Genomic DNA, 260,689 nt, shown 5'->3' on the forward strand with positions numbered 1-260,689 from the left:
GCCCAGCCCGGGGTCTGCTCTCCCTGCGAAGCCGGCCCTGCCGGCTGGGCCGGGCTCGCACGGCCGGGCCCCGCTCTGTGCGCTGCCAGTCGCCGGGACTCACCGGGGCCGTGCCTTCCGCACCTTCCCGAGGCGCGGCGTGCCTGCGAGAGCCGCCTTTCTTTCCTCTGGCTGCCCTTTGTCTCCACTGCTCTCGGCGGTCCTTGGGCTCTTCTGCATCCCCAAAAAGCCCGTCCGTCTCCTCAGCGGGGATCACCGGCAGCGTGGCCATCTCCCCTAGGACATCCTCACCCACCTCCAGAAGCAGGACTTGGCCAAGCACACGTAGAGTCCAGTGCCGTGCTACTGCTGGCGGCTGATGGCAGCTGCCGGGGGGAGCGTAACTGCAGGATAAACACGCTGCTACTTCTGGTACTGCCCTAGCCCTCAGCTCAGGGGCTCGCCCAGCTGGAGGTAATATTTAGGTTTAACAACACACACACACACACACATTGCCTAATTTTATTTTTAACTCCAGTAGGAGTTTTAACATCCATAACGTGCTGTGAATGTTCCAGAGCGTAACTGCATTTCATGTAGAAATGGCTCTATTCGAAAAGTGGTGGGAAGTAGCAAAACTCATGATTTTTACAGCTTTACAGCTGTATTAACAACTGCAAGATTCATTATAAAATTTAAGTAGCAACAACTGTCAAAACAAGTTTTGACCACTTGTGTGTACAAATGGAGTCTTTAGCATCTTAGGATGTTTGTGAAAACTAAAAAGAGGGACCTCACTTTCCCAGCAGGACAGCTTGTGAAAAATCAGACTGGAGGGCTTGACTGTATTATAAACACATGACAGCTCTGGCTGGGGGACATTTACTCTTTGAATTGCCTGCATTGAGAACCTTGTTTCAAAGTTTCGTATATGGCATGACATCTCACTGGAGTTCACATCAACAAACTACCTTCTCAAAAGGTGTATTTTCTTCCCCTGAAATTAAATGTTTGGGTGTCATATACAGATCATGATACCCACGGTATAACTGGATAGGTTTTCATCACGCAATTCCATTTTTTTTATACATAGTGGAATCAACAAAGGTGGTGTTCACCCCAAACACTTCTAGACACTTGTTTCTCATAAAACAAATTTGTATTGTAGTACCTTTTACTGGGCATCAGTATCTTTCTTCATTTTTATTCCTGTTTTGCTTACTTGGCCATTTGACACACTTCTGGCCAACATTAAAGGATACGGTAGAACTCTAAAAGTTTCCTTTGCAGATACAAGGAAGAAGAAAGAAAATACGTTTATGGAAAACACCACAAAGAGAAATCAGGAGTAGCTATAGAACATAAAATCTCTTAAAATACATCAATGCAGATCCTCAAAGCAGTTTTCCTCATAGAAACCTTAAAATAGACATCACATTGAGCTGGTGGTCACATAAAAGTCCATCTTGAACTTGAACATTGGAAGCTGGCGCAAGAAGGCCAAGTCCTGAAAATAGCTGCCAGCCTGCCACTGCTCCCAGGAAGATCTTTACCCACCTCTGTCTCTGCCTGGAGAGAGAGAGATTGCTCTGAACCTGTTTCCTATTTTGCTTCCAAGGACTGAGTGCTGGCTTAGATGGCATTTTAACTTCTGCCCTCAAAGATAAAAGCCCCCACCAGTCCCAGCCTCTGGAAGGGACCTTGCACTTTCTCCTTTTACTGCTGTGTAGAGGGACAGCAGCAGTTGGGGCCTGAGGAAAAGGCTTCTCCCAAGGCCCTGAGTAGCTAAAAGGCTGAGGACAGAAGACGACCTCTTTGTGAGCTGCATAAACATCCGCCTCACTGCTTACACTCCAGAAACCCCACAAGAAGATATCAAGTTTATGGGAACCCTTTAATACAGTTCATTTTCTAACACAGTAGTTGTACATTTTTGCACATAGGATAAAATAAGCTGTAAAAACTACTTAGGTAATTTTGTTCTGTAATTTAACCACTATGCTTTAAATTAGCCTCACTTTGTCTTCTGGGTAGCAATATTTTTTTTTCAACATCAGCACATGCACAACTAGTTGCAATCTATACAGTACTTATAAAGTTAAACAGCTGTTTGTTTTCTTAAAACAACATCTGCTGTTTTGACAATATGTCTGAAAAAAAAAACCCAGCCTTTTAAAAATGGTAACTAAAGAGTTGGACAAGTCATAATATATCTAGCTTTTGTCCATGGCACTCAAGCATAAAGCAAAAGCTCAGAGATACATAATCTCCAAAGTAATTCAGTCTGAGAGGAAGATAATTCTACCTGTGTATAAGCCCAGGGGCTCAGTAGTTAACCATCCCCAATTCTTTCTTGGCATTCATTTTTCAAATCAAAAATGGGTGAGAAGGCTATTAACTTACATGTTTCTCCAGCATCATAAAGTTATATGCCCTAAGGTTAAAATAATAGATTGGGCTTGGAACAGCACAAAGACCCAAGTCCGAGTTTGGAAGAGGGAAGAATGCATCAAGGTAGGAATGTGCATGTAGCAGACTGGAAAGAGAGGATTTAATTTCATTACTGGAAACCTGGTGATTCCCCATTGTTCGTGTTTTTCAGTGTTCTGAAGTGAACTGAAACTGCAAGAGACCTAAAGACGACCAGTTAAGATAGTTGGATTAACTAGTTACATAATTTATCTTTTTGTTATTGCTGATAATCCCACTATGACAGAAAAAGCATCCTCCTCATTCTGTACTGAGGAGGTTGCCCAAGTGAAATAGTATGTAGAACACAGATTTGCAAGGGCACCATCCATTTCTGGGGAGAAGAAACTGTAGATGCCTATTACAACTTTTTTTTAGTTAGCTTTGAAACTGATTTTGAGATCAAGAGCTTTTTAAAGAAGAAATTGAAATATATTAATTTGCCATTTGTCTCCAACTGTATATCATAAAAATTGCATTTATTAAAAGAGAATATTTCTTGTTGCCAGCTCATCAGACACTGGGTTTGTTAATACTAACACAAGAAATACAGAATTATAGTCCAGGAAACAGTGATGGAAGTTTCACCTTTCCAGTGCAGTACATTTAAAAAAGTAGGAGCAAAACAGTTGTTCTCTCGGTATTACAAAGATACCCATGCAGCACAAAAGACGCAGTGACATAAATAGCGACACTGAATTGCTTTAACATTTACCAGGAGCAAGACCAAAGCAGCTCCCTGCCTTTTCAGGAAAATATCAGGCAAAACTGAACCGTCAGTGCTCCGCTGTCCCTCCCGATACTGGCCAGGGCTGCAGACTGTAGCAGAGTTTCCAACACAGAGCGCAGGTGAGAGAAACATGCTAACATCCGTCAGAATTTGGCACTGCCAGCAAAACGAAAAGCCCCCTACTCCCCTCCTCTCCCAGAGGCGCAGCCCTGGTGCTGCTCTCGCGGTGTAACAGACCTGGGCGGGCGGACAGGCCGAGGCGAACCCCGGGGGACGCCGAGCGCCAGACCGGGCAGCTGAGCGCTGCCCTTCAGCAGACGCCCAGGCTACAGCGGCGCCTCTGGGGACGGGCGACCCCTCGGAGGGACGGGACAGCACTGCACAGCCCTCGCCGCCGGAAGAAAGGCCTCGCCGGCGCCGTTAAACCCGCCGCAGACACCCAAGCCGCCGCAACTTCCCTCAGACCGCTCCCTCCCCACGCTGGCCCCCACGTTCCGTCACGGAGGAGAGACGACACCGCCCGGTGTGCCCCGCCCCTCCCCGCCGTCGGGCAGCCAACCCGCGCCGTCGGCGTCATCCAGCGGCGCCGGAGGCGCGCCGGGCACGTGCGCTGTGTTGTGGCTGTCAGCGCTGCCCGTCGCCGCCGCCGCCATGGCGGTGCCAGTGCTGGTGCCGGAGCTGCGGCGGGTGTGCCGGCAGGCCTGGGAGCCCGTGTTCGCCAAGGCGCGCCGGGCCGTCGTCTTTCTGGACGCGGCGTCCGCCGAGGCGCTGCACTGGGGCGGCGGCGGGGCGGGCGAGCTGCTGGCGGCGGGGGCGCTGGCCGTCAGGGCGCTGCCCGCTGAAGCGGCGGCCGGGGCGGCGCGCGTCGTCTTCGTGGTGAGCGGGGCGCTGCGGGGCGGCACAGCCGCCGCCGTGCGCGGCGTGCTGGGCCAGGGCGCCGTGCGGCACTGCGTGCTGGTATCAGGCGGCGAGGCGGAGGGCGGCGGGCCGGCCGAGCTGGAGGAGACTTTGCGGCGGTGGATGGGCGAGGGCGGCCGCGCCGAGGTGATGCTGCGAGGCCCGCCGCTCTTGGCGCCCGTCTCGGCGGAGCTCTGCCTGCTGCCCGCCTTGGCGTCGCTTCTCCCGCCCCTGCCCGGCCCCAGCGGGCCCGGGCCCGCGGAGGTCGGGCTGGGCGCCCTGCCCGCCGAGCTGCGGGCGGCGGTGCGGGCCTTGGTGGGCGACCTCGACGCTCTCTTCACCGCTCTGGGACTGCGGGAGGAGAGCTTCGCCGTGGGAGCCCTCAGCAGGATCGTCGCTGCTGAGCTGGCAAGCTACGCCCCGGCCAGGAACAGGAGGAGGACGGCCACTAACAAGGCCTCTGTCGTCTTTGTGGACAGGACATTGGACCTCGCTGGTAAGAAATCCACAGCTGATGGGGGCTGTCATCCCTGTGGGCCCGCATGCACCCCATCGGGAGGGTTTCAGATACTTGCAGGAGTCCTCATGGCCTGGGAGCATGTTCAACACTACAGCCAGCTGTGGTGGTTGCTCACATATCATTGCTCCCCAGTGGGTCATGGAAACCAAGAGTGAAGCAGAAAGTTCTGCTGGGGACACAAGGGTTTGTTTCTGGCATTTCCGCTTTCGATCAGACTAGAGACCTTAGCTGTGCCTGTGCGGCATCCCAAGGTGTGAAGGAAATGGTCTGAAGGAAATTCAGACTGTGCCTTGTGGATTGCTGCAAAGCATTTCCCAGTGTATCTACTAGTCACCCTTAGCATTATCTATATGCCTGAAAGCATTTCTCTGTGTGTGTGTATGTATATATGTATATATACACACACAGTTTTTATATGCAATGCATTATACTTAGTCCTTGAGTGAAGCAATTGCACATGGCTGGTGGTGTTAACTTGGAAAAGATTATGTTTGAGTGAAAACAATACAGAATTGTTTATACAACACTTTCTGGGAAGCACATGAGCGTAAGAATGAACCATATGGTAAATTTAATACTGTCAATTAATGCAGAATTGATGCAAAAGTTGAGAAGTGTAGAGAATGGTGTGAGAATCCACTGGGAAACTGTCAGAAGGAGAATGTCTAGTATTGTAATCAACCTGCAAGCTCGGGAAGTGAGGTGAAGTCTTTTAAGCTGGTAAGATGTGATATCAAAAGCGCAGAAAGGGAAACTGATCAAACGAGTCACAAGCAAGGTGCTGGGCCTATCACCCAGAAGAAGTTTGTATCGGGTGCTCACTTCAGGAGTAACAATCTTTCAGAGGAAACGGTAAACACAGAGAATAATTGATACAGGAGCGTCTGCGTTCGCTTACCCCATCATATTATTGATAGACCTGCTCACATGTACAGTGTGTGGGCCTGGTTCTATTTACATTCTCTGTAGTCAATAATTCAGGTCATAATTTTGCCACCATATGTCCCATAGCAGGTGCTTGGCACAATGTTGCACCTGTGGCTCATCTGTCCTGAACTTTCTTCTGTCTTCTCCTCCCCTTGCCCCCCAATTTTGGCTTTGTCTATCCTTGCACTGCTGTAGGGTTCATAGCTGTCAACAGGGTGCTGAAGAGCAGCTATGGATCTGGGAGGTTAATGCTGTGCTGTCGTTGGGAAGATTGCTGGGAAGATTGCTCGGAAGACTGCATGCAGGACACTGGTCTTGGATGAAGAGCCTTGAAACGAAACTGTGAGAAGAGTGCCTGTTTGGGGTGGGAACCAGTGAAACTGGACAAGGATTCATGCACTCAGGTGGTGGGAAGAATGAAAAACAAGAAAAGAAACTGCAAATGGTGGGTGACAGGGAGCTGCCTGACAAGGAGACTGTTGAGGAGGCATGAAGAGAGATAATTGGTACCAGCTTAAATCTGGGAAGTAAAGTCTGGGATCTTTTACTTCAGTAGGGGAAGGTTTTTTTGAGAAATATCAGGCCTGTGGTGGGGCAGATTTGGAGGGGATGCGTCAAAGCTCTTGGAGTAAGGATGAGAAATTAAAGTATTAATTTTTAAAGGAATATGTTCTCTTCAGTATCTGTAACTGAAACCAAGATCCCTTCACGCAACCATTCTTTTATTACCAACAAGTCTCCAGAATTCATTGACAGTTTCATTGAAGCCTTCCTGTGCTTTGGACATGATACCGTACTCTTGCCACCAAGTACAATGCAAACTGAAGGAAAAAAAATCTAGTGCGTTTCAGAAGTAAAGCTCTATGTGGACCTGAATTTAGTGCCCCACAATGAGATTTGTCTAATTGGTTTGACAGAAACTGTACAGAAAAAGTACACAAAAAGAACAGCATTTTGGTTATGAAATCAGTTGTCAAGAAGTGGGAAATGGCAGAACTAAATTGTACCTGAAACCTGAGTTTTCTTAGGTGTATTCATCGTTTTATTTACTCTCTCCCCTGGTGCCCTGCCTCTGACTCCATTGCTTGGCCTTCAGGTGAATGAGTCTGTTCAATGTCAGCCTTACACTTTGTAAAAGCTAAAGCTTCCTATCTGCAAGTTTCTGGCTTGGTATTGGCAACTGGGCCACTGGATTATTTTTTTTTCCCCAAGCTATGATGCATATTTGCAGTCAGCAGTGTAAAAATTAATAGGTTTTTTTTCAAATAACAGCTCAGTGCAGGTGGAAGTCTTTGAGGTCGACTTTCTCATTTGCAGCTCATTTCAAACAACTTTTTGAATCCCCCCTCTCTAAAGATGAAAGATTTTGGATTTGATTTGTAAATGTCTTATTGATACCTGAATCTTGTCCAACATGTGGGCTGCAGATAGGAGAAATGGTTATGTATCCATGAATTACGAGAATGCTTTCATATTCCAAGCACTTCCACAAAAACCTAGACGTTCATTAAGGGTAGGTGCTGGGCTACTCTGATTAAGTCAGGCTACTGCTTTGAACCAGGTGACTTTGAATCACTCTAAATAGGCTATCAGGAGGCAAATGTTGTCTAATTTAAACACCTGGATGGAATACTGCTTTAGAGAGCTCTAGATGATGTCTAAAGGAGTTGCAGTAACAGATGGCTTATTTTTGGCTCACATTCCATTCTTATCTCAGGCAAATAAGATGTTAGGCTAGAATAATGAATAGTTTTCAATAATACCAATTGATTTCTAATAGTAAAAGTCAAAATGTCTCAGAAGTGCCTTTTCTGGTGCCGCAATTGCAAACAACTGAACTAAGGGGAAATACTGGTACTTAAATGCTAAGAACTTTCCACTTTAAAGAGCATACTAAAGAAGTATTAAGCACATTTTGGTAAAGAACCTCTGGTGCCAGTGTCAAGAAACTGTGTCTTTGTTGTGACAATTATTAAAAAAAAATAATTAGTCACATATAAAATGGCACATTTTTCTATCAGAAAAAATGAGAAGGAATCTAACTGACTGTTACTTATGCATGTTGTATTTAATGAATAGAGAGGAAAATACTGAATTAAGAGAAATAATTCTCCTGTTTGTCCTGTATGGCATGACATTCATCTGAGCTGTAACAGGGATCTTCTTTTTATGGCCTTTGCTCCCCTCACTGCAGTGGCATGGCTTCAACTTGGGATGGCATAGATATTACCTATCCCTGCAGTGTGGGATCTTATGGATAAAGCAGTGTCCCAGAAGGTGGGACATGTGGTTTTATGCCCTGAGGAGATCCCAGGCGTAGTACTTTGTGCTCACTTCTTGAATTCTGATTGTATAAAACTTTGTTACTGATGCTGTCCCTAATCTGTATGTATGTGTAGTGCTGCTTTTGTTTGCCTACTTTTTGTTTTAAAGTTCACTACCCTTGCTTTAAAAAGCAGAATAAATTCTCCCAGCCTAGAGTGGTGCTCTGGTAAGTGGCACTGACTAAAGTCAAAGCTAACTTGGGCACCTTAATTGCTGTATTTTTCTCCTCTAATAATTGTGCCCCTAAATATTTGCATTGCAATACAATATGGTAACCCTGTGCTCCTTGCATGTGTTTCTTAGTCACCACCTTGCCAGCATTCACGCTTTTTATGAAGCAGTTTTCCAGCTTCCCAGATTTCCTTTTTCATTTGTAACCTCATTGATACCTTTCAGATATTGGTGTTCAGAACAGCTTGATGCGTTTCTCTTTCCAATCTTTTGATGCTTTGCAGCATTTGGGATGTGGGCTGTTGTGAGCACAGGGAATGGTCAGGTCTCACCCACTGGTATGTGCAGGTGATTTTGAAATGCAATACAGTGAGCAGGAGACAGATAAGAATGAATAGCAGTGAGGGTGCTTGTGCAGTTAATGTATAGCTTTGAATAATAACCTTTGTATGAGTGTTGTTGAGGTTGGGTATTTCAGTGCCATCAGCAACAGCACTTTCATCTTCCTCTAGCACTTTTGCATGTATCTGCCAAAATCACAGGAATCTTTCCCCACAGGCAAGGCTGCAAGCTCAGGTTTAACCTTCTGTATCATATCCCTCGCTGTCAGACAGGCATCATCTTTGCATCACACCCTTGTGCTGTTTGTAATGTTTTCAGCCTTTTAACAGATACAAAAAGCACAGCTCAGACACTCATCAACAAAGTGTAGATACCGTTCTCTTTCGGTGCCTGGGAGCGGCTGCAGGGACGAGAAAGTCGCGGCATGCTTAATCATCCTAACACATAATCCCATTCATAGGGGAGGATGAGAGTGAAGGCTAATGTAGGCCGATGCCTTTCTGGTAAAGTCTGGTTCTGACTAATACCTCCTTTTCATTATTTTTGTTTTAAACTGTTTGTTTGTAATTGTCTGTCTATATCTTTCATTATATCTACCATGTTTCTAATTTGAAGCGGTTTACTCATGTTCTTTTTTATTGCAGCATCTTCCAAGTTGATGCATTGGTAGATTGACACTAACGTCTTTTTAAAGGAAACAAAACCGTGCTGTTTATTCTTCCTTAATATATAAGCTGAGGCTTTGAAAACATAAATACTGAGGCCTGTAGAGTATAGTTGTCCCCTTTTTTATAAACCAGGCTAGGGCTTTGACACAGGAGGAAACTGATGCTTAAATTATTCTGCTTACTTGAGGTTGTAGACTGCAGCTGTGAAGAGTGATGGCAGCTGAAAATATTCAAGTGGTGTCAACTTAGTGCCGTGGGTCAGGGTGCAGCCTCAGCTGTGGCATGGTTTGTAAAGCTTCTGCTGTTGTGGAATAGGCACACAATGTTTTATAATAGGTTTTTAAATACTTCAGAAGTTAAATTTGTTATTGAGGTTTTACAGAGGTAAGTAAACAAATGGAATGAGTTTTGCCTAATTAAAGAAAACTACAGATGGCTAGCTCAGTGCAGGGGACTTGAAAATTACACAAGCCTTGAGCAGATGCTTTAGTGTTTCTTACCTCCAAATTTACTACTCTTTACATATGTTGCAATAGCTGGCTGTGAGAGATGGGGAATCTCATATTTCTATGGCAGTGCTGTGATGCTGCTGTGCTTGGCTGTGGGCTTCCTTGCTCCTACTGCTGGACTACACGTTTTTTGGGTTTTTTTGGAGTGGAGTGTGTGGCATGTGGGGGTTTTTTGTTTGTTTTTAGATTCGATGGCCAACATAGTGGGACAGATAACTGGCTACTTTGGTGTTCCTTCATCTGTACAAAGGAGAACATAGAGCTATCTTTTGGCAAGGTACAAGGATGCTCTAGTTTGCCTTGAATGGTGCACAATGGTTCCTGGGAACATACAGGCTACTTTCTAGCACTGTTCAACAAGGTCAGCTTAAGCTAATGCTGGATAAAAGAATATGGCAAAACATTGATAAGCTTTGGAACTGGAGCTCCAAATATCCAGCTTCTTTCAAGGGAATATGTGTAAACTTTTCTGCCTTCTGATATTTTAAACTCTGCTCTCACTGAGATGATGTATTGCCTAAGAAAGTTGCATCACAGGAACTGTCTCACTACAGTCCTGTAGTGTAAAGTCTTCCTCGTGGTGATCTTATTCAGAGAAGCATTGAGTGAGTGTGCAGTGCTGAAATAACATGAAAACTGGGATGGGTTTGTCCACATATCTTTCCAAAATCACCAGTCCTGAACTAATCTACAAAGTAGCTAAAACAGCCGATGTTAAGAAAGCTTGATAGTGGGGGCAAGGTATGCCTTGCGTACTCTTTTGGTGCACCCTGACTTACATTTAAACTTTGGTTGAAGGAAAAGCCCTCGGTAGCTGCATTAGTTGTTGGCTAGTGAGCAATGCCTTTGTAAGAGAACTACTTTGTAATTCAAGCTCCTTATGTTTAGCAACTGACTTTAAAGTCTTCACATTGCCCAAGCTGTCGTGCTGCTTCTGTAATACGCAGTTGCCTCTTAAATCTGTTTTTTTAAAATTTGTTTTGTTTTTGAACCAGACAGTAGAACCAGGAGGAGAACATAAGAATTGGACTACAAATGGTGTGATATTGGGCTGGTAAAGAGCTTAAGAAAATATTTTCTTGTATGCATGCCATTGATGCCTTTTTGGGGGAAGAGGTGGTGTAGTTAATGCGTTCCTGGCTGCTGTTAAAGAATTGGTTGGTTGACTTTGCCACTTGTGCCAGCTACAAACTGTATCAAATGTCATGTATTTCAGTTTGTAACTCTTAATGAGAAGACAAATTAGAATTAGAACAGCGTGATGCATAAGATTTCCTGTATCTTCAAGGCTGGATATTAGCCTGGTGTGAAGACCCCTATTTTGCATTGGTCAGATAACTTTTCCTTGTCACTTTAACACCCAGTCTGTGTGTGTGTTGGCTGCATTAAAGCTGCCAGCTGCCCTGAACACTGTTGGTCATGAGAAGCTGCTGAGCAGCCTCTTGACTGTCCTCAACAGTGATGAGGAGAGAGAATGGAAACTAGTCCCCTGCACCCTGCTGAAGTAATCATGATTGAAAACTGACTCCCTGTGATTTTCTGTCCTAGTCTCATAAGGTTTAATTGCCTTACCAGCCTTAGTTGGTTTGCATAGCTGGTCAGGGGTGATAAGGATTTTTGAAAGCTCCAGGAGATGTTTTCTGATTGAATCAATGAGGCAGAGTGAAAACCATTAGTGCCTGCGGACCAGCGGGAGCCTCCAAGAAGTAGCAGTTGTGGGAAGGAGACTGAGATGGCACTTGTTAATTGTGGAAGCAACTTAAATACACTGACACTTCCCCCCTCTGCTAAGGAGAAAGGAGGGATGTTAATAATTAACGTGGGTTTATTTGCATTTGAGGTATTTTCAGTTTAGCTAAATGCCATGTCTAGCTAAACGTTGCTTGTGTGCAGCAAGTGTGGAGAGACAGATGTTGCTTGCAGTATGTGGGGTGGAGGTTTAGAAGATTGCCATCTGTTTTCCATGTCTGTAGCTTTGCGAGTGTTGATAACTTCAGTGTGGCTGACAAGTGACTGACCTAGTAAGAAGAATGTAGGGATTTTGGAGACCAGATGGCTTAGGGAGTTGCAGAGACAACCCAGGTCGTTTCATCTGTACTTCAGTGGTCTAAGTCTGTCTGGGGATGGTAGAAAGGAAGGTTGCTGTCCTTCTGTGACTATTACAATCTCTGGTGAAACAAATTGGTAATCTCAATCCAGCTGAGCGGCCAGGTGTCCACATTGCTGTACCATCGTGTGCTGGATACATGTGCCTTCCTTGCCTTCTGTGGGTAGAGGCATCGCCAGCAAGGAGTTTGACTTTACTTTTCTCCTCCTTTTTCATTCTTGCTTCTCTTTTTGACTTCTACAATTCAGAATAGTTCATAAACCATGAGGTGGTTTTACAACGCGGTTACATGGCTGCTGTAGACTTGCTGGAGACAACCTTCTGCTTATCCAAGAGCAGTTAATCTGACCTCATTAATACTCTTGATGTGAGGGCCTTGTTTGGATTTACGGAGCATATGAAGTTGACTTCACCTGTTGAACTAGACCTCTGTCTTGGGAAACGTTCAGAAGTGAGAACAGTTAGGGAACCACATAGACAGACTTTGATGGAGTGGGACCATAGCCTAAAAGATCTCTCAAAGGTGGCTTCGGAAGTCCCCTTTCTCACGTGAGTAAAGCCAGGAGAACACTACTAAGCTCAGCACTGGTTTCCAGCTCTGTGGTGATAGCTGAACTATAGCTGAAGTAGCAGGATACAAATACCTTTGACTTGTTCCTGACTTAAAAGCAATAAGGTTTCTGGTCTCCCTTTCCAACTTTTTCATCAGTAGTGTGTGTTTTTCTGCTTTGGCAGTCTGAATATTTTGTAAGTTGGTTGTAGTGCCTGTGAGAATTGGTGAATAGAAAGAAGAGCATGTGTGTTTGAAATCAGAACGGAAGGAAACGTGCCAACTAGAATTCAGCGCTTCTCTTGGAACATGGTCCAATTGACATTTTATACTACGACTTGGGTTGTTTTACTCTTTTCATGTTGGATTCACCTGTGCCACTCTCAGTCTATGTAGAAGCGATGACCTTGATGGTGGCATGTTGTTGGTAATTGTTTATTTTAATATTATGCCAGCTTATCTGGGTAGCTATGTATGCAACCTGCATACAGCGCTTTTAAGCACAGTCCTATTAGTTTAGAAAAGTATAGTTTGCATGTGTGCATGTATATATAAATGTTTGCCTGCTTTTTTTAATAACCATTGCAAATCTTGTTTAACTAACAACTTTCTTACGCAAAGAGAAATGTTTTGCATATTTAAGTGCAAAATCAGTGACTATCTACTAGCTGTAAAGCTAAGTCTAATTTATGTCTTTTAAATCTTTCTGAAATGTTATCAATACTTTTAACTTAAGACATTCTGGAAATTAATTTTACTTTTGTAGCAAAATATCTTTGAAAAGCTAATTGTGGTCTTGATGTGAATACCAGTGTCCTTCTTCCCAAAACATGTGGTGGTTACTTTGCTCTCAGTTCCTTGTCTTTTGTGTGTTTTGTTTTTTGTTTTTCTTCTAGTTATGTACCTGACAGTTTTGGGGTCTCTTTTTCCTTAGGAGCAGTTGGTCATCATGGTGATAATCTTGCAGAGAAGATACTTTCTGTGCTTCCGAAGCTTCCTGGCCACAAGACTGATGTGATGGTTAACATGGTAGAACTTACAGCACTGCAGACTACAGATGAAACTTGCAATATTATAGCACCTGGCTGCTTAGCACAACCAAAGTAAATATTCTTTTTTTCTTTCTTTCTTTAAGATGTTGAATATGTTTGTTATCTTTTTTTTGGGGGGGAGGGGGAGGAACAGAGAACAAGTCTTTTCTTTAAAAAAAAAAAAAAATCAAGCTTACAGCAAAAACCCATCTGGTCCTAATTCTGCTGGAGTATAATCAGTTTGTATGTGTGCATTAAGTGAGGGGGCCAGATAAGACTCCCAAAAGTGGGAGATTCTCAGGACCCTTTTAGATTAGGGTTGTTTAAATTGCTGTAGATTACTGTAATAGAAATCAGTACAGATTAAACACCAAAAATTCTTCCTTGTGACATTTCTTTTTCTGCCCTAAGTAACAGGTCTTACAAGCAGGTAGGTCTTAAGTGTGGGTTTCTTTTCCCATCAGCCTCTTTTATAAAGTGAGCTGTGTTCTGAATTCTTGTTAGAGTACCTATTAACTTAAGGTTTTATCCCAGCTTTCAAACACAGTAACTGTGGAGAAAGATAATTAGGCACAAATTTAGTATACAGGAAGCTTCACAAGAGCCTGGTTTTTGCTTAAACAAGGACAACCTAAACTTTGAACAATTGTATTTAGCCATGTATAATTTGCAGCTAAGACAGTGCTTGTAAAATGCTTCAGATTTGATGTTTCACTTGCTAAATTCAGTTGTCCAAACTGAAACTTTCCTGCAGCTTCTGTTACTATGCATAAACTGGGAAATATACCAGGTGCTGGTTTCCACTCTACCAAAAAAAAAAAAAAAAAAAATTGCTCAGCATAAGGAGATTAAAAGTTCTCTCTCTTTTGCTGTGATGTTCCCTCCATATATTAGAAAAGTTTTTTTTCAAGGTGGGCTATCTAATATAGAGCCTATTCTTCTGTTTTAACTCCTTTTGGTTCTTCACACCTGTGCTCTACTCCCTCTTCTTTCCCCCACAAAGATTTCACAGAAGACATTCCACTGTTCCAACATATGGTCTTTATTTTCTGAGAGCTTCCAGATCCTTTGTCATCTTCCATCTCCCATGTGTGCTGTAACTGGGTCCAGTTTCTAGGTTTCACATTGCATAACTCTCTTCTTCCTTAGGAGTTGGAGAGGAAACGTTTCCTCATGTAGGTGGACTCAACTGCAAGTTGCTGCCGGGGTGACTAACTTAAATAAAATTTGTTCTGGTTTTCTTCTCATTGGCTGCTTTCCAGGTGATCTCTGAAGCAGAAGTGAGATGTCCTTAAGATCTGTCTACACAGCAAAATGATGAGGTCATTGCCCGTGGTAGACATGCTGTGGTAGCTGTTGTTCGTGCTAACTTTGAGCAGCTACCAGAAATAAAGGAAATTTCTGGCAGCATGGACTAGGAAAAAAAAAAAAGTTATTTATTGCCCATAGATTGTTGACCTGTGCTACTGCTCCATTATTCCTAACGTTACGGACATTGAGGAGACTAAAGCTAGTGCTAGTATGCTTTCCCATGCTAAAATTACAACTTCAGTCTTCCCTATAGTCACATTTTCAGGAATAGCCTGCAGAGTTTTATCATGTTCTAAGGTGGCTAATAGTATATATACTGAGGTTTGTTTGCCTATTTCCTAGCTAGTGGGAAGGTGCCTCTGTTAACAGTACAGTTAGACTTAACATATTTTGCAAATTCTCTTATGGACGCGAGTGCTTGAAGAACAACAGGATTTGGCTACAAGGTGCTCAGCTGCTACTTTGCAAGTGTAGCATCTGAGAGTGTTAGATGACATCCAGTATCTGCAAGTGTTGGATGACAACATCTGATACCTGATATCAAAGCAGTGGCATCATTACCACACCAGTCTGGAACAGCTTCCCCAAAATACCCTCCCTTTGCAAAGCCATCTTATAGAACCTGTTACACTGGAAATTTTTAAAAGCAGATAATAGTGGTTTAAGTAGGATTGATCTTGCCTTGGAGGAGAGCAAAGGGACTAGATGACCTCTCAAAATCTCTCCTGTGATCATTGTTCACAACTGAAGTAGAGTTGCATGCCTGAGAAGAGTCTCTAAACTCCAAAGAATGTGGCTCTGTGATGTTCTTTCACTCTTTCTCCAGCTATGTAATGGTTAGGAGTAGTTTCTAACTTAAAATAGGCATTTCCAAGCAAGCTTAAGACAATTGCTGAAGAGTACTAGAAACCATGACAGTGTCTGAACAGGTGGCTGAAGGTGGTAGCTTCCATTCTGTTCAAAAGGACTGTGTTCTTGTTTTTTGATTATAAACGTCAGCATTAATCATCTTTGCTAGTGTAAAATGGTTGAAGTTCTTCTGAAGCACTGAAATGGATTTTAAGTTCCCACCACTAGGTTTCCTTGTCAATTCTGTAAGAAATTTGATACAATGCTCTCAGTTCTTCATCAACATGGTTATTGCTGGTGGTAGCTGGCTCGAAAGTGTTTCTTGTAATTGAAAACTTAAGTTTTGATTTATATTTGTAAATGATGCATGGCAAGGAGTGTTCCTCTGCTTGTAAATTTTCCATTTACTCTGGCGAGTGAAAGTGCCAGCACCTTTCTCAGAGACAGGACTAGTAACTTTGGTTACACCCAAGTGGAATGTGTGGGGGCTTTTTTACGTGAAATTTTGTGATCAGACTGTGGCATTCCACAGGCTTACATATTCAGCATATTTTTCAAATGTTTTCATTATTTTCTCTCAAGTAATATTTGAGCATGCTGTGGTAGGGAGAGAGAGAGGTCTGCTCCCTCCACACAGCTTGCTATATTTAACTTTTCTTATGGAATGCCTCTCCAGCAGAAACATCTGGGCTCAGTTACAGAGTTAGCAAACAGAATTAATGAATAATTTATGGCTGGTGTGGTGAAATAAAGCAGGGTTCTTTTCTCAAATCTAAGGAAATAATGGGCTTCTTTAAAGATTTAGATGAAAATGTAAATGCCATATGCTGCTTAAGTTACTGTACTTTGAAGGTGCTCTCCTTGTAAGGAAGGGAATTTCTTTCAAAAAAAAAAAAAATCTATTCCAGAGTTCTTAATTTTATTAGTATTAGTAGCCTCCAAAATCTTTCAGAGTACTTGCCCTGTGGTAGTCACTGACATACTGCTGCTCCAGTGTGAATGTTAGTTGAGTTATGCTCTTGGAGTATTGTGTCAAAATATTTTATTCATTTTTGTATACAGATGGATATATAAAAAAAGAATGAAATCCTTTATAGACATAAAACTAAAGACAGCCACTCTGGATCAGAGCCGTTAGTTTCCAATTAAAAAATTGGATAGCTATCCTGTCCTTCCAAACAAATGGTGCATAATAGAAATGGAAATGGTAGTGAAAGCTTAATGGCAGAGGTAATTAAAAAAATACTGTATTGATTGCAGCTGTCTTGCTGGTCTTTGTGTCTTGATAACCCATGCAGTGTTTTTGGACAAATTTCTAACAATTTCAGCTTCTGATTAAGCATACATGCAGTGGCTTCTAGGAGTTGTCTGCTTGGATGAACATCAAGCTGTCCATGTTTGTGAGCTGTCCATCATGTACTTCTGATAACATTTTGGCCGCTTTATTTCTCAAAGCACTTATCTTGTGTTTCTAAGTTTTGTATTTTATCACGTGGAAGCATCCCGCTGTCAGTAATGGGTTTATCATGATGGAGGTTTATCTTGTGCCGTTTTCGACTTCTTGCAAGCTGGGAGCCAAGGTGTGTGGAGGCCCCGTGGCTCCCTGAAGACCCAAGTCAGGGCTCGGGTGCTTGTGTCCTGACCACAGGTCTGTGGCACGTGGAGGTAAAGGGTTATGTGATACTGACCTGTGGGCAACTGAAGAAATATGTATGTTTGCTCTTTTTTCAATCTGCTTTTTTATTACCCACGAACACTTTTGATGTGCTCTCATATTTTGCTGAGTAAACTGAATACTTAATTCATTTATGCACATTTCAAGAACTCGCTGAATAGAGATTTCTTGCCTGTTTTTTTCCACTCTTGCTTCCTTTTCTCCCATTTTTGGAGTTTGCAATCTTCTTGGAATTCAGTGTGGTGTTAAAATCTCAGAAAAAGACCAGATTTTTATTTAAAATATATATGTATTTAATGCAATATACGAAGAACCATTGGGTTCTTACAGCAAGCATTTTTCCATAAAGATGCAAAACTATAACATAACTCACTTCACGTTTGGGCTGCTACGCCTAAAACAATTCAATGAGCAATATAGCTAAGGTGTCTGTGCGCTTTTGACAAAGCAGATGGAGCCACTAAATTTGCATTAGGGGGGAAAATAGTTCAGAATGAGGTGATCTTATTGATGGGTGTGATGCAGAAAACATAGATATGCAGGCCAGATGTTTGAAACATGGCACTTGCAAGATCTTTCCATAGATCTTTGTATGAGAGGTGGAAGGAGAGATGTGCTGGGGTGGAGAGAAAGGGAGTTGATTAAAAATTAGAACATTCCTGGAGATCTAATAGTAAAATTTCAATGTCTCATGTGAATGGCAGTTGAAAATGCATACTTCTCCTGATCCTCCTTGGTTCTGAGGTAGTTAATTCCTATTTTGGACTCATAAGTGCTTTTGTTTACAAGTGCTAAAACTGGTACAGTTTGGATGGAGAAGAAAGCCCCACTCCAGCTGCACCTTTGCTCTTGTGTATGAGGTGATGATGTAGTGCTTTCCTGGTACTGGTGCGACTTGGACAACCCTGAGCGTAGAGGAAGGCCATGAGGTGAGTGGACTTGTATTCCAGTCCTGGCTCTGCTGTCTGCTTGCAGTGTGATATTGGACACGTCTCTTCTTTTCTTTCTACTCCTGCTTCCTAGTACTTGTCCAAGCAACTTGTTTTTTAAACCTGTAAAACAGGGAATTCTTCAGGATACAAGTTTGCAGACCACATGGCAGAAAGTCCTAGGGGTTCTGGTCATTGGGAGGGTACAAATATTGCATATGATTACGTGGGGAGCTAAGGTGTCAGAACAAGCAAAGGCAGGATCTCCATTTGTCCTTTCTTCGATAATACTGTGTCCTTCCCACTCCTACACGCAGTGCGTTGTTGGACCGGGGAGAGAGCACTGCTTTGAATTGTATCCCCTGGGCCCCCTTTGCTGAGAGCTGATGGAACAGCAGTTCCAAAGGTCTCTGTAAAACACAGCACTGCAGTATTCTTTGAACAGTCACACGTATGATGTGAATTTAAAATGAAAGATTATTTGTTCTTGTATGGCAAAGAAAAGAGCAGCAAGAATTAAACTGAAAAGGAGATTAAAGTTTCCTTTTAAGCTGGGTAATAGACTTTTTTTGAATGGTTGATTTTATTCGCTTGGCTTTTATTTTTATTTTTTCTTTTTTAACTGAGGAGCAAGCATCTGAAGGATATCAGAGTGATGTTTTTCTTAAGACTGAATTAATTACAAACTAAGCTTTGGGGGGATCGTTCTTGAATCTTTGTGGTATTTTCAAATTTATTTTTTAAATATTTCTTTTATACCAGCTGTAGCTATTAATTAAAAAAAACCTCACAACCTTTTTGCATGCATAAGTTTATAAAAGCTTGTAATAAGGTAATTTGGGACAGTGTTATTCTTGAATGATCTGGGAATTTATGGCATAAATTAGAGTAATTTTCCTTTCTGGAATGTTAATATTAAAGAGGAAACGTTAATACTACAGTAAGAAAATCCAGATGACACGACTATATTGCTTCATATCCACTAAGAGTCTTGTGGAGGAGGAAGCGTAAACCAAAACAAAGGATGGCAAGGCTCTTCCAGACGGGGAGAGGGAGAGCTGCGTGCTGTAAACCATTTTTGGATCTGCTCCGGTATATTGTTGGTGGTTCAGCAGCAGTGGGGTGCTGCCTGCGCTCCCTGCCTGTGTGTGGGTCCCTGCTTGTCCCTGCTTCTGGGGTGCTCCTCCAGCTTTTCCGCTGCTGGAGACTTCCCCCTGCCGGGAGCTGCGCACTGCTGCTCTCCCAGGACCTGGCCTCCTGCCTCTGCTGCAGTGCCCCGCTGAGCGCTGCTCTCGAGGATTGTTTTAAACCTAAACTTAACCTCCCAAGACAAAAAAAACAAACCCAACCAACCAAAAAAAAAAAAAAGCCAATACCCATGTACAGCCTTTTCCTATCTGCCTTTCTGAACAAGGTGAGCAGAACTGTCATGGAGAAAAGGAGGTCTTAACCACAGGCTTTATGGAAAGCAGACATCACATCACATTAAAAAAAAAAAAAAAAAATTTTTTTCCTTCACCAATGACAGGAGAAATTACAGCGCAGCCCTGTGCTTCTAGGACTCATGCTGTGCCACTGAGGTCCCTTTTCAGGGAGATGAATTGGGCTTTACAGGGTTTTTCTGTTGATACCTTTTGCCTTTTCAAAAATCCACCCAGGAGATGATTCTCTAAATCGTGAATTGGGCAGTAGAAATGCCCCAAGCACAGCATCCCCCATCACCACCACATTGCTGGTCCGGCAGTCTTCCTGCTCACCACTTTATTTTACTCATATGGGCTCAGAGCATAGTCTCGAATCAAGGTCTATTCAGTTTCCTTATTGTTTGAAATTTCTCAAGGCATCTTGCTGGGAATAGCAGCCCCAGCTGCGTCAGCTTCTGGGGTTTGTCAGTCAAGACAAGCTTTCCAGGAGGTGCTTTCTGCTCGTTTTCAAACCAGCCTGAATCAAATCAATGTAATTGACTGTTGCCACAGGATGAGATGAACAAGTTGATAAGATTTATTATATCTTACAATAAATGTGTATATTTGCCCGGATCCTTTCAACATGGGACCTCCTTGAAATAGAAGAAGGAAGGGGTGAGGGGGGTGTGCTGAGAGTGGAAAACTCTGGGAAGAGGTCAAAACCTGTGGATTGCCTGCGCTATGTAACGTACAGCATTGCTAGAAGACCTTGCTGCTGCTCTGCAAAACCCCAGTTTGCTGCAGTAGTGGGTTTATTGAAGTAACGAGTGGAGGAATTGCTTGACGGTTCTTCATCTGACCAGGTTCTTGCCTAATAGGTGCCACATTTTTTTTTCAATTCCCTGTTATGACAGGGCTCAGAAGCCTTAGAAGTCATCTCCTAGATAAGAGAAAGCCTGAAGCTTATTTTCCTTGAGATAAAGAATGAATTGGGCTGACAAGCTCTCGGCATCAGCTGGGCAATTCTTCCTTATCTGTGCCTCTCAGCCCACAAAAAGGACTTCTGGGGTTTGTGGGAAGCTGGACTGCTTGAGACTTTGTTCCTTGTGCTTTGAGGACCTCTAACTGCACTGTTTGTCTGGGCTACCCAGGCTTACTAATGAAAATTTTCAGTCAGAATTCAGTTTTTTTCCTGGGCCCTGACACTCACATGCCCATCCTCAGAGTGCAAGGATCAAGAGGTTCAAGATGCTGTTGCCTGCTACTTGAAAGATGGCAAAATCCAGAACCTTTCATGCTTAATTTTTTTAAAAACACAGTTTTATTTCTTCTGGAGAAGGACTTCCTTTATTTCTATTATTCTCAATATAATCTCTATTTGAGTAGTGTCATTAAGTCCCAAGTTTCTGACTTTTTCCATTGCCCATGGAAAGACACAATAAATTTGAATGTTATGCAGATGTTGTCTAACCATCAGCAGGTCTCTGAGTACTTGTATCTTCAGCTGGTTGACAGAGCAAGGTAACTTAATGTCTGTAGGGAAATTCAGTGAGTACAATCCCTCAGCTAGTTTATCTTCTTACTGTTTCCTTGTTGGCATTGCTCTCTCTTCTGCAAGTACATTCCTTGCAAGATGTAAAGAAGGACAAATCTCTTTCTGATTAGCTATCTGAAAGAGTAACTACTGATGTCTGCAGTCAGGACAGAAAGGGAAGATCTTTATGTTGCTTAGGGGCAGGGGTTTTTTTTGGCTGTCTGCGGCATTTCTTTTAAAACTGCCATACCTTTCTTCTTACCTTAATGCTTTTGTTTGGGAATTTTGTGAGTTTCTTTCTTCCCCTGTGTAAGTTTGAAAACTGCTTTTCTTTTGGTGTGGCCAGAGTGCATTTTTTTGCAGACGTATTCAGAGTTCAATAGCAATATAAAGACTGTGTCTGTTTAATTTATGAATTTCCAAAGTGAGCTCGTCTTTCTTGTGTTATAGTACGATCTCCCAGGAACTGTTGCTTTGGCTGACATTATGAGATTTTTCTAAGACTAGTTCTCACTCTGCTTGGCCAACTGCCTTCAAGTTTGCCTCCTGAATGACCTTAACAATGAGGTTTTAACATGCAGTGATATGCATTGGCCTTATTACATACTGCAGAATTACTCGTTTGCTGTTCAAGCATAGTGCCAGAGCAGAGTGACTGAGTGACCTGGAGGGGTGTTTTAGTTTATCATTCTCATACTATAAAGTAAGCCTGCTGTGTCTTACAACGGAGAAAAATGTGCCATACTAGACTGATGAGAAGAACAAATGACAGCTGCTCATTTGGATGACGAATCAATATTTGGGAAGGAAACAGTATTATCTGTTGGCAATGGGTTTGGTTGCAAGTTTGGACTATATGATTGGGATTCTCTCATGATTGAAACAGGAATCAAAGCTTACACGGGCTAAAATTTGTGTGAAGTGAGCCATTTACCTGGCAGAGCTTAAAGATGCTTTTACTCTGGAAAGCAGACAGAATCTGTGCACAGAGAAATCTATGTTATTTAGCCTGGCTTCTGTTATTTAGATGGCAGATCTTTGGATTCTAATTTGTAATGCCTAGCTCCAGCGCTCACTTCTCTGTGCATCTTGTTTTCTTGAAGTGTAGCAAAGAGGTGCTGAAATGGGTTTTGCCGCTTCATAGCGGCTCACAGTTTCAAAAGTGGTTGTGAAAACTGACCAAACCAAGCCAGTTTTTATGCCCTAATGAACTGTGGCCCAGAAGGAGTTCTTCTGCAGACTCTGGACAGCTGTGCTACACCAAGTACCACTTAATTTCCATATCTTGTGAATGTATTTTCTAAAATGATCTTCAACGGGGAAAGATTCCCATTCACTGTGGGAGAGAAAAGTTTTACGACCTTACCTAAATCTCTCCATGACTATACTACTTTTTAAATAAGCAAACAGAAAAAGAAGTCCATATTGATCCATTTTCAATTACTGGAAACAGCCGCAGAACACGCACTAAATGTGTATGCTGCACGTGGATGCTCGAGCTCCAGTTACCCCTTAGAAAAAGGAAATTAACCTCAACAGAAAAAGCTGCAGGTCTTATTAATGACAGCGGAATATGTCATGGCTTTAAACACTCTTTGCACAGGTCAGAAAATACCATCAATGATACAGTTGGTTTTGATGCTAAGGAAGGAACGTGGAAGAGGAGGGGAATTAGACAGCACCCAACACACTTCTTATAAAAGTCCTTTTTAGGAGGAGGATGCAGTGTTAGTATTGAATTACTACAAAAAGCCACCAAAAATCCAGATATTTTGGATTAGGACAAAATTCTGCTCCCCTTACTCATTCTGTGGTGGGCAGAAGTCTATCAGGGAGGGGTTGTTGAGAACATATCCAGAACACAGGGTAAATATATGCAATGTAGACAGGCGTCCTTATCTCATTCTCCATGACAGATCAGCCAGAGTATGGAAATGGTTATAAAAATGAAAGCCTGAGGCTGGAGCTTTATTCTTTCTGAATAGCTGTCAGTTTGGTTTTGAAGGCTAGAATTGGCCGTATTAGGTTTGCACGAGATCTGAAGAAGCTAGGGCTCTAGGTTTGCATTGAAACTATGACAAATATGCTACTTTGAAGTAAGAGAGGGGAATAAGGAAGATATGCAGCGCCAAGCCCTCAAGTTGATCTAAGTTTGCTTTCACCAACGTGCTAGCAGAGAATCTGGCCCTGCACATTCGAAAAACGCGTCTTTTAAGATGTAAGGTCTGCTTCAAATTATTTTTCTTACTATTTATTTTGGGTCTCCAAGTTTCTATTTGAATACTTGTTCTCAACTCATAACAAGAGTATCTTTATCTGTTTTAATTACTCTATGCCATAAGACTTCATAAGCAATGATTTTTGCGGTAACTGAGTCAGGATTGTCTTTCCTTCTGTGATGAAGACATATTCCTGTACATTAAGCCCTCAAAATGGCCTAGTCAAGAGGTTGCTTTAGTTACTCAAGGCTTTAGGCTAGCAAATGAGGGAGGGAGGTCAAAGGAGACTACCAAAAAGTGGCTTTGTAAATCAAAAACATTGAGGAGAGGGAATTCCTGGCATTCCATGGTATCTGGGTTTATTTTCTTACATTTCTCTAATAAGAAAAACACATTTCAGATGTGTTCTTGGTAAATGTTTTCACTTGTCTCATCTATCTCTGCTGCCAAAAGTGACCCAAAATATATTGGTTTTACATGCCTTGAGGATGTCTATTGGATAACGAACCAATGCATCTGTAAAAGTGGACTTGGCACTCCAATGCAATCCCTGAATGTAGATTCAATTGTCAGCACCTCATTACTAACTGTTCTTTCACTGGAATCATTTTTATTAAAATAACCTTATGCAATAGCTTTAAAACATAGAACAGAATGCTCTACAGTAACCTATTATGTTACATGTAGTGTTCACAAGTAATACATATGTTGTAAGGATCAGACTTTATTTTTAGCACAATTCATTTGCTTTGTCCAAAAACTAAATTAAAATCCCTGACAAGTAACTCTTTAATATACACGTTATAAAGAGCTGCTTGGCAGGAGTTTTGATATACCTTGTAGTGTACAAAATCCTACTCAGAAGCTTTCAATTAACTTGATTCATACAGTAACTCGGTCTGGCATTCTGTGTAAGCTGTCCTGCAGCTTGTAGGAATGAAACATTTTGCAGAACCATTTTGTTGGACTAAAAGGCAGCCAATTAAAACTCAGACAGGACTAAATGTTGGTTATGAATATTAGAAAGTTTTAAGAAATAATTTGCGTGCGCTTTTTTCCTTTGCCTCTGCAGAGTTTGGCCATTGTTAGAGGAGCAAGAGTGAATTTTGGGGTAATGCTCGAATGATTAAGGTCAGCTTTATCACAGTGACGAAGAGGGCTGTGGCGTATCTGGGAAGTCTTTCAGCATCAAGCCTTCTCTCTACCTTGTGAAGTACTATATATTCATATCTGCTAATTGGAAAACAGGGTGGGTCAGGTTGCAATAAGCAATTCTACTTCCAACAGAACAAATTTCACTTTTCAGTGATTTTCAGTGATTTTTTGTTTCTTTGTCTTGAAGGAAGCAAACTGGCTTCAGCATTCATTCTGCTTCTGGCAGTCATCCAATTGCTATGGTGTACTTGGTTGTTCATTTGGATCAGCCTGCCTGCAGTTGGTCTGAAGATCAGGTGCTGCTGCTTCTTTTTGAATGGTAGTGGACAGCTGGAATAACACCCCCCCCCCTTTTTTTTTTTAAACTCGACAATGACTTCACATACTATTACAGTCTATGCATCTAACCCTTCTGCAGGAGCTCATTTGAGAAATCTTTGAAGACTTCCAAAGAATATGTCACGGGGAAGGGACAGGAGAAGAAGAGGAAGGAGCACTGCTAGACCTGGTCCCATGCTGAGTCAATGCAGAGGAGCTTAGTCCTGAATACCTTGCAAGAAGTGAGAACACTACCGTGTATTTGGAATTTCTTTTTGCAAGTCCCAGTGTCATGCATAGCTATCCACTGAGCACCCCAGTGCCACGATAATTGTTTAAGAGCTCCATCATTACTACTGTTTGAATAATGGGAAAATTTTAGGGTAGCTAGATGTTCTGTGGCCTGTAATAAAGGCTATTCTGCAGGGATGGCTGTTGTGAAACTATTGTAGAAGGGAGGGAACCCTACCGGCTGGGTAATGGATGAAAATGATAACTGTATTATGTATTGTTCAACAGCATAATTTAAAAAAAAGGAACAGATAGGATTAGAGGAAGGATAGAGTTAAAATCTTTTGAGGTGAGCTGACCGCATCTTAGAACTAGGACTCTTTGCCCAGTTGATAGCTAATCTACTTTTCTCTTTGCACAGAACATCTTCAAAATCATGGCTGTGTAAAAGATGGAGCTTAGTAGGATTTAATACTTCAAGGATTAGTAAGGCTGTCAAAACCAGTCCTACCTTCCTGAGACGCATCTTGCTTGCTCTCTTCTCTCTCTCAGTAATCTGCCAGGTCCCTCTGCTTAGGTTATCAGCAGAAAGGGTTAAAATGACCAAACCTTGTGTTTGGTAAGTATGCTTGTAGTAGATCAAAAAGAAGAATCCTTAGGAAAAAAGTAATAAAAACCCTGTTTTATTGGTACACTTGACTTTCAGTAAAGTGTTTGAGATAATCCAAGTTTTGAGAAATTCATATATTTTAAGACAACCAGAGGCATTTGGTTCCAGGATAATAATCTTGCACGATTATAGACTTCAGAGGTTCTTGAAGTTGGTAAGTAACCATCATAAAAGGATGTCAGGCAAAGATGGTGATCTGTTTCGCGTTGGTGCAATTGCCAGGCAGGCTTCTGTTTCAGGGCTGTTCACATGACTAATGCTTTCCTTTTACTCATGCTTCAGCCTGGTGAGGAGCAACAGCTTTGCATGGATTCCTCTTCCTACACCCCTCACCTTCCGAAAAGTGCCCTTGTTTCCTTGAAACTTGCCTCAGGGTAACATCTTCCAGCATTATCATTATGACAAAAAGCATATTGCATGGTGTGAAAAATCACTGTCAGTCTGTTTTGTAGAATGTGGATAGAGCTGGCTTCGCAAACGTATTTAGGGAGAGCCCGGTCCTTTGCTAGCCATTTCATGCTCATGCTGTTGCTTCTTCTAGTAGTTCAGTAGGAGCAGCCTTGTTTAGGGAACACTATTCCCGACAAAACATTTGATAGCTGCTGAATAAATAATCTTGTAGCAGTATCAGCCACCATATGAAACTGCAAAGCTAACTCTGTTTGCTTACTTGACTCCCAGTATGTGTGTATTACAGTGTTACATTTAAAGTAAAATTTTCCAAAGTGAACAGGAGCTTTGGTGTTCTGGTCAATAACCCAATTCAGAGTTCTAATAATTTTGTAATTTGCAGACGACAAAGTGTTATGGAATTAAGCACTCGTTCTCCTTTTCACAGAGTGGTTCGGACAAGATGAAGGGTCCTGATCTAAGTAGTTTCTCCCTGCAATGTCAGCTGCTTCTGCTTGCTCAGTTTATTTTACAGATTTTGATGTACTGCACTTGGATGCCACAGCACATGTAGGGGATGGCAATTTATTTTTTTTTTTCCCCCTCTGATGTCACAAATAAAGATGATGTGGTTTATCTGCACGTATAGCTTTGTTAGTGTTGGCATGGGTCATCTGCAGGAGGGATAACTAAGTTAGTCCAGGAGTTGCAGAGATTTGCGTGATGTTTGGCCCACAAGCAGATCCCTCTTGATCTTGAGACCTGTCGTATATATGAGGCTTTCATGTGTTCTTAGTGCGGCTGGTACAAGCTGTTGCTGGTCACAAGCTTATACATGTAATATAACACATCACTGCTGTATGTTAACAACAACATCAGTGTGGACTTAGGTTAGAAGGTTTATGTTGCTTGTGGCAGTGGTGAGATATTTATACGATATTACAATTTTGGGGGTATATTTTTATTCCACCTGTGAAATGTTTTTGACTATTTTTCTACTCACTTTGTTCTGATTACATAGCATTTTTACTAGAAAGCCACAGTTGGTAGTTTTTAATTGCTCTATAAAAGGAATTACTAGTCATTCTGCAAATCCTCCAAATGAAGAAATCTGTCTCAATAAGCTATATGGAGTTTATCTTTTCATCTGTTCTATTACTAAGAAAGAATAAAAGAAAATGTAGTTTAAGGAAACTGCCTTAATGTTTCACAGCATATAATCCAGTTGAATACTCCATATTATATCACTTCCTTATGTTTCACCTTTGGTTGACCTTGAAGTTTACAGGTTCAAATGGATATTAATGATCTTGGGAATAGCTAAAATAAACAGAACACAAAGGTGATGAGAACCCATAGCTCCCCAGACTGTTCACTGGACTGTGTAGCTTTGTTTTGAACACAGGAAGATGCTGTATTGGCTGTTTATTATCAGATGAAACATTGTAGAAACGCTGTCTGTCTAAAGGATTACTGAATGTGACCATATCAGTTCAAAAATATATAGTAAATTCTATTGCAAAAAACCTCTGAATGTTTTCTAAGAATTTTTTCACTGAGCAACTGTTCTGCTCTCAACTGTTACAGAAATTCTGTATTACTCATCTATGTAAATGGAATAGAATAAGAGGATTTATAAGTCAATTTTATTTTCAGATACAGACTGTGTGTGTGTGTGCATTTGTGCTGACTTTTGTTATGGTAAAATACGGTCCACAGATTACTTTTCTGCTATCTTGAATTATTTTTCTATTTTAGTTTAATGCACACTGGTGTCATTGGTTTACACTATTACTCTTTGATACTGGAAGTGGCAATGAGTGGAGTTGCATTAGTTTTCAATAACATCATTCTGTGCGCAGCTGCATTGTCTCATGCCTGTGGTTATTAGCAAGTGAAGTTGTTCTGTGTCATGGATGCTGAAGTATAGGTTAAATTTTTTGGCTTTCTGAAGCCAAAAAACTTCTTCTGTGTGTATCACAGCATGTCTATATATAAATATGTCTATATTTAGAGCAACATGAAACAGGACTGTTGTTAAAATGCTTGTCCTTACAAGTTTACATGATGCTTGGATTGAGGAAATGTTTGATAAAACTTAAGACAGTGGGTTTGGCAAGTGACGACCACAGCAGTCAGACTTGTGTACATATTCTATTTTGTAAGTATGGCCATCTGTAAAGTAGCCATATGAATGAGCCAGAAAAGTTAAATTTCTCTTCTATTTTTTTGGTTTAAAAAAGGGGTGGGGTGGGGTGGCAAAAAATGGAATGCTCCGTGTAATTATCCGCTTCTGTTGGGAAAATTTTTTCCCCTCTTTTTAATCCCTGATGTGAACTGAATCCTTGTCAACCTTTTAATAATTAATCCTTAAACTTTATTGTAATTCAGCTCACCTGTGGGACCAAAAATATGTCAAATTTTAAGAGTCTGATTTACTGTCCATTATCTGTAAAGGGGGGGAAAGGAATTCATCCCCAAGCAAAGAGCTATAGGTAAACAGAGCAATTGTGGGGCAGTCTGGGGTTGCTGTGTTAGTTGTGTTTATAAGAACTTCCTGAATTGTTTGTTTTTAAGTTCTCCCATGCTCCACTGATAACAGGGAGCATATTTCTTCCTGGTCTGGAGTATAGTGGTCATGGTTTTATTGGAACACAATAGTTTTTATGAAACAGCGGGTTTGCAACGTAAAATTATGATGTTTTAAAAGCTGTTTTGAGATAATTCTTTCACAATTCTTGTCTGTCTGAAATGAGCTTGTGATTTTGTGTATTCTCAGCATTTTTTAGGCTTTTGCTACTATGTCTGTGAAAATCCTGTCCCATACTTCATATGCTTCATTATAAGATGAACCAAAACTTACTCTCTCGTGATGCTCAGTAACAAATTCAAAAAATGCTTTCCCATTCCTGTTGGTCTTAGTCATTGGTCGTGTCTGGTGAATCTTATTTTCTCTTCTCCTAATGGTAATTAACAGCCTGTTTTATCATCCTGCATCGGAAAATGATTGCAAAATTTAAGTTAACTTGACCGGGTGTACAGCATTGCCCTGAAGCGTCAGTATCGGTAGGTATTTATAAATATGCCTTAATGAAGCTAAATATAATAGCTTGAATAAAATAACTTGCATATAGTAACTGTTCCTTCTCTTATTGCTGTGTTTTAACCAACTTTCCCTGGCCCACTAGACAGCGTACCCTTCGTTTGTGAGCTGGAGTTTTCAAAGAGTAACCCCGTGTGCTCTGCCCATTTGTTTTACGGCCACGTTGAGTCAGCTGCATGCGAAACCAGTAGTGAAGGGAAACGTGGGCGGTATCCTGTGCAGCTGCCTGGAAGTCCTTCCAGGGTCAGGGACTAGGCAAAGCAAGCACTCTGCTTCCCAGTTTGGTTTGCAAAGTGAACCTGCATGCTGGGTCAGTATTACTGACACAGGGGTATCCTTGTTAAGGTCAAAACAGGGAAGAGCGGGCAAAAAACTATGGAATTTTTGACTTCCAGTGTCAAACAATGTCTTTTTATGAACAGTTCTACTGCGTTAGTCCAATACCATACTTTATTAGTACGTATACCTGTATATAAAACAACATACAGTGAACTGACCAATAAACTCCTGTTAAAAATATGTTACTTCTAGCTTTTGATACTTACAGATATTTCAGGTAGTCCAGAGGAGAATCTATTGTAAAACTTCGTGGCTCATCATCAGCTCCCATTTTTGTTCATGTGCTTTAGCTTTGCTGGCTGCAAGCAGATTTGCAACACCTTGAATATTCTGCTTTTAAAATGTCTGGAGGCTTCTGTTTTAACTGCCCACTGTTTTGAAATAAGTGTTTTAAAATTAATTGGTGGCAAAAGGCTGTTAAGAATCTAGTCTATTTTAATTTTTTTTTTTCTGTATCTTTAGAATGATTTTTTTTTTTAATTAAACATTTGCTGCTTGTGTTTTGCAGAAAAGTAATTGTATAATTTGATAATGAAGTTTTCTAACATCTAATAAAAAATAATTTGGTCACATAGGGCTATGTTCCCTATAGAAGTGCTTTAACAGTACAGAAACATTTATATACTAGGAAATATTCATAGTTTGGGCATAGTAAATAGCAAAGTGTAGGAAAAGCCTCTAGTTTTCTTTTTGGGGGAGTTCAATAGTTTACAGAACTAACAATATAGAAAATTCTCTTATGTGACTCTTCCTGTTGTAGTACTTTATTTATTTGTTCCTCGAGTATCTCACAAAGTACTGAAATAACTCCTGAACTTTGCAATGCACTCTAATTGGCAGCATAATTTCTCATAGCTTCTTCCATCAATTTTTGTAGTGTGATTATTGCTTTAAAATTGCCGTTTGCAGTGTAGAAAAATGCAAATCTCACAACCTTATGCATTGTTGAGGCAGCAAACTTGCTGTTTTAACAGCACTCCCTATGACCTTTAGTGAATCAATGGTTTTATCAATCAAATTACGCTAGTATGAGTTAATTAATTAACTTGATCTTGATGTGACACAGCCTTCCTGGAGTATACACAGAAAGGAGGGAGAGGAAAGAAGGGTCTGTATAAACACCACATGCAAAGGCTGAAGCTATCAGCCTGCCGTTAGCCCTTTATCTAAGAGGCTCTTGGCGTATAAATCAAACAATAACCTCTCTGTTTTGACTTGGTGCCAAAGTACACAACCACAGTTGAGTCTAGAGCAGATTACACCCACCCAGTGGCTTAAGGGCTTGGAATGAAACTGGGAAATAACTGTTAAATTATTCAAGAACACATTTATGTTCTTTAATGTTGGCAGTTGGACTTCTTTTTTTCTCAAAGTATGATTTGCATGTTCTAATCATAAAAACTAACACATGGAGGGCATTTTAACACACGTCTAAGTGCGGGTGTGAGAATAATGTTCTAAGCTGAATGGCTGCAAAGAACTTGTTTTTTAAAGAGTTTTGTGTGTTTTGCCATATCGCAATATAATTACTGATCTATGGTAAGGGTAGTAATATCCAGTGCTGCTTCTGTGGTTTTCTGCAAGCAGAATACCAAGATGACATTAGCTTTCCCTTTATCTTTTTCCTAAGGTTAGGATGGATTGGAAAACAGTTCAAGTTTCTCCTGTCTATGAGGTGCGTTTAATTAGGCTGGGCAGATTTGCCAACCACATAAAAATGTCCAACAGCAGCATTACAGGCCACTGCTAAGAGCCATTTTAAAACTTCAGAAAGTTGTCCTTTTACTCTCAGAAATAAAAAGTGTTAGTCTCTTCTGCGGACGTGCAATTTACATTTATCTGTAAAGAAAAATTGTGGGGGTTTTTGTGTTCTTTGAAGAAAGTATTGCTGCATCTTCAGTTGGCTAGCCCATCTAGTGCAGGCACTCGGGATGCGCTTAAATACACAGCAATGCTGGAGACTGAAGTCCTGGAAATACTGATAGCTGTTTCTATATAGAAGGTTTATGATAAATTATATTAGAGCTGTTTGGTCACTTTCAGAACGGTGAAATGAAAAGCAGCTTCTTTCTCTGAGCCCAGCTGTATCCAGGCAGCACGGCAGCGTGGGGGTCAGCGCTTCCCATCCCTACGGCATTCCCTGCAGCATCTCCGTGGTGCAGAGCAGAGGATGTCCAGGGGAGGCTGTTCTACATGTTGCTGTTGGTTCTTTCCAGTGCAGGCTGCTGTGCGTGGAGTGGGGTGCAGTCGGGGACTTGTTTGTCCCCCCCCAGTTGTTGGGCTGGTGTGCGTCTCCAGGAATGCGCGGTATATCCGCCACAGCCTTGGCGCAGCCTCCGCTCTCTCCGAAACAGCAGGGGAATTGGAGGAGGGAGGATGTCTCTTGATATGTGGCCCCTCGCTCCAGGCTTATAGCCAAATCGTTGCATCTTATCGCAGGCTTGTGCTTCTCTTTGGTTTATCTGTATTCCAGTGACATATCGCCAGCAATGGGTTTGTCCTTCGTAGTAACGGTCTTCTAACCACCCTGGTGTTGTTTTTTTGAAGTGCTGTGCACTTAGCGTGGATGTTGCGTCGTCTTTAAATGAGTGTGAGTTATTGCAAAGTATACATTGGCAGCACACTTTTTTTTTTTTTTTTTTTTAGCAGTCACTCAGTTTTGGGCAGCTTTGTGGTATTAATGAAGCTCTAATTTAATCTTTCCTGAATTTTTCCCTCCTCCCTTTTGTGAAAATACACAGGCGCAGCTGAGTTGTGAAACTGTATAGACGTAAGGTGGAGGTTTTGCTGATACAATAACCACAGAAACTGTCTCATGACTATCACAATTTTCCTTCTGTGTTTTTTTCTTTTTTAATTTGTAAAAGTACAAACACAACTACTTTGTTAGGCTGAAATGCTGTCATTTCATCTGGTTATTTTTGAAGGCCACTCACTGTTGTTTTCTGTCATTTATTCAGAGCCTGTGTCAGCAAGTTGCTCTTTGAAATCCAGTGTCTTTGCCAGGTGTAGAAATAACCACATTTGCTTATTCTTCCTTCCTTAACATCTTGCTCGTATAATGTTCTTCACCAGGTTACTTGTTTCTGATGTAAGGCTGTGCTTTCATCTGACCCCAGGTAATTTAAAAACAAAACAAAACTGTACAAAGTAATTTTTTTCTTTCTTGACTTGAGCTACAGGAGATCTGGGAAGGAAACTGGATGTAGATACTGATTTCTCAATTTGGCCTTTGAAAAGGTTATGGAAGAGACTCTTGACCTCTTTTTCAGTAAGCCTGGGGACACAGCAAGGGTTGCATGGAACTAAAAGAAAAAGTTTATTATGCCATTTTTTTTATAAGGAGAAAACAGGATGACCTGAATTTGTCCTGTTAGGCAAAGCAATCCTGTTAGGCAAAAATCCACTAACAGATAATGTAGATTTTATCTATTTATTTTATTTTATCCTCCACAACTGGAAATTAGATCATATTAAAATAATTTGCAATAGCTTGCTGGAGACTGTAGATGTGGCTGATAATTTTGGTGATTATGGTATGCTGCTTTGACAAGAGCGTTTGACTTGCTTTCATTTGGTTAATCATACATGCTGATGGAAGAAATACATCACCAAACTAATATTATAAATGCTAAATGGGTTAAGAATAGTTTATTGATAGATCTGAAGGCATAATCGTAAACGGGGAACACATAGTCATTGTGGGCATATTTTCTAGTATGAGCTTATTGCTTCTTGACCTTTTGCTCTTGCATTAGTGACCTGGAAGACCATATTTTAATAATTCATCAGTAACAGACAAGACCTGGAGCAGTAAGAAAGTAAATACCTTTCTGTACTAGTGGTGTGAAGCAAGAGGCACATCATTTCAGCCAAGCCTAAAATTGTGGTGGTGTGCTTTGGACTCATAGGGTCACGAGTGTCTTCAGCTTTCTGTCTTTGCCTTTAGGTTTGCATCTCCATTGACTAGCGCTTGATTTTACCAATTTCCGGACTACTACTTCCAGCTTGGTAATACCACACCCCAGTGCCACCAACCTCCCCCTGTTCTCCCCAAATGCATTCAAAATTAGTAGCTTTGAGACTGAGCCTACAGATGATCACAGATATGGACACTTTGTCTGTCAGAATCTTGGCAGTATTGTCCTTGAAGGACAGGACCAGACCAGTTCAAGAGCATCAGTCAAAATTACTTTAACAGATGCAAAATTAGGCATTTGATTATCAACCTGTAAATGTCTAGATCAAGCAAATTAGTTTAGGGATCTGAGCTGTGTTTAAAAATAATCAAATTTTTCCTGTCTGACTCATTGCGTAGTCCCACACAGAAGATGTTGCCACAACTGAAAGGGGTACCACAGGAATGGGAACGGAAACAAGTTCCTCCACAGTAAGTGTTGCTGAAGCTAGCACGCCATCACCAAAAGAACTGGTTACCAAACTGCACCCTTATTTCTGCTCAAAGCTTTGCCTTTTTCACCCTGGCATCTCCGTACCACTGAACAGTGGATTTCATTGGGTGGTCTTTCCTTTGGGTATTGTAAATTTGGGAAGCCAGCTAGTTAGCCACTTCATGGTGAACTTGTTCTAGTCTTGAGTTTTATTTTTATCTTTCCATCTCTCCTATCTTTCATTAAAGAAAGAGTGTCTCTGGAGGCTGCAAATCAGAGCTGCTTGGAACTGCCTGCAGCTCTGGTCAGCATAGAACATCCCAGTCTTTCTGACCTGCTTCTCCTCATTACCTGTTTCCTGGCACTATTGTCAGCTGATACCTTGTTTTAGGAGTCTTATAAATTATGAGTCTGATGACTTGGTCCTTTTTCCCTCTTTATCGTCATGATTCAGCTTTGAAAACTGGCATGCAAACCAGAAGTAGGGAAGCTGCATCTTTTAGGTGTCTAGATTTCTCCCTCTTTCTTTGTAACCTTTTTTGTTGTTGTTTTAAAGTCCAAATTGTATGCAGTTAAATTTTAATTAGTTTTGGAACAGAAGATGGCTCATTAAAAAGTGTAACATTTATGTATGAGGGAAAGGGAGAAATTTGCAATTTTATCAGATGTCTGTCAAAAACCTTGCTTTATATGTATCGAATGGTACAGCTATGTCTAACAGGACTTTAAAAAGACTTCAGTCTTAACTCTGGACATAACGTAATGTTTTTGCTTAATAAACTTCTAATTTGCCTACCAGATAACTGCTATGCTTGTTTTTATTATATTCTGTTTTCTGAGATGGCTGGTGGATTAGGTACTATGACTGTAATGATAAAAGGAAGGGACAGGGTATCAAAACCAGCGAGCAAATCACTAAGCTTGCTGGTGAAACCAGTTAATGGCAGAAGCCCCTGTATTTTAATGCATTCTTCTCTTTGTCAGGCCTGCCGTGCCCTGCAAAACATTTTTGTAACAGAGATGCACAGAAGTGTGCACTGTAATATTTACCTATTGTTGTGACATATATTTTGAAGAGTGTTCAAGAGTGGTTTAGAGTTCCCGATCTGTCCTGTAGTGTAACTGTAAAGAATTTATTTTTTCTTAAGCAAATAACATGGTTCAGACAATATCTTTAAAAGGTTTTGTAATGCCTAAAATATTTTAAAAAAGGAATCTACTTAGTTTCAGAAAACTACTTTCAGAGTGCAGCGGTTCACTAGATAATTAATCCTTGGGAAGTCAAGGAATGCAAGAGGAAGGAGAAATTTGCATTGGGGTACCGCATCCCATACAACTCACTGATTGCAGCGCCAGCGTCATTGGATTGGGGTGTTTGGACTAAAGCAGAGGAACTGCAGATGGGAAAAAGAGGAGGGGAAGGGCACCATGACGAGAGCTGGAAAGCAGTCACAGACAAATGTCTCACCAAAAGGGGAAGATAAGATAATACTGTTTCCGAGTGTTAGAAACCTTTAAAAGGAAAATGTTGTGGTAACTCCTCAGATCAGGCGAGAGGCAACACCAGAGCCCTGTGCTGTGTCCCACTGACTCATTCCCAGCAGCCGTTCCTGTCTTGTCATTGATGAAGTTAAAAAATGGGCAGTTGTTCAAAGCAAAAGCCCTTCTCCGAAGGTGTGATAGAGGAGGAGCAGGAAAAGTGTTTTCAGCAGAAAACATACAAGTACTTCTGTTGCTCTTTTGCGCTGTTATATTTCCCAAAAACATGGGAACTGTTGCTTTCTGTGGATTGACCTAGTCAATTGGCTAGGTGTGTGAGCTGCTAATATGTATTGATCTCATCCTGTTAATATATTGTTCTCTATATGATACTTAAACCACTAGGTATTCTGCAAAGCACTGGGAAGAAAAACGTCTACAGAAACTCAGTGGATTACATGGAGATCCAAGTATACTGGAGTGTGGTTGACCTCCATCTGCTTTTAGGCTGTACCACAGTTGTTTTGCTTTTTGCTCTTTGCTTTTTTTTGGTGTGCTAAAGCAACGCTCGGGGATTGTGCAAATTTAGGTCCTTGAGATTAAAGAAAACCTACTGTGGCTAGAGGAGGAAGAAAAGAATTTTACAAAGAAAAATGCAAACTTCGCCCCTGCCGCCCGCCATTTTGTTTTAGTGCATTAGTATGACTTTTTTTTTTTTTAAAGTTTAACATAATTAGTCTGTTATTTTGGAGGGTTTTTATTGTTTAAACTAGGAACAAGTAGAAGTACCAGCTGAAGCTGGGATTGTAGTAGTGATTATACAAGTATAGTATATGTTGTTTTTGAAGACCTTGCAGTCTCAATTGACAGGACTGACCAACACCTGGTGTGGAAAGGGAGAGCAGAAAGCAGGGACAACAGGTAGAAAAATAGTGGAACCTTATCACATACATTCTCACTTTTAGGTCTATAGATGCTTTTGGAATGAATTTTCCACACTTTGCTAAATAACTTTATGAAGTATAGGAGTGAGAGAGATGAGACTACAAAAACGTGTGCAAAATTTGGAAGGCTTTTATTTTAGCTTCCTTATGTTCTTTGCTTTCCTTTGTTTTATAATTTTAGCTCCTGGTGTCTGTGTTTACGTGATACTCTCTGTTCATATTTACGGTGATGAAGAGAATTGGGAAAATGAGAACAGGTTAAAATCTTAGAAAACAGAAGCTTGACTTTTCTTCCAAACGAGAAAGAAAAAGTGTTTTTAAAAGTAGCTTCCTGCTGGATTAGGCCTGATTCCAGATCTCTATAGATTTGTATTTGGAACTGCATGTTCAGGAAGGGATTAGTTAACAGGCAAAGCGGTGACCTCTTGCAGTCCAAACCTCAGGCACGATTGTAAATGACAGTGAGACGTACCCTGTGAAAGTGATGTGAGCAGGATCAATAGGCTGCATTTAGAAGTGATGCTGAGTGGGTGGGACTGAATTGTAATAATTGCGTAGATAGTCTGTAAAAATAGCATACCTAAGGATCCATTAGCTCAGGGAGACTGCGTTGAAGCATCGAGTTGCTTTGGAAATACCTTTCTTTCTTGCACTACATGTTATAAATCGGCGTGCTTTTTCTTGTGAGGAGTCCCCGTGGAGCTGCTGCCCATGAGCGGTGCGCAGCATCAGTGCTCAGATCACACTTGGCGATGGAGCAGAGGGAGCTGCTGCAGGTGTCTGGGCTGCACTGGAGGAAGGTCGAGTCGCACTATGTGAGAGAAATGGAAAGACTGTGTCGGGTCATCTGATTTTCTGTTTCTTAAAGCGTGGCAATAGGATGAAATTTCTCTACCTATTCATTTGTGGTTTGTTCAGAAGAAGGGTGACTCAACCTTTTTCCCACAGTCCTTCCACCCACTCAAGCTTTGACAGAGGATGTGGGTTCCTGGGGTGACAGGAGTGGGGCTTGGCAATCCTCTTACCTGGTTTGGGAGGTAGCACAGACTTGCTAAATACAGCCCTGCCGTTGCAGTGGAGCGTAAGCACAGCTGCTCTGTAATGGGTATCAAATGAATCGTTGGGGTTTTGTATTTTCTGTGAAACAAAGCTTGTTCTGGCAAGTTTATAAGCATGTTGTAAATGACATCAAAACGTATTTAGGAGTAAATGTCTCCTGAGGAAAAAACAGAGGGAAACTTTTTCTTTCTTAAAGAAAATAAATTAAAAAAAATCCAACACAGTTAATCCCAATGTGTGGCGTTAGCCCTAGGCGAGGGTTTTTCCTCCCTTCTCCACCCCCACTTCTGAGAAAACACTGAATTCATTCACAACAGCAACAAATGCAGTGTCCTGGAGGAGAGAGAAGACTGACAGGGAACTGAGTGCAGATGAGACACACAAATTCCTAATTTAAGTTTAGCAACAGCAACAATGAAAAGGAAATCTGTAAATACAGCAACCGTAAGGACAGTTACATTCTGCTATGGATTATCCTTTTCATGTAATGAGAATCCATGAAACCCAAAGTGACGGTAGTTCCTCAAATCATACCAACAGCCTTCAGCATCGGAAGTATTGGCTTTGGGATTTAAACTCTCATCGGGAAGTCAGAGCCCATCCTTCCCATAGGTTTTTGGCAACTGAAGAAGGTTGGACTGTTTCTGATATTCCCGTGGTTGAACAGTAGTGGTTGCTTTGAGGCTGACATGCTTATTTATTGTATATGAATTCTAACGCTTTATAATTGGTAACAAAAAATTCTAGATTTTTTTCTGTGAAACTGTGGCAACTGTTCCACTAAGAAAAATCAAGCTTTTATATAACTTTATTTTTGCTTGTATCCTGTCCCCCCTCAGAGAAGTTACTAAGTAGAAGCACTCATCTTAAAATATAAATGTTGTCTTAAGCTTACTCCATTATTCAAGCAATGTTTAGTGTAACCCTGTCATTTTCTTATAGCGATCCAGCTGCCAAAGCTCTCTGGGAGTCCTTCATGAACCTCAAACAAAAGGAAGCTGTGATGGAGGCTCGGAGACACCTTGTGGAGGCTGCGAGCAGAGAAAATTTACCTATTAAGATGAGCATGGGTGAGTAGTGTGACATACCCTTCTCTTACATAGTGGTAATGTGAAAGATGATGTCGGCTCCTCTTCTTCCACTTAACCCTTTTGGGGAGAACTCACCCCATCCTTGGTTCATCCTCATCCTTGTCAATAGATTTCAGGTGAGCATCGTGCCTACCATAGGATCTTTCCGGTATATAAGTGAGAGGCAATTGTTTTCTTTTAAATACAACATTAAAAAGGTTGAGAACAGTGGTGAAGCAAGAGAGTTGAAGGAGGGTTTTAAAGGCATGAAAATGGTTAGCAGTGCTGCTTGTCTTTATTCTGCAAAGCATGAGAATTTGGGCATTCTTAAAAAGTCAGCGAGATTTGTGTCCTGAAAGCAGGCCGTGTAAGTTGTGGAGCTCTTGCATATGATTACATTATACAGGTAGTGATTACATTACATAGGTAGTGAGATTTGTGAAGTTAGGCTCCCTGGCTCAAGAGAGCTTAAGCTGAAATCCACCTCTTGGCACTCTGAATTCTGCAAAATATTTGAGATACAGGTTATAACATAATGACTTTCAATAGCTTTTTTTAGAACTTTATTCTCACTACATACCATACTCAGTGAAATGCAGGAATTTATATAATGTTAGGCTTATAAAAACTGGTATTGCTCTATAACACAGTAATTTTTAGCGGTTTATGTACTCTAAGACTATTTTATGCTGAACTTTTCATCAAGAGAGAAAGGTCCTCATGGAATAAGAGTAACAGGCTTTCATCTGGGACTCCAGAGTAAACTTCCAAGATACTGTAAAAGAATTAGATGTACAGCCAGCTCATAAACTCTTAACAACTATAATGTTTCATATATTGTATGGTCTTTACAAATACCTAAAGCATGCATTTAGTAGATTAATAATCAGAAATACTAAATCTCTGCAACAGTAATGCTGTAAGCTGTTTTAAAGAAATGGAGAAGGAGCAGCTGTGAGAGGGGTATTACAAATTTGTCTGAAGGAGGTAAGGCACAGTAAATAATAAAATCTTTTTTAAGCTTTCACTAATAATGTGTGTGTGAGTATTCACCATAATAACATTAACACTGTTTTTTCTATCACACATGCCTTAAAAAAAGATTATTAATGTTGAAATTCAGCTTTGTTTTAAAAGTAATTACTGCTCATCTTTGAGAGGTAAGGCTCAGTCTACCACCTTTGCTGCTTTGTGTGAATGATTAGATCAGCCACCCTTTCCTCTGTGACCCTTTCCCGTGGCATCCAGTGAAGGCTGCAGTAACCTGGTTCTTTATCATATTAGCTGACACTTACTGATGGCAGCCTAAATGTCTTGACATATGTGGGCCCAATATAGTGCTATGTAGAAACATTAAAGAGTTGATGGTGAAACAAATTTCTGACACTATAGTTCTTGAGACTTGCTTTTTGTGGAACTATAACTGTAATTTACTCATGTTTATGGAACTTTGTTATTTATTTTCTGAATTGTATATTTATCTTGCACTAGAATCAAAATTAAGTTGTTATCTTTGTAGTTGAACTTCAAAGGGTGAAACAAAATTTGAGGCAGTCTTGTAAATGATAAACGGGGATAAAATGAGAAACAAGGAAAAGAGGGCATTGCAGTCACCAAATCAAAACTTCCTATTGAGCATAAATGCAGAAAACCTGAAACTCACACCCAGATGTTACATTGTCCAATGACACATATTTTTTAATGACTTTTTAGAACAGATCTTCATCTTTACAGCATTCATTGCTCAGTCATTGTGCTACAGAACATCTTAGTTCTCTGTAGGGAAGCTGGAAATTGTGTTGGTTGTCAATTGCTGCTCTTTCTGAGAAGGAAAAATTCTGGTGGCCTGTTCTGGTCCCAGTTGCTGTGTTTAGTCAAAAGGCTCCTTCCACTGTGGCTGTGATATAAGGCAACACTGGCTGGAGAGAAGAGAAATGCTTTCACTCTGCTCTGTGCTTAGGCTTTAGTTTTTATGATTTTACCTCAGGTTCTGCCTATATCAGAAAATCTTGGTAGATAGTACACTGGTTTTCCCAACACTTAGGGTATTTTCTGAGTTTTTTTATGTCCTTAATATTAAATGTCAGAGTGTTTTTCTAGCGTGAAAGTTGCCTCTTACTCTCTTTACTAAGACCAGCTGTGTCAGATGGTAAGAGTATTTTCCTTACTACTGCTTTTTTGCTTTTTTTCCCCTCTGGAAATAAGGAGTGAATTACATGTGAAAGCAAAGCTTTGAATTCCATTTGGTGTAGCTGAGCCCTCCTGCAGTGGCCACCTGCCTGAAAAACTGCATCACGTGTGACACTGGCAGCATGGGAGCCCTCTGCAGCAATGAGAAACTTGATCCCATCCTGTTTCCATATTTTTGGTGCAAGGAAAATAAATTGTTATTTTCTGGGCTTTGAAAGGCTGCTCATTACTCTGAGGTGTGCGTGTGCTTGCCCACGTTTCCCCTGCAAGCAACGTGCCTGACGCCTGGCTTTCCTCTTTCTCTGCCTGGCTGTGTGTGGCAGGAGCTCTGACAGTTGTGGGAGGAAACACAGCTCAGTCTTTCACTTTTAGTATCTTCTGAATGTGTCCTCCTCTTCCTGAGAGGGAAGGAGAGTAGGAGAACTGTAAAAGGGGACACATGTTTTCTCCCCAACACCTCCAAATATCTGCAGGCCACTGGGAACTCCATATTCTCCCACTGAAATCAGCAGGGGTGGAGAGAGGAGAGGAGTTCTGAGGGAGGAGAAGAAAGAGAAATTAGGGGAATCAACAATTTTGGCCACATTTTTTGAGCTGAGTAGATTGGAGTGCTTTCAGGTGCTCTTGATGTGCATATTCATTTTATTAGCTGTATCAAGGAAAGTGGTAGTGGCGATGTCTGGAAGTCCTATCAACTGTTTCAGAAGGGTTCAGTGTAGAAAGAAGGTGGCCTGGAGATAGGATGAGCAGAGCTGGCAACATTTTGTTGAAAGTTTTGATGGATGGATTATTAGAGCAAGCCCCAGTTTCAAATTTAAGACCATCTGCATGACATTCATAAATAGAGCAGGATTCTCTCCTTTTGCTGTAGCAGTCTCATACTCAGGTTTTCAGGTGGGCCATTAAGTGGTCTTATACAATCTTCAAGGAAGATTTGCATTTTTTTCTTTTTTCTTCCATCTGTGTCTGAGGAAAGTGTGTATTTTATCTGTCATTTCACTTTGTAACAACACTGTAATTCTTTCATTCACAAACTTCAGTGGGTGACATGGGCTAGCAAGCTGTTCAGAAGCAGCAGCATTTTAAGATCTTGTTTCTTTTTTTAAAGAAGAACTGCAAGTCTTGGAAAACTGCATCACAGAGGGAGACAAAGTGCCAAGTGATGGTCCATAAAACCAACTAGAACACAAAACTATGGAGCTACTTTGCCCTTTGCTTACGAAACAAAACCTGGGCTGTATAGCTATGCAGCATATTTGATTTTCTGAGGTGAGCCCTGAAGGCAGGCAAAGCACTGTGAAGAATTCCAGCCAGCATAAAGGCTTTACGTGTGCTACATACGGTTTACTTACTGTTTAATCCATTCCATCCCTAAATACATAACGTGGGTATATGTTTTTTGAAGATGTAATTTCCTGTGGAGTTTAGTAATGCTGCCAGTATTGACTTTTGGCCAGTGTTTGTTTGGTACTGCTTACTGTGGGCATGCTGACATTTGAGCCCCTTCTTTACAGGACCCTATAAAGGCACTGAAACCATGTTACTAACAGAGTAGTTACCTAAGTTTTGCCTTAACTCTTGCAACTAGATACATTTCCCAAAACAGGATGTGTTTTCTTATAAACGGGTGTCTTTTGCTACAAGTCCATTTTAAATAGAGGCATTAAAATATTCCATATTATACACACACACACACACACACTCTCTCTCTCTTTAAAAAAACCAAACAAACGAAACAACAAACAATGCTTTTTAAGAACTACATCAGCTCCACTTTGCCTCTGAGGCAATTGCATGTGCGTTTTGGATACCCAAGTGAATGCTGATGAATATCTGGGGAACATGAATAAATGAAAAGCTCTGGTCAGATATCCCATTGTGTAGGTGTAAATGTGTAGGTGTACATTATTTTGGCATGATAAAAATTCAGAAACTTATTTTATTTAAAGAATTAAGTCTCCTTTGGAAGACAGTTTGGAAGATCATCGGAATAGCTTTCTGGTGAGATTTATAGCATTGTGCTAAATTCAAGTGAGATTGTAAGTACTGGAAGGGGATTACTTCTGCTCAGCTCTTAAAGAACTGTAAGGAGTTCTGCTCTGAGGCAGTAGCCTGACTTACAGTACAGCGGAATGGTTGCTGTTTTTTCCATTCCTCTACTTCCCGTTCCCTTCTTCATAGGTCTGATGCATAGCTTCATCATCTTCTGAACCTGGCAGCCCATGAATCTCTTGTTGAAAGCTTTGCTATTAGCATAGTATTTGGCAGTGGTGAAAACTTTGCTATAAGTGTTCTTTTGTGGCTTTAGAAACACCCTTGCTCTTCTGTTTGTAAAGAGCACAGTAAACCTTGATAGAGTCTGAATTCCTTTATTGTGTCTTTTTACTGGCATGGAGACTGATGAAGGTTGAAACACTGGTATAGTAACAGAAACAAAGTGTGGTGTGCTGCTACACGAGCCCTTGTTAATGGAAGAAAAGCCTTTTGGTTTCTTTCCATTTGAACTGTACAAATACAGTTTTAAAAAATCAAGTTCACTCCAACATTAGTAAAGCCTCAAGTTTTGTGAAGTAAAGAGGAGTGCTGTAACTTTTTCAGATGGATTGGTTGGTATGGGTTGAACTGACCTCTAAAATAGTTTGGGTAGAAATGGGAAGATCCTGAAATTTTAGCCTGGAGATGTGGAAAACATTTTGAGTTAGAAAAGTATGTTAAAATGGATGGGAAAATGTGCGTGAATACCTTATCTAAAAACATGAAGAATATAAAGAATACAAAATGTGCTTTTTTTTTTTTTGTAAATGAAAAGTTGCATTGGACTGTAACAGCGTTTAACATTCTATTTATTCTTGACAAGATCAATGTAAAAATATTGAAGAGTCAATACCATCAATTCCTGGAATAAACTTTAGGGATAAAAGCTAAGAAAAAGAGCTGTAATAAAGTAGGTAAGTACATACATATCCTTCCAGATAAATCAACTCTGATCTCAGATATCTAAAATACACCCTAGACAACCATTAGAACAATTCTGTGATAGAGACATAAGTAGAGAGACAATGTCAGTCTGGGTTTGAGGTCCTTACGAAGCAGGAGGAGGCAGATCAGCACTGTGGGACTCAAAGTGGACTGTGGGATGTTTGAATCCCTTCTGTGGTATGTCTCTAGGTAAGTGATGGGTACCTGCATAACAGCTGGGCTTGGGAGACACTATGGCCCCCTGTTATGTAGAAAGGAAATCAAATTGTAGACTGGTTCTTGGGATGTACATTTCTGTATTGCCTCTTTACCTGGTCTCCAAACCTGCCAGAAGAACAAGCTGCAGAATCGGTCAGGCGGCAGTCCAGGCACTCTCATGAAGCAGGAGGCTTCCCGTACCAACATGACTGAGACAGACCTGGCTGACCCTGAGGACTCCCAAACTCCTGACGATGAGTCTCACAGTGCTGCTCCAAAGGCTCACTGGTGTTCTCATGGCATTTTTCCAAGGAGAAGGGACACTGCTTGTCTCAGAGCTGAACTCCTTTCGTTGCGCAGCCTGGTTCCTGAGTTAAATTAGTCTGCACTTTGTCTCATCAAAAGTCCTGCAGTGTGAGACTCTGTAGCCAAGCGGATTTGGTTTTTCCAGCCTGTTGCAATACTGAGTTCCTGATTTCTCCCTGTAGTGCAACTAAAAATGTAGTCTTGACCTGAAGCAAATGCTCTCGATCTCAGTGATGGTCAATATAGCATATGTTTTGTTGCATCATTCACCCCCGGAGGCAGGAAGGCTTTTTGCTTCTCAGAGTGTAAATGTTTTTGAAGAGTTTGCAGAGTTTCTGAAAGTTTTGGATCTATTCCTATTTGGAGGGCTTCTATATAGGCCCTTGCATTTCCAGGGGAACACTCTTTGAATATACTGGTGTTAGGCTTTCCCGGATAACTCTTGATGAAGATGGGCTTTCTAAATAGTCACTAGGACACTGAGAACTGCAGAAAGAAATTGTTATTATGGCTGTTTCACCTTTCAGTGTTACACTAGGATGAAGTTCAGGGTTTTGATCTTGTTGAGTGTTGCTTTGATCAGAGTGTTCACCTAACTAAATAGATACCATCTTCTGCTGGTCATCTGGTTTTGCCAGTCTAGGATAGAGCTGTTGCTCCCAGCTCCAGATGTGCAAAGAGTATGTAGCCTTCTGTTTTTTTTTTCTTAAGCAACTAAACTTTTCAGGTCATCTTTGAAACTCATTAATGTAACAGAAAGGATAAAGGATACTAATAAAATAATAATAATAATAAAAAATAATAAATAAATAATAATACCAATAAAAGATTGGCTGTAATCTGTAGTGAGTCATATAGTATCTAACATGTCTAAACAAAGTTTGCTGTTTTTCAGGAGAGGTGACAAAATAGCTGAGATGGAGAGATGTTCAGGACCAGAACAGTTTCTTTTTCATCAGTAAGTGACACTGCATTTGTGTGTAGTGTTGCTTAGAAGCATCACCAGCTGTGGAGTCATCTTTGCACTAATCATTGTGCTTCTTTCAAAGCTCGATGCCGAATTCAGCCAAGTGGTGTATCAGTTACTTTTTCAGTCTCGCCTGCTGATACATAGGGTAGCATCCTTGAGAACACAAAACAGTTGCTCAAAAGAAAAAACATATTTTAGAGTAACTTGGAAATATGTGAGGAGTGATACCCATGTGCGTATTTTGCAATTTCTCCTCCATCCCTTTTTCTTCAGTCTAGCACATACAGGTTCCTATCGTTGAAAGAAATGTGTGCTTTATTAGGTGCAAGCAAATACTTATGCTCTTGGTTTGAATCCTGTGCAGGTTGAGCAGTGAATTGAGTTCTTAGAGGGCTTGGAAATTGCTGTTAGTGTGGAGGCAACAGTGTGTCAGAGGCTTGGTGGTAAAGAGGAAGATAAGACAGTGTCAGAAGGCTCATTTTGAGAGTACAGATTTGCATCCTTTCTTATCAAGCACATCCCAGAGAAAGAATTCTGTCATATGAAGTTAACTGAAAAGGCCTGACAGGAAATTTGTGCTTTTTGATGACTGCCTGCAGCTTAGCACAAAATGAGCAGTATCAACAAATATGGAAGAACTGTAGAATAATTTTGGGTTGGAAGGGATCTCTGGAGGTCATCTAGTCTAACCCCCTGCTCAAACTAAGGACAGCTTAGGAGTTAAACTAGATGTGTTGGACCTTGTTCAGCTGAATTTTGAGTATGCCCAAGGATGGCAATTCCACAGCCTGTCTGGGTACTCTGCACCAGTCTTAACCTCTCTTGTGGAGAAAATGTTCTCCTTCATGTACAGTTTGATTTTTCAGTTGCTGCAGTGCGTGGCCATTGCTTCTTGTCCTCTCACTGTGCACCTCCAAGAAGTCTGATTTAGTTTTCTCTGTAATCACTCATTATTTCCTTGAAGACAGTAAGTAGATCCCTTCCCTGCTTTCATTTCTTGAGACTTAAACAAGCTTATCTCCTTCAGCCATTCCTTGTGTATAATTTTCTCTAGCCCCCTAAACCATTTTAGTGTCCTTCACTGGACATGCTCCAGTGTATATTGTACTATGGAGCCCAAAACTCCATACAATACTCCAGATGCTGTCTCATGAGTACTAAATAGAGGGTTATAACCACTTCCCAGCTGCGTTTGTGCTGATGCCACCTAGTACATGGTTCGCTTCCATTACTTCAAGCGTGTACAGCTGATTCGTGTTCAACTTGACAGATGCATTTCATCCTGAACTTTAGAGGGATTTAGGTAACAGATCCACTATTAGACTGTTGCAAATGAAAGAAACACAGGAGAAGTTTAAATAAAGGCTGGGGAAAAAAAGAAAGACAATGATTACTGCAAAACAGCATGTTGAATGTGGCAAAAGGGTTGCTATTGTCTACAGGCATCTATGAAACATGTTAGTGAGTGCTATTGTTTCTGCAGTTGAAGAGAACTGGAAGCTGCTGTGTCCCAAATGTTGAAATATTGCACTAGCAAATAATAAATTTTAATCCTCCTTGTTGGACTTTTGCTCAAACACTGGAAATATATAAAAATGAGCGGATTTCTTATGAGCAGTTACTTAAGCTTATTGTTGTTAACTATATTTGTTTTCTTTGGGCAAGAGCTTGAGGACTGAAAAAGTAGTACTGTGCCAGGTCCAGACACAGACTGTGACTCTTTAATACCAATGAGTTCAAAAGTGAAGGAACTTTTAACCGGTGGAGCAGTACAGTATATTTCATCAGGAAGAAGAAAAGTCTAAAGCGGTAAAGGCTTTAGGTAGGTAGCTGAAGGTTCTTACCCAACTCTGTCGATCTCGTAGCTATTAAGCTGATTGAGTCAATTCTTTTTCTTTTAAACAGCTTACCAGTTTCTTTCCTTCTGTCTCTCACCTTTCCCTTCTCCTCTCCCTTAAATGGTCTCTCAGTAGGTGATGCTCCTTTATGACTTGGGGGAAAAAAACACTTCACATCTACCTGTTATTTCTGCACTGGTTTGTCTATCTTTAACAGCAAAGTATCAGTTTGAACCCTGAAGTGCAGGTTTTTCTGGGAAATGTCCAGACTAAAATCTATCTCATTGAGGGCAGAAGAGAGGAAAAAATGTTCATAGAACATCTGTGTCATTTACACGTTCTATCTGAAAAAAGTACCTTGCAATATCAAATCTTCATCTTAATTGTTGAGATGAAAAGAATGGTGTGGAATGTGCAGCCCCACTGGGTTTTACTGCAACAACAGCTACAGCTTTTGGCAGTGGGTTTGGAAGTGGTCCTGGGAGTTAAGTCCTGCCTTCTGGGTAAAGGAAACATGCCTAATTTAGAGAAGGAAACTGCGATAGGTAATGTGAAGTGCACTCGTGATGAAATGAAATAAATTTTAAACAAAACAGGTTAGCAGAGATGTTTTAATCCAAACCTGAAATTACTCAGAATAGTTTAGAAAAAACACTCTGTTTTATTTTTAATACTCCATTTATTTGGAGGCAAAATTTCTCCCTGAATATTTTAGGAATATTGCAATATTCCTCGCAGGTGGCGGTAAATGGCTTTTTGCTGTTCTTATTTAGGAAATCAAGTGTTGCTCAGAATTGTTCTGAGTGTTGTGGGTTGTTTTGTCTTTCTTGGTTTTTTTTTGTGTTTTGGGGTTTTTTTTGTGTGTGGAGTGTTTTGGTGGTGTGTTTCTTTTTTTTATGACTAGACTACTGTATTATGCATCATGTGAAGTTACCTTAAAAAAAAAAAAGTAGTGTAATATTTGGACTACTCACACTTATTTTAAGTTAAATGAAGGACATAAGTTGGCTCTGAAGTAGCAAGTACCATGTTTTACCTTAAGCTCTTGTTATATTTTTATGGGGTTTTTTAATTCTGTGACTTAATATTCTTGCAGAAATAACAGTTCCTAGGTTAAGTTAGTTTACAAAGTCTGAGTAAAGGTAATTTTGTGTTTCACTGTAGCCTTGTCATTGTTCAGTGAATAACCTACTGCATTCTAAATAGTTAATTGTGGTGTAAGATGGGTAATGATTCAAGCCCCCATAAAATTGTGAAGTATGTCATATTTGTGTCTCATACCTCATTTACTTCACACTTGAGGGCTATAAAACAGTTAGAAGGGAAACATAGAACCCTGTGCAGTGATGTGAAAGAGAAATATGCTGGTAGTATGTTTTCTTCAATTAAATTGTAGTTGGCACATGGACACAGGACTACTTGGCTAACCTTACAATTTCTTTTAAGAACGGAGTGTGATGACAATAGTCTATGTGTCTGGAATTTTTGGATAAAGGTGGTTGGTTTTTTTTTTTCCTTGTCTTTAAATTTCAATTGTTGTTGTAGACAGTAAACCCAAACACTTAAAAATGAACTTGTGGCCAGGTCTCCTTCTATGTCTGGCTGTGATTAGAATTGAAGATAATTCTTAAAAGAAAACAAAAGTGTATTGCTCTTGCAGGAGTTCTGCAAATATATAATTTCATTATTTATATTCTTTGCTAATGTAATACTGCAAAGCTTACTTTAATTTCAGTATGAAGTCTTTTTGTCTTAATAAAAGTACTGTGAAAAGCCTGTATTAATGTGATCTTTCTCTAGACAATTTACATAATGTTCACAATAGTTGGGAGTAAACATCAGTGTACAGGTGAACAATTGTGAAGTTTTGAAACAAAGATTTTATGTAAATGTACATTGTTATTAATTTTTACACTGTGTGTGTTTAAGAAGAAATGACTTTATGGGTTAAAAGCTTAAACATTTAAATTGCATTTACTTGCAAATATGTTTAGTTTATTTTAGGGCATGCTTAAAGGATTACCACAAATGTGAAGCTTTACTCCTAATACTTACAGCCATGCTTTACAAAGCTCATCAAACATTTTTAAGTGACTGTCTTTTATAAGACTATTCTGACCGTGGTTCATCACACAATCTGTTAAGATCATTTTTATATTCATTTTGAGATATTAGAGTCAGGTCAAATAATCTCCTTTGAGAACAATGCAGATTGTAAGCAGATCTAATTAATAATTAGAGTTTTAAAATATAGCATAATAGAAATAGAATATGTTGTGGAAGTAACAGTTTTATTGCATGAACTGTGAATTATGAATCTCTGAATTGCAAACAGGTGTTAAGGTATAGTTAATTCACCTACAATTATTAATCGTTTTTTAATACATATAACTGCTATCTAATTTTTTTTTCTTTTTTCAGAAACTACTAACTAGTATTGTTTTGAGAGACGTTGCAAGTAACAGTACTTCTTCATTGGCTGTAATCTGTAGTGAGTCACGTAGTATCTAACATGTCTAAACAAACAACTTTTATATCAAACCAACCAAATTGTCCAGGATAGGTTGAAATGCTTCTTCTAGTTTTTGAATACCCATTAGTCAGTAGTAGGTATAAAGCTAGGTCAGTAATCCTGCCATAGTGAAATAAGATGGTTTTATATGAATAAAAATAAATAAATAAACATTTTAAAAAGCATTAAAAATACTATTAGTTAGTTACTGAATAGTGATTCCATTTCCTGAAACAAAGTAATTGTATTGCCATCTTCTGTTCTCTGCTAAAATTTCTCAGTTGGGTTTTTTCAGATAAACACCAGAGATTTCTTTTATTCACTAAACTTACTTTATTTTTTGCTGATGTTGACTTCTGTTATACCTTCTCAATCTTGAAAAGAAATATTTTGAAGTTTTGAAGCTTTTCTTTAAAAAAAAAAAAAAAAGGCACTGTACTTGTAGACTGTCCATGCATGATGATCAAGACATGGTTAAAACCACAGGAACAGGTCCCTTAAGACTCTTTGAACCTGGGTGAAAAATAAAATACTTGTTCTTTAAGACCAAGAAAAGGAAATTTACTGCAGTTGCTGTTATTTATATCTGTAGGGAAGCAGCCTGGTTGGAAATAAGATACAACTTGCTGTACATGTGCGCTGCAATATCTGCGTGTAATAGGGTGTGCCACCCATAATGACTGTGTTTGACATCAGCAGGAGAGTTCATGAATAGGGGTTGGGAGATGCTGATTCTGGTGTCTGGTTGGCACGCAGCAGAAACACATGGCACCTGCACTTTGCTGAAACACTGGGGCACCTGTGGACATCAGCACAAAGTACCGTGCTTTGTGTGTCTTAGAAGAGGACAGAAAGGGCTTTAGAATTTCTTTCTGTTAAGGAAGGAGTCATCTAGTTAAAAAAGAGGGGGATCAGACTTGAAGAAAGTAGCGGAAAGTGATGTGGAAGTAAAAGGAGTAAAGTGTCACTGAGAACAGCCCGTGCTGAAGGGTTTAGACCAAAGATAGAATACGTGCTGGCGGGCTCGTGAATTCTCGTAAGTGTAAGACTTAAAGTGGAACATGGTAATACAGTAAAACCGGGTGGCTCGTCCGGTGCTTTTTATCCAAGCATAATTGTGTAAGCCTCATCATTCAGTCTCGCAAAGGATGACTCGTTACACAAGAGACATGGTGAATTACACATGTACATACTCATACATCATCATTTTTTCCATTCCTATTTATTTGCTTACCACCCAAAATTATTGTTGGGGTATTCTCAGCTGCAGAAATCTTCCAGAAATCATCGGAGAAGTAATCAGTCCTGTGAATAATGTACCAAAGAAGAACAATGACCTCCCTGTCTGTGGGACAGCATGCCAAGAACACGATGAAGTACTCTGTGTCTGAAAACATATGTGTTAGTGCTAAATGAGGACATGCGCAAGCCACCTGAAATCCTTTGGGCATGTTATTTGAAGGCAAACAAGTTGGTTCATTTCTGCAAGAAGTTTAAAGCATCCAGGAGATGATTCAACCAAATTTGCATATCTCAAGTGTCTTTACAGTCACAGTCAGTTACTGTTTTCAAGGATTACTGTTTTTTTAGACCTGGAGACCCTCTGGTTGGGACTTGGCCTAGTACTCGGTATTTATTAACCGGGTGGAAGAGGTGAAAAGCAAGATGTAATAAAATAAGACCATGATACATATTTAGTCAAGATTAAGAAGAGGATTTGAGACACTCTGGTATGCCAGTATTAAATTGGAAGTTTAATATAGATGCCAACCCCTAGGAAGCTTAATTTTGGGAGATAAGATTTCACCTATTTATTCAAACAGTTCTGAAATTTGCTTTAATATTTGGGAAGGCAACCAGAGAATGTTGTAGATGTTGGCTAGAGATGGTCGTTACTTTTTTGTTCATACTGATTTAACATTGAAAAGGGGAAACTGAATGGTAGAGTGCACAAAGAAGGAAATAATGTGTTGAAGTGGCCATGCATTTAAAAACAAAGCTCTGCAGGATGAAAAAGAAAGAATTATCAATCCATATTGAGACACCTAAGCTACCAGTTATGTTTGTCAAAGCCTTCTGAATGTGCTGGGAAATGTGAAACTGTAGATAATTAGGAATCGTAAATAAAAGCTGCAGTCATATTTAGGTGCTTAGAACTGAAAACCTTGATGATTATATTCGAGTGCTTTAGCTACATTTGTCCCACCTAATTGATTAGTTTTTATTTAAGACTCGTAAAAGAATTTTGAAAGAATAGTAACAATGAATATTAAAGCATGGTTTCCATTTTGCAATAAAAGGCTGAGGCTAATTAGGAGAGAAGGCTAAAACAGCATATGGTATTTGTTTGAATACAAATTATCTATATAGGAACACTGGTAAAACAAGGATTTAATCATACCATACACATCGAGTGATGAATAATAAACTGCTTTTAAGATCACTAACTCAATGCTACAGCTGATGAGACTGAAGCCAGGTGTTTAGATGTTCAGAATCACATGGCAAGTGTAAATTGAATAGTAAATAGAGTCCACCGTTATATGTTCTGGGTGTATACCTCTATTCCAGTATTTGCTAAACCTCAGCATAGTTGTCACCATTGTCAGTGGCTCCTATGTCCCTGAAAGCCACTGCTATACATACTTTCAAACACATGATAGGTGGGAGGCTCTGCCTCCCTGAAGGTCCATCACTCTGGAGTGACCTGAGATGCCCTGAAAAGCCCACGATGGGCTGGGAAGAATTGCTGACCTCCAATGCCTGTGTCTTACAGCTACTGCTAAGGTGGTAGGAGAAATGGGGTCAGTACGGGCCAGTGAGGAAGGAAGGCTGGTCCTAGCTCTTCCTCGGTGGCACAGTGCTGCTGGGGGCAGCAGGAGGCTGCCACGGCCATGCAGTTCGGGGTGTACTTCAGGGGCTGCTCAGACCCCTGAGATGGACTTATCCTGGGATTGCTGTAGTGAGGACTTACTGTTTATGCTCATACCTGTGACCATGGGTTTATCTGGATGCTAGTGCTCCTGCAACAGAAAAGGGAGAGAGGCTTACAAATGACCGTCAAGCCCAGAGCAGATGGGTTTGTGTTTGTGGGAGATGAGCGTATGCTCTTAGACATATGCCTGTGACATCTGCTGTCAGGCTGCTGTAAGGTTTAGTGCTCTTCAGGTTCAGAACCTTATTCTGGAGAAGCCAGCCAAACAGCATCTCATACTGGCCTACTTTTCATCTCTCCAAAGAACTAGCGAGTAGCTGGCGTTCTTCTCTTCTTTATTAACAATGTAAAGACTGGATGACTTCTGTAGTTAAATAAACAAAAAGTTGAGATCAAATTACTTTTGTGGCTCTTGCTGTTAGAGTTTTACTGAAGCTTTCTAAGAAGTACAAAAGCATTTTGAGTTATTAATTACATCTGGAAATTACACTAACAAGGAGACATAAGGGGCCTCATCTGTCCTACTAAGTCTCTGTCACTTAGTTTGCAAAATACCTGACTCCCTTAGCAGTTTCTGTTGCCCAGCTGGCTTTGTGCAGTATGAGAGCTTTCTACATTCCTCACAAGTATGTGGCATTGGACGTGATCAGAGGCAAGCTACTGGGAGAGATAGGTCTGTATTCCAAAGACTGTGGACAAGGAAAACAATTTATTTGTAATTTTTCAGCCCTCTACTGCCTTGAAAAATCTTGCCTGTGAACATAAGTGTGCCAAGGTCATTTCTTATTCATGGTTCTGTCAAGTGAAAAATGGACCTCAGCAAAAGTGCTCTAGCCAGTGGAGCTCAAACTATGTTCTTGCATAAAATTGAACTAAGTTTAAAGCTATGTGTATTTGGCGGTTCCTGTAGTCTTGGAAAAGCACCACTTATTTATTCAATCGGTCACAAAATGTACTTTCCTCCTTACTTGTTTTCTTGTCCCTATGGAGATAATTAACTAAGTGTTAGACGAAAAAATAAGGACTGTATGTTTGGAACAGCGCATTGATAATTCTGACCTTTGCTCTTTAGACACCTCGTTCATCCATAAATCTTTATATGAAGAAAAAAAAAAAAAAGCCCTTTGGGATTCTGAATTTTAAAAATATACTTCTACCAGTAAATATATCTTGAAAAATAATTATTTTATTGAAGCAATGCCTGTATTACACTACGTAGACTGCAACATTAATTTAAAATGGAAAAAAGTCATACTGTGGAGTTGTGTCTTGATGTCTACAAATGTGGTTTGTCTAGATAACCTTTTGTTTAACTGTTGAGGTGAATATGTCTCTCTGTTCTACTCAGGCTACTCTCACTACTCAAGAACAGATTTTTGACAGACCTTTAATATCAGTGTCTGGTAATTTCTGTCTAACTTGAGTCATCTGCTTTACTAGTAGTAGAATTATTTCTTCCCTTCAGTCTAACTTACACATCATAATTTGTGCATGTAGTACTAACTGCATTTTCTATATGGTATAGTGTTGTGGATGTTGGTATTCAGTGCTGCTATTTTCATATTTAACAAAAAATAATTTATTTCAATTATTTTTTTTTTTTAAATACAAGGTATGGCTTCTGTAAATTAAAAGTTGGCAAAAGTGATTTGTAGTTCTTTTGGGATCTGCCCTGAATTCTTGAAAGTTGGAGGCTATATGTCCCAATATGTTTGGAGTATAGTAGGAGTACAGCATTGAAGGGGGCCATTTGTATTGAATTAATTCTTATGAGCATTTATGCAACTGATCATTCGATACTCATCAAACCTTGCCTTAGAACAAGTTAAATTTGTTTGCCTCCGCCTTTGTTTCCACTGCTGGAAGATTGATTGATACAGCAATATGTTTCTTAATGTCTTCTGTAAATATATTCATGCTTTATTTATGCCCATTGATTTTAGTACCAATGTTGACCCTTAATGTAAACATTTTTCACGCATTCATAGAAATCTATTTTTTTCCAGGTGGGGCAGGGAGCCCTTATAAGCCAAGCATTTCTATTTTGTTTTCATAACTTAAGTTCTCTGTCCCCCTAATCATTATGGTAGCCTCTGTGGGCATGCAAAACAATTTTGAGTTAAACCTTGAGGAATGGGGGTGGATGGAGCTGCATGGAGTGCTCGAGGAGGAGAAGCTTTGTGCTATACCACCTGGTATGGATTGTACCTTCTTTTTTACGGTGAGGAGGCCTATTATTTCTTCCTCCTGTCATTTCCAGATTTTAACTCCCAATTTACAGCAGATGCTCTTATCCTAGCCTCAAAAAGCATCTTCCCGTATTCTGTTAACTTTTGAGTTTCACTTGTGAGACCTCCCCATCACCCCGTCACCACCTATTCATTTTATCCTCTCTGCTGTACTTGGGAAGAGATACGAAGCTTTGAAACTTTTTTTTTTAATGTTGCTTTCAGTAGGTGGTGTTTTTTATCAAGTCCTGTATCATGATTTAATGTCATTAAAAGAGGTTGGGATAAACGTAGCTGTCTCACACATGCTACACCTGATAGCTGTTAATGGCAAAGGTTACTTCCCAGATGATATGGAATTCCTGGTGTTTTTGCAAGAAAGGTTATCAGTACTTTTAAATCCCTTAAGAGTGGTTGAGGTCATACTTCTTCCCACATCCAGGAATTAAAGAATAACCAAGTGTTTTGTCAGCGTCACGTAGTCCTCGCAAGTCAGGCTTTGGTGCCCACACGGACATGTGGCTATGCACAGGTGTACAGTTTGGAGCAGAGTATGACTCTGATGGAGCAGGAAGAGAAGAGAGCAGAACAAGACGCTTACACTACAGTCCTTTCTGCCAGTAGTTGCCATCTTCTGCCTGTGAGTCTCTGGATTTGCATTAGAAGAACAAAATGACAGTTGGAACATGATGATGTGGTTGGCATCTGTCTCCTCTTGATTTCATAGGACCTGTCTGCCACATTGCAACACAAAAGGACTTGAAACGGCAGAGGCACTTTAAAAAAAGAAAAGGATGGTAGGGTTGGGATTAGATTAAATTTAGTCTGTGGTGCTGAAATCTCCCTCTGTGAGCAAGCAGCAGGGAAGGTGGTGAGGATTTAGGCCTCAGGAAAAGTAATTTAATTGCTGATTGCCACCAATCACTTTCCCAAATTCCTCTCCTCATCTGCTGGAACAGTTGTATTTATCAGCCAGCTGTCCAGGGAGATTTCTGTGTAGAAACTGGCTGGAACTCTTGAACCCTGGATCCAAGTGGTTCCATGGATACTGTAAATATCACGTATGAGATGCTGGAATCTTTAATGCCAATGTAAGTTTTGTTAACGACTTGCAAAGGTCAGGATTTCACTTCTGTTTACATATGTATTGGACTTTCTTTTGGTGGTACTCTGAGGGTGGGAAAGAATTTGATTGTTTATCTAAAATGGTGCTGAATGGATCTTAGACTGATCCACTGCTGCATCTGGATTCACTTTCACAAGGGACAATACGGAACTAAACTCTTGAAAAGTTGTTTTTTTTAAATTGAAATCAGAAGTCTTGAAAGCCTTCCCATTTTACTGTTTCATATGAGGGCAGGCCTGGCAACTTCATGTTTTCTCAGTTGAAGCAAGTTATCAGATTTTGAATATGCTACGATATATCAGGACTGCTATAGGTAATAATAATCAAAGGTACGCTGCAAGGCATCACGGACTGACATTTTCAAATCACCGTGTAAATCTGCCTGACACAGCTTTAAAAGAAATAAAGCAAGACTGAAAGCTTCAGTGTTTAGTCTAAAAACACACATGGCTGTGGTTGCTGTTTTAGCCTATGTGGGCTAACCGTGAAAGCCTTTTGTCAGCTCTCTGGCCTACTGAGTGGTGTCAGCTTGATTTGTGTGTTAATTTGCTGACTTTTCAGTTTGATGCTTTCTGTTAAAATTCACATAAAGAGCCTGTGTGTTTTTGCTTTATTTAGCAGCTTTCCCTAATCCAAGTGCTGTTCCAAAGACCACCCTTGGTATCACAGAAACTAAGAGAAAGCGCTTTCAACTTTTATTCACTGTTGGAATCATTTATTCGCCATTTATAGTGAATGGATGGAGGTAGATGGAGAGCCTTGTACAGTGTTGACATAACCAAATGCAGAGAAGAAACACAGTGGCAGTGTTACAAGATCTTTCGGTTATGGAAAAATACTGTATAAAATGATCAGTGGTGTAAGCTATAAACTGCCTAGCATCAGCTCAGCCTAGTGCCCTCCTGGCACCAAAGCCTGACCTGTTTAAGTTAAAGGCTTCTCCTTGCTGCATCTCACATGTCCTGGCGCTTTAGGTCTGGTTTGCTTGAGGAGATGACTTGTTACTGCCAGGAAACATCCCTGAACTGGATCTCAGTCCAGACTTGCAATTAGGATGGGGTTTTGACACAATTTTTCCTTGCATTTTGAGGGGATGTGTGATCACCTGTGATGATTTTCCTGGGGCAAATGAGGTACTATGGACCTTCCTCCCTGGAACAGATCATTTCTAAAATACAAATTGATTGAGCAGTTTATATGGCACTTTAATGTTGGATGGAATAACTGCTAATTCTGTAGTGATTGTGTGGCCTGAATGACTCCCCTCATGCTCTTCTGTTAAGGAGAGATCTACAGGCAAATGTATGGGCACTGCGGTGTTTATTTTCAAATAGTGGGTGAAATCATGATGCACCTACTGCATCTCAGAAACTGAAGAGTCATGCCTTGGAAGTGTCCCTTCCAAGAACAGCTCCAGAAAACAGTTCCTTGAATTACTAACATTATCTCTATATTTTGAGTCAACACTGATCAAAAATGCACTCTCAGGAAGCGGCTGGAGGGTATGGGTTTGGTGTAAGGTAAAAGGCTCACAAATTCCCATTGGACTTCTGATCAAAATAGAAAGATCAACCATTGTTTAGAAGTAGTCATCAAGTATTATTTCCCTAGCTTAAATGAATGTCCCTCTATGTCTGAAAACAAAAAATGGTATTGCCCTTTATGTCAGCATCTGTTGTGTGTTGTTAAATACCTGCCATACCACATACCTTCAGCCACAATTCATGGATGAAGTAAGTCTTTGTCCTGACCTGTTGCTGCAGCTTGAAGCTCCCAGGGATTGTAGGATCAGGCCCATAGTAGAGAAAGCCTCTAAAGTTCTCTATAACCCATTCACTGTATATTTTAAAAAATCTAGGTTTGTATTTGCCACCACTGAATGCTGTGTCCTGTTTTGCTTTCCACAGGCAGAGTTACCCCAGAACAGCTCAGCTCATACATTCAGCTTTTCAGAAATAACCTCAAAGCTTTGGAGAACCATTGTGGTCTTCTACAGCTTGTGCTGGCCATGGTCCAGACTTTGAAACATCCCCAGACTTCCAAATGGGACAACTTCCTTGCCTTTGAGAGATTACTGCTGCAGGTACATATTGTGTGAATTTATTTGACCTAAGTAAAAATGTTTTATTTCAGTTTTTGAATTCTGATTGAATTCTGTATTTTTTATGAAGAAGTGTGTTGGATGTCTTGCTAAAAAGCTGTTCCCTATTGCCAAACTGGTAAAAGGAATGGGAACCTACCTAGTTAATCTTTTATAGTTTTGTCTAAGAATAATTTTACAAACGAAAGTGTAGATATTAAAGCTGAAGTGCATAAATAATCTGAATTGGGTAATCTATATGAAATTTCAAGATGATAACTTTCAGCATTGGATATTACTAGTAGTAGTAGTAGTATCATTATCATCGCTACCAGTCTGAAGATGCTTCTTGAGGTAACGTGTCGAATCAAATGCAGAGAAGACTTTGTTACTATGTGAGTGTAAAACTTGTGTAATTTACTAAGCAGATGAAAGAAAAGCAGGAAATAACATGCACCAAGAAAGCAAGGTTTCTCTTGCTCACAGCTGTCATCTAGTCTCAGCTTTTCCCACCACCACGTTTTTTACGGCATCCTGTTGGTGACCACAGTATTATTTACATACTATTTTATATCACACTTGGATTTCTCTCAGGAAATTAAGAGTTAGTGGTATACTGAACTCTATCCTACTAACCTTTGGAGATGTACCAAGCAAAGGAGGAGTTTTTCTAAGAACATAATACAGTTAATTTCTGCTGAAATTCAAGGAAAGCTCAAAACTTTCCTCCCTATACTGTCTCTTCTGCCATTGTGTTGTTTTTAGAGGAACCATCTTCTGAAATCCTAGCAAGAGGCAAAGCTTCATGAGCTAACTCCTAATGAAGTTAGAGTCAGCCTTAAATGAGTGAAGTGTTATAGTGTGGACCTCAACTAAGACCAGATATTACTTCTGTAAATATTTGCTGTCTTTGTCTAGATGTCAAAAACAAACCAACAATCAGACTCTCCCCATTATCTCTGGCAGCAGGATATAATCCCCGGTCCTTTGAGAAGGCTCAGCCCATACTTCATAGCTTTGTAGTCAATGAATTTCTGAACATTTGGGGGGCAAAAAATGCAGAACTTAAATAGTAGCAAGCTCTTGTCTACGTTAATTTAAAAAAAGCTATTCTGTCTTGGTAAGACAAATATTTTTGCATAACATAGGCAGCCTTCTTTCTCTAGTTAAGAAATAAACACATCTCGGGTAAAAGAACTCATTGCAGCTATTCTTTGGTTTGTCTGGACTGTGGACCATGGGACTGACAGCCTGACAGCCCGTAGTCCCCTTCTCTCTCCTGCAGTGACTCATGTCACATAGCTCTTCTCAGAAGCTGGCTAAGTTCCATTTTAAAACCAGTTCAGCTTTAGAATCAAAATAAAGCTGCAAGCTCAGCATTGTTTTCACAACAACAGACAGCTGCCTATATAAAAACTAAGCTGTAAATCATCAGGGAGTGGAAAAACAGAGGTAAGAAACAACCAAACTATATATTTCATAAAAAAGAAATGTATAACAAGCACTCTCATAATCGTAGGTGGCTTTGGATTATACCCACTGCTTTCCACCCATCATATTAAGGTAAAATGTGTTAGCCAAAGCAAACTTTCTAGGCTAACATTTGTAACTGTTCCTTAAGCACATACTCATTTTCAGTACTTCAAACAACAATTATTTTTAATTACACAATCTGTACAGTATGAATCCTTTTACTGACTCCATTTTGAAGACAGAGTCTGACATCATGATCTGCTTCTGAGCGCATGGCATGTCTGATCTGTTGACAGGGATTTGTAGGAAGAGCAATATACTGAGACACCCAAAAGGCATCATGTATTTTTATTTAAAAAAATCAACTAGGACACTATATTGTGAATTTCAGCAGCACTACTAAGAAATTCTTTAGCATAATGGTTATGTTTCAGATATTTTAAAATAATAGATCTTAAAAAATCCTTAATAAACTAATTGTTTCAACATGAAAGTACTATTGTTACTATCTGATATTGGAAGCACATAGAATACAACTGTTTGTGAAAGATCTACTGGGAGTAATATTATTAGACTCGGACAATGTAGGAATTTTAGATTTTTCATAGATGCATGTCAGACTCCAGCTGATGCCAAAGGAGATAACCCAGTATAAATAGCTGGTGTTAGAATACTCGCATTTCCCAAAAAAATAAATCTGCACAGTTTTGGAATTTCTCTCATTACTGGGTCTCTCTGATGGGTCTCATGACTCTCTGCTTAGTCTACTTTGTGCTTTACAGAAAAACCACATTGTTGACATGAAACCTTTAGTTTAACTCTTACATTGAATAACCTCTTCAATTCTTCTTCTTCTTCTCTTTACTCCTTGAATCACTCCTTTCAGTTGATGTGTTGCTGATACTCAGCTCTAAAAATGGCCTGGTAGAGGTAGAAGGCAGCCCATTTCCACTATTTTATCGTAATTAAAGACCCGTAATTACATTTTTTCAGACCTGTGTTGTCTCAATAATTTTTTTACATCTCCAGCAAGGAAATTTGGTTTTGACTAGAAGTCTGCTGAAAGTCAATGCAGCTGCATACTTACCACAGAGTTGTCCTCTCCTTAACTGGGATGGATGAATGGTCTTGAGAGCAAAATTGGATTTTCATGAGATTATGGCCTTGACCTCAAAGGAAAGAGGATCGTGTGCTGGGTTAAGAATAATGCATCAGAATGATTCATCTTGTCGGTCACAAGTTTTCTGTGTTCTGCTGCTCTACCTCTGCATATGATGAGGCTTCTACTACCCAGAGGTTTTAAATGCTTTTGAAGTGAAACGGTGTATTTTATTTATGAGGGCGATATCCCACCCCATCCTATTTTGCTTCTGAGGTCTGCTTTCTATTTTTCTAATTCTGACCATCCATAAAACTGATAGGTGGGAAGAGGAACACAAGCTAAATGCTGCACCACGCTACCTGTAACTCCCCAGTACTCCTCATGTGACTACCTTGTTTTCCTTCAAGTGAGGATTTAAAATGTAGGAAGGTAACAGGAAGTAAGAAAGAGTGTTGTCACTCCATACTTTTCAGCTTTGTTTAGCTATATCCCCTGTTCTCCTCAAATTTATGACTTTCATGGAGAAGTAGAGGCCCATGAAATACAAAAGACCAAGAAGAGGGGCTTTCTCCAGAATTTAAACAAAATGTGACACCGAGAGAATTTTTTTTTTTTTTTAACATATGCTACTCATACATTCCCTTAGCAGGGATTTCTGCCTCCAAATTCAGTTTATATATACCCAGCAGCAGTAGACAGACAGTATGAACGGGGGCGTAATGTGTGTATATTAGGGAAGGTGCAGTTGCTGTGTGAAGGGCACTGCTCTGAAATTCCTCAGGTTGGACGCTGACTCCTAGAATTGGCTGCATCCTTCTGGCATCATGTTGCTCTCAAGACTTAAGAGTAGAGTACTTCTCATACTGAGTAGTATTCACACATTCTCTTCTTTTTTGAGATGTCTGGGCTAAACTTCATTTTAATGCCAGCACTGTTGTCTTAAAGTAACTGGATTGGTGAAAGTAAGGAAATCTGAAAGATTACTAAATTCATTGTTATTATAGTGTTGGGGAGGGGATTGTTGCTGCTTGTGGCTTTTTTGTGGCACAAAGTTTTTGCACATGCTCACCAGCATTTCACAGTTTACTGGAAAATTAGAGAGATTCAGCATTGACCTAGAAGCTATGATGCCACCATTGGATCTCAGTACTGTCAAAGTTTTGTTTTGTGATGATGATTCACGTTACATAATCTCAAGAGTAATCCCCAACACATTCACAGTTTTGTTCTATAGATGAGTGACTATAATTAGCTTCATGATGCATATCCAGCTAAAATGAATTTCAGCTTTCACCTATTTGAATTGTCTGACTTCTTGGACTGAAAGCCCCTTGGACTGGGACTAAGTCCCCTCTGAGCTTTGACTCCTTTCATGTCCTGCATTGTCTATGAGGTGAGTGCCTTGCTGATCAGGCCAGTGCTCCTACACATAGCATCTCCCAGCTCTGTCACCAGGAATGTCATTGGTGAGTTTGGAAATTGCATGTTTCTAGCACATATTGAGGACAGCTATTCAATTGACGTGACAATGTGTACCACCACCTGACACACGTTGTCCTATTGCTCTTGTATTTGAGCTCATGATCAGCCTGCCTAGCTCAATAATGTGTTACTTCTAGTCTCTGCCAAGAACGTACAAATGGGCAGTGCACATCACCTTGACTGCTTAGAAAAACAAATACAGTGCTGTAATGCCAATCAGCAAGCAAAGATAGATCTTAAAGATGGGCTGCCTCTATCTATAAATCAAAGTTGTCATTATGTGTGAATTCAGTATAGAATGTGTGATGTATCTATCAAAGTCATTACCTTCTAAAGTTAACTTACTTGTTTTCAAAGGATGACCTGGTTGCTTTTTAAATTTTACAGGTTCTTCTCCATTCTTCTTTTTTCAAAGCTTTGCCATCGTAGGAAAGAGAACACTGTAATATTTTAGCAAAAGTATCTGGAGTTTTTAGTGGCTCCTGGTAATAATATTAGTAGGTCAGATACTCTGGTGGTGGAAGCTTTGTACACATACTTACATTGAGAGCTCCTGACAGTATAGTATTTTCATGTTTATATTTCCAAGTACTAATTAGTTCTATTTTATTTTATTTCTATTTTCTCATTTTTGTGCTGTAAAATTTGTCAGAAGACAAGATTTTTTTTTTGTCCTTGGTGTCTTGAGAAACAGAAAAATATAGACATGTTTTTAAGAGAAACAGAAACTTCATGCCAGATGGTCATTCCAATGTTTTTATTTTTCTGTTGGCAGAAAGTGATTATGAGGTTAGTAAAATGACATCATTCCTTCTCCTATGAATATTAAAGTGCAAACTCACAAAAAAGTGGAAAAAACTGCAATACAGCTGAGTATTTTACATTGTAGTTAATGTTTCAGTAGCAAGATCTAATAGCTAGGGTGTTCATAACCGTTCCATCCTGTGCCATGATTCTCTACTGTTTTTATAAATGCAGGGTACGCATGACCCATTACTTAATCAAGGATGACATTATTATTTATTTGCACTTTTGGCCATTGCGGAATATGGTAGGCGTTGTTCTCATATGCATGCCTGCACTGGACCCTGTGCCAATAAATTTGGAAACTGTAAGACACCAGCTTGCAGACTTTCCCTGCCTAGAACTCACTGTAGTTTTCAGACCTCTGAACTTTTCTACGGGGTACAGTACTTACTAGGTGACATTTATTGACTCTAAACTGGTATAGACCAAAAAGCTTAAGCATGGGCTTCAAGGCTGCCGAAGGAGGCAGTTTGATACAAAGCAGTGAGGAAATAGAAAAGCTTTTGGAGTAATTCCTCTTGCTCTGCAAGAATAATTCATAGTTCAGCTGTAGTGAGACCTCTATTTCTACACAGAATAGATTAAGATCAGTGGCACTCCTTGTTATTGTTATTTACATTGCTTTAGTCTACATGTAATTTATAATTATGTAGCTTAGCTCAGTGCAATAAATTGTCTTTTTGGTGGCCTGTGAAGTTGATCAATAAATCTTTTTAAAAGAGATATTGCAATAGTGTTTGGAAAGAAGGCCCATAATGTTAGCTGACTGTAATTAAAGATATTATATTAAAAAAAAAAGTTGAAATTAGATCAGTCACTTTTTAACATAAAGTTACATATGGAATGAATTGTCTTGGTGGGAGTCTTGCATGATACCATGCTGATTGCAAAGGTCAGCCTCTGGAATCTCGTACCTTTTGGATGAGACTGCAGTTTGGACACTGATACGCATTCTGTCTTACACAGCTAGAGAATCAAATGTAATTTGTTGATGACTTCTGAAGACAAAATACTCCTGCAGCAATCACTTGCTTAAGCTTCCAAATTATTTAGAGTAAGTTCTTATTTAAACATCTGTTTGTTAGACTTGCTCCATTTAAACTGGGAGTCATTTCTAGAACGTGTAAACCCATTGGAAATTTGCCTTTATACATGTGACATTTTTAACTTTGCATGTATGTATTCTACATAAAATTTATGTTAAATTTCATGGCCTTGCTTAAAAACTGATGTATACAAGCTGTGAAATAGTGTTGCTTTTTGTCACCCGCCTCTCATGGTCTCAGTTTATTTCTTTTGCTTGCTCAACGCCTCTTACATTCATGATACCTTGTTTTTAACAAGAATTCAGTTGTGTTTCTGTGTTTTCTATACATTTCTGTAAAACAGAGCCGTAAACTGCTGGGGACACCTCAGTGCTACAGCAATACAGGTAAAACAGTGGACTGAATTTGTGGAAGTGATGAGCTGTTTTGAGTGTGTTTGGGTTTATGCACCACGCATGATACTCCATAGTGGAGGAGCTTGTTGGTTACAGTTCATGTTCCATGTTCTCAGGCAGCGCAGTTATGGACCATTTCCCAGGTTTGACATGCCAGAATTAAGACGTTCCAACTAGTTTTGGTCAGAAAGAGAGACATATGTGTGTATGTATAAAAATATAAAAAAATTCTTCTACTCCATATATGTGTATATATATTTCTTCTAGTCAAACATTTTCTGTGACTAGAATGCTCGTCAGACTACTTTGAAAGCAAAATAAAATACAGGTAGGGATTGTTTTATCATTGTTTTAACATTAAATAATCCTTTGAGAGTGAACAGAAGCTATTTCTACTGACAATTTATTAATCTGTTGAAAGAAAACTTTTAAGTTTTTCTAACTCTGGCTGACAAAGGGTTAAAATATCTTAAGTGGGGTTACCATATCACATGGGAGTTAAGAGTATCTTTGTGTATTCTTGTCAAAGAAATGTGTTTCCTTTTGGTCTGAAAAATTGCAAAGTATTGCCATTGTGGCGCTCATTTAAAAAGCAAAGACCTCCCTCATATTCTGAAAGAGCTAATATTTTGTATCCATATAAGGGTCACATAGAGCCTCTAAAATGAGCACTTAATAAAGAAATGGCTTTCTTAAGTGAACGAATGTCCACATCAATAAAACTTAAAAAGCCTTGTGGGAAGAAGAGGCTGAACATATTAAGTCAATGGGAACTGTTAAATTAATGTTCTATGTACAAAACCAAAATACTTGCTGTAAAAGAAAAGAATCACAATGTATAAAAGATTGCAATGGGAGCCAGCTCTCTGAGGGGGGAAGCAAAAAACCACTACCACCCCCCTACACAAGCACACATTATTTTGTTATGAGTTTAAACAATTAATAGCTTTTTCTTGCCAGTTTTCTTTTGAGATGCATGTCAATCGCTCTCTACAACTACTTGAAAGGGGGTTGTGGCGAGGTGGGTGTTGGTCTCTTCTCTCAAGTAACTAGTGATAGGACAAGAAGAAATGGCCTCAAGTTGCGCCAGGGGAGGTTTAGATCAAATATTAGGAAAAATTTCTTTACAGAGAGAGTGGTCAAACACTGTAACAGGCTGCCTAGGGAGGTGGTGGTATCACCATCGCTGGAAATATTCAAAAAACGTGTGGACATGCCACTTCAGGGCATGGTTTAGTGGGCATGGTGGTGTTGGGTTGATGGTTGGACTTGATGATCTGAAAGGACTTTTCCAACCTTAATGATTCTGTGATTCTGAGATTCCATGGCAGTTGATACGCTGGTTAGCCCATGTTGCAGAAGGGCAGCATGATTCCCAGTTTTGTATGAACGCTTGACACCAGCGATAGCTGGAGCCCTTCACCAGCCCCGGGGAATCCCCGTGCAGAGCTACGGCTCTGTCTGTCACTTGCCATTCTTTCTCCTCTGTGACTTTTCTCCTTAAAATGTAATATTAACTGCTTACTTGCTGTGAAAGATAACATTAACCAGGCCGAAAGGCTGATGCTCTCACTCCCTGTCAGTATATGTGGAGGAGTTGCAGAGAGACACAATATTAACCGTATTGAATGAGTCACCATTTACTCTTACACAGATAATTGTACTCCGAGAGGCAAAGTTTCTATCATGTGTACACCCAGCAAGTCCTTGCTTTGCTGGATGCATTGCCCTGCTGCTAGAGAGTTGCACACTACCTGATGTACATTAGTGGCAGGATCTGCTTTCCTGTCTCTACTTCTTAAGGAGGTTGTTGCCACCCTCACCAAAAAAATTTATCTTATTTCTATTACTGCTTGCACAGGACAGGCTGAGTCATATGTGAAACACTTTTTTAAAAAAAAACCACTCTTCCAAAAACATGAGAAATGTCTCCAATGCACTGGGCAAATTTCTTGGCTTACTAACCTGCAGAAAAATGGCATGCATTTTTTCGGATCTAAGAAAGTGGAGGATTCAAGCACTCTTGGCAACAGCATCTATAATATATTTTCAGAGGCAGCAGTACCTTTTTAGATATGGCTTCTGTGGTTACAGGTGAGCAGCAGAAGAGTGCAGCTTCCCATAGTCCATTTTTTTGCCTCAACATCAGAAATCCCATTAGCAATGCCCATTCATCAGCCTTCTGATGGACAAGTTAATTGGCAAGATTTTGATGTACTGAAGTACAAGTACTGAAGCAAGCGTGTTATTGTTGTGTTTAGTCACTGCTAATAAGCTTATTAATTTGATGTTAATTGTGTGTTACTGGACAGGCAAAGTGGTATATGAATGGAGATGGGGAGGTAGGCGGCTCCATCTGTGCTCTAGCATTTTATTTTCTATCCATTTTGTTCATTTTTTTTTATAAACAGACTTGTTTGTTGTATTTTTTTGGGATGCTTTCAGTCAAGATGGTTCACTCAGCTTGTCATAGTTTGGGTTAGAAAAGCAGGATTTTTTTTTAATGCGATTCATAGGGTTTCTTAGCTAATAATCCTAACTGGATTTTGCCCCTGCTATATGTTTGGAGCAGGACTGCATTTACCTTTGGGTTCTGTCTGCTTTCACTAATTATATTGTAGTCTTTAAGGAAATGAGCATTGTCTTATTTTTACAGTCCATGCGTTGTCCTTAGGTAGGATTCCAGGTACTGTTGTAATAACAGTAAAATCAACACCACGGAGCACAGCATCTAATGAGAGCCGTACTCACGGGAACTGCTTATCCTTGTGGTTGTTAGCTCAAAGGCAGTAAATCACCGATCAAATCTCTTATCTGCAAACCAGTTTGATAATGCCAGCACTGTATATCTGGTTTTGAGTGTGATTATATTAGTCTGTCAGCTTAGTTTTCCTCATTTTTTGGAGGATATACTTGATTATTTCCCACAGACTGGTGAGGAGAAAGCAGAGAAACAACACAACTGAAAATTAATGAAAACTTTACTGTGGGTGATATCCAAAATTAACAGTGGGGCTCCCACATTGCATGCTCTCTGTCTCCCCACATTAATGAGTTGCATATTTCCCTTTCCACTGGCCCACACACTTCCTTGGATCACAAACATTTCTGGGCACATGGTGCGTGCGTGGCCATACAGGTGCACACTGAATTGCTTTTCACGCAGCCTGGGTTGTCTGGGCATTAGTCAGCCCCAGGCCGGAAAGCAGATAGACCCACTGGCACCGTACCCTAGCTGTAAGCCTAGCCTCTCCGTTTGTCTTGTGTCCCACAGAATGTGCTAATGGATTTTTGCCCCAGCAAAAAAATAAACTTTGGTGAGTCTTGACATGCTTGTGCAAACATGTCTTTATGGCTATTGCCTTCAAATTGCAGCTCTTATCTCTGTCTGCATCATCTGTTCTTGGTCATGAAGCTCTTCGAAGGCACAACTGTGCTCAGACTCTGAGGCTAATATTTTCCCCCAAACCATTATTTTCAGTAGGAAACTAAGTATATTCTTTACTTGATTTTGCTTACTTGATGGAAAACAAGGTAGTGTTAGTTTTCTGAGTCGTCAGGTCAGCCAAGATCGGGGTGGTCTAGGATTTAACTACTTGTTCTAACTTAAGATTTTATCTTTTACCTGGTGAAATTGAACTGTCAGTGAGTTAGAGAACTCATAAAACTCTTGTGTTGTTTTCAGTGAGAACGCCCACCCCCAAAGGAAGTACACAAAGAGATAGTACTATACAACAAGTTTTTTTTGGTCTCTGTCCAGCTATGGAGCCATGGTAGATTTTTGTTCATTACAAATTACGATATCATTGTTTACAGATGTATACACTTGCTAGATACATCATTTGCTCACTTCCAGTAAAGAAGGCAGGCTCAGCTCTCCTTGTCTAGAAAAGCAGGTCTTGTTCAAAGGCAACATGCTGACTCCTCTAGCAAAATCTTAGTGGAATTCTCTCTCTACAGTTGGTCATGAAGAATCATTTTTAAAATCAAATATTGCTTGTCAGAGATCTGCCTGTGTAGTACTTACTGCCGTGCATCCTCTTGGAGATGACCAGATACCTCTGCTTAAATAAACAAAGTTGTAACCCTAACTCTTCCCTCTTGGACAGGTGTAAAATATTAGGAATTAATCAAAGTGGTTACTACTACCTCTGCTACCCCACAGGTGTGTGTAACAAACAAATGACTTAATCCTAGCACGTGTTTTCCACACATTCCTGAGGTTTTGTGGGAAATGGAGAGAGATTTCTTGTAGTGGTCTCCTTTCTTTAGATTTTCTCCAGTTCATGTCTCTTCAGCTAAGTTACCTTTTATTGCTATGAAGTTTCTCTAGGGACTTTCTCGATCTAAGAAGATGCCTCTTTGGAAACCACCTGTTTCACCCCATGGTACCGTATTCAGGTACAAAAGCATTAAAGTCAGCATGCCAAAGGCCTGATGAAAGTGGATTTATGCTGGAAGCTGCCTACTGGCTGTGGTGTTCCCAGCTCAGTGCAGAGCAGTGTGAGGGCTGATAGAAGACACGCTGGTGTAACAAGACCACTTCCTTCTCATTTCCCCCCAAAAAGCAAAAGGAAGTATTTGTTCCATGCCTAGAATTGATCTGCATATACCTTGTCTGAGGCTACAGTAGTATCGGTTTCTGTGCATTTATTGTTTCATGTACTTTTTGTGTAAGAATGCTTTGTTAATTAAAAATGTAGTAGCCACAGGAGGAAAAACGAAATTCCTCTCTTGAATGTCCCCCGCCTGCACCACCCCATCCCAGGGTGTTTGCCTTTGTGTGCCTTTAAAACAAACAGCATATGGTTTTGTGAGTGTTCCTGTAATTCAAAGTAGTCATGTTGCCTGCAGAAATGAAGGGCACTGCGCACACGTAAAATTTGTACGCTGCTTTCTAATGAAATACGACAGCCTGTTTTTGCAGCTGTGTCTAATAAGGCATGAATACAGTTAACTGCTATTTACCTCCTTACGCTCTGTTTGTTTGGAGTACAGAAATGCTGTACATTCGCATTAGGCAATTCAGTATAGAAATCTAAGTTGGACTATTGATGGGAAGTATTTAATAATTTTGTAGCAGGTTAAAACATATGGTTGTAGTTACAATAAATAAATGGCTTAGTCCATAAACCACTGCCATGCAGCACAACTGTCAGGTTGATGTAGGTTTATCCTTCAGGAGAGTAAAATGTAGGTAGTGTATAGGTAATAAATGATAGTCTGGGTCTTTGCCTGGAGAAGGGGAAAGTTTCAAATTCTTTTTAATGAGGGTATTAGTAAAAGAAGAAGAAAAGGTAATGTATCAGAGATGAAAAACTCTCCAAATATGACTTAATTCTATCCATCAGTTTCTCTTCTAGTATTTCTTTCCTACCCATCGCAAGTCTAGGGAAAGTGAAATAGCTGTAGGCAGCAAAGGATTTAGACATACTCCATAGTTTCATCTGACTTACCCTCACATAGTAGTGCTGCGTTTCCTGAAAGGAGCAAAAGGGTTCTCCTCTGATAAAAATAAGGAATGTTTTCTTTAAGTTTTTTAAAATGTCTCCAGTTTTCCCTGGCTTTCTTAACCCAGTATTCTTCTGCAACACAGGAACAAAGATAACACAGTTAAATTTGGGAGGATGTAGGCACTCTATTAAGTGAGGCTATCAAATGCTGTAGCTATTAAATGTATCTGCTTCGAATATTGTTTTTCGGTTGTCAATAGGATCAGAGTGTGGTTAAAATAAAGGTTCCCCAAGAGAGACTGGCGTAGGTCCTCAACTGCCTTTTTATTAGCAGATATTTTTAAAACAGCTGTGGTGTCCCTGGTGACCAGGCTTTCTGTGGCTTGATTTGTTTTGGTTCTATTTGGTTTTGAAAGTACTTTTTAAAAAAGCATTCATTCTTATATCTGTTTTAACAGATACAGTCATGAGAAAACTCAAAAAGTCTCTACTTGAGTAAAAAAAATAATTTAAAAAGCTAAAATTCTTGGTATCATGTACCACTACCTACAGTTCATTATCTGTAATGGACAGTGGCTTAGCTGGCTGTAAGTCTTCTGATTGTGACTATATGATACATAGGAATACACTTTAAAATATATGTTCTTGTACCAAAAGCCAAGTGAAAAAGCTCTCTTAACCTTCTCACTTGTCTTAATTGAATTATCCTGCCTCCCCTCTGTGTAAATTTTTCTCCAGACTGTAGATGGATTTTCTATCCAGGTTATTTCATTTCTGGAATTACTCAAAAAATACTCAGTACTCAAAAAGTCAATACACAAAACTCAGGTACCCGGTATTCCACAGTAGTTATGGAGAGCTTTAGAACATCTCGGGTAGCACCTTCTGTGTCCTCTTACCTACTGTTTCTCCAAGCTCATCTCGGCGAGAGGTTGGCTTTTGCCAGAATTATTGGAAAAGTGATGCTGCTTCTCTTGTGTCCCCTGGAAAAAAAGGCTGTTTGAGAAACCTACCTTATGTGGGCGCGGAATGGTTCACTACATCTTTTCATTACGTCTACAGAGATGGCAGCAGATACACAAAGATGTATGCTGGTGGTACTTCAAGGGAGCGTCAACCACTGACGTAGGCGAAGTTTTCATTGTCTACATACTGGTTTAGTTTCATCTGCTTGTTCGCTGCAGAGAAGAGGCTGAATGCACTGAAGTGACATGTGGCAACATTTAATTGGTAGGGCTCTGACTGCATGCATTGGCAACAAACAAGTAGATTGGGAAGCCATCATGGGGACATCATAGCTGAGAAGCCTATTAGCAAAACGTCAATGTTTTGCTTTGGGTTCTGATTTCACCCAGTTTTTGCAGCTACACAGAATGAAACTTTTTCTGTATGAATTCAACCTGTGTAAGGCTATTGGTTTGAACTCCAAATGTCAGCATCTGCAAATGGTTTGGTTGCCTCTGTGAAATTAATTGTTTCCTAGCCTATCACTGTGTGCATTTGTGTTTTATCGATAGCCTGAGCAAGATCTCTATTACAAGTGATCACTAGTGGAAAATGAATGGAAAATTTCTCAATTCTATCTGATGGGTGGACAGAGAAGTAAAGATAAGCATGGAGTAGCATGCCCTTTCTCATCCTGCTTCCCTTCTGTTAGCCAGAAGAGGATACATAGTTCTAAGACATCAGTAAAGCACTCTTGCTGGGTGCTAGTTATCTTGTCCTTTTCCTGCATGTGCAGGAATAAAACAGGAGTTTTATTTTCATAAAGTATGTAGAGGCAGAGGATATCTTTAAATCTTTTAACTCTGAAATGTTTTCAGGAACTGAATTTCTTATGTAAAAATACAAAAGCTAGATGCTGTCTCACAGAGGGAGCAACATATTTCATGCAGATGGGCTCTCGATGATGGAAATGGCAACTCATGGATGACCAGGTGACCTGTTTTTCTGTCCTGAAGAACTAAAAATAATTTACATATTTTTGTTTTTAAAACGTTTGCATGTCATCTTGGTGTGATTACTGGCACATGTTGTATTGATTCAACTTTATTGTCACATTATTCTCTCACATTCAAGGGCCACATGTGCTCTACATCTGGTGAACATTCAAAGGCCTTTTGAAAAACATCACCACGTTTTTGTTCTTAGAAATGCTTATGACAAATATCACGCTCTTGCATCTGCTTCTGCTATTGGTTGCAAACAGGATGCACTAGGCTGTGCCTACTGTCCAGTTACAAAACCACAAAAGATAACATAATACATTTCCTGTTAACCAAAGTGATTAACTACTTGATTATTGGCCCTTGTTCCTTGCACCAGAATCACCATGCATCCTTGTTCTGGTGAAACCACAGTGGACTGTACTGGATGTGTATCTCTTTATGGCCACTTTCATTATACTAGGCAATGTGGGAAAAAGGGACAGCAGGAAGAAAAGCATTGCATTTTTAGGAATTAATAGGAAGCCTCTTTTCTGTAGTTACTTATGATAAAATATAATCTCGGTTTTGAGGTGAGCGTGCCTTAAAAACTGTTACCATAGTACTGAATGTCAAAAGTCACCAATAAACTGCTACTTAAAACATTCTGGAAAAAGTTGAATGTTTTTCTGCAGATCTGTCAGTACTGCTCTGGTTTGGTACATTGCTCAATGCATTTTATAGTGTGACTGCATGACTATTTACCACGCTTCATGATGATGACGTTGCATTTATCGTGAACCTCTCATGGTGTGAAGTATTACCCATTCTGAACACCATCTGTTTAGAATATACGGTTCCCCGTACCAAATCAGTTGCATGCAAAAGAGATTGCAGTGTGCTTTTCACACATTATTTATTATGTAAGTCAAAGTTAAAAATCATGATTAGCATCTTCTTACATTTCACCCTTAGGTGCATATAATATAAAATCTCATTTGGAGGCACCTAAAGCCAAACTCAAACCTGAAACATGTTTAGTTGGGCTTAGAGTGAAGGAGAGAAAATACCCTCCTGACTCAATAATGAACTTCATTTCTCTTTTGGGACTTGACTTCTGACACAGAGAGACGGCCAAAATAAAAACCAGAGTGAGTGAGGGCCCTGACTTAAACCTGCTTTTAATTAAGCCTTGTAAAGAAGCCTTTCTGCTAAAACTCTCAGGTTGAAGAGTTCATGCAAAAAAACCTCCCTGTGGCTTATGAACAGCCAAAGTGGGGACATTCAAACACACATTTCTGAATAGTTTAAACCAGAAAAAATGCAAGTGAGAAAGTCCATATTATTTGTTTAATGCCATTTTTAGCAGGCCACTCCTCTTCCAGTTATCTTCTTGTTTTATTATTCTGTGTGTTTCAGTTTAAAACTTAATGCTGCTACAAGATGTTTTGATATTAACAAACATGAAAACTAAATTGCTTTGGTTTCCTTTTTTCCTAATTGCACATAAATCTGACCCAGTTCAGCTGGACACAGTTACAGTGCGTTAGAAATGCAATACACATTTCAAATCAGAATCCTTGCGCCAAGGCAAAGGTCAAAGTAATTTTCTTGTTTGTTTGTTTTTAAAGGGATTAAATAAATGTAGTTTTACCACAAGGAAAACGATAGTGCCCATTGCTCAAGTATGGCTTTTAAGTCCATATTTGAATGGGAGTAGGCAATCGTGTCTGGAGCGGTGGCAGGGATCATTTCAGAAGTAAAGGTTGTGTGCTTTCTGTGCAAAGGGATGCTCATTGTGCAAGACTTGTGCTAGCTCACTTACACTTTCAACCCCAGACAAGAGCTTACACCACGCTAAAATGAAGCCGTGGCTTCAGTGACAGTCTGTAAACAAAAAGGGGTGGGATACAGTTAATGGCAGCAGTATAGCGCTAAAGAAAAATAAATAATTTCCTTTTATTTGCAACTGGCAAAGGCCCAAATCCTGAAACATCATCAATCATCCTTGATGACTAGATGAGATCATAAACCGAATGAGGAAAAATAAACTTGAATTTAACTTAAATTGTGATTGGCACAGTAAAAATTAACTTTCACCCAAAAAAATGTTTTCTTCTTCCAAAACATTTCTAACTGCCGCCCTTCCCAACTTTTCCCCACCCATTGCAGAACTTCCAAGTGCTCTTCACTGTTGGTAGATGTCATCCCTTATCCTTCCATGTCTGTTCCAGCATGTGCTTTTGTTTTTTTGTTGAGAAGCAAACTGCTTTTGCATTTCTTCCAAAAAAACATTTTAAGTGTAGTCTTCATATAAATACCAAACATCACATTATTCGTAACCTCATAATTCACCAGTCTACTAGCTAAATAATGTAGCAGCCATGGAAGAGCGAGACGTAAAGGATGTTATACAGACCAGGAGAGCCATCCTGACAAAAATCTGTTGGGGAAAAACTTCCTGAGAAAAATACGTGATGTTTCTTATTCATTTCTTCACACATCTACAGCTTATTATGAACAAAATACACACTCTAGGGACTATCAGGAAAATTGACTTGATATTTTAATTTTTACAGCTGTTTATATTTTGCAGCGTGATTTTTTACAAAGTTTCTGTACAATATCCCTTGAGAGAGTTTTGTTCTTCGGGAGCTGATAGCTTTAAATATAAAAGTTAAGTTCTGGAAAGTTGGAAACCTGGTAGAAATAGTACTAAAATTCCACCAACAGTATGAAGTCCTGAGGTTGTGAAGTTAGTTTTGGAGCTGGCAAACTACATCTTTATTTAAAAGATAAAGTAGCGTGTCACAGATAGTGCAGTCGGGCAATGATCGTAACTGATTATTCAAGAAATATCAGACATGTGGTTAGAAGAATCAGTTTGACACTTTTTTTTAATAAGCAATAATCAAGGAAATTTTGTCATTTTGTATCATTGATTTAAAAGCATAATCACATCCTAGGTGTTCATGGCACAAACAAAGTAAGTTGAGAATATCAATCTCGTTCTTAGGGGTCTAATTGATGCCAAATTGGCAGAGATTGAGTAGGAAGGGAGCTTGGGCTACCCCCTAACCTCTTGAGCTTTTGCATACCTTACTTTATCAGTTGTGTAGATAAGTGGGTTTGCTTCACTGTGCTATCAATCTGGCCCTTGCTCTAAGATGAAAACGCTGAATTTAATTACGTAGCTGTGGGCCTGGCTTCAGCCATCCCCTGTGATACAGATGTGTAAAGTGAACCTTTGCTGGAAATTAGCGTGTGTTACTGATGAGCATTGGGAACAAACTGCACGAGTGATCTTTTCGAGAGATACTGTGAGGGGTTTATTTTTTTTCCATTAATTAAAAAAAAAATAAAAAGGTATAAATGCTGTCTTAGACTTGTTCTTGTTTTGTAGTGTTGAAATGGTGGACCAGTCATGCTGATTCTCTTTGTTTGTTAATTTATTTATTTACATAGTAAGACTTTTGGGGAAAGCTGTTGCAGACTGAGTTAAATTTCATATTTATATCAAATATATATTAATTAATAAATTCTATAGTTTAATATAAATATTAAATTTATTCATATGGCATATGATGATGCCATGTTATTTTATGTGGAGAGAACTTGTGATTTTGAAGGCTTTGTTTTGTGTTGAAAGACTTGTGTCTTTCGAAGGCTCCCTGCTGGTTGCAGCTTACAGTACCAGAGGAATGGAGCCAAAATAGTATTTTATTTTTCTTTCCCCAGTTATACATGTCAATTTTTCTGGCTGTGTTGGCAGGAGGTTTGGTGTGCAGATAGATGTTTATCCTTTTATACATGATCATGTTCATGTAATCATTTTTGCTAGAAAGTGGGGACTTAAGTACAGAGGATTTTGAGACAGCCAGCGTAGATTTTGTGGATGTGGGCCTTTTGACAGTAGTTTCAAAGACCCTTCCCAGTGGTCAGTGCACCAGTGTTCAGATGTGAGAACTGTTGGCTTTGTGGCAGTGTCCTGCTGTTGTCAGGAAAGGGAAACACTGCTGCTATGTACGAGGACCATGCGGCTCTTTTAGGGCCACAGTGTCCCTTAAAAGGATAGACAGTAAAGGTTAAGTGTAATGTGTCATTCTGAGGTATGTTGATTCAATTCTATAAGTCACCACATAACTTTCTCAAGTGGTTGTACACTGAGATTTAAAAACCTTGTCTAATAAGTTCATGGTATTTTTAGGTGAGATTGGTGGCCAGTGAAATGTGTAATCTCATTTAAGGATGAGAACTAGCAGAGTGATCCTTTAGGACCAATTCTGGGTTATTTTGCAGTTGGCTCAGTATTTGCTAGTCTGTGCTGCAAAGGGCTAGGAAAAGAAAATGGCTGTGCTGTTTCCCAGGAGAACTGCTTACCGCTCAAAGTCAGGTAAGCTCTTGCAAATCCCATTGATACCTCGATCTCAGGATACAGGGCAAGTTTGGACATCCCAGTAGTCCCAAAATATTCTCAAGTGAAGAAATTACTTTTCTCATTGTTTTGCCATTGCCACCATCAAAGTTGCCTTGGCTGTGTTGTTTCCATACTCGTAGCTGCACCTTCAAAGCCTGTTCTAAATTTCACGGCCACGCCTGTACTCTTGCTTTGCTCTTTTCCTGATGTTTGGGTTATTATTCTGGTTGGTTGTTGTTCAAGTACTGACACGTTATTCTCAGGCTGAATGTTTTGCTCTTACTGTGAATGCAGCATTGCTCTGTGCAATTTAAGATGAGGATTTGCCCTTCTTACCAGGATTTTGATAGCTCCACACCAAAAGTTAGTGGATTCACGTATTTGGGAGTATTTGGCAGATAAGGGTATGTTCCATAAGATTAGGTGAGTAATGAGTGTAACGTTCAGGCATCTTCCATGAATTCAGCCTTTCAGCTTAACTGTAAGATGTTGTTGCTATAGTAATCCAAAAATTTAGTAAAATTTTGATAAAGGCAGTAAGAAGAATTAGGGGTAACTGAGGGATTGTAGAAATTTCTTCTGATTATTGTTTCTTCTTTTGGTAATAGCAAATATGTATTCCCCATGTCCTTCAGTTTAGCCATGTGTACCGAAAGGTGGTGAGTTTCGAAAGATCACTAAAATAGTTAAATAATCATTCTTCTTGCTCCTTTCATAATCCTCTGGGAATTGGGTACCAGGAAGAAAGACTCCAGGAGCCAGTTCTCCTGCAGGAATGAGGAATATGGATCAATGTTTTTTAGAGTATTTGTCCACTCAGTGGACTGGTTTAAGTGTCAGGATCTGGCAAAGAAATTTAGCTGTCTTCCCCAAGGGGAGTAAAAGCCATTGAAGGCAGTGAATATAATCTAAGTAGTTTCATTTTTCTTTTCTAATGCTCCTGCGAAGGATCACCTAAGCCGTCATAAAAGTTCTGCTAAATAGAGGAAAACTGTTGCACTTACCATATACGTTTGCCTTCAGTGGCCAATGGAACATTGGTGCAGTATATTCACATCATCTTTCATTTCAGATAAGAAGTGTATAGCGACTTCTGTTTTTTCTTTGAGGAATTTGGTTTGTCAGAGAAACATCTGGTTTATGTAAATGAGCAAGGAATTCGGTACACAGGAAGATGATTGCAAAATAGTACCACCTCTATGGTCTCTGCAGTCAGTAATACAGCTACATTTTGTAAAAATAAACATGTATGACTTCTATAAAGGCTGTCTCTTTTTCAGTGTTCAGTGTTAATGGACATGTTTTCCTCCTGCGAATTTAAAAAAATTAAAAAAAAAAAAAAAAGAGAGAGAGAAAGAAGCGCCTTCCAAGTAGTAACGTAGCAGAATTTTCGCCATCTTCGGGTAATTGCTGCAGAAGGCTGAAGTTCAGCCTGGATCGGGTTTCCAGGCCGCGGCTCCCTTCCCTCCGGCGTTCCAACATTGCCACCTGCCGGGGCCCCGCCGCCGCGCCGGGCCGGGCCTCGCCGTGACGGGCCTCGCCGGGCCGGGCCCCGCCGTCGCGCCAGGCCGGGCCCTGCCAGCCCGGGCCCTGCCAGGCCGGGCCTCGCCGTGACGGGCCGTTTCAAACGGCAGTTTTTAACTCGCTTCAAACCCTGCAGGAGGAGTAACGCGCGGTGCCGCTTCGGGCCGGGTGAGAAGCCATGGTTTTGTTTCTGTCCCGCTCTTTTGCGTTTTAAATTACGAATCTCCGTCGTGCCGTCCAGTGTTGGCGAGGTGCGGCGGCGTGCCTTGGCGTCCTTCCAAGGCCAATGTCGAGGCCTGCAGACTTTTCTTTTGCGTAAAGCAAGCTAGTAATTCACCTTAATAATTTCAGAGCACTGTTAAGTGCGGAGAAACAGTTCTTGTGTCAAAGTTTAAACATTATATTTTTTTTTAAATCTATCTCCGACTCAGTCATGTTTTATTAAAATGATTTTGGTGGCATTTCTGTTGCATGTTTTCTGATGTGGAAAAACAAATCAAAACCCACTTATCACATGAATCATTGTTAAAGTCAGCAGTAGTCCTCTGTGTAAAATCTGCCAGTAAAAGCTGGGAGGATGGGGATTAAACCTGGAGCACATTAAATTAGTTCCAGTCTATCCCGAGCAGGCTCTGCATTGCTTGCTTAGGCAGGCAAAACGGAAACAGGCAGTTTATAATAAGGCTGGTTTAAAAACTGTGGGGTTCATTTGAAAAAGATTTATATCCCCCACTTATATAAACATTACAAATGTGGGCTGCAAGCAGGAGGCAAATCTTTATCAAAATCTCTTTAAGAGCTTTTTCATTGTGAATAAAATGGACAGCATGTACTCTTGTTTGAAGATTCGCCAATATTTGTACAATAATCTTTTCTCAATGCTCTGACTAATTAAAATACGGCTCTGGGTAGAACAGCGAGACCACCAAGCAGTAATTTGTTGGGATCTGACAAAAGTGGCAATAACTGAGGTGGCAAAGGGGGATTATTTGGAGGCCGGAGAAAAGATTGTCTTGAGACAGGTCTAGGTTTTTTGTAGTGGTTATTAACAAAAAGTGAAATTTTAAAGAGAAAACAACTGTGTCTAGATTTATCTCCACCCACCCCCCTTCCCCGGTGCATGCTGCCGTTCTTAAACAGTAGCATAGAAATTTTGTGAGTTTTGTGATCTTTGCTAGGGCCTGCAGAACCGTCTGCTGGGAAAGGTTGGAATGGTTGCTCCAGTAAAACTAAGAAAGTAGTCTGGGACATGAGGGTCCCAGCTGACGGCTGGAGTAGCTACTCGTATTGTAACATTTGGGGATAACTGAATTGTGATGATGTTATTTTGAAAATTTATTTTTAGAAGGATTAAACATACATTGGTGCAGTAAAAAAAATCTGTTTTTATTTTTAGTGTTAACACACAATTTTATTTCTAGCTGTTGCAATACCATTTTACTTTGTTCATTTAGGGTACATGTTAGAAGAGTTGTCCAAATCCTGGATTTAACAGAAAGTGCTTTTCATATTTCATTTTGATGTTAATAAACAGTGTCTAAAAGAGCTTTGTAATACTAGCCTGCCTTCCAAAATAGGATCCAAGTCTCAGATAAATGACTTAAACTATTTTGTGAGTTGTAACATATAACCAAGATCCTCTGGATTCTCTCATTCAAACTGTGGTTTCTCATACCTCTTCTTTTGTGCTGCCATTGTGTCTCCATGCGGAATATCACTTATGCCACGAGTGTCTGATTCTCCTGTCCTAAGAGCGGACTGACAAGCAGCGTGTTAGAAAATTGTGAGCTTTCTGTGCTGTGAAGGGGGTAAAATATTTTCTAGTAGCTGCCAGTGTGTTTCTGTTGTTACAGTGGTATGCGTACACTGCAGTAGAAGACATGTGTGGTAGAAGCTGGAAGCACTCCAACCTGAAGGTGTGGGGAGCCAGATAAGAGGAATAGAAATTATATCAAAGTGCTATATTTTCTGTCGTACAAGAGATATGTGCAATAGAGACTGTAAGGTAGATAGACATACCCATCCTTGGCTTTTGGAAAAGAAGTCAGTTAATAGTGAGTTCCATCCTGCAACAGCTTGATGACTATTGGTACTCAAACTAAATAGGCTGCAGCGGGCTCACAGAGTGTGCCTCTGCTGTATTGGCATCAACGTACCATGATTTGCAGTCCATGTGGAGACTGCAAAGGGAATTATGTGGTGCACTGACTTGTACCTGGGACTCAGCATCAGACTAGCAGAGCACCTGAATTAACGCTTGGTAGCATGAGGAAGCTACCGCTGGTTGCAGGTGGAGAACAAGCAAGAAGCTTGCAGTCAGAGATGGACGTGAGCGCCTCTGGAGTCTCAGTCTGGTGCCTTGACCACTGGGCCATGCCTCTTTTCTCTCCTACCAAAAAGCACAATGGGGAACTAGAAAATACCTTGGTACCTCACCATCTAGCATATACAACGGAATTTGTGGGGGTTTTTTTTGTTGGGTTTGTTTTGGGTCTTTTTAACATTGCACTTACAGCCACCTTTTTTTCACCCATTATTGAAATCTGAATGTTAAGTGTTATAACTCAGCACATTTTGGTATTCTCCTGGAATAATTTTAAAAAATACTTAATATAAAGGTAACCTAAGACACATCTGGGCTTATCTTTAAGGCTGTTTTTTTTTTTCTAGTTAAAATGGCACAGAATATTAATTTCCACAGGTCTTCAGAGAAATCCTTTCTGTATGAAGCAGCTAGGAAATCTATATGGAAGTAACTGAAAACTTCTGAAGTCCTTAAATGTTTGGAATGACATGCATGATTTAAGTGTTTTTAGATATTGGGACCAGATGTCCTGTGCTCCAGTCAGCTCCCTTTGCACAAATGTGATATCATGAGGGACAGTTATGCTGACTCAGGCGTTCGGCTGAGTGGGAGGGAAATCCCAGGGGGACAGAAAGCCGGGATTGTTTTCCTAGTTGTAGCTTGTGCTGGACAAACGGACGGAGAGGAGCTGCGTCAGGAGCAATCTGGCAGCCAGGATGCCCTCACATGGCCCTTGCAGCTGGCAGTGGGAGAGCAGCCCGACATCTTCTCCATCCAGAGCAAGGAACCAGCTGCAAAACCACTGCCAGTGCCACTCAGCACAGCCTGGTGCCTGGGGGGATGATGGAAGCACTGAAAGGAGCCGAAAAAGGAGAGGACTTGCTGCATGCAAGTTGTGGGAAGGGCACTGGGCTGATGGGCGTGGAGCATCACGACTGAAAAGCAGGTGTTGGATATACTTTCTAATAACCGGTGTATAACTATATAAAGTTGTATACCCATGCACAGGCGTGCCCAGCTTGGGGTGTGCCGTCTGTGCACCACTGCATATGAATACCAGCGTTGAGGATTCCTGCTTGGTTAAGGAGCTGAAGGAACAGTTCATAGGCAGTCGAGTTAAATTGTGCTTGAAAAGAGAACTGTTAGCTTTTAGAGCAGGAAGAGATTTCCAGGATGGGATGAGAAGATTAAAAGAAAAACGGGATTTCAGAATTTTCATCCCCTTGCATTATCACAGTGGAAAAATAATTGCCATTTTACCTATATCCGAATTTCCCTTGATGTTTTGTACTAGATGTATGATCAGTAGTCATTGCAGCTACTGTTCTTGCACATTTATATGGAAAAAAACATGCATCCTTTACTTTAAAATATCACTGTTGTTTCTGCCATCTGCTGCTCTCCGAAAGATGATGACCTGATTAGTTTCTAATGGCAGTGGAAAACTGGACAGGAAAATTAAGGTTTTAACCTGATGCGTTTCATAGGATGAAATGAGATGTAGTTGTATACTTACGCTTGTCTTATTCTTCCCAACCTAAAAAAAGGGAAGGAAGGTGTTCTTCCTTGTGCAAATCATGCCACAAGGAGCATCTTCCAGTGAAGATGTCCTGCCAATGAAAGATTCCTTCCACACACAAAAATGAATGAGGGGCTCATAAGTTACAAACTTACTCATGCGTGTGACATCTGCCTTTAATCACCATGAAAGCCTGAATCCTGTTTAAAGCATGGCGAGCCTTGTACAAGGGCTAGAAATGTCAGTACTCTATTGTGACAACATTCACTGTACTGATTAACAGCCATGGTGCTCTGCAGTGGACTGATAATCTGCCTTCGCGTGTCTTTGTGTTGCTGTTCTGTCTCCTTCCTGTGGTTCCAGCCGGGACTGTGGGCAGAGCAGTGGGATCTTCTGTGCAAACCTCCCATGTCCATATATTTTTGCTTTGTGGTTTATGTTATATATTATGTCTTTGTCTATCTGCATAACAAGGTATAAAATATTTTAAAGACAATGTAAAATATTTCAAAGTTAGCTACTGTTTAAATTTGTATCTGTAAAATGCGGTAATGTGATCCAGTATCTAGTCTTATATGGCTGTTTCATGCAAGTTGACATTTTAAATGGCTTTCCAGCATCTTGACTCATAGCAGTTTCAATTCATAGTATTTTGGTAAATTCCAGTGTTTTTTGGCAGGTATGTTTACCTTAGTGATAGATTTTCACTAAGATTCCTAGGTTGATTTTTTAAGAAAGGGGACAGAAGAAAAGGATTGGGGCGAAAGGATGCTGCTTTGCTCAGATCTACATCCATTTCCATTGAAATTGTCCACAAAAAGTTGAATCCCAGGGATGCTGTGAAATGGGGTATGTTTTAGCCAAATAGTACCCTTATTCAGCATATTTTATGTAATAATATGATCTCTTAAGCATCGCTAAAAGCTTTCAGGTGTGTGTTTGGCAGTAACTTAGTTGGAAACATGATTTGTACAATGCTTTGGGGCAAAGTGGCATTGGTGCTTGTGGCAATGTATGATAGATTTCCTGATTGTCTGTTAGTATCAAACTTACAGAGGCAGAAGTTGACTGGATTTGTTTAATGTTTGACGGTGAGGTAACACACACACAAAAAGCCAACAGCAACAAGAAAACACATTTCTTTCAAATGAACCCAAACAATCATGTTTGTTTTTAACCCATTAGGGTTAAGACTTCTTTTCCCATTTTGCCCTTGTCCCAGGCCATCTCATTCTTTCATTTCTGGTACCAATGGCCACCATGGACTGACCAAAAGTCAGGAGGTTTCCCTGCAACCCTGAGGAGTTTCTGGGACATCTGATGTTAGACTGACCTAGGAGTGAAGGATGATATAAAGGGCTGAGGGAGAAGAGGTACCTCAGAAGGCAAGGATGTGGAGGAAGAGGCACAAGATGGGGTTATTTTGACTGTCAGTCTCCTTTTATAACTTACTGCTGTGTGCCAGCCCTCACAGCATGTCCAGTATTTCAGTATGTGTTACCTTTATCCTTTCTGCTAATTATAAATTATTTTTCCCTTGCAGTTCACAATTCTTTTCACTGCAATTAAGCACTGTGCCAAACGGTGCTTTCTGCTTGTTTTCTGTCCTTTCACTCTCCAAAGTCTATCTGAAATACGCATGCCACTGAGAGGATCTCCACTGACTTGAGAACTGGAAAAATCATAGTTTCAACTTCCTGTGTTTCTCTTGCGCCTTTCTTGACTAGGTTCAAGAGCTGTCTCCTACTCTGAAATTTTCTTCTGCCTGAAGAGATGTACATAAACTGTTATTCTTCCTTTTGATAAGCCAGCTGTCTCACTCTGAAGAAATCTATTCTTTCAGTTGTTCTGTAACACACTCCATATATCTAGTTTTCCACAGCTTCTTAGAAATGTGGACACTGGAACTGGGCATGACACGTCGGAGTTAATCCTGACAGTGCTACATACTGTAATAAACCTGCTCCCCTACTTCTTTCCCCTGGATACTGTATTTTATAGTTAGATCGGTCCTTTTGATATGGCTTTGAGGTAAATATATCCATTCTGTATCCGATCAAAAATGTAGCTGAGCTAGTTTGCTTTTTCTAAGCATACTCAAAAGCAGCTGCCTACAGAAGATTAAGAGAAGAGGAAAAGTTTATGTGATACTCTCCCAGCTCTGACCATTTTGAGTTCTGGAACACATGTGTTTTCTGTGTATTTACTAATATTTGACGGAAATTTTTTCCTCTCTGAGTTTTCCCATCATCTTTGTGAACCCAACTAGAATTTAGCAAGCACAAGAACCTTTGGCAAAGAGTTCCACATCTGAGCAAATTGCATGAAGAACTACCTCTGTTTGATTTGCCTTTTAAACCGGCTCTTACCAGCTTTGTTTATTGCCCTTTAGTTCTTGTGTTGGGACAGAGTAAGCAATTAATCCCTACCTGCCTTCTCTAGTCCACTTGTGATTTTTTAGACCTTTTATCCCCTCTGGGCCATCTGTTCTTCAAACCTGGAGGGTTACAGCTAGTGATCTAAGCAGGGATTCATGTCCTTTTCTTTGTCCAAAGCATATCTCAAATCTTTTTCGGTAACCATCTCCCGAGATAGAATCCCCTCCTTCTGCAGATATGGTCTGCACTATTGAATGACTGATTTGGTTGTAGTATATTTTGTTTGATTTATACCCCTTTTATTTGTTTTCTGTCCCTGTGGAGTCTTATCCTTTGCTTTGTAGTGACTGAATGCTTTCCCATTGTTCTCCTCAAAGCCGACGTGAGTTTTAACCTCCTCAGATATTATGTTATCCCCAGGCTCTTTTCTCAGTATCGAACCCCTACCATCTTCTGGCATTTTCCCCAATATTCCAAGGCTTATAAAAGCAACAAAACAACCTCAAAAAAACCCACACAAAAAATCCTGACATGCATAGCATGAAGCTCTTTCTCTGATGCATGTTTTACCTTGACTGTGCCTGTACTGCTTTTTCATTCTTCTGACACCATTTTTGCTGTGCTGATTCATGTTTATACTGAGCACGTCTGCAGAAGCCATCACAGCTAAAAGCATTTGACTGAGTAGGTTGGAAGTACTCCCTTTTTAACTTGCTGATGAGTCTCTTATGTCAGACATGCAGTGATTTAAGTAAAATTGCCCTTATCCTTGCAGAGCTTTGTCTAATAAAATCCAGACTTATTAAATATCCTTTTTTCAGTATCCTGTTGCTGCTGAGCCCCCATGAACCCATTAAAATATCTTAACACAGCTGTACTCTTAGATGGTTTCCAAAGAGAGAGGGAAAAACTGGACTGTGTGATGTAATGATACATCACCAGACAGCATAACTCACTGGAATGAGGTGATTTCTCTACTGTGGAAGATTAGGTATCAGTGGGCTTATTAGAAGCTTTTTGTGATGGCATTTAAATTTTCTCAAAATGTATGTATAAGTCTTACAGTTCTGACACAGTAACTGAATCTGCCTCTTATAACACAAGAAAGAAAAATAACTGAAGAAGTTGCAAGATGTTTGAAAGGGGAAATTGCTGTCAAACAACTATGGTGCTCAGTAAAGACAGGAGGAAGGTGGTAAGAGGAAATCTTAATTATGTTGTTCAAAATATAATTTCTTTTTCTGTCCTAAGGAAGTTAGGTTAAAGAAAAATACTGGAATGTACTACTTTGGCTATGGGTTATAGGCGGAATCCAATTGCTTAGGTCATGATCATGGGCTAGGGAGTTATTGGCTGAAATAACTGTCCTGGGCTTTGCTTTTGTTATGTTTTTAGAAATGATAGGGCTTGAACAGCTTGTTTTAAATATTTTTGCTGTTATCACATCTTAGCTGTTAAGTGTCAGTGGTGTGTGTTTGGAATTGTGCAAGACACATGTTAAAAAAAAATCTCTGACCAGAAGAGCTTACAAATGTGGTGCTTTTTAAAAGCTTTATGTTGTAAGTAAATTTTTCTTGCCTTTGACTCATCATTATGTTTTACAGTAAGTGCTAACATCATGGATAGGGATTCAGCAGGTATAAATTGGCAAAGAACTATTGATGTCTGCAGTGTCGACTGATAGACACCAACTAAGATTCTGGCTGTATGGCAGTGTATTGACAAAGTCATCCAAAGAGCAGGTGATTATTTATATAATTTTCTTGTATATCTCTTGGCAAACTTAAACTCTAGTTCATGTAGGCTTCAAGCCAATGTTGTTGCATAAGGAAGCGGTCCAATCTTTGGCCTTCATGGCTAGTGTGTGTCTGTGGCCAAGCAGTAAACCTGAGCAGAGAACCAGTCTGGGTAAAACGATTTGTTTTAACGCACAGTCACAGAAACACTTCAGCAGACACAGAAGGAAGAGGCTGTTGTAGTCGGGAGAAGGCAAGAATGAAGGCCAATTGGGGGAGCATGCAAGTAGGACGACTGTGAATCTGTGTCTTTGATAATGTGAGCCAGGTTAAAAATAGCCTTTAAAAGGCTTACTCATTTTCTTTTATTTGTTTTTTATTTATTTACATTAAAATTTTAAGACTCTGTCTACAAGGGCTGCCTGGAAATTGTGTCTGCAGTTTGAGGATATAGTTCCTGGGGCAATGCTCAGAGTGCGTGATAAATGCAGAAAAGGGGACAGGAGATAGAATTGGCTTGGTAGGGATATTTCTTTAAAGACAGAGGAGTCATTAAGAGTAATGACAGGGGAGACAGATCCTAGATGCTTTTACTGTTTCCTGTGTCTCTCACTAGCAGTTTGGTTCTCTGCTATTTTCTTTATATGCATATTCTTGGTGGATTTCTGTATTGTCTATCAAGTGAATAGACAGATGCTGCCATTAAAGAGAGGAAGATGCAAGTCTCTTGGTATTGACAGGGCTAACTCATAAACCTGTTTTGGTCCCCAACAAAAGGCAATGTGATCTTTCTCCTTACCTTTAATGACTTATCCTTCTTTTTTTTTACTGGAAGTGACCATTTGCTGTCAGCATGTCACACCTCCACTCTCAAGCTGTGAGTTTGCTGGATGCTTCATCTGGTTTCCCCTAAGGCTAAATTTTACTCCTTCCCCGTGCAGAGCGAGGCTGTGTTAGTCCTCCCCAGCTGGAAACATAAGTTTGAGACTAAAGCTTTTCTGGCATCCAAACTCACTTCCTGCAAAAGGAAGTGTACAGACGGTGGACTTCAGTTATCAAAATGATTTCATCCTCTTCTTAAGTAGCCTGCCTGAATAACTGGATGCTATATATTTTGACACTGACAGATTGAGGGTGAGAGTGTAGTACTTCGAAGACCTTTATTTTTTGTGTCATGTTTCGCGTTGGTTATTCTTCAATCATACCTTACAAATATGTAAAGAGAAGACAAAGAGAAGGTACGTTTTTATCAAAACCTGCCCAAGTCAAGAATTATAATGATTTCTAGAGCATGATATGGAAAAACATAATTTGTGTGGTAAGGTCGTACTTACAGATTTATTGTGTCAAAACACTAATCACCCATAGGCCATTTAATGAAAACTAAATACATGAAATTATTGTTTTGTTGGGAGTAGGGAGTACAGACATCTTTTTGACCATATGGAAATTATGTGCAATCAACCCCAAATCTCAGGTGGCCAAACTGTGTAAGACAGCGAGTAACAGAACTGCAGCATTTGATTTATGGTCAGCAGAGCACTGCAGGCAACTAAGACTCCTCCTTAGCTTGGCAGCACCTCTCATTTTTGCTAAGATGACTACTGCTGCAGAGATCTATTGCCATTGAAGGATCTGAGCTGGTTTTGCATACCTATGAGGTCCTCCCTTGGTGCTGTTGTCACTTTTATCAGCTAGAATAGTGTGCCTTTGTCTGGATAGTGGGAAAGCTAATGCGCTGCATGGCAAAATCACAAAACATCAAACCCAGGTAAAACCTGACAAATCAGATAGAGCAACATTGGAAAGCTGCTTATCCCCCAACTCATGAACCCTCTGTTCCCACCTAAGTTATCAATATGAGGAACCTTCTATTAGATAGGGTGGTCCAGAAGTGCAGGGTAGCAAATGAACCACGGGCTTGTGAGTTTGCACTAATCCTTCTGCTAGTTTTGCCTGCAGCTGGGCTTTGGGGTTGTTTTTTAGTTTTGTTTTTCCCCAATAAAATTCCTCGCTGTTGTAAAGCTATGTGGTTCCCATTCCAAAAAGTTCTGTTAACTCATGCGACCTCTGAAGGAATTAAACATGTTTTGCTTCCTAAACAGAAAGCCACTAGAATATTTACATAGTGAAGTAGTCCTTTAAGATTTATCTCCTTCTTCTTCCTGGATTTTAAAAGAAAATAAATTCCACTTGCTTGAAGTTGATTTCTGCTTTAATATTTTTAATGATGTGTTGAGGACAGTGGGCTGGAAGCACAGGGATTAGAGCGCTCGGTTCACTTCTCAATTTTGTCAGGGACACGTGTTAATTCAAGTAAACTCTGACCCTCCTTTTCTCTTCCTCCCCAGCGCACTCTGTTTTCTATTGTGTAAAAGATGTCTAATGATAGCTATGGCTTTAGATTCTTACAGGTTTATTCAATACTGAAAATAATGACTTTCACAGAAATGCAAGACATTTTTTCTTGGGTTTATTACACTTCCTCTTAATTCCTGTAGATCATTTAAGTCACGTTTAAATGTCACTTTTGAAGCACAGTATTGTGTTCAGTATTTAAAAACTGAAAAAAAATTGTTGTACTTTCTTCAGTATCCTCCCATCTGCCAAAACTCAGGCCTTTTGCAAAAATCAGCAAATTGACGTCAGTTCATTTACCCTTAGGGATAGTAAATTACTGCACAGTTTAAGTTATAAAAATAAATAACTAAGGATGGTGGAGGAAAGAGGTGGAAAACAACAAAATTCTTTCACAAACTCTCCCTGGATTCTGAAGAATATATGATTATAGCATTAAAATGTCCAAACAATGCAACTGAGCAGAAGGCGTTAGAGCTTGGGCCTTAGCTGGTGCTGGATTAAACTGCCTTAATGTTTTTATACAGCCTTTGGAAAGCTCAGAATTGACCTGTTTTTATTATTTTTATTGGCTCCCTTGATAGTAGATGAATGGGGCTAACCTGAGGCCAACATAACCAGCAGGAAATTTGGGTCATGGGTAGTTACATTTTTAAAACTTGTGTTTTAGGGTTGTTCATTCAGGGTAATTGATTGATTGTTAGGCAGTGCAGGGAGCCCCTAAATCATCAGAGGTGGCCAGATAATGACAATCTGCCAGTGGATTTTGTTTGAGGCAAATTTCCCAGCTCCCTGCGGAGCCGTGCTCTGCAGTAAGGTTGTAAGTCCCTCCCCCCTTCTTTTTTTTTTTTTTTTTTTTTTTTTTTTTTTTTTTTAATACTTGCTCCAGTCCAACTGGCCTGTTTGGACAAAATAGCCTCTGAAACTTGGCAGTTGCATTTGAAGTCCTCTGTAGTGCCATTTCCCAAGAGATAAGGGAAAAACATTCCAGAGAAGTTCATACCCCAGAAAGACCCTACGTGCGTTCTGAAGTTAATGGTTTATTGTGGCTCTTTAATTTTTTTTCTTCTTTCATTTTTACTTTGAAGATAAGAGGTGGCAATTGTTGCTTTAAGTTGTTGAGTTTTAGCCCTTCAGTAAATCACCCTGAAAGTTTAGACCCTTTTTTTTTTATCATGTGTGTTTGAAAATTTGCCAGAGATGCTGTACACGTGTACTTTCAGGAGATAGTGTCCTCAAGCAGGAGCTGTTGACGTACTATTTGTACGATCATGTGCATCTTCAGTGCTCCTCGCATTTGGAAAATTTGTGCGTGCAAAATAGTGTATCACTTTCAAGAACTCATCCTTGCTGTTACAGGAGTGTGCTACGGGATACTAAGAGAGTTTGTGTGTTGGGAGGAGAGAGGGGGAATAGATGATGTGCCAGCAGATGATGTGCAATAATACCTGGTGTAGGGCTTGCCTCTCCTTAAAAGTGAATTCAGATTAATGTAGATTGAATTTTGTCATCTATTCCAGAATAACTCCACATGGAGTTAATCTTTAGTTCTTGGATTTTTAGGACTGATTAGGCTTTTGTTTGTTGCAGGTGGCTTCTTCCTGGTAGCTGCATACCTCTGCATCCCTTGAAGTTTTGTCTTTTTCCATTTTAGGATCTGGATGATCTGGTATTTGTTGTTACTAGTGTACAGATGAGAATTGGTTTGTGTCACTTTTCAAGAAGAGAACAGGTAATACTGAACTGAGGCAGGGCTCAGTTAAAATTTGGGAACCAACAGCCTTGTCTTGAGGGTGGCCCAGCTGCCAGCGTATGCCAGACTGGTGCCAAACACCATAGACTTGCTTCCCAGGCGGAGTAGCGCCTGGACTGCTGTGCGTGTGATTTAACACTCCCTGCCCAAACACACAGAGGGTGCCAACCCCTCCCAGATTTCTGAATGTTGCTTTTTGGCTCCCAAATGCTTTTGACCACTGTAGCTTTGTAATTTACTACTTCAAGTCCACAGTATGCACTTACTGTTAGGTTTAGCATGTGGGAAGTTAGAAAATTCTTCTCTAAGGTATGTATTCGAATAGAAATATGGCATTTGACCACATTAAAGTCCCTTGAAAGATGGGTCCATGGCAAAACTTGGATGTCAGGAGCAGGGTGGTGCCCAAAGTCCGCAGAAATGTTGTTTCCTATAGCACAGGCTGGAAGAAAGATTCTTGAGAGCTCGAGTTACTTGTGCTGTCTTTATGATTGAGATCTGTAGTGGATCAGTGTAGGTATAAAAATTACAGTTTAGGAGATGCTTGTTAGTGTTTCTGAGATTGTCAAAGAACAACTAAAACAAAATACAACCAAATCCAGGACCCCCTGAAGTGTTGTATAGAATATGCCAGGCGGCGAAACTTTCAGCTTCTGTATTCCTGAAGTTTGACTCTGAAATCCCTGCCCAAGTTTCAGAAAAAACTACTCAGTTGTGAGAGGAGCTCAGAACTAAATTAATGTAGTTTAAAACAGTGATAAACCTAGTTGCATGGTTTTGTTATTGTATAAGCCTGTGTCTCTCTCTGGTTTGTTTGTTTTGTGTTTTATTTACTTACTGTGAATCTATTTAAAGGGTATGTTATTGGTTGTGATGCCTAACTAGTCTGTTTGAAGTTACTGTAGTAACAACCAAGAATAAATGTTTGCAGACTTGCCTTATTGGACTATAGGAGATTCAGCTGTACACTATAACCTGACTCACAGGTTTTTACAGGGAGCTGTTTGGTGCTCACAGGGCAAGGGGCAGGGTATAGAGGGTGGTGTTGCAGAAGACCTCTTGGATGGATCCGACTGATGACTGATATCAAGTCAGGAAGGCCGTGCTTCTCTCCTCCCACACCTCCCTCCCTGCTCAGGAGCATTGTGATCTTCCTGCTTGCCTTGCAGTGGTCCCGCTTCTCACCTGGTCCCACTGCTGAGCTGCAAACTAACCCACAGCAGAAAATTAGTGTGTGGATACGCAGGTGTGTGTGCGCACAGCAAGGGTGGCAGGTTGCTGCTACGATTAGCTACTCCACTGTCCTGAGTGGCAGAGACCTGCACAGTGGGTCTAAACCCCAGCCCTGGTGTTACGTGATGCAGATGTCAGCATGGCCCTTCAGGGGATTCATGTCTGAAGTCTCCTTTTTACAGCCACAGGAAAGCTGTATGGACACCTCTCCTACAAAGATGAGAAGAAGCAAGTGCCATTTCAGCTACTGAGGACCTAGGACATGGAGCATACTCTGCTTCCCCCTCCTTTTCTCTGCCAGCCTCCTCTCCTCATATACACGTTATGATCATCTTTCAGCTTCATGGTCACATACTTCTCCCCGCTTCCACATGGCTTTTGCCTTACCTCACAGCATGGATGTGCTGTGGGAATGAGCCTGACCTGCCTAGCAAAGAAGGCTTTTTTGACGTGGAAGACCCCTGTTACGTGGCTTGCAGAAGGTGGCAAGTGTCCTGTGAAGGAGGCAGAGGGAGAAGAGGGTCAGGGCACATGCCAGGCAGGTGATTGCTGCCCTGTCCTTGCTCCTTGTTGTACAGCTCCTCTGGGAAACCCTGCCGGTCACTTAAATCACATGCTTCACAGGTGGTTCCCTCTGTTTCTAATTTTCTGCGTTTCTGACCTGAAGGCATAAGGTCAGGCTCGCAGATGCGCAAAGAGCTTGCAATAGCAATTAAAGTCAATGGGAGCTGAGCTCTGAACTCCCTGCTCAGGAACAAAATCAGGCCCAAGGAGGAGGACCAGAATTTAGAGGAAGTGTTTGACCTTGTGTTTTGTACCATTTTTACCCATACCATGAAGGCTGATGCTCCTGTCCTCTCATCTTACTTGTACATGGAGAAGATCTAATCATCAGGCTTTTCAAGTGCTAAGAGTGCCTAGGAAAAAACTTGTAGGAAACTAATAAATTCGCTATTTCAGCAGCAAAGAAGTCACAGTATGATGTGTTGACAAATAAGAATGCAAATATTGAACAATGTTTCATTAAATGAGCACTGCTGTAATGAGAAATAACTTGTGGGTGCAGGCAGGAGTATGTCTGATGACAACTGATAAGCACTACGGGGGCAATCTGACACAATCTTCCTTCTGTTTTTCAGACTATTGGCGAGTCAGAAATGCCTAGTGTTTTGAACCAGTTATTGCCAATGATCAAGTCTTCCAGTGAGAGGACGAAAGATGATTATACCTGTGAGGACTTCCTGGTCTTGCTGATATACATGTATTCTGTGGTTGGAGAAATCAAAAGTGGAAAAGAGCTGGACGCAGCTGAAGAAGAGGTGAAAAAGGCTCTAGTTAAGGCCGTTTGTGATGAGCCAGAGCCATCTCCTTTGTTGCAGAAAATAACAGGTAAGATTCTGCTTGTGTGGTGAGAAATTGGATGTCTGGGAACGCGGGAACTGAGAGGAATGTATAAAAGCGACTTGACTCGTCTGTGGCGCTGAGGGTACGTAAGTAAGCACAAGGATTTCCTGTAGATTTGTTCATATATGCCAAATGCTGACAGGCTGTCCTTGAAGAGTGCTGAGTTTGATGAAAGCTCTACAAGTTGTTCTTTTTGTTAAAGATTGGCTAAGTTTGTGTGTTTTCATAAGGTAATCTTTTCCACAGTTTCTTTCATTGATCAGTGTAAAGTTGACCTCGGGAAGTCAAAATTAATTCTGGAAACATGTTCAGTGAACCACAGTTGCTTTGTGAATATGAGGAGCTGGCCTGTCTGGCATAAAAGAAGAAATGTGTCTAAAACCAACATTTGAGCTTTTTGCTGAAACGACATGAATATTAGCCTTTAAAAATAGCACGCTAAGCCTTTTTTAGATGAGTGCTTGTAGAGTAGGAAAGCCCTAAACCTCTTGTTGCTGGTGTCACATTTTAGAAAAAAATAATAGTTAAAAACATTTGTTAAAATGAATGAACTATTGCTCAAGGGTAGTGTATCTGAATGGCAGAAGGGATCTCGCTTCCTGCTGTCAGTTTTCTTCACATTTAGTAATAGTGAGCAGGTTGTTGACCAGGTCATCTTTGAGGTAGGGAGCATATGAGCATAAATCAAGATGTTGTGAAGATCTTACAGTTAAAAGCCTTTGCCAAGAATGGGCCTAAGTGGAGAGTCTCAAGGGCAGTGGAATAATACTGCTGTTGGTTGTTCTGATACTGTTCCCTGTGGATGCTTCTTCCAAATACAGGTGTGGTCTGACCAGTCTGCTGTTGCTTTGACTGTAAAATACTTCAATGGTTAAAAGACTCCTACTGTAGGAATGGGCATGTTCAGTCATATTTGCACTGTGCTGTTAATACTCCTGGCCATGGTGCCCGTGGTGTTCCAGGTTTCTTGTAGACTTTTGCTCTTCTGTTTTTCAATATGTACTGCACATCTTGTCCACCATATGGTGCTTCCTTTACTACTTCAGTGGTGTCTTCTGCCGGATACGGTACAGTCCAACCCCTCATTTCTAAACCCACATTTCCATAATTTGCCTTTTCTCCTCTGATTGCCAGTGTTTTGAATCACAGTTTTATCAGTCACTCTTCATTGTCCCTAAGAAAAGTATGGGAAGATTTGAAGTCTCTCAAACTTTCAGTAAAATACCAAAGAGAAGCCAGGGACCTTGCAACCTTCCATTGCTGTATCTGTGTATTTAGCACAACTATGTCAGTGCTTTTTGCACAAGTATGTGATAGTGTTCCCGCTTGCTTGCATACTTGTTTATCAGCATTCTTTGTTTTCACCTCTTTATTTAGAGTGGCAATTCTTTTGACTTATTCATAAAAGAGGAAAAAAATATGATTAAAATTTACTGTCATGACCAAAAATAAGAACTGTCTTGGGAGGAAAGTGTAAAGTGGAATTTCCAGGAATGCCTCTTTGGTAGTTCTCAAGCCTTTATTCATGCAACAGATTGCTTTCTCAGCATTAGTGGAATTTGCTGAATTTGTAATGTGCTGTATTTGCTGAAGAGTTGATTTGGGAAGACTGAGAAAACATGCACAGCCTTAGACCTGCTCTTCCTTGACCTGTATTTTGCCAGACCTGTGTTCTACATCCTGCTTCCCTCTGAATCTTGGGTACCTTGCTCGCTGCTTGAGAGCAAGTCAGAACCGTAGGAGCACCTACAAGCTGTCTTTCAAAGGCATAGCAGGAGGACTTTCTTTGTAGCAGGGCTGAAAGCCGGGGAACAGATGGCAGCGCCGGTTTCCCCTTTTGGTGCAATGCCGAGACATCTTCTGCTTCCAGCAGAACATAGTATGAACTACAGACCGGCTAGTCCTTTTAGCAGGTACAGGTTGGCCTGTTTTCACCAGATCAACCTGGCTCTGCAAGTTAGCAACAGCCATGGGTCTGGACTGGTCATGGTCCAGACCTACAGCGTTCTGCCCTCGTTTTACTTTAAGTCAGAAACAAGAGAAAACCTTTTTTGCTCTTCAATAGCCACAAAAGTTAATTAGACTAAAATAAATTTCAGTAGTTCTTGGAATCTCTTATTCATGATCAGAACAAAACAAAATACTCTTTTATTTTGAGGTTTCCATCAAGGTAAATGATAGAAAGATTGTTAAACTGGATGTGTCAGTAGAGAAAAGTAAGCCAGTACTGTCTAGCTTCAAGACACTGCCAGCTGCTCCTTCCTCACCTCCAGGTTCCCATGAGGGACCTCAGTTCCTGAATATTCAATATCTACTCTGCAGTAAATCTGCTCTTATTAAGGAGCTTAACCTGCAAAGCTGCAGGTTTAAGTTTCAAACCCTGCTAGCGATGCATGGTTGGACAGTTTTGGTTATAGCAACAGGTAACAAAATTCACTGTTGCCTTTAAAAAGGCATACAAGAAGTTATACTATGTAGGCTGCAAAGCTAAGCATTTTAAAGTTGAGAAATGCCAGTAACTCAGTTTCCCATACAATCACCGTTTGACTCCTATGTGCACTGTAGCACAGTCTTCAATTTCATGATTATATAGTGTATTTTCTGAGCCATGGCTGTATTCAGTGTATGGACTGAACAACAGAGAACCAGAAAAATACAGCTTCAGTTATTCTTACACATGATGAATAAGTACTAATAAAGTAAGTGAGACTCTCCATATGATATTCAGTGAGTAACTTTCTCTGAGTCTCAGTTTGCAGTCCATGAAGTGGGCTGGCACTCTCAGTTTTGTGTGACTCATTTTGGAACTCAAAGAAGAAAAGCATTAAATTACCTTTTCGGCTATTAAGTGATTACCTTTCTTTGAACAGAGAGGACTTTGTGCTCTGCTTGCCAATACACCTGGTACCTGATGTTTTGGTTTTAGTTTGGACCCAACACTGTACTAAGGCTGCTTGGTTGATTTAGGCTGAAATTAAAAGGCATATCTCAGGCTGTGGCTCTGAACTGCTGCCTAAGCCTTTTGCTTTCCTCTTTGCAAAGCATGGAAGGTGTGCAAACTTGACAGATACACGTTTTTGTTGTTTTATTTGTTCCCATGGAGTCACTTGAGAAATAAAATGCAAACCCCTTGTAAAACTTTATAAAACTTGACTTTTGAGTTCAAGTCACCAGTCAAAGTAATAGCTGGGTTTATATGAGCTATCTTTTATTCCTATTATACTTGTTAAATGTAAACTTACTTACGAACGCCTGAGTCTATGCCTGTAGGAAGTCTCCAGTGATGTGACTACCTTGCAGAACTAGCGCAAACCTCCCTGAAGAGATACAGTTCATCAGTGCTTGGAGAGTATTTATGCTGTGTCTGGTTTTTGGTGATATCTAGTGAAACTGGATTAGTATTTGCAGTAGTGGAAAAGAAGGCAATTCTTGGAGATGTTAGTCTATCCGTCCAGTTGGCCACACTGGATTTCCCTGATGTAGCCTAGATGATCACAGCCCTCTGCAGAATACGTTAATATGCAGCACTTGCGTAAACTTATATTGTGAAAGAAGCATAAGCACTCACAATTTCCTGGCTGTTGAGTGTTAGGCTTCTCAGCCTTATTGTTGTCTGAACATTTGTTTTCCAAAATATTTGTACAATAGCATTCTGCATTTATCTAACACCTTGTTTCATTGAAGCACTAAAAATACCCTGGAACTGTTAATTAAAATGAAAAAGCAACACGTTAATCACTCAATGAGATTTAAGAAATATGATACAATTTTTTTGCACGCATAAAAATATAGAAGTATATTAGTCGTGTAGTGTTTGATGGAACTATTAAATAATACGTGTTGTGGTAGACTATCTTAATGCCTTGGGTAATAAAACTGAATGTAACAGTTCCAGGATTTCTCCTGAGTGTAATTTACCACAGACATATGTTCTTCATCACCGTTTCCAGCAGAATGTTACAAATCGAAGGGGAAACAGAATAGACCAAAACATAATGGAAAATTATGGTTTTCAACAGAATGTTCGGTTTGTGGGCATTGGCGAGGGGGTGTCTTTTTGGCAGCTGTTTAAAAAGAAAAAAAAGCTGTAAAATATCATATTTATTTTATCATCTTATCTGTTCATCTAGTTTTGTAAATGTCCATGTAGAGCTGTGTACAGCCACAAAAGTATGCAAAAGTAATGCTAATAGAGCCGCGAAGCAATTAAAAATCTATTTTTTCAGCTGCACCCTTCTCTCCTTGTCATCTGCAAATCTCTGTGGGAGCTTTGTAGAGCAGATCTGGCTCTGGTGGTGTGCTCCGGCGGCCAGCCCTGGGCTGCGGGGCAGCTGGCTGCGCTGTCCGTGTGCAGCAACTCTCAGCTGGTAGGGCTGTAGGTATCAGAGCATAGGTGTGGCAGGAACCTTCCTGTGCCAAGAACTGCTGTTTATCAGCTTCTGAAAGCTGAAATTTTTAATTGTAAAATGGATTTCTGGACTTTTACCTTGCCTTTTCTAAATTCCGTGTGTCGAAGCCTAGGCGTTGCTGTATTGGATTAGACACATGGTGTCTTGGCTGCTTCCGATTGTCTTCAGCACACAATTCTTGGGGGAGATGTTGCACATTAATGAAGTTAGACGCTAATGAAGGTATCATTACCTTACTGCTAGCGTGGCCTAAGTGTCATGAATCCTAAAATTGATCCTGATTTTGCAGTAAGCATTTACATTCCTAGACAGGGACAGCCAGTTCCCTTGCAGGACAGACACGCTTGCTTTAATTTGGCTGTGGTCTTGGCTTCACTGCGGCTTTGGAGCAACGATTTCCCAAACCTGGTTTTATTACGTAGGTAGGTATGAAATTAGGTCCTTGACTGAGGTTATAGTGTAGCCCCTTGAGACTGGATTGAATGTACCGCCTGCCTTGTGTAGGAGAGGGATTCCCCAGCTTCACAGTGGAGGTGTAGCTCAGGTATCTGCTAGTGATTCCCCCTGCAAGCCCCTATTCATGCAGGTAAGGAAAATATTGTGAAACTGCCATTGTTTAAGACCATAAAATCCAAGAGTAAATACTGAGTGATTTTAAATTTTTCCTGCTTTTATCAAGAGTATTTTCTATAAAGTTAATAAAGTTTCCACTAGTTCAGTCAAAGGCTAGCCCTATCCCTCCCTTGAATAATAGCTTATTTCAAAGTAATGCATGAGTTTCACAACAGAACCAATAGAAAAAAAAAAGTCATGACTTGAAGAAAACATTCACACTTTATTTATTTTATTTTGCTGCTTATTGAGAGTGTAATCCTTACTGCAAAGAGACTTTTTTCACATGGTCTTAAAATCAAAACACATTATTAATGGCAACATGTAGACATATTAGAGAAGGATTAATCTGGTATTTCTATGTAGTGTAGGTATTTATGCTGAGAACTATAACTGGCTATATTTATCCAAAAGCTGGAATCAAATTGTTTCTTGCTACCATTTAGGGAGATAATAGAAAAATCAAAGTTAAATATTGTCCCTTCTGGGTTTTCAAAGATTATATAAGAAATTCAGAGTTCTTTATTTTGAATATTTAGAGAAATCTTAACAAGCTGCGCTGTCTTCAAGGCCTTCTCAAGAGCTTCTCTTGCCTGTTCAATGCTTCAGGAGCTCTGCATTTGCATTGTCTGCAGAAAAAGTAGGAGCCCTGTGTTAGCAATGCTGGGCCCTGCTGGGGCCGTCCTGCATGTCTGGCTACAGGACTCGGAGTCACCCCTTGATTCCAGGCGTGCGTGGGAGTCTGGCTGCCAGTAGGTTTCGTAGATAGGGATCAGCTCCTCACCAGAGCAAAGGTTTATAAGCCAAACAGTTTATGTTAAAAGTTCATAGAGTGGGTTACAGAGAGTGGGGGAATGCCTCAATACATGAAATAGCTAAATATTTTGAATGTCCAGGCAGGCTTCTCTCTGAAATACTGATTAGCTGCTTCTAGTCCCTGATGCTAAAGAGTTGTTTTCATGCCTAATGTTAGTGGGACAGCTTTGCACTCCAACTTGAATTCGGAAGAAGACCTCTTCCCACCAAGTTAGGCTGTTGTGTGTGCATGATTATAGGCTGTGTTGTTTGGGGAATCTGCTCTGTCCTGTAGCCTGCAAGTCGTAACTGCTGCTCTGTAATGAAGGCAAATGCCAGAAATGCCACTCAGTATGGTCTGTGTAGAGCTCAATCTGCTGTGCTACAGAGAGGAGCTGCAAATGCTGGGGTGGCATAGCTGTGCAAACGTCAGGGCTGCTGGCTATCATCATGGATGCATTAAAAGGATTAAAAGCTTTGTCATAGGATGGCTCCAATCAAATGATAAAAAAAGAAAGTCATCTCAGATTATGGCAATGTTTCATTCTCTCTCCCCCATGCTCCCTGTGTCTCCCTCAGTAACGAGGAGGTGGTCCTTGCCCCACAGAGCCCTCCTGGGCTGGTCTGCAGGTAAGGTGCAGTTGGAATGAGTTTTCCCTTTTGAGTTGGACAACAAAATGTAGTCTCCGTTGATAAAGCTAAATAGCTTCATCCTGCCACAGTGCAGATATTATTACTGCAGCCAGAGGAAACCCAGACTGTTTTCTACCCAATTCTGAAAGGGGAGTTGGATATTCAGGAAGCTTTTTTCCCTGTTGCCCCAGCTGATTTTATAGACACCTAAAATACCCCTCTCTCTGGCAGCAGGTGTGTGTAAGATGACCTCCAGCAGTCTCAGAGGATGGTGGATCTGATGTTTGCCCTGTCAGGAGCACCGGGAAGGCGTGAGCAAAGCTGCTGCCTGGCCATGGCATAGGGAGCTCCTGCAGTTTAATTAACTCTGAGATACTGCCACTGCTGCAACACTTCAGTCTTTGCTTCATGGTAACAGAGCTATTGGTGAAAAAAGATCATTTCACATGTACCAAGATACTAATCTGAATTACACAACAGTCAGAAGGACTCATGGGGATTGTTGTGGCCTCTCTGCAAAAACAGGGAGAAATTGGGTATGCACTGAAGCAATGACCTGCTCTGCTTTAGCCACTGACTCTGCAGGCACAGAGTATGTGTCCTAATTTTTGTCAGCTCTTCTTAGGACCCTTGAGCTCTCCAAGACCTCTCACCTTTCTGCTGTGACCTTTCTAAAGGTTTTTTCCCATTTCTGTTCAAAATCTGTGGATGACAATGGGGAGACTGCTGATTTTGGCAAGCCAAATCAGCAGTCACTGACTTCAGGCTTTGTGTCACTGTCTGGGTGGATTCTTGGGCTATTTCTCAGCTGGGAAACACGGAGGGTTTTCTAAGTGAATTGTTTGGGAGACAAAGTGCAGTAGTGTTCTGGATTAATCTAGATTTGCATATGCATATTTTTGGTAGGTCTTAAAAATATGAGGCATATCTTAAAAATCAGTCTTAAAAAGCTATTGTCCTAAAGGTGAGAAAATCAGGCTGCTTTGTACACATGCAGGGATATTTTGTTTGGATGTATATTAAAATGTATGGTAGAAGATAATCCCAATAGAAGCCCAGTGGTGTTGGGGATTTTTTTTTTTTTTAAACTTTCATATGTTGTCTGTTTATTTTGTCTTCAACACCTGGTCTCAGTTGGCTCTAAACTGGATAGTAATTTTCATTGAAGTGTTTATAACATGAAGTCTTTTTTTTTTCTTTTTTAACATGAGACATATGCCTGCAGCTCTGCAGGCTGCTGTCTCGCTGCCAACTTAGCAGGCCAGCCAACTGCAACAGGAAACTGATATGGTGCAATTCTCATTAATGATTTGTATTCTTTTTCAGCACGCAAATTCAATAGCATTTAGAAGATGCTTCTAACATCAAATATCTCTCTGCTTTAAGCATAAAATGAAAACAGAAGCTGCTTTAGAATTAGGCAACTTTTTAAAAGGTACTTTTATATGTATGTGGCATGGTTAAATCCTTTTTTTCTCCTTTCCATACAAGTTACTTCCTTGCAAAGTGACTTCCTACTACAATTTTGTTTTCAATAACACCTAAATAATGTCACGTACTAAAGAAGTTCCAAAGCGCTACCTTATTTAAATGACTACTTTCTCACAAATCTCTTCATGTCTACTCAAACCCTTACTATAAACAGAAGAGGCAGATCTCTAATGGTCTTGAATTTTAAATCAACAAGGAGAAGGTGCTCTCGTAGTCCCTTTCTCCCCATTGGTTCTTGTTTAGTTTTAAATTTTATAGTTGAGTAAATGTCACCTCTGGTGGTTAAAGTTCAGGTCAAGTTACATTTTGCTGTGACCCTCCTGCTCTCTTTTGTAGACACTCGGACTGTGGTCTGTCAAGACAAGAAAGTTCACAGATCATAGCCTAAGGATTTTTTTTTTCCCCCTTTTCTTTCTTGGCTATCCTTTCGTCAGGCAAGGAAAGTAATGTTTGTAAAATTGGATTGAGGGAGCTCTGTTAATTGAGAATTTTGTATAAATAACAGAGTGACGTTTGTGCCGTACACAATTTTAGAAAGCATTATGCATCTCTGAGGCTAGTTTAGAACCAGATGCCTGATCCTTTTTTAATTTCCCACTTTATTCATTAAAATAAACATTATTGTGAAAGTAGTTGCCTGATGAGACGTGGCAACAGTCAGTCATAGCCAATGAGACACATTTATTTAATGAAAAACAATACAAATATGTATTTGACTTGCATGGACTTGTGTTAATGTGGGGAATGTGCGAATATAATGTGTGAATGTTCCTGGTTTATTAAAATCTCATTCTTCAGGCTTTTGTTTCTGATGCTGTCTGTGCATATTTGTTTTACAAATCTGTGTACACTAGGTGTATTGATGTAGCCCCCAAGACTTTAAAAAAAATAATAGAGGGAACGATAGGTAGAATTTGAGTTATAAAACAGTCTTTGGGGAATGCCTATAGCCATGCTGCTGCCTGTTCACCAAGCAGAGCTACCTAGATGACAGCTGCTTTCCCAGGCTGTTACCAAGTATCAGTGTGTCTGTACCCAGGAGGCTCCCCAGAGGTATGCCACGATCCCGGTGGGAATTCCACCTTTCTTCTCTTAAAATGTTGAGCAATTAGAGAATATATAGACATGGCAGAGGCACCCTTGTGTTAAATTAAAGGAGGTTTATTACAATGGAGACTGCAAAAGAGAAAAACCTAATAAAATAAAAAGTTGGAAAGAGCCTTGCCTCCAGTAGCCCTGCCTAATAGTAGATGAGAATTAGGAGTCAGAGTATCTAATTCTGTAGTTCCGTCATCATCTTTTCCTCTTCTGCCCCTTCCTGCCATCTTCTCCATACTCTGCTCACATTTCTGAAAATCCTGTGCACTAAGTGAGGAAGAAATGGAAGAAGAATAGTACGGGCTAATCGATTGCATCTGTATCTTAACGTTGTTTATGCTGAGGAACTGTAATTCTGGCATTTGTTAACTTTTGAGTGCTTGCCTTCACAAACTCACTGTGGTTCCTTTGATGCTTTCAGCATAATTTCTGAAGTAAGCAAACAAAACACTTAGAAGTTGAAACAATGTTTTGACTATAGAGAATGATACTTATTTTACCAGCAAGTTCAAATAATATGGATGCACATCATAGCTGTCTGCTGCTTGCACTAGTGAAGTCATCAGTGCAATAGCAGGTTGTCTTCCAAATGTTTACTAGCAGGTGAAGATTCCACCTAGGCTTTTCAGGTATTTGACAGCAACAGAATACTGAGATTTATGAATAATTGATTCAATTTGAGATTTTCTGCCTATATTCCTTTAGCTTCTTTTGTCTCTTCATGCCACAGCTCTTTTCCCCCACCATCCATCTCGTATTCCTTCCTGTCCATCTGTTTTTACATCTGCCCCCGTTTCCAGCCTGCTGCCCCAGTTCTTCATTCTGCCTCTCTATCACCCACATGGATCCAGTCTGCTCTTAGCTCCTTGCTACACCTCCTTTTTCTTGTCCCCCTCCTCCTAAAGTCTGCCTTTGGTCTCCCCAGGCTTCCACCTGTAGGCTGTCTTGCGCCTCTGCTGCATTCCTGTATGTGAAGTATCTTCCTGCCTTTTGTTATTCCTGATTTTTAAGTGTTTATGGTGGGGGAGACTTCAGTGACAAGTTGTTGTATCCCCAGGTGAAAATGCCATGTTCTTACTCTCCCACTCATAGATGTCCTCTGTTCCCCAGAACAGGCTAATGTAGGATAGTTAAAAATAAAATTAAACAAAGGCATTAAGGTTATTTTTTTATAGCGCCCTAAAGCCCCTCTGTTCCTACATTACTCTCCCAGAACACTTACTTGTACCATTCAGGGGTGGAAGTGGAGTACGCCACGTTTGTTCCCACCACCCTATTTGAACCCAGGTTTAAAATAGGAACCTTGTCTGTCTTTTTATGTCCAACAGAAGGAGGTTTTTCAAGGTGATTCGTCTTCTTTAGTTGGATGCCTTGAACCAGCCTCATGAAGTACTTGTGCCTCCATTCCCAAGGGTGAGGCGGGGGAACCATCCTTCACCAAGTTGGTTATGTATCTACAGAGCAGGCATACCTGGGAGCCCCAGTGGGATGGTGACAGTCAGCACTCAAGCTGGTCCTGGAGGCTTTCATCAGTAAAGGTCAAGTTGCAAAGGTTGGATGCTGCTTTATTTTTGTTCATAATTATTCATTTGTGCCTTTCTATTGGCTTCATATTCTGCAAACTCCTTCTTTCTTCAGAAATTGTCTTATATTGAAAGTTCATCTCCTTTCACTGGCACTATCCTTGTCTAAAGGTCTGGATATTTTACTTCATGGCCCCTAAGTTATGTTCATGGCAGTTCCTTCTCAGTCCTTGTGTCTTAGACAGCATTCCCCTGTGTAGAAAACACAGGCTTGCTTATCTGGCATATATTTCAAGAAACAAAGGTATAAGTGATAATATGTACTAATTTACAGACAGTTTTATGAGCCAAGAAGTGACAGTCTTTGTTATTTTCGCTTCCATTTTCCATGCCCATTTACCATCTGCTTCTCCAGCAATGTGGTGTTTCTGGCAGATACATAGGAACTGGAAGTGCATCATGCCTTTTATTTTGCAATAAGTGGGTGTTTCTGTACTTTACAATGCACATTTCCCTTCCTTAACAAAACTCCTTCGACAGCCCTGGGTTTGAGGTGCCGTCTTGTGTGTTGCCTGTGCAAATAACTTCTTCCAGTCTCTTGTGGTGGTAGACGGAGCAGTTTGAGTTGTTTTTCCTTGTAGCAGCTGTGATTGTTTGATTTAATATCTATTTGATTCTAGTATATTTGCTAGTATCTCTTTCCTGGTTTCGAGGAGATAAACTGGGATGAGTCATAGAGCACTTATTCCCGGAGATAGCTTCAGCAATCGAAAAGGGACCATGAATACTTCAGGCAAAAGTACTAGATATTAGGCATAGATGGTATGAAGGTCACTGGGTTTTGTTATTTATTCCCCTCCCTAAGTAGATGAAGTTCTCTTCAAATAGACTGCAGAAATACCAATTAGTCTGCTTCATTCTGAAATGTAATCAAATTTAAAATGTAAAAAGTCCCTTTCGGCTACAGTATAATCAGGCCCCTAATTATGAAAGGCATATGTTCCCCTCCATCTTTCTTCCCTCCACCCATGTAGATAATTGTCCTTCTTGAATGATTTCTTCTTTGTAAAAATCTTTGTGACGTTCTACTGCTGGTTTGCTCAAAGCGATGCTGTTATCTGGTACATTAGGTTTGTGTTGTTGGATTCTCGCAGGATAATACACAATATAGTTACACTGATTACTTGCTATTTCATGTGTCATCTGTGTTTTGGACTATCTCAAAGCTTGTCAGTCTTCCACTGGGGATTACATCATTTTGGGGGTCTCAACCGTTCTGAAACAAAAGCATACTTCAGTGGTAAAATATGTATGCCCAGACAGCTGGCAGTCTGTCAAGCTCCAAACTCGACACAGAGTTAATCTCAGAGAAATGTATTTTCTGCTATTCATAGTAACTATTTCCATTTTTCCCCCCCCTTTTTCTTTTTATTTCGTAATGTAGGGTTTTCTTTACAGATGGTAATTACTGACATAAAATACATTTTTTTTGTTTTTTTTCCCAGACATTGCAGGATTTATTCTGGGGTGGTGATTTTGGTTTCTGCATGGTCTTTGAATGTTTTGGCAATGGTCAATTCAAATTAATAATTGTTTCTTTAGTGGTAAGACTGATCTTGTTTGAAACATGCAAGTCTCTGTTATTAGCTTGCCTTTTCTTCAGGGACAGACCTCTGGGGAGAAAGTTACCTGCACTTGCTAAGCTACCTTGTCCCGTATTGAATTACAACAATGAATTTGTGTCACTGACCATACAACCCATTACATAAGCACCTTTTATGTTGCAAACGCTTCATAAGGGTTGAATTGAAAGACAGCTTGTTGCACTAGGGTGAATTTCATCCCAATATCCACTATGTAAAATGGCTTCAGAGCTGATAGAATGTGCTAGAAAAAACAGCAATGCAAAATTGGACCAAGAATTTGCTATGTGTATATTTAATCTAGATTTTCATGCTATTCCTACTGCTTTGTTAGGTTTAAAAGATACATGCTGCATTGAACTGAGGAAAACCTGACTGCCAGGCTACCAACTCGCAACTTCTGTTTGGGCAGCCCAATATCTGGCTCATGCCTTGGTGGGTCCAGTTTCGGTACCAGCTTCTGCAGTTGGGCTCACATGTAGATGGGCAAACCCTGCTTTGGGACCTGCTGCATTCAGAGGCACTGCATGAATCTCTCTCACAGACCCGCTAGGTAAGGGTGCAGCCAAAGTGAAAACACCTGCAGAATATTCTCAGCTTTAACAGAATGTCAGCTTTATTTTCCTAGAATATTACTTCATCAAATATTTTTATATCTCCCTAGCATTAAAAATTTGCCTTTCCATTTGAGAGAGGGTTTGGGCATAGAGTTCAAGTAACTAATATGAACTAATAATGACAAATATAAAATGCTATAGTTATAGAACTAATAATATTAATTTATTTTAATTTGGCACATAGTACCAATAAGTAAATCACTATTGTTGGGGATATATGTGTGGATCTATTGCTATATTTGATTCACACAGAAAACTTGTGTGAGTTAACTTAATAGCTTGCAGAAAGTAATGTTTCCTCATGATTTTTGGATAGATTTTTCTTGAATTTGCAAAGATTTCATGTTAAAAAGAGTTATGGAGTGGGGAGTTTCTGCTTTTGTTTCACATAAGATGCAGACATCACTGGCATGACAGATGAGTTCTTTCTATATGTAGAAAAACAGTTAAATAAGTGGAAAACAACTATAGAGACTGTGATATATGCTGTGATATTTTTTTAACACTGGAGCTTTCCAAAAACATCCCTTAAAAAGATTTTCTATCTCCTTTTAATTTATCACAGATTAATGAACTGTGTGCCTCTTAATTTTAGTGGAATTGAATTTTAATCACTTTTTTCTTGTGTGCAAGAACTTTCCAACATAAACAGGTTAGATGGCTTTCATTCATTCTTTTCAAGGCACACCACTGCCAAAAGAGCACTTTTTAAGCAATTAAGTGAAATTGTACAAGCTTTTATTGCTGTTCTTTAAATCTATGGTAAATCTGATTTCCCATTGGTTTGCATGCAAGTCATGCAGTCAAGTATCTAAGTATGCACGTTGTGTAGGTTACAAGTTTATTGAAAGGTTGGTGTAGTTATCAATGGCAGCTGTTCATAGCGTACTTAACACTGAGCTGAAAATTTATCTTTTGATTTGAATGGTTCTCACCCCTAAAAACATTATAAGGTCTCAAGAGCATTACTATTTTTAACTAAATAGTGGTTATGTCCTTCAGTTTACTTAGGCATCAGACCAGAGATCATTGAAGTCAATATGAATTCTTCCACTTACATCAGCATGCTCTGGGTCATGCCCTTAATGAACTGTTGTGCTCACTATCCAAACCAGAAGAGATTACAGCATAAAAACTGGTGCGGTACAAACCAAAATGGGTTCAACAATAGCTTGAAGTACTCATTCTACCTCCAGTCAAGCCAGTGGAAGATAAACATCCCACAAGAATTGCATTAAAGTTATCTTTCAACTGACCTAACCACGGTAAAAAAGTTTTGGCATGACCACCTTGCTCACACACCGATGTTAGTGATGAGAGGTTGGGGTGGGCGATAAAACGCCGCATTAAGATTTTGGAGTGTGAGTGTTTATCATTAAGGAAACGCTGGCTCATCTGTGAAGTAAAAAAAGGGTTTTGATCTTTGTTTTGAAGGGCTTTTAATCATGATAGAACAATTATATTTATACTGCAGAAGTTCTGAAAGATATGGTGAAGATGATAGTAACAATTAAGAAGCCCTATATCAGGAATCCTGAAAATATGCTTGGAACAGAAAATATGCTTGGAACAGTCTAAAAATTAGGAATACAGGTATTGTACTATATGAAAGCTTCATAATAAGGAGAAAGAAGGAAATACATGACATTATGCAACATTACTCCATTAGCGTTCAGAAGAAAAAAAGCAAGGAAAAAACCCAAATCAAAAGACTATATTTAACCCTTTCACGTCATTACATTATAACTGAGTAATCCACTGGAATGTAAAAAATACTTTTATAAGTAAAAGAAAGGGAAGGGAAATATCCTAATATTAAAAATATTCCAAACAACCATGAATTTGGGATAAAAAATGGGCAATAGAAAAATAGAAGTACCTGATTTTGAAGCTTGAGTTTAAGGCAAGCATCTTCAGCTTTCTCTCTGGAAAGGCTTAGAAAAGCAGAATTTTCTGCATTAAATGAGGCTAATTTGTGATGGGTCCGTTCAGGTCCTTACTGAATGTCACAAGAGGAATATTCCTAGAGGTGAAAAACATGGTTAGATAGAAAATTGCAGTCTGAACTGAGCGGTGACACAAACAGTGAAATGGAGAGTCCTTCATTGGTGAGTCTGAAAGTGCAAATGCTTTTACTTGCTTTTGTTTGGCAGAAGTATTAACCTTGTGGGAAATCTTCATGATAGTAAACCTTTTTGTCTGTGTGATGCTGAATTTTAGCTTTGCAGCAAGAAAAAGCACAAGCTACTCAAATGTGGTAATGGTATTAATGTTAAAATTTAATTTTGTTTAGTCTTATTTTTAAAATGTAAGCTTTTTTTGAATTATCAGAAGGGAACTGAAAGAAATGGGTATCTTTATGCTAAATTGTTGTATGCTTTCCAGTTTTGTTCTGTGCTAAATTATTCCCTTGACAAACAGGATAGAAAGTATTTGTACTTCAGACACTTTATGATTAATCAGCCTCTGTGTTTGTGTCTGGATTAGTAAAAACAGAGCTACTGTTGAAAGGTGGAAATAATCGTGCTGGCTTATGCCTGCAGTCAATGCTCCTACCTCTGTTGGGTGCATTTTTTCCAACGTGTATCAAATACCATATAGAAGGTACAGCAGCGATTGAGGAAGCGGCTGCTAAAGGGATGTTCAGGCAAAGCCTTTCACTTACAGTTTAGGCAGTTCAGTAGCAGAGGTGCCTTGGTATTATTAGTGGCTAGTTGTTCATGTTCATTGTGCCTGAAATTTATTTTTGATGGTGGCAAATTTTCAAAAGGTGTTTGTTACTACTGGCCCTGAGATGGGGACTGGTTAGGCTGCTGCTCCTCTCCCCTGAGAATCAGGTCTATGGGATTTTTTTTTCACTGGTTTTACAGTCCAGACAATGCAGCAATTTCTTTGAAGAGCTTTTGAACACGATTCACCAGCTACTTTGAAAAGATTACCGTTGAAAGCCCTTCGTTACAATTTTCACAGTGGGCAAAGTGCTCCCTTGCAGTCCCAGCTTTGTTAGAAATTTCTTGTCTGGTATTCTGCAGATGCACCCAGACGGGTTGGTTCTCAGCTTGGGTTTCTGGATGCTTATTGTAAAGCTGTGGCCCCTTGGGGCAGCACCGTGCATCGCTGAGGACGTCTGAAGTTCAGACTTATCTAAGAGAAGAAGCTGAGCCGCAGGGTCTGTGCTGTCCGCCATGTGTCCAGGTTGGGTGGAGAGTGGTGCCAGTGCTGATGACCAAAGTGGAGGGGTGCACACTGTGAATATTGGCTTTGTTCCTCAACCCTGTTTATCGAAGAGGAAGGTACTTGCTAGGGCAGAAGTGAGAATGGAGTGTTGCTGGCCTGAAAGTCATTGTTATCTGGATTTTTGCATGGGAATTGATGGAGAGAAGAAAATGTTCCTCCAAACACAGCCTTATCCACTAGCTCGTTTCATAATTTCCTTCACACAATCAATTTGCATTCTTTACAAGTGGTGTCTCACTTCTGTTTTTTCTCTGCCAAGGGGAAAAGGAAGTAAATGGCTCATTTTCTTTTACGACTTTGGCATCTTCCACACTTCATAAGAAACAGAAGACTTTCTTCTAAAGATGGTCTTGAATACAAGCATTTACATGGTTTAGAACAGGAAAGGCAGATTTTTTTGACCGATACCTGAAATTGTGCACAGCGCTTTATAGTGTGTGTTCTTTCTTACGTGCACAAGTGATGGTTTGTTCAGCTAAAGTTGCTTCGGTTTACCTAGGCAAATTGCTACACCGTGAGCAAGTCCCATCTTATGTAAAGGTCAGCATAGAAAGACAAAGCAGAAGGTCACCATGAAATAACCATGATGATGTATTCATTATTATAAATATTAACATAATAATGTAAAATGCTCGTTCATTTTTCTTGAATACCTGAAAAAAAGGCATTTTCATATGTAGGACAATTCAACAGAAAAGAGGTTCTTTCTGGCCATTAGTCTAAGGACAGGTAATGAAAACTGTAACAGTTCCTGGTCACTCTAGACCAGCAGAGACCTACAGGCGTTTACAGTGGTGTTGTACAGCTTGTTGTTTTTAGCTTGGGTTAATTCCCTGATCTGGTTGACAGTGCAGTTTGTCTATCAGCTCATACCAGCATGGCCGAGGGAGCCTGTTTGCAGTGCCGGAGGGTGCTGGGAGGGTGAGGATTCCTGCCGTCATCCTGGCTGCTGGGCAGCCTGGACAACCATTTGTTTCATGAACTTTAATTCCACATGATTAGCGCTTTATCAGGCAAATTCATGGATTGCATAGCTTTCACCAGGGCATCCTCCTGCTTTTTCTTCTCGGTCTTTCCCCTGGTCATTGAACTGTTGGTGAAATAAAAGAGCTGGCAACCCTTCTGGAGATAGGAGAAGTTGTGTCAGTCCTCCTCCGGCACCCTTCAGCACATAGCTGGTGCCGTCGTGGTCCGATAGCCTTTGTCTCCTTGTAATAGCAGAAGTGCATCCTAAGGCGCGATCAGTTGTGTTGTTCGATGGGTGCTAAATCCCACTTCCCTTTCCCCTCCCTGTTCCCACAGCACTCGCTAGCATTTGTCTTTAAAGGCACTGGTTATATCTTTATATGCTCTCCTTTATTCGTTTTAATCTAATCTACCTCCCTTACATCATTCTCCTCTCTTCCTGGCGGGAAGTTGTGCCAAGGGGAGCTCCCCTGGTCCCCCGAGAGTTGTCTCAGGGAGATAGCTTGTGCTGTTGAAGGCCCTGTTTTATGCTTTGTGGAATGCAGATGGTCTAGACACTAATTGCATTTTGTCTTTCAAAATAAAGCACCACATTTTTAACACATACCTCCAATAAATACAGAGGACAACCAGTTAGCAATGGCTCCTTAAGGCAGGTATTCCAGTTGTCTTAGAGTTTTGTAGTGCCTCAGTACGACATGTTTATGTCCGTCTCAGGAACATAGCTTCTAGGGTATGGGGTTGCTATAAAGTAATACCACAGTATGTTGACGTGCTAGCTTAAGTCCTTGCTGTATTTTTTCATGCTTTATTCTTTTTAAGTAGCTGTTGATTATGCTGCTCCATAAGGGACTTACTTCAACACAACAGTTAAACTTATTTTGTTCCTCAGAAAATTACATCATATCTAGCCACATTTGTTTAAGCGACTATATCACATTGCCTCTGTTTGCAATTTTTGGGATAGGTTATTTTTTGCCCATAAATTGTATCAATCTCTGTCTGGATGAAATGTGAAATTAAATTTTAAAATTGCAAACAGTTTTTATTTTTAATCAGTTATACAAAGCTTCCTTAAATGTGTTGAAGGCTTTTTAAAAACTGAATTCAAAGGCATTTTGATAAACTTAAATGCAAGTTTTTCCAGTTAATAATAGAGCTGACAGATCATACCGTCCTAAAAGCTTCACTTGACTGGACCTCATCCGTTGCTATCTAGTTTTTATCCGTACATTGGAAATTGGTTCTCTGTATCTAACAACCAAAGATTTTCTCAGCTTTGAGTGAACTAGCCTTTGAATTGAACTAGATGAATAAACTCACTTAAATAAAATGTTCTCCCTGCACCTGCAGAAGAAGCTGCAGCTGCCAAAAGATGAATACTTCAAAAAAACTTGGATCCCTAGGATTTAGCCAGTGGTTTCTGCCAGCTCAGTACTTTGATATTCTTTGAAAGTCCAGCACCAAATGCCCAGTAATGGGGGTTATTATGTAAGTATAGCCCTTTTTTTAAAAAAAATACACCACAATCTCAATTTGGAATCTTAATAAGAAAAAAAATCCAACTTAAATAAAACTGCTGGTGGAGGCAGTTTTTAATACCTGATTTTTATTCATCCTCTTGTCTTTGAAATTGGCACAGGCTTTCTGTATGAGTCTGTCAGTGGTGGAGGTCAACTGCCAGCAGAGAGAGGTATTCCTTTAAAAGAAAAAAAGGATAAACCAGGGAGGGAAGCATCATTTCACTAAGTCACTAGGGTGTTCCAAGGTTTCTGGAAGAATTTCAGGAAGCAGCTGAGTTACAGTCATATGTAACTCACTGAAAACAATTACTTTAGCAAAGAAACAGACGTCGCCGATAGCATACCTAACTTTGGAAAGTGGGTATAATTTCCTACTGACAAACAGTGAAGTGCTAAAGAGAGAAGCATAAAGGCAGGAGGAGGAGATGGCTGTTGAGCCATATAAGCAGAGGCAAGAAACCTCTGGGATGCAGGGGAGGGCAGTGCCCGGGGCCAAGGATTGCAGGAGGCAGCAATGACGCATGCAGGAACTCACCCCAGTTTTTAACAGCACTGTAGATAAATTCCCGCTGCTTCTGATGGAAGGAGGGTAGCCATCAGAGACCTGGAACATCAACTGTTGGACATTTACAAATGAAATCATCCTCCTCTTTATTATGTTCAGCTCTTGTCATAAATTAATAGAAAATGTAGTGAAATGAAGCAATGGGAAGTGAATGGCTGGAATATCATATAAGGAACCAGAGTAATCTGGAAAAGTTTGGAAGAGACATGGGAAAAAAAACAAAAAAGTCTAGACCATGAGGTTTTGTATGAAGAATTTTGTTCAGAGTTCTTATTTGCCTGTAATACGGGGATGCTGAAATTAAAATGGCAGACAGTTTAAATGTGGTCAATGGAGATGTCATTGCAGGTATAGCTTTTGTGTTCATTTTCTACTGTGAACCCAGGAGACACAGTTGCATGGTGCACATACGCACTTTTCACGAACCTCCATGAAGGTATGTGCCTTGGAAAGTTTGCCTATGGCTGCAAGAGATGATTCTGCAAAGGCAGGATCTAACGCTAAATTCCTTTCTCGTGCTCTTGCTCGAGCAGACTTTGCAGAATTGTATCGCAAACAGTCACGTTGCAGGGAGCACATGCTGGTATTTCAGATGGTCAGGTGTCACATTTTTAAAGATAGCACCCTTTCTGCAGAAAAAAACCCTCAAATACCAGAATGGAATAAAAAAATGGAGTTAAATTATACCAGAGATATAGATGAAATATATTCTATTAGTAGTGATGATGTGGTAGAAATAGAAATAAAAGTGCCATGTTTCATAGTTGGACACTTCAAAGGGTAGTCCTCTCCCAGTAATCCTCTGATCTGCTTCATGTCACATGTCACCTAAACAGTATTTACAAACCTCCTGGCTGGAGCACTCATGCAGGATTTAAGGTGTTGCAACTTTTTTGACATCAAAAGTTCAAGTGTGCTGATACTTATCTGAGAATGTTACATCAGAGTTAATTTTTATGTAGACTCATGTTTATGAATATGTCTTCTCAAGACCAATGTGAAGCTTGCCTGTAGAGGGGGAAAAGTTTTCTCCTGACAGCTGAGTGATGAGGGTAGACAGTGTCTGGTAGTTAGCTTTGCACTACTTCGAACGTGCTGAAAAAGGTGAGGACCAAAGCAGGAGTCAAAAGGCTTGGCTTAACCATTGACTGATGTGTCACTGAGAAGCTGGTGTGAACTCTGGGTTCCTGTTAACGTCTGAATGCCAATATTAATGTTCTCCTCCAAAGTGCTTTGTCACCTTGAAGAGTAAAATACAACGATAGTAATTGTTGCTATAATTTGGATTGTGGGCTGGACTTCAATATAAAGCCTCACTTTTGGCACCAAACTCATTCTGGGAGGCTGGCATTTACCATGTGGTGCTTGGGCAGCGATGGATTCTGCTCTCTTAGGCAGGCATCGTCCTTGGTTCTAGGTGGCCTTTCCAAATCCTTCAAGACATAAGGATTTGGGAATTTTGTTGGTAGTTGCTTCAGTTAGGCGGGTCCTATCTTCTACTCTTTCCACATAATAAGGTTACTTTCTACTCTTACTACTCTGAGCAGATGATGGCATAAGCTGATTACTGCAAGTCCCCGCGCAGTTTCTTGCAAACCCTTGCAGTAGGAAAGCTGCTCTGTGAAGCCCGGGTGTTAAGCACGTTGGCAGGCATTTGAAGAGACTTTTTTTCATGCTTTTCTTCCTGTTTTGTTTTTACAAGAAAGGAGAGCATATTCAAAATATTTCTACAGCATCAAGGTGAAAGGACCAAGTTCCTAGCGTCATAACTGAAATAAAACTCCTAAGTACTCTTGCCGAATTAGGAATGCCTGGTTGCTTTGTCCATGAATGATTTGAAGGAAGAAGGATATTTTTTCAAATCTGTTTAATTAAGATGCCTCTTCAGTTCTCCCTGTCCTTCGTTTCAATAGGTTTTCAGAGGTTTTCAAACCAGAACTACACAGGCCTCTATTTCAAGTGCACTGTAAAGAGCTGATAATATAGCCTCTGTGGCTGGCACACAGAATCTTCCTTATATAGCTTTTCTGAACAGGATGCGCTTGTTCTGCAACAGATCTTGCGTTGTTTATTCCTGATAACCATCCTCAAGTCAGTATAAATGACACTTCCAGATAACTTTCTTCCTCCCTGATAACAATCTGGTAGTTTATACCACTTTCCAGAAGTGTATATTTCTGTTTAGTTTTTTAGGGTGCCTTTAGTATTTAGTATGGCCAAAGTAGTAATTCTTTCAGTATCTGCCAGCTAGATCGGTTTTGAGAAGAGTCTCTTCAAAGCAATGTCTGTTTAGAACTGACTTATTTATGTGCAGTTTCTGTTCCACAACAAAGCAGTCAAAGAAATGGAGCATCGGTTCCTGGTGCCTGAGAAAGAGGCCTGAGAAAGGTCTCAGAAAACAGGTATGATTTAGAAAGTCATTTGCAAGAGCTCTGTGTTCTGAATAGCTGTGTACTCATGCACATTTCAGATCTTATTTTTGAGGTGGTGTTTTTTGAACGAAGCACTGACAGATGTGGAGGCGACAGTGGGTTGTGCTGAAAGGGAAGTGATCAGGATCCAGGGAGGTTGCTAGCAAAGCTCTTCAAGGGTGGTGTTGAGGACATCTGTAGGGTCCCATAAATGGCTTTAGCATATCAGGGGTACAGTCATTTAGGTCGCTGGTGACCCAGAGTTGTCAGTACAGGGGAAGGTGGGCTGTCATGCAGAAAGAAACTCAACATCATCAAAGCCTAATAAAAATGGGGCAGAATTTCATAGGTCAAAATATATGTTGAGACTAATAATTAGATTTTCTTCGCTGGAAAGAGTCACTGTGGTACATTACTGAAGGATCACAGACAGGTGATCCCGAACTACAGGCTGTTGCTGGTGTATGTCAGGACAGCAAACTACAGCTGGGCAGATGTGGTATTAACGCTGCTGAAATGGGGCTGGGGGATTTCTTCTGGTTCTGTTTGCCCGCATGCATGAAAAGTTGACTGTAGCTGAAAAGTTAAGAAGAGAGCTGGTTTGATGCCAGGGAACGAGTTGCTGGATGCTAAAGAGGCATATGCACTTTACAGGATGGAGAAGAATGCTTAATAAGAATAGGGAGCGAAGCAGGAGTTATCTTATGTGGGGGCACTAGCTAGTTTGAATTACATAGCATAGCAAAGCAAAAGCAAAGAGAGGAGGTGGTTGCTCTCTGTAAGTACACTTGTGAGGCAAAACCCAGGAGGACAGTGGTGTTGACTGCATCTACCAGAGGATAATACTGGTGTAAAAACATATAGCATAAACCTGATAATTAATCACGTAGGAAACCAGTAACATGTTTGTAACTGTGGATTTGCACAGTTCTATGAAGGTCAGAGGGAGAAGAAATCCCCCTCTTACAGCCTGTTCTCCAAACAGAGCTCAGTAAATAAGTAGGACTGTACAATATGGTGACTTGCAAAACCAAGAAAATAATAACAAGGGACTGATGATTGTCAAGAAAGACTTTCACAGTTCTTTTTGTTCCTAAATTGTAAGTTGGCTAATAGGTATCAGAAAGCTAAACACTAATTATCTAGGGGTTTAGAAGAGCTATAATCTCTCTCCTGACATCTCTTTCAAGCATTTTAAAGTACTTTCTGATTGGTTTTCTTTTCTGAAATTGCATTTACCAGTAGAAAAAGGAGAAGATTTTGCCATACTTGTAGGGGAAAGTATGTTGTGTTGGATCTGACAGCCCAAGAGGGGTGAGGCTCCTGCAGCTCCATGTCCTCAGGTCCAAGCAGTAGCAAGGCTGAAGATGTATTCCCAGCAGGTACATGCCCATGGCATATGTATACATAAATCCCTTCCTCTGAGTCATCAGTTTAGGTTCCCCACCTGCTATTGTGCCCCTGTGCTCCTCTGGGCTTGTGCAGGTGGGCCTTTGATGAGCTGATGGCTCCAGTGATGGGTCTGGGAGTAGCTGGGCAGGGTATTATTTAGGCTCCTCTTCCTGCCGTCATCTCTCTGTGCTCCTTGGTGGATGTGCAAATGAGGTTTTGTCCTGTAACCTAACAGTACCAAACTCAGTTTTGAACGTGGCTCAAAGGGTGAGCAGCTCTAGAGAGAGGGGGGTCTCAGTTTTGTGGCTGCACACCATGGATCTGTGCTTACAGAATGGCAGGACTGTACAGAAATAAACCCTGTAATTGGACAGAGGAGAGCTGGAGACAGTTAAGACCAAAATATAATACGGATTATGTGATTTGAAAAGGGGGAACTATTGAGAACAAGAACATGGGAAACATTGAACTTGACTATGTTTTCCCAGCAGGCTGGCAAAAAAAAAAAAAGAGGAGGAATGCAGCATGGAAATTTCTGGATGATGGCAAATATATTTGTCAGAAGACACTGAAAAAAAAATGAGATGCAGACATTCTCATCTGGATATACCTTTATGATACATAGAAATACTCTGTCCATTTTGAGCTTTTAGGTAAATGGTTTAAAATATTATTTAAAATACAGATATAGAGGTAGATTTACTTTTTTTTTCCAGCAAAGTAGATCATTCTCTTATCTCCCATTTTCGCTTATCAAAGCTTTCCATTTAAATAGATGGACACACATGGATATTCCTAGGGGATTTTTCTTCAGTTATATCTAAAGGTAGCAGAGGGGAAGTCTTCTATGTGCATTTTTTGACATGGAGCCAGCTCTAATACATCCATGAGAGCTGTTTACATTAAAAGATTGCTGCCCAGGTACCCCTAATTAAATTTATGCCGAGTTTTTAAATGGCAGTTGTTGATGCATTCACCAGTAGCATCTAAATCAATTTCAAACAGGTAATGGAGATCTTCCCACATCCCCTTCCCATTCCCTAGAAATTCAGAGACTGCTCCATGCCCTCTGCCAGAGGCACAGAGAAGAAGGATCCCTGGAGTCCTCTCATCACTTCTGCCCTTAGACTCCATCTGAGGGATTTCTGCTTCCCAGCCCTGCTAGCAACAGTCACGGCACCGGGAAATGCAGCATGACACAATTTGTGCTTCAGTTAATCCTGCCTGATAAGTCCTCCATTTGAATGTATCTGCTCAACAAAATATTTCTAAACAACACAGTGTTGGTAAGGTAACTGTCATAAAACCATATCTAGATCCATAGTAGGCAGGGGTCATCCCAGACTATAGGGGATGACTTCATTTTCCAAACTGTTCAAGCAATCCATTTGAGCCTCTCCAGGAAACCTGTGTATACGTTCTTCAGTTTGTCTTTCCATCCAAGTAGAGTGCGTTACTGAAGTTGCTTGGGTGACATTATTGTCATAGGAGAAGAATTGACTAGAATCATAGAATCACAGAATGGGTTGGATTGGAAGAGACCTTCAAAGATCATCTAGTCCATCTAGACATCTTTCACTAAGATCAAGTTGCTCAAAGCCCCATTCAACCTGATCTTGAACACTTCCAGTGATGGGGCATCCACAACTTCTCTGGTCAACCTGTTCCAGTGTCTCACCACTCTCATTGTAAAAAAATTTCTTCCTTATATCCAATCTAAATCTACCCTCTTTTAGTTTAAATGGAGTAGCAGTGCTTCCAGCTTTTCTGAACACCCACCCCTCTTTCCTGCAGGAAAAAGGCAGTTACTCTTGGCTCATTTGAAACACTCAGTTGATAAGAGGATTTGCCTTATGAAACCCTGAAAAAACTCTCCTCCCTTTAACTATTTGTAATTTTATTAAAATAATTCATTTGAACAATTCAAAGCTTTTATTATTTGATGTCTACCAAAAATTGCTGTCAAAGATTCTCTTTAAGAAACCATTTTGAATCAAGATGAGAAGGGGCTCCTATTTTGTATCACTAACAAAATTCTTGTATTTTTCAAATCTTCATTACAAATGCAGTAAAAAACTTTGCATTTTTAAGGTAGTCAGAGCAGGATCCACTTTAATATGGGCACATTCCCTACCAGTACATATAGATTCTCCTGTTTATGTCTTGCTTTCAAACAAAAAGGCAAGTTAAGTCTTTTTAGTCTTTACAACATCATTACATGTTGGGAATATAGCAATTCAACCAATGATTGATAGTACTTCAGCAATAGCTAGAAGCCCTCATTATAATGCACTCCAAAAGATGTTGATCAGAGTGGTTGTAAAGTGAGATGAACCAAATTAATTAGTCTGCAGAATAGTTGCAAAGTCTGCCAGGCGTGCTCTATCCACTTCCATCTTCATGGCTCTGGCTCCAGCAAGGATGGTGTGGCTCAGCCTCCCTTTAAGAATGGATGCTTAGAGTCTGCCTGACTGCCAAGATCTGTGTAATTGGGACCTCCCTTCTTAATTACTAAACAAATTGAAGACTTAACAAGTACAGTGTGGAGTAGAGCAAGAGAACAAGCTGGGGCAATAGGAAGGAGTTTCAGCACTCCCTGGTGCCATCCTCTTCTCTTTCTCACCGAAGTAGTAGTTGTGCAGCAAGAACTATGCAGTGCATTTATGTTGTGCATACAGAATAGGCCTGGCACATCCCCAACACACTGGATTCGCCATGGATGGGCTGCACAGCACATGTTGCTGTATAGACTGGTGTGTAGCTGAGACTTCTTTTACTGAAATATGGGAGCCATGTGTGCACGTGCCTGGATTACGTGCCATGACTCGGCAACATCATCTGGCCAGATCTGCTTGAACCATCCATCCAGTGCGATGATCCTGCGCCACACAAAGTGGGTTTGTGACATGTTGGAATAGGAGAAGGGAGTGACTCCTTTCTGCACATCAAAGCAATGAGAGCAGGGAACCCCAAGACTGAAAGATTTAGGAAGTATAAGTCTTTGACTTTTTTCTTCCTCAAACTAATTTTGTCTAGGGTCATAGCTAGGCTTGGCTACACATCTGTCTTTAAACTTCTGTAAGGAAGCATAGCTGTTGTAAATATAAGCGTCTTTAAAACTTGCATTTAATGGATAATTCCACAGATCTACAGTATTTTTAAATTGATTCTCCACATATTTAACTTCTAAGGGCACTGAAATAAAGAGACTTTGCAAAGCGGCGTCTAAAACGTAGCTGTTGGAATTGCGAGCAGCTGTGTATGGGAATTGCACAATGCACATAATGTACTGTGACAGCAGGGGAGGTGGTTTTGCAGAGAACTGATGCATTTTTTAACTTTCAAGGTCACTTTAGACACCGCTGTGCAAATCAGCCCTCAAAATTATAAGACAGAAGAAACTAATAAATATTTTTATGAATGCAGAAGTTCAAAATGAGTGGGTGCAATAACATTTATGTGAGCAAGAATTAAAGATCATAAAAGCATTTTTACGTGAAAGAGATAAAGTTTCTGAATAATCCATAACAGAATTTAAGACCATTTGAAGCTCAGATTATAAGGTTTTTTTAACTGAAACAATGCATAGCTTTCAGTGTGGTTAAAACTTTCATTCAAATGCAGGTATTTAATTTTTTTTAAATTCTATAGCCACAGAAAATATTCATCCATTTTCTTTCTGCTTTAAAAAATGACATATTTCAGCTTTATGAAGTAGGTGTTCTCTGCAGAATGGGTGCTGATGAGAACCATGCAGAGAACAGGAAGTTCAGAAGACAGGGGATGGCAGCCGAGAGCGGCTCCATCTGCTCTGGAAACACATTGCTGTACAGCGGAGGCCAAAACAACTGACAAGAAAAAGTCATTATTTATGGAAAGACTCTGAACTCTGGCCATTCATCAAGCTGACTCAAGTAGTCTGCTGCTGGGCCTGATGAGCTAGCAAGTATCTAACATAGATTTGTGCTCTAATAAATGTCAGATATGGAGGCGTTACTGAAACAAATTGCTAAAATATTAGGAGAAAAGTGGAATATACATTGAACAGCAAAACACTCTAATTAAACTTCACTAATAAAGACTGGAGAGCATCAGAGCACATTATTTTCAAAAGAAAAGGGTGGGGGGAGCCAGCCCTGGTGTGATGTCCCAGCCTTGAAGCCAATGGCAGAACTTTCACTGACTGATACGGAGCTAGGGTTTCACCTGCTGTGTGCAGTGTTTCAGGGTGCTTCTCCATCCATTCACTTCATCCTACAGGAACCAGGATGGTTCATGTGTTTGTGAAACAGTTTCCACGTCTGCCTATTTCGTAAAAGTTCCAGTCCCCAGGCCAGTGAAAACATTTCCTACTCTCTTAAAAAAATGTGCATCAGCAAGGGCAAATGATATCTTTTAGACTAATCAAAAATGGTTGGGATGGTGCAGTGCTTTTTCTATGCTAACCTTTGTTGAAAGCTGGAAGCTAGAAAAACATGAGCTGAAATAAGTATGGATAATCTCATAGCCAAGTCAGTTTGCATGCATTTTTTTGTCTGTTGTTTGGGGGTGTCCCAAACCTTGTCACCATTCTCAAATATATGAATTATAGCACGTTCGAAGATTACCAGAAGGAAGACTGCTTTCCATAACTGTGCAGTATACATGCTATGTACAGTCAACAACTAGAAATTCATGTGCCCTCCTGCTCGATTGCTCCACTACCTGACTTCAATAGCAATGAGTAATTTGATGTTGTCTTCAAAAAGTGTCATGATTTTCCAGTTAGTTACAGGCATTTGCCTGTTGCAAAAATGTTCTCTAAACATAGGCATTTCTAAAAAAATAATAGACCCAAACCTCCTAGTAGGAAGCCTGTCTGTATTCATTGCTTGGCTGCGTGACACACAGCAAGAAAGGGAGCCACATGTTCCTGTCTGGAAAGTGATCAGTTACATTATTCTGAGCATTAAAATGTGTCCATATGTGCGCATCTGTATACACAGAGACATGCATACTTCAAATCGTGCTGATAATGACATTTCCAGTCTCAAAAGAAAAATAGAGTGTGTACAAAATCCTTTATTTATCAGGCCTAGAATACCATTGTGGTCTACCCCTTCAACATTAAAAATACTCCCTATTATGATGGCAAGAGCAATCTTAGAGCAGTTAACTGATTCTTGTGTAGAGCCTCTCATCTAGTCTGTTACTGAATGAAAAAAGGAGTACAATGATCTCCTACTTTGTTTATAATCATATTTTATATAATGTAAGGGCAGGTTATGTGTATCTGTAGTTCTGCATAAAATAATATATTCATTATAGTCCTGTACACTGGATATTCTAGAGAGCTGAGACCCTCATGATGAGTTGTTGTAGTCATGCAATGCAGTCATTTATCACACGCCTATGACAGTCTCACCTGCCTGCTGGCCATTAATCTGTTCTCCAAGAATGTCTAACATTACTGTCCCCTGGCAATTTTGCAATTTCTCTGTATAGAAAGGCAAAAAAAAGAATTGCTACAAAACTTTTCTTTCCATCCTATCAAAGGTAGAACTTCCTCCAAAAGTGGTCTCAGTGAGGTCTAAAATGAGCAAGGTTCAGTTTAGAACTAGAGATGAAGTTGTGGGTGCCTCATCATTGGAAGTGTTCAAGGTCAGGTTGGACAGAGCTTTGAAAAACATGATCTAGTTGAAGATGGACTTGCTCATGGCAGGGGGGTTGGACTGTATGATCTTTGAAGGTCTCTTCCAACCCAAGCCTTTCTATGTTTCTATGAAGCAGGACATTATTAATGTGGTTGATTTTTGAAAGCTAGCACTTCAACCCTCAGAGAGCAGAGGGGCAACTGTATTTCTGCTGACCTAGGAAAGGCATCCATTGCAGACACTTCACACTCTAGAGGGCTTTGGCAAAGGTGGTAGGTTGGAAGGGAACGAAGCCATCTTTCAGGCACTGGGATCTGAGGCTATCACCTTAAGTAGGGACTGTAGATGATGAGGAAGCACCTGAAATAATACACATGGTCTGCAGCTTGACCCAGCCTATTTAGGAAGAACCAGAACAAGGCTTTGGGACCTCACAGAGTTTTGCTGGTGACAGTAGTAGTGGTTGTAACAGCACTGAACCTATGCAGGGCTTTGTCTCTCTGTCAGAAGGTGGCATAGAGGGACCGTCCTAGGAGAGAATGGACCATGAAGTCACGGTACAAGCATAGACCCATGCTGGATCATGCCTTCCCTGCACTTCTCCTGTCACAATGTTCCTTACTGTCTGCTTAAAAACAGACCCTTTGGGGGTCTGAGCAATAGGTCTGATCTGATGGTGACCCTTCTGCAAATAGCAGAACCATGCAGCAGTGACTTTGCTCTGTGTTGTACCACACGTAATTGAACAGTGTTTATGGTCATGAAATTGAGCAGCATTTTTCTGTCTCCATTAGGAATTTATTTTTGTCAATAACAAAAGGAATTAATTTTGTCAGTAAACTTATTTACTTTTCCTTCACTTAATTGTAATTTTCAGTGCAGCAGACGGGTCTTGGTTTTGGGAAGGGGAGAAGGGTCAGATATTTTACAAATGAGCAGCCAGTTCCTAAGTTCTGCGCTACAAAGGTTGTTGTGCATTTTTACTGCATTTGATATTCATTATGCTGTACATGATGTGTTCTTTCCATGAGGAATCCTGCAGATGTAAAGGCTCACACTATGGTTGGTTTAATTAGAAAGAAAGTGTAAAGAAATGTGGCACCTTTTTTATTCTTTGTTCAAATAACAAATGTTAAACACATGGACACCAATTAATTCCTGCAGCAATTTAACTGATTTGGGTGGCATTACAGCAGGGGTCATTTAGCCTATGACATTAATTTCAATTTTTTTTTTTATTAGCTTCTCTGATTAGTATTGCCACCTAAAAATGTGTGGTACAAGAGGAATAACCCGAGATCTGGGGAAAGCGTCGTCAGCCATACTTCCGCTTGGCAAGTCATTTGCTAGGCAATTTTCTGAATGTTGTTATTTTGCTAAGGGCTAGCATTGGGGAGAAGAGAGAGTATTTTTATTAATCCCTCTCTTTTTGTTTTTGGGAGAGTGACAACTTTGCAGATTACTGAAGATCCTCTTTTGCAACTAGACTTCAGTCGTATTCTTGCAAATTGTGAACTGAAGTAGCTTGCTGCTGTGAGTTATTGGCAGTAATGATTGCAGAATTGGGCTCTTAAGTTACAATATTGTCAAAGAAGCTGTTACAAATAGTAATAAGATCATTAAAATGTTTTCATTGGGATTTCCTTTGAGAAATAGCCATTTCACATGCCTTTTCTGAAAATGTTGATTTGTATGTGTGTCCATACTCATTTCCAAGGTGCAAAATTAGCAAATGACTTGTGGAATGAATCAGTAAAACTATTGTGCTCTGTGAAGAAGTGAATAAACCAGCTATTTTAACCCCAGTGTAGGCTTCCCCTCTCCTGGGCTTCCTAGCGGATCCTTCTGAGATATATCTGTTTGCAAAATAAAGCCACTTTTTATGCTTTTTAGTAGTTGCTGACTATTTGCCAAGGATTTCTATGAAGTATCTGTGAATATAGCCTGAGACAACACGACACTGCTTCCCCTGTTTCCTGTGCTGAATGGCCAGCCCCAATGATAAACTGTAACACTACTCAAGGTAGGAAGGGTGAACTGCCAGAAACTATTTATCACTTCGCTGGCTTTGTACCATGCACATCCGTCTGAAGTTAAATTGAGGTTATAAGAGGAGTTTTCTTTTTGCTCCCGCTTTGCCAGCGATAGCGTCTTGCTTAAAGATGAACAGAGAAGTTCAGTATTTAGCCCTTAGATGTTCCCATGCCATGAAAAGGAGATGGAAGTGATAAAAATTTGACTCAAAACACCTTCAGCTTCTGACAGCTAGTACTATAATGTTAATCTGCCATTAACTTTGATATGGTGAATAACTCTTTCTAATGTGAGATTTCAGGATGATGCTTTATGTACTAATATATAAGATCAGGTTTCAGCTCCAATTTTCATCCTCTTTGGATATTTTAGGAGTTTTAAAAATATTGGTATCTCCTGTCCTTTCATTCTATTTGATAGTGCTGTTATGGATAAAAAAGTGACTTCTCTCCTGTCTGTACAACCACATTTTAGAGATGGTAGATATTCTAAGCTAAAAACATGCATGAGATACTCTAAGCAAACCTTTGGGTAATTCTATGCAGTTCATCTTTTTATAAATCTATAAATCCATGTTAAGTTAAACTTAAATGTTTGCTACAGTAGAATGAGAGTTTACCTTTTGTGATGTTTCTCTCTTAAAGTACCATGAATCCCAGATACATAAGATAACTGCGTTGTAAAATGGAAACATCATCAAAAAAACATCACACACTTGGCAACCTCGCGCTTCTCATTTTAGCACATCCAAAGCAGACGTGCATCTTCATTATCAATGCTGGCTGTATTTTGATGCTAATGGTTGTGTCAGGTGTTGTTTCACCTGAGAAAAAAATGAACCAAAGAAAAACCAGACTTGACTTGTAAAAAGACTGTACTCAAGGTGTGATCACTGTGATAGCAGGTGGCTGGTGATACACACCATGCTCTTACGCATCTTCAAAGAATTCACTAATTGTAGTTGTTGCAAAATTTGTCTTTGCTAAGAGATATTCCTGGTGATTGTATCATTGCTTTATAGCTTGTATGTCTACTGCAGTTTGCTAAAGTTTAAGCTGTTATTTTTTAACAGTTGGCTCACACTGATAGGAATATTGGCTGCCTGTCTCATCAGCTCGAGTGGGACAGGGTGCTCAAGTCGACCACCCCGCTGTCTGAAGACAAGGAGCCTGAGAGCAGAGCACACCGCTCGGGAGCAATTATGTGCTGGGTGACCTCCCAGCCGCTCCACACAAAGCATCCCCTTTCCCATGCTTTCTCCAGACCTTGGCAATGGCAGAGAGCTAAATGGATGAGAGGGTGTGGTGGGAGAGGCTGAGTTAGGGATGAAGGGAGGCAAGGAAGGCTTTATTTCTAGACCTTGCGAAGAGCGCGTTTGTAAGAAGCCTTACAAGTATTTTGCATATGATCCCAGAGCTTTAAGCAGGGCATATTTTAAATTAATCAAAATATATCATTGAAACAAACTTATTCGTATAACCAAAATTCCATCATGCAACAAAATTCACTTACTCTTTCTTTAAATTTATGGCAACAGCAAACTTATTTATGTTCATGCTTTTCTGAGCATGTCAAAAATGCTTAACTCTTGAAAAATGTTAGTGTAGTAAGTATGTTTTCTTTTTATTCCAAAATACAAAAATACATGATAAAAGTGCCACAAAGGGAAATAGCTGATTGCTAGTCCATGCCGTAGAGACTGACTGACTACACAACACCCTTAAGTAATTAAATTGCTTTAACCACAGATAGCTAGGCCAGATTCCTTTATTTGATTCCTGCCCCCCCCCCCCCCAGTTTCATCATTTCATTTCACTTGATGTTGACCTTGCTGTAAGCTAAAAACACAGAGATAATGTGTCAAACCCAATTCATAGACTTGTTTTTGCTTTATGAAAGAAAAGAGTTGGGTTTACTCCATTATTTTAATGTTTGTGCTTAAAGAACTTCAAAAAGGTCAGTTATGTTCAGTACTTTGATGTGTTTTGAGTTTTCTTTCATAAAGAAATGGTGGTATTAAAGGTACTCAAGTAAAGGAGACGTTTCTGATAAAAATCCAGTTCTCATGATTTACTGCCTGGTTTTACCATGCATTCCCTTTTCCTTTTGAATTTTGCTCTTACAAGGAAGGATAGCTAAATAAATACAGTAGCACAGAAGCAAATGGAAAACATCTGTTGTTCTTATTCAGGAATTTAGTGAGTCAGGTTTTATGAACATCTGAATTCAGCACTTTTACATATTTGTAGAATTTTCTGTAGTTTAAAATTATTATTGTGAAATATATACTTAAAGAGAATATTGTAAGAAGTCTTGAGAGTGTGCTTGCTTTGGAAGTGCCAAAGCTGAAGAGGAATGAAAAGAAGGTATTTTGAGGGGTTTGTTTTCTTTTTAATGGAAACAATTCAGAACCCCAAGGGAATAAGAAGAGCATACTGGACCAAAGCGTGGCTTAGCCTGGTGCCTGTGTCTGGCCAGTACAAGGAAATAAATGAAAGACCTGCTCTTTTCAGAATGATCCTTCCCTGGTACGCCATCCTGTCGTCCAGCAATCAGAACTGTAAAAGATTGGCTGAGTTAGTGGTGGATCTTGTAATGACAATAGCAGTGTAATGGAGATGGATATTCTATGATTTATAATTGGCAAGGCTAAAGGATATTTGAAATAGATGGGAGCACAGATTTTGTACAGGAAGTGGGTAAGTATTGTGGCTTAAAGAGAAGGTCTCTATAATATAGCAGCTTTTAAAACTATGATGTTCTGATAATGAAGAGATTTAACCTAGATATTAAGAATGACTTTCTCTTATTTCATCAAGTTGAAAATGACTGCTTACACTAGTATGGCCTATTATTTTTTATCAGTGACGTCATTGTGAAAGTTCTCTTGCTGTCTCTCACTCCCTCAGACCATGAGCTCATCTTTTTTGTTTCTACAGTTTTCTTCTTCTCTGCATTCAGACCCCCTTCAAAACTTTATTCTGTACAAGTCTGGTATTTGAGATGTATATAAGTATCACAGCATTACCAGAGCTGGACATAATTAGAGCTTCATAGAGCTTATTTAAATCATCTTTCTTGAAAGCTAAGCAGCTCTTTCCCATTAAATACCAATGTGCATTTTCTCACAGCCACGGCAGCAATGATGTGATGTCACAAATACCGTTTTGGTAATCTGTAGAAAAAGAGCCTACAGCTTCTGTGTCTTGAGCTACTAAAGTTTGCAAACTGTGAAAATCCAATGCCTCCAAAGATTTTTTCTTTTGCTCCAAGTGGTGGACATCCAAAGTGTATTAAAACACTATATGCTCGGCAGCAAAAGCTTATAAAATTCAAGTTAGTCATTCCTCCCACCTTTAAAGTGTATGTTGGAAAAATTTGAGACTAAAAACAATGTCACGTATCAGTAAATATGTCGTGCTAACAAAAATAAAAAATAAAAAAGATATTAAAACATGCAAATATTTCAGTCTGAATTGTTGAAAAAAGCAGTGTGGGCAATGAGGTTAACAACTGATTATTATGGCAGAAAGCACCTCCTTCTTGTTTGCTGGCAATGTTAGGTTGCAGCCATTCCTCTCCCCTGGAGAGGTTTAGTGGCCTGGAAGGTCTTGTGTAGTTTGAAACATGAAAAACTAGGCATACCCAATCCACTGTGGGTTTTTTGAGCACTGGATTATCTACTGATACAGTGAGTGCCAGCACTATTTTCTATATCTGATTAACTACATGGGGAATGGCACCTGTTTAGTTAGGCCCACCCATAAAAAGGATGCATGTTTTCTGTGATTTTACTTGTATGTGCTAATTATTGGCTTTGGCATGCATGTTATTCATTATTGTTTGGCAAGAATATGAAAAAGGTATTTTGTTCTGAAAATAGGTAAAAGAAAGAGGTGGGAGGAAGAAAAAATGTTTTTGTATTTGGTCCAGAGTGAATTGGGACTCCATCCCTCTCCACGTCCCACTTGTGCAATTTGAAATCCTCTGCGCTTCAAGGTCAGCTGAGCCATGTCAGAGCAACTCAAAGGAACTGTGTGCTTTGTAGTTTTAACATCCTATTAGTTTCAGCTTTTTCTGTTAGATCTTCAGTACCTTGTTTTATGCCTCCGCAATGGCTCTGGCAATTTGTATCACCTGAAAAGTCTTGCTTACAATGGGGTTGGCCGCTGTGGTCCAAATAGCGAGGATCATTTGTCCATGCAGACTTTATTGTCTCTTATGTGCTTTCTCAAAGTTCCAGCTTGGTCCCAGTTTAAGATTTATATATCCTGAAAATCTTTGTTTTCCCTTCAGGGTACTTACATTTCCGAAGACATTTTTGTATTGTTTTATTACATAGAAAGCTGGGGCACAAAGCCTTCCCTTAGAAATGGTCTCATGCTACTCTATGCTCTATGTTTACAGATGTAATTAAACCGAAAAGACAGAGACTACAGCTTTGCTCACCTACTAGAATGACAACAGCAATAGGTGGGTTGTGATCTTGAGGCTTGACTTCTAGACAGTTTTTGTTAAGTCCCAAAGTACACGCTATTGATGCTGCGTAAGTAGTAAGTAATGATAATGAGTTCTCAAGTAATGAGCACAATTTCCACTTGCCTTTGGAGCTGTCAGCACAGTATCTGAATGTCTTGGCGCTGTTAACCTCTCAGGTGGATGCAAACATCAATCCAGAACAACTGGCAATTTCTTAACAGGAATAAACTGATGTAGCGCCATATAGCTATTGAGCATCTGTGTTGTTTTAATCCAGCTGAGAATTTGTCCCATAATTTTGGTTACCTCTGTGGGTCTGTGTATGGTCACCATCCTTAGAGAATGCTGCCATCTACCATGAGCTAAAAACCACATTCAGCTCCTTCTTGTCTCAGTTTAAGGCCTTAATTTCTGTTGTTTTTTAAAAGATTAGTGAGATTGAGGATTCTCCTGAGAATCATCTCCCCCTCCTAATGAGAAAACCAAAACTCTTTCTCCCCTATCATAAGACTTTCCCTAGCAGGAGATGGCTACCTCTGACTTGAAATTAAGGGTTTCAGGTATCCCACTTGTGTCAGACACACATCCTGTTGTTCGTCCTTCTCCCTGTTGTTACATTTATTGGCAAAAAGGAAGGACTAGGTACTTTGTAGGAATTTTCCACCCTTCATGTCCATAATTTTGTGCTACTACCTTACACAGATATATATGTATGAAAATTAGTGTCTATCTGATTTTTTTTCTTTCTCTGACAAAAGCTCTTCATACAACAAGAAAAAAAAAAGTCTGTCTTTATCACAAAATTCCCAAAATGGAGAATGGAAATACACTGGATGCAGTTTTGAACTGTAGCTTTTGAGAAGTAGAAACAAAGGCAAAACATGATGAGGAATGACTCAGTTGAATTTGAGTGACTTTTGCATCATCTTTTGCCTTCCTAGTTGGTGGACTGCTCTGAAGATGGGAGAATCTTCTGGCATGGGAGAAACAAGCTTGGGCATGCCTAATTTAATGCAGCACCCAGAAGCTGCTAACGTGGGCATGAAATTATTTAGCATTTCTATGTTGGCTTCTTCTGCCACCATTTTCTGTATGCCAACAATTGTGAAGAGGTTCTTTGGTGGGCTATTTTGCGGTGATCTGCCACAGTTTTGTACCAGCAAGTCTTCCTTGAAAATGTGAGGAATCTTTGTCAGATTCCTCTGTGCCATGTTAGTGCTTTGCATGGTGTCATTGTGGGGAGGAATATCTCATCCTCTCCTTCATGCCTTTATTGAAGATGCTGGCCCTATTCAGATAATCAGTAATACCTTTGGATAAACACATTAATGATTTCTAGATGCAGGACTTTGATTCTACTTTACAACTCTGCATCTCAAAATTCTGTACAAAGATTGATGGGCGCTTTCATCTCCATCATTAACCTATGGATGTGAAGACACAAACTGTGACACATTCAGGATAACACAGACTATTTCTGTCTAACTGGATTAGAAACACTTCGCTGACATCTGGTCTGATTTCTTGAGCAATAATTGTTTTCTTCCATTCAGAACCATCTTACACGATCATATCCCCTACCCCATTCTCTTAGTATGTGAAGCAAATGTTTGAGTCCTTTAAATGATTTTCCAAGCTGAAGTGCATCCTTACTGTGTGCAGCCAAACTTGAAACAGGCGGCACAAGCGTTCTTTCTGTACCCCGTGCTTATCAACGTGTCAGATTGGACCAAGAACATTCTGTAAAAGTTATTCCTCATTACGACAAATCCCCTAGCTAGATTACAGCATCGACAAATTTTTACCAGATTTTTACTGCCAAGTTCACTGGGAGCACATCTGGAACTATTAGACATTGCCGCATCTGGCATATCATGTTCCTTTTCCATTTAGGGCAGGTTGGTCATCGTTGGGAGAAATCCTAGCTGCAATCTGATGTCCTTTCCCACTGATAACATAAAGGAATGGCCCGAGTTCCTTGTTCTCCTCTGTTTGACATAGTTAATGTCTACAAACTGAATTAAGGAGGCATAGAAGAGAGCTGTGTTTGCATACTGATACATCTGTTAAGAGAGTTTATTGGGTAAGGCATTTAAATGTATGTATGTGTCCAGAGGGAGAGGGAATTGTGCCCCCAAGTCCCAGGTCTTGTGCACTATAAGAGAAGGAGTCTGACAGGACCCTGAAACATCCCTCAGTGCATCTCCTGACCCTGGGCAGGATCAGTTCTACCTAAGCCCTTCCTACCAGATGTTTGTCTGCCCACTTCTTAGAAGCTGCCCATGAACTTCCCTAAAACTTCCAAATCTCCCCTAGAGAATCAAGTGCTTAACTCCCCGTACTGCAAAAGTTTCTCTTGGCATCCAGTACCTTAAATCTTCCTGCAACTTAACCCCAGCCTCAGTGACCATAGAAAAGTCTGTTAGGTAAAGGGTGACTGAAATGCTCCCCTGTTTCTTCCTGTCTTCTCTGCCCCAGACTAAACAAACCAAGGACACTTATTCTCGCTTTTGCTAGTGCTGCAGTGATTTTGGGTGCTTTGCTCTGGGCTTTCTCCAAGTTTTTCATGTGTTTCCTCAAGTGATCACGATTAGGAGCAATCCTGCAATGGAGTCATCCCTGCAGAGCAGAGGACTGGATTATTTAGTGTTTCTCCCATGTGATGCTTCTATCTATTATTCCCAGCATGGGGCTTGCTCTCCTGCAGTGGTATGGCACTGTTTGTAAGTCTGGCCTGTTCCTGAGCTCCTCTTCCTAGAGACAGGCGCTATGCTTGCCTCCTTCTGGCCTTTTAAAACTTCAGCCGTTGCCTGTGCCTCCTCAAAGAAAGCCTGTAATGGGTCTGAGATTAGTTCACTGACTTCTCTAAATACTCTCAGGTGCAATTCATCTGGCCCAGCTGACATGAAAACATCTCAACTTATCTAGTCTGGTTTTCCTCTAGTCTGTCTGTGCTCATTTTAACTATCTGATTTTGTTATCCTTCCTAGCAAAGGCTGCAGCAAAAAGGCATCGAACCCATTAACCTTCTCAGTAATACCTTGCATAGATAGATTTACCTTGCATTTAATAACGATATCTTTAATTTTCATTATCATCTCCCTGAGATAGATTGATTCCTTCCTTCCTTCCTTCCTTCCTTCCTTCCTTCCTTCCTTCCTTCCTTCCTTCCTTCCTTCCTTCCTCCCTCCCTCCCTCCCTCCCTTCCTTCCTTCCTTCCTTCCTTCCTTCCTTCCTTCCTTCCTTCCTTCCTCTTCTCTCCTCCAAATGTTTTCTTGCAGTCCCTCTCAGGGGACATCAAAAGCACCTTTGTGTGTTCTGATTTTGCCCCTGTGTGTCTGCATTTCATCTGTAGTGGTCTCAGCTGAGTTGCACTTCCCATGACTTCTTGTTTCTGAAGTCAGTGAAGACCTCATGATTTAGCCAAGTGGATCTCCTTCTATGCTTCTAGGTTTTCTGCTTTGTAGGGGAAATTTATGCTTGTGTCTTGTTTTGTGTCTTTTAGGAAACAGTAACTTTCCTGAGGTCTTTTTACCTTGCAGTTTTGATTTGTGTGTATTCTTGTATACAACGTTGCTTAGCTTTTTGAGTCTCTTTTCTTAAACATATTTCCTTTCTGTGCTCCTGAAGTTTTTTGTTAATGTAATTGCCTTTACAATCTCAGTGAGTTCCCTGATGTTCACAAAAAGTAAATCTCAAAAAGCCCTATCTCTAATGACTTTTTCTATCACTTGTATTAAAAAAAACAAAAAAAGCAGCTGTACCTTTCAGGAATTTACTGAGTGTAATACAGGAGCTAAAGGTGACTTAGGTAATTAAAAATTGGCAACTTGCACCTGAAAAATTATTTTTGTATGTCACACAATCTGTGGAAAACACTGCTACAAAATCTCTAAGGGCAAGTTTGTATTGTATTTTTAGTGTAACCTCAAATACACATTTGATTACGAGATAGTTGGGAGTCCCAACTGCTGGTGGTATAGGCTGCCTGTGTCTGCACAGTGTGTCACAAGTTTCTGAGACAAGAGGGGAAAGTACAGGGCAGAGCTTTAGATTGCACAAACCCCTTCCACAAGTTCAGCTACTTAACCTGCCTGGTGGCTGAGCCAGCCTCAGCAATAGCCAGGTCTACAAAGTCCTTTCTGTCATAGCCTGTAATGTCTTGCTGTGACATCATGTCGCTGACATTGGGCAGACAAGGTGCCTGTGCAGCTACAAGGGCATGACATGGATTGCAGTGAGTCAGCCTGAGATACAAAAGAGTTACAGATGTTTGCCAGGAATGCAGACTTGTGGATCTGGGAGTATTGGCAGGTCTGCGCTTTACAGGAAAGCATACTCATAACCACAGGTAATGAACAACTTGCTAGTAGCAGGGAGCCAATAGCAGTAGTTCTGTAAAGAAGTCTATTGCAATAGGCTATATAAAAATGCTAATCGTGGATGTATAGAGGATACAGGCTGATACAATGTCTTGAATGCTGTATTTTAGGTAAGCTTTCTTTCTGTAGACTTCACACCATCAAGATGAAAGATTACAGAAAATAAGCTGTTTGATTTATAGTTTTGTTTTGCATTAAAAGATTATGGTACGTTGCCTTGTTTGCACAGGAGATAGGCATTAGGGTTATTTTTAACAATGCTGATAAGTCACAGAATCACAGAATCACTAAGGTTGGAAAGGACCTTCAAGATCATCAAGTCCAACCATTAACCCAATGCCACCATGTCCCCTAAACCATGTCTCGAAGCGCCACATCCACACATTTTTTGAACACTTCCAGAGATGGCGACTCCACCACCTCCCTGGGCAGCCTGTTCCAAGCTTGACCACCCTCTTGGTGAAGAAATTTTTCCTAATATCCAGCCTAAACCTCCCCTGGCACAACTTGAGGCCATTTCCTCTCGTCCTATCACTAGCTACTTGGGAGAAGAGACCAACACCCTCGTTGCCACAACACCTGTTCAGGCAGTTGTAGAGAGCGATAAGGTCTCCTCTCAGCCTCCTCTTCTCCAGACTGAACAACCCCAGTTCCCTCAGCCGCTCCTCATAAGACTTGTGCTCCAGCCCCCTCAACAGCTTCATTGCCCTTCTCTGGACACGCTCCAGCACCTCAGCGTCCTTCTTGTAGTGAGGGGCCCAAAACTGAACACAGGATTTGAGGTGCGGCCTCACCAGTGCCAAGTACAGGGACACGATCACTTCCCTACTCCTGCTGGCCACACTATTTCTGATACAGGCCAGGGTGCTGTTGGCCTTCTTGGCCACCTGGGCACACTGCTGGCTCATATTCAGCCAGCTGTCAACCAGCACCCCCAGGTCCTTTTCCGCCAGGCAGGTCTCCAGCCGCTCCTCCCCAAGCCTGTAGCGTTGCATGGGGTTGTTGTGGCCGAAGTGCAGGACCCGGCACTTGGCCTTATTAAACCTCATACAGTTGACCTCTGCCCATCGATCCAGCCTGTCCTGCAGAGCCCTCCTACCCTCCAGCAGATCAACACTCCCACCCAACTTGGTATCATCTGCAAGCTTAGTGAGGGAATGGTGAGTAGTGACTGGTTGCTCCTGGGGTGCTCTGTCTTTCACTTTATGTATTGCCTGTTTTATAAATCATTAATGCCTTGCATATGTTTGCACTATATGCAAGGCTAAGGTGGCAAACATCCACGCGAACATGAAGGCCAACTTGCATGTGGGTACAGGCTTTAGACAAGCGCTGGGGCATGCAGCAGAGTAACCTTTGGTCTTTATTGCCCTTTATTGCCCCGCAATGCAGTAGCATCTTACGGACAAGCTTGAATTGCCCCGGATTATTTTTCTAGAAGGCAATGGAAATGCGGCCAAAAAATCACCTGGGATCTGAAGGTGGTCTGAGATTGACCTTCCCTGTGTGACCACAGGGCTGAGCTCAGAGGGGACCTGGAGACAGCAGCAGGGGTGCAGAGAATGCAGGTAGGGAGCATGGTATGTGTGAGCCTATTACCTTCAAGAGCTCACCCTGCCAGGACAGACATCTCCGCCTTGACACCAACTTGCTTAACAGTGGTCCTGGATGTCCAGGCTTCTTTCAGTTTTGACATATTGAAGATCTACAAATCTGTCATTGCTTTTGTGTTACATCATGGGTCTTGTCATGTTTGTGCTTTTGCACCTTGTGCTCCTGAAACTGCTAACTCTTTGGAGGTGTGCACTCTGTGGATGGTTTGGTATTAAGTCTTGGATACATGGAGTGGTATTGTTCAAATACAGTAATGAAAATATTCCTTCTCCATCCATAAAGAAAAATTTTGCCATTTTTGTTTAAACTTTGTCCCTGCCTAGTGAACTTCTCTGAACTAAGAGAAAATAAAACAGCCATTCCCCACTGTGTCTTTGCCATGTATACACTGGGATACTTACTGCCTGGGACAACCCCTTCTTTCCTTTACCACAAAGTAAAAATCAACAGGGAAACTTTTCAAATTGCTCTGGCGTACATCTTTCAGAGATGAAAAAGAGTTGTAGGTTTATTTCTTCTTTGCATCATCCAGACACGGCAGCAATTTTCTGACCACAAAAAGGGTGTATTCTGGTATCTACCCAATTTTAGAAAGAATGGCACTTCTGCCAGTTGCATCTGTAAAAGTTTAGAACATCTGAGCACCAGAAGAAACTGCAGCTGAGAATCAGTGTTGCATGATAATGCTGGAAATGCTCTTCTGGGTTCAGCAAAACTGTTTGTTCCCGCTTTGAAAATTCTGAAATGAATTAGCAAAAACTTGCAATGTGAGGGAGAAGTCTTTGCATGCATATCTGAAGCTGTGATGGTGTGCAAGTTGGAAAAAAGGGAAGTTTAATCACTGTATGCTAACCTGAAAAGACTTACATCATAGTTACCATGTGGTATTTTGTTACGGTGACCTTTTTTTTCTTCTTTTTCTGTGCTTTGAAGAAAAGTTGGGGGGAAAGAAGCAAGTATGTGACAAGCAGCATATGCAAACTGTAAGGTGGAAGTGGTAAATAAGTTAGACCACATTTGGAAGAGACACATGGTGCTTTTCTTGATCATATGGTAGCACTGGCAATAGAAGTGTTTTTGAGTTAGGGAAGTGGGGAGGCCAGACACATTTCCTAAATGCAGGATGATTTATTTATAGAACATGCAGAAATGCAGGGAACAAAAACATTAAACGGCCCTTCGAGATGTGCATGAACATGATATATTTACATGTGGTTTACTCTGAACTCCTGGCCGTTCACACGGGATCTTTGATTACGTATTTTTGCTTTGCCTGGTGACGTTTCCCAGCATCTCTTCTCCCCATTGCCAGTTTCACTTTCTCTGGTACCTGTTCAGTTCTTGCTGTGACATATCTTCTTCCAGATCCCATATCAGCCAAAATTTTCTTACCTCTGCCCACGGTTATTTCTATTCTGGTTGTTTGTAGATTAATCTTCAGTCAGATAGATATTGTTAATTAACAGGTGCAGCCATAGGCCTAATTTGGCAAAAGCCTGGATATTGGGCTAGTTTATCATAATGCTAGGAGGCATTAAGATGTCCTCGGTCAGGAGGAATGGTGCAGTACAGGCACAAAAACCAGATAAAATTTCTTTGTGTGCTTATGAGGAATTTTTAGAGATATATATAATGAAAATGATAATTTCTAAAAATCAATTGCTGGAGGAAATAACTTTCTGCAACTTTGCATTTTATAATTACTTACGCAGCAATTCGTGTATGTTACCACTGGTAATATGTAATCACAAAGACTTTCTGAAGAATAATGTAGCAATATATGGAATATATTGCAATAATATATGGAATAATTCCAATATATATATTTGCAAAATCCTTTCTAGAATATGGGAAACAAATCCTTAAATATTGTTTAAGAGTAAAAGAAAAAAAAAAGAAAAAAAGAAAAGACAGTTTGCAAGCAAAACCCGTATGAAAATATAAGAAGGCATGTTTGAAAATCCACCTGTCATCTTTTTTGTCCTGCAAAGATGATAAAACTAATGGCATTTCACACACTCATGGAAGGAAACAAAGCAGACCTTCCAGTTGACGGGGTCAGAAGAATTTTGCTAAAGCTACGGTAAGAAAGGCAGAATCTACAGGCCTGCCAGGCTCAGGAGTTTAAACCAAATCTTTTTGAAATTAGTCTAGTCCTGCTTACAGACATCTTCAATCTTAGCGGAAGATTGACTATTCAGTGGGTTTGATTATCACAGCATTAAAAAAATTGTCCCTTGAGATTCACTGTTTTGTTGACTGAGGGAGAATATGTTTGATTGTACTAAATATGAATCATTGGGAGCTCTGAGAGGAGAATTATGAAGACAAAATGCTTCTGAAAGCATGACATGCTCACATCATGAACATTGCAGAAGATCCGATGCTGATTAAATGCTCCTCTACAGGTTGCAATTGTATTCATACAGAAGACCTTTTAAAAACTGATTTTGATGTCTTTTGCATCATTCTTCTTGGGTACTGCTTCAATATACCATGGCAGGACCCGCTCAGCTGTGGAGAGGCACCCTGCAGTAGTATGAATGATGTTGAAGGCCACAGCTGGTTGAAAGAAACTTCTCAGTCCCCACAAACTCTTTGCATGGGATGTACTGTGACATGATGTCACACATCTCCTGTTGAGATATGGCATGTTTGGAAATGACCACCTGATGTTGAAGCTTGTGAAGACAGCTCCACACCTGGCTGTTAGTGCTGTTTAAACTTGTATTTCTTGTACCTTTGTAATTATGTCAAATTTTATTTTCAGATGGGTATGAGAGCTGTTGGTATGGTCAGCTGTCTTCCAGATCCCTTGTTTAAGTCTAGGCTTGTCCTTAACTAAGAGTTAATTTCAGATGAGCTTCAGTAATTTTAAATAGTAAACACTCATCCACCTGTAGATTTCCTGAGGGCTGTGGTGATGCCTGTCGCTGTCCCCATCCCTAACGTACCCTAGGCCTGTCTCATGACTCGGCCCTGCTCTCAAAGCAGTTCAGCATTGTGTTGGCTCGTCCTTACTCCTCAACGGTAAAAAATGCATTTCCCTCTTTCACAGATTTCCTACGGCTGGCAGGCCTTCCCTTCGTTTTGCAGCCCCAGCTTGAACTGATTTTATATTCAGCAGTGAATTGGCAGCGCTTGTTGGCTGGACGACATTGCTGTAATCTTCCTTCCAGTGCTGTGCTGGATGAATGCTGAAAAGTTAATCCATTTACCTGAACTGGAAATGCTGAGTTTCATTGACCTGATCCATATTACTTGTAGAGCAATAAGCTAGAAGGTTATGTTAAATGCTAGAAAGTAAGCTTAAGAGCTGCTGCTGCATGTAGCAGGCTTTATTCAAAGAGAAGGGTGTAATTTTGATCATACTGTGAAACTGTGCGATAGCTGGCCAAGCAGGCAGGGATAGCAGCGATGGTGGGGATCAGGAAGCTTACCCGGATTCATCGCTGAGGCTGTGCCAAGTATCATTTTGGTGAGACCGGTAGGAAGAGCGGATTGCATGGAGCAGTGGAGTATCAACTGATTCCTCTTTATTTCAGGAGTGGGGAGTGTTTTAGACAAGCTTTTTACTTTTATCAAAGTAAAAAAGCCTAGCTGACTGCATGGTACTTTGCTGCCTTTGACTCAGGTACTAGAGTTTCTTTGCATTGGAGACTTTTCAGGATATGTTACTTATCAGCTGAAATCATGGAGATTTTCGTTCACGAAGTTGTACAGATTCAGACTCTTAGTTTGCAGAGGATTGACCTTGAAAGATACCTTGAAATGGGTCCTTGGAGCTCTGAAGTTTATTTTTGTTTCTACGCAGCTGGTGTACATGTGTTTCTTTTAAGACCACATGTTAAATGTCTTATGAAACACCAGAAAATGCACTGTACATGTAACGGACTTGCTTAACAAGTCATAGTATCTCTATTCCTTCAGAAATTAAAAATTATTATTTTACTTAATTTGTGATAATAGATTAGCTCATATTTACTTTTTTCTTTTAATGAAAGGCAGTTAAGTAATCTCAAAAAAGATTTTATATTTATTAGACTACGATTTGTATCCTTTCAAGGTTTAGAACAATGAGATTGTGTTTGTGGAGTTTGCTTTGGTTTGGTTTGTTTTTCCAGAAGGCCTGGAAGCAGTAATTGATATCCTGAATCCACTGAAGCTGATGGCAAATTCTTGGGAACCAAATTTCTTGGGACTAAAATTTCTTTCTTTACTCCTGACCTGTATGATATGCTGCTAATCACCAGCCTTGACTGACTGCGGCAAGTTGGAAAAGCATTGGTAGCAAAAACTTCGGTAGCCAGTAGACTGCAGAAGCAGTCTTATGGTAAGTCATGAAGACTGAAATCCTAAAAAGAAATATAGAAGTCGGTGAACTAAAGATGTAAACAGTTGTTACCATAGATTCTTGGCACAGGCTTAAGCAGTGCAGACATAACTACCTGGGTGTTTCCCAGCAGTGCACCTCTTACCTTTACCATAACTGCCTTCAACTAATTTTCGTCTGAAACTGTTAGATGGTGACATTGGCCCATGCAGCTTCTGCTGTATGAATAAAGACTTCTTTGCGTGCGTTTCAAAATGTTTGAAATTATATTTGCCCTACTTCTGTGGCTGTTCATTAGCTACTTCTCATGATAGATTAACCAGTTTTGAGATCTCAAAGACCTCTTGAGACATACAGAGGTCTTTTCCAGAAAAATTTATTTCTTTAAATGCAGAACTGTTTGTCTTGCAATGCTAAATTAAGCACTCCATGATCTGCTGCAAGTCTGTGTCTTCTACTTATATGACCTTCTGAGCCCTCAAACTAAGGAACCTACTAAGTTTCCTGATGTCCTTAAGAGAAAAAAAATGCATTAAGTGTGAATAACTATGAAGGTAAGTCAAGTTCTGTGTTGTGTTTAAGGTGAGCCTCTTCATTTTGGAAGTGCAGTTAATGTTGTGCCCCCTCCGTAATTCTACTCATTTGAACTACTTCTCTGATAATACTGGTCAAATTCTGCAATTAGCTTATAAATTAAAATGCATGTTTCAGTTTCTTGTAGTTAAACATAAGCCAAATCTTGCAGGAAGGCTGTTTTTGGAGAAATCAGGAATAATTTGGAATAATTCACATCAAAAGCTGTCTTTCACTGATTAAGCAAGCCTGATTGTTGTTGCTCTGATGTGTTGCACACCAGCTAACCCATCAGTGCTTGAAAGGCTCCCCATAGCATCGTTGGCTTTTGCTTCACTGCTCATGAACGCACCATTTCTGGCGGAGCTCAGGCAGTCACACACTCTACAGCCCCAAGACATTGTGAGAAAGGGAGTCTCTCTGCCTTCCCTCTCAGTAAATGCCAATGTTGCACAGCTATTGCAATCAACTTCCAGCTGACGTAGCAGGAGTCAGATTTGCTCATGGATCTCAGCTGTTTTGCGCTGCTCCAGAGGTCCCCTGATGGTTTTCTAACTGTGAGCATTTCTTAGTTGGGAGACGCACACCATCTGCTTTGATACAGCAGTGAACGTGCACATAAAAATATTTGTATAAGGCTATTACTGCGTATGGAAATACCATATATGACATTTCTAATCAGGTATAAAATTAGGAATGTTTACAGAATATTAAAAAATGAAAGACTTAAAAAAATTGCAGGGATGATGCAGTTACCCTCAAATCAAGGGTCATAAACGATAGTAAACCTTAAATTCGGAGTTATACCCTCCCTTGAAAGTAATCTGAACATTCAAGCAGAAGCAGTCTTCTCCCTTTGGTAGTGGCATGAAATGAGAAGGAGGTGAAAAGGTCCTTAAAAATAAGTTTAAATTCACCTGGGATTGCAAATGTTTTAAGTAAGTGCAATCAAAAGTGTAGCACAGAGTAAGAGTAGGACTGAGTTACAGTTGTTTGTATGCTTAACTGTGCAAGTATTACCTGGTATGTCTGGATTTCTTTTAAGTGTAACCTTACAGTATAGCCTATATATATTTATAACCTTAAGTATAACTGATTTGATTCTACTTCCAATCTGTTCTCTTTTGCCAAGTTTGTAAAATATCTATTAACAAATCATACGAGATCTCATACAGGGAGTGTGGAGCTTTAGTACAAAGTTAGGGCTGGGAGGAAAGTCATCCCAGTGTCTTTTTGTAATTTGTAAGGGAAGTATTACAGCTGTGTGGCCAAATTTGTAGAAAGAATTCAGCACTCAGAAGCTTCTGCCATTTTTTTGCATCTCAAGGCAACCATTTATGAGACAGCTATCATAATCAAATGGACAAAAAGCATATAGTGTACACTCCCAGTATTTCATAGTGGTTTTTTCTTTTATTACTTTTAAATTTCATAGACATTTTTAATGTTTGAAGAATATAGGTAGGAAATCTGCATGAACAGAGTAGGATTCGGTCAGTGTAGCTTGCACACAAGGCTTTCAGAAAGGAGGAGAGTATTTTCAGATTTAGCCTGCAGGTTTATTTTACAAAAGAGATTGAATTTCTAGAAAATCCCTTCCATGAAAACTCTGCAAAAACTGTTCAGCGCAATCAAATAATATTTTTTTTTTTGTTTGGGGAAAAAAGAAAGAAAATTAAACAAAAACCCTAACTATTTTACTGGGTGTAGTTGACATCCCCCTGCGTAAACTGATCTGGTTCTGATCATGGTCATGAAATGTGAGGTCTGATTGCAACAGTTCTTGACCCAGACACAAACAAACAGTGCTTCTCGCTTTAATTTAATTTTGGTCTATGGTTGGAACACCACCTCCACCAGGGAATATAACTCCCGGCTCTTTACAAACTTGCAAAGTAAACCAGCGTGACTGCAGAGCCACCGAAGGCATGGACCATGCTGAGCCTCTGACTGCCTTTGTCCTTATCACCATGAATCTACAAGAGACAAGGCCAGTAGTTGGTTACTTAGTGTCATTCTCAGTCCCACCAAACAAAGTATATATGTGTATAGTGTAGATCTTAAAATAAACTCAAGTATTTTGGGGAATTACAGTCTTATAAAGTGAACCCTTTAAGCTGATTGGACACAAGAGCATACGTAAAAGTTCCCTTCTGAAAAAAGAAACAGCAGCTTCTGAAGAGTGAAAACTATTGTACATCCATGTCAAGCACCATAAATTGCTGGTGGAATATGATAGTCAGGACCTGCTCCTGCTCCCATCCCGTCCCATGCGAGGAGTAGTTTTCCCCTTACTTCTCTGAGAGCCAAGTTCGTCCCTAAGGAGAATCCAAGCAGTCATCACATGTCTCAGCTGCTCCAGACTTGGCCCTTACGCAGTGATTAAAGCCAGAAATTGTTGATACTGCCATTTTCCTCCTTTGCCTGTTTCTCATCTTGAGTTTTATATTTGATTCCTCAATACCCCTGTGTCCTGAAGTGCGATACCCAGACTTGTTTTGTCCACAGGCATTAGCTTGTGAAAGTCCAAGCTTATTCTTCCTGAGAGTTTGTATTGGTTTTTGTACCCAGCAATTTGAGAATCTGGCAGCTGCCTCAGGCTGGACAAATGTAAGTTTTGGCTCTTTTCTGGGCCCCTGAATAATTTTCCTTTTCTAATTTCTCAGTCCTTTCTGGCCACTGGGACAGCAGACTCAGACACTTAAGGCTGTTTTCAGCATCTTTGCCCGGGCAGCCTCCCTTGTGCCATGCAACTCCTCTCATGCCTGCAAGCTTTGTCCACCACCTAGAAGGTCATTAAGAAGCTCTTCTGTGATGATTTTAATGTCTCTCCTCTCACAGCACCTGAATTCAGGCTTGAACTAGGAGTTATCCCATCGTCATCCCCAGCGGGAGAAGTCTGTTGGCAGCCCCAGAGTGGCAGGATCTGGGGTCTGCAGCCAGCCCAAAGTCACAGCCAGGGCAGCAGTCTCCCCTGCTTTCCACCGTGGGCAGGCTGGGCTTTTCCTCTTAGGGGGTGCTACAATTCTTCCTCTCTCTCTCCATCACTTAAGTAGTTCAAAAGAGTAAGAAAATGCTCAACATAATCCTACTACTGCTAGAAACTGTGTGTCTAGAAGGCCAGAGCTGTATTTCTAACTAGCCTGCTCTGGTAGTTTTGTTTCTTATGCTGGGCTGTCCTTCCATCCCCACCTCAGTCACCTTTCCTCCTCTGCTGCTTTCTTTTGCAGTCTTTAAAAATTCATACGCGTTTAAGCTTGTGGTTGCCCTGCAGAGCTTACACTGCCTGTACAGTTCAAATGCAGCCGTTGGTGGGGTTTGGCTTCACTGGTCTTTGCTTTCGCAGTTGTGTGGTGAAAAATATACCCCCAGTCTTCCTCTTGCACTGCTCTGGTAAATATTTGAGAAGGTAATCTTGCTATTTGATTCAAAGTTTATTAAAAGTAAGAGGGGAAAATGTGACAGACTCGGTGAGTGATTTGAGGAAATTGCCATTGGGATTTGCTTGTATCTGGCAGACCCTGAAAACAGCAGGTTTCTATCTGCAGTTGTTTATTCTGTGCTATGCGCTCTTACTAAATAGCAATATATTCCTAGGCTGTTGTATCTGAGTGCCTTACAGAAATTGAGACAGCATAAACAAGGAGCAAAACATGTTTCAGGTATTGTTGTTTTGGCAGTCAAGGTTAGTTTGTAGTCTTGAGTTTTCGATGTTGGGGAATACCTAGGGTGGAAACGAGGGGTTTGAATTCCATTCCGCCAGTGAGGATGCTGGCGGCTCTCCGGCTCTCCCACCAGGCCCCTCTGGCATTTCACAGCTGTGGATGGCTGCTTATCCTACTCACCCTCCTCCCAGGCCCCACCACTCCTGGTGAGGGCTAATCAAGTAATTTCTCAGCAGCCCTTTGGGACCACCACAAGGAAGGACTTTTCAGAAGAAAACCAGCGTCTTGGACCCGTGTAAGGAAGAGGCAAACTGCTGCAATTTGAGCTCATCGATGCTCTTTCTTTATTTCAGAGACCCTACTCACTCCCACTTCCTAACAGAAGCCTTTCTATTTCAAACCGTCCTTCAGTAAGTTTTGAACTGCTTTCCAGCAGTAGCTGGTTATCTACACATTTCCCATCTTCCAGCTTTCTTAATGTTTGGAGTGAGACCTTGCTCAAAAAGTTCCTCAGAGCAGAATTACTTACCTTTAGCCTCGCTGAAATCTAAGTCATAGTTATTGAAACGATTGCAAACGCATCATGTCACAACAGAGATGCACAACAGTTTCACCTTGGGGTAAAATTTCTGTTCCCTGAGTAGTGTCAGGAGATTTTTACTAGCTCTGGGATGAAAAAGACTCTCACTCACTTTGTTGTTTTAATCCCCATCCTTGGTAACCCGTGGAACAGGTTAGTGCTTCCCAGCTGGACCTGTTTGGATTCAGAAAAAGCAAAATTGTATTCAATTACAGTGCAGGCAACCTACAGAATTCATCAATCGTAACTCTATTACACTGATAGACACTGATAGACAAAAGGAGGAGGAAATGGTTATCTGAAACCTGGGTCTGCCCAGCAGTTGGAGAAATAAATTGAGAAAAGCCATCAGGTTCTTCAGAGTAAAAACCATTCTCACTTACCACTGAAATCTGTGACAGTGCATGGCAAAAATTTAGTATCACCCTGGATTATTACGGCTTAAAAATTATCTTTTTTGCTTCTTCTATTGTGAAGAAATTTCAGTCTACTTTTTTTTTCTCCCCACAAGACCTCTCACAGTCCAGAGCCAAGTTATCAACGGAATACCTCCTTTCACATGAATATCAAAACAGCGAAATGATAGGAATTCTTCCAATAGCTGACAAAACTTCTTTTAAACCAAAAAACCCGAACTCACATGAAGATCCTTGTTTTTATACAGCACTGTCCTGTAAGCCTGCTTTATTTCGTACCCTGGGATCCTGGCATTTGGTTGTTTGGACAGGATTGTCCCACTCTGTAACGGGTTCCAGCTGTTGTCTTGGCACCGTTGTTCAGAAGGTGTCGCTTGGTTCCTATCTAGGTCTCTCTTCTGCCAAGACGCCTTGCAGGAGAGCAGGCTATCCATTGCGTCTCTTGGCAATGAGGTCTTTCTTTTAGCAATACAAGATTGTGATGATTTACATAAGTGCAAAGAAACTGCAGTTTTGAAAGAACCTAACTCTATTGTGTGAAGTTTCTTTTACGGAAGGAGCAAAATATTATGCAATGAGTATGCTTTTATTGCTTTTCCGTAAGAAATAAGAAACAAATTATGCAGGGTTGTTTTTTTTTTATTTCAGATGTGCTGAGGACAAATTGAACTAGAAGCCCAGTTTTGTATTCCTGAGAGCTTCGTAGCACAGCTATCCTCCTCAAAACATGTCACTGTAGATGCACCCTCGCGGTTTTGTGCTGAGAGCATCATATTTATGTGCACACCTCAGCTGGCCATATGTTCCTAACGTAATAGCAAGCAGTTAAAACAACGTACTTATCACAACATTCACACGGTGATGCATTGCTTTGGAAAGAAATTCCTACATTATTCCCCAACATATGTCAAAAATGTAGAAAAAAATTATTTGAAAGGGAAGTAGTTTGGGGTCTTTTTTTTTTTTTTTTTTTCAGTTGGCTCTCTCCTTGTACTGATACTTTAAAGTTAAATGCCAAACTTGGTTCTGGAGGTTTGATTCATTTTAACAGTATCACAGTGTTTATACTAAGGTAATTTCTAAGTTAATTACAGCAAACTCTTATGTCTTCTAGTAGGATATTCTTAAGTGTAGAATTAACTGTAATAAAAGAAGGTAGAAGATTTTATTTTCCCTGTCAGCCAATACAGCATGTGTCAAAGGAAGACCAGCACAGCATTTGTGAAAGCTGAGAAGAAACACCATTCACAGTGGTTGTTCCATTACCTCTATCACTTCTTCATGAACAAAGAGGCATTTTGCTTTTTTTGAGGTTGGAATTGAGACTCACTGTTCACAGAGAAGAACAGGACTTCATATGGAGAGAGGTTATTTACACATCATGAGAACCCACCAGAACATGGAAACAGTGCCATGCAAGGACTGTCACACCCATCTACGGCGCCTGCTGAAAGTCTGTGCAACATCTGGTGCCCGGTGGATTTGGGGACACCTGAGGTCAGCACAGATCCCACTTGTTGGTTTAATGTATAGGCACCATCAGCAGAGACAGCTGCTCAAAGCAAACAGTTGAGCTGGCAACAACTACTGGTGTCTCCTCATATTAGACATGCTGTCAGTACTCACACGCAGTGGGGAAGGCCGTTGTCGAGCCCTATTGTGGTGGGTGTGGGTCAGATGGAGAGAGGTCGCTCCTGCCTGGCCTGACAAGTGTATTCCATCATCCCTCAACAGAGGTGTGGGAAGAACAGCTCTCCCACTAGCTCAGCAAGATAGCGTCAGTCAGGAGAGGCTTCGGAGACTGACCTCCGTCGCCTCTGCGCAGCATATTGCATTCAAGCAGTAATTAGTGATGGGGTGAAACTAACTCGGGGAACGCAGGAATAATGCCATGGCCCAGCTACTGAAAAAAATCTGCTAGCCTTTTAAATTAAATCAGTGTCTGGGTAAAGTTACTGACTTGTCTCTTCCTCTCGGGTCTTCGCTGCTTGTTCCTTTCCACCCCCATTCAAATATTTCTAGGCTGTGTTTCAGCAAAGGCTGCAAATAAGAGTATTTTTCTCTGATGCAGACATAACTGATTATGGGTATACAATGATACTGTAGTGGAAGTGAAACATTCTGCTCTGTTATCAGCTTTGTTATCAGTCCTTATGATTTTTATGGGGTAGTATTTCTGTACTATTAGCAGCACTGTATATGCCGTTGAAAACTAGATGCAGTAAATTACGGCCGAATACTAGCAGTCCAAAGGTTAATTTGATTGTACAAGTACAATCCCAGAGTTACGTATGAACATATGCTCTACATACTTATTAATAAGTAAGGTCAGACTGGCATGAGCTGTGTTACATTTCCTGAATATTCCTCAAGAGTTTACATATGATCTTCAGTACAGATAATGCAGAGATCTGTTTTCAGGAAATGCCTACTTAACCATGAAGAACATAGTAGGATGCAAATTGTTAGCTGTAAGCTTGACTGTTTTTCAGTTAATGGAGGGGTTGAGTGGGATCTGAAAGGGTGCCAGTAACTTGTGGTTGGCATCACCCGTGAGGCTGTGTGTGTTTGGGAGAGGCACAAAGAAGGAAACTCGTGAACCCTAAAGCATTTGTAAGATGTAGTCAGCTGGTCTGTTGCAAGGGAGGACTTCAGGGAACCTAGTCTGTACATTTTTATTTCAGTGCAACCAGCAACAGCTTGAGAAGAGGTTCTTTCACAGCGCCCACCTTTCCAAAATCCTGCTGCTTGGATCATCTCTCTCTTTGCGCCAAAGGATCCGGGCAGCTAATGCAGGGTAGAGTGAAGCTCCTCAGTTATACTTCTACTGATTTAGGGCATTCTTCTCTGATCACTTGCTGTAGGATAACCTTACTGGATGAAAGCATAACCTTGTTGGGTGAAAGAATCCAGCCTCACATTTCTTTTTGTGTAGTTTCAGACTTTCTTCATCGTACCTCATTTACCGTGTTACTGCCTTATTATAGCTTGCCATACAGATACAGATACACTGAATCCAGTTCAGTGTTCACACAGTTCATTCAGTCTTGGTGTCTCATTGTGAGCTTAAAACTTGGTAGTTTTGTGTAGCATCCATGTTACAGCAGAATCCAGGTGCCCTGGTGGTTAATTTTGATGAGCTAACACAGAAACTCATCAAAGTAAAAATAAATTATACTCTTTCTGCCCAGGAATAGTAGCTTGGCAAGTTAAAGCTACACAGATTTTACAAGCTGTGGCCCCGCTCCAGCGTTGAGCCTGGACGTGGTGCCCAAGTGGTAAAATTAAACTTGTTTGCTGAGCCAGCTCTCCTTCTTGAAAGTGCAAATGCTTCAGGGGAATATTGGCATTCAGATACCTGTGCTCCACAAACTTTCTAATATAACCTGAAATACTAATGAAAAAAAATTAATCGGATGTGGTCTAGAATATCTGAGGAATATTTTTTAATAAATCTAGACTTTTCTTTCTTGAGGGAAAAGGGTCGGCTGGTGGTTATCACTGAGACTGGCTTTCTGTGTTGCAGGGGGACACTTGCCCTGTTATTCCCTGTGTACATTGTGTAGGTTATGGATTGCTGTGGGAATTAGTGGAGCCTAAGGCCAACATTTTCACCCAAGCTTTTCTTCATTTTTAACATTTTGAAGTGCTTAACATTAGTGCGTCATGCTTGTAAGAGGGAGAATGTCAAACATAATTTTGAAAACCCCTTGAAAGGGTGTGAATATACTCATTATAAACTGCATCTTCATTATATCTTGTCTGAGCAGAGAGCACTGGCATTACTTGTGCTTTGTGATACAAGCCTGCTCAGGTGGGTGTGAGAATCATGGAAGGGAGAAAATGGGTGTCCCCTCCATGCCTGAAAGCCAAGGGCAGGCGGTATGCGTGAGCTGCGGGCAGGCAGCTTTCGGCTGGGGCAGGGGAGCGGCTAATTGAATTTGGGAGAGGAGGCAGCAGCTAGAAAGCAAGCGGTTCCATATACTATCTCGGTTGTTACTGCCAGTTCAACGTAATTCAATTCTGATAATGTCGACAGATTTCTCTGTAAAACATCTTTCGGCCGTATGGAGCTAGTCTGGCAACTCCCCCAACCCAAATGGGCGTCTGGCACTATCCATCATCTTGTTCATGAAGCTCAGACAGTGTTTTATCCAGAATCATGTAGGAGCCTCAGTATATACGCTACCCGAAAGTAGATCTTGCAAGTCTGCAGTGACCCCACTTGTACCATGGCTACGTGCTGGCCTTTAGCTGTAGCATCATGGAGAATTTTGGCTCATACCAGGCTCCTCACAACAATTTGAGGTATACAGACATCACAGAGAACAGCATCACTTATTTCTTCAGTGCAGCTGCTCCTGCTTTTCTGTGTTCATATTAAGGGGGGAATAAAATATGGCTGTAGAAAAGCACTGTTGAGATTATCCACTCCCTTGCTCATCTCTGTCAGCAAATAGATCACCTCTTGAGGGAAGAGGAGAGTCTCAATTCTGCTCTCCTAGCCGACAAGTTCAAATCTAGACAAAAAGATTGAGCAATCTTCTGTGCAGATGAAAGGCTGCGTATGATTTAAAGAACAACTTGCCTGTTGGGAGTAATGTTTAAACCACGACACATTTTAGACTGAGACAAGGCTTCTTATTTTTTTACCAGCTTTAAAAGTTTTATATTCTTCCAAAATACCTTTTTCTGATGCACTCAATATGTATCAAGCGATTTCTAAAAGATGTCTATGTCACCCTATTCTCTTCATATGTGATCCAAAAATGTTCATACTTATGAATTTGTGAAATCATATTAATTTCCATGACAACTGACTAGTGTTGCAAACAAAGGATTAATTGTTTTGTTGTGGGATGAAGCAGAAGGGGAATTTAGATCACGTGAGGAAAAAGTGAACTGCCTGTACAAATGCAAACATACCGTAATTGCAAAAGGAATATAGGAAAGGAAGAGCTAAATATGTTTTTCTTTAACCAAATCTTCAAATTCGTCAAGCTTGTTTTAGTGTTAAAAGTTCCTTTCGTGAGGAAGATGTACAAGAGTATCAGTTAATTCCTTGTGCAAGGCTGAAAAGCTTATCTCGCTCACTGGTCATGCATCCCGACTGCAACTGGCCAAACATCTGCAGGCAGACAAAGGCAGCTGTCCTTCATGACACTGAAGAAACCCACACATCTTGTGCTGGGCCCTTAGCAAAAGCCTGCAAGAATGAAAAAAAGGGCAGTTGCCTCCAAAAATATCACTACGCTCCTATTTGTTAACACACAGTGCCTTCTTGTGGGCAAAAGGTCTTACTGCTGGGTGGAAGGCTTGGCACAGCTGCTGCTTCCCCTTCCTCCTTCCCTTTTTAAACTCAAGACAAGTCGGGGAAGAAACCCAAGGAATGTAAAACATGTGGGTTTAGATATAGAAATTGCAAACGCATGTGGAGCCATCCAGTTTGCCGTACATCACAACTTTCCATTAATGAAAGCTCTCTTTTGAAGTCTATAGAAGTGAGATGAGCATAGCGTTTGACTTCACAGCGCTGAGAAACATTTTTCCTTTTTGATTTAATTATGTTCGAGAAAAAGATGCAATCTCACACAGAAATAGACGTAGCAATAACTTGTCAGGCATTTTCTCATCACTTCCCCTCTTAGCAAGAAATTTTTTCTCTTTCTCTCAAATTCAGGTGCACGTGCAGACATGCACACGGATGCCAGATACTCAGGCGCATGCACTTTAAGGGCTGGGTGGATGGGACAGTAAATCATCTTTTGTCGTTTCTGATTTCCCTTTTCTGCTTCGGGGATTACCCGGCTGTGCGGGGGACGGCATACACCTCTGGGCATGGAGCCCTTCGGCGAGCGGAGGTCCCAGCCCTGCAGCGCCTGTCCTTCCCTGCATGTCCCGTCCTGCTGCCTCCACCCCGCCTCAGCCCCGAGGAATCTCCGGGGAGGGTCTCTTCTCCCCGCAGCCTTGAGCATTTCGGTTACCGCAATAATGCTATTAAGCCCAATGCAAAGTGCCCGATCTGATAAGCGAGCAGGCTGGCTGTAGCTGTAGGTGCGCACCACGGTGGATGCTGACCGAGGAGCAGGAGGAGGCTTATTTCTGGGTGGAAAGGAACCCCGAATGAGAGGCTGTATCTCTGCTTTTTCATGTAATTGCTGCATTCTTTTTGTAACTTGTTTATAGTAAATACAATAGCTGGATACTTCCTCTTCAGCAGATTTTGGATGTTTGCAAGACTAAACTGCAAATGTGTTTATTGCTGAGATGAGGCTTACATTTGAAACTGGTTCCTGAATTTGCAGCTTCTTTCATGCAGCCAGTATCAGTCCAAGTGTGGTGGAGTTGAGTCTAGTGAAGGCCTCTTCCTGTCATAAATAAGATTACTTTCATTTCACTTGCGGAGTGTGTTATTCCTTAGAGTAATGAATTTCCTCTGTGCCTTTGAGCACATAAACATGGTTTTCATTAGGTTTCTATTAAAAAAAAAAAAAGGCAGAGTAAAATTAATAAGAAGACTATTAACTCCATAAATGCAGATGTGTTTTCACTGTATAACCGTGTTGGAAGTAAACAGCTTCTTCGCTGAAGGCTGCAAATTGCAGAAAATGAAACAATTCTGCAGACCTGGATTCTGCTGTCAGAAAACAAAAGTAGGTGGAAATCTGACTGTTCACAAACTAGTTGCTTAGGCGGAAAAAAAGACTATCAAATTAAATGTAGACAGACAAATAGCCTCAGGCTTTCTACTTAATACGTAACGTATGTGATAATAATAAGTTTTAAGCCATATATTTAGAATTAGCATTACAGCTAACGGTTTGAATGTTGCTTTTTTTTCGTCCTTTCCCAGATATGCCCCCGCAGTTACAGAAAAAGGAATAGCGACATTTGCAAATATTTCGCTGATACACCCTGTAAATCATAAAATTTTCATGTACCGTTTGTATTTGCGGCTTGAGATCTCTGTCAAGTGGTGAATCCCTACAGCATCACTGTGGTTTTCTTTTTTTCATAGCTACCAGCATTTTGAACAGAAACCCTAAAATCACTATGCACGCAAAGTCAGACATTTGCAGAAATGCATACCATTAAACTACTGGTGTCTCTTTCCACTCTCGCAGTCAAAAGTATATCATAAAATGATATAAAATCAGTTAGAATACATGCTCTTTACACTCCTCTGATTTAATATTTTATTGAAGAAAACTGAGGTCACTTTCTTGCTACTCAAATCTTATACAGTAGTTTTAACTTTCTCAAAATGAAGTTGCTAGACTTCAGCAAAAACTCAGTAACAAAATCTACAGCTTGACAACTAATTAAATCCCAGAACGTTACCAGCCTGCTGTGTGTTTTTTTTTATTGCCCTGCAGACTGCTTTAAGCCTTGTTTTTCCAGAAAATAAAAATTCTGAATTTTTTTGTACATAATTCCCTATTTCATTCTGCTTAGCCAAATTCAATCTGAACAACAAGGCATCACATAATAGCTGCTATTTTTGATGCTAATAAAAACATGTCATCTACCAAGACTTTTTGCTTGAACTCAGAAATAGAAATGTTCCTTCTGTGTGTCATATCACTGTTTTTAAAATAAATTATAATCTTTTCATTTTTTTTTCTCAGTATTTATTTCCTAGCAATTCTGTAAGGAAAACTCTGCTAGTTTTACCTGAGCCATTTTTAGTCTGATGCTAAACATTATTATTATTATTATTATTATTATTATTATTATTATTATTATTATCATCATCATCATCATCATTGTTCTTGTTCTTGTTACTGTGCAGGTTTTGCAGTGCTGTTGCTGTAACAGTGCAGATGTTTTTTATTTAAAATGGTAAGGATAAAGTTGTTTAAAGAGCCAGTTGCAGTTACGGGTGAACATTGCTAGCTCAGTCCTCCACAACAGAGGGAGAGAAATCTTAAATACCAGCTCCCGTTTCCTTTAGCTTTTGGGCAGCAAATTGTTTTGTGGAATTTTTTTTTAATTTTGGGGCGTGAAGGTAGGAAGCCCTGCACATTAAAAATTCTGTATGGTTGTTAATATTTGCTCAGTAGTGTGCTGTTCCCTAATCAAGCCCCTGCAAGCTGTAAATCATGGCCACTATGTCACTGTTTTGATTGGAAGCAAGAGCTGTACCATGGCACATCTCAAGGGACAGCGAACTTCTGCAGCTGTGGAAAGCTGGAACTATTTGCTATTATTATTAAAGGAATCTGAGAATTTTTTTTTTTTTAATGTGAAGTCATAGTGAAATTCATAAGATGCACAGAGATGTAGTATGAAGGTTTTACAGCAAACGTGGCCTGTAACAATAGTGGTCTGGTATTAGAAACTGAGTTGTTCTAAGCATCAAAACAGCAAATGTGAAATTATAGCCCCTTTCTCATCTCTTCCCTTGTCCATCTTAGGAACAAATATATGCAAATAATCATAAATTATTTATAAATGTAAAATACCAGTCAAACATTTGTGGCTTCAGTAAAATGTCTTCCTGTTGAATGAAAGGATGGGTTTTCCGTCTAGAAACATCCTGGTAATTTTTACCATAATGTTGTTTTCCCGAAGGTGTTTTGAAGTGTTTTTTGGGCTTTGACTTCTGAACTACAGCCGGTGTAAATGGAGCCTAAGGAGCCTAAGAAATGCTGAATTCTCCAGAAGTGCAATGTAAATACTTGAGTTAATTTATATACTGTTTATCACAGAGAGGTCTAGAGCTAGATGATAGCTTTCCATTAGAATATTCTTTTAAAGATATTCTAAGTGCTTGTCCAAGATTAAATTGAACAACTGCAGAGGAAATTCATTTTTAACATATGCAAATCCTTCAACCTATATGCACAGGCTTCTTGCAGGATTGATTGTAGTATTATTCCCAGATGCCCAAATCATATGTTAGGCCTTGATTAATTAAAGTAATAATTTAGTCATGCTGAGATTTTTCTAACAGTAAATCTGGCACACTGGTATATTCAGTTCAAAAGAGGGGGAAAGTGGAGCAATTTGAAAGATAGCGTGTTTATTGACATGTGGCTTAAACTAGCGGTTATGAATCAAAATGAAATATGGATGTGGAAAAAATAATTTGTGCTGGACTAAAAGATGGCCCGATCATATTTTGACATCTGAAATCAGCCTTTGCATTTACTGCAACAGCCTCCTTTTACAGTAGCATGGCTCAAATTCCTGGTGATGTACAACTGGTTATTATAGAATATAGAATATATATGGGTTGTTTGGAGAGGGGATTTGCCCTTTGATTTCATCTTTTCTCTTCACCTTTGAAGAGAAATGGGTAAACATTGAATAAGCAAGCAGAGAAATAAGCTTCATTGATGTGGTCTTTTTAGTAAGTAAGTTACTCAGCGTAAGTAGAAGTGCTGGGTTTCCGCAGGGCTGATGCTTCTTGCCATTGCTGTTTTGGAAGTCCTACAGCTACAGCCTGCAATCCACCTGGCTTCATTCAGGGTTATTCATAGCTCAGCTTTCACGATTATTAAATGAGCCAAATTTACATACCTCCTTATCCAGATACAAATCTATTTTTAAACTGCTGCGCAAAGAAATGCTTTCTAGTAACAAACCCACCTCATTATTCCTAAGCCTCGATAAGAAGCAGTAAAAGGTGGTGGTATGGTTGGTAAATGTGCCTCGAGGGATCACACATTGAATGTGACTCTCATTTTTTGTTCCCATGTAGGTCCCTGTACACCGCTCTGGTTTAAAGTGGCCTTGAATGAGCAGAGATTGCACTTTGGGCCTTCTTTTTTTAAACTCATATGAAAGAGATCTGGCAGAAGGCAAATCAGGTGCATGACATTTTAAAATGTGCTGTAAAAGCATCAGTTGGGTAGCGTACACAGTGCCTCCATGAAGCAGTCTTTTTTTCCCCCAGATACTGAAATTCAGAGGTGAGCCGATAGACTTACCCGAGGCCACCCAGTGTGTTAACAGCACCACTGGGATTAGAGCTCAGGAACTGGTTGCATGCAACCCCATAGCTAATCTGCTGTTCCGCGTGACTCCCTTTGCACGGAAGGCATGCAGGCACAAACCTGGATTGCTCCAGCTGTGCACAGGAGGACAAAGAAATCCACCTTTCCTGACTATCCGTGGTCGCAAGCCCTGTTTCACTGCCAAATCTGCAGTGTGAAGATCTGGTATGCAGCTGATCTGAGCGTGAAGTGTGGGGTCATCTTCACGTAGTCCATCTCGGAGCCTTTCCTGCACTGACACATATTTTAGTACAGGGTAGAAACCCCATCGGAGAGGTGTTGCAGTGTCGCCGGGTGACTGCAGGTAGGAAGGATTTACTGCTGCTCTTTGGGCATTCACGGTCTTCTCCAAATACATCAAACAAGTGAGCTTGCACGCATTCATGCTTACCACTCCCCATCTTTGCAGCAACTGTTGGGGAGACCAATGATCTAAAAGTCCCTCGATGGCTCTCTTTCAGTGAATGTCAATCAGGAAAAGAAGGCTCCCACACCCTTGCTGAGGAGTTACTTAAAAAACAGTTGGTTTTATAGGGTAGCAAAGTGAATGTTGAAGAAAAAAATATCCCAAATCCAGCTCCTGGACATCCTTGTGTAGCCTCAGCCATCTCTGCGTAGACAGGTCTTTTCTCTTACAGTCATTTTTAGAGCCTGGATTGCTTGGGATTTCTTTACATCCTCCCGTTCCAATCCTGCATATCACAGTGAAATCTTACCACAGAGTCAGGTTGGACATGATGGTGGCTTTCCTAAAACATCCCTGCAATGTGAAAGTTAAATCCCAGACTTTGTTTGCCATATAGAAATATAACTTGCTGGTCCTTCTTCATTTTGAACTTGCTGATTTGCTTTCCCAACTAGCTTAATGGCTATCTCACCTCCTTTTTCGCTGCAGTATGTTGTGAAATGTTATCAAACGCTACCATTGTAGCAGTGCAGCATATACTTAATAAGACCTGCATGCTTTTTCACTATGAAATAAATAATAGTTCGCTCATGATCTCATAGCAACCCAAATAGATCATGTCCAGCCCAAATAGACCATGTCCAAAAATCTTCAACAAAATATTAGTGGCCCAAATCAATGTTGATTATTTCATAGTCTTATAAGTCACCCCAAGAATATCTAATAGGAGAAGGCTGATAAAATGTGATGTGTTGCAGTACCTCGCCTAGAGCCACTTTTTAATTCAAGCAGACTATCCGGTAATATTATGTGCATATTTTGTATTGAATTTATTTGTTAATTTATTTTATATTGAATGTATTAGTTCATTTATTCACCTGCTTTTGGTGAAAGAGTAAAATATAGTGCCGCTTTCTGATAGCACTTTTTCCTCTCTTGTAATGCCCAGCCTTTTGGGGAGTTGTTTGTTGCTTAGCATGGCTGTCACATCATCTTCATTGCATGCACATTTTGCAAAACCAAAAGAAATTCTCATCTGTCCTATGTGAACAGTGAATATATTTCACCTTAAGTATATGGAAATCTGCTGTATGTCAGATTTGTAGTAAAGGTCTTCAGCTCTGCAGCAGAGTTGGTTTTGCCTGTGTTTTTATAAATAATACTAATTTCAGTGCCAAAGTTCTCCAGTCACAAGGACGTTATTTGCAGGACACAATTTGGACAGAGTGCTGTTTTGGCCTTCTGAGTCAGACTGATTGTCTCCTGTAGCCATTTCATCCTTTACCAAGTGGCATCTGTAAGGCATAACCATACACAGTGGTGTGGTGTTTCCCTTGTGGCTGAAAACTAAATATCTAAGTACGGCTTCTCTTTATGGAAGAGTATAACTATCAGAGTCTCTAATTAAAGGGGAACACAATTACCATTTAGAAGTCTGGGAAGATACTCAGAATCAATTGAAGCTATTTTGGATTTCTTAGACTGTGCAGTTACCTAAATAAATGGGATTCCTCTTTCTTCTTATTTGCTGCCCTCTATTGGAAACCCCCTTGAAAAGCTAGCCAAGTTTACCCTTGTGGCTGGTATCATATTTGTATCCAGTATAAATTTAAAAGTTAGCATTTTCAATGTGAGCAGCGTTTTTTTCTCCTGATGAATTTGATTATAGGTACATTAGTTCTCAAATGTCAGAAACTTATCTTTCTGTGGGTTTTGGGGGTTGTTTTTGTTTCAGCTTCTCTTTAAACCTGTGTCATTTCCTTTTCATTTTTCCCCATCTTGTTCCCAAAGGAATTAGCAACAAACTCCCTTTGAGGAAAAACATGGCTGGGGAAGAAAAGTACTTTTGATGATTAAGGCCCTTCTGTTCAAACAGTTCCTGCCTACACTATGGAATCCATAGATACTGGAGATATAAAGGAGAGGGATAGAAGATAACTAAGACCCCTCAGGCTTGATATGTAATCAAAGAAGTATTGTTTGGGAATGACTTAAGGGGAAGCAGAGTGGCTAACATTTTGGCCCCGATCCAGCTACCGCTGGAATTGATGGCAGAGTTCCCACTGTCTTCAGGAGAAGCGAGAGCAGACCTTTTGTCTGGTAAGGACATGCATATGAAAACACAACGGGTAAGATGACAACCATGCAAATTGGGAAAGACAACTGCCTACAGATTCCTTATTGAAAGGATGTCTCTGCCTGGGTAAGTGAGCTTGATGGGAGAGGCGCGTTTCTTCTCTGGTTCCTGGGCAGTGCCCAGCTCAGTCAGTGGCACCGTTTGGTAGAGGCAGGATCCAACTGTACAGATAACCGCAATTGCAGGAGTATGGCTCTGCATCTTGCCAGATGAAGTTGTAAGGGCAACTGAAAATTAACTAACAAAATAAGCACAGTTGTACTGGCTAGGAACAAAGACCTAGCTAGCCTGGCAGTCTGTTTTCTGTAGAGAATTAGAGAATAGCAGAACAGGGCACATAAAGCACAGTGCATCCCTTGGTAGACCATCCCAACTTCCCTAAGTCAATAATTTAGAGTTGTTCAGGTATTATCTACATTTCAGAACATTGTGTTTAAAGACCATTAGTGGACCTGTGTGCAAAAACTTGAAATCTGAACTCCAGGCATAGCATCTCCCATAATATTTATGTTAACAGGTCTTCAAGTTAGTAGGTCTACTTTAGTAGATGTACTGTAGAGCATCTCTTTCAAGATCAACCCCTGAAAAAGGTGCTTTCCACCTCTTTCTTGCTATTGCTGTCATGTGAGTGATGGGAGGCGCATCTCTCCGGGCTAGTGGCTCGTTTCCAGGACTTCTGCAGCTCAGGCGTTACAAAGCCGGTCCTGGGCTCTGGCTTCTGGGTGGGATTAGGCCCTCCTGAAAGGTGCGGTTTCCCTAATGAGCAACAACAGCTGTGATTGTCACTCCTTGAAGTGGAGGAGCACAGATGCCTTCATCTTGATTAGGAACTAGCACTGGGAGAACTGGCAAAATCCACAGAGAGAAGAAAAGTAGTACACTTTTAGGAAAGGCTAAGGAACATAAATATGTAAGGTACAGAAACCGGGGGAAAAAAGGACAGACTAAAAGAGAGACTTGAAAACTGTGCTGGGACCTACAAAAGGGGCCACATCTGTTCTGGCACTATCCCAAGCCATGAACAGGTCTGACGTTCACAGAAGAAGCTTTCCCCATGCAAAGATTGGAGAGGTGTTTGGTGGAAAGGCTACAGTGTAAACTGGCTGCGCTTTCCCTCGCCTTATGGTCATATGGTTCCCATTTATTGGGTGGAATTGAATAGCTGCAGACTTGCCACTCTCAGAGGAAAGAGATCGTCTTACTTACTGTAAAAGTCTTGGAGGCTTTTTCCCTTGAATGTAGGAGAAGGACGCTTTGGCCGTGACCTGCGAAACCTTGCACAGTGCACAGCAGGAGCTGCAAGGTGGTTTTGCTTCAGTGCAAGTGTGAATGAAGGGCATGTGTGGACACAAATAACGTTCAGCTGGTGGGACAGTCTTTACTGAGCAGAAGCAGCCCTGGTGCTCTGACATCCACTCCATACCTTTCACAAAGCAGGGTCAGAAACAAAAAGAAATAAAAGGGGAATGTGGGAAGAATTAATTTGGTTAAGGAAGATCCTGGGCATGAAAATAAGACTTTTTTCTACCCGCCTTCTCAGGTCCTATCTGTTGGGAGAAACAAGCCTGGTGCCCACTCAGTGCTGGTGCAGGCAGGGTCAGGGTCCTCTGCGATTCTTCCTCCGTTCATTGCTCTTCCTCTTACCCCATGTCCAAGTCTGGCAGGTTTTGGTCTTTCTCTTTAAACTCCAGCTGCTGGGTTTGGGCTATTACCTGAGAATCTCATTTGGCAGAAAAATAAGTTGCTATCCTTTGTGGCTGCAGGGGAGAGGCTGAAAATGTGAACCTGAGATGTGCTGAGGCCAATGAAGAGAATTCAAAATTTAAAATTAATCATGGATTTTTTAAGCCTTTTTCCTAATTTCTGAATGCTAATTCAGAAATAACTGAATAATTCAGACTAATAAAATTGTGCAGGCAATTCTTCATATCAGCATTCAGCGAAGTAAAGCCCGTATTTATTTAATTACAGAGAGTTTGAAGGAACACATAAAGTGAAGGATACCATTTGCCTGTAGTCAATGACTGCCTGTTTCAGGGGTAAAATGGAAAGCTTAAAAGGAGTGATATCCTTTGTATCTCAGGCAGAAGCGTATGCTTTCTCCAAGCTTGTTTCTCACTGTACTAAATAATCCAACCTTTTTTTGTTGCTCAGATTAATCAGAATAGTCAGATTTAGTAAATGATTTTTTCTTATTCCATTTTTAAACAAGTTACTTTTAACTGAGTGTTTCTCCAAAGCACACTACTATTTTTTTTTATATAACTTATTATCTCATAAGCAAAAATATCTTCAAAATTTTTATTAATCGGGTGTTAAATAATGTTCAGAGAAAATTCTGATTGTATTTAGACCTGAGCAGTTTCTACTGACGTTGCTCAGCTTCAGGGGTGTAACGCTCTGCAACAGACAAGGGAACTAATGAACCGGTAGCTGCATCAGTCACGCTGGAGAGAAGAGTTGTTGTGGCTTTTGCAGAATTAACTCTGAGGCCAAAGTGCTCAGCGATTAGGGTAAGGAAAGAGCCAGCAATCAACCATCTATGGTTCAGACCTTCCAGATAGTATACTGGCATTTCATCAACAACCCTCACTCAAGGTTTTTACGTAAACTGAACGTTCATGGATCAGTATGGAAAATTCACTTATAGGTTACTAACTGGTTACAAATTAAGAAATTAAAAAAAGCCATGAGCAGGGTACCAAAAATAGCTGCAGATGTTGAATGTGAGTGTGCCTTAATTTCTCCAGACATGCTGAAGTGTGATACTACTGATTGCCTTGCCACTTCTCCCATTTGGATTGCGGAGCAAAGGGTTTTACACCAAGTAGCTACTCGATTACTGTCCCAGGGGTGTATGAAACATGAGTGAGGAAGATAATATTAGGAAATTGCACCACTGCACTCACATTTCTTTGGCTGTATTTTGACAGCTGAATTAACTTGAGTTATCTGTGCTCAAGTGAACTTCCCCCAGCATGGCACAGCTTACTCGAAAACGACCATCCTGCAAAAGTATACTGGAGCTGCACAAATGAATTAAGGGATCAAAAATATGACTGTAGAGCAGCACAGAGAGATTAAGTTGGGCAAACTAAATATTTTGCCTCTTCGTTATAGTCTGAGGCAAATCACACAAGTTAAAAGCACCATCACTTTTGAATTAATGTTTTACTTTACGTATGGAAGTCTGGTTAGGGCTGAAATTTTAGTTTTGGCTCAAATTAATTCTGCACTGAAGAGAAGTGCTTTGATTAGCACTTTACAGAAAAGTATATTTTTTTAAAAACTTACTTCTTCTCCCTTCTGAGAGTGTCCAAGTAGCCCTGAGAGAAGTAGCTTCTGGGACTTAATATTTTGCCTCTGATTCATTCTGCTGAAGAACCGCTTTTGGAAAGAAAAGTCACATCCCACATTCTGTGTTTACATATATCTTATTTTGCCCTGGAAAGAGAAAGGAAAGTTGTATCTGACAGACGAAATGATACTGGAAAATAAGCAGGAGACTTGAGAGTGACATTAAAATTGCTTTCCTCAGCCAGAGCCCACCAGCACCTGGGTGCAGTGGAGGTAGGAGTTCCTCTTGTTTTAAAGCATATGGAGCCCCCAGGAGCACGTTTGACACACAGCGATGGAAATGTAAAGCCATGAACTCAGTGGAAGTTCAATTTGTTATTTTTGTTGTGTAGTTACTATAATTGAAAAAAAAAAAAACCCCACCAAACTTCATTCTGATAAAGCCTTGAATTTTCCAAATGAGGCTTTCAGGAAGGAATCTTTATCTGTGTGTTCTACAGCACTGGCAAAGCTGCTTGTTTCTTATGTCTAGAAAAAAGGCTTTTTTTCTGGGGAGAAGTCCCAACTGCAGACAGCCTAATTTGTTCTTGGCACAGCCAAGAATTTGCATTGCTGTGGGGGTCAGAAATGTAATAATTCACGAATCTATCTGCTGAGCTGGGCTCAATTAGTCTTCTCTTTTTTTTCTTCTTTTTTTTTTTTTCCCCTTCACTTTTCCAGTTGCCTTTTGGGAAGGGTAGAGCCTTCCCTGAGCAAAGCAGAGGGTCTTGGACCGTGTCACGGCACCGCGCCTGGCAGTGCGGCTGGGAAGCGCAGAGGCAGCACTACATTGTCTCCGCTTTCTGCGGGGATGGAAGTGGGGCTTGGCAGAAGCTGCTCATCTCCTCTGGACCTCTGGTTGGTGCAGGCAAAAATTGCGCTCCCCTCACTGACAGTTAAAAAGCTTTCTTTGATTCTTCACAAGATCTGCAGAAATTGAACCATTCTCCTTCGTGGCTGGGGCTTCATGCCCCCATGTGCTAGCTGTCAGCATTCACTTCTCTGCCCATGCTTCCTCCTTGCTAGACCCTAGCAAAGGCAGCCACAGGAATGTAAATTCCTCATGCCCGAGGAAGGTCGCATCCGTGCCCGGCACTGGGCAGGGCAAGCTGGACACCGGGCTGGCACTGCTCCCCCGGGGCTGTGAAGCGGAGGAGCCATCAGCCTGCAGCCAGGCTGCAGCATGGACGTGAGAGCTGCAGCTTCTCAGGGGTCTGCTGTGAATTTTCTGTGAGGTCTGGGGCAGGTCACGCCACTACTACCTGCCTCGGATGTCCTGGGCTGTGTACAAACAGTAGAAATGACCTCAGGTGGGAGCTAGATGCAATGATCCCAGACTTCACACCGTCTGGGGTCTCCAAGCTGCTCTTGAATGTTCAAGGTACCATTATTCACAAGCTACAGCTGTATGTTTTAAAAACACTTGAGATTTGGTCATATTAAAATAGGTGTTCACCAGACACAGTAAGATAGATCTTGAACATAATCTCGAACACAGATTTAAGCTTCCCAGCTACTTCTAGGTGTTAGAGCAAAGATAAGCAAGAGAGATGCTGAAAATATTTAAAATGGCAAGGGATTTCTCTTCTCTTTGTTCCCAAAAGCAGCTGAACTATTTTTACTCCTTCCTTCTACGCACTTTTTGGGGAGAAATTGGATAAAGAAGATACTGTTTTGATAGAATATGAGAAACTGAAGAAGGACTTTTGCATGTAACCAGCAACCTTCAACTAGAGCTGTCACTGGCAGCTCCAGCCATAATGAAACGTCACATTTCATGCAAGTAAAGGTTCATTACATGGTAAAATTTTCTAACGTCCAGACCCTAGCATTGTTGAAAGCACGATGCACTGATTTGCACTGGGACCTGATAAGGGAAACGTGGTTGCAGGGTAGCACAGGTACCCAGATAGAGTCTTACTAAAGGCAGTAGGTTTGAGGTATGCCTTTCCTACCCCTTTCTGCATTGTGGGTCGGGGTCTTGGTCTGTTTTGGCTTTTTAGTAAATAACGTATAGTTGTGGAAGCATTAAAAGAAATTCTCCTTAAGAAGGATATTTCACTTCTATTACACTGATCATGGGGGAACGTCCACAAAATGCCAACATTTCTTCTTTGCTGCCATTAATGCACAGCCATTAAAATCTTAAGCCGTCGGTGTATTATATATTAATATTAAGAAATACCAGCTTTTATAACATTAGGTGAAACCTCTTTGTTCAGTAATAATTCAGTTTCTCAGAATTATTTATCTGAATGCATGCATTTGTAGACATTAGAATAGTAACAAATCAAAGTTCAGAAGTTATAATATGAAACCTTTTTGGTATGTGTATATATATACATACATAAAAAATACTAGGCAAGCAGAAGTATTGTTTCAGGGTGTGTTTTAACAGCTATTGAAAATATATGGCCAAAGGGTTGGAAAATATCCTTTATTCAGAGTTCTGATAATTGTTTACATCTAATGAGATGCTTTAGACCAGCAGTTGGAGAGCCTTAAATATTGTGTGTCAAGCAAGAATTGCCTACCATGTCAATTAGAGTTCAGCAATGGGATAAACTTTGAAGCATAACTCGGGGGCAGAGCCAACAGAGTGGAAGTTTGAGAATTGGGATTTAACAGAGAAACGACAATCATTCAGAATGATATAGGTGAAGGTCTAAAATATAATTGGTAGGGACATTGTCTTGTGGTAGTAATAAACACCAACTAGTTGTAAACAGTCTGTGAAAATAGTGAATTTAGACTATTTGACTCATCAATTTTAATGCATTCATGTTATAGATGATACTAGGCTTTTTATTTATTTGGAGTGTCTTGCACATTATCATTCATTTTGTTTCTTTATCAAGAGTTTTGCAAATGTACAGTGATAAGAAAACAACAGTAAGTAAATAACTAGAAATTCAGACAATACTATACAACTGAAGTAACTATAAAGGAAATTAAGAAGTAGCTTAGGCAAGAAAATGGACGGGGGAAGGGAATACATACAGCAGAACTGCTGAATTTTTATTTCCTATAGATTTGTGTCTCAAATGTACTAAAAATCTTCTCCCCCCTCCTTGCCCTTTTGGAGTTCAAATCTAGTATTGTGATGGGAAGCATTTGCCTGTTATTATCTAAGGTGTATTTTTATTGAGGTAGAAGCTGTGAATTTGGTATAATGCAGCACAGGGAACAATAGCTGATACATCAAAAACACGGACATACAGCACACAGCAAAAGTAGCAAAGCTCGGTTCAAAATTCATGGCTATTTTCATTTTCCATTTATTTAGGCATCTTGGCAGACACAACACAATCTTCTCAAATTGTTTCTGATTAGTTCAGCACATCTCTGTCTTAAATCCTCTCCTGGAGTGCAAGTCACTCTGCCTGCAAAAGCTCTGTGAAGGAGAACTAATCAACTGTGAGCTCCCCTGTGGATGTGACCTCTGTCAACAAGCTGTTTATGATTCCCAGAATGGATTTAAATGGATACCAGTTCTTCCTCTGCTGTGAGAAACTGTTGACATGGTTGCAGTTGATTAAAAAAAATTCACTATATCTTATAAGAGAGTAAGTGAATCATTGCTTTATTTAGGGAGCCTTCAGATCAACACCTCACTCTTTGAACAAAACCATTCAGGACAGCGTCACCTCCGGGATGTGCTGGTGATACCCACCCAAACCAGAGTTTCTGATAGATTTTCTGCAGCTGGGACAGACAGCCATCCGGAAGGATTTCTCTCTTTCTTTTAACACAAAGAGCAATAGCATAAATATATACTGCTTTTTTCATGGAGTGAAGTGGGGAATGTATGAAGTGGCGGAAGGCTGGGGAGCAGCCTTTCAGTACTTAAAGGGGGCTTATAAGAAAAATGGGGACAAACTTTTTAGCAGGGCCTGTTGCAATAGGACAAGGAGTAACGGTTTTAAACTAAAAGAGGGCAGATTTAGACTAGATATAAGGAAAAAATTTTTCGCAATGACGGTGGTGAACCACTGGAAGAGATTGCCCAGGGACGTGGTAGATGCCTCATCCCTGGAAAGATTCAAGGCCAGGCTGGACGGGGCTCTGAGCAACCTGGTCTAGTTGAAGATGTCCCTGCTCATTGCAGGGGGGTTGGACTAGATGACCTTTAAAGGTCCCTTCCAACCCAAACTATTCTATTCTATTCTATTCTATTCTATTCTATTCTATTCTATTCTATTCTATTCTATTCTATTCTATTCTATTCTATCCTATCCTATCCTATCCTATCCTATCCTATCCTATCCTAATCCTATTCTTCTTGCTGCATTTCAGAACAGGCTTCTTTCCCAAGACAGCAGAGGTCACTGTGCACATTAGGAAGGAAGTGGGGAAATCAGGAGGCACTCGGAATATTTCAGTCCTCAGGTGACAAAATCAGTGTCGTCTGCCTCCAGAAAGGAAATGCTAATTCAGATTAGTTTTCCTGTAGTAAAAAAACAGCATCTTTTGTCAGTAATAAATACAAAATATACATTTATGAAGAATCCTCTGAACTCTCACTGCCATTAACCTGAAGAACCGATTAAAAAGGATTTGGGGTTGGAGATCCTACAAATTCATTTCTGTGACTTGGAGGACAGGAGGGTGTGCAATGGGCAGGTTTTGGTCTTATCCCTAGAATAATTAATTAAAATTTAATTAAAATCATCATTATCAAGAAAAGCCCAAGAGGGTTTATTATTATATGTGTTTCTCGCTAGAGAGCTGCAATTTTGAGCATGACAGATTTGTCAGCATGCCCTGAGATGTCAGGGAAGGTGTGTTAGTACCCATGTAGCCCTCATGCAGCATCTTTCAGATGACTGTGGTTAAAGTCAAGGGCAGTGTAATGTAGGAGAGAGGAAAGACTGGGGAACAAATAGAAATTGCAGTATGCTTTTTTCCCAGTCAAGCAGCTTCTGTTCAGTCTTCGATATGGTCAGTGATGTATTACCTACCATGCACATTTGAAATTTCTGTCCTTATTGTAAAATGAAATCTAGGTTCATTCGGATGACTGACATAAAAATTTAACTTTTTCCTACCTTATAGGAAAAAAATAACAAGCTGTCACTTGCTTGGTTGTCCAGCTGCTAATTTTCTGTCCAAAACCAGCAGGCTGAGGATGGAACAGGAGAGGGCAGTACAGGAGTGTCTGAGCGCCCAAACTGAGCAAAATAGGTGAGCAGGGATACAGACGAAGCATTTCTTTTCCATCATCGACAAGACAGAAGCTCTTAAAACTCCGTTTGCTTTCTCCAAGTAAATGTTTTTGTTTCATAGACATGCTGAAAATGAAATGAAGAATAGTTTCGTGGCTAAAATTCAAGAATGCTATCATTTATGTTGACATGTTGGTTTTATTTATTGTGATAAGAAGAGGACTTTTTGTGGGGACTGCAAAAATAATGGCAGCAACTTTTGTTTCAGCTAAAGGTAATGCGGGATATTAGACACATGTATTCAGGTACGTTTCCTGAGCAATCAGTGTTTCATGGGATTGCATCCCTGCATCCAGCTTCATGTGTTGCGATTTGTGGTGTGGCTGAGCAGGGAGAATGCGCCGGAACGTTGCTTAATCCAGAGGCACCCAAAGCATGTACAGTGAAGTGAGGAGAGCCAGTTGCCTGTGGAATAACAGGGCACGGACTCTGCTGGGGATTCAGGCCAAAGACCTTTATTGCTACAAGTGTCCGCTTTTTATACAGTTACAGCTCTTTAACGCGCCACAAAATACGTCCTGGTTGGTTACCACACACAGTCCACGCACTTCTCCACAGTCAGGATTCGCTGCCTGCAGGCGTCCACGCGCTCCTTTACTTCCTCTTAGTTGTTTACCACAGCTCCTTCTCCTCAAGGCCGAGCCCTGCAGATGTCCAACTGTTACCAGCTTCTCAGTGCCACAGCTCCTTCTCCTTAAGGTCGAGCCCTTGCAGGATGATCCCAACAGTTGCCCTCTGACACAGGGCAGCAGCTGAGCATTTTAATGCCATTCTTTCACAGAACAGTGGTGCTGTAACAGCTCTGTAATCATGTACAGCTCAATGAGCACATGAATGAGCATTCAGTGTTGCTGTGCATCCTGCCATCCTAATTCCCCCACCTCTCCTGGAAGGTGCTTCCCCCCCGAGCTTTGCCTTTCTCTGCCTTTCCACCAAAACAAGTTCTTACAGCATGACTTGGGTGTTTGTAGGCAGAGGAAGAAGAACGTGATCGTCCAGAAAGAAAGAAAACTCTCCCTCGTCTCTACAAAAGCATGGAATCACGTTAAAAGTACAAGGCCAGTTCACCCATGGGATTGGGAATTTGGTGGTCTGGTCTTTCGGTACAGAAGACATACTGGACTGGAGTAAGGCAAATTGGTAAGCTGAGCTAAGGCATCCATACTATGGCCTTTGGTTAGTCTTCAGAGATTGACTTGGGTGATGTAGTCTTCCTAGAAATCTCTTTATTTCTTGGACTATGGAAGCACTACATTTTCACAACACAAGAAGATGCAATTATCTCCTTACTACCTGGTTTGAAGAACCTACTAGAAAAGACCTGATAATCATTTATGGTAACACAGATCTCTTGGTGGTCACTATGCCACCCAATGCTGTCCAAGCAGCTGTGAGTACAAGCAGGAGAGAAACTTCTGCTGCTTAAATCCCTCTTAACATCTGCATGACAAGCACTGGTACAGAAGGCAGCATGGGGGTTCATCTTAGCTTTACATGCCTCAACCTAGTTATACCCTGCGGATTTTGAACACCCAAAGCCACAGATGCAGCACAGAGAAGGACTGTACTGAACCAGCACACATTAGCTGCTGCATTTGTTTTGCAACCTTGCACATGGTCAACTGATGTGGGTCTTTTCCATTCACATAGCTGAATGAAACTCACATGCAGTATGTGCATGGAAATAAATAGGAGGCAAAAGAATTTGTCATGGTTTTTTGTTTTTTTTTTTTAAAGGGGTGATGTAGAGAGGAACGCAATCAAAAAGAAAAAAGAATAGAATCTGTTTAAAGGCTGACCTTCATGACTTTAATGACTCTCTGAGCACAAGTCTGCTTTGCTTTATGCATCCTTATGGAAAAAAGGGTAATCTAGACTTACTCAGGTTTTTTTCTTCCATTCTTTTTCCTTTTCAGAGCCATCCTCTTAGAATCTCTTCCCTTTCTTGTCCTAACAATTCTGAAATGTTTACTTCCACCCCATTATCTTTTATGGTACTTTAGCAGCACTGTCATTTGTTATTTTTAGAGCTTTTCAAACAGCAGAAGGTTTCATTGCAGTTTTGCATGTCTTTGCTGCCTGCTAATGTTACTTCACTTTTTTTTAAATTGCATAGTTCCGTGTGTATATCATAGTGCTTTTTATCTGAGTGAAATAACTTTCTGTTTCCCTTCTGCTTATTCTCCATGCACACTATCACTGCTGATGCTGAGGATCCAGGATCCACACTTGATGAGTTGGCGACTCTTTCTCATCTCATCCTGTGATCTGAATTAGTCGTTGGAGGCCATTTTTGGTTACTTGCAGTGGGAAGGAATTCAGTTTGTGCACTCCTGGGTTACTCTGTAATGCAAATCGAAGCACAGCAAGTGGGAACTAGGGGAAGAATCCTCATCAAAACTCCTAATCTGAACTAAAATCTAACATAGATGCAACTAGTGGGACTTAAATGCCTATGCCATAGAGGTACTTTTGAAAGTGAGTCAGAATTACTTCACATCTTCTCTAGAGACATTTTTGAACAGAACACACAGGGTAATTGGCTTTAAGCATGGTCGTGCATGGGTAGCTGGAGTGACACCACTACCTGTCTGTTCTATCTCAGCTAGTTGTTTTTGTGATTTTTTTTTTTTAAACGGTCTTTAGATCTGTTAGATGTTCGTAGGCTGGGGGGTTGAGTAGCATGGTAAGTTTTTGGGATAGAATTTATTTTGCATAAAGTATTTTCTTTCTAAGATGATAGAGCTGGTAAACATAGATACAGATATATTAGAAAGAAATATTCTGTGTGTTTGTGTGTGTGTGTATAGGTACATGCCAAATCCCATGTCTTCGTTTGATTTCTAAAACATTCAGGCTCATGCAGTGGGAATCAACAATCAGATCCCAGATTCTCTTCCCAGGTGGATTTATAAGCAGTAAAAAATCAGCTTGCATAGCGCTGACCTCTTTTCAGCCTATATAGATTTACTGCTAGATACACTGCATCAGTAAACTTCAGCTCGAGTGAAGAAAAGGAGCTCTCTTGCAGTAAGAGTGTTCACACAGTTTGCCAAATTAAGTTCTTGATTTAAGAAAGTCCTTTAATTTGCTAAAAGCACAAATGAGTATATGCTAAAATGTTGCCTACTAACAGATAATTGCCTGCACTCAGGGTGTTCACCAGCTTTCTGCAAGGTATCTGTTCTAGCACAGCTTTTTCTACATTGCTAAACACAGTTCTTGACTCTTCTTAATTTTTTCCATTTATTTAGCCCCCCAGTTGCAAAACCCCTTTGTAAGTAACTAACAGAAGTTGATGAGACTTACACTATTACCCAGAGGAGGACGTCTGGATAGACAGCTACCTTAAAAAGCCTGCCGCTCCTTTCGAAATTTTCCTGTTTTCCCTAAGGCCATGCCTTGAACATCAGAGGCCAGAAAGCAACGTTAAGGCCAGGAGTGGTTGTATACAATGGCATGCCCCTTTTCAGTCTGATGAATGTGTAGAGGGATCATTTCAAGTAGTTTATAGAATTGTGGGTTGTATTGCTGTTTCTTTGAAGTAGCTCTTTCACACTGACTTGTGCTAAAATTCATGCTTTCGTCCTTAGGGTGGGGAATCTCCTAGATGTCTGTCAGAGCAATTGGCTTAAAACCTTTGATTGGAAAGATATTGCAGTATTGAATTACCAAAGGGATTTGTCTAAAGAAAGGAGAGAAGGGGACTTGGGAAAGGCATGAGCTGCCTGTACCAAAACAGTGACCAAACAGCCTTTGCTTGTACTTTGCCAAGATTTGTCTGATCACACCATACAAGTACCCCTTTCTTATTTGTGGCTTCTAAGTTCCCTGAAAAGATGATAAAAATATGTTCTATATTTTCTTAAGTCATTTAATAGCTGAGCAGTTGTTGCACTTACTGGAGGGTTAAGATGCAATCTGGAGGTGGAGATACAAAGGCCATCACTGTTGAGAAGTGATTCCAATAGTGAAGAAAGTGTGAGCCTCCCTGTTGAGCTTCGGAGTTTGGTGGCAATTTAGACTTCAGGCTCTGTTTCAGGGTGGTTCGGAGTATCTTATGTGTATAACTTAGAACTGAAATCATGCGTCAATACAGTGATTTTACATACCTTAATACAGTGTGGAGAACTTTAATACCACTGCAATTCAGTGGCCTGTCTTTCTTTTCTCTTGGTTACATTGCAATAGCCCAACCAAAGCAGAAATAGTTCACCCATCATTTTACAATGGAGGGATCTTAAAGGGAAAGGAAGAAATCTTCCCTTTAAAAAAAAAAAAAAGACCAAGTTTATTGTAACAACGGCTCTTATGCGTTATCGTTTGCATTATCACTCCTGAATGATCCAGAGGGATGCTAGTGTACTCTTCAGAAGAATTTGACTCACTGCCTATTTTAGTGTGTGTCTAGTGCTCTGATCTGAAAGTAAGTGTATGTATGGTCTACTGGTGAAATACATCTGCCTACCTGTCTAGGTAGGCCAGGCTGTAGCCATTGCCACAAAGAGGCTTAATCAGCTATTCACAGTGCAGCGCCAACTGATCAGGTCTGGCATGCTCTGTGCATTGAGGTTCTCCACCCATAGGGCAGGTTGGCATGCTGGTCATTCTCGTGAGAAAAATACGCCAAATTTAGTGCTTAGGGATGGAAATTTTTTATTAGTCTGGACATGTATTTTGCTGACATCTAACATAACATTTTTGATTGCTGGTTGAGAATATGCTGTGTGTAAAATGCAGTTCCAACATCTCTGATTTGTATTAACACAACTATAGTGGGATTTTCAGGGGTGCTAAATTGTGCTTCACTGTTGCTCCCTGTGAAGCAAGGGATGAAATGCATTTTCACTGAAAGTAGAATGCAGCCCATCCAGTTCGCCTCTGAAAATATTTTCAATAATTCCTGGAGGTTTCAGTGGTGAAGATCCTATTGTGACAAGTGTATGTTGTTTGCAGATGGTCTTCCCAATTTGTGAAGAAAATGTGGTGGTTGTGGAAGCTGCACATTGGCAGCCAGGGAAACAGTAACTGCTGTTTTTAACACGAAGCAGGGGAACCTAAGGCAGCCGAAGTACAAGCTTCCTTATGCTGCCCAGCATCCCTGGAAGATCGAGGCTATTTTGATTACCAGTTCGGTCTTTGGCTTTTATTCTGATTAAGCTGGCTTTGATGGTCTATTTTGCAGGTATCCACAAAAGCAAAAAGGATCTATCAACTCGGGTCACTTGAATTGTGGCTATTTTGTGAACAGGCACACATTAAGACCAGTGATTGCCTGAAGAAAGATGTTTGTGCCACACATTAGCTCTCAAGAGATACCTATTCTCTCGAAATCAAGTCCCTTGTCTCCTGCCTCTCCGTTAGCCAAAGGAGCCTTTCTGAAACAGTTTCTAAGCCCACATTTGCAGAACGGATTAGTTCCATAATTAATTAAGGCTCCAATTAGGGCCTAATTGACTTGTGTTTAAACTTTGACTCTAATACTCCTGGAGCCTCTGGTTCTTAAAATTTATGCCCAGGTTTACTGCTAATCTCGTAACATACCCCCAGTGATGTCACTTTCAAATATTGCTTTTTCAGTAACTTTGCATTGGTTTTTTTTCCTCATAAAGGTGTAAAAGTAACACTCTCACTTTAACTTACAGGCTGGTAAAAAAACTGTCAGCTAAACCAAATTAATACTTTCCAACAAGACACTGAGTTCATGATGTCCCACAACTGCTCAGTCTTCTGATGTTTCATCTGATAGTGTTCAATGTGTCCTTCCTAAGTGTATTCCCATTGAGCTGGAAGTCTAGCTGGAAGTCACCAAGTCTCCTCTAAAATCCAAGGAGCTGAAAGGTACACAGAGCCATGTGGATTTGGGCCTTTCAGCCCATTTGTATTGTTTGTGGCTTACACAGTATTTTTGGTTCTGATTGTTCCTGCATCCTCCATCCTGAGGGCAGCAGAACAGCTGCTCTCACTGGGGAACTTCTCACATTGAGCAGGATCTCCAAGCAGCAGAAGATGCCCAGTCCCATCCTGATCTTCTTCCTGGTGCTCTCTGCCAGGTACACTTAGGTACACTGCCTCTGATTCTTCTGCTGTGCTTCATAATAAATCTCAGCCATATTAGGTCCCATATCCCTAGTAATGTCTATGTTTTACGGGTCTGTAATGGCCTGTGATTTTTTAAATGCTTTTTGTGATTTTTTTTTGCCCATTACAGTATTTTAAGGTTCCCTAAAAATGGAACCTGATAAAATTTCTTCCTTGCATAGGACACACAGACTATTGCTTCCTGACATCTGATTATACATTCTTGCAGCAGCTGCTCTTAAAACTTCATCAAGAACATAAACATTTGCCCAAAGAAAAGAGTACTCTTCCTCACACTTGACCCGTTTTTCTATGCTTACCTATTTTTTCTCCCTTTCATATGTCATTTTATTTCTATACAAACCATTTCTCTGATGAACTAGGCTTCTTTACTGACATGCTTTCTGCAATTCCTTCCATATGTTTATTGTCATTTGTAAAAAGTATGGAGTAAATGATTCCTACTGAGGTCATGTCATTTTGTTTAGTAAATACAAAGAGCTTGATTGGAGCCCTTTAGGCATCTCAAGTATGAATGTCTTTTTCCTCAGTCTTCTATAAAAACAGGATGCTGAATTTTGTGGAACTAACCTGGCAAGGAATAGGCTTAATAAAATAAACAGATGTCAGCATCATAAATTTATGGATAAGTATAGGGGCTTTTTGTTAAATCCCTCTGTAGTTTAACAGCTCACTGAACATTTGAAAAAAAAAGTAGACATGAGCTTTCTACAACTCATTTTCAGTATGGACTTTATCTTTTGACAGAGCCTTGTCATTGCCTGGGCGCCATTAGTAGCCTGCTCCTTGCTGCAGCTAACCCCGTGGCACCAGCGCAGTGGCTGAGCAGCCCTGGCTGGTTAGAGCCTAAGAAGTGGGACAGGCTGATGGTGTTTTGTGAAAATGGCACATTTTTTGATGTCTGATCACAGTTAGGAGCTGGGAATTAACAGATCACAGCTTGCTACTCCTTAGCCATGGTGCATGGACTGCTCTCTTAGCACTCTCTGCAGAGGGATCTGGACAAGCTGGATCGATGGGCAGAGGCCAACTGTATGAGGTTTAACAAGGCCAAGTGTCGGGTCCTGCACTTTGGCCACAACAACCCCATGCAACGCTATAGGCTTGGGGAGGAGTGGCTGGAGAGCTGCCCGGTGGAAAGGTACCTGAGGTGCTGGTTGACAGCCAGCTGAACATGAGCTGGCAGTGTGCCCAGGTGACCAAGAAGGCCAAGAGCGTCCTGGCCTGTGTCAGAAATAGTGTGGCCAGCAGGAGCAGGGAAGTGATCGTGCCCCTGTACTCGGCACTGGTGAGGCTGCACCTCGAATCCTGTGTTCAGTTTTGGGCCCCTCACTACAGGAAGGATGCTGAGGTGCTGGATCGTGTCCAGAGAAGGGCAACAAAGCCGGTGAGGGGTCTGGAGCACAAGTCTTATGAGGAGCGGCTGAGGGAACTGGGGTTGTTTAGTCTGGAGAAGAGGAGGCTGAGAGGAGACCTTATCGCTCTCTACAACTACCTGAAAGGGGGTTGTGGCAAGGTGGATGTTGGTCTCTTCTCCCAAGTAACTAGCGATAGGACGAGGAAATGGGCTCCAGTTGCGCCAGGGGCGTTTAGACTGGATATTGGGAAAAATTTCTTTACAGAGAGAGTGATCAAACATTGGAACAGGCTGCCCAGGGAGGTGGTGGAGTCACCATCACTGGAAGTGTTCAAAAAACGTGTAGATGTGGCACTTCAGGACATGGTTTAGTGGGCATGGTGGTGTTGGGTTGATGGTTGGACTTGATGATCTGAAAGGTCTTTTCCAACCCTAGTGATTCTGTGATTCTGTGACTATATCCCGTGAAAGACTGGAGTATGTTTGGCAAGAGCATCCTTAGACATCCTAATGGTGAAAATCCAGCAAGCTTTAACTGAGCATGTGTGAGCAATGATCTTTCAGAGCTTTACAGCTTACCCAGACTGGAGCAGACTTTCAGAGGAACAAGGAAATGCACGTCCCTGGCTGTAGGACCAGGCAGTTGCTGTATACTACCTCCCTGTTCTCTGGAGTACAGGCAACAGGAGGTGTTTGGAATATACTTTTTAACAGATATATCCTCTGCTCATCCTCCATTCCATTCAGCTAAGCTTTCTAAATAGTAAGGCGGTGAGTCTGCCTTTCCATGCTACCCAGAAGTACGTGGTGCAAGTCCTTCCCCGTAAGAGCAAATTGCAGATTCTACAGAATCCCATTTGCTAGCCCGTGCACACCACAAAACCTCTTGTTTCTCCTGCCTTTTAGAAACATAGCACATACAGCTAGTTTCAAGCCTTCTGCTTCCCTTACAGCCTCAACGTTTTCATTACTTTGCCTCTCTGATGACCTTTCCACACTTCTTCAATGCCAAAGCAGTTTGGCTTACTAGGGAAGTGAAAGAGCTACACGTCTGTGGTCTCTGATGGCTTTACTATTCCTACCAGTCTACTCCAACGTCTAGGCAACCTACTCAACATTTATGCTTTGAGCGAAGGAAGGAGAATTGTAATAACTTTCTGGGGGGGAAAATATTTTCATTTCTATTAGAGACCAATTCCCAGCTTTGAGCACTTTGTCAGTAGCGGGTTGTAAACCTCTCAGACAGGCTGTCCCATAGCTATCCACTGAGCCATTTGTCAGGGCAGAAAAATGTGCATGGTGAAATTGGTCACCGACAGCCTGAAGCTAGACTGAACCAGGCTTTTAAAAAGGGTGCCAGACATTTCTATGCTTTTAATAGTCAAAATCCTACATTAGCATTTACGAGAACATTTATAGAGAGTTTGAGCAATTGCATGTTTTTTCTCCGAGATGTAATATTAAATCTCTGAAATAAAGAAATTGTTTGAAATGATCAAGGGTTTATATGGAAAGACAGAAGCACGGAGGTGTGTCCCTCACCACCAAACCAGGCCCCCCTGCTCCTTTCAAGGCAAACATATCATATAATCTCATTTATAAACTTACCAAATCCATCTTGAAACTGCTCTTATTTCCAGCCGCATCCAACTACTGTCACACAAAGGCTCTTTCAGGACCTTGTTCCTTTGATGGTTGGATACTTTCTCCTACTTTCCAGATTACATATCTTTAATTTTGCTGTGCTGAGCTGAACAAGTCCCATTTTTTTCAGATAAAAGTGGTTTCTTATTTCTGTAGTCATGCTCACAGATCTTCTTTAAGCCTGTTCCAGTTTGAATTCAAGTATCTCAAGCACCAGTGACCAAAAATGTTTCCTTTGCAGTTTTATCATTTGTAGGGTGGAGCTAGCATGTCTGTTTATCTACAGGAAGTATCTTATCTATCTGATGAGTTTTGCCTGTCTCATGCAGTGCTGGTAGCCCAGAGTTGTCCCCAGATCAACTAATACCACCCAGTTTCCTCTCTTCCTGTTGTTTTCCATCAGAGAGTCCCAGCTGATGGAGAGGTTTCTTACTATTGCAGACTGAGTTGATGACCTTGGTGAGGTTTATCTCGCTTTGTATTGCTGTACTGGTCTGCTTTGTCTCATTTCTGGTGCCTCAGAACTTAAATCTTGTATAATATTTCAGGCTTCTTCTGCCTTTGACAATACCTCATAATTTTGTCATCAGCACTCCTACTTTTTGTGCAAAAGTCATCGATAAACTAGTAAGACCAGTCCTCAAGGAGCGTCATTAAGACTCTCCATCCAGCCCAGGCCATTGTCGTCTCTCCTTCAGCCCTTTCCATACAACTGTTTTACTAAGTCCCATCTCTTCACTCCAAAAATTTTCCAAGTGCCATTCTATCAAATGTTTTACTGAAATCTGAATAGACTTCATCTACCAGACTTCTGTCAGCTGAACAGTCAGTTATCTCACTCAGAAAGATGTATGGCGAGCCTGCTTATCACCTGCATTTGTCAGCGTTTGTCTGCCTTCCTCATTCATTTTTAACACTTGGTTTTTCTTTTCAAAATCTGCTTTAACTTTATGCCTATTTGAAAGGCAAGTGACTAGACTGCAGTTGCCTGTGTCATTTTCTCTCTTCTCTTACATTTATATACTGCATTTGGTATTCTGGAGTTACTCAATCTTCAGTTGAACACAAGTGGGTACATGCAGAGAAACGACTTGCGAACAGCTCTGTGGGGCTTGCGTGTTTACTGCCACTGTGACTCATATCAAATTTGCCTAACTTACAACTGCAAATACATTTTTATAGCTGCTAGCTCTGCAAAAAAACATTCTCAGATCTGAAAGCCAACCTGTGTCCATTTTGGCTCACACATCGGAGCTTCAGATTCCGCTGCTTTTCTGCTCAGTCAGGATTTTGGTTAGAGATGGCTTCATTCTGCTTTCATTTGGCTCCTTTTCTCTGCAGGACTTGGTCAAGGCAATCTTTGTGACAACAAGGCCCTGAATTTTTCACCTCACTGCAGCACTCTGGAGAAGCTATGAAAAAGACTATGTAAAAAACCCCACAGTAAAGGTCTCCGTTAACTAATTTCCAGGCTCTGCCCTCAACTTTTTTTCAGTTATTGGGGCTGTTCTGCCGCAGTGAAAAGAGGAAATACCTGGGAAGGAAAACAGTGTCTAGATGCCGTATCGAATAACTTAGTATAAATTTATTCCTAATCCTTTGGTGTAAAAATAAAAATATAACTCAAAAAAAAAAATGTGGAAAAGGCGACCTGACTACATCCCAGATAATGGAAGCAGCCATGATTTTCCATATGTGGTTGGCAAAAACTTCTTGAATAAAAGGACAGAGAAAGTTGCCGGGACATTGGCTGAGGCTCTAATGGTGGTGTTGCACAGGATCTACGGTAAACAACAATTTACTTATCTGAGAGAAAGTAGTAATAAAGTGTATGGGCTAGCATTGTTCTTTAATCTTTTTCCATGCTTGGAAATGTACTCATTTTCTTTCTCCATGATGGTTCACATCTGAGGTGACGTGTGCTGCTGCTGAGCCCCACTGCCTCAGTCCTTGTGGCCTGGCACGTCATGAGTGACAACAGGATGGCTTGCTGTTACTGCCACAGGTTGCTATCGGGAGGGTGGGAGTGATGCCTGCCCGTTGTGTCTGCTCTGGTGGGAACACTGAATAGGACCAAGCCACCCTAGTGTGCACATCCTTCGCTTGCGGTGTGTCTACTCATGGCAGGAGGAAGGAGAAGGAAATGAGTACACCAAGAATGAAGGTGTACACCAAGCAGCAGTGGTGCAGGGAAGGGTTTTGAGAATGGCTGCCTGTTATTCAGTAGCATGCTTCCATGCAAACTCTACAGGAAAGTAAGGCTTAGACCTAGCAGTCTACTTGGTCATTGATCATTCTGTTCACGTTACGACTAATGATGCTTGGAATTCAGGGAGGGAGATACGTATCAACCACAACACTTCTGAAAGACCAGTCCTTGGCCTATTAATTATCTCTAATTATATGTGTTGTCATGCATTTTGCTCATCAGCCTGAAAGTGCTGAGATGCATTATTTTAGAAGGGTCAGATGCTTAGAGACATGTTTTGGCGGTGAGGCACCCAACGTTTCCAGCACAGAGGTGCCCCCACACTCACCAGGGAGCCAGCAGAGACTGCAGGCAGTACATGGACATGGGTGTATTTCCCAGTAGCTGGGGGAGAGCTTTATAATAATTGGTAGTTTTATGTTAACACTGAGGAACAGAAAGACAAGATCTGGACACCAACATGTGGGATTTCTTGTTGTACAGGCTGAATCTCACTAGAGAAAGGTTTCACCACTGCTTTCCACCAAAGCAGGTGGGGATGTTCAATAATTTGGGCTACTTTGGTGATCCAAAACAGGTAAGAAAAAATGAACAGACAGAATCTTGCTAATAAATAAATTTAATAAAGTGAGACCCAGTGCCCAAGGAGGTGACAAGAGAATTGGTTGTTTGAATCAGTATGTCCTTCTGCCATTCCTTGGTTTGTCCCTGCAGTTTATTGACTGACCTGCTCAGGGGCAGGCTATGTACCTGCAGCCTGGGACTAAGATGTTGGATGCTTTTATGGCCAATCTACTCACAGGAGCCCTGCACCAGCACTTTAGATGGTTGTTAGTGTCTCATCTATACCTCGGCGAATGACTATAGTCTGCATTTGAATTTGGTGTTACCTAACGGTGGGAGCTGACTTCAAAAGCCAGGCCACCTGCCTGGAGAGTAACTCACTGCAACCACCATCCTTCCGCAGTGGAAGGGGAAGCTTGTTCACATTCAGCACGTCAGACACCGAGCAGTGTGATCACGCAACAGAAATGCACGAGCAACTGCTGCCAGGCGACCCTCGCTGATGCCTTTCCTGCAGAGTCCTTCCAGTGCCCCGGGCACCTCTCAGAGCGTAAAATGCAGCGTGTGCCTGAAGTTCAGTCCCAAATGCGCAGAGCCACTCTTTGCCGATGCACCACGTTAAGTAACATTTTTGGCTGAGACAACGGTATAAAAGCGAGATGTTTGCCTTATTTCCATTTCTCTTGTGAAAATATGGTACAGTTTTTCAATGAGAGACAGCAGAAGGTAACTGATGACAAAGTTCTTTGTGCCCAAAGCTGCCAGAAGTTAGCAAAGAGAGGGCAGGCAAGCTGGCAGGGGTTGGTTTTTACATGTCCTTGTTGGACAGAGATAAAGCTTGGAAGAAAATAGATATATATACAACAAGAGGAGAGGAGCATGACTGGGAGTGGTGCTGTTAGGGCTGGTTTGTTTTCAAAATTCTCCATTTCTGCAGCTTAAAAGTTAGGTGAAGCATCAGAAATCAGCTACAGAGGGCAGCATTTATGTCTCCAAATATGCCACCAGCTTATCAGGGCAAGGTAAGGACCAAGTTGGTCAGTCGTGAATGCATCAAGGAAGCAGACAACTCACAGTTTCGGGGGGGGGGGGTTACCATTTTGAGGCTTATTCCTAAACCTGTCTTTCACCAGTTTCACCGGTCCTTTGTCTAAAAGATTAAAAGTGGGGAAAATTAGGCCATTCTTCTGGTTTCAAGATCTTCATGGAAGTGTGAGGCCTCTTTACTTCTCTGAGTAGTTTAGTACAAAAACCATACAGGGAAAATTAATGAACCATTGTGAATGCAGTCCCAATAATTATAATTAGTAATGAATGAGGGAACGTAACACTGTGAAAGGTTCAGTCAGGTTCGATGTTGAATTTGAACATGGGAGAAAAAGCTGTAGGTGTGATTTTTCACATGTGTGAAATGTGTTTGCATTCACAAGTACATCCTTGTATAATTCTTCCCTGTGCAGGAATTAAGTGGTCACAAGCTGGTACAAGGACTTCAGGACCAAAATTAGTCAGTATTTTCCCCTTCTGAAATGAAACGTTGTTATTGTAGGAGTCTCGGGAGTCTCCTCCTCTCCTCCACAGGCTTCATTATGTGTGGTACATATCCATGGAAGTGCATCTATGTCTACTGATCATCTGAGAACCTGTTAGCTTAGATGTATTATTATCAGTAGTTCTATTGCAGTTATATGATTGCCATTGTACAGCACCCTGCAAATGACAGTCTTCGGTGGCCTGGAGCCACGGCACCTCTGAGCTGCGCTTACCCAGTCCCGTGGTAGCGAACAGCATTGGGCTGCCACAGATCAGCCTCACTGGTGAAATTGCTGCTGTCAGTCCTTCAGACTTGACTGGTTGCTTGCATTTGTTAATCTCTTTATCTCTTAAACAAACGAACAAACAAACAAAATCCAGTTAATTTTGAAATTGCATGTCCTCTTTCGTTCTTAGGCAGGCACAATTTAATGAAAAAAATCCCTATGCTTCTGCCATATGCTTGAAGCATAAGTCATGATACCCTTATTCTTTTGGCCACAATAAATAAGCAGGTGTTGAAACTTGACTACAAGATTATGAGTGTTTTTCATTATTTCTTTTTCCTGGAAACATTAACAATTTATACCAAATGGAAATGACTACAGATCCCATGTATATTCTATCGGTTGTTGTTTCCTCAAGCTTGTGTTAAAAGCTGTGTTTTCACCAACGCATACAACATTTTCAATTTGTTTTAAAGACAAAAATCTTAATTCTTAAGTGCTTAAGAAACATTCTAGACCAACTCCACGAGCCATTCAAGTGTTTGTTAATTAAAATAGCACAACTGTTTCTGAATTTAAACCAGAGAGTCTAACCCTAATTCAACAGGGCACTTAAGCACTGGCCCAACTTCATCTCATCACACCTTTTAAATTGAATGTGTGTTTACGTTTTCGGCTAAACTGAGGCCTCTGCCAACATTTTTTTTTATCTATTGCACATACTATGAATTATTATCTGTTTTATGAATATGAGTTTATTCCACTTAATACTCTAGGATATTTCCTCCCTCTATACATGCGCTTGCAACTTGTACTGCTGATGATTTTCTTCATTGACTGATGCTTGCCATCTGCACTACAGTGTGCTTTCTAGTTAATAGACATGAAAAAGCATTAAAATGAGCATCAGTTTTATATTTTTTTGTTAGACCTAGTCAGGGACCTGCTGTGTCTTGGTAGTGGCCAGCTGCAACACCCACGTACTCAGAGGAAGGGGTGGCTTGGCACATGGTGTAGGTGTTCATCCTTTGGAAACACGTAGTGCCGCATTCGTCCATCTTTCCATAGTAGGGTTCCTTCTGTCCTCTTTAGGTCCTTTCCACAGCCTCATTTCTTTTCTTTTGCTTTTCACCCGAAGTATGCTTTATGCAGTCTGTGTCTTGTCTTTTGTATAACAATAATTTCAATTTTAAAATTAACATGAAGTGGGATAATTCATACAGTGCTTTCTTTCTAACTTGGATTTTTTATTGCTTTATTATTGTTCTTTCTGCCCATGCTTTTTACTTGGTTGCCTTTTCGTGTTTATCTGCAGATTGCTGGATGTTTGAACTAGACTGTATTCTTTTGATGTCTGAAAAGTGCAGTGCAAACTTCCAATGTATCATAAGAGTAGATGAATGTAGGAAGACTTTTAAATCATTTAGATGAGTCAGTGTTACCAGCTGTCATAATGAAAAAATCTTCTGTGAAGGTAGTTTTTATAGGACGTTATTCTCACTGAGATGTGAAATATTCCCAAAACAAAAAAAGTTATCTTTTAAGACAGTACTCCAGCAATGATTTCAAACGAAATAGTTTTACAGCGGGTGGTGAAAAATATGAACAACCACTTAAACCAAAGCTGAAGAGAGAAATTTGCCAAGATCTCACCTGTTTCATTTCTGATTCCAAATGTGATACTGGTTTTGCGTAGATATTTCCATGAGTTTCATGACGAGCAAACGCCTCTGCAAAATATGTTTTTCCTAATCTTATCAGAGACATAATGCTTATTCCAAATAACATAATCACCCATGCTGTAGGCTAAACTGTTACCTAACTTTTTATCTAGATGCAAAGCTTTCTAATACCAAATTCTGGTAAGGTGACAGACAATAGAGCTTGCTTTTATGCCAGAATTAAATTGTTCACGATTCATAGCTTCAGAAACTGAGTCAGGCATCCCAGGTACAACGTTGTGCTTTACAGATAGACAGCTAGTTGTACAAGCAGTTTTTCTCTGTGTGTTCTGCAGAGGAAGATCTGGAATGCAGTAACATCGCGTCGGGTCATTTGTTTGGTAGATCAATGCAGTGGCTCACCAGCAGCAGGGGTTTGTCTGTTGTGTGCACAGCGTGGGATACAGCTGAGCGGGTAACACAAAGCGGACGCTGTGCACGGAATAAACCATGCGTGCTCCTTGCCGTGATCGCCGTTGGTTGTGATGGAAGGGCTTGAGAGGGCTGTGCTTCACATCATTTCTCGCCTGCCTGCAGAATGTGGACATCTGTGCCCTATATACACGCCCTGCCTAGGTAGCGCGCGTGTGACCAGCTGAGGGACGCGCGCATGTCTTTTTTTACCACCCGTTCACTGCCTGCTGCCCATTTCCCTCCCTGGGGTGCAGTGGGGTGCTACACCTCTTACACCAGGAGAGCGCAAGTCTGCAGCAGCTCTCCTGCAGCCCCAGCCTTCCCCTCGCTGGAGGTATCCCTTGGCGAGGCCAGGATGCCAGAGAGATGTACCACTCCCTTTACTTCATTTACATTCGTTTACAGGCATGGTACCACTGACAGTAGCAGGGCAAAACGCCTCCAGTGGGGGCCAAGAGCTGTCATGGTGTAAGTAAGTACAGAAATTTCCAGCGTTCCAGTTTCTAGGCCTTTTGCCCTTAGTCATGTACAACTTGCAATGTGGTAGCTTGCCATTAAAGTACAATTATCCGTTTCAGCATGGAGAATTGTGGCTGCCGCTTTCAATATGTGTTTAAAAGTTTTTCATTAACATTATGCAGGGAAGCCCTTTACCATAAATATTTATGTTCTTTTCCTCTGGAAATTGTTATACTTCACTTATCCTCACTTGCAGGATAGAACAGCTGTTCTGCCCTCACCCTGTTTTATCCCCGTATTCCACCTCAGTGTCCAGTGTCAATGTTCGTTTTCATGAGAAGACGCACCAGGAACAAAAGAAAGTATAATATGGTCTCCTTGCCCAGTACAACCCCTGGTCTCCAGCAGAGCATCACAAGGCATTTTTCTCTGGTTTTCAGCATCATTAACAATTTCACACACCGTAGGCAGCTGTGTGCTACGTTTAGGGAGGCAGCGAGTGTTGCAATTCTTGCAGTACTGATGGAAGGAAGAGAGAAAGTCTTGCGCGATCCAACAGGTAGGAAATTGTTCTCTCTAATGCGCTGGCAGGTGCTTGGTAGTATAGGAAAAGGGGAACCCTTCTCTGCCGCTCCTAACATGTGTAGCCCCTGGGAGACACACCGGTTGGCTTTCTCTTCTGATCAGCTTGTGCCCGGCAGGCCACGGTAAGTCATCCTTGTCATGCCCTCAGCAAACCCACTCTGCACCGAGCCTGGAGTTGGGTTTTTATTTAGGCAGTAGCAGCATCTGACGTAGCTGGCTAAGTCAGAGTTCTTGGGGGTACGCGGTACCAGGCAGCTCCTGTCCAAAGGGACTGGAAGAGTTGGAAGAGATGACCAAGTAGGTGAAAGCAAGTGTTACTATTTCCAGTGTAAACATGGGTGTAAATGTTACAGCCAGTCAGCAATTAGATGTGTGCAGGCGAGTGCCATCGCTCAGAGGCTGCACAGAGCTGAGTAGGACCCCGCACAAAGGTGGTGTCGTCCCCACAAACGCTTGGTGCCCGTGTGAAGGAATTCCTAAATTCAGGGCTGAGCTTGTGCCTGAGCTACGGGGTGGTGATTTACAAGATCATCCGTCTACCAGTTCAGCCACAAACTTTCTACATCTTGTTTGATATTTAGCCACAAAATGGGAATATTCACCTTTGGTGTCATTGACATATAGTGAGAATATATGTATCACTGACAGCGTTAGCAAAATGCGTTTTGAAAAAGGCAGACTTGTAAGACACTAAATTGAAATTTGAATTAAAAATCACCAGAGGAATTACTATGAACTGTCCACTTACGCTGGTCATTACTTTTGGTTACAATCACTTTGCATATTTTATTTAATAATGAATTATTTGCCTGTAGTAACAGTAGAGTAGTAGGATTTCTCTTTCCTGAGGAGTTGGGATGCTAAAGTAAGGTTGAGGGTATTCTGGCTGGATTTCAGTGGGACTTCACACCTGAATGCTTTCTCTAATCAGGATTTCAGAAGTGAGTATGATGCAGCTCGAACAATATATTTTTCTTCTAAAACTGCACTTAAGCTATAAATTCTAATGTCATGGATTAACTTCAAGGAGTTTATTGTTACACATTTTGTGTTCTCTCATAATTACACTGGGCATGGCATTTGTTCTTTTTTTAATTTCTCTTCCAGTTGAGTAGTATGGTGCTAGCCAAATAGCACATAAAGTATGTCAAGATTGGTGTGTCATTTGTCAGATTTTCATGCTTGAATTTCAAATATTACAAGAACTGGAAATCTGTGATATTTGTATTTATCTGACACCTCCATTTGTTACAACTGAGAACTCTGTAAACTTGTTATGGTGTATTTCTACCTACTGTTAGCATCAAAACTGTCATAACAGTGTAGATTAATACAGGATTGGCTTTTAGCTTTTTCATCCCATTTCTCCTGGAAAACAACATAGTTTAATTTTAATTTTAGAAGGTAAGCTATGTCATTTTTTTAAGGGAAACTATTCTGAGCATAGTTGTGAATTTAAAGCAAAAGGCACTTAAGGGATGTACCATCATTCTGTCAATTTGAATACGGGAGGGAAATTAAAATTGCAGTTATTCTAAAGATCATCATTATTATTATTATTATCTGTCATTAAATAGAGCCCATTGAATGCAGCCTAAGTGCCTGTTATCCTTGTCAGTTTTCAAATGGCTTTTCACCTGTTGTATAGCATACTGGGTGAAGAAGCCTTTTTGAACAGATAATTATACATAGCATTAAGATGTCATTATTTTTGTCTTCCTGTTAAAAATATTGTTTTGCTTCAGTAGCTGATAAATAGATTACAGCTATTAGTGTTAATTGTCATCTTACGTTTCAATACATTTACGTTATTGTATAAAGCTGCCTTCACTAGTTTAAGGATACCGGGAGTTCTGGTTTGGCTCAGAACTTAAATTGGGGAAGAAAATGTCTCTCGGACATTTCTCCTTTACCATCATTTTTAGATCCATGAGTTGAAACAGTTTCATGCATTTTTAAGAATTCTAGGTAGGACTTTTTTTTCGGAAGGAAGTATTTTCTAATCATGTCTGTAAGCCTGACTTGGCAGTATGAGCAACAGACAATCAAATTGGACCGTGAATGCAAAAAATATTGATTGTATTCATTTCCGTTGTCCAAGCCAAAAAAAAAAGGAAAAATCAAACAAAAACACTGAAAGACTTATTTTAATTTGTTGTTGTTTTATAAGTATGATTCCTTGTAATCAACATAAAGAAGAAAAGTTTTATTAAAATAAGGACATTTACAGATCTTCCCATGTTTCCTTGAGGTTCCCCTCTGGGGCCAGGCAGGTAGAGCATCTAGACTCCCATGGGTAGAACATCTAGACTCCTGTGGACTTCTGCATGAGCTTCCTCTCTGCTCTGCTGCTTCAGAGTGCAGAGACAAAACACGCCTTTGGGGCGTTTCTTTATGAAGGGCTACAAACACAGCTGCTTAGGAGACTTGCCTTCACATAGGATTTTCTTCAGCCCAGGCAGTGTGAAGTGCCACGTTAGCAGCACTGTCTGAGCGTAAGAAAGGCTCGTCCAGCCCCAGGTGGTCTCTCACACAAGGATGGCTTGCAGGTGCTTGGAGAAAGAAAGGAAGAAACAGGGCTATTGGGTCCCGAGTAGGTATGTTAGAAAAGGCAGTGGCAGGGTCCCATCCATGTCCCACATGTCCCACAAAACATCCCATGTTCTGAAGGAGGACAACCATACCATTTCACACATGTAACAAGTCCTCTGTTCTGGTGCACGCTGGCCAAGGAGACTTTGCCATACTGGTACTGTACTGGTACTGCCATACTAGTACCTGCTGCTTCACCTGCTGCTACCTGGACATGAACCTCGTTCCTCTTTCCCCACGCGTTGTTTGTGCTTCACATACGCAGTGCCTCTTGGAGTACCTTGTGGAGTAGGTGAGAGGCAGCAGATCTGAGGGTGAAACTTCATAGCTTCACTGAAAGGTGTTGGCTGATGTCTGGATAGCAAGAAAGTCCTTAATGGGAGCAAAAATCTGTCATTGCCAAAGTACAGCCACCAATCTGGAGACAAAAGTAGGGTAGCTGAGAATAACTTGCAAAAGACTGAGGACATTTGATCGTATAGGTCCTACAGTGGTATGTTCATAAAGCTCTATATCGTTTGGTAAAACCTGGAGTTTTACTGAGTTCTTGCAAGAACATTATTGGGAGGCCTTATTAGACTTACAGAGCATTTACCATAGCTTTATTAACATGTGTGGGTTTTTAATTAAGTATGGACTACTTGAGGGAGCGACTGAATGGCTCCCTAATGAATTTGTTACATTAATTTCCTTCAGAAAGCACATCTGAGCCTAACTTAAAATCCTCCTGCAATTAATTTATGTAATTTATTCTAGTAAGTACTGTAGTTTTTCCCTGCAATTGTTAGCTTAATTGACAGATTTCATTTCATGTAACATGAGAGCCTTCAGTACTGAGTTTGCAGTGGTTCATAAAAGTTGGTATTACATGTTGTGCTGTTGGATTTTGGCAAGAAGGCAGCAATAAAATATTCCCGTAAAATAGAAATGTCCAAGTGACAAATATTGAGGCCAAATTAAAAAAAAAAAAAAAGGTAGTCTCCAAAGGTAAGTCTTAAATCCATATTTAATCACGTAGGTAAGTGGCCAGATTTTTATGCGTGCAGCTTCAGAGCTGGAGATCCAGCGAGGTACTTATCCACGCGGGCTGTGTGCGCCTTCCACGCCAAAGAGCAGTTTCCAGAAGAGGTTCCTACACTTGAGGCTAACAACAAGCTTTCCAAGCGCACCGCTGGCTCTTGGAATCCCTTCCTGGTGTGCTCCAGAGATCGCAGGATGTGTCCCAGTGTAATAAACTTGCTGACCTGCCCATGGAGACATACATGTGCAATCCCAGGCTGCTCAGCACCGCTGAAGTTCAGACACTTATTTAAAAGCTGAAGTGGGGATTTAAGATTCTAAATTTAGTTACACTTTAAAAAAACATTCTTGGCTTTTCTCTCAAATGGGAGACGTTTGTCGTGATTAAAATAAACTACAAATTGCACCTTTGCTGGTCGCAATACAGTGTTTTCCTTGGTGGTGGGTCAGACCCTCCCTCCTCCCATCACAGACACCACATCCATACTTTCACTTGCGCTGCATGGTGCTGGTGACTGCCCCGGCGCATCCCTGCATGCCACTGTGTTCATTCTCCACGTGCCAATCAGACCATAAATGACATTTTTAGAAACGTGGAGCTGACCTTCTCTATTGTGTGGCTTTTTGGATAATCCCTTTGATTTATTCTGAAGTTTCAGACTTCAGCTGGAGCCCTATAGCCACCCTCCATGTGGACCTCAGGTTTTAAATAGGTTCAAATCAGATGTTGCTAATAATTGAGGGAGAAAAACACTCTGCTTTGATTTTTAACATCGTATACATTTTCCTTCCCTTTTTGAATGTTTTTCCTATATGCTGCTATGCTTTGCTTTCCTCCTCCCCTCTGTTTATCTTTCTACCTGCTAGCATTTGCAGTCTGTTATTCGGTGCTGTGTGGACTGGCAGAAGGGCTTGATTAAGCCCAGGGCTGGGAAATCCCGAGTTCCCACTCTGTCTGTGATGCTGACCTCCTGGACGCCTCGGAGGAGTTTTGGCCTCTTCGCCTCTGGTGCACAAATAATTTGCCTCTCCCCAAGGAGGGCCGTGGTGATGGAGTGGTTTCGCAGCAGCGTGGTCCAAGCTGAGTTCAGCCTCCGGATGCAACGAAGGGCTGAGGCATGACTGGGGCAAAGGGCTGTCACAGGAAGCAGAGAGGGAAGACAGAGGGTGAGAAAAGGGGTTGAATCGGGAAGATGGCTTAGAAATCTGCTGTGGTTGCTGGTAGGGGATGGGGCAAGAGAGTCTCGAGGCTCCACTGGGGACAGGTTATGGCAGCACCTCTGCGCCTGCCCCTTCCTCAGCTGATGAGCTCCTGCCAGCAGCACCAACACACCAACACACCCCAACACCGCACAGCTTTGCCAGGGCTTCAGCAAAACGGACCTGGATTTTTTTTATAACTTTCATCTATTTTTGACTAAGTGCCTGTTTTCTTGGCATTTTAATTCACCTTTGAATTCCAAATACCATTTTGAAAAATCTTTCAGCTTCTTCCCCGTTTCCCTTTACCCTTCTTTTCCTCTAATGCAATCAGTAGCACCTGGATCACTTGCTAATGTCAGAAGAGCCAGCCTTGTTTTGAACTCGGCCAACTGTAGCGGCAACTTGGCCTTCAGCAATTCCAGGTTGCCCGTAGGCTTGCTCCTCGCTGGGAGCTGCCGGCAGCACAGACGTGGCTGCCCCAGCTGGCGCCGTGCACGCTCACGCTGCGGGTGCGGAGGACCGAGCGAGCACAGAGCGGGACCCTCTCCACTCCCAAGGATAGAGACGTGCCGTGTGCTGCGGGGAAGCTGTCACAGGCACCCCTGTGTCTGTCCCCTCTGGACAATCTCTTCTCCAGGGTGAGGGAACACACCTCTCCCATAATCTCACAAACTAAAATGGAGTAAATTCTGATTTTTCACCTTCTGCTGAAGTTGCTGTGGGGCAATGACAGATGTCTTGTACTCTGGCCCGTCCTTCCTTGTCCCACAATGTCACACTCACTTACCAGCTTCCCTTTTAGATGTGGCAGAAAGCACGATTTAATACAAATCAGATTTAAGAATGAAGATGCAAATGCATGTCAGAATCCATGGGGAAAAAGGGTGAGAGGAGAATCACACAAAATTTCATCCTGGTTTTGGTTTTTACACCTTTTTTTTCCCTTGCAAAAAACAGCTGTGGTCTGTGTAACCATATGCATTTCTACTTACTTTTTCATAACAATCTTAATGCATTAACATACCAAAACTATTTTAAAACATATGGCTGCGGGTATACAGATACATGCTTTTAGATTTATCTGCTAGAAAAAGAAGGGCCCCAATTGCTATGCTATCATCTTAAGTATAAAAATAGAAGATTTTCATTAGTTTAATATCATAGTGCTGTATTTTGAGTTCTGACCCTCAAGGCACCCTGTATCTCTGTTCTTTCTCTGTCTTTCGCTGACAACCAAATTAACTCTGCGTATCTAGAAAATAGCTTGCATAATGCAATCCTGATGCTGGATTTTCTCTTCTTCAAAGTACCAGTTTTCTGGTTCAGCCTGTGCTTCAGTTTGTGCTTCTAAAACGGCTTGGCTACTCTGCCAGCTCCATTCCAGGGCTTGTAATTTTTTTCTGTAAATGGGCTATAGAGAGAGCCTGCGGTAGAGAGAGCCTAAGTTAATACCAATAAAATGAAGTGGTAAATTTTCAGCTTTCATGAATTTTTAACTATGTAAGAATTGTAGCCTTTCAGTGATGTCTCAGAAGTATCAAAGACCTTCACAAAGTGTTAATAATTACCATACTGCTTGAGAGAAAGAACAAATTTGTTTATAATGCCTGGACCGCATACCAAAAGAGACAAAGCACAGTGAAAGGTTTTCTGATACACAGGTCTGAAATTCTCATTTGTTGCATAATTAATCACATGCCGCTGTATAATTATAGATCTTGTGGGTTCACAATGTCCGTGTCCGTTTCGTAAAGTATCTTCTTTCCAATTTCAGAAATTAGTAGAAAAACTGGTCCAGTTTGGTTTCTGTGTCACCCCAGACTGTAGGGGGGTGCATCTTCATTCTCCTCTTTTCAAGCTTCTTCTGAAAATGGATTAGTTGTGGTACTAATGGTTACGCAGATGCATAGCTTAAGAGGAAATGTATTCTCTCTGATGAAGAAGTTCAAAAGTAGGTCAAAAATAAGGGCCAGCAGTCTCACCCTGTCTGGTGCTGGATGCAGCTCCTGCCACTCTGACTCCCCTCAAATTCAGCGCAAGTGGATGGAAGCAGAACAGAAGCAGTATCTGTGAGGTCAGGCACCGCTTACCGCAGAACTGGGTTGTGTTCTTCTTGGGATATCACCAAGATCTTGGATATGTGCTTTAAAATCTTTAGTCCCATGCTGGTTAACAGTGACTTTCTTTTTTCCATAACTGGACTTCTTCAAGTCTGACAGGAAATCCCCAAATTTCATTTAGGTGCCTTTTCCCATATATAATAGGGCTTGGGATTCAAAGGAATTCATTCAGCATGCTCTCCGAATGCCATTTAACTTCCCGTGAAAAAACAGTGACAGGAAGAGTTGTTTTAATTAGCACATGAGCTGTGCAGCAGCTAATGTATTCCACCTCTTCATTGTTGTAAAAGGAGCAGATTTCTTGGTAGCATGAAGCGGGCAGAGAAGAGGGATTGTGTTCTGCTCTCCGTATGCGCACACAGCCCCATTCACGGGGAAGGTGTGAATGGGAGGTGATTTGTAGCCGCCTGCCATTTCTACAGCACAAGCTTCTGTTGTTCTCCAGGCTGGAAAGAAACCCGGCTCCCCTCTTCAAACCTACTGCAGTGCAACAGGTACGCAGCAGCCTTCAGAGATTTTTGTTATTAATCTCAACAATAAGATTGCAAAGAAAACATTTTTTTTAATATACACGTAAAAAAAGGAGAACTTGATGTCAGGCTAGAAAGAGAGCGCCATGACTTCCCCAGACACATGATTTTTCTTGATCAGAATTCCCAAGGAAGCCACATTTTAGAGAAACCTTTGAAAGTACGCCTCTTTTCCCTCCTTCTGGTCAGTCTCAAACTGGCACCGGACCAGAGCTCCGACTCCCAGTGCTCCCCCTGCTCCAAACTGGGTCCTGTATCGTGCTGTGCCGTGGAGAATGGAGCACACGTTCAGCCCCTGCTCCAGTGCTCCTCAGGACACACTCTGGTCTGCTGGGAGGCTCGGCTGAACACGGAGGGTGAGGAGCTGCAGGCGCACTGCCCGGCGCGCCAGGGCTCTTGTTTGGGTTCGGGAGACGGTGATGAAGCGATGCGGCCTGTTAAACAGATGGTGGGGGCGAATGATTTCATGGCCTCCTCCAGCCCCCAAGCACGTCAGCACAAGCTGTAAAGCAAAGCCTGAGCTCCAGATAGCGTTTCCCTGGCAGTGGGGTTCGAGCGGTAAGTGATGTTACAGAGGCTGCACTTCACTGAGAAATTGCTCAAGGGAAGACTGACCGAGTAACAAAAAGCAAAGCGGGACACACTGGGCCAGGCAAGGTGAGGAGCATCTCAGGGGCTTCCAGCCACAAAGCCACCGTGCCCACTGGAAACTGCCCTGCAGTTGCAAAAGTGAGAAGTGACAAGCTGGTTTGAAACTCCTTGGTCAAGAGGCACTTGCTAAAATAAAAAGAAAGAGAGAGAGAAGTGATGCCAACAGGAGAAGGAAGCAAATATTTCTCTTCATGAGAAAAATAATTGTAGGGTTAAAACAGAAGGCTTTTAAATGGTCCAAGAAAATAAACAATTAAGAAAAAAGTAAGAGTGTGCAAAGCAAAGCAAACTTGATGTGATTTTTGCCTTGCCTGAACTTGTTCGCAGGGGACTTGCATTTGCTAGCGAAAGGAAATATTCCAGAGGTTGCTTGGCCAAAAGCAATGGCTTTTGCTGATAAAGGATTGAAGAGAGGACAAGGAAAATATAGCTACTTGCATTAGCTAGGAGCTGCTTATCTCTAATGTGGCTAAAACAGAGAAAGCTTGTCTCTCGGAGAGAAGAAAAATCTAGTAATACGGTAATGAGATATGGCTCTTCATTTTAATTTTCATTTCCCAAATGCCTTATAAATGTTAACTATTAAATATGCACAGCCTCTGAGTTGGGAGCTAACAGGGACTGCACCATTTTCTCCATCCTCTGTTTCCCCATGGGCAGGGTAAAAGCACACCAACAATACAAGATCTCCTCTGAATATTTTGCCTGTGATGGTGATAAATATAAACCAGGATTTAGTCACCTCCGACTTTATTTATCGACCTCATCTGTCCAGGAGGTGTTCAGTTTCAATTTTTTCAGCTGTTGAACACCATTGCCTTGCACATAAACCAGTGTAAGATCACTCGCAGGAGCCACCTCTCTGATTTCAAGACCACCAGTGGAGCGGGGTAATGAGCTGCAGAGTGAGGTTTGTGTTCAGGGCTTTCACTGACGACACACAGGCTCCTCGGCCAAATGAAAACCTAAGCTTTGGTCAGTCAGAGTATCAGCATGCAGATCTTGCACATACATAACAACAAAAATATTTCTGTAAGTTATTTCACACTCATTTTTAAAAAAATATTAACAATTTCAAGAGCCCTGTCCAAAAATACACGAGTGTATGTATTATAACACAGGAGTCACCCTGGCCTGGTTCGTGTTTGCTTTTTTGCTTTCTGGGATATAATGGCATAAATCCTCTGCAGCTTGGTCTGATGTCGCCCTGCAGAAATACAGTCTTTTTATCTGTTCTGCTGCACAAGGGGAGATCTGACTTGGAACCTTTCAACAAATAATACTCAGACAAATGAAAGCTGAGTGTCTAATCGCCATCTTGTAGGAACAGCTTCAGACCTCTGTAAGTGTGTGTGTATGTGTATATATTACATATATACACCACTGTACAGAGTGCAAAGATGTGAAAGTGATCCAGATTAGCTATTAGGAATTCCCTGTGAATTTTTAAACTACTGCCTATTTTGTCGTTTCTTTAGTGCATAAGGACTCTGTCAGTTGCAGAGGAAAGTTTGTTCAGAGTCCCCTCATCCAAAAATCCAGGCTCCTTCATGAGAGTCTCAGCAGGATTCTGTGCAGGCACGGAGGTTTTGGGGTGCAGGACCGATGGCAGGACCAGGGGATGGACACACAAACCACCACAGCAGCATCCCCCAGAGCAGACACCAGTGATAAGAGTGAGTGTGTGTTTGTGTGTGCGTGTGGGAAGAAGGGTTATTTTGTGATGGATCTTCTGCCACAGGGCCGAGGAGGGAAGTGAGAAGAGAGGCAGTCAGAGATGTCAAAAGGTGTAGAGCTGTGTTGACAGGGCAATACAAATACCAGCTGACCCAGGTATCTCTCACTTGGCTAATTCTCATCAGCAGGTCAGCTGAGAAGGCATTTTTTCAACTCTTCCATGCAACATAGATCCTGTGGTGAGAGGGATGGACCAAGGCTAAGAATTTCTCTTCGCCAAGGCACTGCCTGGCCACCTGGAGAGACCTTTTACATGGTCTTGTAAACAGGGTTTGGCCTCAGTGGAGCATAAGCATTGTATCTTAGCAGAAGTTCTTTGGAAAAACACATTAAAAGTAATAACTGCTACTTTGAGGGATAAGGACTTCTTATGGTAATACAGCTCCTTCCAATGTGTTGCTACCATTTCCACTGTATTTAGCACAGGCTTTTCCCATTTTTCTTGTTGCAAAAGTAGGAAATGCATTTGGAGTCAGCAGGCTGCCAGCCGGGGCCCAGGTATGATGCCTGAGGAGCACCTCCCCTCTTCATGGCTTTTCACCCCAGCGAACCAGCTGGCTCCTTTCCACCTGGGGCTCTTCTTCAGGGCCTGCTAGCTTGGGATCTTCTGTTTGCTGTGGAGAGCAAAACATACCCTGTGCCGATGAAATTGTTGCATGATTTAGGTTACAAATGTGGTGTTACAGAGAGGTGCTGTTTGCTTTGCTTGCTGTCTAGGATTTATGCCTTCTTGCTTAGCTACAGAGACTCGTGCCATGCTGAGGACTTGCTGTCTAGGTGCTGAGGACTTGCTGTCTAGGAAGCCCCTGAGTTTCTAGAATATAATATGATGAAACTAAGTTATCTTTTTCCTACTGCTTATCATCAAAACACTTGAAAGTTTTTCACTTACTCATCTCCGTGTTTCTTTATTTCTTTAGGCTGTGACTCGTCACTGAACCTGACATCTCAAAGAGCCATAGATGCAGTGGACAGTATCTTTCGGTCCCTCAGGGATATTGCAAGAGCTCGAATGCACATGAAACAGTTTAATTCCATACATAATGCAGGCAGCAACACCCACCAGGCAAGTGGATCTTTCTTTTCCATGTGTATGTTATTTCTCTAGCATGCTGTCAAAATTACAGCACTAATTCTGCTGATGTGCTAATCCAATACGTGTTCTGCCCATGTAGAAGATATTTAAGTACAGATTTTATAATTGACCTAATCATGATAGAACTTCCTCAAGTCCTTCATCCAAACTCAGGCATATCTGTGTCAACATCAACAAAGAATTGTCTGAGGAAGAAATTAGGGATTTGCTCTGCAGCACTGTGATATGACATAAATGCCTGTGAAAAGCAGGGCTAGGTCAAGACAGTTATGGACGAAGACCCCTCATGGCATAATAAAGCAGGGTGCCTGCATCTATACAGCAACTATATTCCTGTGTATTTTCTCTCCCATCTCTGTAAGTGCAAGAGTCACTCCTGTTTGTAAGTAGGTGAAAAATGCAGCTTTTATTTCTAAAATATGAACACATGAACTATGATATTACTATAGATCATCAGGACCCATATACAGTGTTTTTCTCTCTGTCTCCCCCAAAGTGTTTTAACTTTTTCAGATGAAAAGAGTTCACAATGCAAAGCACATACAGTGATTGAGAGAGAGACTGTAAAACTTGATTCTAGCCTTGAGCCAGAAAAAAATCCTTCCAAACTCCTAAGTATGCTATAGGCCAGCAAAGGGTGTAGTTCAAATTAAGCATTGCGTTGTAAGAACAGGAATCGGGAGTGTTGCAAAATGTCGCTGGAAAGCTGAGGTGGGGAAAACCTGTTACTGAAGTCTCCTGGCAGTTAGGATCAGTCTGGTGTCTGAAATGGGGTAAATTGTTAAACATTTAATACGGTTCAGTGGGGGGGCAGTCAGATGATAAGAAAATACCCTCTGAAACTTTCCTGGAAGTATAATTAGCATCAGTATGTTCTTTGGATGTAACCCAGGTTGTTTGCTTAGGGCTAAGTGCTGGAACGCAGCAAGGGAGGTATTAACACCTTGCAGTCCCCTGATCTGGCTATGTGATGGATTTAATTGCTTGAATAGGCACAACCCTCTGCTGAGGGCAGTTCAGCAGGTTTAGAGTGGCAGAAGCAAGCAGGCAGTACATTTTTTTCCATCATACATACAGCTCTCTACAAAACGGACCTCTCTTTTGACTGGCAGATGTTTATACACGGGTTGCGTGCGATCAGTTTAGCCCCTCTGAAGAAGTAGTGCCCTTCCCATGGCCATAGGCATTCCCTGCCCCACTTAGTGCTGGGGGAGTGGGTTTAGCCTATAGGTGCTTTTCTGCTTTATCTGTTAGGAGCTGGGAAGCCTCCGTTTCTTGTTAAGGCTCAGAAAAGGTTTCTATAGATAAGTAAATGGGAATTGGATAGCCTGTTAGAAGGACTTTTTGTAGCATTGAAGTTTATATGTCTTACATAAAATGATGAATGTTTTCATCAGGTTATCAAACCAGTTTGTGTAGCGAGCGTGCAGGAGGATAGTGTTTATTTTGCCTGATACTGTAACTACTGTTCTTTTCCTTTCATGTTGATCTGAAGCATATTCCTCCCTCCCTCCTTCCCTTCCTCCATCCCTCTCTCCCCACCTCCCTCCTTCCATTCCTCCCTCTCCTTTTCTCATTCTCGTTCTTCCTCTCTTTTTCTCTCTCCTTTTCTCCTTATAGTCTTGTCTGAGGAATGGCGCACAGCCATCGAGGTTTTTAACAGCTGCTTTAAACACGGTTTGTGCCCTGCCAAAATTTCAAATTGATAAAAGTTTCATTATATGAGTTAGAAATCAATGCAGCTATTGGGGGTTGTATAAAAAATAAAGTAAAAACTTCATAAAAATTTAATAGATGAATTTCAAGTCATAAAATATTTTGAGAGTATTTGAAACTAGCATAGCTAAAAAAAGGTAAGTATCTGCCTTTTAGTATCTGTGTAGCCAAACTGGATCACTTTGAAGGACACTGAGTTTTGGTGCTGAAAATTCAGACATGCAAAATCATAGCACATTTTTACATCTTTTGAGTACATAGTTTTGTCTACAGTCAGATAATATTTTTCCTTTAATTTCATGCCGTAAGCCTCTCTGTTTAACTGTGATTTGATCTCTACTACAAAAATATTTCATTCCTAATGTCTTTCTGTTCCTCATCTATGAAGATATTAAACAGATTTTTCTACATAGGACTTCATGCCTGCATGTGTATTTTCAGACAGTTGTTTATTGCGTGACTAGATTTGACACAAATCTTGGCATGTTCTCCTAAAAGATCCTGCAGTTCATGTCTGCTGTAATTTGCTTTGTTGGCTCAATTAAAAATTATGCACATGTTGTGAGAAGAACTAGATGAGTTGTATAAATCTTCGTTGACAGGATTGTATTCAAAAACTCTAAGTTTTGTTTCTCACTGTAAAGTGTTGGATGAAAAACATTTCTTTAATTACTCCAGAAAATTTTAGCTTCAAGCCAAGCAGCTTGCTTTTTATTTTCCATCCATTTTTGTGTTTATCTTGCATGATGTCTCTTGCAAATATCATCTTTACAAAATGATGTTAGACTTGATTCCCTTAAGAAATCTAGGGGATGATGTATACCTGGGCTAGTCCCAAAGGAAAACAAATGTGCTAATTTGAAAGCTGCTAATTTTCTAAGACTGTTGCGCTTCCTGAAACGATTGTGGTTCCATTGTGGTTTGGGCAAAGTTGAAAGCAGCAAAAGAAAACTCCATCTGTAAACCGAGTAAGGTCGAATTTTCATTAAAGAGCATCTTTCCACAAGTCCCAGAACTGTTTATCTTAGAAACTTTTTCAGGATAGCAGAGCGGTTTAAACCTTGGTAAGGGAATGTGAAAATTTCTGGGCTGCTAATTCATACTCAGCACACGTTTGTGGACACTGAAGAGGATGCAGGCTGGATCCTTTGGAAGTGGATCTTCCAGGATGCTCACCATTTGTACCTTTACATGTTCCACTTTTCCTGGTCCTGAACTTCTCTGAAGCTCTGACATGCATGATATTGGTGGGGCTGTGTGGCCTATTTTTCTCAAGGTTTTCCACAGGTGGAAGTATTATGTAGAATGCCCTGGCCGTAGACACTGAAGGACTAGGGGACTTTAGGATGAGACAAAATGGCCTCAAGTTGCACCAGGGGAGGTTTAGATTGGATATTAGGAAAAATTTCTTTACTGAAAAAGTGGTCAGGCATTGGAACAGGCTGCCCAGGGAGGTGGTGGAGTCACCATCACTGGAGGTGTTAGAAAAACGTGTAGGCATGGCACTTTGGGACATGGTTTAGTGGGCATGGTGGTGTTGGGTTGACGGTTGGACTTGATGATCTTAGAAGTCCTTTCCAACCTTAATGATTCCCTGATTCTGTGACTAACAGGGACTCCGTAGCTCTGCTCTCCCATGAGGGATGAACAGGCAGGCTGGCCTCTTCCCAGCCCTGCTGATATCCAGGCTTCAGTGCTGACATGACACCTGTGGTAAGGAAGGAGTGGTCAGTAAGCAACCCCTTCTAAAAATCCCCGTTTAAGTGTTTGTAAAACCATTACAAAGAGGATGAGATATTCTGGATGCATGTTGGGGAACAGAGTGTCATCCCTATTGCTATCCCTTTCTGTACTACCTCCAACAAGATTCTAGAGAAACTAGAAGCCCCCTTTCTTTCTTGCCTCCCTTTACTCATATAATACACATGGGGCAGAGTAGATGTGTGGCCGTCTTCCTGTCTTTTCAGTTTGATGCCAACTCTGGTGCACACCATTTGTGCTCAAGGTCACAAAGACCACTGCTGCTTCGATAATTTTTTAACTCTCTGAATGGTTTCCTTTCTAGGATAATTACTTTTGTTACCTTTAATGGAAATAAAATGTTCAGAAGAGCAATTGCACCAAGTCTAAACAGCTTTACTCACCGTGTGTTATTCTTTTTGTGTAGGCTTCTTACAAATCGCTGCTGAAACAGGTAGTGGAAGAGATCTGTAATCCTGATCGACCTGATCCTGTTGATATTGAGCACATGTCATCAGGCCTTACCGATCTCCTTAAAACTGGATTCAGCATGTTCATGAAGGTAAACCAGGCTTCCCCAGCTCATCTGTAAGATTTTCCTGAGGTCATAGCATCATATGGCAGTAGCTGATTTTATGTATTTGAGTTGATATTGTTCAGCAGAACTTACAGGGCAGTTATGAGAGTTAAATCCTTGCAGGGGGCCTGGGAATAGCTTGAGGCACCACATTGCAGGTACAGTACAAATGGGTAGCACCTGCTGAACAAAACAAGAGGAATGGAGCAGACTGGACACCTAAATAAAGGTGATGCTGGACACCTAAATAAGGATGATATGTCTGGGAGGAGGCAATGTGGCTTTCCTAAAGGGAAGTCTTACCTCATATAGGTTTCGGAACTCTTCCAATACAGCCAATAAGCAAATTGATAAACGAATGCCAGTTGATACAACCTACCTGGATTTCCAAAAGGCATTCCACAAGGCACCTCATCAAAGGATTTTAAGGACACGGAGCAGCCTTGAGATAGGAGAAAAGTAAGTATGAACAGTCAGGTCTCACAGGGGAGGAAGGTCATCAAAGGAGCTCCATACTCAGTGCCTTTTCTATAACTTGGTAAGGTTCAACTGCAGTGGGGAGGAAGGAATCCTGTTAGTCAGAAATTGCCTTGTGGATGCTCTTAGCATGTTTTAAGACAGTGTTTCTACGAGAGCTTACTCTGCTTTACAAATTAGCCTGTGCTAAGTGTTCATTAAATGTCTACAGAGATGAAGTGTGGAGTAGCTAGCATGCTGTCCATTCAGCTGATTCTTACTGCATATCCTGAGTTCTCCATTGAAGAGTATTATGTAAGAGTATGAAGTACATTATGGCAATATGTACCTGTAAGCACCTGCATCTCTGCTAGTAAGAAAAATATCCTACTGTAAGGAATATATAACAGATGAGCAAGTGAACCTTTTGTAGGATGAACATTTCATAGGCATCATCACATAACCTCACAAATGTGTCTGTGCTTGCTCATTTGGTTTGTAGCCTGGCTTGTTGGCAAGTGCTCAATTATTACGTGAATGAGTTTCTGACCAGCCTGTATTTCTCACACAACAGGATCTTCTCCACTCACTGCACCATTAGCACTGCAATTATTTCATGACCTTCCTTATATTTTTATTTCTTCCTCAATGCCTGAATATAAATGCCAACTCACATAAACATGCTTTGGTAAGCGGTGGACTCAGACATGTTCATCCAGGACAGACTTCTAAAGGTACCTTTCGTCCAGAAGTTGTTTCTCTGGTGGATGTGTTTGTTTTGAAGCTTAGGGAAGGTGAAGGGAAAAGGCTTCCCTGCTGCAAGGATTCATCTTTTGACTGCTGCCCCAGAACACATGTGGTTTATGATGATCTGAGCTTAGTATCATTGATACCAAGTGCCTTGCATGGCAGTCTAGTTTCTGGTGACTGATGTGTTTTTCTTTTTCGAGTTATTCAGATGCATTAATTGGTTTCTGGTTGGTCACAAATACCAGATGTATTGGTGCTGGAGTCCTGGTTGGCAGAGATAGCCCTCGTGGGGCAGCCATTGTTGTTTCTGTTGACTTTGCTCAGAGGAAAAGGTTATGTTGTGTGATCTCCCATGAGAACAAACCTGTCCTCCGACCCCTTCCTTCTTCAGTTTTAGAGTTTTATTGACTGCTGTCACCCGGCTTTTCCTTCTCTCCCTCTCCTCCACCCAGACACATGCGCCAGCCAAGAGCCCTCTAACCACGTGCATCCTGAGGAAATGCAGTAGTGGTGCACTTTTGGAGCTGGAGAGAAGGCTGATGTCCAGCTGGGATGCTCTGCTAGCTCAGGGAGCCATTCGTCCTTCTTCCTTCAGGCTCCTTCGTTCGGTGTAATGGTTTTGCTGTTTTCTGGGTTAGTCTTTCTAGTTGCCTGACATAACTATCCCAATTTTTTTAATGAGTGGCATTTTGAACTGAAAGTGAATTTCACTTGGTGATTTTTGCAAAATTCATATTACACAGTAAATGCAATTCAGAGGCCTCAGAAATGTCCCAAAACAAACGAACTTTAGGATGATCCCCAAAGATACATGTTGCTTTTGTTGCAGTCCAGTTCTTTTTCTGAATCACAGAAATGAGCTGTGTTTAGCTACACACAGCCAGTTCCTTCAAAAGAGCGAGCCTTTGGTGGTTGTATTATCAAGCAAAAAAATCCTGGCAGAAACTTGCATTCTTCAGACAGCCAAATATTTTGTACCCAAAGTATTGTCCTCCTTCAAAACACTTGTGCATAGCATAACAAAATTACAGATTCCAAGACCCTTTTCATTGCAATTTTAATTTAATTTAGAGTTTGCATGCCTAATAGTATTTTTAATATGCATTTCTGGAATTTGTGGTTTGAACTTTGGTCTTCTGAAAAATAATAAGTTTTATATAGGCACCATGTGTTTGGATCTAGGTTTATTTTGACTGAAGGAAATGATTTGTCAGGACATTTTCTCTCTAGTATTGCCGTGAAGGCTTGTGTTTTCCAATTAATGCTTTTATACTGGGTGTCCTTTCAGTGTGTTCAATGTTATGCATGCATGTTTATGATGAGTTTGTTTTCTCTAGGAAAGATAGTAGGAAACAGAGGCTTTATTCAATAGCAAGCTTCTGAAGTTTGAGCCTTTTGCATACGTCTTGGGTCACTCAGAAGCTTCGTGAGATGGAGTGGACCTGTTTGCTCTGGCAACAGGGTTAAGAAGAGCAAAGATCCTTGAAAAGGCATAAAACAGTAATTCCTGTATTACCTTGAAGTACCGTAGCAGAGTGTTTTGTCAACATTTATCTTCACCATCTTTGTGAGCAGTTACTTCTTTAACCTTGTGTCACTGCTTACAGCAATTATGGCATGAAATACCCGTAATATTTCAGCAAGTAATAGCTCTATCTGGCCTGCTTTGTAAGTAAATATTTAGGCCTTACTTAAACTCCTTGTGGTGTTTGTTATGTGAATGAAATTTTTTCATTTTACATTGACACTATGTTATAAGCAGATAGTAAGAAGTGAGTGGTCTGATGTGGGAAAGTACATAAAGTCTTTCTAAGCTCTGGTGTATCCATTTAATTGATCTGTTGTGTAAATGGAAAATTGCTCAATACTGCACCAGAATTGCATGACACCCTGCTAAATTGTAGTATATATGCTATTTCTGCCATCAGTTCAATGGAGATGGCTGGCAAAGTGGGGGGGATTAAGAGAATAAACACCCAGTACACAAATACTGAGCTCACTAATACATCTATGTAAGGCTTTTTGTACTGGTTTCAAGCTCCCGGGAAGTTGAAGAGCTCCCTGCCTGGGGAGCAGCATCGAACAGGGAGCCCTGTGTAATCAAAGGCCAGCTAGCCTGGAGAGAGAGCACGCCATTCCTGCTTCAAAGGCAAGAGCCTGTTCTGAAGGTTGCTGGTCAGAAAGCCTAACGCAGCTGCAGGATGAAAAAGTGCCCAAAGACTAAATATAGGGCAGCAACAAGGAAGAGAAGAAGAGCTTTACCCTCAGGAGCTGGAGCTACAGGGATCAAAGATAGCTGCTGTGATGGTGAAAGCAAAGGAACTGCGCTCCACCCAAACACAGGTTGATGGCCACTTTCATTCTGTTGAGTGAATGCTGTCACAAACCCACGCTTGTGGAAGGAGAGGGGGCAGAGTGTCTTAAAAAGGAGCAAATTAAACTGTTCTCACTGTTACTTTCCAGAGCCAAACATTTGGAGTGTTTCATACTCAAAGGTGGTGTGACAAGAGCAATTGCACGGGCTCCATTGACATCACTCCCAAAGACTGGAGCGAAGCATTGTCAGAGGAGTGTGTTTTATCAAGAAAGAAAGAGTTTGCTAGGAAACAGCAAAGTAATCAAACTTCTAGAAGCGGTTAAGAGGAAACTGATGTAAAGCATCACCTTCACATTTAAAATTAAAACATGGTTTTATAAAGTCTTAACTGAAGTGGAATATTTGTGCCATTTTAATGATAATTGGGGAAAAATGAAACAAGTTATTTTGTTTAAGCTAAAGTTCCAGTCACAGAAGTATTGAAAACTGTGAAGTGAAACAAGCTAGAAACTGATTTTATACTATAAATTAACCTGACTTATTTTCATTGGATGAATTGTAAAGGATTATTTGCTGGACTGGTGAAAACACATTACTTACGATTCTTTCCATTGCTGACCTCAGGCAGGGATTCTAGCATGTTTAGGCTGGACTCCTTGCTTCTGCTGGGTAGTAATTTACCTCTCATTCCTTAAAGCCCCATGCATACAAGTACCCAAACTGTGCATCCACCCAAATACTCTCCTCCCACTCTGGGAAAGGGAGGAAAGAAGTAAAGAAGGAATGGAGGGAGAAGCCCTCAGACCTCACGAGAAACTCCTCTAGGTTTCAGTGGAAGCCATGAGGACTCCATTTCCCTGGAGACAGTTCATTAGTTTTAACTGGGCATCATCCCCATTGATTTCCCTCTCAGCTGCTCCAGAAACCAGCATTCTGTGAATATTTCTTTCTGAGCTTCCTTATTAGTCTTCCTCCAGCAGCTCAAGGAGCCAATCACTGCTAGTCCATAGGTTTGGAGTTGGACTGAGCAACTACAAATAATACTTTCCTTTATTTTACAGGTGAATCGCCCTCACCCTGGTGATCATCCTCTTCTGATCATCTTTATGGTTGGTGGAGTGACAGTCTCAGAGGTCAAAATGGTGAAGGACCTGGTAGCAACACGCAAACCTGGTACCCAGGTAAAAACAGCTCTAAATGTACAGTTCCTATCTGAACAAAGACTAAGAAAATTCATCAGATAATGTTCCCTATAGCACTGGTAGCAAACCTACATGAAGCCACAGCCACATGGACAGGAATGGTGTTAGGATTTTGCTGTGAAACATCTGTAGGCAACACGTGTTCAGGCATCAAGGGTCTGTTTTTTACACGTTAGAATCAGCAGTAAAAGTTCTAACTCAGGTTGGAGAGTTCAGAACAGGCTAGCATTATTCTGAAGGAGCTTTCATCATGTCTCAGAAGATTAATTTCTTGGTATTCTATATAAACAGAAACATTTGTTGTCCAAAAGGCTACAGGCTCCCTGGCAGTGCATCTACAGGTCATAGTCCAGGGATGCTCAGAAGGAACCTGCCAAGGGTCTGGGTACTATCTAGTGACATATCAGTGGTGATCATGCAGACAAGTCAATTGGCATTGCTGAGGAGCAAGATAAATTAGCCTGGATACAGCTGTACTGGTTTCTGGCCCAGGCCAGGTATCTCTGGTAGATACCTGACGGCTAGATGCCTTAAGTAGCCTGAAGCCGGTGATAAGGAGAAAGCACCAAGTCTCTGCGGCCCTTGGGTATGCTGTTAGACTCCTGGAAGGAGGATGGCTTCCCTGGTGAAGCTTCAGTAGAGTCCGTGCATCTGGTCTTTGCCTCTTCCATTCTGTGGCAGCAGAACTTGCCTACAGCAGCTGTCATCTGAATGCAGTGGGGTGGGAGAGGAGGAGGGTGGATGGACTGTGGTGGTGTCTGAGATGTTAAAAACCACTGTTAACTGTGGAGGAGTGCATATGAGAGCAATCGGGTATCTGCCAAGTGGTGCAGGTATACAGAGTGATCTAAAAACTGCAGAGATGTGCTTTGTAACCAGCTGCATCATAAACATAAGTCTAGTTTCCAGGGTGGCTTGTAAACATCTTGTTTTCAATTCCTATGGAATGCAGTTTTGATTAGTGAGAAATCGTTAGCAAAATGGAGCCAACCAAAGGCTGAGCAGCCCCTGGGTTCAACATGTGTTTTCCACGTTTTATTGTCTTTGCAAGGCAGTCTCAAGCAGTATTTTGTAAGATGGAGTACACTTTTTAGCAATGTTTTTTTTTATCTGACAACACGTTTCTCCCCAATTAGCCTATTGCTCAAAACAGCAAATAAAATTCCTTCCCATCTTGAAGGGGGATTGAGTTGTGACACAGTGATGGACAAGTTAATCCACACCCAAAATGTATTAATACATCCTGAAAGATAAGCAGAGGGTTAACACGTGAGTTCGTTGAGAACTATGCAGGGAGACTTTTCACTTGCTTTCTAGGGGGACTTGAGGCTTGACAGTGGTGACATGGGATCTGGTGTTGCTTTGCTTTGGCTTAACCCCGGTGGCAGGTCACCCTCTGAGGCAGATTCCTAAAGAATTTTAAGCTTTTACTGCATCTTGCCCTTTGTCCAAATGTGCTGTGTTAGAGGTGAAAGGACTTGGGAGGAGAGGCAGGAAGAGGAAGAGAAAGAAGAAAAGAAGCAGTTGTGCAAGTCTCTCATATAAAAAAAGTTTATGAGTTTGTTGGATTTACCTGGATTTCTGCACTATAGCTGTGAATATGTGCCACCTGTTTGGGATTATTCTCTTTTCAAAAAGCCAGGCATTTGTCTAACTTGAGCCAGCATTTAACAGAGTTTTTTTGTGGTGTTCAGGCAATCAGGCTCAGGCATCAGGGGAACACTGGCCTCCTAAGTCCCTTCCAGTCAAAAACAGTATTGACATTTATACTAATTATTGGCTCTTGGAGAAATGGAGAGACATGGGGATGCAAAAATAAAGAATTGAGGAAAGCAATAGAAAAACTGACAGGACACACTGATTACTTCAGCAGTTGTTTGGAGTTGAGGCAAATGATGTCTAAATGTGGAGTAGGAGACACATGTTTCCATCCACAGAACTGCTCTGCATCTGAATATGAATGAGGAATTTATTTCTCATAGAGGAGCACAAAGGAATACCGCGTTTCCTACACATCACTTCTTTTTGGATGGTGGTGAATAGTTCCCATAACCTAGCAAGAAGTATCCTACTTTCGAAGGAGGAAATTAACTTTTTTTTCCACTTTCATCAGGAGAGTAAAAAAAGGGGAAAGAGCATGAGTGGATGTTTCACCCTCCCAACACGCACAATCATCTGTGTGGTTGTGGCTGAGGCATGCAGGCAGATAAACCCCCAGGTGCACCATCAGATGTTAGCTGCATCCTTCCCTGCCCTCTGCTGAGGGAGAACTGCCCACTGCAGCACAGTGGGTTGGCATGTGAGCTCCTGGCTCCTTGGCTGCCATCAGGAGGGGTAGCTCTTCAGGTGAAGCATCAGACAGGCGTGCTGTACTTCACCAAGGAGAAGGTCTGCAACAGAGATGATACGCTGTCCTGAAGAGACCTGCCTGGAGAAGAGATGGACGTTATGTAACTGGGCAATTCTCCCTTTTACAAATATTCACATTTATGCCCCTCAATGAGCCTTCAAAGATTTTGGGGGGAAACAAGGGAAGTCCCAGGGTATTTTGCTGCATCCTTTCTCAGATGTTAAAGTTGCAGATCTCATTTTTCTCTCTGGGATTACTATTAGTTGCACAAATCCCCCTCAGGGTTCAGTGGTGGAACTCCAAGAAGAAATTGCTTTTATCTGGCAGTGGCTATTGTTGATATTTGGCTTGTACACCCAAAAGACTTTGGTAACATGTCCCCTCGTGTTTTTCAGAATTAAGCTGCATGATAACAAGATGAGCACATACTGTGCTATAGTCTGATTCTCACGTAACATAAGTAAGACAGTGTCAGCCTTTGGCATCTGCAAATTACAGAGAGTTTTTCATCCATAGGAAGGAGAAGAGATAATCACTGTCAGTTTGCCACAGATTGTGTGGGAGGACAAGGGAAGGGGAGAAGGGAGGGGGAGAATATCATCATCACTACAGAAGGGATCTGTAGTAACTTAACTCCAGATTCCTTTCATTATTTGAAGTGAAAAGATGAAAGAACAAACAACAAAAAAAGTTGAAATGCAGCACTACCGCACATTTAAGCCATGCGAGGAAGAGCACAAGCGGTCTGATCGGCGCTGTGGGAAACGGACACACAGATGTACTCCGTTGTTTATGCCTGTGCTTCCTCTCCTCGGATTTGCGCTGAAGCAGCAAATTAATGTTCAAGTGGGCTAGTAAGATATATCTGCCCCTATGTCCCTGCTACAGACACTACTGAACTTGGGGCTTTGTAAGAGTGGTGTCCTATGACTTTGACCCTGAGTTAGCTCCAGGCAGCAGGATAGCTGATAGCTTTGCCCTGCAGAGAAGTCTTCCCGCTAGGCACCTGCTTACTGGTTTTCACTTAAGAAAAACAGATACCTGCATCTAACAGGGTGTGTATCATGGTTGTAGTGAGCAACAGTTTCATTCATCAGACCCGTCTCAGATTAAAAACTTGACCAAACATTAAGCGATAGCATCCCAACAATGCTGGAGGTTGAGCCTTGGTCCCGATGTGCAGCACAGCCTGTGGCTGGTCTGAAGAGACATTTCAGAACAGGGACTGTAGCTCCCCGCAGAAGGCCAGCAGCACTTCTGTGGTGCTCGCCTTACCTTCAACTGAGAGGAAACAGCCGTCGCTCAAAACTGTGCTATGGGAGAGGAAACCCCTGCTTCATCCGCTGGCGCCTCGCACTAAACACAATGGCAGTCACAACAAATCACCGGGTAAGATGTGGGTAGAAATGAGTCAAAGCACACATTCATTAAGGGTACAATGCTACCAGTCATTATGCTCCTTAAAGTGATTTAACTACAGTTATTAGCAAGCAGACAGTTTCACTGGGCAAGTTGTATTGCCCTGTCAGTAAATACCAGAAACACAGAGTGTTTCACTAGTGCTGGATGAAGCAAACAGCTCATATCCATGGCTCATTAATGACGTCCTCTTAATTTTCACTCGTTCTTGTCCCCCTTGTTTCAGGTAATAGTGCTGTCCTCTGCACTCCTGACACCACATCGTGCTATTGAGTTGTTGTTTGCCACAGACCGACTCCAGCCTGACACCAATATCTGACGGGGAAGGATCTGTGAAGATGAGTGAGTGCCTTGGCTGGAAAAATCAAATCCCTGCTCTGTTTCTCTTCGCAGTCGCCTTCCAAAAAAATGACACGTCCCCTGCTGCAGTTATGGCTCAAGCTGAAATGGGGTGAAGCAGCTGGGTACCTGGCTGAAGAGGAACACGGGCAACTGACAGGCAGTTCTTCAAAATGGTCCAGTTGTCCAGCGACAACTCTCCCCTCCTTAAAAGCAACACCCTGCGGTGCTGAATCACCCCCAGCCCCGCTCTGCACAGCGAGGACGATCACTTGTAGTAATTCCCTAGCAAAGGAGAGGCTGAGGACCGGGTGATGCTGAATTTGCACTCCCTGAGCAGTACTTTCTGCATAATCCTGATGGTTTTCCTGGGGTTGCTTCTGGTGGGAAATGTTGCTGAGAGCGGGAAAAGTAGCAAAATCCACCCTCTCTGTCATGTTACCTGGCAAAACACGTTAACAGCCTCTGCCCTTATTTCATCCCTCATGCCAGAGAGGCCACAGAGCATGGCCCTGATTTAGTTGGCAGACTAAAGGTGATGTCTCCCGGCAGGACTGGAAGAGGCAGAGAAGCAAAGAGCCAGACTCAAGGCCTGGGTTATGTGGTTGCTTCTCTCTCAGCTTCACGTTTCCTGCTCTAGTTTTTCCACCCACAGTCCTGGGAGAAAAGACTGTTTCTGATGGCACACTTCTCTGTAGGTTTACGCAGGAGGACATATGGGCTGTGATGGTTTGATGATAACCCTGGAAGAATCCTTCCCTCACATGCATTTAAAAAAGAAAGAGAGGGGAAAAAAGCATGATCCATTTTTCAAGAGGCTGCAGCGACAGATTCTTTCTTGAGCGAGATTTCTAAACAGCATGATTAGCAAACAGCTTTTATTTTTAATTTATGCTAATGAAAGAGCTGCTATCAAATTCAGTTATGTAATTTTTCCTTATAAAACTTTGATACAATCTGTGATAAAAAAGCAGCAGCCAACAGAGATTGTGATTGTGTATAGCACCAAGACTTCCGAATTGCAACATAAAACGGTGGAGCTCTAAAGCTGCGTCCTCTTACTTCATCCAAGGGATGCTAAGACTACAGCTTACACTGAGAATGAGAATGTGAAATTATAAGTGACGTTCAGTCTGTCATAGCATTCTTTATTAGGCCAAAGGAATAGATTAAATGGGAAGTAGCTTTTTAACCTTCTTTCACTAGGTAGTGTAAGTTCTTTTAAATGTTTATAATGGTCTTCAGAAAAGGGTGCATTTTGATTTAAATTCACTTTTGAGTGGCTAGAAGGAAACAATGGACCAATTATAAAGCATGGACAATGTCGCCTCTATGGAAGAGAGATCTATAAGAATGACCATAGAATGGAACTTTGTGCTATAAAAAATGAGAAAAATTACGAGATTGCAATGTTAAAGCTTAAGAAATAGTTTGAACAGAGCAACTGGAAAGCAAATAGCCAGTCTCTTGCTTTCTTTTCTGTTCTTCTGTACTGTTTAATCTTAGAATATTGATGTTTCGTAAATTCTGTAATCAATAAAGCAATGCTCTTACAATGCCGAACCTCATCCCTCTTCTCCTTCCCTCCTAGTGTGCAGAACTACACATGCCAGGACTACATATTCTTACAACCCATTTTTCTTTTACATTATTTGATTGCCCCTAAGAACCTGGATCATCTGTCCTGGGAGGTGTCCTAGAGGGGTTTCCACACTCTGCTGGTAGCAGAAAGGCTCTCTGACCTCCAGTGGCCATTGCTGGCCAGTGAGTTCAGGTATTCACACCTCTGAGATGCTACCACTTTCCAGAGATGATGGAGGCTGGCAGTTGTGGTCTTCTCTCCCTCACCTGTCTTTCATCAGATGCTCTCAGGTCTCTGACTTGGTCATCTAAGGACATACTGTATAGGATAGTGAGAAGCAGGGGGTGAGTCTAAGGAAACACTGGTGTGTTTGCACTTCCTGTGGGTCAAGTAGCTCCTCTGACTGAGGTAGAGGCTAGTTTTCCAGATCTACACACACTTTGGAGGAATCTTTTCAGACAGCGGGGCCACAGCTGTGTCAATGGATGCTGGGACTCAGCCACCCGCTCGTACTCAAGTAGCTGAAGGCATGAAAGAAGACAAGTCACAAAAGCCTGCTCTTCTTCTAGACCAAGACTTGAGTCTTGCCAGTGTCCCTAGTGTAATAGCTCCTTATTTGTAGGAAATAGCTGTAGTAGCTACACATAGCCTGTGCTTGGGGAAAAGGCCAGGGGGTAAGAGGTCTCCTGCCAATCTCATGTGAGCAGGAACAGTGCAGAAGAGACTTTGCTTGGGCAGGTGCAGGACCACAGCAAGGAGTGTCTCAGCCCTCTGCATGTGACAGTAAGCAATACTCAAAAGGTTGGAGGAGGAGAAAACACAAAGCCACCCTTGGCAAATGATTTTACTACTGTATTAATAAGCTAGACAGTAGTTGGTAATAAGCTCAGACTGGAGGGGCAAGCTCATTTTTATTTGTATGTCTAGTCCTAAGTCACTTGGCCAGTAGTTCATGGTCAAAAAGATTACCATCAGTGGGACCTCATCAAGGGTTTCCCTGCCCAAGGTGTTACAGCTGTGTCCTGACCAGGTGAGCCTGTCCCAGCACAAACATCCTCCTCAGGAGGGGTCCAGTAAAGCTACTTTAAACATTAACAAAATAGTTGAAGACTTGGAATTTGATTAAGTTCTTCATTGTGATATACCTCAATAGATAAAGGTTCTATTTTTTTAAAAGAGGAAAGTATCAGTCACTTAAAAGACTCAATATTCTTCCACATTTTGACCTACCTCACACCATTCCTTTCTCACTGGAGTTTTTTTTGACAAGAGGAAATGAAGAAGCCCATTTTAATTTGAAAGGTCTCTGCCTTATTCAGTTCCTCTCCTAAAAGAATTTCTTAAAAGGAAGTTGTAAAGCAGTTTAAGAGCTCCCCCACTGTGGTTTATGCTAATAAAGCAACAGTATGGGCAGGAAAGGCCTTCTGGCTGTTTCTGCAGTGTATGTTAACTACCTTGAGAAAACTATTACTTTGTCTCAACATCTTACTGGTTACTGCCCATTGTTTCTCACCCACAAAGAACACACAAGAAAACATGCAATTCAAAAATTTAATGTTGAACCAGGCAGTAAGAATGAAAAGTCCACTCCCTATGAGGAGTAACTCTACACAAAATAAATAAGTTACAGTTTAAACAAAAGCACAACTGGCTTTTTAAAGTGCATGTGTATAAGGCCTTTAGCCTGTGAAATCCATTGGCTCAGTGTAAAAAAAAAAATTATATACATACAAGTCTGCCACATGTGTTTAAGGATGAACAGGGACTGGCTCAGCTCAGAACAAACCACCAGCTTCATCGCCTCGAGCCAGCCATGCTTCACACTGAGCTGAATCACAGCCACATTCCTTCTGTGCCTATTGCACAGAGAAAGAAGCATCTTACACTGGCAGCTATAATGGATTATCACTCCAACTCCACACTCATTCCTCAAAAGCTCCATGTTGGATCATTTAGTCTGGACAGTATTTTTTTTTTTTTTTGACAGTAAAAAACCCCCACAAGTTACTTGTAATTAGATACGTTTTCACCCTGCAGACAATAGTTTCACATACAAAGAGTCTGGTCAAGTTGTCAGCAATAACATAGCTAGTAAAAATATAAAGGACCATTGTTTACAGTCTTGATTCCCAATCGTGTCCACTTATTTTACACTTATTTTTATAGAGTGATTTCATGTTTGCTGATTTGTTTTGAGATACATGGGGAAATAAACAGTTCTACTGTGCAATAAAATTAAATAGATACATCATGCTATCCTTCATCCAAGTGAAAACAAGACTCAAGTGGTTACTTCTGAACAGCAAACTGCAGTTCAGGGTGTTTCCCTGCTCAAGTATGAGAAGAGTTACAGCTAGAAGGTTACTTCTGCAAAAGCATTAAGTCAAATCTGTCCCACTGGAGAAAAGGCAAACTGAAGGCTTGTTTCATTTACTGGAAAGTTTCTTTTCCACATGAAAACACTTGTTCTACAAGTCACATCATAGAACTATTTCAAGAGTTTTTGGTGGTGTTTTTGTTTTTTTTTTTTCAGTCTGCCACTATTCCTTTTTTAAGCAACTGCTTGTTTTTACAGCCATGCAAAAGGCTACCTGAACCAGCCTTCTTTCACAATGCCTCAGACTCTAGATGTGCCAGTGTTAAACACCCCAGGTTTCAACCTCAGGCTAAACGTTGGGAAGACCAATGGCTCTGCTGTCAAACAGAAGTGACAGTCCTCACTTTGGCAGACAAAGCTTGCTTAAACCTTCTCTTCAGATCCTGCATGTTGGGCGATTTTGGCCGTGGAATAAGAGAGGTTCTCCTCCTCTCAGGGGTGCTGGTTGTTTGCTGTTTACTGACTTCTTTACAGAGGAGATGGAAGGCATTGAAGACATCGTTATAGTTTTCGCTGACAGATACTTCATAGAAAGTACAGCCCAGCATGTTGGCCAGCTGAAGTCCATGCTGAGGTTCCACCTCTTTGATATGCAAGAGATCAGCTTTGTTTGCAACAATGACAACGGGGACTGCATTTCCTGGATGCAACTGTCGAACGTGATGGTAAAGGTGACTGAGTAGTTCATAGCTCTTATAGTCTGTGATGGAGAAGACAATCACCAGGGCATCTGCCCAGCGAATGCATCTGTTCAACTGCTCATTACAATCCAGACTGTGTTCATGGATCTGAAAAATGAGTAGTCTCAAATTAGATAGCTCTAGTAAAAGATTAAAGGAACCTGCCTCTACGAGTCTCTAAAGCCAAATAGCATTTTACATTTTCAGACATACATATTTGCACTTCACATTGTAAGTACAAACTTAATCTGAGCGTGGCGAATAAATGCACATGTTGATTCAGCTGCAAAAAGCTGGAATTTAACACTGGAGTTTGCTATGCTCAAATGGAAAATCGACCTGAGTAGTTCTGCATGCAGAGAAAGACTTTGTAGTTCCACAGAATGGGAAATTAACTGGCTAGACAGTAAGTCTGGGGAAGCAAAGATATGAGCTGGAAGCATTTAGAACTGGAGTGCTGCCCAGTTCAGAAAGGCAACAATCCAGCATTACTCAGGTCTATACATTCAAAACTAACTTGTGACACACTAATGAGTACAGCCACAACATAGTAGACTTCACTTTCTATCATACACTTTTATGAAGCTTGTCGGGCAGTGGTCATGACGTTTTCTTCCCTGTGTAACATGTTTGCACAGAATTGTTTCTGGGTTTGTGTCTAATGTTCCCAATGTACAGGAACAAGACACTGAGGCATTTCAGACACTCAAATGTAATGGGCCTCCAGTGTACAAATGATTCACCAAAGCAGCGAGTTGTTTTCTTTTACTACCAGCATACTACAGGCATGCAACACATCTGGCTTCACTAGTTAGAACAGAAGTTACCACCTCTCCCACACAGAACACCAGACTCTGAAATGGACCATAGCAAGATGCTGCACACAGAGGGACACACGCACGCGCAGATTTAGAGCGGCTTTGATGAACTGCATGGCTGCATCCAGCTCACCTGAACTCCTGGAGTATCTTGCACTTGAATAGCCAACATCTCTCCATCTATCTGGATGTGCCTGCTGTAGAGATTACCTGACAAGGACACCAACAGGGTCACAAGTACAGCCACCACTCTACAAACAGACAAATGTTGCTTCTGCTGCCCGTTACTCGTGTAGGGAAAGTTGTGTCACTATTTATGAAGCGAGGAACCAGTGTGGGAAGGTTTTTTTTTGTGTGTAACAACCCATAAATTTATGGCTTTCCTAGAAGCCTGGGATTTAATCTTGCATTGACTTGTTTTGAAACCTGGCATTTAATAATGTGCAATGTGGAATATAATCACTTCTTAAAGACTATCTTAACTTAGATAAGAGTGTGCAAAATAACCAGCTTTTATTATAGAAACAGTTTGTCTGTCATTTAGTATTGCCACACTTTAGTGAAGCTCTCTGCTCACTGGCCTGTAAGGTTCGTGGTTTGGTTTTTTTTTCCATTTTTTTGGCTTTTTCAAGTCATTTCCGTAACAGAATGCTGTTTATTTTACATTAGACTTCCCACTGTACTACAGTCCCGTAACATCACCTCTTTGCCTTCCCCGTTAAGCTGGCACCGTCTGGATCATTTCGCTGCTGACATTCAGTTTGCAAAGGGCAACATAATACTAGGCTCACAGAACGTTTTCTCGGTTTAGCCGAAAGGCTCATTCAAGGAGGGACACTTTCACCACCTAAAGTAAACCCTGCCGGAGAACTGGGGCGCAGCCAAACGGGGCGCGGGAAGCCGCGACCAGCACGAACCGCGCGGGTGCTGCGACTGGCCCGCACCCTTCGCGGGGCCGCCCGGGGCAGCGGCTCCGAGCGGGCTGCCCTGCCAGCCCTGCCACACCGAGGTGGGCGGCAGCCGGCCGCAGCCCCGCTTTCTGGCTCCTTCCTCGACGCCTGGGGCCTGGAGCAGCGCTGGGTGCCGCACGCTTGTTTCCAGCGGTTGCACACGCCGGGCACCACCGGGGGAGGAGGCGGCCGCCGCCGCTCCGCTCTGCCCTCACCTCACGGTAACCTCCCCCCCCCGCCCCGCCCGCCCGACCCCCAAGCCCGGCGGGAACAAAGCCGCGCCGCCGCCCGCCTACCTGCGTTCCTCTCGTAGTCGCCGATGAACCGCCGAGTGAGGAACCGCACCACCAGCGCTGCGGGCAGGCACAGACAGGCAACCGTTAGCCGCGCTCCGCCGCCCCGCACGGCCCCGCCACCGCCACCGCCGCCCCCTCACCTGTCTTGCCCACGCCGCTGCCCCCCACCACGGCGATCTTGACAAGGCGGGGCCGGGCGGCGGCGGGGCAACCCTCCCCGCCGGGCGCGCACTCGGCGATGGTGCACATGCTCCGCGTCAGGCGCATGGCCGCTCCGCCGCCCCGCGCGCCCGCCGCCGCCGCTCCCCCGGCGCTTTTCTCGCCCCCGCCCCCGCCCCAAGCCCCGCCCCCCGCTCCTAGCCCCGCCCCCCGCTCCTTGGCGGCCACTCAGCGCGCTCGGCCGCCGCTGCGCCCCGCCTCAAGCCCCGCCCCGGGGGGCGCGTGTGCCAGGGGCTGTCCGCCGTGAGGCGTGCCGGGGCGCGGTGAGAGGCCCGGGAAGGGGCGCGCGCATGCGTGTGGCCTGCACGCTCTTCGGGCGTCGAACGCCTCCAGGAGTTAACGGCAACCGGACGAGCGTTGCCGGAGACTTCAGCGCTGGGGTTGTGTCTCGAAGCCTCGCCGGACCAACCGTATGTGACGCGGTACGCAAGCTGGGTCACCAGCTTGGTGTACACCCCGGCAGGGGGTACATCCGTCCTGCTTCTGGGCAGGTGTCGGCCTGTGCAGGCCTGCAGCCGCACACCTCCATCCCGCCTTCCCTTCCCTCCCAGCTCTGCCCTGGCCAAGCCCTTTGAAAAACCAGACTGAAAGCAGAACGGTAGCAACCACCGAGGAAAGAATCAAAACCAAGGGAGGAGGCTGGGAGGGGTCCGCGCCCTCTCAGCTGGGTTGTAATGCATAGAAATGGGAAAAAAAAACAAGTAAAATGTGGGTATGACAATGGTTAAAGAAACAACAGAAGATGATGGCACGGAAGCAGAAATATATAAATGGGACATGAGTGGGAAACAGAGGACTGCACCAGCCTGGGAGCAAGGAGTGGTCACTGTGCAGCACTTGAAGCACTTGCAGCATAAGCAAGGAGCCTGAGCAGCAAAATTGAAGGATAAAACTCGCCCATGCGTGAAACGGAGCTTGCTGGGAGAGAGGTAACAGAGCTGGATAAAATCACTCTCCTGTATCCAGGAAAGGCAGACCTCCTAGTAAAGGCGGTCTGGATAACAATGCTAATAACATAAAAAGAAGGAACAGACCTAAAGCGTTAGGCTCAAAACCACAGTAGGGAAAGTGTTAGAAGAGAGGCAGGGGTGGAACCGGGAGCCTGATGGCAACATTGGCCACAGGCAGTCACCATTGCAGCAAATACACATTTGTGCAGAGCTTTCTATAAGCTGCAAACCTATGTTCGCATATGAAAAAAGATACCTGGAATATAACAAAACAAATTGCTGCTCCCGCAGTAGCTGCTGCTGTCCTAGACAGAAAGGTCAGAGCAGATGCTGGGGATGGTGCCTGAGGCTGAGCCATGCCGGGCTCACTGGAGGAACAGCTCTCTTTGCCAGCCACCAGGCCAGCACGAGGTGAAGGTGTTTTCAGTTTGTGAGTATATGGTAAGGCTACTAAGGTCACAAAGGGAAAAAAATCATTTGATAGATTTCTAGTAGATGCAGTTTAACAGAAATAGGTGGGTAAAACATACGTTTATAAAAAGGCATTCTAAGCCAAAAGGGGAAAGAGTAAGCAGACCTAATTAGAAAAAAAATAAACAGAGGGTTAAAGGACTGAAGGCCTTAAGTACAAAGGAAAGACTGGATTTCTTTATGCCAAAGCAGCAGAAATGATCTGGACGTTGTATCTTAAGCAAAGGGGAAGGGTTTCACAGAAGATCTCCTGGCAGCCTGGTAACTAAGGTCACTGGAAACAGAAAACCCACAGGTGAGGACCATTCTCCTAAGAAAGTTTTGTCTTCCAGATGAGGACATACGGAAGATAAATAATGGCAGAAGAATAGAAGCAGTTACTTCAACCAGGGAAAAAGAAACAGGGCTGTCATGCAGCGAGAGTGGCATACAGATTGAAAGAATTCTGGCAATATTTCCAAAACCAACAAGCATTTTGCCTCCATTTTTAATAAAGATGAAAGACAGGAGCAAAAGGAGGATGAGCACCAGCAAGAAAGTCATAGGTGATTACTGCAGTGCGGAAAAACAAATTAACTCCTCCAGAGTGCCGACAGGCCAAGTGTGTGGAGATGAGGGTGGAAGGAGCAAGAAGTTTTACTGTAGTGCTCAAATAATTTTTGAATACTTGCATTAAATAAAGGGAAGGAAGTAATTCACAATAATTTGGACAAATTTTGAAGGAAAGAATAATTACAGATATGTGAATAAATGAGGTAAAAGCAAGCATGGGATTACATGAAGTATTGCTTCAGCATGACACCTTTCCCTGATACAGCTTTGTTTTCCTTAAAGAAAAGCAATGTGGTAGAGGTAGTCTGTTCAGGGTCGTTAATACCTGATACTGTCCAGACAGGAAACGACTGTGTAAGCAGAAAAATGTGGGGATCAGGGGACAACAGCAGAGGGGTGTTTTATGTGGGAAGTGTCAGGCTGAAGGAAAGCTGCTCTGTGAGATTCATCAAGGCTCCTGTCTTCTTCATATTTTCATTATGCTGGTGTCATTGCAAACACAAACATGCTAATGAAATCTGCCATTGGCAGAGCTGGGAATCATCTCCAGTTCAAAGGGTGGGAATAGTATATTGGAGAAACTGCATGCCTCTTGGAACTGGATTAAGGAAAATATAGTTAAATTTGATAATACTAATGACATGTAGAGATTAATCACATAAATTTCTTCCATCGACCCTAAGATCAGCACTTGGAAAACAAAGACTACTTAATCACAAGATGAGTAGGAGCTATGTAAAAAGGGAAACGTAAGCCCAGCAATGTCAGATAAGTAATTTCAGAAAAGGTCTGTGTTATGATGTGTGATTCTGTCAGCCAGTCAAGACTAAATCAAAGTGGAACAACTATGGACAAAAACTACTATGATGATCACTGACTGGACAGCCCATGTCAGAGGAGGATAAAAACACTTGGTGTATTCAGTTTGGTAAAATAAAGAAAGTGGGGCTTTGGAAATGGGGGAGCTGGGAAAGTTTGGTTAAAATTAAGGACCAATGTCAGCATGAGAACAAGCGGATATAAGCTCCTCTCTGCAGCTGGAGTAGCAAAACACTGGAACAGCCCTCTAATCAGAGTGGCAGGAGCAAAATCAAATCCAACTTCTTTTAAATAGAGATGGAGGAGTTTATAGAAGGGAATACCTGGTTTGGTGACTGTAGTGGCAATGAGATTGGATGACCAAGAGATTCCTTCTAGAGGCCTACAGAGAATATTCTACCATTCCATAAACAAATATTTAGGCCTAACCTGTAGCAATGCATGCAGCAGTGGTGTCTCCAACACATAAAGGGGTATGGTAGAAAAGGGGAAATGGGAAAGGGTGATGAAAATGAGACGACACCTCCATAAACTGGTTTTATGAAGGAGGTGATTAGGGACTGGATGAAAGTGCTAAATAACTGGAGAATGGGATCTTCTCCCTCTGTCTCAGAAAAAGCAAGACAATTGGCCAGATTGAAAGGTGGAACTTCTGGAAAAACTGAGATACAAAATGTGTTCTTATAAAATAAGCACTTCGGCCACTGAGACAATTGTAGGAAGGCACTGGGACAAAAATTAAAATTATTGCTCTACAAAGAAGGAGTGTGCATTTATAAATTATGAGAAAATGCATTTTTACAGTACTTTATGCTAGCATAAAATTCATAAGCAGCAGTAAATTAATCTCAAATTTTGCACCAGTCTCAAGTATTATGGAACAGAGAGCTATAACACAGTGTAGACAGGCTTTCTCATCCATCAGTGTTTTTAACAGAAAATTTCTTATGCCTTGCTCTGAGTTATGCAGCAGTGACTGCTGTCAGAGACAAGGTCTTAGTCTGGATGGTCATGGATCGGAGCTGGCATGAATACATGCTTCCACACTTCAGGGACTCATTTCTGTAGCTTATTTTGTGCCACTGTTCAGAGGGTAAGTTTGCATGCATTTTACGCCTTCCACAAAGACACTTGAACCGGCAGCCAGGGAATGTTATCCAGTGCTTTGGTAATTAACTTCTAACAGCTGTCTTCAGAGGAACGAGTGGTGTGGACGTGGTGTTCAGAAACACGGACAACATCTGTGCATTCCAGATAACTATTTATTTTCCAAAGCACCATGAATTCTCTCTCTGGCTTTATAGGAGTAAATACAAGAAAACTCTCTCGTTCATGGCACAGTACGTATGTCCCATGCTCCCAACATATAGAGCCAAGATGACCAACCCCTGTGAAAAGCCCGAGAAGACGAGAGTTTATTCCTCCCCTGGCACAGCCCTGCATCACCTTCCAAGAGCAAAACAAAAGAAGGAGGGAACAGAGACATTAAAACAAACTACATAACCAGGAAAACAATTCTGTCTGTACTGGGAGAGATCTCCTGGCCAGTGAAGGCCAAGCTTACTGAGTAAGATAGGATCTTCATTCCAGGGCAGAGAAAGTGGGGAGGGAGAGGCACGCTCCATGCACCCTCACCTACCCACAGACCCTACACGGTTTCTATAGCAGCACAACAGCAGACATTTCTCCCTCTCCACAAGAAAGCCTGAGTAATGTTCTGCAATTATATTAGTCTGCGTTTTAATCAGATTTTATCTTCTCTTAAGCTTGCAGGTTTTTTCCCATTTCCTCCTTATGTAACGCTCCCAAACTCTAATCCAAGAAGTGAAAAGCTCAAGGTTTTCTTTTCCATTCAGGGCTGCCCATCTGCTGCCAGTATTTTTTTGTGCTGATTTGTGCCCCCACAGCACAAGCAGTCGTTCTGCATGCAGAATGCCGGTTTGATCTGAAAAGGGCGGGGACGGGGGGGGAAGCCCCAATGACGGAATCTCTTGAACAAATGCAAGCTCTAATGCTTCATTCAAAAATGTATATGAAAAGAGCTTAGCAGAATTTTTGTTTTCCATTTTAGGAATGCCTCAGGATCTGTCTTAAGCCTTCTAAAAACTGTGGCATTAAAGTGCCATTGCTGGCCTCTAAATATCACCTTGTGTTACAACAGAGTCAGTTCGTCAAGGGGCCAGCGCCTGGGTTATGCTAGGGAAGGGCCACTGACAAGTCCTGCTGTGCCAGGCAGACCGTAGGACAATGCTTACGCCGGCAGAGGAGCGCTGGGGCTGGTACAGCTTCTCTCTCAGTTGCTAAGCAAATGAAGAGCTTTTTGCATATGCCATCTGCAAGGCTAAGCTCTGCAGATCCTTTAACTTCATGGAGTCATAAGGCACGTCCCTGGAACTACAGACAGGGAAAGCAGCATTTTGGTTACCACCTCTCCAGATTTTGGCTGTCACCTCTGGGCAGGCAGCGGCTGGCCCCACTGCTCAGCTGCGGGGAGGCCCTGGGTGCATGTGTCCTGCCCTGTTCAGGGGGGTCAGCCAGGGTGGCACAGGCCCTCATTGAACATGGCTTGAGCTGACCTTGTGCTGAAGTGGAAAGATACTGAAAGCTTTACATTTCTAATACAACTTCTTCAGCAAGAAGAATATAAATTCAAGTCACGCCTACATACTACAACAGAAAGTTATGATGAGTGAACGTGTAGGTTTCAAAGTCAAATGCAGAAAATACAGGAAATGCCAGAAATAAGATTGCCTGGGCAACCTTAACTCATCCTCCCACATGCATATGCATTTTCTTACAGCCTTAATTGCATAATGTCATACCATTACACTGTCTCCTGTCATACTAGCATTCAGTCTTCTATTTGCCCATGGGAACAGAGTGCCTAAATATACCTAAAGATCTGTATATTATTCAGCATTTCTTTTAAATCCTCAGTTAATCAGCCCATGGTGCAACACAGGCAGTATTCCCTTTGTACAGGAGTTACTCTTTCATGGGCTTGTCATGGTGTATAGCAAAGATACATGAGAAAAGTTCAAACTCTAAGTCAGCTAGGCTGCCTAAGTCTGGCATGTACCTGCCACTTAAATTCCTTTCAGTTGCTACCTCATCTTGAAACACCTCAGTGCTTTATACACCCAAATATTCTGTAGCAAAGTCCCATAAACACAGTGCATTGAAGCAGGGACTGTAGTCCTGAAATTTCTGAGATGAGCAGTTGAACCTGTGGGAAGGAGTCCTTCTCTCTCTTTACCCAATTGAACATCAAATCCCTCAGGGCAGTGGAAAAACTTTGATGGGAGGGCAAGAGAGCCACATCTCAGGCCACATGCTAGACCAGATGTCTGAGCTTGCTTCTGTAAATGTCACAGGCCTGGGGCCAAGGGCTTCCTTGAAACTGGGGAGGAAAGAGGCAACCTGAATATATAGGAAGCAAGCGTGACAGTAGGGCATGTTAGGCCAGGTACCTGGCAGGGAAGTGTGGTGGGATGGATGAGGGCTCCCCAGGAATGCCAGGCCCAGGTCTTCCTGCCTGTGCTCCAGGTGTTACTGGTGCAACAAGGGGCCGTGAGGGCAACTGGGGAAGATACAAGAAGAGAGAAGGAAAGACAGGCTTGTTCAGCCTAGCAGATGGTGCCTGTGAGGGGAGATGATAACTACCTCCTGCCAGCTCACACAAGAGGGATCACAAAGGAGAGGAGAGCTCCTCAGAGCAAGGAGCAGCTCGTCAGAGGGTTTTCATTTTGAGTAGGTTTTGCAGACCTTAAATGTCTAAAGAAACGAGGCACTCCACTCCCACTGCCTTTCAATAGGAACTGGATTCACATACTATTTTAAAAATACAATTATTGTTAACAATTTGTAAGTAAGAATTTTTTAAAAAGCCTGCAACTATAGAGATTTCCATAAGAAACCAGGTGATCCAAAACATTTTGTCAATAATTCAAACTAGACAAACAATAAAAAGGTACCAGGGAAAACTGGGAAGTAAATGATTCCCACTTGGGAAACACTACTAGTAAGCTATATAGCTACATAGATACGCAGGCAACAAGAAGCGGATTATATTTTGCTTCGCTATGTTCCTGTATCATAAATTTCTATATTCTGTTTTGTCTGAGGCTACAGCCCATTGGTGATGCTTTGTGAAGGACGTGTTTTAAGGCATTTAAAAGAGCAAACACTGCTGCCTAGAAGGCAGCCTTAACAGCCTTAAAAAAATTTGATTCATCAAAGTTTCAGAATAGTCATTAGCATTCACACAATTATTATGCAGGCAGATGACTGGAGATAGGCAGCCGAAAATTGTCAGAGGAATGGCATTCATTTTTATTAGCCAAAAAATGAGACTTTGGAGCTACTGCAACACCCAACGTTTTAATAACAATCCATTTTTCAACAATACACTGTTCAGCTGGCTAAACATGCGCAAGGATTAAACACAGGAAGCTTAAGAGCAGACTCTGTCAGCTATGTTTGTTTTCTGTAAATCCCTTTGTGATGATGATGAACTGCACCATAACAGAGAAGGATAGTTTAGTGTTATTATATAGATGATTCATATAGTCTCTATGGTTTGACAAGAGCATAGGTTTTTTTCTAAATAAAGCAAGTAGTCAGTCCAAAAATAGAAGTAACACTTAGAAGAATGCAGCTCCTGGAGGAATTACAAATTCCATCTACCAAAAGCACAGAGGTTGGTATGCTGGGGCATCTCTGCTGAGGATATTGTGTGAAAGCCATTAATTCTTCATCTGGAATGTAAATCTATGCCGTCCAAATGGGATTTAAGTATTTCAAGGTAGGACTTCAGTTCCTGGCTTTAGCCAGTTTTAACCAGTTGGGCAATTTTCATGGTCATTTTTATATTTGCTTTCTTGCTCAGAGCCCAGAGTTATTTGCCCTGTGCTACCTGCAGCGCAGCGGCGTGGTATGGCTGGAATGGGTCCCCAGGCGAGGAAGGAAATGGGGCCCTGGTCCCGCTGGCTGCCAGCTTTCCTCCTCTCTTCACCCCTGGCAGGGCCTCCCCTGCCAGCAGGCTTCGGGGTAATTGCACTGCTTGCGAGGTCGAAGGGGACACTTATTCAGCTGCACATTTTAAGGTTTAATGCCATCTTATTAATAGGAAGAAAAGGAACGCATCGATTCCACATAGAAGAAAAACGTTTCCACTTTTTCCTTGTGCTACGCCAGGGCGCTTTTCCCTTCTCCCTAAAATATTCAGGAATTTTGAAAACGAATACTCTCATTTGCCCGAAATATCCTGGAGATGCGTTTCTCTGCTGAATTACAACTTAACCTTTTACACAGTCTCGCTGAATTATCACAAACAAAAAACCAAAGTCTCAATTTATGAATCCATTAGTCTTTTTTTTTTACAGAATGAATTACAGAAACCTCCACCAAATGCGAAAGGAAGATACTAACGGAGAACAGCTTATTTTCTAGCTTCTAGCTAGAGGCTGTAGGGGTAAGAGCCTAGGACAGGCTGTGCCTGAGTGCCCGGTGCACTGATGCACCGTAACTTGGGGTGAATTTTATCCATCTGCCTAGAAATCATTTGTAATTCAAGCTGGGTTGAAACTACGTCCTGAGAGGAAGTTTCTGTTCAACCTTTCCAAAACAAAGCCCATCGCTAGTAGTGCTTGTCAGACACAGGTGAAGATGTGAAAGAAAACCTGTGCTTAAACTTCTTCCACTGAGAAAGGTCCCTCTCCTGGGTGCGCGCTGGGATGGCAGGTTTGCTGAGAGGGATGAGCGTGAGGACAAGGGAGCAAGCCAGCTGGCTAAAGGCAGAGGGACTTCCTCTCTGGCTTTGTTGTGAGCAGGTTTAACATGGCGTTTCCTTCATTCCTGATGTCCAGGGAGTCACGCTGTTACAGGACGGCTGCGGAAGTGCTGCAAATACAGCGCAGCAATTGCCCCCTCCCCGGATGGGATGTACAGCTGGGACTGGCGGCAGCCTTATGCATCACGCAGGTGACTGGGCTCTTCCAAGGCTCTCATCAGTGGACAAGCCACCATTCAGGAAGTCGGACTGGGCTTGGTTTTGCTGTGACAAAACATAAAAACCTCTGCAATACAACCTAGACAACCAAGACAGCCAATGTATTGCTCCCACTTAAACCTAATGACAGCTCTCCATGCTTTTTGCATCAGGGATGTTTTCCTGTGCTTGGGGCAGCTTGCAGAGCGATGGCATGCTTCAGTGCGACTTAACTACCGGTGGGCTCCCTCTGACCTTAGGACTTCTCTGTCTTCTTCTATTAACTAGCAAAGGGAGGACCAGAGCTACAGTCTCCATTAAATGTCAACTTGAAATACACTGCACTTTCAATTTAAGATTAAAGGCCATTTAAATGCAAAGTACTACCCTTTATTCATTAAAGCATGTAAGAAAATGCTCCATTATATGCTACCGTACTACTGATACTATTTTGCTACAGGTTTGGTTCCGCCTCTGTTGATATTAGTAACGAAGTTTCTATTTTTCATGGTATAGGAATAGAATTGTTCACTATAAAATGCATTCCCATAGTCTGAAGTTGGGGGAAAAAACAGTATTTAGAAAGTCTGGGAAAATGTATGCTTTTTCACGGTTGCATTTGTAAAACAGATTTTTACTTCTAATTTTAAAAAGAATTCTGACCAAGACTGACTTGTAACTCAAGATATGATTTCACATTGCTGAAATGAATATTAAGAATCAGCATTAAGCTAACTATAAAGCAAGCTATATGCTTGCTAAGAGCACATAGGAAAAATTGTGTAATAAGTCAGACTTAAGAGCAATTCCAACTACAGTCAACTAGTGGAAAATTAGGCAATGTTGAAATTTAATACATATTGGGATTTTACTTCATTCTAGACAAAGAATCACTGTATCTTCAGGTCTAACTACAAACAATAGTAATTCTCCCCAGTTGCTATTGTCAGCATCTCTCCTGAATTCCTGTGGGCATGAAAGGGAATAGGTTTTGCACAAAAATAATTAGGAGAACCAGTCAAATGAGGCGTTATTCTGGCCTTACTACTTAGCTGTAGATGTAGACAACAGCTGACTCATTGCTTAGAATCACACATTCTCTCATGTCTTGGCATCTGAAATAGCTGAAACCTTGCAAACTGATAACAGGATTTCTAACTGAGAAGAAGTATTTTGCATTAATATTACGTGCAGCCATGAATAAAACATTAACACGTAACTAGAATGTTTTTTTCACTTGTATCTGAGCAGTAACTGCAATCTCAGCTGTTTCAAAATATGTATTCTTTCAAAATACCAGAAGGCAGTTGTACATAAAAGATTCATTCTCTTCTGGTGTATGAATCAGCTATGAAAGAACTGAAGTTGCAATTCATTCTCCTGTCCGCTCAGCAAGCAGTACAGCTACGTTATTACTGATTTGGGACAGAATAATTAACTCTGAGATAAAACCCCCTGAAAAAATCAGTGCTCAGTAAAAATATTGTGGGGAAAAAAAGAACAACTGGCTTGAGACTACAATGGAGCATAATTTTCTCTAACTCCACTCAAATAGTATTTTCTAAAACAACATTTACATTTATTAAGGAATGTCCCACTTTTTGACTAGCAAATGATTTGCAGAAGTAGAAACCTTTGTTCTGAGTTATAATAAGAGATTGCATTTACAGAAAGAAACATTTTTTTCAAGACTCTCTGGAAGCTGTATAGCAGCTCATCTATGCCAATTTAGCTTACAATTTTTCCTTACACTAGGACAGACTGTCCTTTAGCTGGCAAAGTAATACTAAGCAAGGATATTTTATTTATCATGTCTTATTGTTTTAAATAAAATACAAAGGCAAATTATGTGAGTCTTGGTTTGTGTTTCAGGCTTGTAGTTCCACTTGAACTTGAAAAAGTGCCCAACATATTTTCGGGAAAAGCTCTTCAAATATGAGAAAAGAAGCATGAAACAAGTAGAGAATGGAAAACAAATTCTGCAAAAGAAGTGAAAGTGAATTGCAGCTGGCACTTGGGTTTGGGGGAGAGATGGACACTGCAGGCAGGCTGGATACTACCACAGAGCCTGTGGTAGTACTCTGGAAAGTGAGGGGTCTGGGAAGAATATATTTACCCTATAATATTTTGCAGTCCATAATGTCTAGGTTTCTGAAATGGTGCCATACTGCTGAGTTCTGCAGGTAGTTGCTTCAATCATTACATCCTCAGAGTGTTGTCAGTCGCCCAGAGCTACAGCAATGATATGCAGCAATATTCATACACTGGGAGATGAGCGCTGCCGCCAGCCCCACCGCCCAGCTCGGCTGGTGACAATTATTGACTCCTCCAGCCCAAGCAGCAGAAGGAAATAGACACAATTCATCTGCCCCAGAAAACAGTTGCCCTGAGCAGAGGGGTGTATGGGCGGCTGGAGGTGGGACGGGGACATCAGAAGAGGTAAGAAAGCTTTCTCTTTGCTCAGTTCTGTGCACGGCCAGATCTGAAGCTTACTGACATCACTAGGGTTTCTGGAGCCGGGTGGCGTTGGCTCAGGGCCTCCAGGAGCTGAGTGCCTCCCTAGACCTGAGGTGCCCAAATTTAATTTGTTTGAGTGCCACCACTGACAGCAGTAGGTACCAAGATGTAAAGAGGCAGCGGACACTGCCTGTCCCTGGTCACACCTCAGGACAAAGCATGTCCCGACCCCCTCGTTCCTTCCTTGTGCCACCCACCGTAACACCAAGAAAAGTCCAACCACACTCCGTGCCTTCCCCCACCACCACCTTCCTATCCCATACAAATTCATACGCCAAGCCCAGCCCTTCCACATGTCTGCCCACCCCTACCCCATGCCTCAAGCTGTCTCCTGGCATCCCGAGCCAAAAGTGCGGCTCCCACATTGGCGGCGCTCCTGCAGGCTTCCGCGCCAGGCCACCCTCGCGTCTGAGGGCTTGCCGGGCAAGAAGCCAGAGCCTCTCCCGTCCCCCACCAGTGCTGACGGGACACCCGAGGCAGCTGCTGGCTGCTGCCCAGAGGTGCCGAGACGAGAGCAGAGCCAGCTCCGGGTTTGGGTGAGCACCGGCTCACGGTCTCACCGGTGGTGTGGGCATTGGCAACGCAGCGGTGATGCTGTGCGGCGATGCTGTGCGAGAGATAAAGTGGCCCAGGTCTGAGGTCAGGAAGCCCTGGCTCTCAGGACAAGTTAGTCTGTTCACTTTCACAAGGGTTTTTTCTGTTTTGGCTTTTTTTCCCCTCAATGTCTTTTCACATATTTCCCCTGGCTAATTGCCATAAAGGTCTGTCATCATGCAAGAAATTGCTGGTTGCTTGTAGGTGGAATCTGTGGCTTCAAGCATGGCTTTGTCGGGGGATGTATGAGAAAACATAAGCATCACGGGTGTGTGGGGACTGTTGAGGCTCCCAGGGAGAGACTGCCAGCGCAGGCGACAAGGTTGGATACCTAACATGTACAATTTACATTTCATCACATATTACTGGAGGACATATACTTCACATCTAGAAAATTAAGCTGTTGTTACAAGATGAAAATCCATATGCTACGAGGTTTGTTTTTGGCCTCGCTGCGAGGCTGTGCTCTCAGGAGCAGAGCTGTTGTGAAGCAGTAAGGGACACGCTCTGATTCACCATGCGATCCAGCAACGGCTTCCAAACTGTGGAGCAGTTGTTTTTCTTACAGTCACCGAACGGTTTTTGTTCACCTGCCAAATTCAGCTGACTTGTCCTGCCTTGCAGCCCTTTGGGAAGAAAGAGCAGACCCAACTGGCATACACTGTAGTCACAACTAAGGCAAGCTCCTCCACACTCAGACATACTTCAGCCCACGGAGAAGACAAACTGCAGGTAAAGATATACAATATCTTTCAAGGAGACAAATGGAAGCAATATGTGCTGTATCAAGTACTAGCAGGCTATGTTTTTGTGATACATACTGGTTTTTTGAGAGCACCAGAGTAAGATTAGCAGGATTCTGCAAGAAATCCCAAACAAGACCACTGATACAAGAACCATACGAGCTCTTGGATCAGCCCTATTGTTCTGGGAGATTTCTTCGGCCTCCTTCTAATGCCTTTCTGCATACTTGCTTTTGGAGTCCCCAGTATTCAGTCAGTTTTACCAAGACACAACATGCTGTACAGAAAAATATTATTAGGGAAAAAAAAATGGTACATGGAGCTGATTTCCTAATTGCATGAAAATCAAGAAAGGACTTTATGCACAGTTCAAGAAGCTTCTTTCCCATTTTCCTTCCCCTCTCTTTTCCCTTCCCCATCCTCCAAGTCTGCTGAGAGAAATTAGGGGGTGTATAAATTGTGGCCACAGAGTGTGCATTTCTAAAACATGCTCTGCTGTTCACCTAGCTATAAAACATGTAGTTAGCCCTCTCCAATGGACCATAAATATTGAAACATTCACCTAGCTGTTTGCTGTAATGCTGTATTACTTCCAGTTCTAAATTATATCAAAAGCAAGCTGAATTGCCAGCTTCCTCATTTTCCCCATCTCTGGAATGAGGCAATAATGTTTCCCATCATCATCAAGTGCTCTGAGGTGGAGGATGAAAAGCACTATCAAGGTGTGAAGGATTGTTACTAAAATGGTGGCTTGCAGAAGAACGTGCAGGTGCTTTCGGTATGCAAGCGAGGCCAGGTTGTGCTGGCAAAGGATGAAAGTTGGGGGAGCTTTCTGGGAGTGAAGTCCCATGATTCCCCAGCAGGGATTAACTTCTATCGACTTGGCAAAATGGCAGAGCCACCCATCGACTGCTGAATTGAGGTTAAAAAGCCCAGAGGCTCTGCCCTGCCTTGTTGTGTCAGTGGTGCTCCTCTCCTGGGGCATGGCCAAAGCAGCTTCAGGAGGGCCTCCATAGGACAGTCTGTGGCCCACAGAGCTTCACAGGGACTTTGCTATCAGCCAGAGTCAGTAGGAAGGATGATGCCTTTATACCTCGCCAGGCCATTTGTCATGTCCAAAAAGATGTAGGGTCGCATGATGATCTTGGTTGCGTGAACACTGATGTAGTGAAGTTTCTTAGATGAAGCTTTACTAAGACACTTAGTGTCTTAGTAAAGTGATAGTGATGCTCGGAGACATAGGTCGATTAGGGTGCTCATTTTTTTCTTTTCAGCAGGCAGAGTGATGGAGACTGCCTGTGGCTGCCTAGATGATGTGCTTATCCAGAAAGCAGGAGACCTACATTCAGCGCTGCCCTCAGCCTAAGATGATTCAAAGCTTGCCCTTGCTAGGAGTCTCCTCCAGCCACCGGACTGCACACTTCTATGGAGACAGGGCATTCCCTGCCTTATCTCTCAAAGCAGAGTGACAGAACAGAAAAGAAACAAGCTTCAGAGGGCCAGAGAGAGAGAGAACAAGCAAGAAAGCACCTCTGTATGTCATCCAGTAATATGGGCATTCAGATGAAGGACGGAGGCTTTGGCTCCAGTCTGCTTCCAGAAGAGCTTGCATCTTTTTATCCAATCCTTTACAGCACTAAATATTCAGACAAAAAAAAAAAGGAAACAACTGTACTTGTTATTTTATGAAATACAGTGGTCTTTAGTCTAAATTTACTCAACAACTATTGGCATTCGCTAACTCTGAATTGTAAGAGGATTTTAAGTGCTGAATACTTCCAGCTGTGAGAATAATTAACATGAACAGACCCCTCTTGAAAAATAAAAGGTTTCTCGCGTAGACTGATCCAATGACTGTTGCGAGAAGGCCATATCCCATCTGAGCAGAGAGAAACCAATGACTCATTAATACTTCTAGCTGGAAAGGTAGGGGCTGTTACCCTGCTGATGAATGTAACCTCCTATCTCTCATTAGAGCAGAGACTGGAAGCAAGCCCGAGTCAACCTTTGTTATTATAATGAGTCATATGCGCTGCGGCAACTGTTCAGACCTCCCCGGGAGCCCTCTTGTGCCAGGTGAAATAAGGGGCAGTCCAAAGACCTGACAGTTTCACAGATCAGTCCTGTTCTCTGTTACAGTCACAGGTAAGCGCTGCAGTCGTCTAAACCGGGGCTCAAAATTTGCTGACTCAGCAGTGGGGCAGCTTAACAGTAACCAGCTTGGCGGGGGTGGGTGAATTTATTAAGGTCATGAGCAAGTGCATGCATTTTGTGGTGTTCATTTTCTCCCTCCTGCTGGTTCTGCTTTTGAGAACAGCAGGGGATAGAGACTGACAATGATCCAGAACTCTGAAATGCTCAGAGACGGAGTGAAGGTCAAGTTCAATTACCTCTTAATTGATAAGCTGGGAGCCAGTAGCCAGGATATGGGGACAAGGCAACGTGCCTGCATGTGTCCTGCACCCCAGGCTTGCTGCTAATGCCGGCCTGTCTGCCACAGAATTTTAATGCTGTTCCAGCCCACTTTTGGAGGCCGACGCTTTGTTATTCATTATCAAATTTCTCACTAAAAGGACAGCATCAGGTTTTACACTTGAACCCATTTTCTGGGTACCCAAGTATGTCACTAGACATTAACCCCGTAGGAACCATGACGCTTGTACCCTGAAGTCTGCCTTGTGCCTGAAACCTGAGAAATACCATCTTAAAAACCATTCAGTTAAAGAAGATAAAAGTTATACAGAATAAAAGGTGTTTGTACTTCTTTCCAGACGTCAGTACATACTCAGCATATTGGAACCCTGCACAAAGATTAAGTGTTATATCAGATCTTGAACAGAAATAACAATGTTTTAAAAAGCTGGGTTCAGTGGAAAGGAAGATTACACTCCAGTAAAACTAAAAGTAAACATTTTGCAAGGGCAAGCAACAATAAAGTAGCTGGTCTTTTAGAACTAACCCCTTGTACTCTGAGATCTACAGCTCAGTGTCTTGGGAACACAAAGGCAAAGAAAAGCATGGAATAGTGGAAATCAATGAAAGTTTTATCACTTAGTGGTTGCTCAGTTGGAAAAATGTTGCAGATTTTGAAAATATCTTCAGTAACTTAGTGCTTAAATCAAAAGCAAAAAAGCAGGTTAAAAATCCCAGCAACCCAACAATGTCTCAAAACCACATTACAGAAATTAATGTGTTAACTCTGGAAGCTGTTGAGGTTGAATTTGTGGGGCATGAAGTAGCCACAAAACCCTTTGAGATTACCATCTTTTTCAGTTATACCCATTATTGGTAGTAATTCCTACTGTGTTTATGAGTTGGTTAATCACTGCAAGACAGCTTGAATGCAAGAGAGAACTAGGAGCTGGGGGAACTTGTACGACAAACTCCTGGCTGGTGGCAGATTTTAAAATGAGCAAGCAGCAAAAGTAGAGAATCAGGTCAGACTGCCCAGTCCCACTATCTTACTGGTTTGTTGGGATGGGGAGAGGAACAAACACTGGTAAAGATAAGAAATACTTGTAACAGTATTAAAGTGTTTGGTAGCTGCTCTACCAACTTGGATGTAATACTGAAGTTCTAAGGCATAAAAAGAAAGACTTTTTAGCGAAATGTGATCCCAAGGCCTCAGAAAGTGCCCCCACATAAAAGAGAGGGGTAAAATAACATGGTAATACCTCAGTTACAAAATGCTAGGAGGAAAATTACAGGCAATTTCAGTCCCATTGCTATTTTCTTTACTGCTTGGAAGGAATGCAGTAGATGACCTGCATTAGACAGGCAGGCTTGGAAAATGGTTCTCTTACAGGCTGCTATAGTCTCAAAGGATTTAATGCCTTTGGAAATGTCTACACAGCAAAATAAGGGACACAAAATAGCATAGTAAACCTCAACAAGCTTTTATCTTTCTATTACAGGTAACAATAGCAGCAAAAACATAGCAGGTAGAAAGGGCTTTCCACACCAGCATGTGTCTGTAACATCTGCATAGAGCTCCGGGGTGGTTTATATTTGCGTTGTTAGTTTGTGCTCCAGTCTGTGTCAGTCCATCTTATGTTGTGTTGGCAAGTTTTCCATCTTACAGGCAGTAGATGCAAATGATAATGATGCCCAGTTAATGGAGCTGCCCCCATCCAACTGAAATCTGAACGGGCTAGGGGCAAAACTAATTGCATGCAACATCGAACAGTGTCACAGACAGTCAGCGAAAGGTTCATTTTGCATATCACGTCCATTTTAACTGTGATACTAAGGGATCGGGACTTGTTAAGAAAGATCTGCAGGGAGGAAAGTTTTCAGAACACACAGACCCATCTAGGTCCCTATCTAGTGCTTATTACTCGATATTTGGCAGCTTGTGTCTCAATGGGTGATGTCTGAATACCAAACCATTCAGGGAACGGTTGGATACAAGACAACCAGAAACGGTCAGTGAAACTGTTTGTCTTTAGACTATCTCAAATTCAGCCTAGTAAGTAGTGACCAGAAGGTCCAGTTAATATCTCCTGCCTATTGTTTAACTTATTTTTAAACGGCCATCACTAAGACTATTATTTGCACTGTGGCAGGTGCTGTACAAATAGGGCAAAGCAATAGAGGGACCTAGTGTAAGGAGAGGAGTGAGGTGGATGCCCCTAATTTGGGTTAACAGGCACCTGAACAAGAAAACAAGGCACAAAGTGACACATCAGAGGCAGCAGAAGTGGCAGCTTGCGGTGGCCGTGCTTTGCCACTCCCGTGGCTATCACTTACCTGACAATTATACAGGATCCAATACAAGTTTATCACTGTCAACATAACTCACCGTAACATTGAATCATTACACTTCTTGCCCCTTTCCACACCAACACCAGAGTCATCTGCATGTTAATTCCCTTCAGGAACTGCACTTTTTTACATCGCTAGTTAGAGATAGTTGGAAAAAGTGTTTTTTCTCCGCTGAAAAATAAAGTGTTTCCATCAAAAATCTAATTGACATACCTTCTTCCATTTCTGAGATACAGCATGTCCAAAGAAAAATTAAAAAAAATCTTGAGGAAAATGTTAAACTGATTTCTTTCCACTTTATTTAGTTGAAAATTATCTGATCTGGAAAAAGATCCTGATCTTCTAGTAAGGCCATGTATGCACTAACTGATGTAAGTAAAATTTCCAGTCAGGTTGAGGAACACGAGAGAAAAGAGGCTTACCTTATCCCACTTGTTCCAGCTGTTTGCCATTGCAATGGCACGCGTAGCCTGCAGTCATCTCAATGCAGGAAAAACATACCAAGATAACCTGGCATCTAGAAACGTGCCAACCAAAACTCGGGGTAGGTTAGTTCATCCAAGAGATAAGGTGCATGTCCGCAGGTGACAGGCACACCTTTAAGTCCTGTCTGTGTAAGTCAGTCACTTTACATGGATGCAACACATCTATACGAATGGCTTTCCATCGATAACCTCACTGGTGTACCTTTTTCTAAAGCAGATAATGAAAAAACATGCAGCCTTTCCGGTCGAGGAACATCCTCATCTTTTCCTATTTTACAATAGCAGTCAAAGGGGCCCAACAAGGTCACATAGTCCAATCCCACCACCCCCACCCCCAGCAGGAACAACTAAATTTAAACCATCTATCACAGGAACTGCTTACTATACTTTTCTTGTCTGCTCACACATTCTTTTTAAACCAACCTTAACCTTTCTCTTTCAATTAAAAGAGGATGGATGATATCTTTCTTGCTCAATAGACTTCCTGCTGTTTCTCTCTTTCTATTTGTTGTTTTTGCTGGATATTTTTCAAAGGCAAATGCCCTTCCTAGAAATCTGGGCACCTTGTTGTTGGAGCTAAAACTGCTGTTGGAGGTCACTGTTGACTAATGAGCGTAGACTGGGATTGATGTCATTTTCGTAAGAAAAGCAAATGCTCACAGGAAAAGAATGGGAATATATAATATTGTGGGCATTGAGATGTGCATTATGTAGACGGTAAGTGTTCTGTTTCGTATCTGATAATTTCCTTGATTTTCTGGGACAGATTCTCAGCTTGTACAAACACAATTTCAAGTACGATTGGCCCATGCCAGCTTACTCTAAGCAATAAGCTGGCTCTCGGTCTTGACACACAGGGTACTGGAGCAACCATAAATGAGAATTCACAATATTTCTCTGTGGCTCCAGCTGCACTCTACATGATGGTGTTTATCAAGAAAAAATGTAAACCTGTGGGAAAACACAGATTTGTTTGTAATATGCACTACTGAGAAAAGAGCAAAGACCCCTTATTTTGAAATAGAGATTTTACTTACAAGATGCTATGGCTCAATGGTCTGTTTTGGCCAAAATGCTATGGCTCTGATGGAACACGGAAAAGTACAGACCACAAGAAATCAGCTTTGATCAACAAATGTAGCATAAACACAGCTATCACATAATTACGTTTCTGCCATTCTCTGCTGCAAAGACTGTAGAGTCAAGGAAAGCCCCGGGATAGTAAGGGCAGGAGTACAAAATAGCCATTTTCTCATATTTCTAGTGATGCAGAAAGAAGTAACAGTCCATCCATTTTCACTGTGCAGTTTTTTAGTGTTATTGAGCAGGGCCTGGATGGTAAACACTTAATAAAAGAGGGGAAAAAAAGGAAGTCTCCTGCCCGTTTTCTCCTCGTATGTATTAAACTAATTACTCTGCTTTAACAAGGGGAACTTTGTTCTCATAATTTCCAAGTTTCATTCCAACCCCTGCAGCTAATCATGACCACGGTCGCTGATAGCAAGTAGTAAATTGTTATAGTCCTCAGAGCCTGATAGGTGCATTCCAGCCTGCATCATGTAGCCCTGCTTCTCTATACATTATTGTTCACAGATGGTAGCTGTCAAACTCTGTCAACTTCATATACACATTCAGAGAGTCACATCCGCATTCCTGGAATTTATGACTGCACAGCCCTCACCTTCTAAGGCCCTTAATTCAATAACATGTCACGTCCCTTCAGTCTCACCCTGCTTTAAAATACTTTCACCCACTTACAGGCCTTCCATTTAGAAAAAAAAAAACCACTGAGTTATTACAATGTAAATATTTTAATAGAATAGGGGGGGAAAGCCTATCTGGCTTTAAACAGCCCCATTATTACGTTAAGATTGATGGTCAGGAGCTAATGGAGCATTCGCTTTAAAAGTTTATTTAACCACAGGGAAAGTGGATATAGATACGTGTATCTATTGACTGCCACATCACTGAGTCTTTGGGTAACAGTACATAACACAAAGAAATATTTGCAGTGGCCTCATTGTCCAAAGGGTACTTATTTAGTCCAAATTTGTCTAATATTTAAACACCAAGCAAAATAAAAATAGGTATCAATAATTTCCATTTAATTTTAAAAGCACTTGTTTTTAAATAAATAAATCTTGCACTTTGAAGATGGATGCCTGAGAAAGCTGTCGCTAGTAACAAGAATGAAAAAGAAGAAATTCCTTCCTTTGCTCAGACTGAGAAAATAAAGTGCAAATAAGTAAATAAGGAAAGTAAAGCATAACAAACAAATTTAAAGCCTTTTTCTTCCCCCCCGCCTAACAATGCGAAGATGTTACTAGTGACTCAAGTAAAGCAAGCTGCAGCAGTGGTCTGTAAGCTGACTGTGTCTCAGGGCTGGACGTGAATCAGCCAGAGCTCTGAGCTGGATCTGCCCTGGCATTTCCCATCTCTGATCTCCTCAAAAAGACAGCAAGTCTTTAAAACTGAGGGAAGCTGGATTTCAGTAGGACGTGTACTATAACTACTTCTTAAGGAGAGAAAACTCAAACTGCCCACATGACAAATACCAGAAATTAAAACGATCGGTACATAACTCTCCCCTGTTCCACTGTGTCCTTAAAGACAGCCCCTTACTTAAAGGTTTGTTTTTGTTTGTTTGTTTGTTTTTTAATTTCACCTGTCCCACAAATGAAGAGCACCCGAGCATCGCCCCGCTGACACCCGTGTGAGTGACTTGGCAGGAGCGCGTGCCCTGTGAATGGCACCCGGCGTCTCACCACTAACGCAGCAAGCCACGCTGGCTCTGTTAGAGATGAAGGTAGTCTCATGCCGTGAACAAACTGAGCGCAGTTTTCCTCCTACATGTATTTCAGGCTAAAGTAAGCCAGTTTGTACCTATGAATAATGCAGTAGGACATAGCTGGTCTTGGAGAACCACTTCAGTTACACCCCCAGTAAGAGAACCATGAGTAATCTGATAGGAGTTACGCTGAAATTCAGTTGCAATGCTGGAGTCTCCCTTCCCTCATTAACCTTTTTTAAAGAACCCTAGGACTCTCACCAGCATCTCTGGTGGGAACTGGTGCCACCATTAAGGGCATGCAGCGCACATGCTGTCACATTTACGGCCATCTCCTCCGCTGCTAATATCCCTGTGAACCCCTTGTTGCCGCAGTGACGTATATGCCAGATGAAATGTTTGTGAGACTATAATTTATCCCGAACTGGATGTTCTGAGACCGCAGCGGTGGTGACCTCAAGATCATGTCGCAGTGGGACACCTTTATAGGTTCCCCCACGCAGGAGTGCGTCCTGCCAAGGTGGAGACGCAGCCTGGGTCTGCGGCTGGCTCTTGCGAAATCTTAGGAATAACATTCTGAAAACAGCATGTTCTGTTGTCTCCCTTCACCTCCTGTGAGAGGGCAACAATTAAATCATTGCAAAACGTATCAAATGATATTTCAGTATTAGCAACAGGCAAGCTAAAAATGGCCTGGGGATTTAACTCAAGTTGTGATTTTAAGTCTACATGTTCTCAAAGAAAGTGTGATAGACCAAGACACCTGGGAATGTAAGCAAAAAAAAAAAAAAAAAAAAAAAAAGGCAGCAATGCATCCACCCCATTAGTAAAACATTAACAAGGTGAGGAATGTTTTGATAGTCTGTGATTTCTGAGATTCTAGTCTGATTCCTTCCCTGCCACAGCTCTTCCATATAGATGGGTAAATTGCGTGCAGCCCGGCTCTATCACGGAGGAGATAAATACATTCAAGACTCCAAAACTACTCAGATACCACAGTAAAAGGGGCTGCAAAAGGGGCTGCATTATCACAGGTCTGGGCTTGAGTCAGGAAAACATCTTTAGTCAGGAAAGCTCTTCATGTCACCAGGAGATGGGGACTATTCACAACAGCTCCAGTGCTCTGTTGTTTGTCTCTTTGGAGAGCAGCAGCAGAAGGTTATGTGAAAGCTATTCAGCAAGAGCTTATCTGTTTTAAGATACTGGAAGGGGAAAAAAGCAATTTATAGGCTATGATTTTAAAAAGGCTCCTATGTATAAGTTTTTGCCATGACAAGACAATGTCTCAGTCTGTTCTGCATGTTCTCTAATGCTGCAGGGCATAAAAGAAAGGAGCATTACACCCCACACAACCTGCTTAGCAGAGCCACACCGTCAGCCAGCTGTGAAATCCGTCAGCCAGGCCCATTCTCCTCTTCCTCTGTTCTGATTTCTTGATAACCGTTCAGCTAGAAGTATATGGCATGTCTGAGAAGAATAACCTCAAGGAATAATCCAGTCTTCCCAGGAAAATCTGTCTTGATCAGCCAGTCATCTAAACGAAGGGAGCCATGGATACCATTTACCCTCCTAGGTGCTAGTCTATCACCTGTAACATTTGATGAAGATCAAATATGTAACAGGGAGTGTGAAGAGCAGCAGTTAGTGCAGACAGTGATTCAGCCCCAGTGAATCATATTGGCCAAACTACTGGTCCGTGTGATTCTGCAGTGACCTGGGTTTTGGGTAAGAAAAGTACTTCTCTCCTCCTGTTAGTATGTTTTATTTGAATAGCTTACCAAAACGCAGACTGCCTGACCGCAGCAAGCATGTGCAGAATTCAGCAGAACGTGGCTTGGATCTTGGCTGATAACTTGTGTTAATATATGACAAGTAATTACAACCCATACTCAAAACAAAAAATACATGACTTTTGAAAGAATGGTTATAACTGTTTCCTAAATTTAAAAAAAGGGGGAAACTATTAATTTGGTCTTACCTATGAGAAGAATCGCAGGTTATAGTGACAAAAAAATCTAATAATTGTAAGATTGCTTGGATTCAGATTTGCAAACCTTCTCCACCGTTGCAGGACCTGAACCAAATCCAAGTGTTTGAAAGCCACTGAAATTTACTTTTTTCAAAACACAAATCTGATCCACTCCAACTCTATGCACCGCTTGTTACAAACAAGAAGTCGGGTTTTTTTCCTGTTTATGTATCGGTTACAGCTTAACTGGGGATACAGTGGAGCCACTGTACCGGTGACCTGCTGCTGATCTAGACCACATTCCTTCAGGTGCCGACTGCAGCAGCCTTATCGGGAAGCTTTGCGCAGGTGCAGCGGGGAGCGCGCGGCGCTGGCAGCAGGCTGGGGAGCGTTCCCCTGCCCAAACATCAGGGCCTAATCACACAGCAGTCATTGGGGAACGCATACAACACAGAGGCACAAATAATAGCAAAAAGCATTTTCTAATGTGAACAGAAGTGATTTTCCGAGCCAGGTTTTCGCTTCACCTTGCAAAGAGACTTAAATAGAAACATTCCTTTGTTGAGCGAGCCTATGTGAAAAATACACAGCTGAACGGGTGAACAATGAAACAATTTACAACTGGCTTGTAAAAAGTGCAAGAGGTACATGTTTTTAAAAATATGTATGGGTCTGCAGTACACTGCTTATTTCCAAAGTGTTCTGTACCTTCAGCAGCAACATTATGGATTGCCGGGTGAGCAGCAGGAAGAAGACCTGGCAGGGGAAAGAAACATTAAGAGTTTGGAGGGAACAGAATTAACCCAATCTGCTACTCACCTTCCCGTCTCTGCTGGAGCCTTGCTGGAGAAGGTGATGGTGAAGGTGTCACGCTAAAAGGCTGTGACTGGGAGAGACACCCCCACAGATGGCTCTGGGAAGGGGGAGGCACAGGGGGTTACTCGCCAGCTGAGGAGGAGCTGCGCCAAGAACTGGTTTCATGGGAAGAGGTGCAGGAAGCATGTTTCCTTACTGGGACAAGCAATGGTTTAGACTAGAATTAGACTAATTACCTCAGCAGTGGTTGCTAAAACCACTAAAGCACTCCCTCTTCAAACTGCTGCTCAGTGCGATTTTTTATCCAAGCACACTGTACTCAGCGCTACAACCAGACGTTTCCAGGAGCCCCGATGGAACAGCACGTCCGGTGTGCTGAAACCATCACGCTGGCAACCAGACACCCACTTCACAGGCTCCCTGGGCACTACGGCCACCTAGACGTTTGGGGCACTTTGGGACAGAGTTTTTTCTAGCCAACATATCAGAGGCAGACATAGGTTTGGGGTTTTTTTTAACTCACAGAATAAGACGTTTTGTTGAATGGCAAGGTAGCAAGGTTTTGCAAGGTGGTAACTTTGGGACTGAAATGTTTCTAGGTAAGCTGAAGAAACCTTGATGACAGACTTATGACATTTAATTGCTCTAGCAGCAAGAACATCAGCACGAACTTGTTTGGCCACTCTGATCTGGATTATGTTATTAATGTGAAGATGATTCAAGTATAAATGAATTGCTCTTTAACAGTTGAATAAGGTACTGCAGATGTACTGTGGGATATACTACTTTACATATTTTTAATAAATGTATAAATTAGATGGCTTGGTTGATAAAAAGGCACATGAGTACAGGAAGATAGGCATGGCGTTACTACCTCCTCTAGGGTGCACAGGGTCAAGAGTTATCTACGTATAAACCAAGCAAGGTGAACACTGTGTATTGATTTTTGCTCTGTGGTAGAAGGGCTTTTGTTACTGTGCACTGTCCTCCCAGCAAAAAATTGAGAGATTACCAGCATAAACTGGTATCCATAGGATTCAGCAGCAACTCCTCTGTTAAGTCGAGTGCTGATTCATAAAATCAGCAGTCCTTCGTGGCTCTTGCTTTAGATGAAGGATGGGAAATTTTCCCTCTTCTTCATGCCAGTCATCATGTACTGCCGGATGAGAAAGCTCACGCTGTACTAGTTCTGAGAACAAAAGGAACGGTTCTTTTCTCTAGAGCTGACAACCTGATACCATTCACAAGCACTGCCAATTTAAATTAGGAACGTGGAAAAGGTACAAGAAGTTTAGGCAGCTTACCTGAATTGGCATGCTTATTGAAAAGGGCCTCTGGTACCCCAAATTTGTGTGCAGCCGGCAGAGCTGCTAAGGCAGAACAATGGATCACTGAGAAGACAAATTCAGACCAGACAAGTTTTATTCAATTAAGCATTCAGTAAGATTTTTGTCCTCCACCTATATATTCTGACAGCAAATGTACCCAGGTGTTATTTTTTTAAAGAGGATCATAATTTGAATATCGCCAAGCCAATAAGGTTGTTACCAAGCATCCTTAAAAATACTGCGAATTGACCTATTTTCTAGTAACGAAAGGCCTTGAAGGTATTATTTTTTGCCATTTTACATGCAGTTGTTTTTACCTCTCAGTGGCTCAATATCAGCCGAAAATCATCTTAAGTGTTACAATACGGTGGCAGTGGTTCCCGACTCTCATGCTGGAACAAGAAGGAAAGCTCGGTGGTATTCTTTCCCTTTACTTGCTAAATGTTGTATATGTAGAAAAGAATAAGAAGGTAGGCCAGTACAGTCTTGAATATCAATGGTGAAAGATTATAGCCTAATGATTTCAAAACCTCTTTAAAAATTATTCTGGGAACAAAACGTACTTGTATGCTTTTTCCCAGTATGCTGAGAGATTACATGAGTACAAAACAGTGCATGAGCTGCCTGTCGCCATAATAAAAGAATCACCAGGCTCTGGCATAAATCTACAGTAATTCTAAAATGAGATTGATATGGTTATTACTAGCAACTATTTAGCAAATGTCTCAGCTACCAGGTTTTTTGAGTTACAAAATGAAGGCCAAGAGGAGAAAGCACTAGTCTTTTCTCCACTCCCTTCTTACCAACTCCATGTTACTTCAGTGCTGGTAAGTTGGTTTTAGTTGTTAGTTGTTTTGTAACAACCTTAGTTGTTTTTAACGGTTGGCTTGGATACTACAGGGCCTCATGGAAACCTTGGTGCAACCGTCTGGAAAACTTTCTTCCCTTGTCCCCTTGCTTTGCATAAGTTTGAGACTTTCAAAACTGAAAAAATGAAGCCTAGGTTTCAAAAAGAAATTTTATAATAATTTAGAATAGCTTGTTTGGTTTTTTTCCCTTCGTTGATGATACAATGCAGTGTTTTTGCTCCAGCATTTTGCCACTCACTCTTGTTTTAGCTTTTTCTCCTTTCAAGCCAACCTGTGATTTAAGTGTTGCAACTTGAACAAGGCAAGGTCTCTGCATTATACAAAATATCCTGGATTTGATACACAAACATTTCCTTCGGAAGACAAAATGCCTTTTTGTTACAATTCATTAGGTTTCAAAAACCTATATATGACACGACTAGAATTTTATCATTTCTGGGACTTATGGAAGCTTCTTTCATGTTGCTGTCAATCAGGGTAAACCTGCTATAAGCTATCACTTGGGAAAAAGCAGCTCTGTTACTGTATGCAGAGAATCCAACGATTAAGATGCTCTGAATAAATGGGGCACAAGTACATCTTTAAAGAAAATGACACTTTTGTCCTTGGGTAGCCAACGTGTTTGGCTGTTGTACAGTGGACGCGATGAGGTAATGGATAACACAAGAAGGAACTCATTTTCTCAGTACAGTAAAAGCAGTTATTTAGAGAAGTGTGATTATAAGGAGACATATTTGCTCATATTGTTCTATACACAAGTCCAGCTATTTAAAACAGTTGCAGAAGATCGCCATTATTGTTGTTATGAAATCATGAATGCTGTATATCCTGCACTGCCGCTGGATGCCCTACAGAGAATGGGATATATCCCGACTCCATGGCACAAACTCCCCCACAAAATTAGGTCTAAGCAGACTAATTTGCATACTGCAAGAAGTCTAAATGCAATTTTATGGTGTTCCCTGTAGGGTTATTTACGATGTTCCTCTCTGTTACCACAACAAGGACCGATTCTATATAAATTACAGTTGACTTTTTTACACGGCACTGACCACATCCCTTTAGGCTCATTTAGATTTGCAGCTCCAGGGGAGAGAACAGAAAATGAACCCCTGAGTGAGGGAACCGTACCCTTCTCTTGCCTTACAGATGTCTGAGAGCGTATTTTCACAAGTATGCGAATCGTAACGAGGCCCCAACCATTTCCATTACCTTCCTCCACACTCCCTAACCCTTTCCTGAGGACACAGTGCCCCACCGAAGCGGGGCCTGCCGGGCCCTACATTTCTGATGAGTCCTCTATCTTTGTTCTGTTCCATCTTGGCTAGCCCCCCCTCCCCGGTGCAGATCATTTCTGTACGCCTGTTTACATAAGCAGACCTGCTCCAAACGGCTCGGAGGCAAAAGCAGCAAGCAAATGCGGTACAACCCCCCGGCACCGCGTTCAGCAGAGCTGTCGCTGAACAAGTTGCCGAGAGCCACAGTCTGTGATCTCAACCGGTTCCGCTTCGGGTTAGGCGAGGGCAGAAACCACACGGCCAACGCAACCAACTGCGTTTGAAAAAGATGTTCTCGCTGAATTTGGGCACTGCTTTTCTAATAAGCAGAGGGTTTGGGTTTTTTTTTTTCAGCTGAATCAACAGCAACTACCTAAATGAACAATTTGTTTTCTGGACAAGCTGCCTGCAAACAATTGGGGGGGGGGGGCGGGAGGAGGGAATGATCCCAAATTAAAAAGATCAAGTGAGCTTTTAGAGCGGCATTACTGAGTTGTTATGTAATATACTTAATCATATGGCTTGTGGTTTAGACATCTTTTTAGTAGATTATGATTGTGAACAAAGTATATTTCAGACTCCTAAACAATCAATCTACAGACGCTGATAACCAATGACTTGTATTGAATATCCCACCTCTTGCTAAGTTTTAGACCAGAAATGTAAGAGGTGTGTGAAATGTTTCTGGTTTTGATATGTAAACTATCAAACAAGAAGACAGACTAGTGTAGCTTCAATGCAGGCTAGACATCCTGAGTTTTAAAAAATGTCTACATTTTGTTCTATGTTTTGCTCTGCTCTCACCAATTTTATATCAGCTCTAGGTAAGTTTTGATCACCGACTAATTGTCATGTTGACTTTGATTTGGTAATTCATCATACATCAGTACTTTGTTGGAGGAACAGACTACTGAGCTTATGTTGTCACAAAAAATCTTTAGCATCTCTTTAGAAAGGGCTTTGATTTTTTTTCCCCTCAGTTAATGTTTTTAGGGGACTGAAGAAATGAACTCCCCACAATAGGTGGCATTCAGTTAATGGTGTTTATTGAACTATTCCAAACCAGAGCAACCAAAGCCAGCTCTCAAGGTTCCTGAACAACATGTGAAATACAAAACACTGCATCTTCACTTTCTGCTTTCATTCTTCGGAAGCATTTACACAACCATATCTACACTTTTCTTCAGTCCATGCCAAAAAACTTAAATCAAATTTGCGGTAGTTTTCCAGTTTCAAACTAAAATTGGAATTACAACACCCCTGTATGTGATGGCTATAAACTTTTTCAGTCATCTCAGGGTGCTTCCCCAAGTTACCATTTTCTAAGTAGATTTGTTTCATTATTTTAATGCTATGTTCTATGTAGTTTTTAATTACAACTAATTCAATATTGTTCAAATAAAATTTTCTTTTACCCCAGTGATGCTACCACACTGACATTAAAGCATGCACACAAAAATCTGAGAGTGTCCTTGTACTCTAGATCAAGTCTTCCATGCCATTCTCTGCATGAAACTCATCTTTTCCTAAAACTCTTTACCTCAATGGTTGTTTTGATTTACAGGTTGGCCCTTGTAGTGTGTTATAGACTATGGATACGAACTGTAAATAGTGACTCTACCTCTAGAGCTGTATTTTAGGAAATAAAATTCAAGCAGGGAGTTAAGTATTATGCAGGACTAGCTCAGGCTCTTAAGAGAACTGCATCATGAGTAACAAAAACAATTTCCTCAAATCAAACTCCTGCCTACTAATAGAGTTCATATTTGCAAGACTACTTATATTGTGTGAAGTATTTGATGATACATAGGGCATGAACTAAGTCTTCTTGAAAGACAGTCTACAACTGTGTCTGTGTGTTTTATATTTCCTTCTGTGCCTACAGGGTAATAAATTAATCTTTCCTCTTGGCTTCCTGGTATAACTATGGAATTACATTATCAAAAGTTTCAGTGTGGCCAATCCAAATTACTTGGCTGAACCAAACACACCCTGCCACCTGAGGAAGTGAAGGAATAGCAGTGATTTTGGTTTTAGTAACCATCAGTAGGATTTTCAAATTATTCAGCACTTGCCAGATTTTGCTCTATTGACATCAACAGTAAAACTCTAAATCCAGAAAGACTGGAGAGAATCCATTTCTGAGTACTTCTGAAAAACCCTACCCTAAAAATCTTTATTATGAGTTACTTCAAAACATGCCATTTATAGAATCTATCATGAGAAATTCTGCCATAGTGGACCTGGAAGGCAGCTGGGAATACAAGCAAACAGATGATTCTCATGATATTCTTACTTGGAGCTTTGAAGTCTGACAACTGAAAATAATTTACTTGGCAAGAAAAACAATTCCTTTCCACCCCCTTTTCAATACATGAAATATTCACTTCTAATTTCTTTTTCCACAAGAATATGGCAACAGCATTTTGCACTACTGAATTTTATGCAAGACCCTCTCAAGCAGTCCAACTTGTACTCAGATCTCAAGACAATAAAAACCTATATAAACTATGTAAAAGTCCAACAGAATAAAAGCAAAGGCACTTAAATCACAGTCTATAACTACTTTAAAGATTATGATTACAAATTGTAAGGGACTTTTCCTCTCTGTGCTTACACAAACATACACAAAATATTGGGAAGATATTAAGTAACATTCTTAAGGCAAACTCAGTGATAATACAATTACACGGAAAAAAACCAAAAAGTGGTGAAATGGTAATAATTCACAATTAAACTGCAGAAGCCACAATGGAAGGACAGATCACTTATATGGAAGAATAAAGATTATTATTCTCAAAGCGAAAACCAAAGGTAGTACATGAGAAGCTGTATGAGTCAAGCTAGAAACTTGTGACACCCTGCTGAACAAAATCAAAGGCGAGTTCAGGTTAACAGCATGAGGATTAGTGAGAAATGGTATAAATAACCCAACTTTATATAACCCCAAACCTTCAGACTGTGCCAGGGCACCTGGTAGCACAACACAGCAGGAATGGTGAGGTGAGCTACTGAGATAAGAAAGAGGCAAGACTGAGGACAGGACCGCAAACCATTTTAGGTATTGGTGTTATGAATAGCAACCTCAGAAAGATAATAAGGTTTGTAGAGAGGAGTGGGGAGCCTGAGTCTCTGCTAAAGGAAACAAGCACAGTTTCATTGAATTTCGGTGAAACTGTCTGAAGACCTACCCTATATTTGTGCTAGCACGCTTGTCATCCACCATACTGATTTACAGGTCCTAGTGACCTCCAACTAAGTTTGCATACCTTATTTTTGGAAGTTTTCAAGCTACCTAGATTCGAGCAACCTTTTCAAATCCTAATTGATAGGTCTCAAGCCAGAGAGAGCTGAGAGGGCAGCACTTTATCACACTGCAGTTTACAGGGAATGACATCTCCACTTAATAAAAAATGCAACAGTTTTCTAAAAAAAAGTTCAACTATGGTAGTACCCTATCTTTATTTTCTTCCTCATAAATCAAGTTCTGTCCAAGGGTTAGATGGGAGCTGTTGCTAACTACATAACAAATGCTGTACCTGCTTACAGTTCCTGAAGTGAGAGCAGCACTGTAACTCATAGCATTGTGAAGCAGTTTGACATACATAGGATATTCAAGGGGATATATAATATATTCACTATTTTTCTTTACCTTTTTATTTCATATCCAAACCGTATATTCAGATACAGAGAGAGAGCACTCATCCAATAGCTGGAGCTGCATTCAGTTAATAGTCATAATTCTAGTCAAAAAACCCCACCATCAGCCCCTCTCTAATGGCATAAATACAGATACTCAAGTTCTCAATGTTTTAAGATGAATTCTTGGCACACTTTCTTTTTCCTAGCAATTTCCAAAGAAAGTGAGAAACTAGTTAAAGGTAAGAGTTTATAAAAATTGTGGACTACATAGTATATAGTGCATAAGCCAGGTGGTGCTAACTTCATTACAGAATTATGACAACGGCAGAAATTTTTCTCTTCCTGCTCACTTCTAAAATATGTTGCCTGTAGGCATGTGAGAAAGAAAAACAAAAATTTTATGATTTTTAAATACCATCTTAATGCTGTCTGAAATTGTAAGTATTAATCAGTTACACAGATATCTACAAGGCAGAGCTAATATTTTTCCATATCTTAAACTTGTGTTTGTTTAACCTGTCTAATTTTGTAATTCTTTCAATTCACACACACATATCCCAAAGCATTTGTTAGAAGCAGTTGTTTCTCCGTATTCTGTCAGTTTAAGATGTGTTTTTTCTTTAGCATTTCTGAGAAATGGTAACAGCAAAACTTAAATACTGTAATAAAACTATTGAGTGCTCATAAATTGGTTGAAGGGAGGAAGCCCCATGAGGAGTGAAAATCATGGCTACTGCAGAGGAAGATTGCAGCCTGAGGAGCCTGGGAAGAACGTGACAATCTGAGGAATTTGGTGTAGAGCTTAATAGGACCAGACTATAGAAGTACCTTGAGATCTTCCTTCTGCTTTGACTCACAGTAAATTGTCACACTGCAAGGTCTTGTATCAAGTCAGGTGAGAACAGATTAAATACTCCCTGTGAATCAAAACAGACGCAGCAATAAAACATAAGATTGGAAGAAAAAACAGAGGTACAGCAACACAGTAGCAGTAAAAAAAGTCACCTTGTTACTTATTTGTATAATTCATAGATTCATTAAGGTTGGAAAAGACCTTTAAGATCATCAAGTCCAACCGTCAACCCAACACCACCATGCCCACTAGTTAGATTCCTTTAACTAAGACGTGATAAAACAAGGTTGGAGAGGAGCCGTAGCAGTTGGAACCATCATTTCCCAGCTCAGACCAAGAGAGCAGATGGGACCTAGCTCAGATCAGTGAGACTTCTCAGCCTTAGTATGACACAGGTGGGAATCAGGACACATTGCTATTACATCAGCACCACTATGAAAAGGAGGTGACCTGGAGTTAAGGTACCCAAACCTGGGGTGCTCTCCCTACAACAAAATTATATGAAAATACTGACCTGGCAGCATCTTTCTGTATAAGGCCAAAAGTTATTCATGCCCTAGCACCAACGATATGCAAACAAGGAGTAGAGGACAACTGAAAGGACTGCAGCGGGTATGCAGGTCCAATATACATACTCATTATGCAGTACAAGAAGCAGCAATGGCTTGAATCTGGGAGGGAACTGATGTCATCTTACAGTTCTTGGGGTTGCTTCTAAATAATTTTCACATCACTGTTACTATAAAAACACATCACAGAGTTAAAACATTTTTATTGCACATATATGAGTTCTATCATACCTTTTTTTTCTCTTTCCAGCTTTTCTTGATAGCAGGAGTATGTCCAGGTGAAAATTCCAGATTTCATGTAAAGCAGCAGAAGAGATTTTTTTCTTTTTTTTTTTAATTTCTACTTATTTTTTTTATCTTATTCTTTTTTTTTTTTTTTCCTTTTACACCACAGAACAGAGCACAGACGTGCCATAACCTGTCTGCAAGTTGAAACAGCAGCAAGGTCTAAAACAGAAGTTTTGAGGAAACTCATGGGTATCTGGAAAAAAAATCAGGGTATATCACAGCATACCAGCAACTCTAAAAACCTTGTGCCATACTGGACCTGAAATCAGTATCTTGAATCTGTGTACGTGGGAGAGAACGCACTATTTCTGGAAACAGACTGCATCCTTCTGTATGCTTTACCTGGCTTTATTCCCTTCTGGTTACTTTACCAATAAAGTATGTTGTATGTATTTTATGTTTACACTTCAGAGGAAGAAAAAATGAAGTGATGAACCTAACAGGATCCACTACTAAAATCCTGAGAATGTTATAGTTAGCAATCTTTTCAATTAGCTTGCAGAGAAATCTTTCTATAGAGCTGCTATTTATTCTCTTTCACTTTCCAAACTGCATGAGATAATTATCTATTTTTAAGGCACAGATCATGATATAGCCAAACATAAGCTGGGAATTCATCTTTCTACATCATCTGTAATAAGACTCAATGGCAGGAGCACTAATGAAACCTAAGCCAAATTCCTTTCATACAAATTACCTTCACGTAATCCCTTCACTTATTAGGATAAAGTCCGAAAAACACTCTGAATCATAGGCCACATACCACCTCTGCTTTGGTGTGCAATACACCAGTAAGAAGGAAATAAAATGACCTCGCTTGCTACCACATTAGACAAATTAGGGATCTGCATGACCTAGTGTCTCCGAACGCAGGCAGTGCTAAAAGCAGGAACTCACGGCATTTTTTCATCCCCTGCTTTTGTGCACACTGCTCTACCTAGGGCTCTGCCCGTTTCCAATTACTCCTGCTCATGATTTGAATAAAGTATAAGTTAAAATACTAGATTGTGTGGTGAATTAAATTAACTTTGTGTTTTACAGCAAACACATACAATACAATCTGAAGATGGCAAGTCATTCTTGTCAGCTTCTATAATTTTTTTTTAATCTGAAAGAGTATGAATGTTTTCAGCATCGTAGTGTTCAGTATTTACATATTGATTCAAAGCTGTAGACCTTAAATATCAAAGCATGTGAGGAAAACTCTAATCTTTACATCAAAGTCCGCTGAACAGAAGAGGCTCTCTTTGCAGCAATGAATGTCAGTGAAGGTCATGCAGCTTTCACCTTTATTTAGATAAGGAAACGTATTGATGTGTGGAAAAATCCAATGTGAGTTGCATCTGAAACCAAATGTAGAAAGTTTTAAGAAAATGTGTTCTGTGTAGATCTGTTATCTAATGACCATAAAAAGAGGATTTTTCCATCTCATAAACTGTAGTTTTGTAAGAAACGTCTGCCTGCATCGATCCAAACCAGAATACATGGGATGTACTCACTGTTTCTTAGGTACAAGCGCAGTTTATATTCTCACCCTGCTGCTGTTTTGCTCTTTGTATGAACTCAAGAATCTTGAATACAACTGTAACGTTACGGAAAGGCATGAGATAAAATAAGGAAGATGCAGGCAACTAACCAGCAACTCAAACGATAGCTAGGACAACAAGTAGCCATTATTACTCGAGTATTACCTTCAGGCTTCCCACTGAATATCAGTAAGTATGATTTATTAACGCAAGGCCAGAAAGAGTCATAAACCTAACTCTAACGTGAATTAATATCTGCATCCAAACTTTAGATTCTTAAAGCAGTACGAACACTGGAGATCACAAATCTGTGTTACTAAGAAGTCGTTACACAAATTCTGATATTGCCAAGCTCTTGGGGAGTACCAGACTTTCAAGGTGGTCCCCCAACAATGGTTCCCAATCCAAAAAAAAGGGAAGAATAAGTATTTTTGTGCCTTGCCAGACCCTTGCACAGAACACAAGACTATGTTGTTGCATGTAGCCCTCTGTGCAGAAAACTGTGCAGGGCTTAGTATGTGTTACTCCCAAAGTACATTTCATTCTTCAGCTTTTTTATTTGCATTTCCGTTGATCATTGAGTCTCAACTGTTGTAACAGTTTATTAAAAGGAGGTGAAGTAGGAAATATCATACTTTTCAACTGTCTGCTAGCACATGGGATACACAGATATGAAAATATTCCCCCTTCTGTGAGACAGTCTTCAATCTTGCTGAACAAATTTAACATCCTTGCAATTTAGTCAATGAAAAGCCAAAGCAGTCAATAGCCAGAATAAACAGAAATGTACAGATTAAAAGCTATATTATAGCTTTCCTCCATCTTTATTCCCCCAAAACTCTCATATAATCTCTGTTGTACAAACCATATGTACAAAAATTTATGAAATGACAGAATTTGCTTTAATGTCATTTAGTCCGTAATGAGGTTAGTTAATACAAATATGTGATGGTGTAAGCCAACTAGTTAGCCCTTGACTATTCTCCAGCAAACCTGGACATTTTTATTCCATGAGTCTTCACTTTTCCAGTGAGTAATGAGAGGGAAAATTGCAACCTTTTAACTTCATTTAGAGGACAGCATTCATACAAACCAGCTCACTCTCAGTGAACAGCACAGCCCCAAGTATACAGTCCCAGAGGGTGGTGGTCAGGGTAAATGAGCTAATTTACAATAACGTTATCAGCTTTGGACTTACTTCGTGTTCCTAGACTAATACTAATCCCTTTGTTTTGCTTCACTGCTTTAACATGTTATATCATAAAATTAATTAGGTGAATGATGCCTGAACTGAAAGATGGAATAGAAACAAGTCAAAGTTAATCGATAAAAGATTTCTTATTATAACTACTTATTTATTATTGTAACTACTTCTTACTATAACTACTCATGAGACATCATAGAACAGAGTATTCTCAAGTCACCTACCTTTCTAACTCATGTTTCTTCAAAATAAGCCTTCAGCATAGAATAATGGCCCCAACTGAGTGATAGCATATATAGTCACATGTGAAGTCATAAGCCTTCTAAACACATGAAATAATTTGATACTTCTTTAGTTTAAAAAACAGACTTTGATTTTGGATTAAACCAGCTCTATTGAAAAGTTCTTCTCACTTTTAAAGAACAGTGCCTTGAGATTGCCTTGTTACCTAAAGAACAAGGTGTGTGAAATGTTTAAATATTCACCACGGAGTCTCAAGTATACTTTTTTTTCATTCTTGCTCCCTCTCCAGTAAACTGAATCCATTTATGCTGTGTGAAACCAGAATAGCAGATTATGTTTAGAATGGATTCCCTCTCATTTCTGGCCTTTCTGACCAGATGTTTCAGAAGGACAGAACCGCACAGACTGGACTTTACATGCAACATCATCACTTAATGGCACGTATTTCATTAATAGCTACAGCAAATTAGGACTTCACTAACACTGCAATTTTATTGGGAAACCTGTATAACATACTGCCAGTATACAGTGTAAGTGTGTAAGCCACTAATGTGAAAAAGCTTATCTTCTGCAACAGAAAGACTGATAGGAAACAAAACTTCAGCTGTTAGCAATGGAAAGAAGTACATCCTAAAACATTTTTATATGGAACTTCTTGAAATTTAAGGCAAATTTCTCTCTTTAAGAAAGGAAAAAAAAAAAAGAAAGCAATGAGCAATGAAACTACTTAAAAGTACCAGTAGTAAAGGGTGCAGTATAGCCAAACAGATAAAAAGTTGCTTAAAAGACAAGTTCTAATCAGTCTCATGGGCAAATCAAAACACGTAAAAATGATGGTATTTTTAAACTGTGAATGTGCTTCATAGTGAAGCTCTATCTTTCAGTAACTGCAAGTCATGCCAAAACAAAGAAAAGTAAAAATCTATAACCCAATTTAAATCTGTACCATACTGAAGCAGCAGAAATGCTTAAGGAGCAATATGAGAAAAGGATATTAAAATCTCTTCAAATTGATCAGAAGCAGGCAGTCTGCAGAGGAGAGTTTGCAAACCCAAGAAACGAAGAAGTATGAAAGAAGCCTTTGAGAATTTGAAGGTTACATCACAAAAGCCAAATGAATGATTTGTCTGTGATAGAGATCACTTTCCCAAAGTTTTTAAAAACCCAGGATGAATGAACAAGGACCTGCCTCAAACATTTTAGAACAAACATGTGAATAAGGACCAAGTCATTAGGATTTAATGGTACTTTTTATCACCAACTGCACAGCATGAAGAGTCATAATGCCTCAAACTATACAAGTCTCTGAAGGAGTCAGCACCTAAGCACAGAGCATGACTCAAAGGAACACACCATTTTTGAAAAGTGTTCAGATAGGTCCTTCAATAGCATGCTAGCTGCCATGAAAGAGAAGGGACCTTTAGTGTACTCACTGTTAGGCCATTAAGTCAGAAAGGAGAGGAACAAATAGTTTTCATAAGTGAAAAGATTTCAAAGCTCTGTTTTCAGCATCAGTTATGTGAAAAAAAGCAGAATACTCAAAGCTAACCATGGCTGCAGACTCCCAAAAGATCTTGATTCTGACAAGATATTCATGGACAGAGCAGCAGATGGAGTTTAACACCATTTATTGCATGACTAATGAATCTGGGAAGGAATACTCCAACCCTAATTCTAAGACAGCTTCTACTCCCTTCAGAAAGTTCTGGAAGTATAGACAGCTCACTGAAGACATCATCCCAAGCTATCAAATGTAAACAAACTTACTAGTTAAGGGAAACAGGAGAGAACATTTAGAAATCCATCTATGCAGAAAAACATCAATTAGCGTTGAATCTAAGAGAAGCAAGGTTTAGAAAACCTGTACAGGGCAGCATGGATCAGACACGAAACCACTCTCACATAAGGCAAGACTGAATAGGCTAAAACTTAATCCTCAAGCATGACTGCAGAGCACAGAGGTCTAGAAAATGACTGCTAAGGCTTGTAGGAAAATGATTCATTGCTGCTCATAACAGGAACTGGACAGTTGTCCAACAGGTTTAACAAAGTACTTTTGTATAACCTTCAAATTTCGTTTCATCCTCTATTAAAACACAAGTCCAGAGGGAAAGAAACAGTTACACCTGGCAGGCTACAAATATAATAGATCACTAAATACTCACCCCATTTAGTGTATGTTTAAGCAAAGATAACAAGCAGAAACACATCCTGGCCAGATTGGGGTTGAATCTGACCAAGTATATACAAGTTTGGTCCTAAATCCACACTGACTCTTTTTCCTGTGGAGGCAGTGGGGAGTGCCTGGCTGCTACTTCTAACTCTTGCTTGTGCATTCTAAGGAAGCATTGGCTAGTAACAGGACGCACTTAGATCACTTCATGTTAAGACCTACCATTGAGAAATCAGTTTTTAATATTTACTTAGACATAAGCAACTGAAAATCACATACAAGCTTTCAATCGCTCAACAATCTTCATCTTGCTCTTCAGGCATCTTCACACCGGTTATTCTATACATGGAGTATTGCAACCTTTTCCTCTTTGGAAAATGGGATTCTTGCTAAGGATGTAATAGTACTTGTTCTTTAAAGTTTAAGACAAACTTTTGACTAGGAGAACATGCAAACATACAACCTAATGAAATAATATAGAAGTTGGCCAGCTGATCTCAAAGTGCTTTTGCATTCTAAAATACTTCAGAAAACCATGACCAGACATTCAGGATAAAAGATGAAGAGTGCCATTTTCAATGGATTTGTAAGTTAAATATTAAGCTTATCAAGTTTGCACATGGCAACAGAATGTTTCTGCATGACAGCATAGAAGCGTTCATATTCATGAAACAAGACTTCACACAGGAAGTACCTGGAAAAGAAACCTTCAGAACACACAAACTTCTGGGAGCATTCTCATGTTTTATTTCAATTAATTCACACAGACATATAAATAAATTACAGAAGGGTTTTTTTAAGAAAACTCAGTTTCAACAAATGGTGAGGTTTCTGTTTAAATATGATCTTTGAAGATGTGTAGTTTTGGCCATTGCTTTTCTCAATTCCACTTTCAAAACAATACGTCACAGGCAACAACTGGAGTCATCTAGTAAGAATTCAGAAATCAGCCACTCATCAGATCATAAGATGATGTTTAGTATCAGTTCAACTCTTGCACATGCTGTGTTCCTGCCTGTAAAAGAGGTTCTATTAATTTGCAGTCAGCGTTGCACACTCAAGAGGCAACTGGCCTAAGGCTGAGCTATATGAACATGCTACATGACACTAACCCTTAAGTCAGAGCCATTTCTCAATGTCTCCCAAATGTCTTCATTTCTCCAGGACAGGATTCTCCTTTCCTGTATCATTACTCCATTCCAGAGGACCAGCCAGATTAGAGTAAATGGATCCAGTCACTATTGTACCTATAAGTTTCCCTCCAGATTTCTTCCAAGTTCTATTGGGTAAATCTATGTAAAGTTCCAACAATTTCCATGCAAGTTTCCACTAGTCCAAACTAATTTTTGTTTTGTTTTGGTTTTTTTTAGTTTTCAGGTAAGGAATAACCTAAAATTCTTTAGATATAGATACATCCATTAACATCTGATAAACCTTTTTACACTACATACCTGGACACCAATCAATTTACAAGGAACTCTTCTCACTTGGTGTTTATCCCATAGGTTCATGAAGCACCAACACACTTGAGAAACCTGGAAAAATAAGATTTACATGAAACTGATATTAAGACAGATAAGATGATAATCAGATGACAGTTCAAAACCTACCTACAAGCTATTTTGAATGCAATAGAGTTGACCTGATAACTTCCTGAAGTTCAGTAATTTCATGAATGTGTTCCTCTCAGCATGATCCAAAGAAGGGTTTCAACCTCACCTCTGGGTTTGAGAGAGAACTTTTATACCCCTCTGTGTTGGCCACTTAAGACACTGCCAGACTTAAGAGGGCAAAGCATAAAAGGGGAGTAGATTATAGCACCAATTTTTTCCTATTAACCAAGATGATCTGACCATTTACTCAAAAGAGTTATCACAATTTAGTTGAAATTTGAATTATCAAAAAGCGAGATTTAAAATGATCTGCAATTGCCATTACACTAGAGCACACTTGCCTTCTAGCAGAAGGTATTATTCATTCCGAAGAAGTCCTGAGCATTGCTTCTAATTTAGGTGTGATCATCCATGTCTAGAATATTTCAACATCAAGTTGCTAAGTAGGACCCCTAAACAGCACAAAAAAAAAATTAAAGCCATATTCTACAAAGGTGCATAAGTTTATTATCAAATCAAGACCTAGAGCAAAAAAGTAGTAAATAGTTCAATCCATTGAAAAGATTCTTTTCTACAGAGCCCATTTAAACTACATAGAACATCTTTTAAAATATACTACTCCTCAGAAACAATGGAAAGGTTATGAAGACTAAATCACTTACAGTGTTGACACTACCCTGAAGTTGTAAATTGCTAGATTTAACAGACTGATTTTTACCAGCCAATTCATTGCTACCTTCTGCCAGCTAACATATACCTTGTAACAAATTATACACAGAACTCAACCACAAGAGACATGAAAAATCACTGTTGTAGACATACTAGAAGACTGGACCAAAGGCTTATGCAATCAGTGACTTTTGTTTGAAAGGTTAAGTCTGTTTGAACTTAGGTGCCTACAGCATTCAGTACCCTGAACACTGCAGGTTATAACTGTAATTTTCTTGATGCAGCACATAAAAAAAGAAACCACTGCACTGAATCAGATTTAAGGTCCGTGCAGCTCAATACCTATAATTTAGTAAAGAGCAGAGAGGTGCAAGTGTACAAATACTTCTTTTGTTTATTTTCCCACAGTGCTAGGGAAACATTTTCGGTATTATTAGCCTAAAGTGTAAGGAGGGAGATTTGGAAGATCACGAAGCTACCTGGCATAGGAATGTTTTAGAAAGTTAGAAAGAAGAGACAAGACCTGAAGACCTTAAAAATCTAAGCACTGGCAGTCTCACAGCGATACAGACCAGTACCCTCAGGCATGTGTTTGTCTTAAAGTGGTACAAAATCTCAGGGTTCAAAGCCCTTTGTTGCCGAAGCCCAAAACCTTATCCAACCAGCCGCAGGCTGAGGTATGTGACGATGTCAGCGTGCCCCTTACCTATAGGCGTTCAGAGGCACGACTCAAGCTCCCCAGCGCTTCCCACTGGCCAGGCCGACCGTGCTTTGCCGCCCGCCCACGCCGGGGGCCGCCGAGCGCGGCAGGCCAGCGGACAAAGCCTTCGGGGCCATTTGAAGGCCTTGCCAGTACCTCAGGCCGCTTGCCGCCGCCGCGGGGGTGCGTGCAGCCCACGCCACACACTGCGGGGGGGGGGGGGGGGGGGGGGGGAGAGAGAGAGAGAGAGAGAGAGAGAAGTCAGCCCGGAGCAGCGAGGGGGGCCAGGGAGGGAGAAGAGGAGGGACCGCATTGTGCCTCACGACAGGATGCAGGGCGGAGGGGACGGCTCCGCCCTGGGTTTCTGTGAGGGAAATGTGCTCTATCCCCCTGTGTTGACTCCCCGGAGCACCGCCAGGCTCCGAGAGGGCAAGATGTGAAGGGAAGACCCGAGCAGATCCAAACCCACCCTTCACTCCCCGCCCGTTGGGAGCCCGGACTCCCTGTGGGAGCGGCGGCGACCGCCTTACCACAGCGGCGAGCGGCGCGCAGAGAAGGAAAGCGCGGCCTCCCGCGGCTCTAAATAGCGCCCCGGCGCTCCCGCCAGGCCCCGCGCGGTGCCCGCCGCTCTCTATTGGTAGAGCTGGCGCTCACGTGATGAGGGGGGGGGCCGGGGAGGGGGTGGTGGTTGGTGTCGCGGTCGTCGCGGTCGTGCTCGGTCCGCGCTCCGTTCGCGGGGAGATGGTGTGGGGCTGCCCCGCGAGCAGGGGCGCGGCCCTCTGCCTCAGTGAGAGGCTCAGTCGCCCACCCTGCGGCGGTCTGTCAGGGGCGGACCCGCGGCCTGGGTCGTAACTGTCGGTCCCGGCCAGACTCTAGGGGCCCGGGGGTCTTTAGCACAGAGAAACAAAAGCATCTGCAGTGTGAAGTAGCAGCTGTTGTAGCGGTTTTGGAGGAACTAAATACTGCTGATCTCTGTCTAAACTCCCATCTAAGCCTTACTTTGGGAGGCTTAGGCCCTGTCTGCACGGACAGTGAAGTAGGCCTCACGCCTGTGCTGATACCCTCGCTGGCATTAGAGCACGTGCAGCTCGCTCCAGAGCGCGCCTGGGCTGCAAACTCACAGGGTGGCACGGTGGAACCAGGCCTGTTGTCCTGTGAGTCAGTTACCTCAGCTGAGATGTGCTGCCTGGCTGGGGATATTGCTAAGACGTTTTAGAGTGAGTACAACCAGACCAGCATAAACTGGGGACTAGTAATTTGTAGAACAGAGACTTTGAGTGTTGCCTAGCAAAGGTAGTAGGTAGGAACCACTATATCTTGGTTCCTATGGAGCTCTGAATTCAACGAATGTCCATGCTTTACAAAGAGGTGTATATATTGCTGATAATTCATATGTTCCTGTCTCGGTGAGAAACAGTATGTCTTGGCTCATACTGAGTTGCGACCAGCACAGCACCTCTAAGTGTGTGGAAAGAAAGTAACATGTTGTCGCACTATCCCTGAGAGTTTTCTGACCCCTGCATTTAAATGACCCTCAGCAGATCTAAACCATTCTGGTTCAGCCTGAAACAGTCACATAGTTGCAATCAAGGCATAGCTCTAGAAATTGTTTCACAGAATCACTAGGTTGGAAAGGACCTTCAAGATCACCAACCATTAATCCAGCGCCATCATGTCCCTTAAACCATGTCCTGAAGCGCCACATCCACACGTTTTTTGAACACTTCCAGGGATGGCGACTCCACCACCTCCCTGGGCAGCCTGTTCCAATACCTGACCACCCTCTCAGTGAAGAAATTTTTCCTAATATCCAATCTAAACCTCCCCTGGCGCAACTTGAGGCCATTTGCTCTTGTCCTATCGCTCGTTACTTGGGAGAAGAGACCAACCCCCTCGTCACCACAACCCCCTTTCAGGTAGTTGTAGAGAGCGATAAGGTCTCCTCTCAGCCTCCTCTTCTCCAGACTAAACAACCCCAGTTCCCTCAGCTGCTCCTCATAAGACTTGTGCTCCAGACCCCTCACCAGCTTTGTTGCCCTTCTCTGGACACGCTCCAGGACCTCAACATCCTTCTTGTAGTGAGGGGCCCAAAACTGAACACAGGATTCAAGCTGCGGCCTCACCAGTGCCAAGTACAGGGGCACAATCACTTCCCTACTCCTGCTGGCCACACTATTCCTGATACAGGCCAGGACGCTGTTGGCCTTCTTGGCCACCTGGGCACACTGCTGGCTCATATTCAGCCGGCTGTCAACCAGCACCCGCAGGTCCTTTTCCGCCGGGCAGCTCTCCAGCCACTCCTCCCCAAGCCTGTAGCATTACATGGGGTTGTTGTGGCCGAAGTGCAGGACCCGGCACTTGGCCTTATTAAACCTCATACAGTTGGCCTCTGCCCATCGATCCAGCCTGTCCAGATCCCTCTGCAGAGCCCTCCTACCCTCCAGCAGATCAACACTCCCACCCAACTTGGTGTCATCTGCAAACTTAGAGGGAGCACTCGATTCCCTCATCTAGATCATCTATAAAGATATTGAACAAGACCGGCCCCAGAACCAAGCCCTGGGGAACACCACTTGTGACCGGCCACCAGCCGGATTTAACGCCATTCACCACAACCTTATCACTTCTACTTACCTCTTCTGTCTCATTCTTGATACTTACTTAAAACCTTGTTGCAGATGTAATCCCTGTGCCAGTAAGTTTATTGTGAGCACACCAGGATTCAGAAGCTGCCCCAAGGGCTCTAGGTAAGTCACTCTCTGGATATGAATTTCTGAGACGTGTAGCTTCAGGTTATTTCAAGTAGGGTTCTCTGCAAGGACCATTTTCTACAGTTAGACACGTAAGTCGTATCAGTCCTCGTAATGCAGCCAAAAAGATGAAGTGGCATCCAACCTTTACATTTTTACCACCTGTGCCAGTGGGATGTATATCAGGATCAGTTTCTTCTTTTCCAATACAGAATGTAAAGTGGCACCTCTGTCAGAACAGCAAACCGGTGATCAGTGTCCATCACAGATGAGCGTTGTAATCATTCAGGTAGAATCCTACTCCTTTTTCTTCCCCTGCATGAGCTTTCTTCTGTCTTCCCCATACAAACTTTGCATTGTTTGCATTCTCTCTGGCTCCTTGAAACTTACTTTCTTGTCTGGTAGTGGCACAGCTTCAAGAGGAGGAGTGCAGAGGCCACCTGCCCTGTCTGTCCCTTCCCAAAGCTTCCCTATAGAATAAATCACTGCCCTAGCAAGGGTCAGATGTGGATTTGAGCCTCTTTGCATGCAGGCAGGGTTCTCCTGTTTCCTGGGGAGGTGCTGTAACTGTTGAGTTAGTGCCTACAAGACTGCAGGCAGAGCTGCCATTTCTATGTTTTGTTGATGGGAAAGGACTGCCTCTAAGTTTTTTCACAACGAGGGTGGTGAAACAGTGGCACAGGTTGCCCAGAGAGGTGGTAGATGCCCTCTCCCTGGAAACATTCAAGTACAGGTTGGATGAGGCTTTGAGCCACTTGATCTAGTTTAAGATGTTCCTGCTCACTGCAAGGGAGTTGGACTAGATGACCTTTAAAGGTCCTTTCCAACCCAAACTATTCTACTTCTCAGCTGGGTACTGGGTCTGCCTACAAGCCTGGGTATCTTGGGGACTTGTGGGAAAGCCCACACTACTGGTGGATCTAAGTAAAGCTTAATTTTGAAAGGGATCGTGAATCACTAACCAGGAGAGATGCAGGTCTGGTCATGAGCACAATTTGCAGGAACTTCAGTTATCATGGGAGCTTGATTAGTGAACATGAAAATATTTAAGGGGGGGAGTATGGACAGTTTTTAGAACTACGCTTAACAACCAGATACTTAACGTGCCACCTTTGTTCCACACTGGTTACCTTATGGTGAAGAAGAACCTTTGCTGCTTTTTAGTGTGAGAGGTTAGCAGGTTCTATACATGCCCAGGAAAAACTGTCAGGCACCTGGTCAACCATGCCAGTAGATGTTGTTAGGCCTGTTTACATTAGGGCACTTCCACTTTAGGTAGTTGTGGAGAAGAATATCTGAGGGTCTGCATTGCGAAGTTAGCTAAGTGGCAGCTGGGTGCCTTGGTTGTTTATGGATTTAGTGTTGAGCTTTTTAAGGAGTCTGTGGGGATCTGAACTCAGTTGTTCAAATCTTGAAGAGTGCTGCTGTAATCAGCCAAGTCTCTCTTTGTGGGATGCATTAATTTAATCACAATGTCACTGGTCTGATACCTCTCTCAGCTGAAATACTTTTGAAAAACATTTGCTTAAAAACATCATGTTGGCTTCACCACAATGCACAAATGTCATTAATACTTCATTTCAATTTCACTGTCTTTCTCCACGCTGATATGAAGGAAAACCAAGCAAGCAAGATCTTGATGTGACCATCAGTCTTTGCAGATGGATGACAGTATCCATCTGCATTAAATAATTGGCAGGCTTGGGACCTTATAATGTGGCAGCCTTTCTTTTTTTTCTTTTTTCCTTGATTAAAACTTTGAGATGTTAATGTAATAAAAATGCAATTTGATTAATTTATGCCACAATTTCATAAAATAAAAATGTTATTTTAAATTCATGCTGAAAATAGACTAAATGCCACTTACAGCCTGTCTGCTGTCAAAATATCCTTTGTGTTTTGTCCTCAGTGTATGTTAGTTAAAATTAGAGCTTGTAGAATAGAACAAAAATAATAAATAAAATCTTTGAAGAAGAAGAGGAGGGCAAGCCAGAATTGTTATTCCTTTCCCAAAGGCAGACATAGAAATACATTTCTGTTAGAAACTTTTCTGTTATTTTTGCTAAGTGAGTCTCATTTGGTAGATTACTTCCATGGTTAAAAATTTTGGTTCTCTCTTTCTAGCCAATATGTATGATTGGAACTTAAATAGCATATTCCCAACTGAAAGCACATTTTATATAGGTGAGAAAAATGCCAGTAAAGTTTGCTAGTGAACTTTCTTGCTGAATAAAATACCTGAAAAACAGCCCATTCTTCAAGCTTCTACCTTACAGAAATGTGGGAATATTTTCAGCTGAGTAGCAAGTGTCAGGGAAGATTAATATTATGTAAACTGATGAAGCAATATACAGAAGTTCTCTTATTGTCACTATTCAAAGCTCTTAATACAAATTTTTTGGAACACAGTTAAACAGAAGGAAAAGGGCAGGAGTAAGATATATGAGATAATCACACCTCTAGGCCATTATCGAGCATCAAACTGACTGTAAAGGGCTAAACAGTCTCTTCATAGAACAGACTGTTTAATGGTTATCACTACAGAACTATTAGCCCCCTTTATTTACTCAGTCAGTTTTTGGTGTATTTGACATCATTCTATTTGCATCTGTCTTATTCTGTTGTCCATGGGCTTTCAAATCTGATGTCTGTCCAAGAAAAAATTAAGTCAGATGCTGTAAATGTATTTTGTTTTCTGCTGTAAAATAAAAATTTCTAAGAAAAAGGAAGAGATGGTATTCCCGCTCTGCCAACTAGCATAACATTTACATTAGCAAAAATAGGCAAGATTCAGAGATTAATTTAATGCAAAGTTTTATTTTCTGTTCTTCATATTTGGTAGGTGATAGTATGACTTGTTAGGATTCTGAAGATAAGGTTTTACCATATTTTAAATCAAGAGAAATAATTTCTCAGATAATTTGAAAATGTTGGGCAGGGGTTGCTTTGAAGCTGACAGTCTTAAAGAATAATAGCGATTCCAAAGTTAGGGGTTTTTGGGTTTTTTAGACTAAGAGGCCCCCAGGAGACTCCCCACATTTTCTGTGGCTTGCCATGAATTTTCATGGACTACAACTCACTGTTACCATTAGAATTTCAGGTGTAAATAAAGTGGCTTCCATGGACCTGCTGTGAGCCATGCACTACAGCCTCAGTCTGTGGGCTGCAAGTTGGCATTTGGCATTGTATTAAAGCTCCCAATCTGTTCTGCAGTGGGGGCCAACTTCATGGAAAATGCTTAGTCTTCCTTCATGCTTGTGTCTACACATTTGCCATTCTGTTAAAGACATATTGATATTTTTTGTAGAATGTAATTTAATGTGAGATACAAAATATAAAAAAAAGTTTGTAAAATTCTAAACATACATTGTCAGCACTGAAAGTATTTCAGGTATCTGAATTCTCTTTTAATTCTTATGATATATTCTCCCACCTTCCAAAAATCTTGAGTATGGTTTTAACTGCCTTTTCCATTAAAATACCCTTTTAATTGCCTGAAAATATAACCTAACTTTGATTCTGTTCCAAACACTTGTTCAGCAAAACTGACTGATGATTACCCATTCCTGGACCAGACTTCATTACAAGGAAAACATAAATGAACCCTCTGTGGAATTTTCCAAGATTTCTGGAGAGGAAATGCAATATCCTCTTTGTAGCACAGACTAAGCAGATATTCTAGTCCCAGCTTTGCTACTAACTTCCCTGCATAACTTTGGAAAAGTTGCTAAATTTCTGCTGCCTGTTTTCTTGCCTAATATTAACTTGCCACCCAATAATTTGACAAGTCTGAGTGAATGTTTGCAAAGTACTCTGAGAATGTCAGATGGAAAATGTTATGAGAGTCCAAGCCTCTGCAAGCCAAAGAGGATATTTACAATAGGTTCTTATTTTATGTAGTGGAATAAAAATGTTCAAGCGTATAACCAGATGAGACCAAGACCGATCTAAAATTAAATGCAGGAGGCATTTTTTGACCTTTCAACCGAAATTATATAAGCAGTCTTAGGTTATAAATAGTCCTTTGTTTTCCTTTTCTTTGTCTAACACTCAGAAGAAACACAGGGTTAGTTGTTATGAAGAGATGGGGCAATACTTTAGAGTGGAAACAATTTTCACTGTTCTTTATTTATACAGTTCCTATAATGTTTGTAACTAGCACTTGTTACTTTTCTTAGCACTTTTTTATCTTCAAAAAGCTACAGGAATGAACTTTCTAGTCCTGAAAATGACAACACCAGAAGAAAAGCAAAACACTCACCAGCCCATTTCAAGTGTGAAAGTTTCTTTCTTCTTTCCCAGTTTGTTATGTGACTGAAGAGCAAAAAAGCCAGTGCTAAACTGTTGTTAAACTGGCACATAAACACTTTGTATATTATTTCCTATTTTTATGATGAGTCCTCAGAAATAAGACATTAAATGTGTCCACCCTTAAACGAAAGTATTTTTATTAGCCTTAAGGATAATGATACTGAATTCTTCACAGAAAGATCTGTGTGTATGTATGTATATGCATATTTCCAAATATGCTTATTTTCAACAGTAGTAATTTCCTTGAACAACCAAAAAATGCTTAACATAGCAATTTAATTTTGTGTTTAAAAAATTAACAAAGAGAAACCACCTGAAATCTTACCCTGAAGTCAAGTAATTGGCATTGGTGAGAAAGCAAAAGTATGAAAACGCCACTTGGATTTTTCTTACTTTTTTGTTTCCCTACTTTGTATGATTTCTCTGGTGTTCGTATTATGGGAATGATGTGCTTGACATTAAAATATGTGAGGTAAATGACTTTATTACTTACCACATTTTGTTTCATTTAAATTGTTAATCACCTTTCAAATCCATTCATTTGCTTCATGACTTTTCACTGAGAGCAAGTACGATTCTCTACAGCAAATCAGAATAAATGGTCTGCAGCAAAGAGTACACAATTAAGCTTGTGGAATAAAAGGGATCCAAGTTTAAAAAGTAGCTATAGAGCAGTGCTGTCAGTCTCTGTAGGCTACTTAGAAATGCACCAGAGACCCATCAGGCCTTGATGGCGTCGGAAATGAGGCTGGGGGTGGCCAGTCCTGACATGGCACCTCGGCTTAACTCCCATTTCCCTTGGTTATGTTGAGAAAACCTGTGGTATTATGTATAATTCCGTCCTCAAAGTTTAAGCAAATTGAACACTTGCGATCCAATTCACACATAATGGAAGACTATGAACTTAATAGAATTATACTAAAGATTTTTTTTTCTTCAGTGTTATGTTTTTTGATGGCTCTTTTGCATAGTGATTCATGGAATTATGAAGCAGTTTAGTAGCCCTGACGTCACTCCATAATGTCCAAAAAAAATCTGTCTCCATCCTGTACTTCAAATGTCTGCAATGATTTAATATAACTAATCCAACTTACTGAGGAAAGAAAGCTCTGTCTCTGTGACAACTCCATTTTGAGTTTCTTTGCAGAAACTGTCAACAGGATGCCAACTAATGCCAAATTTTATACTGTTTTTATAAAGTGGGCACTTGTCCACAATGAGCTGGATGGAGGCCACTTACCTAACTATTCTCAGGGTACGAAGTTATCTTCAGATGCTACTGCTGATGCCAGATTTTTATTATTAATCATAGATCTCCTCTTGAAATAAAAAAAAAAAACCAAACCACAAACAAACTAAACCTTCAGAATGTTTCCTGTAAATAAAGCCTGTGGGGCCAGGCTCTATAGGCTGAAATGATTATATTCTAGCATCATGAAGTAAAAAGCGTAGCCAAGCCCAAGTGTGCCATACTTCCAGGTGCTGTGAGGAGCAGAAGTGCCTGTAGAAATGTTAGTGATTCTCCCTCTCTATTTGAATTATTTCCTCCAGCCCAGCAGAGCAACAACCAACGGGCTTTAAGCTTCTGCTGAAAGCAGCAACATCTGCTAAGGAAAAAGGGAGTTCTAAGATGAGGCATTGCCCTAGCTGAACTCTGTTCTCGCTTCTCTTGGAGATTTGCTGTGTGGCCTCAAGTTAGCTATTTAAGCACGTGCCTAAATTTAATATGCTCACACTGCTCTACCTTGGAGAAAGGTGCGGGCCTCGACTAACTTGTGTTTGAGGAGGAGCTGAGATTATTGCATTAACGTCGGTGTACAAATGCCATGTGCTGTAAACCGATAAGCGAGCCCTTTGGCACCAAGGTGCGTGGTGCGGACACGGTCCCGAAAGTGTATTTGTGAAGATAAATGTTGTCTGCACGAACGGCAATGCAAAGCGCCTACTGCGGGCAGTAAATTGGGTTC

The 260,689-nt window shown here is 41.2% G+C and overlaps 2 protein-coding genes across 2 annotated transcripts; one reads left to right on the forward strand and one right to left on the reverse strand.

Annotated features, from left to right (window-relative positions):
* Positions 1-3,829: 3,829 nt before the first annotated feature.
* Positions 3,830-204,308, forward strand: SCFD2 (sec1 family domain containing 2; the record flags this gene model as incomplete). The annotated part of the gene is made up of 9 exons (XM_081999658.1): positions 3,830-4,571; positions 13,129-13,297; positions 38,170-38,301; positions 57,491-57,662; positions 91,705-91,954; positions 191,287-191,432; positions 195,346-195,480; positions 200,080-200,199; positions 204,216-204,308. The coding sequence occupies 9 exons, from the start codon at positions 3,830-3,832 to the stop codon at positions 204,306-204,308; spliced, it is 1,959 nt and encodes a 652-aa protein (XP_081855784.1).
* Positions 204,309-207,313: 3,005 nt separating this feature from the next.
* RASL11B (RAS like family 11 member B) lies at positions 207,314-211,943 on the reverse strand. Its single transcript, XM_081999495.1, has 4 exons — positions 211,172-211,943; positions 211,032-211,088; positions 209,919-209,995; positions 207,314-209,075 (listed from the first exon to the last, which is right to left on the reverse strand). Exons 1-4 carry the CDS (start codon positions 211,296-211,298, stop codon positions 208,608-208,610), a joined length of 729 nt encoding a protein of 242 aa, XP_081855621.1. The 5' UTR covers positions 211,299-211,943; the 3' UTR covers positions 207,314-208,607.
* Between the last annotated feature and the right edge of the window lie 48,746 nt (positions 211,944-260,689).

Source organism: Phaethon aethereus (genome assembly GCF_964289735.1).
Source record: "Phaethon aethereus genome assembly, chromosome: 4".
NCBI lineage: Eukaryota > Metazoa > Chordata > Aves > Phaethontiformes > Phaethontidae > Phaethon > Phaethon aethereus.

Excerpts from the sequence above, each read along its gene's own strand:
- RASL11B (XM_081999495.1), bottom strand. The coding sequence starts at position 211,298 with ATGCGCCTGACGCGGAGCATGTGCACCATCGCCGAGTGCGCGCCCGGC. Across the intron at positions 209,996-211,031 it reads CGACTACGAGAGGAACGCAG|GTAATCTCTACAGCAGGCAC; the intron begins GTAGGCGGGCGG and ends TGTCCTTGTCAG. Across the intron at positions 209,076-209,918 it reads AAGATACTCCAGGAGTTCAG|ATCCATGAACACAGTCTGGA; the intron begins GTGAGCTGGATG and ends CTCATTTTTCAG.